Source organism: Halichoerus grypus, chromosome 10 (assembly GCF_964656455.1).
Source record: "Halichoerus grypus chromosome 10, mHalGry1.hap1.1, whole genome shotgun sequence".
NCBI classification, from domain to species: domain Eukaryota; kingdom Metazoa; phylum Chordata; class Mammalia; order Carnivora; family Phocidae; genus Halichoerus; species Halichoerus grypus.
In genome coordinates this window covers 8159099-8447456 of record NC_135721.1, presented here as the reverse complement: position 1 = coordinate 8447456, position 288358 = coordinate 8159099, and the positions used below count along the sequence as shown (strand labels likewise).

Below are 288358 nucleotides of genomic sequence, written 5' to 3'. Positions count from 1 at the left end.
ACTTTATGCGTATTAACTGCTAAGTGGTATTCCAGGGGCACCTGGGTGGCTCATTCCGTTAAGTGTCTGCCATGACTCAGGTCATGATCTCAGGGTCCTGGGATCGGGCCCCGCATCGGGCTCCCTGCACAGCAGTGAGTCTGCTTCTCCTTCTGGCAGCTCGTGCTCGCCCTCTGTCTCTCTCAAATAGATAAAATCTTTAAGTCTACTGTATGACTGGCACAATTTATATACACGTTTTTCTGTTGATAGATATTAGAGCTGATCCATTTTTTCGTGATCATAAACAAGACGGTAGTGGACATTCTTGAAATTACATTCATATTTCTAGAGTACAGGCCATTTTCAACCAGTCCAGTAAAAACATGTACAGAATAGCTACGTTGCATTAACATTAACCAATATGTTTCCTCTATGGTTTAGGGTAGTCACTGCAATTGCTAAAGCAGTAATCACTGTAAGAAATGCCTGTACTTTTTTTTCCACTTATATTTTGACAGCTTACATTTTATCAAGCAAATAAAATCCTACAGAGCAGAGGTCCGCAAACGTTTTTCTTAAAGGGCCAGAAGTAAATATTTTAGGCTTTACCAGCTGAGACGCAAAATTTAAGCTATTCTTTTATATAAGTACTTTAAATTATAAGCTTTTAAAAAATGTAAAAAAAAAAAATTTACCTCATGGACCATAAAAAAATTTTTAGGACCCAAACAAACAAAACGGTGAGTGGATTTGGCCCATGGGCCAAAGTTAGTTTGCCTACCTCTTGTTATAATAAAGTCATTCCAAAAATTAATTCCTTTCTTTGAAAACCAACATTAAAAAGGAAGTCACTTTCAATAAAGACAAAAATATAATTTGGCTCGCCAGAAGAAGCAAAGTGAATTTGATATTACTGCTAGGGAAAAATTCTTAGAAAGATGTTCCATGCCTTAGCTAATTAATACAATGACTTTGGAGAAGCCATTTAATCCTATTCTTAAAATCCATAATAAATTTTAGAAATGCATAGGCTCCTACCAACGAAGAATTAATTAGACCAGAAATGAGATCCAGTGAAAAAGCTGTGTGCTTAATGAATCATCTCTCTGTTCCTGGTTTATTGATCTAAACACTAGCACACAAATACAAATGATGAGATCTGTTTTTCCTGAACTGAACCTGACCCGGTTATTTTATATGTCTTTATTGAACTTGAACCAAAATTTGAAAAAGTAATTTCAAGATATTTTCTTAAATGAGGAGAATCAACCTCGTTTAAAATGTTAACAAGAATGGGACCAAACTAAAAATCTGTGGTGGCTAATCTGAAATTTACAAAGGAGCTGTTAATCTCTAAGCACATTGAGTAAGCAGGGTTCTGGAGGAGGCCTTGAGGTCAGGAAGGCAATTAGACATGGCTTCTGGGCACATTTGTTTCTCTGACCAGCATTATCCTTAAGAATCACATGCATACACTTCTCGCACACCTACACACGCACATGCATTCTTCTGTCCTTCACACACACTTCCCTCTTACAAGTCTATACGTGTACTAACACAAGTGTTCCTTACCCGTATCTGTTTTCCTAAATGCATACAGCACACGTGCTGCCCATGTATGGCCCTTTTTCACATACATACGTATCTCTCATACACGTGTTTCTTCCCACAGATACCAAATATTTCTCCTGATTTCACACACACACGCACATGCCTTGTCACACAAACATTTCTCCCCTTGCAGAGCGTTTCTTGCACAGCCAACTCTTCTCATACCTCGTTCTTTCTAACACACACAGTTTCACACAACTTCGCCCAGATATACGTTCATTCTCTCACACGCTTTCCTATATATGTATCTTTGCTTATCTCACCACACATACAGACATACACACAGTCCCCTTCCTTTCCTGCCTTGGTACAAACAGCTTCCACTTGTAATCACAGTCATCACAACCACCCAAGGAAAATGCCACAGAGTGGGATTGGACAAAGCTTCTAGAAGCCCCCATCTGTGTATGTCAAGCAGTTTAGAATCGTTTGCTTTCAGCATGCCACTTATAATGGGGGCTTCTAAATGGCTTAAGGGTACTTAAAGTCTATTCTCTTCCAATACTATTTCTATAACCTGGTTTGTGTTAACTATCACTTTCTGTGCAGAAATGTTTCTCTAGCATAGTAAATGCTTAAACCCAGCTTGCTTCAATTCTCCCAAAACGTGAATGGGCAGGTGCATTGGTTTGTTTGGGTTGCCGTAACAAAATACCACCGACTGGGTGGCTTAAACCACAGAAACCTATCAGCTCACAGTTCTAGAGGGTAGAAGTCCACAGACGAGGTGTCAGGAGAGTCTGTTCCTTCTGAAGACTGTGAGGGAATCTCTTCCAGTCCACTGACTTTGATCTGTAGACGGCTGTCTTCCCTCTATGTGTATCTGTGCCCAAATCTACTTTCTCCTAAGGACACCAGTCATTGAATTAGGACCCATTTTAATGAGCTTATTTTAGTTTGATTACCTCTATAAAGACCCTGTCTCCAAATAAGGTCACATTCTGAGGTACTGGGGGTTAGGACTTCAACTTACAAATTTGTTGGGGGTTTTTTTTGTGATTTTTATTTATTTGAGAGAGAGACAGAGAAAGCACAAGCAGGGCGAGCGGCAGAGGGAGAGGGAGAAGCAGACTCCCCACTGAGCAGGGAGCCTGACGCAGGTTTGATCCCAGGACCCTGAGATCATGACCTGAGCCAAAGTCAGACACTTAATCCACTGAGCCGCCCAGGTGCCCCTCAATTTAGGAATCTGGAAGGGGGCAGGGATAAGGAACACAATCCAACCCATAATAGCAGGATTTGACTTGTTCCTACAGGTGGTTCAGACCAGAGATACCAAATTCTTCCTTGATCAGTAGTACATCTGAAACCTAGATGTGGCAGTTGCTCACTTGAACCTTAAACTCAGATCCGACTGCACCAACTCCACCCCTCTCCACCTCCATTTTAGCGGGGATATTGACCACTCAAAATTCAGAAGCCCTATTCAATGGACTCCCTAAGGTGAAACTGCTCCACCTGGTGGAGAGTCAAGGAGATTCACTTCAGCAAATGAAAGACCTGCTTGAAACGCCACTGTGAACTCTCCCTGGTTGGTATCAAATATGCGATAGATAAATAGACGAACAAAGGAAAGAGTCCCAGGAGCAAAACAAAGTTGGCGCAACCGATATATTTCATGGGGGTAGTGCATGGAAGGTGAACATATAAGTAGAAAACATTTAATGATAAGACATTCGTAAACACAGTCAATTATGCTTGTATAGAAATAAATCGCATCTGCCAGGTGTGCAGCAAGATTTAAAAACCTTCACAATCTCTAATGGCATTTACAAAATGAAACTACGTAGAAAGGAAGACAATGCAAAGGATGTAAACAACATCACTGTAGCTATTGGTACCCATCACACTTAACTTCTTCATTCTCTTTTTCTCCAAAGAGTACCTCTTGGGAGTTGATTCCTGCAGGAATGTAATGGGATAATGCACAGTATGTACATTACAAACATGTATAACAGACCTGGATTGTTGTAATGTATCTCTAAATTCATATGTACATCTCACTGACGTGTCAGACTTTTATTTAGCCCAAACGTTTGGAAAACCTTTGAGAGCATCAGCAAAGAAAAAATTACTACTCTGCAAGCTGGTAGCTTCTTGATGGGTAGTTTCTTTCTATTCAGAAGAACAAGGATGCCTTTGTTCAGAAATGTATTAATCCAGAGTGAACAATGCTATTTCTTAAAGGCCAACTGGAAATGTATTGGCTTTATCATATTTTTCACACCCTTAGCTCTTGCTAGAGGGAAAGTAAGTTGATTCAACTTCTTTGAAAAACAATTTGACAATTTCTATCAAAATCGCCAGTACATCTCTGGCCCAGTAAATCACTCCTAGCCATGTATCTTTTAGGTATACTCACACCTGTGTGAAAGGAAGTCTGCACAAGATTAGTCCATATTGCATGTTGTTCGTGGTAACAAAGTGTTAGAAATAACCTAAGTGCCCAGCCCTGGGGACCAGCACAGGTGATTTATGGTACATAAACCCAGGGGAATACCATATGGATTTCAAGAAAGAGTGAGAAAAACTTTTATTGCATTGTTATGGAACAGTCTGTAAGATATTTTTCTAGGTTGAAAAAAATCAATAGTATGATTATTAGAGGGCAAACAAGGGGCAGGGGAAATAGCACAGATGAATGGGTGTGCCTAAAACATCCCTGCAAGAATACATAAAAACTGATACAATGGTAACCTCCAAAGACAGGACTTTGCTGCTGAAGGACAGAGTGGGAGGGAGATTTTTCATTGTTTACTCTTTTGTACCTTTTGAGTCATATCAATGTAATTCTTCAAAAAACTAATTTTTTTAAAGATTTATTTATTTATTTTAGAGAGAGAGAGAACACGAGCAGGAGGGGCAGAGGGAGGGGGGAGAGAGAATCTCAAGCAGACTCCTCTCTGAATGCAGAGCCTGACCTGGGGTTCAATTCTCATGACCCTGAGATCACAACCTGAGCTGAAACCAAGAGTTGGACTGTGGGATCCAGCGCCCCCCCCAAAAACTAATTTTTTTAAATTTAATTTCCCCTGCTAAAATTTCTCAAAAATTTAAAAATATTTTTCAATTGTTCGTATCATAAGTCTGAAACCAATGTGATTAGTCTCTAACATTTAGTAACTTCCCTTTCTTTTAGGGAAGGTATAGTTTATCTTTTTCATTATGTAAATGGTATGTAACTACCTAACAAAAGATTCCAAGTTAGTTAATTGTATTTCTTTTTTCCATATAATTAATTCAAATGGATATTTATAATACATATCCCCACATACAGAAAATGCAAGAGGAAAATTCAAATAATTCATTTGAATTATTACCAATGAAACTTTGCTATTATAAGAGTTTTTTAAAAGATTTTATTTATTTATTTGTCTGAGAGAGGGAGAGAGAGAGAGCATAAGCAGGGGGAGTGGCAGGCAGAGGGAGAAGCAGGCTCGCCACTGAGCAGGGAGCCTGATGTGGGATTTGGTCCAAGGACCTTGGGATTATGACCCATGCTGAAGGCAGATGCTTAACAGATTGAGCCACCCAGGCGACCCTAGTTTAAAGGCGACCTTTACATTTAAAGTGAGCCTAGTAAAGATGTTATTCTTTCCAAGTACTATTTGGATGTTTATAATGTAATGTACCTATTGATGGTGAAATGGTATAGGGGCATCAGACCAGGTTTCGGGGCTCATCAGACAACATCGGGGGAGGAGGCTGGGGTGCTAGCCTCATCTGGGGGCTCCAGGAAGGCTTTGAGGGAATAATGTTTACAATGAGGATGAGGAGTTTGCTAGAGGAAGCCTCAAAGGGACAACGTTCCTCAAAGGGATAACATTCTAGGCAAAGAAAACAATGCATGAGAGGACTCCACAGTGAGTCCTGGAACAGAGCGAAGATCCCTGCGGCTGTGGCCAGAGAAAGCAGTTCCACGGATGGCCCCTGATGGGGGCGGGGGTGCAGGTCCTGCCCTCCACAGGTGTGATGGGGGACACAGCCAGGCAGGCAAGTGACCAGCGTACAGGAGGAAATACTAACCCTGAGTGTCGTACAAGCAAGTACACTGACAGATTCAAGCGGAGGAGGGATGAGATCAGATCTGTGCCTTAGAAAGATTTCGATTGACAGTGATGGTATAGAGTCCTTTGTAGGTGGGGGGACGAAAGGTGGGGAAATGAATTAGGAAGCAGTTAGAATGGCCGGGGAACAATGACGATGAGGGGGGCAGTGAGGCAGGGGGAATCAGGAGGAGGGAAAAGCTGAAATCCCTGTCCTTTGTTGCTCCTCATTGGAGCTCACTGAGGCGCAAGGCAGTAGATCATCTTTCCCACAGCTCCTTTTTGACAAGCTTTCATGGGGATTTGCCCTTGTGGGTGGATTTGACTGCAGGCTTACTTTTTGTTTCCTTTCTGAAGCGGGAGGCAAATTCTGTTGCTAAGTGGAGGGACCGAGTCTCTGAGGCTGGGCCAATGAGGGCTCTCATGGGCTAGCGTCCTCTTGGGAGCTCTCTGCAGGGCTTGTCAAATTCTGAACAAAACCTCGGGGCAAAGAGTTAACTGCACCTCTCTCTGTTCCATTTGGTGTCATTTTAGAACCATTTTTAGTCCCTGGAGAGGGAGCTTTGAGACTGGATTGGAAGAGCCTCTGTGGAATTGTGAAGTTTGTATAAGTCTCGTCCAAGATGAGACCTGCTGTCCACCACCCCGAATACAACAGAGCTCCAGGAATGTTCACCCCCAGCTTCCAAAGACAGAGACTGAGGGTCCTAAAAATCAAGTCGCTCACTGATGAGGGCTAGTCGAGGTGGTTGCAGGACCCACATGGGCCGAAGTCTGTCTGTCCCTTCTTCCAGGCCACCTTCTCGCTCAGCGTCCGGCCATCTCATCTATGCTCCTCTCCTGCCAAGTGTGTCTCCTGGCATGTCATGTCACCGTCCTAAGAGTGTACCGATCTGGAAAGGAAAAGGCCAGCGTTGGAGTTGCGGCTCTGCATTTGTTTGAGCTTAGGCAAGTCACTTAACCTCTCTATTCTCAGTTTGCTCCGTGGTGAAATGAGAGGGTTTTACTAAAGGATCCCCAGGACCGCTTCCTGCTCTAAGGTTCTGTGATTATCATACACAGGCAACTAAGGGAGAACAGTCCTCGCTTGCACCATTTCTCCTCTGTCATTTTGTGCACAGGCCCATTCTTCCTCTGCCTCTCATAGGAGGGTATGTCCGGAGAGAAACTGCAAGATGGCCGTGGACCACTGCAGAGGTCTCCAGTGTGACCCGCAGCCTCGCTGTGTTTCCCAAGTCACTCTCCTCTGCCGCATCTCACCCACCCATCCATCTGTCTATAGTATGGCTCAGCGCCCACACGTCTCCCAAATCTGCAATTCTGCCATCTCCCCTTATTCCCAGCGCATGACCTTGGCTTCACAGACCATGGACTCCCTCCACTTCCCGTCAAAAATACCTTCCAAGCTTGTCTGCCTCTGTCCTTACACAGTCCTCCTGTCTCTGTTGGGGTGGGGTCCCTCCTTTTGCCCTCACCTTCCCCCTCCATCCGTACTCTGTACTGCATCCCCCTGCCCAGCGCCCTCAGGCTTGTCCCCATCACCTGCTGAGTCTTCAACCCTTCCCTTCCTCCTAGCTCCTCCTCATTGACATTGAGAAACTTGAGTCTCTCCCACTTTAAAAAAAGAAAAAAGAAAGGAAGGAAAGAAACAAGGGGAAAAAAGAAAAAATAAAAGAGAGAAAGAAAGAAAAAAAGAAGAAACAAAGGAAGGAAGAGAAAAAAAAACTCATCCCCTCTTTTAATCTCTAAATCATTCATAGTCCAGATTCACCAATCTCCCTGGCTACTCTCTCTCTCTCTCTTTTTTAAGATTTTATTTATTTCTTTGAGAGAGAGAATGGGCAGGAGGGAGGGGCAGAAGGAGAGGGAGGAGACTCCCCGCTGAGCAGGAAGCCCAACAAGGGGCTCTATCCCAGGATCCCAGGATCCTGGGGTCCTGACCTGAGGCAAAGGCAGACCTTTAACTGACCAAACCACTCAGGCGCCCCTCCCTGGCTACTCTCTTAATTAGTGTTGTTGTTGTTTAGTTTAAAACAAAAGCAACACAAGCGTAAAATAAACAGTTGTGATAGTATTTGCCAGTTTTCCCCTTACTGTTCTCTGGTTCTGTCCTTGGGCCCTGCCCCCGCCCCCACCTCCACTCTTCTTCCTGTGCTCCCTGAACCAATCTCCTCTATTCCTGGACTTCAAGTACCCAGACTGCCACCTTCAGTCCAATCCTTCCCTTAAACCCAATCAACCCCCCACCTCTCTGTCCCATCTACCTCTTGAATCTGTCCTTTCCTCCATTTTTACTACCACTGGCACAGTTTGGGCCATCATCAGCTGCCCCAGATTATGGCGGCCTCCGGTCCACTCTCCTTCCCCCCAGTTTGACTCCTTCTATTGCTTAAGATCTAAAAATTCTCTGCTGGAGTGAGAGGTATATGTAGGAAGTTGTAACATCTAGCAAATAATTCAGTTACAATGGTGACTTTTGGATTTGTTCTAAATCCTCAATCCTAAAGCACTGCATTAGAAAAGTTAAGTTGGCTTCAATTTAGCTGGGTTATCAGGCACTTGAAAAGGGGCTGGGGATCAGTTTCTTCATCTGAAAAATAAGGACTGGGCTAGACCAGAGCCTTGCAGAGTATGCCCAAATCCTCAGAGTCTCTGATTCTGTAGGTCTGGGGTAGGGCCAAAAAATGTGCATTCCTAATAAGCTCCCATGTGATGGCGATGCTGAGGTGCACAGACCACACTTAGAATAGTACTGCCCTTGGGGCGTCTGGGTGGTTCAGTTGGTTAAGCAGCCAACACTTGACTTCGGCTCAGGTCATGGTCTCAGGGCCGTGAGATCCAACCCCGTATTGAGCCCCAGGTCAGCTCCGTGCGGAGCATGGAGCCAGCTTAAGATTCTCCCTCTCCCTCTCCCTCTGCCCCTCCCCTGCACACAGTCTCTCTCTCTCTCTCTAAAAATAAATAAATAAATAAATAAATAAAAATTTAAAAATAGCACTGCACTAGATGATATCCATACATTTTAGTTTCTTCACCTGTGCTATCCAATATGGTAGCCACTAGTTACGTGGCTATTTAAATTAATGTTTGAATTAAATTAAACATTAATGTGAAATTCGATTCCTCAGATATACTAGCTCTATTTTTTATTATGTTATGTTAATCACCATACATTACGTCATTAGTTTTTGTTTTTGATCATACTAGCTCTATTTGTTTTTTTTTTATTATGTTATGTTAGTCACCATACATTACATCATTAGTTTTTTATCATACTAGCTCTATTTGAAGGGCTCAACAGCCACATGTGGTTAGCAGCTACCATATCAGACAGCACAGAACATTTCCATTATCACAGAAAGTCCTCTTGGACACGGCCATTTTCTCAGACTTATGGGGAGGAAATTTTACGGTAGAAGGAAAGTAAAGCATCCTTTGACAGGTAAGGTCTTGCAGCATTCCTAATGCACACGTTTGCACTTGGACTATATTTCAGCCCTAATTTTAAAGTCCGAAGGTCCACCATTTTGCCCCAGGAAGCACACACAGCAACAGGACTGGAGATGGGAAATACAGAATTTCTGTGCGGGGAACTGTCTGGGCTCCACTGTGGGATGCGGTGGATAAAGCAAAGGATATGGTGGCTGAAGCCCTGTTAATCCCCACTCAACCTTGGGCGAGGCACATCTTCTCTCAGCTTCTGTATCCAATCTGCAAAATATTCTAGAAATATCTACCTCACAGGAAGCGCTGTGAATTGTGCAAGACTGTTGAATCTCAGATCTGTACCTCTGAAACAAATAATGCAATATATGTTAAGAAAGAAAAAAAGAAGAAGAATGTAGCAGGAGGGGAAGAATGAAGGGGGGGAAATCGGAGGGGGAGAAGAACCATGAGAGACGATGGACTCTGAAAAACAAACTGAGGGTTCTAGAGGGGAGGGGGTTGGGAGGATGGGTTAGCCTGGTGATGGGTATTGAGGAGGGCACGTTCTGCATGGAGCACTGGGTGTTATGCACAAACAATGAATCATGGAACACTATATCTAAAACTAATGATGTAATGTATGGGGATTAACATAACAATAAAAAAATTTAAAAAAAAATATCTACCTCACAGGGAGATGTGTAAAAAAGCACCTGTAACTTACACCAAATTCAGTTCTTTTTTTTCTTCCTCCTTTGTGCTCCCATAGCATGTAATACACATTCTAGTAGTGCTTCTGTGTTCTAGTTATGTGTCTCCCCAGGCTGGAGGCTGCTGGAGCCCCAGGTAAGGCTCATGCTCAAATGTGTGGATGATTAAGTCTCAGGCTGAAGCTGAGCCACAGGCATTGTGTCTGGAAGGCTGTATCATTGCTCGGCTCTCCACAACTGTGTTCATGCTGTCTTCAGTCTGGAATGCCTGCCACCCCCATCCTCACCTACACCCCACCTTTGCTCACCCAACCCCATCTCTGGCTGGAGAAAATCTAGTCACTCTCCAGTAATCTTCTCCAGAAGTGGCTTATTACCTAACTAACTAACCAAATTAACTAATCAACTGTGGAGTCAAATCCTATCTCTACCACTGCCTACCCAGGACCCTGGGTAATTTTTGCGATCTTGCTAATCTTCATTTTCCTCATCTATAAATTGGGCAGGAAAACACCTTTCAGTTTTGATATAAGATTTACACGTAAAAAAATCTATGCAGAACATTTAGTAGAATGCCAAACATATAGCAAACAGTGGATTATGTCTTTTTATTAAAAACATTCATTTCTGGTCTCCAGAGCTTGCCTTCCCAGGGACTCTCATTGGTGAAGGCATATTTTAACCACTCTGGGCAATTCTCCATTCTGCAACAAAGTCCAGTCTTCTCGAGACTTAGTCCCTATGTTATTCTCTATTTCGAGTCATTAATTTAGCAAACATTTACTGAGCTCTTACTATTTGCCAGGCACTGTGCTAGATGCTGGAGCTACAAAGATTAGAGAATGCTTCTCTCTGGAGGACTTTATAATATAGTGGGGAGCCAACTTCCAGCGGAAGCCTGCCCTGCCCCACCTCAGGCTGGGTAGAAACCCCTGGTCTAACTACCACAGGGCTCAGTTGCTCTCCTCCACCCTGAACTTAACCACATTGCATTGCCTTTCTATTTCTTTATTATTATTTTTTTATTTATTTGAGAGAGAGAGAGTGAGAGACAGAGAGCATGAGAGGGAGGAGGGTCAGGGGGAGAAGCAGGCTCCTCGCCGAGCAGGGAGCCCGATGTGGGACTCGATCCCGGGACTCCAGGATCATGACCTGAGCCGAAGGCAGACGCTTAACCAACTGAGCCACCCAGGCGCCCATGCCTTTCTATTTCAAGCATTCGCTTGTCCCTGTTCTAAGTAATTTAATTAATTTAATTCTCACAACAACCTTATGAAAGAAGTACTGTCATTATTCCCATTTAACAAATGAGGAAACTGAGGCACACAGTGATTAAGTAACTTGCTTAAGGTCTTGTAAACTTAATACGGAGAGAGAGAAGCCAGGATTTGAAAACACACTTTCTGGCTCCAGCTTTAAACGTTCAGTTTATTTTTCTGTTTCCTCTATTGGAATTTTGAGATTGAGTCTGTGCCAAATTCCAATGAGTATCTCCTGTACCCACCACGACACCTGACACAGCAGATAATCAATAATTTATTCATCAGATGAAAGAAAGAAAAAAGAAACAGAAAGAAAGAAGCCTATAAGTAAACAATTGCACAACGGTTTGATTACCAACATTTACTAAGCATCAACACCGGGCAAACGCCTGCGGTGTGTGAGAGGGAGCTCAAAGTTAATTAACATCCGCGCGCTCAGAAGTTTCAATAATCAGTGTTGACAATTGCATTCCCCACCCCCACCCCCCGCCCCCAACCACTGCCTCTTTTCTCTGGCCCCGTTCCTTTCTTCTGAAATTCCTGCTCCACCTCTTCCTCTCCTCTGCCATCCTCTCCGTGGATTTCGCGTCCGGGCTTTCCCGGGCTCCGGCCGCCGGGAGAGGGTTAGTGCGTGGGAGCGCTCCGGCAGCGGCGGGCATGCGCACTGGGGGCGGCGCACTGCGCATGCGGGAAGATGGCGGGCTTGGAGTCCTGAGAGCCGTGGGTCACCCTGTTCTCCCGTCGGCGTTGTAGCTCCCGAGATCGTGGGACAGTGGCGCGTTCGTTCGCGGGCCTGCCTAGGCAGCGGCGCCTCCGAGCAGGCCGCGGGCCCGGTTCGTGCTCGGCCCCCGGGACCCGGCGCATTGGGGGCGGCACCCGGCCGGGGCGGGAGAAGGCGGGAGAGCTCGCGGGGTGCGAGGCGAGGGACGGCCGGCTGGGCAGCATGAGTCAGCAGCGGCCGGCGCGAAAACTGCCCAGCCTACTGGTGGACCCGGCGGAGGAGACGGTGCGCCGCCGGTGCCGCGACCCCATCAATGTGGAGGGCCTGCTGGTAAGCCCCGGGGATGGCCTGTGCCGGGAGCGCCCGGGGCCCTGGCGCTGCGCGGGGTGGCGCGGGGGCGGGTCTCAGGCCCAGCCGCCTCTGCTCGTTCGCTGGGGAGCCGGACCCACCGCTCTCTGGGTCGTGAGTTCCCCCTGGGCCGGGTTCGTGGTGGGAGCACCCGTCTCCCTGACTCTCCAGCTGCCCATCCTGTGCTCTGAACCAAGCCGGTCGGTCTTTCACTTAAAACTCTCTCGCCTTCCTCTTTCAACACTTGCTCCCAAATGTGTTGTCAGTCTTACTGGCTTTTACCTAGGGCTAGGGAGCACTGTTGGAGAAAATTGCCCAACTTCTCTTTTTTTACCTCCGCTGGACCCTCGCTGTATCTCTGCGAGTTATTTATGTTTGTCTTCATCCTCCTTTCCCATTCTCTTGACTGTAGCCATTTGAAACCCTACACTACTTTCCCCACCCCACAGCTGCCAGTTCAGCAAATTAAGATCGCGCTCCCTCCCTGCGTAAGGTTAATTTCCTCTATTCTTGTTTTAGACTAAGTGCAATAGAACCTTGGTTCTCAGAGGCATTGATGAATGCACCATTTTTCCATTTCTCCCCGTATTTTCAACTTTTCTCCTGGTTTCTTCCCATAATAACGAAACATTTGCTGAAGTTAATATGCCCAATCACCATGGTGTTTCAGTGCTCAAAAATAATTTATGAGCATAATCTCCTTTAATTCCTCGTAGCAGTCCTGCGAGCTTATTATTCTTGTTCTCCATTTGTCAAAATAGACTTGGAAATGTCAAGTGGCTTGCCAGTGCTTAGGTACTACCTGGAAAAGCCTGGATTTAACCTCACAATGTCTGACCCCTGATGATAAATTCTTGACTACTTACACTGCATCCTAAATATTTCCCCACCTTAAAAGAGCCTTCCCTTAATTCTGGATAACCCTGTCATTTGTATTTCTTCCTCCAAACTTTTCCAGAAAATTGTTTGCATTCACTGTGTCCATTGTCATTACCACGGCGGGGTGTGGGGGGGGGGGACCTCTGCCCTCAGCACAGTCCTAAGACTCTTCTAACCAAGTTCCGCCAGCAACCTTGTTAGTTCCATCAGATGTTTCACCCCTTGTCTCTGGTTTCCACAGGACTGACCACTTTATTTTGTTGGAAACTCACCTTTGAATGGCTTCTTTGGCCATACATACTCTTAGTGCTCCATTTGGTCTCTCCTTGTGCTCCTTTGCAAACTGCTCTCTTTGCATTCCTTACATGTTGGTGTTTTTTTGGGTTTTCTTCTACTCTTTCTACACATTCTTCATGTGGGACGTCATTCACCACTCCTAGGACTTCTGATACCATCTTCGTTGGTAACCATCTATATTGGTAGTCTTCATCTTTGAGGATTTGATAAAAGCCCTGAACTCTCAACTGTGGAAAAACCACTTAATTTTGCATTTAATATCAGAAGATACACGCATCCCTTGAAGTCTTAGATATTCTTACCTACTTTGGCAGTTTCAGTTGCCATGTCATAATAACTCCTAGATCTATAAATCCAGCTCAGAGCTTTCCAACTGTCTACTGATGTCTCTACTTAGATTTCAAACTCCTATCCATAATTGAATTCATTATCTTCTTGCCGAAGCAGGCAACAGCTTTGCTATCTCTTATCTTTATAAGTGGCACCCACCCACCATATTGCCCAAGCTAGTCTCTTAGGCATCATCTTTGCCTTTTCCCTTTTCCAAACTGACACCCTCTATCCTCCCAATCTAATTAAAAGTAATCACCAATACTTGGCACTTCTAACCATCTAACTCTCAGATTGTTGCAATGTTTTCCTGCTTCTGGTCTTGCCCCCAGACTTCTAGATATTCTTCACATAGTAACTATCGTGGTCTTTTTAAAGCATATTTCTGACCATGTCATTTGGCTTAAAGAATCTATCGCAGTTCCCTAGTGCTTTCAGAATAGAGTAGAAACTTCTTAATACAGTCAGGTTCCTGGATTTATCTTTTTTGACCTGCTTATAGTTGCTAGATTTCCACATTTCCATATTCTTTTGGACCCTACATATTCATACTCCACCTTCCCAGAAAACCCTTTTTAAAAAGCACACATTTCCTTGTTACCTCCCCTGGTTTTCAGGTCTGGATGTATAGGTCCCTTGTCTGAAGCCTTCTCTGACATCTGACATATCAAGACTAGGTTAGGCACTCCTTTTGTGCTCCTAAAGCACCCTGTGCTTACTTACCCTGTCTGCAGTGTGTGACTCTTAGGTCCCTGAGCGCAGTGACTCTGTCCATTTCGTTGTTATATCTGCAGTGGTTTGGTGCCTCTCACAAAAACATTTGGTACATAGTTATTGGATGACTGAAGTAGGTACTCTTACATGTTCGAATGTGTGTTTATTTTCCTGCTTGTAAAATGGTGATTTAAACAGCTCTCTTGGTGTTTTTATTGGCTAGTGACTGGATATTTAGCGAAGTGTGTTGCTGTGCAAAGCTTAGTCATGTATCTGGCTGAGTGTTTGATGTTCCGCAGGTAAATGGCTTGAAAACTGTGGAATTTAGAGAAGGGAGAAAGTGGTGTTAGTTGGAGGTGGAACTCAGTCTGCACATTGAAAAACGAGGAAAATCTGAATGAGTGAGGAGAATGCAAACACCTTGGACAAAGGTATATTTCTAAAGGGCTCTTAAAGGAATATGACTCCCCAAAATAGGCAAGCAGTACAAAGACATCTGTACAGAAGAGTGTTTAACCAACATAGAGGCAGTGCTTAAGATTTTAGTCCCCAAAACTGACCTCGTGTTCTTTCCTTTCGTCCTTTGAGATCTCAAATTATAAATAACTCTGCAGTCTTCAGATGTGGGAAACGGAGCAGTAGTAAAATAGCTTCCATTGTGCTGACTTGCCTGTCAGGAGCGGCTGGCTCCTGAGAGCTTGTGCGCCTTGAGATGGGTCCTGCTGATTTTCAGCTTGGCGGCCTCTGCCTTCTCCATTCATTCCCCAGCTGAGATACAAACAGGCTAGTATCAAGCCTGAACCAGTGGGGGCACAGAACCAGTTGGAGGGTTGAAAGGGAAAGTTCTTAGGTAGTCCGTTCTTGAGGTTTGACTACTACTGAGCTCTCCCTTGGCATCCCTCAGGGAAGTTACCAGAGTAACCTCTCAGTGAGACTCCTCCAGAGGAACCGAGACGGTGACAGCTCCCCCCAGTGGTGGGTCGTCAGCTCTAGAAGCAGTGGCATCCGCGCTGGCGCCCCGGCAGCTTAGTCCCATAGAAGTAGGAGGACAACCATCCTCAAGATGCTGAAAAGGTCAAAAATAAGTGTCCTGCACAGGCACCACTTTGAAAAGGCTCCCATTGGCCTAATCTGGGACAATCTGAGCCTCAAACTAACAGATTTTATACTTAGAGAGTAAAATAGGAATCCAGGCTCCTCGGATACAGCCCAGTCCAGCCCCTACAGATCTTTAGGCCATGAAACTTAAAAGACCATTAGAAGACCCCCCCCCCCCCAGCTCAGCCAGCACACACTAGTGGGACAGACGGGGTACCTGCTGGAGACATTCCTGTTTCTAAAGGAGGAGATGGGAGTCACAAGGGAGTACCTGGTCCAGAGCAGTTCTGAAAATCAGCTTGCTAAGTGTTAGAAATTTCTTGGTTAGGTCTCAGGGAACAATTCTCTGTGCTCCCAGCTCTATCATCCGGGCTGTTGGTTCCACTGTCTGTCTTCCTTTCTTCCTCATGAGAGATAGGCCCTATTTGTAGCTGAGGAATTTTATCAGCCTGCTTACTGGCAGTAGAATTTTGGATGTTGAGTAACGTCTTTTCAATTTAAACAGTGTCCCTTTTCATCTAAGCTGACAGTGTTTTTGCTGATACGATTCTCTCAGAAACTGTGTGGACCTTCTGTGGATCCTGTTGTGGTTCACTGAGCAGACAAACATCCCACCTTTCTTCTGGATGAACCCTTCTGCACCTTGGGCTCCTGCTGGAAAGGCTGATGGACAGTGCCCCGGAGCTTCGTAGAGGCCCTGGCCTCGATTTAGAGGGTCTGTGGGGCTCGTCCTTCATCTCTCAAGGCCTTTTGCATGACCGCATAGCACTCTGAGGCACCATCTTTGATCCACCTGAGGTCTTACCCAAAAGTTGTACAGTCACACCGTCACCGTCATCTTTATTTTTTTTTCAATTTTTGTTATTTTTGGAAAAGGTGGGGGAGGGGCAGAGGGAGAGAGAATCTCAAGGAGGCTCCACACTCAGCACAGAGCCCGACTTAGGGTTCTGTCTCACGGCCCTGCGATCATGACCTGAGCTGAAATCAAGAGCCGGACGCTTAGCCGGACGCTTAACTGACTGAGTCACCCAGGTGCCCTTCACCTTCATCTTTAGATTATGCCTTTGATTTGGTCTTTCTTAGGTGTCATTTCTTAATTTGAGCTTCTGGAGAGGCTGGGAATTTTTTTTTTTTTTTTTTAAGATTTTAATTTATTTGAGAGAGAGCAGAGGGGCAGAGGGAGAAGCAGACTCCCCGCTGAGTGGGGAGCCCAATTCAGGGATCGATCCTGGGACTCTGGGATCATGACCTGAGCCGAAGGCAGACGCTTAACCGACTGAGCCACCCAGGCGCCCCAAGGCTGGGAATTTTTAAAGCCTTTAAGTCCTGGCTCGTTTTTGTTTAACAATCCCTTTCTCGATTTCTCTCTTACACATTTTACTGTAGGCTGCAGGGAGAAACCAGGTGCCACAGTGAACACTTTGTGTGGAAATCTCAGGTTACCTGGGCCATTGCTGTCAGCTTCCCACATAACTGCAGCTGATGGTGTTGCTGAGCGTTCTGTCCCAGCATAACAGACGTCTCCCTTCTTCGGCTTTCCTAGTAGCATGATCCTCTCTTCCTTTTGAACCTTCACTGGAGTGCCCTCAAAGTCCAGGTTTCTGCTGATAGTCTCTTTCAAAACTGCTAAGTTCAAACAGACGTTTTGGTAATTATCCAGTGGTTGTATAGGAGAATATCCTTGAGGTACACAGTGAGTTACTTAGGGTCAGCAGTTTACCCTCAAGTGATTCAAGGAAAAAAGTTGTGTGTGTATAGAGAAAAAAATGATAAAGCAAATGTAGTGAAACATTAACATATGGGGGATTTGGATGAAGGGTATATAGCAATTCTTAGTGCTACTTCTGTACCTTTGATGAAGGCTGAGATTATTTCAAAAGAAAAAGAAAATGGGTATCCCTGAGAGGAGCTTACACAATCGTCTCCTTTTGAGAGGGGCAAGGCCCCTTCACTTGAGTGGGAGCTCTCTCTATTCCAGCTCCTGTGTCTGCTTCTGGGTTCATACCCGGGGTGGGGAGGATGTCCATACAAGAGTGTAGAGCCTCATTGGCCTCCCTCCAGGGGCGAGGTGCACTGCTCTGATCTGAGGGACCTAAATAATTTGCGTCCAAGTGCAGGGGTGGCATGGCATTTCATTTGCTTTTTTTTTTTTTTTTTTTAATAGCTTACTAACTTTTCTGTGAGGAAACATTTATTCTGATTTTTTCTTTTAAGATTTTATTCATTTGAGAGAGAGAGAGCACGCACAGTGGGTGGGGTGGCAGGCAGAGGGAGAAGCAGACTCCTGCTGAGCAGGGAGCCCGATGCGGGGCTCCATCCTAGGACCCTGAGATCATAACCTGAGTGGAAGGCAGATGCTTAACCCACCGAACCACCCAGGCACCCCCATTTATTCTGATTTTAAAGCCACTTCAAAAGGAGTCCTATCTAGTCCTTTCTACTTCTGGAAAGGCTCCTGGCCTACCTGTTGAATGCCTTACCAAAGTTAGAGTAGCTGGAAAGGCTTGCCAGGTGTCAGGCTGATCTATCCAGATGATGAATGTTGTATTAGAACACAGAAAATGACGCTTGATAATCTCTCAGGGATCTGATCCATGGTGTACACAAGAGGGGGTCTTCACCCTGTGTCCTTGTGTCTTAACTACTCATTGTTTCAGAGTTCTGAGTTACTTACCAGTTGAAGTTATCTGTGACAAGGTACTATTTCAACCTCACATGTTAACAAATATTTACCAAGTGCTTGAATGTGCCAGACGCTGTTCTGGTTCAAAACGCAAAATGATAATAGTCTCTTACGGTTGCATAGAATTTTACAATTAACACAATTTCTTTTTTAATCTTCACAGTAGCTTGGAAAATGGGCAATAAAATTATATCAACACATTCTGTTACAGATAAAGGCCCAGATCTCTCAGTGTCTAAGAAGTCAGGTAGCTGGTAGTCCTGAACCCCAGTCTTAAGCCAAGAACTATTTTGAATGTAAAGGAGATGAATGTGTCATTACTGTGGACACTTTGGCAATCTCCAGTATTGTTCACCTGTAGGATTTATACGTACTGGGATGTCTGCCCCGGAGGGGCCACAATACTGTTGTGATTCCTCCAAGATAAAGAGATTGTGTTTTCATAGTCAAAAGGTTTAAAAAAAAAAAAAAAAAAGGGATGCCGTTGGACTCTGCTTTCCCACAGCTGTCCGTGTAGACAGCAGCCAGCGCAGCCACATTTATGGCAGAATGTGTGGAAAAGCAGGTTGTCCTTGCTCCTGTTGTCATGCCTGATTGAGGTATCATCCCTGTGCCAACCTGCGAATGGCAGCAGTCTGGATAAGAGGACAAGAAAGGGGAGTACAGAGCGGAAAAGCTGCCCTTCTGGAATGTGCAGCGAGGAGATAGTGAGGCGGCCTATTAGGATACCATTAAGTGCTTGTATGTAGGACTTGGCCCTGCTACTCTAAATTAAGAACCAGAAGTCTTTTTGCGGCAAGGCACCAACGAGCCCTGCTGTATTAACCCTTCCTGTGTACTTTTTTAAGGAACATATAACAATTTAGGATATTTGTCTATCTGTGTTTCAAATCAGTGTGCCGAGGATGGATTCTTTCTCGTTTAAGAGTCTTTCTACAGTAAACTCTGTCTCCTACAATTTTAGCAGAAGGGGTAAATATAGAAATAGCAATGACCGGTGGTCACATTCATCTGTGTCTGACTGTAAGAGGACTGCCCTTTAGTGGTTCACTGGCGGGTTCCGTGTTTGCAGGTTGCTGTTGTCAGCGCTGTTGTTCGGAGAGCTCATCGGGTGTAGTCCCTGCCCCCAAGACAGGCCTTCCCGACTCAGGTTTTGCACGCCCCAGCAGGTCTGCGTTGTCCTTCACATTCTAACAACTAAGTTGCTAATTCTACAGCAGAATTCTGTTTCAGTAGAATTATTCCATATCAAGTTAGTTAACTTGCTAATAGATGCTGTAATTTTTTCATAGGTGATACGGAAATCATTGTGCCAAGGATTTGCTGACACCAAGATAAACAAAGAGCTTCTGAACTGCTCACCTTGCCTTTAGACTTCCCCATCCCCCAGTCTTTTTGCTGTACGGCTACCATACTTATATTCCTAAACCATGAGCTTGGGTATGTCATATTCTTGTTCAGAAATCTGTGGTGATTCTCCACTGGTTAGGACATGAAGTCCAAACTGCTTAGCATGACTTCCATGATCTATGTTGAGTATGGTTCAGCATGCCTTTCCAACTTCAATGTCATCATGTTAGTCTTGCACTGACCACACAGGTGTGTCTTCAAAAGGTACCATGCCATTTATATTTTCATACCTTTGTTTGTTGCATTTCCTGCACTAGAAATCCTATCTTTTCCCTCTTGAAGCTCCCATGGGTTCGGGCAAAATCTGGCTTGTCCTTCAAGGCTCAGCTGGGGATCCCCTTCCCTGTGAACCCTTCTGTGATACCCTTCCTGGGTGTATCCATAGTATTCCTGCCCATTCTTCTCTTAGAGCACTTTATGGAATTCACCTATCCCAATGCTACAGCCAGTTTCGGGGCCAGTTTTTTCACTGAGGCAAGAGCTGAACCTGATCACAGCCTGTCTGGAGGCACCTGTCATCGTTGTGCTTTGCTGTAAGCATGCGGCTAATATAAGTTTCTGTTTACCTGGCTTTATCTAAAGGTTTTATTTATTTTTTGCAAAAAAGATTTTTAAATGTATTACAGATGTTTTACTACCAGTTTATGTAAACTTTCATAGCATCTAAATACCTGATAAGATGGTGAACATTGGGAGTGGAGCTGTTACTCATTTCCTGGTTATTTGAAGAATTTAAAAGAAGTTTTTTTATTAATCTAATACGAAAGTTTCTAGTTAGGTAGTATGCATTATTTTCCATTATCAGAAATGCTGCTGTTTTCCTATTAATTATAATGGGAATGCATGGCCACCTATGAAAACTGATGAGCAAATTTTTAGGAGCCACTTACACTTCAATAGAAGGGATGAGCATTTGCTACTTTAGACCTATCTTCTACCTCTGCTGAGCTTTCCAGAGTCAGAGACTGTTTCCCAATCATCTTTGTATTCCTTTTTATCCTCAGTATCTGATAGGGATGGTTAGTGTCTATTCAGTAGTAACTTCTCATTTGTATTTCTCCCCCATCCCTTTCTGTAACTACTCCATCCGTACTCATGGAGGCCTGTGCACCGTTAGAAACATAACTGTGAGCGCTGCCGGTTGTGAGCACAGTTAGGGTGGATCCAGTATGGAGGAAGGGCTGCTTTTCTCACAACTCATTATTACCCCACGATGAAAAAAAAGCCCTTATATTATCCAGGAGATGCTGTTCATTTGCTTTTGCTCATTTTGCATTGTTGTCTTTAAATTACTAATTTAAATTTTTGTATTTTCTCTTTTCTAGCCATCAAAAATAAGGATTAATTTAGAAGATAATGTACAGTATGTGTCCATGAGAAGTAAGTTGATCCTGAAATATGTTTTAGGTTTTGTAGTTTGAACTTCATATGATTTAAACGATTTATTTTAAATGTACATAAGTTGATCAGAAACTTAAGTAAAATATATTATTCGTACACTGACTTTCAGCAAAAACTCCTGAGATTGTGGGCTGAATAATGTGCACAAATGCCAGTTTATTCTTTGTTGCTTTTAGAAATCATTTTTAAAATGGAATGGTCTGTGTTTAAGGATATTTTCTCGAAATTCTGTGAGAGCAGTATTGTCGCTCTCAGCAGAATTGAAGGCCGTCGACAACAGGCAGGAGAACTGTCTTTGGCCTCAAGTTTTCCTTTGGTTCCCTTTGCTCTGTCCCATTCCTGCCATGGACCAGCGTGCAGAGTCATCGAAAGGAGATGGAGTACCAGTTGCTCTGGTTCCCATCCTTCTGGAAATTGTTACCATAGATAGCCCCACCCCTGACTTCGCCTTAATTAGGTCCTAACCACAAGGAATAGACTGTGCATAGGTCCCACATGTAGATCTTAATATCAGCCCTTAATTTCTCCTCAGCCCCTGCCACAGCCTCACCCATAGCTGGTGCCCAGGTTTGGTCAGTTTTACGTTGGAAGTGTGTCCCTCGTCTGACTGTCCCCACCACCTTACAGTATCGTCTAACACACACTGAGCTTGTACAGCGCGAGCTGCGTCAGGCTCCTTGCATGCGTTATCGCAACAAGCCTTTAAAATACAAGTGTGGATTATTACTCATTGTTTATAGCTGAGTAAACTGAGGCCTCAGTCAGGATTCACCCCCCACACCTGGGACTCGAGCCCCTCGTCTTAACCACTGGGTTAGACTGCTGCTTGCAGTGTGGGCCCTCCCTCCCTCCCTAGCTGACACGGCGGGACGGCCTCCTCAGTAGGTTGTCTGCTTTTAGGCTCTTCCACTGTGCCGCCAGGGGGATTTTCCTAACACAGAACGGGGATTGGGATCTCATGCAACCTGGAATTCTTCCACAGTGTTCTATTACAAATAGAGAAAACCCTGACTCCTCATTTATTTGCTTTTACTTATTTGTATTAAATTTATAAGCCACCTCATTTCCTTAAAAGAAACAAGGCAGTAGAGAACAGCTGGGCAGAAAGACAGGGCCCTTCTAGGTCATTCCAGCTCCACTGGGCAGCCTGGTCTTCATCTGCTGCCCTCACCATCCCTACCATCGGTGGGTTCCCTGAATCTACCCGTTCTCAACCACAGCTCTGTCTCATTAAGCCCCTTGCCCTCTGTCAAAGGGGAGAAGAGCTTCCTCTCTATCTTTCTGTCCTCTGCCCGCTCACCCCCTTCAGGAAGATTTCCTTACTCCTGCTCCAGTCAGGTTTCAGCTCCTCTTCTCGGGGACCTTGGATGCTTCGCTTGGCACTGACCTCAGGACATTGTGATAGAGTTCCTTACTAGACTAAGGAACATCTTTAGTTTGAAAACCTTTTGAATCATGTTTGTATTCCATCAACAACTCTCAGGTTACAGGTTTTCAGTTAATATCTTTCTGAAGTCACTTTCTAAAGTGACTGACGTGGTGGGAATATACTTAACCCTGAGCTTATAAGACCCTGTCGTGTTAGCAATTAGGGTGATTAGATGTATGCTTTTTCACGTTAGGATTTCTCTGTTGTAGTCTGCCAAGGCTTTTTGTAGAATGGTGACTTTCTTCTAATTAAACCCCATTTTAATTCCTATTTATTCCTGTTTAATCGTAAGTGTAGGAGTGGTCCCCACAGAGAAGACATGTGTATTATAAAATACATACTTGTGTTCTTGGAGTAGCCACCACTGGGCTTTAAACTGAATGACGTTTTAGAGGTTCTGCATACGGGGATCTCCTGATCGAAGACAGGATGAATATTTCTTTTGAAGCATACTCACTGTCATATGCTGTGAAAGTAGAAAAAAGATCAGATACTCCACACCAAAAGGACACCTGGGTTATTTGTAAAATATTTACTCTGCACAACAAACCGTAAGAACTTGTTTTTTAATATCAAGTTGGGAAAGATGAAAGGAACGCTAATACTCGGTTCAGGCAAGTGCGTGAGCCGAGCCCCTCACACATACACTGTGTAAAGTTGATAGAACCCCCCACCTGGATAGCAGGTTTAGCGGGACAGACATTCCCTAAAATACCCTTTTACCCGTCAATTCCAAATCGGGGAACTTAACTAAAGGAAACAAAGATGCACACAAAAATTTAGCTATAGGGAGATTTACTGAAGTATTGGGCAAAATAGCAAAGTTGGAGACAGTCAGAATTTCCAGTATTGGGGTAAGTTTAGCAAATATTCCATGCAGTTAAATATTATGCAGCCATTAAGAATAATGTTGGGGGCGCCTGAGTGGCTCAGTCGTTAAGCGTCTGCCTTCAGCTCAGGTCATGATCCCAGGGTCCTGGGATCGGGCCCCACATCGGGCTCCCTGCTCAGCAGGAAGCCTGCTTCTCCCTCTCCTACTCCCCTTGCTTGTGTTCCCTCTCTTGCTGTGTCTCTCTCTGTCGGATAAATGAATAAAAAAAATCTTGAAAAAAAAAAAGTAACATTGAAATACATTTGTTGCCAAGTGAGGATGTTCACAATGTTGAGTTAAAGCAGCTTATTAAAAATAGTCTGTTGTTTTTGTTTTTAAAAGTTACGTTTACATATTGACACTTGGGTGTGTCTGTGTGCTGTGGGGGCAGGGTGTGTATGAAAAACTAAAATCATCAGAGCAGGGGAAGGAGGGAGGGAATTAAAGAGATCTTCCCCCTTCATTTGCTTATCTCTTAATATAGACTAGTGAATATTTAAAAAAATAGAGATGCCACTTTTCCTCAAGATATGTCCTAATATTTTAATAGAAGACTAATTTGAGCTCTTTGAGAAACTTCCATCAGGGTTACACTATGACATGTATAGGAACAGTTTAAGTGTTAAAAAGAAAAAGCCAAGTCTCTGCCTTTACTTTATAAAGAATTCCTTAACTTGAAGACCAAATAAGAAATTTAATTTTAAAAACTGTTTCTAATCCTGTTCCTGAGAGTGGTGGGGGTAGAAATGCAAACTCTACTTTATGTTTGATAAGATGCCACAGACTCCTCCAAATTCCCGTGTCCAGGGGACTTGGCTGCGTATTTCAAATCCTCCTTTGAGACTAAAACCTTTGTTGACCTGAGTTAGGCTGATACCTTTTTATCCAGTGTGAGAAATGTATTTCATAAAAATTAGCTATGATGTGTTCAGTGTGTAGAATTTCTGTAGGGGTCTGTGCTTACTGAGGAAATAAATTACTTTTTTTAGTGAGCTGAGAAAGAAGTGCTATTGAGAATTTTATGAATTTGTTTGTTTTGTTTCCCAGAAGCTCTAAAAGTGAAGAGACCTCGTTTTGATGTATCTCTGGTTTATTTAACTCGAAAATTTATGGATCTTGTCAGATCTGCTCCTGGGGGTATTCTCGACTTAAACAAGGTCGCCACAAAACTGGGAGTGCGGAAACGAAGAGTGTATGACATCACCAATGTTTTAGATGGAATCGATCTGGTTGAAAAAAAGTCTAAGAACCATATTCGATGGATGTGAGTTGGTTTCGAACTTTTCCTGGCTTTTTTCTTTTTTTCTTCCCCCTTCTCATTAAGTGACAATACCATGCTTGAAACACTAGGTATTAGCAGTGTTTTGATAGGACAAAACAAAGTAAGAGATGGCTTCTTGTTAGGAAAGGATTCTATAAAAATTTCTCACATTGTCCCACAAGGTACATATTTTTTTCCTACTTAGGACTAAATAAAAGCCATAGACCTAGAATATCATTCTGATATTATGGAAAAGTTGAATGGAATAATGATTAGTTTTAAGAGTTTTGTTTTTCAAGATCATAAGAAGGGGACGTCTGATTATTTAGGAGATTTTTTTTTTTTCCAAATGATTGTTGATATCAGGAGGAAATTAGTTGAGGTTGTAAAACAGTGTAATGTAATAAACACTTAGAAGTGTCCCGCCCCAGGGATTGTAATTCATTTGTTCTGGGGCAAAGGCAGGAATCTAATCTACATTCTTAAGTACCCCAGGTGGTTATGAGTCAGATAGGCTATGGATCACACACTGTCCTGAATGTAAAAAACAATCAGACAATGTCTAAAAGGCAGTTGGCTAGGGGCGCCTGGGTGGCTCATCACTTAAGTGTCCAACTCTTGATTTTGGCTCAGGTTATGATCTCAGGGTTCTGAAATCAAGCTCTGCACTGAGCGTGGAAGCCTGCTTAAGATTCTCTCTCCCCCTCTCCCCACCTGCCCACTTGTGCATATGCTCTCACTCACTCACTCTCTCTAAAAAAAAAAAAGTCAATTGCTAAAGACTTCATATTTGATTAGGGAGAATCATGGAAGAAAGACCTTATGATATAGATGTAGTTATATATATATAGATGTGTGTATGCACATGTGCATAAGAAGAAAGCTATTAATAATTACAATAAGCAAATACTGTGGATCAGTAAGAAACAATTCCATCGTGTAAGTACATATAAATACATTTCAGGCAAATGAAAAATCTACCAACAAAGATCATGAAATGGCTCTAAATAATGAACTTTGCTGTTGGGGCAAAGTGGTTCATAAAGGAAGTTATTTTTTTCAATAGTACAGAAATGCAGATTGAATTCTAATCTGGACATGTTTGCTAAATAACATAACACTTTCAGGGTTAATATCAGATTGCATTCTGAATCACTAATTGGAATCAGATTTGAAAACTAGTAAACCAAAGGTAAAGTGGCCACAGCCTTTTTCATCTTTATTTTCCATAAAGAAGAAGAAAAAATATCAGTGGCTTGGGTCATATCATACCAATATGATATGGTAGATAGTAGTAACTAGAGAAAGTATATCTTTTAAGAATATTGAATATAATCATTACATTCAGATAGAACCAAGTATTATATACACATGAGGGGAAAAATATTCAGAATTTTAGCAGAAGAACTACCATTTTAGTCTGTACTCCTTGTTTTTCATAGGGGACTAAAAGATTATAACTTATTAAAAGTCCTGCTATAAGTAGTAGAGCTGAGACTTAGACGGTATTACTGACTCTTGTTTTGTGCTCAGTGACCTCCATCAGCTTTCCTTATTACTATTACTTTCCACAGATTTATAATGGTTTGTTGGGTTTTTTTAATCTCTCTGTAAGAGACTAGAAATGGGGACAAAAACCAGTTTATGTATAGGAAGAATAATGGTTGTCTAGAATAAAAGGAGGTCACGGGTGACGTTCAAGTACCTAGTTTTGTCTGTCAGTTTGTGAAATACCTGGTGTCAACATTTGGAGAAGTTCCAGTAATCTAACTTGTATTCTCTATAATCTCCTAGATGTTACTGATGGTGAGTTTTTTTGTTTTTTCCCAAATACCTTTCTTTTAAAGAGGATCTGATCTTAGCAATTTTGGAGCAGTGCCCCAACAGAAGAAGCTGCAGGAGGAACTTTCTGACTTATCAGCAATGGAAGATGCTTTGGATGAGTTAATTAAGGATTGTGCTCAGCAGTTGTTTGAGTTAACAGATGACAAAGAAAATGAAAGATATCCTTTAACTCTGTCCTTTTTTTTTTTAATGTTTTATTTAAATTCAATTTAATTAACTTATGCTGTATCATTAGTTTCAGAGGTAGAATTTAGTGATTCGTCAGTTGCATTCAATACCCAGTGCTCATTATATCAGGTGCCTCCTTAATGCCCATCCCCCAGTTTCCCCATTCCCCCCACCCACCTCCTCTCCAGCAACCCTGTTTGTTAACTCTGTCCTTTTTTAAAAAAATTTCTCCTTCCAAGGCAGGTTATTTTAAATAGTAGGGTCAGCTTGGGGATTTAATTAATATATTCAAAATACAAAATCAGACCTTTAGAAGTTTTAAAAGCAAGTAAAGGTTTAATTGTGTAGCCTCAGACATACACAAATAAATGCCTTTTGCTCGTTTGTATGCTGTTTGTTCAGGTTAAATGCTGCCTTGTGACCATGTACCAACATCCATGTTTGCATTTAAAATAAAAACAGTGGCCCATTCTTGTTTGTTTTTTTAGTCAGAATGCTGTAAAGATAGTAAAATCTGTTGGCGTTTGTGAAATGCAGGTTTTCCCTAATTTGTTAACTGGAGTTTATTTCTGAAAACAGAATGAAATTGTCATTGATTCAGCACTTGCACTGCCGCTCCGGCCCACAGAGCCTGGTGGAGCTGGCTGTGCCTCTGGGACCAGCAGGGGAGACTGGTCTTTGGTGGCGATCTTCTCCTGGGTCTCCCGGGTCCCCCGGGCCCATCTGCTCCGTTCTTGTCGCCCCTCTGTGAGGAGTCACTGATCCTCAGCGGTTCGTGCTTCAGACTGACTTACATTCTGCATCAGACTCCTCTATTTCCATAGTCCAGTTACTGGAAGGAAAGTAAATGCTGTTCCTCCACCCAAAAATCTGTAAAGTAAACAAAAAGTGTTGGGGAAACCCAGTAAATCACATAATTGGTAAAATTTCAGGCGACATAGTAAAACAAGTGAAAAAATTCACGTAGTGAGATGGAGAAGAATTTGGGATGCGAGAAACCCCATGGGTACACAATGGCCCTGAAACACTGATTCTCCAAGTTGCTTCCACTCTTTTATAGATGTTTTCCTCCTTGTATTGTAGGAGGTTGTTATCAAAACTGAATATTTTGTCCCCAAAGTTTCTCATAGTAAGATCTAGCAATGAGTAGGAAATGGGGGGCAGGGAGTAGTTAAACACCTTCACCTGAGTTGTTTTGTGTGTGTTATTAATATTTTTCTCCAGAAATTGTCGTCATAATCACGACGCTAGAGTTTAAAGGAATGCTTCGAGTTATAAATATTGTAAAACACTTTGTAAAATCTTAAGAATTGTTGATGAAATAATAATAATCATATATGAAATAATTTTTTACCAATTGCTTTCCTTAATTGTGAGTTCGTATCCCATAAAAACTACAGAGATTCTAACATTACACTTGTATGCATGTATTTTAAGAGAGGAATTATCTCCTCAGTACGTAGCATTCTGCTTAGAGACCCTTGACTGATGTTTACACTAGCGTATGTGACGTATCAGGACATTCATAGCATTCAAGCCTTCCACGAGCAGATTGTTATTGCAGTGAAAGCTCCGGCAGAAACCAGATTGGATGTTCCAGCTCCCAGAGAAGTAGGTATCCCTGCATTTCTAAGGATTTTTTTAAAGAGGGAGGCAGGTCAGTTGCTTAGGCTGTCACAGTCGTAATGACTTAGTAACCATCACGTGCGTGTTAGCTGCCTGCCTGATACTGCTTGAGGCACTTTACACACTTTAACTTGTTTCGAGTAACACAGCAAATAGTCATGATTATTATCCTCTTAAAGGGAGGAGTCTGAAGCACAGAGAGATGAACTTCCTCATGATCACACAGTAAGTGACAGAACCAGAGTTCAAGCCCAGATGGTTTGGCCTCAGAGTCTGTTGGTGATCATCGTACTGGGAGTGTACTGTGCTCTCGGCCCCACGGTGCCTCTGTTAGACAGCAGTCGACGACGGTAGACCGTAATGCCTCTTCGAGGAATCGCCAAGAATTGGCCCCGTTGTTTGAAGTTCAGCAGTACATCTGGTGCCAGCGAAGGCTCTGGGGAGTTAACTCTACCCAGACTCATCAAAGACTAATGAATAAACTAGAACACTAAGTGTACATTCAAAATGGAAAGTGAAATTGCTGTGTGGGTGCGAATATTCTTACCAGCTGCCAGTTGCTTAGCACACGCCCCCGCGCGGGGAAGTTTGTATTGAAAGGTCACTGTCATCAGGAGGTTGCTTGGTAGGGATGGAATCAGAACCAAGGAGCGTGGCCCTTGAGACAGATCATCAAGTTCTCACAGCCTGGTAGACCCGTCGGTGCTCATACTGATGTCCTCTGCATTGCTGTAGGGACTCACCTCCCTCATAGTGAAGAATATTCCCCACTCCTCTATCCTCCTGTCCCCAGCAGACCACTGCCCAAGTGGGCACCCATGTTGTTACTTGACAGTGTATTATAAATCAGTTAAGGGACAGCTTCTAATCTAGTCACACTCAAGTTGTGACTTATGGGTGATGTTTCCTCATTACTCTATTTAGATTTGGATCTATTCCAAGTCTCCTAAGTAACTTCTATATTTAATAGGAGTCGTTTGAGAGATGTTTAAACTTTTTTTTAATAATTAACCACTAATCTTTCAACACATCCTTACTTTGGGACATGATGGTCCATGCTGCGGTGACTGATGGGGTTTTGGGTTTTTTCCCCTGTGCTGTGAGCCGCTTCAGGCTATAATTGCTGAATTTTGCTGAGCTTTTGGATCATGCTCAAGACTCAGAGTCCAGTTTAAAGGCTGATGAACGTGGGCCCTGTGGGCAGCCATTCTCAGCAGTAAGTAAGGGAGTCGTAGATGGGCACACTGCATTCAGTGGTGTGCAACCCCCACAAAGATGCAGGGTGAGATCTGGGAAGCTAGAGCCAGGGTGACCCTGGCCGCACTGGCCTCAGGTCCAGTCTGGCTGGCTAGATTTTTATACGTAGCCTCGCTGGGACACAGCCACATGCGCGTATGTTTAGACATTGTGTCTGGCTGCTTCCGCTCTGTAATGGTAGAGTTTTATAGTGGTGAAGGGATGGTATGGCCGGCAAAGCCAAAACTGCTCTCTCACCCTTTATGGAAAACGCTGCTCAGCTCTCATTTGGCGGAATAGGAAGTCCTCAGCTGGCTGCCAGTTCTGAGCAACGTAACTGTTTTGTGTAGAAACATGTCTTGGGTTCTATAAGCTATATCATTCAAGCCAGACCAGGCCTGGCGGTCTAGGACCTGAGCGTGGATGGTCTTTCTCCCACCTATGTGTCTGGTCCCAGGAAGCCGCGGAGAAGGTGACACAGGGATTTGAGACCCTCTGATAAGCTGCATCTCCCCGAGCGCTGTTGTGAGATCCTGGTGAGATGTGTGGGGCCGGAGGGAGCGCGTCCATACCTAGCCCAGGCCTCACGGCGTGGGAGGGCCGGGAACAGACTTTGTGTGACACTTGAACCCACTTCCAGTCAGAATAACAAAGGAATCCTTTATAACTGAACTGTTCCTTAAGAATTTAGCGTAAATTGGTTCATTCCCAGGTTTCGGCATGCACATGCGCACACACACACACCCCCCAAAGAGCATGCATTATGCTAAAGAATTTAGCATAATTCTCAGTAGAAGCACCCTACTTCCTGCTATCTTGCAGAAAAAAAGTATTTTAATCCTGAGTAAATTTAAAGCTCCAAAGCCAAAAGATGTGAATAATCATAATTAATTAACAGTCCTTTACGTGCAATTCTTCTGAATATTTTTTACATTTCTGGGGTGTGTTTTGTCTGGATCCCGTCCCCTGGCTCTTTCCCACGGACAGAGAGCGGCCCGTTCAGTTAGCGCGGTATCTCTTCAGCGGTCGGAAGGTCTAAACACACTCTTACCGTTGAAGACTGCAGGGTGTTTGAGATTTCTCTGGCATCCGGACACTGGTTTTGGACTCTCAAGTACAGACTCCTAGAAGGGGTCCGCTCCTGGAGTAGAGAAAGGGGGGCTCTCGAGTTGGGAGGTGTTCGCGTCACGGCGCCGGAGTCCTGCCCGGATACTTGAGGAGCTGTGGCAGCGCCGTGAGTCGGCCGGCGGCCCGGTGGCCGGTGCAGGAGTGACGGACGCCAAGGACGTGATTCCCCAATGTGTGACAGAAGGAAAGGCACCTGAACTTAACATTCCAGAAGTATCCCTTGAAATGAAACTTTGGCAGTTCTAGCAAGTGAAACAGTATCATTAATGAATTCTCGCATTCATCCTGATGTGTCTTTTTTATGGTATTTTATGTGTCTTTTGCCAGAACTCTATCACAGTACATATAAGGAGCACCCGAGGCCCCATTGATGTGTATTTATGTGAAGTGGAGCAGGGCCACTCAGGTAGTAAAGTGTCTGAAGGTGCAGGCGCCTCTTCATCTAAAAGCAAACATCCGGAACAGCCCGATGAAGGTAACATACCGAGTCCGTGATGAGGAAGATGCAAGACTCTAAGGGTTTTTGATATATGTATGTGTATATATATATATCTGTAGTCTTTTTGTGCTCTTACAGATATTTTTACACTGTCTAGCCACAAAAAAGTGAGTTAAAGAATGACTAGGTAGTTCTTAACTACAGTTTAGACTATTTCTAACAACTTGAGAGTTAAATTCCATATAGTTTTGACGCCGTGGTGGTGCCACCTGGTGTGTCCGGGTAGAGAAGGCCGTCCCCGTCCTGTGGCGGGTGCCGTCAGTGCGCGTTTGAGTTCCAGTTCATTCTCGTGAGACTTTACGGTAGCCTTATGCCGTTAGCATAACAGTGTGGTTCGTGACCAGGGGTCTTCAGCCTTTTCCTTAAGCACTCGGATTATACATTCTGTTACCTGTCTACCTCTCAGACCCTCACTCAGGAGAATCTCTTGCATGTTTGTTATTTTTCAGAAGAAAATCCTCCGCAACAAAGTGAAGAATTGCTTGAAGTGAGCAACTGATGGCGTTTGAGGATTCGCGTACTGAGTTCCTGGGGAACATCCCGTGTGGATGAATTATGCATCACATTTGATTCTCAGAGCAATAAATCATCCCTGAAACTCTGGTTCTGTCACAGCGTCAGGGCCGGTAGTGGCTTCGAGAAGTTCACTGCTTCGATTACTGGATAATTATGGTTTCTGCATTTGAAAACAACTCTTTTTATAATCACTCACTGCTTTTTGTCAGTGAGATAGACATCTTGCCTACCGAACTCACTTCATCGCGAAGAGAATCGCGGAGGCAGGGGTCAGGCCTGAAGTGGACAGTGCTTCGCGGACTGTGCCCTTTCCTTCAAGGATCATGTGTCGTTACCACAAGAGAAATTGCCTTACACAGGTTCACGTCTGCAGTTAGCTGTCAAACGTTCGATGGGTGTACACGGGCATCTGAGTGTGATGTCTCTGTATATATCTGTATAATGTTTAGACTACTTATGTAATATGTCTAAGTCAGACTTTTCACCCTTGTACAGCCAAAATAATGTATATATGGAAAGTAACAGACAAATTCTCTAATTTCTGTGGTATCTATAACTTATTAGAATCCTCTGAATGGGGGTTAGAGGAAAGTTTTTTCCAAACTTCTACATGTAGAAGTATCATAAATATGCTATACATTTAAAGTTCATGGATTTAATTAAAGGATTTCAATATGGTTCCCAGTGCTGAAATTGAAATCTGATACTTCTTGATTTCAAGCTCCCTACAGGGTTATTGTGTCTGAGCCAACTGGTGGCGTGCCCTAAAGCTTTAGGGACAAGTATAGAAATACTATCAGGTAATGGCTTAATTCATTGCAAGACATGAATTTAATCATGATGAAAATTGGAAACTATTTTAACCTTTTTGCAAGCAGATTTTGTAATACGTTTCTGTATGCAGCCTTGCTTTTCAATCAAAGGGGTTTGCTTTTGATGAGTTAGTGGTACCCTGCCCTCTCTCCAGCTCTGGTCCCACATTTCCAAGTACCTAGCTCTCTCTACCTCATTGGGTAAGTCATTTACCACTCTGTGCCTCAGTTTACTCAGTAGTTTACCATTAGACTGTGAGCTCCTGGAGGGACTTGGTCTTACTCATTGTTATACCCAGGGCCTTGCACCAGGCCTGGCACATGAAAAGTGTTCAATAAATGTTTGAACAAATCAGCGAGTGAGTGAGTGAATTGTAAAACTGGACTAACGATACTTGGCTTGCCTGCCGCATAGGATTCTCGTCAGCATCATTCAGAATCAGATTTTGAGCTTCTCTTGCTTTCCGAGAGAGATTTGAAGCAACTTGAAATTAAGGCCATGTTAAAAAAGATTTTAAAAAGAAATCAAAACAAAATACTGAAAAATACTGAGCGTCTAGGATTCATTTACCTCCACGTTCTGCGGGGGAGATTGGGCAGATGTCCGTTCGTAAGTGATGGCTGAAACCGTAGGAGGAGGTGAGCCCAGCTAATGGGAGGGTAAGCCGGAGAAGACGAGAGGCCCGTGACCATTCTACTTACGGGGAAACACAGAGTAACAAGCCTTTCCTGAGCAGGAATAACGGGCCGGGGGGGAAAGAAGAAGGCCGCATTGCCAGAAGTGACTCTCGTTCCTGAGCAGCAGGTGGCTCCTTACCTGTGAAATGTGACAACTGTTTACAATTTGTTCTGAGGGTGAAATGAGATCATGGAAGCGAAGGTCCTTCGTCAGCTGGAGACATGGTCTATCAGTGAACTCTATCTATCTTGGGGTGTTTGGTCTCTCATTGTTACAACTGCTAAAGTAAGCGTGCTCCGGCCTGGCTTGGCGGCTCTCCCTCCCACCCCCACGCCCAGCTCGGCTGCCCGTCTCCCTGTGTGCACACTGCTGCTCACCTTCCAGCCGCCTAGCGCTGGCCAGAAGCCTGAGTGTCCCCTATGTCCTTCCAGCCGAAGTCCAAACTCTTGATGTAGAAAGCCTCCGGGCCGGTCCCGATCTGGCTTCCAAGCTTGTTAACTTGCCTGACAAGCCCCCAACCCAAACCAAACCTGAAACGCACAGCGCACTTTGTCATCTCCGTACCTTTGCTCTTACCCTTCGGCCTGGAATTGTCATCCTCTTGTCTGGTTTCGTTCCGGACGTGGCATAAAGCCCTCCTTCCACTTCCCTGCCCTCGTGCCCGCAGTCAGGACCCATGTTGGGTGGCCGCCATCCTCAACTGCCGTTAGGTTTTCCCGCCTGGCATTGCGTGCTCTCGGAGTGGAGGGACCCTATCTAATGTGTTTGTGTTCCTCACGTTTCTGTACAGTTCCGTACGTTTTTGCTGGTTGGTAAGAAAAGTGACCTGATTTCATTCCACCCAACTCCCAAGAATTTAAAAACCCTGATTTTGCAAAAACACAGACCAACAAACTGAATTTTCACTGGAAGAAAAAGAAGTTGTACCAGTTTTGCCTTTTGTTCAAGGTTACAGCACAGCTGCCCAACATCCTCATGGTGTGAGTGCACTGTTTTCAAGAGAGGGGGGCTTTAAACGTGAGACGGCTATGAGCCCTTTTGGCCTGGGCTTTGGTCCCAGGGACGCACGTGTGGGCTGGCGTCAAGTTCGGTGCTGGACGTTACACAGGTGAGTGTTGGTGCTGCTAAAGGCTTGAGGACCTGGAGACAGAACCAGCATTTCTCTTGGGAGCATGAATGGTAAGTCACGTCTCAAAATCTCAGAAATCTGCTACTTGATTATCTCCCCAAATTAAAAACGGAAACCAGAATAAAGCCCCGTATGTCATTAAAGGCGAGCCCCCCTGTCACACTGCGAGTTGGCTTTTGACAGCCACCACTGTTGGCTTACCTGCTGCCGCGGGCCGCACGGCTGAGGATGGGGCGGCGCGTCCTGGCTGTCACTTGCTCTGACCACTGGCAGCCTGTTCTCCATAGGCCCCATCGTCCTCCCGGGTGGACGGGGCTGTTTGGGTGGCCTTCGGAGGACAGGAGGGGGACGCAGTAGAGAGAGGGGGGAATGCAGAGAGAAGGTAGAGAACGGAATGAAAAATGGAGAGAAGGAAGGCTCTTCAGGAGACCGGCCCTGGAGTCAGGGGGACTTTAAATTGGAGGATGACGCTTGGCCTCTGCTGTCCCATCACTCACCTCTTCAGAGGAACAGGGGTGGCTTCTCTGACAGTGAGTTTGGGAAACGGAAGTGGGCATGAAAGGCTCAGTCCCTCCCGTGTTTCCTCTCTTCCTGCCTATGGAAGTGGGCGCCTTGACTCCCCCCAGTGGAGCCTGCGGTGGCTAGACCAGCGGTTCTCGACGGGGAACATTCCCCGGGGGACATTTGGCAGTGTCTGGGAATGCTTTTTTGGCCCATAAAGTTTATTTTGGGGCACCTGGGTGGTTCAGTCATTGGAATGTCTGACTCTTGATTTCGGCTCAGGTCATGATCTCAACGGTTGTGGGATGGAGCCCTATGTCGGGCTCTGTGCTCCGTGGGGAGTCTGCTTGGGGTTGTCTCCCTCTCCTTCTGTCCCGCCCCCCACTTGTGCACACACTCTCTCTCTCTCAAATAAATCTTAAAATAATTTTTAAAATTAAGAAAAAAAAAAGTTCATCTTTCTGAAAAGTTCCAAAACTAGCATGCACGGAACATAGGAAATTTAAGAAATTAGATGAACTGCTAGTTTATTCCCATTATTTAACCTGGTGGTTAGTTTGTTAAGTTAAAGTTCTATATTGGTTTGAGAGTGATTGGTGGTGATAAAAAACTATCCAGAATGATGAGTCTTGAGATATCTGGGCTTTAAAAGGATAGCAGGGTCCTGGAAAATGCCAATTTGTATCTTTTAGGAATGGGCCAAATGTAAATACATGTAACCACTGCCATCAAGCACTGTAAACATAAGACTGTTGCTTATAATCAACGCAACTGACTCTGAATCCATTTGTTGGCTACTAGTGTAATGGGAGTCTAATTCAAATTTATGGGATGATTGCCATCTAGTGGACAATCCATAGTCGTTCAGATTTCTTCACTTGCTTCCAACTAAGCAGATGCTGCTAGAGAATGGCTTTGACTTTAAAAAGAATTTTTCAGGTCCCATTCTGGTTAATGAAGTGAATTTGATACTGATTTTTTTCAAGATTTTATTTATTTATTTGACAGAGACAGAGATAGCGAGAGCAGGAACACAAGCAGGGGGAGTGGGAGAGGGAGCAGCAGGCTTCCTGCCGAGCCAGGAGCCCGATGTGGGGCTCCATCCCAGGACCCTGGGATCATGACCTAAGCCGAAGGCAGACGCTTAACGACTGAGCCACCCAGGCGCCCTTGATACTGATTTTTATGTATTAACATTTAAATAGAATAACTTGGAAAGGAGAAATGTACAGCTGCTAACTTAAGAAATCAACATAATACCTGGGTTACGTCCATTTTTCTGTCCTTGTTTATAATCTCGTCTGCAGAGATCTTGCTTGTCTTGCTGCTCATCACGCTGGTCCATGACATTGGACCTGTTGACCAGGAAGCAGCACGCAGCTCAGGTGTAGGACATACGTGTGCCAAAGTGGTAGACACGCCAGCTCTCGATACCAAGTACTGTCTCAGTCAGGGTCCGGTAAGAAAACCTGGCTAGGTTTTGTTGTCAACTATCACAACAGAGGTGAGTTACTACAAGAAGGCTGAAGTAGCAAAAGGGGGACATTGCTACTATTGTAGCAAATATCTGACCGGAGCCAGAACAAGGAAGAAAGCCCCTCCCTCCTCCTCCTGCCCTCCTTCTCTTACCATTGCTTCTTCTCCGAGCCCAACCAGCCGGCCGGGGATTCAGGAAATGGAGTATGCAGAGCCCGGCCCCAGCACAGAATGGGAGGGCAGGCCCGCATCGGAGACAGTAAACACCCAGCGGAACCCGGAGCCGCCCCGGCTCTGCCCTCTGCCAACTCTAACGTTGGGCAAGTCGCCCCGTTTGCTCCTCCGTAGCTTCATCATCAACGGCTTTTGTGGTTCACAGAGTCTGTGATGCTAGGTTGGCACCTGACTCCAAGACGACCCTAAGTCCACGTGCATGCCCGGGACAGGAGTTGTTCCTTAGATTTGCATTCTGAGGGTGTGTTTCGTAACAAGCCAGGCTCGCAGGGGGCTGTCATCTCGCTCATCGGCACCGTCCTTCACTGTGATCAGGACAAGAATTTGATGTATGGCTCCTTCACCTCCAAGGCTTCCTTACATTCTCTTTGTGCCTCTTGTCAGGGTCCGGGCTGAAGAGAGAGGGCCCTTCCCTAGCTCTCGCCTCCAGATAGGCCTGAAACTGTGCGGAGGGGAGGGAGCCCTGCAGCCTCTTTGCAACCTGGGAGCAGTGTCCACAAAGGTGGCCACTCCAGCCGTCCACCCTGCCCTGGAATTTGGGGCCGAGGGTGTAGCCTGCTGGTCCTTAAGCTGTCCACGGTCCAACACAGATCCCCCAGGCTCTTGAACGGAGTGGGTGTGTGGTTGCGGCTGGGAAGCGCTCCCCGGCGATTCTGTAGCATTTTGGTCACGAAGCAGAGGTGCTGTGTAGGTGGAGAGAAAAGAAAACCATTCGTTCTACATCAGGTTGGCAACCGAGTTCCCCGGCACACTCGGTCTAGAATTTATTCTAGGTGTTCGCAAACGCAGCTGCTGTAATGGAAGAATTAAGAACGTAAATAAAATTGATGGAGAAAAATTATTTTCAGATTGACCCAGACTTGCATGGGGCCTGTTAATATTTTTAAGTATGTAAAGTATTTTTGATGTACGGGCCTGGCACATAGCACATTACTATAGAGGTATTCGATTAGTTAAAAAAAATCCAATTGAAATGAGGCTGATCTGAATTCTGTTTTAGTTGACTGAGGCTGTAATTGAGTGGATGTTTATACTTGGATCTTGATCGGTCCATCAGAGGGTCTCCTTCCCTGGTAGGGGCCTGGTGCTTCTTTCAAGGTGCTGGGCTGACCTGTGTGCTGGGGCAGGTGACATTTGGGGCCATCCACAGCCTTCCATGCATACTGTTGCTGCCGTGAAAGCTCTGGCCAAAAGCCAAGTGAGTTTCACCTCCCAAAGTGGTGGGTGGTGATTCACAGGCTTTATGTTCCCCCGAAGAAAAGAACTGAGGTACATCTGCTGTTAATTTCCGACTGTAGCCTGTAGTGGGGTGCTTCTGTCTTCGGGACTGAGTGTCAGAAGAGCCTGATGAGCTGTCCTTCCCTGCGAGTCAGTTCTGTTAAGCCCATTTTATAACTAACGTTATGCCCAAGAGGTCCATAGGTTGGAGCCGGTTTTGTGGATCGTTTGTATGCATTGCTGTGATCGTTCTGTCCCCAAGGGCATATCCTTGCTCTGTGCACTGAGCTTCCTGAGGCTGTACCCACAGTCCCGCCAGGGAGAGGCAGCGACTCCTCTGGGTTGAGGCTTCGGAACATGCCCAAACCTTTCTCAGTCCCATTCGGAGTGTGTGCCTGCCGTCTCAGGAGCAGGGCAAACATTCGGGGCAAGTGCACCGCTTCCGTTGTCCTGATCCACAAGACCCAGGAGGACCTTCTTGGATGCTAAAGCTCCCGTTGACGGCCTGCAGAAATCTCCAGGGAAAAGTGTGCACCTTCTAGGGAAGGAGAACCAGGCAAAGCAAGCCTAGACCCGTCATCAAGAAGGCAAGCTGAACGCAGATATTCTTACGTCTGAATAGAGAGCCCAGATATGGATGACAAATGAGGATCTGAGGCTGTCACTCCATCTCATGGCTGACTTCAAGTCACTGTGTTGAGAAATGGCAGAGGTGTGGGGCGGGCATGACAGTGGTCCCCAAGGGTGTGGGGAGGTCTAACGGCCTGGACACAAAGCCACAGGGGCCGGGGTTAGAGGCTGTTCACTCCCAAATGCCAAACTCCTGCTTGGGGCTTATAACATTGTCATCTTGATAGTGACCCCCAGGCAGACCTTCCCAAAAGGCTGTTTCCAGACCTGGAATGGAGAATAAGACAGAAAATGTGGGAAAGAGTGGTTCAATTTCACAAAGAAAAGGATGAAAGTAGACTTTAAATGAAGAATGGATGGTGCAACTTATGGCTTGGTGTGATTCTCAGAAAGAAAATATCCCTCTTTCAGTAATATAAAAAGTCAGACTTCACATTTTTAAAATAATTACAGGGGCACCTGGGTGGCTCAGTCAGTTAAGCATCTGACTCTTGATCTTGGCTCAGGTCTTGATCTCAGGGTCTTAAGTTCAAGCCCTACATTGGGCTCCATGCCCAGCATGGAGCTCACTTAAATAAAAATAAAATAAAATAAAATAATTACAAAGAAACGAACATCTGACAAACACAAAACACATACATACTTATCTTGGTTATCATGTTCAGGCTGTCTAGGATTAATAAGTTCACTAATTACATGGGAGTTAAAGCAAAATGAGCTACACTTAGGTGATCTCTTCCTTCCGTAGCAAAAAAGGAAGACATTTTTGGTTAGCCTAATATGTCCAGAAATCACATTAAGATAAAAACAAGGTAAGCATCATTTTGGTACTTTGGTCTCAGCAGGCCTCTTATTTCTCACAAAGTTATGAATTTCAGTGAGAGAGACTGAATTTCCAATTCATAGAGGACCGAATGCTTTTTATATGACAGGACTTTTATTTCAGTTTTAAACCTTACCCTGTAAACCTTCACCATCCAATACAGGAGGCACTAGCTGTATGTGACTATTTAAGTCTAAATAGTAATTAATCAATTAATTAATTTTTAAGTAGGCTCCATGCCCAGTGTGGAGCCCAATGCGGGGCTTGAACTCACGACTCTGCGATCAAGATCTGAACTGAGATCAAGAGTCAGACACTTAGCAGACTGAGCCACGCAGGCGCTCCTAAATTGTAATTAATTTAAAATTAAATAAAATGCAAAATTCAATTCCTAAGTCCCACTCACAACATTTCAAGTGCTCAATGGCCAGATGTGGCAGATACTCCCACCCTGGACGGCACAGAGAACGGTTTGTCTCAAGAAAAGTTTTATGGAGGGGCGCCTGGGTGGCTCAGTCGTTAAGCGTCTGCCTTCGGCTCAGGTCATGATCCCAGGATCCTGGGATCGAGCCCTGCATCGGGCTCCCTGCTCCGCGGGGAGCCTGCTTCTCCCTCTCCCACTCCCTCTGCTTGTGTTCCCTCTCTCACTGTGTCTCTCTCTGTCAAATAAATCAATAAAATCTTTAAAAAAAAAAAAAAGTTTTATGGAACAAAATTCTATAAACTTATATTATAGCAACCCCCCAACATATAATATAATGTTATACATTATATCATATGTTATAATATATAATATAATGTTAACACATTATATTATATGTAATATGTAATATAATGTTAATACATTATAACTTCAGGGCGCCTGGGTGGCTCAGTCGTTAAGCGTCTGCCTTCGGCTCAGGTCATGATCCCGGGGTCCCGGGATCGAGTCCCACATTGGGCTCCCTGCTCAGCGGGAAGCCTGCTTCTCCCTCTCCCACTCCCCCTGCTTGTGTTCCTGTTCTCGCTGTGTCTCTCTCTGTCAAATAAATAAAATCTTAAAAAAAAAAAAAAATACATTATAACTTCACCAGTTACATTTCATTATGTAAAATATTTAATCAAGAGATGTTCCATTGTCAAAGATTAATCACAGGGATTCTAATCAGAAGTTAAGTTATTAGGGGTGCCTGGCTCAGTTGGTGGAATGTGCGACTCTCAATCTCGGGGTTATGAGCTCGAGCCCCACACTGGGTGTTGAGATTGCTTAAAAAATCTTAAAAAAAAAAAGAAGTTAAGCTATTAAAGTAGTCAAGCTGGTTTATCTAGCAGCATGCTTATCAATAAAGCATTTTAGCCATGAATTTTGTACTACTGGAAAATATGGAACACATCTAAATGAAATACAAACTCAGAAACCAGCTGGCTGCTTAACCGAAGCGTGATTGATTAGCAGCATTGAGCCAGAGTCTTGGGTGCTCACGACTGGGTAAGTCTCTCATAGAACAAGTGTGATGACCATCTCACTAAACTGGTATTTTTTTTTTAATCTTTACTCATTTTTCCCCAAAAAAGGGGTGGGGGAGGAAAAAGAAATTACATAATCCTTATATGTTATGAGATGAGAGAGTATAAATTAAAACTTCGAAGAAACAGAACTTTGCCTCTTCCTGTGAGTAAAACAAACATGGTTAATAATTTTGTATATCCGTAGTATCTTTCATTTTTTCTACGATTGTGCCATAGCCCGTATAAAGAATCCATACTTTGAACTGATTTCCCATTTGGGAAAATATTTTCAGGTTGGCGATTTCTTAGCCTCTGGTTGACAAAAACATGTTAGTGGTGGAAAAAAATCAGACTTGAAAGAAACATGGAGATGTTGCTTAGTTAATAGCCTTTGAAAAAAAGTTTCATCTAACATATGGTCACTTAATCAAATCATATAAGCTGGTGAATGAGAGCTAAGGTCATAGCACTGACTTGCTATTTATATTGCTGAGTACTCGTCAGCTTTCTGGAGAAGCTGAACATCATGTCCAGTACTTTGCAAAATTCTTTGGGATCCTCTCATGATAACTTCAGTAGAAAATGTCAACCAAGCCAACTTGGCTGTCTGTAGGCAGGCTCTCGTGTTATATTTAACTTCGAAAATATATTTACAGTCCTTTCAAAGAATCATCCTGCTCACTTGCACTGCTGGATTTAAGTCGGTACAAAAGGAAAATTGGGCTGTAGGTAAATGTTATATCTGGACAATGAATTGCAGCAATTTCAAGCTACACCCAGATCTGGCATGCTTTTAGGAATCATATTAGATTTCCAGGGGCGCCTGGGTGGCTCAGTCGTTAAGCGTCTGCCTTCGGCTCAGGTCATGATCCCAGAGTCCTGGGATCGAGTCCCGCATCGGGCTTTCTGTTCGGCAGGAAGCCTGCTTCTCTCTCTCCCACTCCCCCTGCTTGTGTTCCTGCTCTCGCTATCTCTCTCTCTGTCAAATAAATAAATAAAATCTTAAAAAAAAAAAAAGGAATCATATTAGATTTCCATATCTATTTGATTAGATAATCAAACTGTTATAACTATTATCTACTCCTAATAATTACTTTTATTGAGCCCTTATCACGTGCCAGTCACTAGGGCATGAGATATAAATAGTTTAGTCCCCACATTATCTTGTCAGGTGGGCATCATTTCCTCATTTTAGAAATGAGAAAGCCAAGGCTCCAGCAGGCAAGTGACATGCCTGCCCCAGGCTACACAGCTAGTCAGCACCTGTCAGCCAGGATTTGGACCCAAGACAGCAGGATTCAGTCCCAAACTCCCTTTAGAAACAAAGGTGAGGGGCGCCTGGGGGGCTCAGTCGTTAAGCGTCTGCCTTCGGCTCAGGTCATGATCCCAGGGTCCTGGGATCGAGCCCCGCATTGGGCTCCCTGCTCAATGGGAAGCCTGCTTCTCCCTCTGACCCTCCCCCTGCTTGTGTTCCCTCTAGCTGTCTCTCTTTCTGTGTCAAATAAATAAATAAAATCTTAAAAAAAAAAAAAAAAAGAAACAAAAGTGACCCCCTTCTCAGGCTACATGATTTGAGGTTCTAGATTTCCTTGGGCTCATGCTGTAGCTACCAGAACATGTGTTAACTTTTGGCTGACTCTTCAGAAGTTGGGGCAAATATTAGCAGATTGGGACAGCCATACCATCCAAGTTCCTTTCTTCTACCACTGACAGTTCTTCCCATGACCAATCCTCGCGGGTATGAACCCACGCAGCATCAGGACCCTAGGTGAAAAGAAGCAATTGGGCTAAATCACTAGGGCTGGTTTCTGGGTTTGGCTTTCTAATTCACAAATAGGGCTATTTTTTAAAAAGATTTCATTTACTTATTTGAGAGGGAAAGCACAGAGGGAGAGAGTTAGAGGGAGAAGCAGACTCCCCGCTGAGCGGAGAGCTGTATGTGGGGCTCGATCCCAGGACACTGAGATCATGACCTGAGCCAAAGGCAGCCGCTTAACCGACTGAGCCACTCAGGCGCCCCACAAATAAGGCTATTTTAGCTGAGCAGTGAGCCCCTGAAACTCTAGTTAAAAGTTTGTATTATATGTCTCACTAGATAGATACATAGATATTTTATATTAAATACACACACACACACACACACACTGGGAGATATATAAAACAGGTATAACTATTTCAATCTTGATTTCAAAAATCTGGAATATTTATTTTTATATTCAATTAACGAAATTTTTTTAAAGATTTATTTACTTAGGGGGCAGAGGGAGAGAGAGAATCTGAAGCAGACTCTCTGCTGAGCCCGACGCGGGGCTCGATCCCAGCACCCCAAGATCATGACCCCAGTGGAAACCAAGAGGCCGCTTAACCAACTGAGCCACCTGGGCACCCCATGGAACTTGATTTGAGATATTTTAAGCAGACTCACCTAAAACAACCTGTCACAGCAAATTCAGAAATTATTAATGCTTTGCAATATGGCATTTTTACTTATTCGCACTTCACTTTGTATCAAACAGCACGTCCAATATTTTATGAAAACATGCAATACAGTAGTTTTGTAAAAGAGTTAAGGAAATTGGGGCAAAGGGCAAATGAGGGTAGAAAAGAATAAAATGAAGCCAGGGGAGAGAGGTTAGTACACAGAGTGCACGCTGTGAAGTGTGTTTCATTTATAGCATCTCAATTTAAAAATAAAACCGCACAGCCTACTTTCCTAAAAACGTGGCTTCTTGATCAGGAATCTCCATCTATTCTTTTCAGCAGTGGAACTTCCTATCCTTTTTTATACTTGGTTCTTTCTACCCTGCCTGGGGAAATTTTCCACTTGATTATTGTCCTTTTTTTTTTTTCTTCCTAATAGGCAACCGTCCCCAACAGCCTGGGACAATGAAAAATCACTGGAACTTTTTTAAAACAAGTGATCACAAGGAGCATTTGAGGATTCATTTGTCAGGTTAGCTGGAACTTCTGATGTGGGCAAGCTCATGTTTCCAATCTGGGACTCGGAGCAAGCAATCAGCCGTGTAGCTTTCTCATCCCCCTTGACGTCAGCGCTGAGAGCCGCGGTATCTTTAGGAGCTCATAGTGTAGGGTGACGCCAGCTGGATGAGTCGTCCCCGTGGAAAACAGCTTACTTGGCATAGGTTTGTGGAGCTACAATTTGGCAGTGGTACCAGGACCTTTCTTCCAGAAACTGCTATTAACCGCCACACATGGGAGACAGATCTGAAAGGGGAAATTTAATTTTCCCACCAACTCGTCCTTTGCCGTGAAGATTATGCAGAATGCCCTACATAAAATCATGACTTACAGAGTGAAAACATGGATAGCGTTCTTGACATCAGTATTTTCAATGGATGAGTTGAACATGATAAAGTGAAATGTAGATACCTCTATCTATAACTACAAAATATTTTAAATAAAACTCAAAGTGTGGGGCGCCTGGCTGGCTCAGTCGGTTGAGCGACCGACTCTTGATTTCGGCTCAGGTCATGATCTCAGGGTCCTGGGATGGAGCCTGCTCAGTGGGGAGTTGGTTTTCCCTCTGCCTTTGAGCCTCCCCCACCTCCTCTTGTGCTCTCTTTATCTCTCTAAAAATAAACAAATCTTTAAAAAAAAAAAACACACACATGCAGTGTGCATTGTTTTCATTTTGTGCCACTGTAAAAATGAAAAGAAATCATCCAATACACTGGGAAGAATTGTGGGGGGAGAGGGACCTAAAATTCTAAAATCGATGATACTGAGTTTTTATTTTTCCTTTCAATGATTTAAAAAAAAAAACAGACTTCCTATTTTAAGTTTTTTTAAAAGATTTTATTTTTTTATTTGGTAGAGAGAGAGGGAGAGCATAGGCAGGGGGTGCAGTGGAGGGAGAGGGAGAAGCAGACTCTCTGCTGAGCAGGGAGCCCGATGAGGGCTCGATCCCAGGACCCCGGGCTCATGATCTGAGCCGAAGGCAGATGCTTAACCAACCGAGCCACCCAGGCGCCCCCAGACTTCCTATTTTAGAACAGTTTGTGATTTACAGTAAAAATTACACTGGAAGTACAAAGTCCCATACCGGCCCTTCCTTCTTTTGCACAGAGTCACCCCTTTCAGCAGCATCTTAGGTTAGTGTGGTCTGTGTCACAGCTGATGAGCCAGCAGTGATACGTTGTTATGAACTGAAGCCCTAAGCCTACACTAGGATTTACTCTGTGTTGTTGTGTTCTGTGAGTTGGACAAATGCCTCATGTCTTGTATCCACCGTTACAGTGTCGTACGAAATAGCTTCATTGCCCTGAAAACCCTCGGTGCTCCACCTATCCGTCCCTCCTCCTCCATCCTCCCCCTCCTCCAGCAAGCACGGATCCGTTTAGTGTCTCTATAGTTTTGTCTGTCTTTTCCAGAGTGGCTTATAGTTCGAACCACATCGTATGTAGCCTTTTCATGGCCTCTATAGCTTAGTTAAGGTTCTTCCGTAACTTTTTGTGGCTTGATAGCTTACTTCTTTTTCTTGCTGAATAATATTCCATTGTATGGACGTATTAGTTTGTGTATCCATTCACCTACTGAAGGACATCTTGGTTGCTCCCAAGTTTTGTTAATTATGAATAAAGCTGCTATAAATACTCATGTACAGGTTTTCATGTGGACCTAAGTTTTGATTCCTTTAGGTAAACACCAAGGAGCACGATTGCTAGATCTCACGGTAAGCCTATATTTAGCTTTGTAAGAAACTGCCAAACTGTCTTCCAAGGTGGCTGCACCATGTTGCATTCCCACCAGCGATGAGTGAAAGTTCCCACTGCTCCGCGTCCTCACCAGCATTTGGTGTCACTGGCACGTGTCACAGTCTCCCAGTCTGTGGCCTGTCTTCTCTCTCTCTCTCTCTTAAATATTTATTAAGTAATCTCTACACCCAACATGGGGCTTGAACCCACGACCCCAAGACAAGAGTTGCATGCTCTTCCGCCTGAGTCAGCCAGGCGCCCCCTATCTTTTCTTCTCCCTTAACAGAGCCTTTTGCGGAGCAGAAATTTTAAATTTCAGTGAAGTCCAATTTATCAATTTCCTCTTTCATGGATCATACTTTTGGTGTCGTATCTAAAGAGTCATCACATGCCCAAGGTTATCTAGATTGTCTCCTATGTTATTTTCTAGAAGGCTTATAGTTTTGCATTTTATATTCAAGTCTATGATCTGTTTTGAGTTAATTTTTATGAAAGGTTAAGGTCTGTGTCTATATTCATTTTTTTTACATGTGGGAGGCCAGCTGTTCTGGTTCTATTTGTTGAAAAGTTTGCTGAACATTTTATGATGTCAGGAAGAAAAAACAATGATTCTAGTACTGGAATGTGACCGCATTGTTGACCGCTCCTAGGACAGGGACCAATCTCCTGAAGGCCCACCTGCTCTTTCCCCCTCCCCACTTCTCCAATCTCATGTTTGCAGCAGCTACCCCTGAGAGAGTATATTGATCAAATATTGTCATAATAATGCCATGTAACTAATAATGCCTCCCCCTCAAGTTTGGTGGTTTAAAATGCTAATAACTTATCTTCAAGCTCACAGGTCTCTGGATTGGTTGGACAGTCTCGTGTGGGGGACTAGGCTGGAGGAATGGTGATTGATCCTTGGGGCAAGTAGAAACAGATGATGCCTCTTAAGTCTTAGGCTGGGAACTGGTACACTGTCCCTTCTGCTCATATCCTATTGGCCAAAGCAAGTCACATGGCCAAGACCAACATCAGTGGGGCAGGAAAGTATATTTTTCCCATAAAGATCAAGGAAAATGGTGTGAATATTTGTTGGACAGTTGTAGAGGAATCACATAGTAATTTGAACAGGTGAAGTTTAATAGAAAGAGTTATTAACTATAACAGGAGATTGAAGTTACAAAGGATTAGCTAAACAGAAGTAAAGAAAACTCTAAAGAACATAGGCAGAGCAGATGAAAGGAGCAGCAATTACACCTAGGACTGAGATAGAGAGTTCAAGGTAGAGGCCCCAACTACTCCCAGGGCTGAGCTTCACATCCTTTTGGAGAGGCCAGGCCAGTGGTGGCTAGCTGGGTAGCACAAAAGCCACAGAAGTCTATGTCTCAAAGTGCCCTCCTCAGACCTGTTACACCAGAACCACCCAAAGGCTTGTTACAATGCAGAGTCCTAGGTGCCAACTGGAACTAACTGAATTAGAATGGGGGAAAGAGGCTAGGAATCTGTAGTTTAACTTCTACCCCAGCTAGCTTTATGTACACTAGCTTAAGATCCAGGAGGATCCTTGAGGATAGAGACCTGTTTGATTCACTGTTGTATCCTTGTCTCTCAGCCCAGTATCTGCCACTTACCAGGTGTTGCTTTATCCAGGTTGTTCCTGGATTGGTTCCTGGGTTGGTTGGTTGGTTGGGAGAGAAGATTCAAACCCAACCAGTTATAACTGGCCATAAGCCATATCCCCAGCCATACTTTAATGGTGTTTGGTTGATGAGCACGTCCCTTCACTATTGTTGGGAAAACCCAAAGGTAATGTATCCCCACTAGCATGGCAGATGAGGTTTTCCAAAGATGGCTGCAACAATCCCTTCCATTGTACGTGTTTTCCTACAATGTGACCTTACCCTCCTTCCATCAGGAGGCGGGGTCGATGCCCCCTACCCTCGACTCTAAGAAGGCTTGTGACTTGCCTGTAACCAACAGAATGTGCAAAAGTGACAATGCATGACTTCTGAGGTTAATTTAAAAAGGCACTGCGGTATCTTCCTTGCTTTCTGGGACACTCGCTTTTGGAGCCATGAGTCTCCGTGTAAGAAGTCTCCACACTGTGAGGAAGCCCAAGTACTTGGAAAGACCACACGATGATCTTCCAATCGATTGCTCCAGCTGAGGTTCCACCAATGGCCAATCAACCACCAAACCCATGAGTAAAATGTCTCTAGGGCTTCTAACCCCAGCTGCTGAGTCACCTCCAGCCCTGAAATCTGCTCAGACTTCACCAGGCCACCGTCCCTCTGCCTTGTCTAAGTATTGGGCCACAGAATCTGTGAGAGTAGTGGAATCGTCATTTTCATCTTTATTTGTTGGGGGGAGGGGGGATGGATAATTTTTTTAGGTGGCAATACTAACTGCAACCAATTGCAAGGCTCTTCTGGACCCGAGTCCCCTGGCCACCTCATCCCACACCTCCTCTGCACTGAACTGCATGAACTTAGACTTTAATCATCCCTCTACTAGTGATAACTACTGTGATCGTCTTCCCTTTTGCCGAGGATCACCATGAAAGAGAAAGCCAGTACTTCTAAAGGTGGCACACCGCCTAATGGTTCTGTTTGAAGTGCTTTGAAAACATGCTGTCTGATGGGTCACGGGCCTCACTCTTTAGCAATATAAGGGAAGCTTAATAAAGCAACATGAAAAACTAAACCAAGGTCATTTAAAATTACATTCCGATCAAAAACTAAAGCACCTAAAGAATCCACTGTGTCACAGCAGTGTCGGAGAATTTGGCCAAGTAATCTGTCCAGGCCTCTTGGTTTGGAACGTTGGATGGAGTGATGGAAAGAGGAAAGAGTTGAGGATTCGGAAAACCTGGATTTGAGAATGAGTTCATCCCCTATCTTGTCTGCTGCTTCACCTCTTGGCCCCCCTCGGCCGCTCGCTTCCTCCATCTCTGAAACATGATTAGGTAATGACCTTCCCAGCCCCTAGGGCTGTTCTGCTGATCCCATGAGGTGGCGAGAGGTGTGGGAGCGCTTGATGACTCCGGAAGGCAAGATACAAATGCTTGCTGTCTTTTTCCATTAAGGGCTACTTCCGAAAAAAATGAGAGACAAAACAAAATAAACTGAAAAATTCTCCAGGCAATTTAGAACAGTATCAAAAAGAGTAAAGCAAAAGACAAAACAAAGTCCTCTATGGACATGTTCTTTCTCGATTTGCAATGCTCCCAGCCGACTCCAGTGCTATCTACGGGTCATGGTGATAAGAGGGACGGTACTGACCAGTGCCCTTCCCCCAAGATCCGGTTTACCCCCCACGCCGTGTCATGCCGTGTTGCCTTGAGCAAGTTCATCCTCTGCTGCTGAAGTGTTTCCTTCCCCAACACCCCTATTTTCGAAACAGGCAGCAGCTATGGTTGCTTCGCAAAGATACGTTTCCAGTTCCAATTCTTAAGATAAGCTGCCAGTCTTCTTTGGCTCTTACACCTCACTTTGGTCTTAAGTCCCAATGACAGCAGGCTCAGCCCTCTCCTGCTGCCCCGTGAATTTAAATGCTAATGTTCTATTTTGTACTTGTTGAGTGGAAAAGACCCTGAGAGGCCTGCCAACCCATCATTTGACAAATGAGGAAACCGAGACCCAGGAAGGGAGCAGACCCACAAGGCAATGTCACAACATCTCACGGAGTGGAGCTCCTCTTTCCATAAATACTTTCCCCGGGTTATTCCTGAGTCACACGCGTGCTCCAGACTCACAGATCCAGCTGCCTGCTCCCCGGCTCCAGATGGTGAAGTTTCTGCAACTTCACTTGTCCAAGCAGAACTCCCGATTCTACCCACCCACTCAGACTCGTTCCTCCCCCAGTCTACCCAGTCCCAGTTAATTGCCCAGTTCCCCGGGGCCAAATACCCAGGAGTCCTACTGATTTCTTTCTTTTTCTTGCTTCCTCCATCCAGTTTACTGGCGAGTCCCATGGCTTGACCCTCAAAATACATGCAGAATTTGTCTACTTCTTACCCCTTCGATGACTCCACCAAGCCACCATCACCTCTCACTTGGGGTTCTGCAATGGCCACCCGACTAGATTCCACACGCATGCTCCTTGAATCTTTTCTCCACACAGTGAAGCTTTAAAGCCACAAAACAGATCACATCATTCCCCTCCTCAAAGAGCTCCAATGGCTGCTCATCTCATAATAAAAGCCAAACTCCCTGCCATACTCTAGAAGATCCTCCATAGAGGACCTTGCCTACTTCTTGGATCTCATCTGCTATCACTGTCTCCTTAAACTCTCTCTGTTCTAGGCACAAGGGCCTTCCTGCTGTTCCTGGAACACACAAGCTCATTTCTGCCCCAGGACACTTGCACATGCTTTTGCTCTCCTGACACCCTCTTCACCCACATGTTGGCATGGATTGTTGTCCCACCACCCAACTTTCTGATTGAACCGATCTTGACCAACTCTCTCAAAAAGAGTATACCCTACCAGTCTTTCCAATCTTTTAGCCTGCTTTGTTTTCCTTTATTGCACCACCTCCCCATGAAATCATATTATACATTTGTTAATGTGCTTGTTTATTATGTGTCTTACTCCCTGGTACTTAAGCCCCCTGAACATAGGACCTTGGTCTCTCTTGGTCTTTTCTTTATCCAGGGTGCCTTAAACAAGATCTATCATGTATCAGCCACATATCACAGTGCCTACCACAATATTTGTTGAATGAATGAATGAATAAAAAACTAGCATATAAAATTTGGGACAATCCAAAACTTTTTGAGAAACAATGTGTAGAATTCACACACCACGAGCATGCATGTCACTTCTTAGCACATGGTTCTTATAGAGGGAATTATCTGTAATAAATCTACCAAAAGGCCACGGTCCTTACAAAGGAGAGAGAGAATAGAGTATTAAGAAATTCATGTTGTGCAAGGAACCCACTAACAGGGCCCCGGAATTCCTGTTTGGCTCTGTGTTTTCCTGCGGCATTTTATGTACTTGTAAGATCAGACCTAGGTGTTTTCCCAGAACGTGCATCTCCCAGCAGAGAGGTGGGTCGATTATCAGCTGCTGAAGCTTGAGACCATCTGTGAGACCTGATTTAGATTCTCTCCAGAATCCATTTTCATGGTGGACCTCCAGGAATTTCCTGGCAAGAAAGACTCAGACCTGTAGGGGGAGCTGATGGCACATGTCCATTCTGGAAAGCCTTGAAAAACTGAGGTCCAGAAATTTAACTATTCCTTCGAGTGGAATGAATTAAAGAGGTCATTGAATTTTAGAAACACCCAAGATGTTCTCCTGTTCCTGCCAGAGTCTGAGAAGTTGAAAGATTCTTTAGACTCAAAATGTCAAGTGGTCAGATTGGGTTCATGCAGCCCATATAATGCAGGATTTTATCTCAACCCTGGGACCACTTCCTTTTCATGTATAGATTTGGATGTCCCTACAAAATGGCCAAGGTGGTGGCTCTAAGTGATGGTTAAGAATGCCCAAGAAACACACTATTGAAAATTCTGCCTGGAAAAGCCCAAAAAGCTAGCTCTCATCATCACACGGTAACCCCTTTGGGTTTATGGAGAGAACCCCAGAACTTTGCTCCATGCAACTGGAGAGCAAAACAATGTGACCTTCCTGTTCAGAGATATAAAGTTACTGAACAAAATGGAAGTCATACTATTAATAGTTTATTTATGACTGTACCACTAGGTCAGAACTAATTCTCAAATCTTGCGTCTAATTTCACAATGGCAACTCCGCTTTCATTAAGCTGGTCCTTCTTGCGATTAAAAAGACTCTGCGTACTTTCAGACTCCAGTCCCTCGGGCCAACCCCTGAAAGTGGAAATAAGTCATATTCCCCATCCAACCCATTCTAGTCAGAAAGAAAGGGGCAACAGCTCATCTTGCTCTCCCCGTGTTGGGTCTTGGAGATGGTGCTCTCTCTCCGCTGCATCAAAGGGCAGGAGGAGATTTTTGCTCAAGAGTGATGGGATTGTGCAGTCCTCCAAAAGCAAGTCTGTACAGTGGGGCTTCATCATTTCCTTTTCAATTTTGTGATTTCCTAGACTTTCTACTCAGGATCTTAAAAACCAACAACACACTCAGTAGAAAAATGCATTGAAAAACTGTTCATCCCTCAGCCCCACGACACATAAAATGTCACTCGATCTGACATGTCCTCAGTTCCAGGCAAGCTGTAGCCACAGACTAAGGACATACCTCAAAGGTAATGACTCAGCACCCCCACCTGCCCAAATTGCAGAAAACCCAAGCTCCTTCCCTTGACTCCTTCAAGTTCCGTATTTCCGTAATATTTTCTTACATAATTTACAACTCTGAGAGGATGCACCTTGCAAGTAACGCCAAAAATGAAAGCACATGGTTGGAATATCCGGGCCCAGGTGGTGGTTACTAGTGGCCTGATGGTCTTCACCTGCCTGTGTGCACGTTCGGTCCTTCCCGGGACGTATTCCTGCAGCCCATCATCTGCAGCTGAGTTCTCTGTGTTGGTGCCATCCCACATTGCAGAGTCTTCAATGTGGATCCCAAACTCTCATCGAAAATGTCTTTGGGGCGACAAACCATGAGAGACTCTTAATCTCAGGAAACAAACTGAGGGTTGCTGGAGGGCAGGGGGCTGGAGGGGCTGGGGTCACTGGGGGATGGGCATTAAGGAGGGCACGTGATGTGATGAGCACTGGGTGTTATATAAGACTGATGAATCACTGAACTCTACCTCTGAAACTAATAATACACTATATGTTAATTAATTGAATTTAAATTTTAAAAAATGTCTTTGGAATGTTATACTGCCCTGCAGTGTGGAGACAGAAACTATTTATATGCCAAAGATTACCTGTCATATACCAATGCAGTAAAATGCAACTGAAATTACTGAATCTCTCTGTATGTATTGGATTTTTCTAAGCTAAGTTTTTTGTTTTTGTTTTTTTTAGCTAACCTTGCTTAGCTTAGGAAGATAACTTTTTCTCAGATTCTAGAACAACCATCTATCATAAGCTTCTGACTGATTTCTAAGAAAATTGTTTTAATTCCAGTAATAGGTCATTCCATTGAGAGGAAAAATTAAACTAGGAGTTTAACCTAAGAGGAAATGCAGATATATAATCTTGATACACTGGTCAGTTCTGAAGGTTGTCATCAAGTTTAGGTTATGAAGGTCACATGTCATCTGGGTGCCGTGAATCCCTGCCAACAGCAGTTCATAAAAATCTCCAGAATCGGGATGTGCTTAAATAAAAACTTTTACTGTACACAGAAAAAGTTGAGATATGCTTAAATAAGATGTTAACTCTACAATAAAAAAAGCAGTAGCATGTAATTAACTGTACAGAGAAATGTTTGCTACTATCCATTAAGTTTTCTTAAATTGTGGACATGAGCATATACTGGTTTGGGCCCCACAAAGCTGTGATGAAATCAACAGTGCATGGAGCCTGGGTGGCTCAGTCAGCTGAGCATCCTACTCTTGATTTCAGCTGAGGTCATGATCTTGGGTTCGTGGGATTGAGGCCCGCGTCATGGGGCTCCGGGCTCAACAGGGAGTCTGTGAGATGCTCTCTCTCTCCCTCTCCTCTGCCCCTCCCCACCCCTGTGCTCTCTTGCATGCGCTCCCTCTCTCTCTTTCAAATAAATAAATAAATCTTAAAAAAAAAAAAGTCAACAGTGCATTTTACCACCTCCAACACATGAGAATGGAAGAGCCATACTTCCCAGGCCCTGCTTTCTCCCCGAGGATCTCTGGCTTCCCAGACAGGTGAGCAGGGACACTCAGGTGCTGACCCTGAAGAGCATTGCCAACTGTACCTGACTCGTCCCTGCAACCGGGGGGCTTCCTGGCCTCTACTGACTGTCCCCAATGCCCATCCTGGTGGCCCCATGTCCATCGCAAGCCAATGAGTTCCAGCCTCAACTGCTGAAGGAGCGGGTCAGCTCTGAAGAATTCACTTGGAGAAAAGGTATCCACAGCTAAAGTTTTTTAAAAACCACTAGACTATTTTATCTCTAATGTCATTTTGCTTCGAATGTTTTCTGCTTCACCAACTCCGTGCTGCTTTTCATTTGAATTGAGATATCATTATTTCCTTTACTTCCCTTCAAGGAGCTGAATCAGAGGGTAAAAGGCTCAACCAGGAAAAGGGTGAGCCTAGCTCTTGTCCAGTTGTTCTCCACTGAGGTTAAAAAAAAAAAAAAAAGAGGTTTGAGCTCTATCCGAGGCCTTTTACATCAGAATCTCTGGGGGAAAGCCAGGCACAGGTAGTTTTTTAAAAAGCCCTCCAGGTGATTCTAATATACTGAGAACCACTGATTTAGTGGGAAAAAAACATTAGGTGGATTCAGAGACCCTGAGATTCTAGACTCTGCTGTGTCACTCTCCTGGGCAAGACATTTAGTTCTTTGGGCCCAATTTCCATTTCTGCAAAATAAAGGGTATGGGCTGGAGACTCACTCATCCTTTGATCTGACGCTCATGCTGAGGGCAAGTCTCTGTCGCTGCATATGTGGATATTTCCATATAGTGCTGATTCAACTGCACTTTAGACTAGAACTACCAAAGTAGATCACAACCAAAAAAAGTGGCCTCTTATTGCCGATTATTTCGACCTTTCCCAGACATTCTTCTCTGCAGCTTTGATACGGAGGGTCCCGTCTTCTGGATCCCTCCTCCCTAAAGGATCTAGGACACTGTATTCACTAGCAGGAACGAGCCAAGTTGGTTGTTTTGTTTTGTTTTAAAGATTTTATTTATTTATTTGAGGAGGGAGGCGGAGCAGAAGGAGAGGAATAAGCAGACTCTGTGCTAAGCGCAGAGCCCAACGTAGGGCTTCATCCCACCACCCTGAGATCATGACCTGAGCCAAAATCAAGAGTCAACTCTTCACCAGCTGAGCACCCAGGCACCCCAGGAACGAGCCAAGTTATAGGTAAAGGATCAAAGGACCCCAGACCAGAGGTGAGGAATGGAGATGGACAGGGACAGAGGAGTGACCAGAGAGAAGAAGGTCTGGCATAACTGGTGGTGGGGGACAAGCGTGGGGCTAGATTCCCAGCATCCCGCAGATTTTCAGCAGTGTTGCTGCATGTACGGCCGACAGACAACATGGGCGTGTAAGGAGGACAGGCTGTTTTGGCTGTGAATGTGATACAGTTAGCATTTGGGATCTGCTGAGTTTGAGGCATCAACGTTTACATAACTGCATCCTGAAGGACGTGACCCTGGAGGACCTCTGGGATTCTTTCAGCCCTTTCGCTCGTGCCAAAAGCGAACTCTATGGTGTTCTATGCTGCTATTTGATGACAACGGAAAACTAGGGGCGCGCTTGGGGAGGGGTCTCTCAGGCTGATGGAATGTACTCTGTCATCCTCCTCTTGCTCTTTTGCCCTTCGTAGCAATTCCTTCACACTCATCCGTTCTTCGTGTCTTCATCCCCTCTCCTTCAGTTCCCAAAACCCTGTATCTGGAATCTTGCTTGGCATTCATTTCCCACTTTGTATTTTGTCACCAGTGGATGTTAATGAATGAATGGAATGAGGAAGTACGAGGAAGGTGGCTGGGGACAAGCACCCTCAGCAGGGGGAGGTCTGGCAGTGAGGAAGTAATCAGATCACCTCGCTGCTGCAGGAAAACCGAAAGAAACACAAAGCAGACAGAAAACTCAATGAAAACAACAGTCTTGGCGTAGTCAGCGTAGGGGCAGTAAGAATAGCTGCCTTTTTTGTGCATCGCTGATAATGCTAATGATAGGAGCGCGTTCTATTTGTCAAGTATGCTCCTAAAAGCTTTTTGTATATTATGTACGTACACAATCTCATTTAATCCCCAGGAGGGGAGAATTATTATTTCCACCCTATGTAAGAGGAAAATGGCTGAGAGTTTAGGTCACTTCTATAAGATTGCACAGCCGGTGGGTGGCACAGCGGGGATTCAAAGCTGGGACAAGCCCGATTAGGAGCCCAGACTGTCCGCTATGCTGTCCTGCTGCATCGCTGTACGTTGCAGAATGAGAAGTGACATTCCTACTAGTGACCCCGAGTCATCCTCTCATTGCCTTGTCTGAGAAGGTGCCAGGATGTGCGCTACCATTTGGAAAGCGTCCTCCCCAAAGGGTGATAATTCAAATGTTTTCATTCTCAACGGGTTAATCTTCAATTACCTGGAAAATTCACTCATATGGAGGTCGTATCCCCCATCAGTTAAACAAATGAGGAATTACAGTAGTTTTCTTGACATCAGACCACCAGAAATGCGTACAATGCCAGATGCAAATGCACGGGAGAAGGACAATATATTCGGGTTTGTTTCCAAAACCCTAAGAAATCATGTCCCAATTGGCTTAGCCTTTTGAGCCATAAAACCACTTTAGTCTATTGAATTCAGAGAACAGTCTATAATGACTCTATCCAAAGTCCCTCTCCTGGGTCCCTGTCAAAAGTTGAGTCGTGAATTTTTTTAATATTTAGAAATTGAATGATGCCCCCCCTAAAAGTCTTTCCTGTTCACTGCCCCCCACTACTGTTAGGCTATGGATCAGCCCAGAAACAAAATGTCCTGACAGCATCAGATCCATCTCCTGTGGGCTTGCGCCTCCCAGCACGATGTCACTAAAATACTTGACAGTAAAAATTTGTCAATTCAGAGAGGGAGTTCAGGCTTTCAATATACTGCTCAGTGGCTTTCCCTTTCTCTCCCTTGACTTGACCATCAGGATAGCAAGAGTCAAGGTAATTCACTAAACTTTCCCACTGTCTTTTACTTTTGTCCTGAGCCAAGAAAGTAGTAAAAGAGGTTACAGACGCGAGTTTGGAGTTAGAAGGAGTGTCCTTGCAGCTTGGCACTGTCCCTTCCCCTCTGAGCAAGTCACCTTGCTTATTTGAGCCGCATCTGTACAGCGGGCTTATAAGGCCTTCCTGCCAAGCCCCTCCTTTGTTGTTATTTTCTTCACTCGTACTTGTTGTTCAAGTACAACCTTGCCCTATCAGAAGCCAACAGGGGTACCTACACTCGAAGAGGAAGCTTTTAGTGTTGTAATCTTACATCATGAGTTCTCAGTAAATTCTTCTAATTATGAAGGGGGCACACCTGGGCGGGCTCACAGGGGACCTGAGGGTCCAGCAATGTGCACCATTGGCCCCAGCACAGCCATCAGGACGGGGACCCGTGGTTTAAGTGGCATAAATGATGGAGCATAAGTTGGCTTCGGGTTTTGGTCAGTGTGGTGGGTTGAGTGGTGTCCCCCCCAATTCGTGCCAGTTGGACCCTCAGAATGAGACCTTATTTGGAAAGAGGGTCTTTATAGAGGTAATTAGTTAAGTATCTCAAGATGAAATTATCCTGGATTTCAGGCGGGCTCTAAATCCAATGACTGGTGCCCTTAGAAGAAGAGGAGAGGACAGAAAGATGGCAGGAAGAAGGCCATGTGAAGACAGAAGCAGAGACCGGAGTAAAACTACCACAACAGGTGTTATCAGGGCCGCCGGAAGCTGGAGGAGGCAAGGAAGGATCCTCCCCTAGAGCCTTCTGAGGGAGGATGATGCTGGCGACATCTTGATTTTGGACTTCCAGCTTCTAGACTGTGAGAGAATTAAATTGTTGTTGTTTTAAGCTTCCCAGTTTGTGATAATTTGTTATGACAGCCCTAGAAAACTAATACAGTCTTCGATTTTTCACTGGAACATTCTCGTTCTGTCTTACATTTGCTATAAAATTTGACCCCCAGCCCTCCGAACAGCAAATGCTAATATAATGAATGAACTCCGGTACCTGGGAAGGGTTACAGGGAACGACCTCCTATCGCACCCACACAAACACTGCCTACCATATTAAGAGGAAATTCCTTAGTGTGTCCTTCACTACTCATCATGACCTGAGCCAGCCCAGTTTTCCAGGGTCAGCTTAGTTGGAACAGGGCTCATCCTTCAGCCACATGCAACATTTCAGCCGCTGGGAACATCCCTGTCCTCTCCCACCTCACTGGTCCCAGTCCTACTCATCTCCCAAGTTTTAGGTTATTATATGCCCCCCCTCACGAAGTACATCCTAATTCATCCTACATTAGTTAAGGATCTTTTAACTGGAAGTTCAAAACCACCCAACTCAAACTGACGTTAACAATGGGAGGAATTGGGCGCCTGGGTGGCTCAGTTGGTTAGGCGACTGCCTTCGGCTCAGGTCATGGTCCCGGAGTCCTGGGATCGAGCCCCACGTCGGGCTCCCGGCTCGGCAGGGAGCCTGCTTCTCCCTCTGACCCTCTCCCCTCTCATGCTGTTTCTCTCTCTCTCTCTCTCAAATAAATAAATTTTAAAAATCTTTATAAGAAAAAGAAAAGAAAAAAAAACAATGGGAGGAATTTATCACCTCCTGTGACTGAAAAATCAAGAATAAAAATGGTGTTAGGTAAACAATATTCTGGTGATTCAGGGACTAGTTTATTTTTGTCTCTTCCTTCACCTTCTGCAGTCAACCCCGTCTGAAGGCTGACTCACCTCACGGGTACAAAACAGCTTTCAGCAGCACCTGGGAACTTCTTCGTTCAAATCCAACAAAAAGAGGGGAGTCTTTCTAGTCGCTTTCCCAGCAAGTCTTGATCTTCACTCTGATTGGTCCAGCTTAGAGAGCGCCGCCGCTCCCGAGCCAATCACTGTGCCCAGGGGGATGGAGAACTCTGATTGGCCCAGCCAGGTCATGTGCTCCACATCAGCCATACTTGCCGGGAACCGTGTGTCTTCCTAAAGGGAGCAGAAGGAATGGTTGCTGGGAGACGTCCCCTGCTCATTACATTCACTCCCTCTTCTCTGTGCCCAGTATCTCTGTCCACGGTTCCGTGAAGGCACCGATCATCCTTTGAATGTATTTTATTCCAGTATCTGTACCTCCCCAGACAATTCCTTGGGACTAGAGACTGTGCCCTTCCTTATATGCAGGTCTCAAGTTAGCCGTTCACATGGTTGGAGCGCAATCAAGTTTCGTGGAAGTCAATTATATTTTCACAAAGGAAATAAAGCAGAAGTTGTTTTCATACTTCCAAATTCCCGAAGGATCCTGTTTCGTTGTTTTCTACATTGATTAATCCTTCTCCAGTAAGTAAGGCTGATCGCAGGCCATGCCACAGGTTCTCACGTGCTGTAATCTGATACATTTAGAGCATTTTAGTCATCTAGAAATGAAGTCAAATGTCCACTGCATTTTTTGTGTGTGAATGTGTGGATAGTTATAAATAGACATGGAAAAACACCCAGGCTGGGTGAACTCAGTTGGCGGGGGCCCTGGATTTGGACCCCCAAATATAGCCTGCTAACAATTTGCCACAGGCACTTTTTTTTTCCACATAGTTCATCATTTCAAATATTCTGAGCAACCATCCTGAATATTTGCTCAAGAGTACATTTTTTCCACTTTGTCTTTTAGCCAAATGTGTGGCTTTTTCTTTAAAAAGAGATGAGAACCTCAGGCACAGATAAATATATACCCCGGCACTTGGCTATAATACAATTCTCTATAGGCAATTCTGTCGCATGTCTGTGGGATTGGTTTAAATCTGGAAGCCTCCGGAAGGCCTCAGTCTCACACTCCTTCCCCCATGGCTGCGTCTGAGGAGAAGGCCCAGGGAGTGGGCCACAGACACTGTTCTCCACTAAAGAGAGCCAGAGAAAGGGATGCTCAGTGAGGAGTCTCTTGACAGACGTGAGCTCGGGAAGCCTTCGCCTCTGAGCTGTCTGGTGACAGGGACAGCATGTAGCCACGCATGCTGCAGCCCCCCGCCTTTTCCCAGTCTTGTCATACTGCTATGACGCCTACGTTTCTCTCCCTTCCTGTCCCTCTCCCACCCCGCCCCCTCCAGCTTTCCAAGCCCAGCCTCATTGCCGGATTTGACACATCTGATTACAGTTGACCCAGGCATTTCCCAGTGTAACTTTGGTCCATGTCCAACAGCTCAACTGGATCACAGCGTTGGAGATCAGAACAGACTTTTCCATGGGCACCATGTAATTAATGACACTTCGATTCCCAGGCTAGACCCTAGACGCCCATGTAACCCACATGTGCTAGGGATGTCCTGGCTGAGAGTTTGGGGTCAAATTTTGAGAAGTAGACCTGATGGGATCTTCATTCAGCTCTTTGTCCTTGGCCCTGCCCTCTTCTTTCTGTCTCAGATGCAAATGGGGTGGCTACCTGGAGGTGAGCTGCCATCAGAACACCAAATAATAATATATATATATATATATATATATATATATATATACACATATATATATATATATATTTTTTTTTATTTGAGAGAGACAGTGCACATGCAGAGGGGGAGGGGCAGAGGGAGAGGAAGAAGCAGACTCCCCAATGAGCAGGAAGCCTGAGGCCTGGCTCTATTCCCGGACTCCAAGATCATGACCTGAGCCAAAGGCAGATGTTTAACCGACTGAGCCACCTAGGCACCCCAAGAACACCTTTTGAGTAGCTGTAACAGTCCAGGGCTACCTGCCCCTAGATCTTTTTACAAGTAGAAAAAGGAGAAAGAAAAAAATAAACCTCTTTGAATCAATCCACTCTCGGCAGGTGTCTGCTTAATGCAGCAGAACACAGTCCTAAACTGCTTCGTGATCGTTCTCTCTATAGCTCCAGAGGTATTGACTTCTGATTCTAAACAACTTGGGTCTGAGATCTCTTGATCACACGGAGGCCACCATTGGCCTTGTTGATCCTGGTGTCCCTGCCTGGTCAGGCCAGGTAAAGGGGACGAGCTTTGTAGAAAAGGACAGTGAAAACACCGGATGGAGAAGAGTTTGGAGGGAAGGGTGGGAGAAGCCAAGGAACATGCTCTTGTTTTGAAACGGGCGCAGGACATGGAGAGCATCCCCAGCAGGCCTGGCACTCAGCTCTGGGGCCCTCGCAGCCCACCTGGCCGTGAAGACGCCGCCGGCAATTCTCTTTCTGACGGAGGGAGCTCGGAGCAGTCTGAATTCCCCCCGGCTCTCACTGCATCCTGCCCGGCCCGCTCTGCTCCCACGGGAGGGACCCTGGTGCCCATCGGGCTTCAGCGAGGGTGGGGGCCGGACTAGCTCCCAGCGAACACAGCGGGGGGAAGCGAGGGCGGGGGACGGAGCTCAGAGGGGGCACCGAGCCCTGGGCCCACCGCGGTCTTTCATCAACATGGTGGCAGTGGCTCTGAGAGTGGTGGCTGGATCTGGTCACAAAGTGTCACCTTTCCACAGGCACAGGACTTCACAACAAAGGACAGCAGCTTTGCCGGCACCCAAGACGGAGTCACTGCTTTGGTGCTGGAGAGAAGAGATGGGCCGGGGGAGAGCTACGGGCAGGAAACTTACTACTACTATCACTTTTTTTTATTAGTCTTTTAAAGATTTATTTTATTTATTGGAGAGAGAGAGAGGTGGGAGGGGCAGAGGGAGAGAATCTCAAGCAGACTCCCCGCTGAGCGCAGAGCCTGACTCGGGGGTCGATCCCACGACCCCTGAGATCATGGCCTGAGCCGAAACCAAGAGTCGGACACTCCACCAACTGACCCACCCAGGCGACCCCCTATTATCACTTTTAATCATTCTGTTAATAGTTACTCTTTACCTTTCCCTGAGTATTTTCACCTATATTCTCATTTCTCATAATATCCCTTGGAAGGAGGAAAGGCTGGGGTATTATATTCTCATTTAACAGATGAAGGAACCGAGGCTCAGAAAGGATTGCTGACTCCATTGGATCGCACAGGAATACCAGACCTGATTCTCAAACTGAAAGGGATTCTAACAAGAGCTGCAACATTCGGGGCCCCGGCAGGAAACAGCACTCTCCAAAGAGGTGATTCACAGGAGCAAAAGGAAGGGACTATTTACAAAGGTGTGCACAGGGTTGAGGGAAAGCAGGGGGGAGAGCGAAGCGTCCCAGGGCCAGCAGGAGTGGGGAAGTCCTTTCCACCCACAGGCCTGCAGGGGCGAAGAGAAGGAGCACTTACTGGAACTTTGGTGAGAGCCATGCCCCTGGGAGAGGGCCACCAGGCAGGAGCCCTTGCCAAAGCCGGGGAATGAATACCCCCATGTTCTTTCCTCCCATTTCCTGTTGGCGCCTCCCGTGGGCCAAACCCAAATGGAAGCCAGGGGGCAAATACGCCCCGTGTTGTGTTCCAGCCCATGAGGTCAGCTTCCCACAGCCGAGAGCCAGCGGAGGAGTACAGAGCAAATCTGGGGGGCGTCGGGGTGGGTGGGAAACGTCCTGCCATGATCTGCTGTGCCCTAAGTATGTGGCAGAAACTGTACCAGGGGACGTCTATGATGGTCTCATGTCATCCTTGCTCTGATCCTGTGTGCTGGATATGAAACCTCCGGTCGCCCACTCATGTGCGTAAAAGTCAAAATTTTGTCTTTCTCTAATCCAGTTTCTATGTGGAACTTCCGTTCTTCTGATGGGTGGCAGAAACCTTATCTCGAGCAGTTCGTGGTGTCTCCAGCCAGTTCGGGACCCCAGCACAGTCTAGCCCCTGAGACACCTTCCCCAGGGGCTCCGTGTCCATCCACGTGACTCCCAGAGGGCCAGCCAATAATTGCTGCCCTCCCTGCTTCCCCACGGACTTGTCGCGAGGCACCCTTGTTCCCATCCAGTCTCTTGTAATTCGGTCAGCTGCACAAGGGCCTGTCCCAGCTATGAGATCTCTCTAGGTCCTATTCTCATTCACCCCTTCTGGAAAGAGCTTCTGGAAAGCTCTGAAACATTCGGCTGTTGTCCTGTGGTTCTGCTGGTGGTGGTGGGGTCCCTAGGGGCTGTCTCCGTCCTGCCAGCATGCAGCTTTCTCTATTCTACCTCTGTCACCTGGACCTGTGGAGAAACCCTCGGAGACTCGCCACCTCAGAGCTCATCTCTGGAAGCAAGGCTACCGTCCTCTTTGGAGCCAAATCCCCAAATGGATCTGGAGTTTCTGTTGTGTCCCTTCTGTTGTGCCTAGGGGTCTGGTCTAGGATCCTTTTCTTGGAATCACATGGCAGTATCCACCCAACCCTCTTGCTTCTCCTTCTCTCCTCCCTTCGGCTGACGTCCTCCTTCTCCACCACTGGCTCCAGGCTGTGGGATTTTTAAGCAACAAATATTTCAAGGTGCTGGAAAATGGCTCTGCGTAACCAGGTATGTTTCTGTTTCCAACTATACAGGCATAAACTTTATCCTCTAAATCGTTCAAGGATTAGGACTTTGAAGCTCAAAAGCCAAGATTTTGGCCACCCCAAAGCCTTTTCTCTTAAAAAATTTTTTTTTTTATCTCTACCATGGCCATAATTAAAAACTCAAAACCAAGAACTGTCATCTTGGTTGTCTGCCTTCACCTGTGGCCTCTTCCCTGGGGCAGGAAGCCTCGGCTGCCATCTTGAAAAAGAAGAACCTCAAGTTACCAGGACTTTCCAGAATGGAAATGATAGTAGTTAAGGCAGGGATGGATTTACCATGAAGCTAATGAGGTTTACTCTTCAGGGTCTCTTGCTTTCAAGGACCCCTTCCAAGACTTTGGTAGGGACTCAAGCCATGGTTTCATGGATTCATGTGTTTTTATAAAACATGCAAATTTTAAAATGTTTTAAAACTTCCATCAGTTAAGACTACTGTGTCCTTCTGCTCAGACTTCCTTTCCACCACATTCTATCCACTTTGGGTGGTGCTCTCGCAGCTGTGGATGTTTGGGAGCTTTAGCCAAGGAGAAGTTGTGCCGCATCCACACAGTGACATCCTTTGTCCAGGGCAAGAGCAGTGTAACCTGGCACTTTTGGGGGTCCCACTGGCTTCATTCCTACCCTAAGGGTAAGGAGTCTACAGGGCCAAAGAGACAAGTGCACCCGGAGCTTCAGCCTCTTCTAGACTCCACTCCAGGTGTGGCAACCATGGAGGTCGCCTCTCAGAAGTCCCTTCATGAAGAGCATGCCAGTCCACTGCGGGGAGTCCAGTTACTGAGATCCCCTCACCATTGAGCCTTCAGAATCTGTCTGTGTTTGAGCCAAGGCCATGCTCCTCCTGGGCAGCCTTCAGCTAATGAAGAAGCATGCCAGGGTCTTAGCAGCTGGACACGGCCGCCCAGTGGGGTCTTCTAATGGGCCATCCTCATGCCACAGCTTCCGATAGGGTCAGATAAGACTTCAGGTAGGCATTTCAGTCTGCGTCTCTATCTGCCTATTCCCCTTCCCTGTGTCCTTCTGCAGGTTTCAGATTTGCACTGTGGGGTGGAGTCTTTCCCTGCCCATCCCTGCTTCCTCCCCTTGTAGTTTCTACAGGAATTACCCTCAATAAACCTCCAGTACTCCCAACTCCGTGCCAGCGGCTGCTTACCCGAGGACCAACCTGACACATTGGTACTGAGAATGGCCCAGGAAAGCAGGCAAGAAGATGTGGTCTGGGGACCTGATCAGTGATCAATGCGGGGGGGTGGTGTTCCATCCCAGACGGTACGTACACAGAACACAGAGGGTCCCTACAGCAAGGGGGCAACCCAATAGCTATAATTTTTACTGACGTTCACTTGGGAGAATGTTCTGATGTTGGGGAAGCCCAAGCTGCAATGCTTTGGGCTTTGAAACAGCAGTGGGGCGTGCAGGTAGAGGGGTACAGAACCTATGTATATAAAGACAATGGGATCCAGTGGTGTGTTAGGCTGCATTGACCTTCTACAGAGAGAGAATGAAAAACCGAGTGCAATTAAAAATAATAGAAATCTAAGCATGAAGGCCAGGAGGACACTGGTAGCTCCCAAAAGGCCGCATCTCCTGCAAAGGGAGAGGAGGAAAGTCGAAAAATGAAACTCAGAACTAAAAGGTGGAGTTGCCAAGCATCACTGATGATGGAGTACTCAGCCACAGCGGGTTTGTTAAGGCCCTGATGCAGGCGAGGGGGTCATGTGGGCGGGTGCCCCTGATGGTCTTGGTTCCTGAGACTCCTCTGAACCCTCTGAACCACTTCTCTTACTGTGATATTGGGCTCTAGAATTAAAAATATATTATTTGGGGGGCGCCTTGTTGGCTCAGTCAGTTGAGCAGCTGACTCTTGGTGTCAGGTCAGGTCATGATCTCAGGGTCATAAGATCGAGCCCCGTGTAGGGTTCTGCACTTATGGCAAGTCTGCTTAAGATTCTCTCTCTCCCTCTCCCCTTGCCCCACCCCTCTCTCTCTCTCTCTCTCTCAAATAAATAAATAAATATTATATATATATATATAAAATTTGGTTTTTGCCCCCATTTCTGGCACAGAGCTTCTTGGAATTTCTTAAGTGATGAGAGCAGTAAAGGTGTCTTGTTATGCAACCCAGGCATCGTGGCGGAACATCGTGGAACTAAAAACCGCGTTGTGAAATGAATGTGTTCCGGCTGCAAAAGTATGGGGTTGTGGAGGAGAAGCAAGTCAGAATAAGTCCGTTGAAAATTCTTCACCATATTGCAACGTAAAATTGCAAATGGAGAATTTGTTTCTTTTTGACATCTACTCCAAACTACCAGCCATAAAACACAAGCTTTGATCAACCATGCTGGGGAAGAGACTGAAACAGCTTTATACTCTCTCTACAGAAAATGCTATTACAAAATCATTGTCATACGGAAAGTCTGTCAAAGTATGCACAGCGCCCCCCACAAAATGTAGAAAAAAGTATTATAAAAGCATGTAAGTTAATTAGTAAAAATATGTTACTTTTCTGTTTTTTTGTGTTGTTTATAGTATTTGTCCAATTTTTTAAAATTGTAATTTAATGTGACTTCTTTCTCCTAAGTATTCCCTTTCATATTTCATTTTGTCTTTGTAAGTTTCCATTCTTCTTTAAAAGGCTCCTCCAAACTGAATAAGCCTCGGCCCCCACAAAACCTGGATCCCCCCCGAAACGAATATTATTATCGTGAGCCCATGCGTTATTTCATCATTGTGGTAAGGTGAACAAGATTGCCCCTGTTTTTATAGAAAAGAAAAATGAAGGCCCAGAGATGAACTTGCTTACTCATTCTGGCCCCAAATGCTTTTTCCTCTAGGTTCTGGTATCTTCCTGCTTCTTCCTGCTTCTTGGCTCTCAGTCTGTGGATCCTCCTACTGCTTCTCCCACCCAAGTCCCAGTAGGGAGAGGCAGAGGGAGACTAAATGGGAAGAAGAGGCCTCCCTAGATAAGCCTCTGCTGGAGGGCCCGGGCTGTCTGGCTCAGCGGTGGCCCTGGGTGGGGACATGGGGAGGGGGCGGGATGCCAGGGCACTTCCAGGCGCTGGGTCGGTAGCAGGACCCCGCAGCGACAGGGAATGCTGGTGTGGCTTAAGCCTGATGTCACAAACAGACACAAGGAGGGGGGGTGGCGAGGGATTGCACATCTGTGCTTCCTCATTGCCTGAAACCGCCAGCCCAGCACAGAGAGGTCTGCTGTGTGGAGCCAGAATCTGACCCAGGTTCAGGATGGCCACTAAAGGCACCCGAATTTTCACTCCTCCTTGGCCGAGGGCCCCTGGACAGTCCCTTGGCTAATCAGGCTGTGAAGAATTACAAAAGCATTGCCTCTTAGGGCAGGGAGAACCTACGTATCACTGAATCCAGTAATTCTCAGGTCCACCCTGGAGGAATAGAGAATCAGTGAAGACGATGGAGTGACTTGTTCCAAAAGCTGAATGTATTCGATTTAAACCCTGTCATTTTGGCTTAGATGGGGTCCTATCATTTTTTTTTTTTTAAACTTCATTTGGCGTTCAAGTACCCCTTAGGAAATAATGGTGGTGCTGGTAATATTTGCCAGTTTGTGTTGTGCGCTGCCACGTGCTGGGCATTGTGCTGAAGATTTTGCATTTTGTCTCATTTCATCGACATAAGAACCTGACAAGGTGAATGCTCTTATTAATCCGATTTTACTTCCAAAGAAACTGAGACATCAAGATCCAGGAGGTAGATGTCCTGCCCGGATGGGTGGCGGACTCAAGACCTGAGCTCGGGCCCGCTGACTTCCCTGCCCGCACTCAGCCATCCCACCGTCCTGCCTCTGGAGATTAAATGTGAGGGTTGGTCGTTATGTTAAAATGAAAGTCTGGCAAACTTTCTGGAGCCTTGTGCTTTCTTAAAGAGCAGGCACTCGTCTAGAAATTTGGAATCCCAGGAGCAATTGAGATAGCCCATCCAGTGCATTCGACAGATACCCAGGAGGACGGATTGGGTCACACAGTGTCACTGGGCAGGTTGGGAGCACAGTTAGACCAAGGGGAGACCAGGCCTGGCAGATTTTCAGCATTTGTGAGACATGAGCAGGGGGGATTTCCTTTGATCTGGACAATGGCTGACTAAAGGAAAGGCAGCTTCTAGAAATACATTCAGAAAACAATTCTAACTTATGTTCCCCGGAGGACATCCTGGCTTTGCCATTGTATTTCAAGGGTACCTCCAGGAATGTCTCCGCATTCCTCAACCGAGCGGGAATTTCCAGGCCTTGGGCTCCTACTGGATGCTGCCTCTCCAGCCACAAAGGAGTATCTGGAGGCCTGTTCTCTAACCCCCTCCCCCTGTGGTACCTCCGCCCACTTCGGGAGCGCTTTTCCCGTTGGCTGTCTCCATGGTGAAGGTGAGAGAAAGAGAGAGTTCAGATGGTTTCCCTGGCAACAGCAAGGGAGAGCTTGTTGCCTTGGTGATGGTGAGGAGAGGGAGGCAGTGAATCTCAGAGTATCTGCCCCCCACCCACCCCAGCTCCCACCCAGGCCAGGTCCCGCCCTGGGCTTCCTGGGTTAGGGGCTCGCCAGGCAATGATGACGGTCTTAGAGGTGCTGGTCTCTATCCAGGCCATTGGACCAGAGTCTCTCTCTGGGTGCAGGTGCACTTGGTTCGGGGCATGTTAGTTCACCTTTTGGGTTCTCAGCTGCCTCCTCTATAAAATGTGGCTAATATTAGGATCAACCTCTTATAGCTATAAGGAAAAGTAAACATACTTTCCACAAGGAAAGTAAGCCTACATGCCAGTAAATTTTACCCATTATTATTACACAGTAACTATTTTTTTTAAGGATTTATTTATTTATTCTGGAGAGAGAGAGGGAGAGAGCATGAGTGCAGGGGGAGGGGCAGAGGGAGAAGGAAAGGGAGAATCCCAAGCTGACTCCACGCTGAGTGCAGAGCCTGATGTGAGGCTTGATCCCACGACCCTGAGATCATGAACTGGGCTGAAATCAAGAGTGGGACACCCAACCAGCTGAGCCACCCAGGTGCCTCTATTACATAGTAACTATTATCACACACTAATAACCACTGTTTCTAAAATGCAGAGAGGGAGGAAGTGGGATTTAATAAGACCATTTTAGAGAAGGAAGCTGGAGCCCAGGGACAGCGAGTGACTGCCTGAGTTCCAGCAGAGGTAAGCTCTACTACAGTGGGAAGCCAGATATCCAGACTCGAAATCCAGTGCTGTTTTCACCACCCCTGCCCCCCTTGCACAGTAGACATGCTGACCGCTGGCTGGGGCTGCCCTGGTCCTCCCCCCTCAGTCAGTGATGCCGGAAGCAAAGCGTCTAGTCCCTCCCCTCCCCGTGTCTCCCACGGTTTGCACCGTAAGCCTGGACCGAGTCAACAAGAGCATCTGTATGGTTGTCAGAACAATTAATAAGCACAAGATGGGAATAGTGAATTAATTTAGCCAAGTCTTCCCATCCCATAAATTACCAAAATCATTCCAGACGCAAGTCTGATGGATGCTTCACTGTTTCATTGAACGGTTTTGGCACCACGGAGCCTCTAATGGAATTCCTGAATCATACAACTTATGAATTATTAAGGTTGTACTTGTGTGATCTATTAGTTATTTACAAAGCGATGCATCATTCTGGGAAGACTACTGGCTTTAGAACTGGCCAGACTTGAAATCAAATCCTAAATCCCACCATATACTAGCAATGTGACTCTGGATGAGTGCGTTCACGTCCCTGAGCATCAGTTTTCTGATCTGTAAAACAGGCATATAATAATAAAGCCTCCTGGCAAACTTGTTGTGAAGTTTAGAGATAATATACAAAAAACACCTGGCACATATAAGTCATTCAACAACTGATTGCCTTTCTCATTAAACACAGGGGGGTCTCGTCACATTTCACAGCATGTTCTATCTCCACCACTCTCCTCAGTCCTCTTTTGGGGGTGCGTGAGGAAGGAAAGACAGTGCCTTACATGGTTCTGTACCTGTTCCTGCGTAGGAGAGCTCGGGAAAGGTTTACTGATGTCAGCAGGGGCTCTTGGTTGCTTTGCATGCAATGCTGGGGAGCAGAGGGGCTTGATGATTCTAGCCTGCAGCCAGCCAGCTCCATCCAGGTCGGATAGCACAAGGAGGTGCTTAGCTACAATCTTTCACAGTGTGCTCTGCAAGGCTGGCTGGGAGCACCCACCTTGGGGGCTGTTGGTCACATTGATAGGGCTGGGTCCTGGCAGCAGGTTTGGACTGTGTGGTGCCCCCTGGCAGGCATCCATGCCTAATTGCATCAGAAGTTAATATCGGTCCGAAGCCCACCAATAAAATCGTATCTCCCAGGAATTTAGGATTGGGTCCAAGAAAGGGTTCAGTTAGTTTCTTGATATTGTTAAAATGCTTTTATAGGGCGCCTGGGTGGTTCAGTTGGTTAAGCGTCTGCCTTCGGCTCAGGTCATGATCCCAGGGTCCTGGGATGGAGCCCAGCCTCGCATCTCGCTTCCCGCTCAGCGGGGAGTCGGCTTCTCCCTCTCCCTCTGCCCCTCCACGCAGCTTGTGCTCTTGCTCTCGCTTTCTCTCTATCTTAAATAAATAAATAAAATCTTTTAAAAAATGCTTTTATAGAAAGCCTGGACTGGATGATTAGCCATTTGCCACCATGAGGCACTTGATCTGGGGAAAGGCAGACACACACATGCACATGCATGAAGAAGCATGCATGCACAGGCACGCACGTGTACACATGTGCACACGCATGCACGCACGCACATGCACGCACACGCATGCACACACGCACACCACTGGGCAGATGCAGAATTCAGGCACAGAGGTCCCAAATCATGGACCTGATCCTTTTCTGGGTCCTGGCAGCATTTCTGAACTTAGGTTTGGTAAAACACCTTAAAATAAAATCCCCCTCTGGCTCTGTTGTCGTTGTTACAGGTCAAGTTTATTTCTGTTACTTACAACCCAAGAATCTGAGTCATGCACTCAGGGAGGCACAGTATGGAGCGCAGGGAGAATGCTCGGATGCCCTTGAAGGAATTCAGTTCACCAAAGGTTCTACTCCTCAGACTTCTATTAATAATAAAGTAACTCCCAATGCTGAGCAAAAAGGTCCTGAACTTTTTGCATCTCAGATTCTCCTCAATATCCTCCTTGGTCCGATATTAACTGAAGACCCAGCAGAGGTAGGCACTCACTACTGTTTTAGGAGCCTCAGCTCCTGCATTTCCTTACGGATTTTCACAGATGCCTGATAAGCTCCCTCCTTTCTGGGGACAGGAGGGACTTGGAAAGTTCATGACCAAATGCAGCCAGGTGCTGTCTGCGTGGTTAGGTTTTCTGACTAGATTAGTTCCTGTGGAAGTAGATGCTTCTCTCTGTGCTGGGAGCCAGCTGGTGACAGCACCACAGTCAATGAGAAGGTCCCAGGGTCTCGGGTTTGCTTCCCGAAAACCAGCCATCCCCTGGCCCCAGGACTGTGAATTCAGAAGCACCCGAGAGAGCCCCCAAGATGGCGGCGTGCCCAGACACCAGAGCCAGGCCAAAGGTTGTGTGGTCGTGCAGGCAGGCTGCTCTGCCAGTCTCTGGAGAGCTGTCATGAGGAAGAAGGGGGAGCTGAGTGCTGGTCCAGGGTGGGCCTCCCAGGAAGCACTCTGAGAAGAGTTTAGGGACAGGATGTTTGTCGCGGAGTGTCCCTGGAACCATCCCCGGAGCGGGGGAGAGGAAGGAAACAGGACAGGGCAGAGGGAAAAGGGAGGCCCAACGATAGACCCCACAGGAAACACAGGAACCACGATGACCATCACAGTTGTCTCCCTTCGGACTGAGCTGACCCAGCCTTTATGCCTTCCCCAGTGGATGCAGCACTTCATACCCACGGGAAGGGTGTGACCTTGGGCCACCCAGCTCTCTGCTGCTGAGGCCAACCCTGAAGAAGATGGCAGCTGAGCGTGTCTGATGGCAGCATTCCCAGCAGCCGGAGAAGCAAGTCCTCCAGGGAAAGGGGGGTCTGGTGGCACAGCCCAGTGTCCACCAAAGTTACCTCCCCGGCAGAAGGCGGAAGAGAAACCCGAGCCTGTGAGCCAGCAGTCGGAACACAGAAGCAGTGTCTTCCTGTGTGAGAGGCATCAGCCCACAGAGGTGTAGGAGTTCAGGGTTTCACCGAGACCTACCATTTTAACAAGAAGAACTGTCACCAAAAATGGCTAGCTAACATTGAAAAAAGAAAAGAAAAAAGCACGCTGGTCTAGGAATCAGAAAACCTGGATTTGAACCAGGGTCTGCAGGCTCTTTGAGCTTGGTAAAGTCTCTAAGCCTCTCTGAGCTGAATCTGAAAATGGCCATCATAATACCTAGTTCATAGGGTCGATTTGAGATTAAAAAGCTAACACATGTGGCTGGCACCACCCATGACAAGCAGCAGGAATGTGGAGAAAGTTACATGCTTTCTCTGATAACCACCACGGATATTGTAAAAATTATTGATTCCAACCAGAAGGGCCATAAACTCTGTTTTTTTATGGCCTAATGAAGCCAGATGCCAGGCAGGGAACCACAAAACTGACATTCATTCCTGAAACCTTTGGAACACACCAGTTGTTGGGCATCTGATGATCTCCATTACCCCTGGGCTGGGGAGAGGGAAGATTTACCTATGTTATTTGGGGCTCACATCCAAATCTGGACAAAATCTGTGGGACTTGGTCATCCTGAGTGACACTGGCCAGGCAACACCCTCGTGAGGTTGGGTGGGCAGTTACTACAAGAAGTCCCAATACCACACACACACACACACACACACACACACACAGAGTCTTAGAATAGACAGATTTTCACAGATAACCATCTTTAAAACCAGCAGAGGCTCAGATAAAAACAAAACAAAACAAAAAAACCCAAAACTCATTTTGAGGATGAGAACAGAACCATCCATGGCTCAGCTAATTAGGAGAGTTGAGACCGTGTTTGCCATTCCAGTTTGCAGAGAGTAGGAGACAGCAGAATATTTTTATTCCTGGTGACCTAAAATGCTATGTCATAAACAGAACAGTTGGAGGGTCCCAAGCCTAGCAGCCTTCGTTTTCCCCCAATTTTTTTTTATTGTGGTAAAATCCATACACCATAAAATTTACCATAAAATACCCATTTGTGAGTGTACAGCTCAGTGGTGTTAAATGCTTTCATATGTTGTATAACTATCACCACCCTCCACCTCCCGAACTCTTTCATCTTGTAAAACTAAAACTCTCCACCCATTAGACAATAACTCTCTGTTCTCCCCTTCCCTCAACCCCTGGCAACCACCGTCTAACACCCTTATTTACAGCTGAGGGAACAGCCCAGGGAGGGCCAGCCACTTGTCACGGACACACAGGCCATCTGTGGCTGGTTGAAGACCCAAGCCAGGTCCTGGGGGTCCTGGTCCATTGTGTTGTTCTGACTTATCTCTCAATCGTGGGGCCAGAAGTACGGGGTGTGGTTGGCCAGGCTCCCAAGCAACACCAGTCCTGCCTGGACCCGCAGGTCATAACTCACCATCCTATGGCGCTTCTGGTTTTGCAGGCAGTGAACAGTGATAGGCACGGGGAGCCAGAAACGAAAAGCAGAATGGACGCTACCCTGGTTTCCTAGAAGCTACCGGGACAAAGTACCACAGACTGGGGGTCTTACACAACAGAACATATTCTCTCATGGTTCTGGAGGCTGGAAGTCCAAAATCAGGAGGTGGCAGGGCTGGCTCCTTCCGAGAGTTGTAAGGGAGAGTCTGTTCCAGGCCTTTCTCCTGGGCTTGTAGATGGCCGTCCTCATGTTCACACAGTGTCCTCCCTGTGTGTGTGTCTGTGTGTGTGTGTCCAAATATTCCCCTTTTAGAAGGACACCAGGCGTATTGATCAGTGGCCCACTTTGCCCCCAGGCTGACCTCATCTTAATTAATTACATCTGCGATGACCCTATTTCCAAATAAGGTCACATTCTGAGGTAGTGAGGGGTTAGGATTTCAGCAGATGAATTTGGTGGCGGGGGGCAAACAATTCAGCTTAGAGCAGAGGCCCTCTCCTTTATTCATTGGCCCAAAGAGACAGAGGGACCCACCCACAAGCTGGTGAACTGAGGCCCTCTCATGTATGTTTGGCAACGTGACACATGACATCATGAGTCAACAAGAAGAGGGTGGTCTAGCCAATAAACAACCCAAATAGCTGAGCAATTCCACTCCAAGACATGTACACTGAGCTCCAGTCAGTAGATGCGACAAGCTTTGTATGAGGATTTTCGCTGGAGCAGTGTTTATAATACCAGGAAGTCTATCCACAGGAGTGTGTAGACAGTTGTTGTGGGCTGTGTGTCCCCCAAATTCATATGCTGACGTCCTAACACCCAGTACCTCAGAATGTGACTGTATTTGGAGATAGAGTCTCTAAAGAAGTGATGGAAGTAGGATGAGGTCGTGAGGGTGGGTCCTGGTATCTTTAGAAGAAGAGGAGATTTGGACAAAGACAAACACAGGAAGAAGACTGTTGATCTGACTGATGTCCTTATAAGAAGGGGAAATTTGGACAAACAAAGAGACACCAGGGATGGTCATGCACAGAGAAAAGAGGACGCGGGAAGAAAGACAGTCACCTACAAACCAAGGAGAGAGCCTTCAACGGATACCTACCTTGCTGACATCCTGATCTCAAAAGTTCGGCCTCCAGACCTGTGAGAGAGTACGTTCGTGTTGTTCAAGCCGCCCAGTCTGTGGTACTTTGTTGTTGCAGCTTTAGCAAACTAATGCAGCGGCGTAAGTTTAAAAACATGTAGGGGTGCCTGGGTAGCACAGTTGGTTAAGTGTCCAACTCTGGATCTCCACTCAGGTCTTGATCTCAGGGTTGTGAGTTCAAGCCCCGTGTAGGGCTCCCTGCTGGGCGTGAAGCCTACTTAAAAAAACAAAAACAAACATGTATAGAAGTGGGGTGCCTGGCTGGTTCGGTCGGTTGAGCATGTGACTCTTCATCTCTGGGCCATGAGTTCAAGCCCTGCATTGGGCATAGAGAGTCCTTTAAACAAGTTAATTAAAAAAAACCAAACATGTATAGGAGTAATAAGCACCAAATTCAGGACAGTGAGTACCTCTGTGAGGAAGGAAGTGGGATGTGACCAAGGAGGGATACTCAGAAGCCTTGGTCTATATTATTAAAATATTGCAATATTTTACTTTATTATTATTATTATTATTTTTTAGAGAGAGTGTGTGAGAGCGTGACCAAGGGGAAGGAGGAGCAAAGGGAGAGAGAGAATCTTAAGCAGGCGCCACGCCCACCACAGAGCCTGACTCAGGGCTCCATCTCATGACTCTGAGATCATGACCTGAGCCGAAATCAAGAGTCGGACGCTTAACCAACTGAGCCCCCCAGGTGCCCCAAGCGGTATTTTACTTTAAAGCTATGTGGTTGGTACCTGGATGTTTGTTACATTATACCCTCTATTTTTTATTTAAACCCAGAATAAGTGAGTGTGACTGCTGGCTGAGTATTCCCGCATTTCAAGGCAGCCTGGCACACAGGGCCTTTAACCATAACTCACCGTGTGATCCTTGGCTAGTCATTTCTCCTCGTTGGCCTCAGTTTCTCTAACTGTAAAAACAGAAGAACGAACCAATTCAATACTTCCAAATATGCACTCCTCAGGACACTAATTCTGTGAGACTTTGAACATATATTATTCTACATCCGGAAAGGGTTACCTGGTCAAATAATTTTTAGATATGCTGGATTACCAAAGATATAATTACGTTTTTTCAGTGCAGAAATTTCAAAGGCTTTTTCATCATGAAAAGCCAGCAGGGGGCTACAGCATGCGCACAACAGAGAATGGCCAGCAACTTCTTTTCCTGTTCACTCAAATAAAAGCTCATGTCCCTGATGGTTCTAAAGGAGCATCAGTAACTTTTTGCATGGGGTGCTTTGTGTAAATAAACACATTTAAAAGTTTAGATGTTTAGAAAGGCAAACCCTATGGCTGCCCTTGTATGCACCAGACCTTACTGAGTATGGCGTGGGGTCTCCTAAGAAACAAAAGGGAAGACTTTACTGAAAATATTTTCGTTCTAATGATTAGAAAGATCAGTTATTTTATTATTAAAACATTAAGCTAAAATATAAATTAAATAAAAACTAAACCATCATGAAATAACCGTGAGCTAAAATAATCTGTACCGGGGCGCCTGGGTGGCTCAGTCGTTAAGCGTCTGCCTTCGGCTCAGGTCATGATCCCAGGGTCCTGGGATCGAGTCCCGCATCGGGCTCCCTGCTCTGCGGGAAGCCTGCTTCTCCCTCTCCCACTCCCCCTGCTTGTGTTCCCTCTCTCGCTCTCTCTCTCTCTGTCAAACAAATAAATAAAATCTTTAAAAAAATAAAATAAAATAATCTGTACCTTTTTAAGAAATCCACCAAGGTTTCCTTTTTAAATTTTTATTGTGAAGTATAACATACACACAGAAAAGGGCACAGAGTAGGGGTGCCTGGGTGGCTCAGTCGGTTAAGCATCTGCTTTCGGTTCAGGTCATGATCCCGGGGTCCCTGCTCAATGGGGAGTCTGCTTCTCCCTCTGCCCCTCCCCCTGCTGGTTCGTGTTCTCTCTCTCTCTCTCCCTCTCTCTCGTCCTCAAATAAATAAATAAAATCTTTTAAAAAAGAAAAGAAAAGAAAAGGGCACAGAGTAAACGTCTAGCTTGGTCACTACCCATTGCCCAAGTTAAGAAATGGCGCATTGCCAGAACCCAAGATGGCCCTCATGGCCTCCTTCCCAGTCATGACGTCCTTCCTCCTCCCCAAAGATAAACACTTACTCCATCATTCATTCCCTCTTAGTTGTGCCTGTGTTTGTAAACCTTTTCATTAATAGAATCCAAAGTATGTGGGGGTTTTTGTGTCTACTTTCTTCTGCCACACATAGTGTTTGTAAGAATTCATTTGCCGTCGATTAGCTGTGGCCCTTCTGTTTTCCGAGCTGCATAGTATTCACTGATGGCCATCCCATTGCTCTTTTTACCCGTTCTATGGCTGTTGGAATTTGCAGTTGCTTCCAGTTTGGGAGTACTTATGAATAATGCTGCCATGACTATTCTGTGTATGTCTCTTGGTGAACACACATTTCTGGTGGACAGATGCTTAAGGGTAAAATTGTAGGATGTTGGGAATGCCTGTCTTCAGTTTTGGTTGGTGAAGCCAAACTGTTCTCCAGAGCAGCATCTTTGGGGGTCATTAGTCTGTCTACCACATCTGGCAAACAGAGCAAACAATAAGATTTAAAAAAATCAAGATGTCATTTTTCACCTTTCAAGTTGAGATTTTAAAAAAAATAGTGGTGGGACCCACTGCTGGTGAAAACTATGAATTGTTGGGCTCTTTCACTACTCTTTAGTAAATTAATACAATCTCCTTGCAAGGCAATTTGTCAATATGTATTAAAGATCTTAAAAAGGTTTATTCTTTTTAACCCCCTGATTCCACTTCTAGGACATTAGAATAGCCACACATTGGTAAAGTATGCAGTCATTAAAAATCATACACTTGAAAGATATTTAATGGCTAACACTTATTACAAGATATAACATACGTTAGGGGCCATTTACCTAAGTATGTAGAACAGTAGTTCTATATAATGTCTGCAAGAAAAATGTTCCAGAGTTAAATATCACACCCATACCCTTGCTTTGGAAATGTATGATATTAAAACATTAAAGGCTCCAACAAGCCCTAGTAGAAGAAAAAAATAACAGTTTAGCCCAACATTTCCCAGATTGGACTATAATTCTCTCTCTTCATGGAATACTTACTACAACCCTGCAAAAACTACTATTGTACATAATGTGCTTAACAAAAATATTGTTAAATAAAAAATCTTGAGAGAAGAAAACAAGACGCAGAGAATGACGCTCGGGTCACATTCAGATGTGTATGTATAGATCCATCACATGTACATGAATGACTTGAGGCACACATCTCTTTCTGAATTGCTGTTATTGGCATTTTCTCTGTCTCATGCTTTCCTGCATTTTAAATTTGTCTACAATGAACACTAGCACTATTTTTATAATCATAAAAAAATATACATGTATAAGTGTGTGCATTTGTGTCTGTTTACAGTTTGTTTCCTTAAAATAAAACGTCAGCCATCCACGGGCCTGAAATGGAGACACCAGGTCCTTGCAAGAAAGCCATGCTGAGGGCTTCTAAGGTGAAGGTGAAGTAATGTCATTAGGTTCTTCCTGTCCTTGTCCTTCGAGTGTAGGAACATCAAAGGCAGACATGCCTTCCTTGAGTGACGATGCTCCCTGTGACCTCTGCTTTTATGAAAATGCCCTAGAAGCATCATCTGTTTATTTTTCATTTTTTAATTATTTTGAAGATTTTATTTCCTTTTAGGTTATCTCTGCACCCAATGTGGGGCCCAAACTCATAACCCTGAGATCAAGAGTCGCACGCTCCACTGACTGAGCCAGCCAGGCGCCCCAAGCATCATCTGTTTGAACAATGTCTGTGGGTCTTGTGTAATACTGTGGTGGAAGCCGTAACCCAGGGTCTCTTTACAGGGACACTCAGAAGAAGTTTTGGCAAGAGCTGTATTCCAGGAAAATGTCCGGCTCTTGCAAATCAATTTGTATGCATTCTTTTGTCAGAAAAACTAAACTGTGTAACCCAGTATGTTCCTCCCTTCATTTTGGCTGCCAAGAGATTTAGACCCAAACTCAGGACCCCTTTAGAGTAATAAGGTTTTAGGATTGCTGGGCTCCAAAACGTCAGAACCAGAAGACCCCAAAGAACACGTGGTCTCATGCACACATATGGAGAAACTGAGGCCTCTAGTCTGTCCTAGGCTTCTCTCATGTGACCAATCACCCTGCTTTCTTGATATAGCTTATTCCTAAGTGTGTCCTTTTGCATCATCAATATTGGAAAGCATCTTCGTATCCAGCTGAAAAGTATAGGGTTAACACAGGTCAGAGCTCAATAAAGCAGGAGCACAGAGGAGGTCTCCCAGAACCCCAGGGAGTAGCTGAGCCTTGGCAGGAAGGGAACTAAGGTAACTTCCACTAACTAAGGAGATAGAGTCCAGGGGGCATATTGGACGCATTTAGAGAGATGAGCCCTGATTTAGGGAAGGACTTGGGTGTCAGAGGGGAGGATCTGGCCTTGCCTCTTGATCCTTTGAATCAAGGACCTGGTTTAGCTCAGGGAGATGGTTTGACAGAGAAAAAGGTATATTTCAACAAGTTTAGTTGCTAGGGCTTTCATTTTGTGTCAACCCTGAAGCTTGTAAGCCATTATCTAGTCCGACTCTACCCTTTATTTTCCGAAATGATGGTGCTGAAAATTGTTTTATTGCTCTTTCAGGGCAAAACAAATGTCAACCTCATGTCAGACCCTCCAATTTCTTTTTTAAAAATTATTTTTGGTGATGTGTGAAACCCACAAGTGGGGCGCCTGGGTGGCTCAGTCCGACTCTTGATTTCAGCTCAGGACGTGATCTCAGGGTCATGAGATCGAGCCCCACGTCAGGCTCTGCACTGGGCGTGGAGCCTGCTTAAGATTGTCTCTCACCCTCTCCCTCTGCCCCACTCTAGCTCTCATTCTCTCTCTAAAACAACAACAACAAAAACCCCACAAGCCTGTGTGTCCATGTTCTCCTGGCCCCTGACCATTTCCACGGCCAGCATGTGCCCAGAGAGGGAAGCCAGGTGACCCCGGAGGTCCTTGTATCTGAAGCAGCAAGTGAGCCACGTCTGGAGCATGGCCCCAAGGCCCTTCGCATGTGGCTCTTCTCCCCACTTCACCTCACACTCTCCCCACTAAACACCCCATAGAAATCTCGCTACGTGGGATTGCTGGCCATTCCTCAAACACTTACAGCTTTGGGACCCTCCATGCCTTTGAGACGGGGTTCTTCCTGCCCACAATCTCATTCTTCCTTCTGTCTCTGAGGCCCAGCTTGCCCACTTGGCAAGATGAAATGAACTATAAATGTTTGCAAACTCGTGTACGGGGAACCCCACCTCTTCTGGGGAGCTTAACCTCTAGGTTTTCCTCACATGAAGCCTTTCCAGAAGCTTCTGATGGATGCTCTCTTCCTCCAGCCCATGGCATCTTGTATTCACATTGTATACAAATGTGGTAGGGTCACATGTGTCTTTAAAGATCTGTGTGCTTGAGGGCAGGAACCATGTCTGACTGGTGTTGATATTCCCTGGGGCCTCACAGTCTATACCCATTTCGTGGTTATGGAACAAAGGAGTGAGTGAGGAATGAGTGAGCGACTCAGTGGCCCAGCTCTGGAAGTAGGCACAGGGCAGTACGTGGGACCGGTGGCCTACCTCCCTGAACCTTCTGCCGCACGCTCAGCCCTGAGAGCAGCGGAAGGCGGCCCTTGTGGGGGACAGGGGACAGGCTGTGAGAACGGCCCAGAGCCACATCTTTCCCTGCCTGGGCAAGGAGGCCAGTAATGATTATCACAGATGAAAGTTCTGATCAGAGCCAAGCACCTTGTATATATTATCTCATTTGTTCCTCACCTCAACCAAATAAAGTTAGAAACTGGGGGCTCAGAGAGGTGAAACGACTTGCCCAGGGTTTTATGGTTAATAAGCTTTACAGGTGCTGTAGACTGAATATCTGCGTCCCCCCCCCCCCATTCATATATTGAAAATCTAGTTCCCAGTGTGATGGTATTGGGAGGTGGGGCCTTTACGAGGTGCTGAGGTCATGAGGGTGGACCCCTCACGAATGGGATCATAATGTCCTAATAAAAGAGACCCCAGCGAGCCCCCTCACCCCTTCCACCATGGAAGACAGTGAGAGCATGGCCATCTATGAACCAGCAAGGGAGTTCTCTCCAGGCCCCGAACCTGCCGGCACCTTGATCTCGGGCTTCCCCGCCTCCAGAAGTGTGAGAAACGAGTGTTTGTCGCGGAAGCCCCTCAGGCTATGGTATTTTGTTTATAGCAGCTCGGATGAACTAAGTCACATGGCTCAGTGTGACTCTAAATCCTGTTCCCATTCCACTTTTAAGGAGAAGGAACACGCCCTGCTACCCAGGCCCAGGGCCCACAGGCCCGCCCCAGACTCTCCCTGTCAGAGCAAAGAGCCAAGTTCCCTGCGTCAAAGGTGTGGTGACCATTCGAGGGAAGGGACCCTTCATCGCAGCTCACAATGTCACCATGTGCTGCTACAACAAACAGTTATTTCAGATGCCACAAGGCTTGCAAAAGCCAAGGGAGGAAGCGAAGCTTAGTTTAGCCTGTATTTATTTTTGTGAATAGGACAGCGAAGGCAATAGAGATACGGCGAGTTCAGAGGGGAAATATTTGTGCTTTATCACTTGACCCAGAAACTCCGGCAGAGTGCTAATCTTTGATGGATTCTGTCTGCTTAATAGGCAAACTAATAATAAAAATGAGGGGGGCGGGGAGCATTTCAACACATGACGCATCAGAATCGGCCCCTGAGATGGTGCCCATAACTGCAGCAGCCCTCTCTGGGTGGCTTCGAACACCGAGCACAGTTAAGTGGGTCATCGGCGTTTGGAACCCAGCAGCAAAGGAGGGGAACATACTGTCCTCTGCGGAAGTTGGTGGCCAACCTCCCCCCCAATCAGGATGGGAGCTTGGCTTTCAATAGACCAAGGTTTCATGCCTTCCCAAATGTTCTCATTTTCTTGAATGTTCTTTCTCTAACAACACTAAACTTGGGCAACAGTCGTGCATTTAATAAATATTACTGAGCTTCTGCCAGGGGAGTCCGGGGACAGGAGTCAACCTGGCAGGAGGGGAGGGGGGTGGTCAGAGGAGGCCTCTGGACGAGGTGACGCCTGAACTGCGATCCGAAGGCCAGGAATTCCCCAAGATGCACGCCAGCCCTTGGTGTTAGGGTCTCAGTGACTAGACCTTCATTTTTCTAAAGGGTTGTTGTTTTTTTTAATATTGTTTAAAGCAAATATTCTGCAGCATTTAGCCAGCTGTCCCTGGCATTGCAAAGAAAAGCAAGATTTATGTACTTCTCCCCAAATGACCTGGTTGCCTAAAGGAAGTTGTGTGGAGATTAGAGGCAAGACGCAGGGCTGGGGGTGGGGGAGTCCGAGAGGCAGCCGTGAGAGTTGCTGTCCCCTAGCATCCCCTGCTTTAGGCTCTCACTTGTTCCTTTGCAAGTCACTTCCCAGCCCCTGCACCGTCTGAGCTTCGTAGCCGCTCTGAAGAGAAACCATGAGACACCCGACGGGGATGAAGGCCTTCTGCACAGACGTCACCGGTCTTGGGAGAAAATTGGACTTAATTTGATTGAGGTTTATTGTATCTCTTTCTCAACTTCTGCACCGTTAAAAAAATAATAATTTCATTGGGGTATAATTCACATACTCTACACTGTACGCTTTTTAAGTGTATGACTTAGCAGTCTTTAGTCAGACTCGCGAAGCCGCCACCACTGACGAATCCCAGAGTACTTCCACGACCCCAGCAAGGGATGCCATGTCTGTTAGTAGTCACTGCTCATCGCCTGTGCCCTGGACCATCTTGTCGAAGGAAGGAAACAGCTGATTCCTCCACAGGTCAGAATCAGCAGCGCCCTCTGTTTTATAAAGATGTACAGAGCCCTAAGGGGACAAGCACTTGGCTGGGGTCCTTTGAGAAGCTAGTGGCAGATGGGCCAGCACTGCAGGGATGGGAGGGCGGGGATCCCGAGCTGAGCGTCCTGAAGGAATTAGGGAACCAGCTGAAATGAGACTCTGATTCTGTAGGTCTGGGGCAGGGGGCGATTCTCCATTTCTACCAAGCTCCCAGCAGATACATTTACTGTGCTCCCTTTGAGAATGGGGGGCCCGAACCACTGAGCAGCGCTCACGGGCTTTCTGTGGAAGGCCACCAGAGAGGAGGGGGGTGCAGGGGGAAGTCCTTGAATCTGAGTCCGTCAGACCTGGACATAGGTCCGGTACCCCCACCCCCATTGGTTGTGACTTGCGCAAGGTTCTTTTGATCACAAGGACAAAGTGCCACCCAAGCTAGTTTAAGCAAGAAAGGTGACATGATGGGAAGCGTAACAGGGGTCTACTTCAGAGTTGGAAGCCAGTTCTCAGACAGCCATGCTGACTGGATGAAGCCAGCGGGTTCCTCTTCTATGTCCAGATGACCCTGTGCGCCAGCAGCGTGTGAGAGGGAGGCCGGAGGGACTGCAGAGCCCAGGCTCATGACCTTAACCCAGACGGAGAAGCTGGTTACCCAGAGGCACCCGGATGCTCTTAGCAGTCAGGAGGGAAGCAGCCCAGCCTGCTCCGGCCCAGCCTCGCTGGCCTTCTCTGACACTCGCTTTCCCTGGGACATCTCTGATCACCTCAGAGGGCCCCTATCTCCAAATATCAGGAAGAAGGAGCTTCCCCTTTGCTGAAATTTCCCAGGTCACCCTACAACCCGATCCCGCCCTTCCCGGAGCTCTGTCGACCTTGTGGGGCTGGCCTGGCCACCTCGGAGCTCGCCTGCAGAAGTGAGGTTACTCAGGACCTGCCCCGTAGTGACCTTTTGTTTTTGTCTCTCCAGATACCAGCTGGTAGATTTTTCCATTAAAAAAAAAATTTTTTTTCTTTTTTTAAATTCTAATAGATCATCGTGTTACATAAGTCTAAGCCCTGATAGAACATTCTGTTACAAAAAGATAGAGGGATATTTCAGAAAACCAAAGGGCCTCGAGAATGACTGGAACTACACACAGGGAAGCTGTCAGAACCGTCTTGCGGGGTCCCAGGGTCACTGTGGGACAGTCTCATCGTCCGCTCTGCGGCCGAGCTCCCACGGCTCCTGTTTGCACATGGTGTGCATGGCCACCCCGAGCCCGGCAGTACTGGCCCTTCCCATTCAGGGGCCTAACAGGGGCCGAGAAGCATTTAATCTGGAATACCCGACTGGCCTTGCTTGGGACATTTGCCCATCTCTAGTGGAATTAACTAAAGTTGGCGTGACACAAGGTCACACTGCTTGAGCATGGCGGTGGGCGGGGTCCTTTCTCAAATTACAGGGAGTATGATGGGAGGCAGGCACCCCAAGGCTTATCTAGAACAGTCTGAGAGCATCTACAAACCGGATGTGCCAGAGCTGGTGCTCTGTTTTAAAATATGGGTGGTAACACGTACCTGAGTTGCATGAACAAGCACCGTGTCAACTCTAAGCGGCTCTCCGGAGGCTGGTGACCATTCTCACTAGGGAAAGTGCCCTCGCCAGCCTGCTGCTGACCCTGCAAAGTGGACTGTGGGCTCCTAGTGCCCTAAGTTGAGGGGAAGAGAATGAGGGGGCCCTGTAGCAGAGGGAGGTGCCCCTGGCTGGAGGAATCAAGTTCAAGGTGCTGCCAACTCCCACTCCCTTGGAGAGGCGCCAGGCAATTCACAGGTTGTCTCTGAAACACTAACTGTCTCAACTACTCAGCAATGAGATGTGCTCCGCAGAAGCCCAGACCAGTATAAATAGGCCTCTTTATTTCTCTTCCTTCACGCTAAGGAGAAAGAACAGCAGAATTGGGGAAGAAGGACATTCCAGAAATGCCACAGAGAGACCTCAAAAGAACACTGCGCTGTGTCTGCTAAAGGAAGCACTTCATGAGAAAGGAGCCACAGGAAGTGCCCGTGGGCTCCCGGGCCAGCCTTGAGGACCACAGTGATCCCCCTGCCCACCCACCCCCCAGCTCGTGGAGAGCCCTGGGAGCGAGGGCAGGGGGCCGCAGACCCATCCCAGGCCGGCTTGCTGCCCCCTGTGTCAGGTTCTGTCTCACCAAAGGTTGAGGAACTTGGCCATCACGTGTCACTCAAAGAGGATTCCCAAGATATCTGATGGCCCCGAGATCCTGGGGGGAGGGGTGGCCCGTATGCATTTTACCCAGAACTATTCTCAAACAAAGAGAGTGGCTATTTGGTTATAGTAAGAATAAAGTTCTGCTTCTAACTGTACACTTATTTACTTTATGGAAAACATAGCACTTTTTCAGTCCTCCAGCCGCGGAGGTGTGCTCTAGGGACACCAAGTTGTAATAGAGAAAAGAGGAGTCCCTCCTCCCACCCTCGAGTGGGTCTCACCCTCAAGTGGGTGGCTGTCAGGTCCTCCCAAGTGACTGGCATCTCCGTGTGATCTCTTCTGGTTTGAGAAAGTAAACATGAAGCTTCTGCAGAGAATTTTTTCCCCGATATGGACAAATGAAACACACACACACACACACACACACACACACACACACTACACAGTCCTGCCACTTACTAAGTCTTAATGAGTTGTACTTTCCCAGCTTGTTTCTCACTGAGTGGGCATGTGGATTTGCACCTGTTGACATAATTTGGGTACAGGGTTTAGGCTGGGCACAGCTGTTCCCAGGGCCACTGCTTTGCTTCTTTTCAATCACAGAAAGCAGGGTTGGAAGTTTGGGGTTACTGTGATGGGGTCAAAGAAGGGGACCACAGCTTGTGTGGCCCGGTGTCGCCTATTTCCGGACTGGGACTTCTGAGTCACGACCTGAATTAGACACGGGTGTCCTCAGCAGCCCAGACAGCTGAGCGGTGTTGCTGAAGGCCCATCCTACCGGCTCTGCTGTTTGAGGGCCCAAGAGAGGAGAACTCAAGACAGTCAGGACTGGGAGAAGAAGCACACAGGCGCTCCTGAGACTGGATGCCTGAAGTGGCATCCTGGTAAGGACTAAGTTATGGTCATTCCTTGGCAAGGTCTCGTTTCAAATCTTACTCCCAAAAGCTTTTACTCCCTGGCATATAGGGCAGCTGACTTATCTCAACTTCATAGCCTGTCAAATGGTCCTAAGTCACAAATTGCAAGGTCATTACAAATGAAAGATGGTGCCTGTTATTTGCCCGGGGGCAATATTCCCCCCACAGTAGGTGCTTAGCAAATGGAACGTACTGGTACTTGTGTTTGTTCTTGAATTTTCCTTTGTGTTCATTCTATCCTCCACCCCCAGACCCTCAGGCTAAGCTCTTGGAGGACAAGGCCTGATTTATTCATCTTTGAAATCCCCCAAAGGACAGGAAGGTGTATAGGTGGCCATCAGCAAATCCTCGCGGATTCACCCACCAGTGGCTGGGACTCCCTCTGCCTCCCTAACCCTATCTTGGCATGCACGCCTATGGACTATACTTCCAAACGCTCCTTCACACATCCTGATGTTGACCAGCAGAGTGAGAGACAGACACGAAGAGGTGGAATGTGAGGAAAGCACAGCGTATTTCTGTTTGTGACAAAGGCATCAGTGAAGAGGACAGCTCTGGGGGCAGTAGGATTCCCAGGGAGGGGTCCAAGGTGAGCCTATGGAAGCTCTGATTCTGATGGGGGCAGACCCTGGTGCTAGGTCAGCGGGGGCTGTGGATTTCTGGGTGCAATGTGGCTGAGGGTGTGGGAGGTAAGATCACTCTCATTCATTCAGAGCTGTGAGGACCTACTATGTGGGCTAAGCACTGCAGGGTGCCATCAGAACGAGACATGGTCCAATGAGGAGGTAGAGAAAGGAGAGCTAATGACTAAAGTCTCTGGGGCGCTAGGAGTCAGTGCAGAATACTCGGAGTGCACAGGAGGTAGGGAAGTGTGCTGGGGAAGGAATAACCCCTGCGGGGATCAGAAGGTCCTTTGGAATAGGACTGGCCAGAGGAGGAAGGACATTCCCAACACAGAGAACAGCACTCAAAACACCCTGAGATCCTGAGCTCGCAGGTGGGAGTGGCTGCTTACAGAAGCCTGTGGTTCCAGGGACCAGCGTTGGGGCTGACCTGCCGGATCCAGCAGTGGGTACCTGGAGGGAGTCTCCTGGGAGCATCCTTCCTGGGGGTTACAGACACTCAGCCGCCAGCCAGGACTGGGACACAGCTTCACCCATGACAGGTTTCGTGACAGCTGGATTTCTCCTCTTGTTCTGGTACTTTGGGCTAATGAAGGAGGAAGTTGAGCCTTTTCATTGGCTGTCCCCTTGGTAGACCTGGACAAAGACACCCCAGACAGCGGCAGATCAGATGACACTCCAAAGGTTAACTGCGTTAGGACAGGGCTGGCCCTGCGTTCAGATAAGAGGACACTCAGATCCAGAGTCAGTCTCCAGCAGTGGCTGGAATCACCCTCATTGCTGTGACAGCTCTCTGCCTTCCAGGCCTTAAAACACGGCCATCGAAGAGGCTGATGCCTCCACGGCCGAGCTCAGTGCCAGACCGAAGACAACATTGCAGTAGGCGTTTGCACTTGAACATGAACGAGGAACAGAGTCCAAGCACACACCCCTCCACCCATGTCCTCTCCCCAGGGTCCACTCCTGGCCAGCAGCGCAGCATGCCGTGGTGGAAGGACAGCTGGAGCGGCGGCGGGAGACCCAGGCCTGGGCCACTGCTCCTCTGTGTGACCCTGGGCACGTCACTGCACCCCCCCCCCCCAGAGTCGTTTTCGTCCATGAGTAGCATGGTTAGGGATCTGCCTGGCTGGCTCACAGACTTACACACGGTGGTCAGTGGAGAAACGACGGATGTGTATGTACTTTGTGGCTGGACCACAGTAAAGAGATGATTTCCAAATATCTGTCTCTAGTTCAGTATGACGGTTACTGCCACTTAGCATGGCCGAGTGGACAGAGCTGACAGTTTTCTTCTCAGGGAGAAGCAGAGCGTGCCCTCTCTGCTGACCCGGGGTGGGGGGGGGGGCCGGGGGCATCGAGTCCGGAGCCCAGCGAGCCCAGCGAGCATCATCACAAGGAAGTCACGGTCGGGGAGCAAGGAAGCTCCCGGCTCCTGGCTCTGGCTCTTCTCTGCTTGTGCAGGGAGCCAAAGAGGCCACAGCAGGCTTCGGCAGCAAGGGTGGGGCTCCCTGGGGTCAAAGTCAGAGAGAAACTCAGAGCCCTGGAGTGCAGGCTGGGGAGGACTTTGCACCAGATTCAGCAAACCTTTGTTTGGTGCCTCCAGAACGCACCAGGCACCGGGGAGCTGCCTTCTGTGCGTTGAACAAGCTGCATGACAAGCGGGGCTGAGACATCAGCATTGTCCCCATGCTGCAAGGTCAGATGGGCCACATCGCCTACCCCGGGGCCCATGGCTTGAACCCCACTCTGTCACTCAGAACCTCCCACTGCTGAGGTGTCATTGAAATGTCACCTCCTCAGGGAGGCCTTCCATGTCCTTCTCCCACACAGCACGATTGGCGATGGCAGACTTCTTCGTGTTGCCTTTTCTAATGTCCACCACCCCTGCTAGACTGTAAGCACAGGGACCTGGTCTGTCTTGTCGCCACCATCTTGCCCGTGTGTCAGGGGCATTCAAGAAAACACTGTTGAACACAGTGTGGGAGTAAATACAGGGATTAGGAACTTAAACACACACTGTCTGAGTGCCTTACTTTCGTCTGGGTCATTGTCACCTCTCTCCATTCTAGATATGACACGAGAAATGATGTTGTGGATGGGGATTTTCAGTATGACCCCAAAGTTCCCATGATTGTTCCCATCTCTCTTTTTATAAGATTTTATTTTTTATTTATTTATTTTTGGGAGGGAGAGAGAGAGCAAGCACGAGCAGGGTAGAGGGTCAGAGGGAGTAGCAGACTCCCCGCCAAACAGGGAGCCGGACGCAGGTCCTGAGCTGAAGGCAGACGCTTAACCGACTGAGCCACCCAGGCGCCCTCGTTCCCATCTTGAAACCACCAAGCACCTGGCTGCGAAGTGAGGCAAAGGGCTCAGCAAATCCCAGGATCTGCAGTCATTTCTCCCCATCACATAACTTACACCGTCCCCAAGGCCTTGCAGGTGCTCCAAGAACTGGTCCTGGCTGCGGAGTAAGCCAGCTAAGCTTGCTTCTTACCCGCGTAACACGTGCAGATGGTGGTTGTCCCTGCCCTCCAGAGAAGCCTGTCTGGTCTATACAAACATCCGACTGGAACAGCGTCAGCCAGAGCGCAGAGCACGCTGTCATTAACATCATTAATGTGCGTTAGTGATAATTGTACCATTTCCCTGCTGGAAACGCCTTCCTCCCTCTCCTCTCCTCCCACCCCAGTCCTGGGAGTTACCAGAGATAACCAGCCAAAGCTCTTACATGATTGTGGGCACATAGTAGGTGCTTCATAATTACTACCTCCCTTCCTTGGCCCACATCCTCTCCACCCCAGCCCCCAGGTACGTCCCCTCCTCTGAATCCCACACCGCTTATTCCTTCCCCCAGCAATTGGCCAGTGACTCCGCCAGTTTGGAACTGGGATATTTCTCCTCTGAGCCAGTTGGTCTCCAAAGCTAGTCTGTGAGCTCCTTGGGACAGGGATTCAGCCTAACACATCATAGTCTCTCCGTTCTTGTCCCCCAACAGCACTGATTTCAGGCCTGGCCTTGCACACAGTAGATGCTCCACGAATAAGGACCAGGCCTCAGAGCCTTTGAAGACCAAGGCATAATGGATGTAAAACAGGCTAGGAAAGCAAATTGGCATTAAGTGTGAATCAGCTCTTCCTTCTTCTGGTTCTGAATTGGGTTCTGTGACCCTGTCACTCTACTGCCCAGTCCTCCTTCCAAGGGGCAGCCTCTTCCTGGCAGGATGCATAGAGCGTTAGCACTGGACTTGGACTGCAGTGGGAAAATCCATAGCAGGCAGACAAAAGCTGAATGAGAAGGTGTTGAGGATCCCACCAGGGGAGCACAATTCCGTCTAATTTGGAGTCAAAATACATGTCCAAGCCAGAAAGCCAGAAGTCAGGCACTCACTGAGGTGTAGACCGGACAGACCAGGAGAGGCCAGCAGGAGCAGAGACAGTGGCTGGGGAGACCAGTGAGCCTCCAGCACCTCATTCCTGGTCGGGCCCTGGGGCTTGGGGCTCAGCCCAGGTGGACGGCTCAGAATCTGAGGACACCCACACAGGCCTCGCTGGCTTCCCTTGGCTCACTGGTATCCAGACAAAAAGGGAACAAAGCAGTGGACGAACAGAGGTTCCTGTTTCCCATTTCATTAAAACCGTGTGAGTGCCTTTTCACTCCCAGAATCCCTGTCACATTCTGGGCTCAGGCTGTGTCCAGGGCCCAGCCCCTGGCCCTTGGCCAACTTGCAAGATTCTGTTTCAGTTTGGAGGTTGAAATCTGCCATGCGTTGACATTTTGGCCCGATGGCTTCGGAGCGCCGCTGTCCCGAACCACCAAGCCTGCATTTTGTGCAACTGCCCTCCATCCCTCCCCTCCCCCGCCTCCCCCCCCACCTCCCTTCGCAAGGTGCAGCCTCTGTTTTCATGGAGAATCTCCAAGCCAGAAACTGCCTGAATTCTCTGGGAGATCTTCTGCCTGGAGAGGGCAGGGTGAGGCTGCAGACGCTGAAACTTATTCATTTACCTCAGTCACAGGCTACAAGCTGGTTCTTTATTAGCAACAGGGAAAACCGCTTAATGAGCCTTCTTTTTTTTTTAAATGAGACAGACAAGCTGATCACAATTTAAAAAAATATATAAAGCAGGACTCACTCATTATGGGAGCACAGCCTTGAGCTTCAGAGTTCCTGGCTCACTGAGGAAGTGGATTGAAATGCAAGGAGGAAATGAGGAGGTCATGTCTATTTTAGATTTCCAGTGAGGTCTTATTTCCTTTGGATTTTCTATAAACAAAGAAAGGACAGTTGTTGGTTTGGTTATTTCAGATAACCCATGTCTTTAAAGTAAAATGTAGTTGACCTAAATGGAGATCTAATAAATGACTAAGCTTTTCCAAAATTAAGTCCTCAGCTAATAATAACAGGGGCAGATACCATACCATTTTATTGAGCAAGACCGTGTATTGGGCACTTTCTTTTTTTTTATTTTTTTTTATTTATTCATTCAAGACACAGAGAGAGAGAGAGAGAGAGCACGAGCAGGGGGAGAGGCAAAGGGAGAAGCAGGCTCCCCGCTGAGCCAGGAACTGGACATGGGGCTCAATCCCAGGACCCCAGGATCATGACCCGAGCTGAAGGCAGACACCTAACCATCTGAGCCACCCAGGCGCCCCTATTGGGCACTTTCTAAACAACTAGCATACATTAGAAATACTGTTGACTGGCTATAGCCACTTCACCCAGAAATTCCATTCCCGAAAATCTATTGCAAAGAAATAAAAACATCTGTGCAGCAAAGGTGTGTGTGTGTGTGTGTGTGTGTGTTGCAGCATTGTTCATTGTCACAAAACCAGATATGGGGTGAATATCGATAAATTGGGGAACAGGTGAATAAAGAGTGTTATTTCCAAATCATGAAATATGATGCCACCATTAAGGTCAGAGATTTCCCGAATGACCAGAATGGATTTCCAGAGTGTGTTGTTGAGTAAGGAAAGTAAAATGCATAAAATTGTGTGTAATAGGATCTCTTCTTCACAAAGAATGATTACATATATTCAATGAAGTGTGTATATCGATAGGCTTTTGGTGCTGTAGTATCATGGAGGAAAATACCAATGGTAGGTCCTAGGGGGCCCTGGGGCTGTGTGGGATAGGGCAGTTGGCCCGGATTTGGCAAGAAGCTGTGATATGAAGAGAGTAGCCTGGAGGGGAAAGGAGGAGTCAAACCAAGGAAAGGGGAAAAAAGGATTTCACCTTGAGGAAATCCACCAGGATATATCATATAATCCTGTTTATGTATTTATGTAAAATCAATTGCCAGTTAAAAGTAATAAAAATATTAGAAAAAATAAAAATAGCATTGAATTTTTCTCAACCTTATGAAAAGTTATTTTTCCCATTTTAGAGAGGAAACAAGTGATCTGATCTTCCAAAGGGCAACTGATTCCATTCCTAAATTCAGTTCCCGAAACAATGATGCATTGTGATTGTGAAAAAAAATTCAAATGCTAAAGTATAGTAAAGATTGTAAAAATCACCCAGAGACACTGCTACTATGATGTGGGAAAACAGCCCTGCAGACGTCTCTGTGCACACACACCTACTCAGAATATCTTGACAAACGCACAGACGTCAGTCCCTGTGGAGGTTATGGGGAGTCCCTGAAGGAAACTCATTCTGAAAAGCGGGTAATCCTGGCAGGAAAAGAGGCCGGTCTTAGGACTAAGAGGGGAGGGCACAGGGCCAGGACCTGCCTTGGAGGCCTTTGAGTGGCTCCTGCAGGAGGATCAAGTGGCCCGGACTACCTGCCGGCAGCCAGCCCACCAGAAGTAGGTGGTGAGTGAGCGGTGTTCACAGTGACCTCTATCCTCCCAAAGATCTCTTCCCCCTGGACAGCAGTGAAAGACATTAGGAATGGCCCTGGGACAGGAGGAAGACTGTGTCCCCACCCTGAGGTCAGACAAGACTGCTGTCTGGGCAGAGCATGCAGTTGACCTCAGAGCTGCTCCTGACACAGCCCCACTATGTCTTTTGATTAGTGGCCATCTGCTTATGTGCATAGAAGGGGCTGGTCCAGGGCGCCTGGGTGGCTCAGTCGGTTAAGCGTCTGCCTTTGGCTCAGGTCATGATCCCGGGTCCTGGGATCAAGTCCTACCTGGGGCTCCCTGCTCTGCGGGGGAGCCTGCTTCTCCCTCTCCCTCTGCCTGACGCTCCCCCCGCTTGTGCTCTCTCTCCCTCTCTCAGAGATAAATAAATAAAATCTTAAAAAAAAAAAAGGAAGGGGCTGGTCCACAAGGGCTGGCACAATTGTGGCATAGTTGCTATGGGAAGCCTCTTCTGAAAGTAACATGGGCTGGCGGGTCCTTTTTTTTAAGAACAAATGCTCAACCCATGCCAAGACAGGATGAATCTTTATTATTATTTTTTAATTAAAGGATTTTTTAAAGTTTATTTGACAGAGAGAGAGAGAGAGAGCACAAATAGCGTGAGCAGGAGAGGGAGAAGCAGGCTTCCCGCAGAGTGGGGAGCCTGATGTGGGACTCGATCCCAGGACCCTGGGATCATTATCTGAGCCCAAGGCCAGATGCTTAATGACTGAGCCACCCAGGCGCCCCTGGCGGGTCCTTTCTTTCCACTGAGGTGAAGCAGCGGGCCAGCATGGGCCACCACACAGGCAGTGAATAGGGTCCTAAAGAGGCTCCCGTGGCCACAGAAGGGACCCCGGTACTTCTTCTGGCTGTCCGGGTGGTCACCATTCAAGGAAGACGTGGAGCCCCTGCTTTAGTAACTGCAGTGAGGCTACCCTGGAGGATGCCGGCAGAAGCTGGTCATCCACAGATGGGGACAGCCTCAGAGGACACAGCCAAGTTCTCTGGGAGGTGGCAGCAAGGATATGCCTGTGAGGACAGACTGACAGGCAGGTCTTCAGAAATATTTGGGGAAGAGAATTTCAGAGATAGACTTTCTTCTAATCTGGGTGGGTAGGGGCTCCTGGCATTAAGATTTGACCCTTAAGGAAGGGTGACTTTATTTTGTATACCAAGCTGGTGAAGTGGGAAATGTCAATTACATGGAGAGCGATGCACACGTTCAAACTACAAATCTTGTCATGTCACTCCCCTGCTTAAAATCCACCAATGCTTCCTTTGGGGTGAAGCCCAAACGCTTTACATAGACCCCGGTGGATCTAGAGCGCTCAGCCACATCCCTCCTGGGGACCCAACCGCAGCCATGCTGACATCTTCGGGTCTCCAGGCCTTGGCACTTGCTTCTGCTTCTGTTTGGAACACTTCCTGTTCCAGTCTTCTAGAAAATTCTTGTTCACCCTTCAGGATTCAGCTTGAAATGTCACCTCCCCTGGGAAGTCTTCCTTTGCCCATCCATTCTCCTAGATTAGATGAAGCCCTCTTGCCCAGGGCTTGGGCAATCCCATTGTTCATGCCCTTTAGGGACGTGCTCTTCTCAGGCAAGCAGTCTGAGAAAGTTGTTACTCCATCCCCAGTGTTTTGTATGCAGTTAGCACATTGATACGTATTGAATGTCTAGATGGTGAAGATACATAATTTACACAAAGGGATCATGTCTATACTCTTATTTGCATTCAATAATGCTGTGAGCATTGCGCATGACATTTAAGCACCTCACGGTCTAACCCTCATCAGCTCTATCCTATCTGCTCTCTATCCCGTGATGATGCTTTCCTTTGCACTGATGGTGTCTACCTCACAGCAGGTGTACCAGAAGCGCTAGTTAAACTGCCCAAGCGAAATGCCCCAAGGTCTTCTTTCCCTGCTTGATGGTATGCCTTTCTTCCACCCCTGCCTGGCTAACTCCCACCAACCCTCTAAGGTCCCACTTACACTATCTCTTTACGAAGTGGTCTCCATCTCCCCCAGGCAGAGTAAGTCGGCCTCTCTGCTGAGGTCCCCCGCACCTTGCTCCTGTCTCCTCATGGCTCCTACTGGGTACAACTATGATGTGTTTGCAAAGCTGGCTCTCTGACTCAGCTTGGGTCATTGAGGCTACTGGTACTGTACTTTCTTCCATTTCTTGTCTCCAGCATCTAGCACAGCCTCTGCCACATAATTGTTGTTCAGCACGTATTTGTTGAAGGAAGGAATGAGGGAATAGATGCATGAGTAAATAAATGAAGGAAGGAAGTTTACGGTTCTGCTTGTAGAGAACTACCTGAAAGGCTGTAAAATCGATTGGAAACCATCCCAATTTACTGCTGCAGACCTCCAGACCCTGTCAGTTGCGATCAGAATCAGAGAAATCATCCCAGCATGTAGCTGATGGAATTGACGGCCTAAATGGGAAGGTTACACAGCAAATTACATAATAATGAAATTGGTCAAGGTATCAAGATTGATACCCATGCGATGCAAGGACCATGAGTCATCAAGATCTGATGTCATCTCTGTTTCAGGTGACATGTGATGCACTTTTCATTTCTTAACTAGATAATAATGATTCCTGATAATTGTAGAGCACGTCATTGTTTACAAAGTCCTGCACAAAACAACAACAACAACAACAACAGCAAACTTCTGAACTGAGTATTTGTGGTTAAGTAACTTGCCAAGATCATTCAGCTCTTAAACGATGGACCCAGGGCTAGCACTCAAGTTTTCTAGCCCTACAATCAGTGCACTTTCCAGGATACAGTATCTGCCTCCAACATCACAATAAATGGTGGCTAAAGATTGATTCTAAGCTCCCTCATGGGAATCGCTGGCATTTCTAATCGATATCATCATTTCCTACCTCTAAGAATTTTCTGAAGGAGACATAAACTAGACTTGTCAAACCTTAGCTGATAAGATCTAAGGTAAATGGCAGGAAGAACCAGAAGTAAGAGAGAGAGAGAGAGAGAGAGAGAGTGTGTGTGTGTGTGTGTGTGTGTGTGTGTGTGTGAAGCATGTCAATGACTACATGTGGAATACCTGGTGCTTTAGGACACTTAAAAGTGTGCGTGTGAACAAAATAAGCAAACCCCCAATGCATAGTGTCTGCACAGAGTATGACCCTTATGCATACTTACCAATGAATTAATGTGCTTTATGTTTAAAAAGTTCTCATATAGGTTTTCTGGATCTAGCCAGTCCTTCTGTAGATTGAATGAAAGAATCAATCTTTCATTCAATAAAGAATGAATGCCTATGGTGCCAGATGCATAGTTCCCCCACGATACAGCAGTGAACAAAATGGACAGACAAACCCCTGACCTCGTGGAGTTGGGATAGGAGAGAAGGATTACTAAGTTATATAGTATATTAGATGATAACTGGCATGAAGAAAAATACGGTAAGAAAAGGAGCAAAGGGATGCCGGGGGTGAGTGGGGCTGCCCTTAAAATCAAGGTGTTCAGGAAGGTGACGTTTGCACAAGCCCCCGAGAGTGAGAAGCATGAACTGTGATGCTATCTTGGGAGAAATCTTCACCTTTGGAAAGAATATTCATAATTTAAGAAATAAATTCATCCCTCCCCCCCACAAAATAAAAATAAAAATAAACTTTTCCCCAGTAGCTTAAATATGCTTCGTTGCCTTCTGAGGGAGGGTGCGGCAGGTGCTGTGCTGGGTTCTCGGACACCTGGGCATCTCTCTGACCCTGGCGCTCTACCGCGTAGAGCGTAGTAATGTGCGCAGAGGCTGAGACGGCGGAAGTTCACGGGGCTATTTGCCCTCCCCCCACCATGGCCCCAGATCTGTCTGTCTTTCGTGTTGAATCTGCCACGCAGTCAGCTACTGCAGGCTGCTGACTCAGGCAGCGTGTGTGTATCGCCATCCGGCACTTCTCATCTGCTGTGTCTAACGTGTCCTGGGTTTGGGAGGATTGGGTCCAGGAGAAAACAAGCCAAGCAAAAGCCTGAACTTGATCGCCGCCCGCACTAGGGCACCTGCTCTGCCCCCTCAGAGAAGACTGGTCATTCCTCTCCTTTCTGACTGGCTGAATGCCAAATAAATGAACCTCTGAATTTGGGAAATATTGCGAATGAATGCCTCATTTTTTTTTCCTTTCAGGGCTCAGACCCATTCTCTTTCTGATTTCAACAGATCATCTCGATAGAGGCAAGTTAATGCCTAAGTCCCACCACGGTGGCCGAGACAGACTCCGATGGAGCAGTGTATGGGGAGATTTCCAGCATGAGATCCAAGAGCTTCAAGATGGGGGGGGGACCCCCAGGAACAGAGGACAGGGACTGCCTTTATTTTTCTAAGCAGTACACCTCTTGCACACAACCCAGTACGGGCAAGGAGCACTATGAGAGCTCTTATATGTAACTGTCCGGGGGAGTAGATGAAAGGTACTTCCTTTCTTTTTAAAGATTTATTTATTGAGAGAGAGAGCCTGTGGGGGAGGGGAGGGGGCAAAGGGAGAAGCAGAGAATCTCAAGGAGACTTCCCGCTGAGTACAGAGCCTGACACAGGGCTCCATCCCAGGACCCTGAGATCATGACCTGAGTTGAAATCAAGAGTCAGACGTTCAGCCGATTGAGCCCCCAGGGACCCCAGCATGGAAAGATCTTTAACAGAAGTTCATGAAAAGTGCTGGGGAACACATTAATAAATAAATTCTTAGAAAGTTGAGGAAGGTCCGCAGAAGAGATGGTGTTTGAGTAAAGCTTTGCGAGATGAATAGGCTCTTCATAGGTAAATAAAGGGGAAGCTCTTGCAGAAGCAGGGAACAACCTGAACAAAGGCCTGGGGAGGGGGGCGGTGAAATGCATAGTTTATTGACAAAAAAGTGAGAGAATAAGTAGTAGAACTTAACTTTTCTAGCAGCTTTGACCTGAAACCTAGGACCCTTCGGGTAATATTCTTGCCCAGGACTCTGCTTTTTTTTTCTTTTCTTTCTCCAAGTTTACATTTTTGCAACATTGGCACGCACAAAAATCATCAACTGTCAACTAATAATTCCATGGCCTTGGCCTTGCGGGTGTACAGAGGAGAAGGGGGGAGAGGGGCTGTGAGTTAGCAGGGGCCAGACAGAAGTGAGCCTTATCCAAACACCAGAAAGTTTCGATTTTCACCCACAGGGCAGTGTTTCCCAAAGCAGACTGTTTGCAGTTGCAGATCTGAGGGCCACTGCTTGGAGTTACTAAAGAAAAGTCCTTTGGTCAAATATATTTTAGAAATATGCTGGGCTCGATGAGCCTGCACAGGTCTCTTTTCTCTGGAATCTTAGGGTGCTGGGACTCTGCAAGGGCGGGGGGCGGGGAGCAAAGCATTCTCCATACTCAAGTGACACAGCCTGGGTTTCTGCATCTCACAGGACGGGAGCTGCTTGGGGACACGCTCCCATAGCTCAACAAGGTGCCGTGCACATTTTTGAGCTGGAGAAGAACACCAATAGCACAGGGGCATTTTGGAATGACCACTGTGTGAGCCCTGTGGGGTGTGGACAAGTGGTCAGGGGGTCACCCCGGGGAGCATCCACTAGAGGCAAGGAGCTTTGCCCCTGGCAGGACAGTGAGGCTGGCTCATGTCTAGATGACCACCTCTCAGAGGCCCAGCTTGACTGCAGGCTGGTGCTGACACTCCTTTTCATGTCTCGCCAAAGCCACACAGTATGCCAGAGCTGAGCTGCTGCCTCAGGTCTCTGGCTCCTGCGCTTGGAAAGGCCACGCCCTGGGCAGAGGTCAGGCAAGCTGAAACCAAAGTAGGGTAAGTTGTCTCGTGCCCTCCGAGCAATGCTGTTTTCACCAGAGTTGAAAGAGAGAGCAGTGGCATGGGAGCTGTAGGCCCTAGCCGGACAGGAGAGACTTCTAGAGCCCACCGTTGAGTCTGCGCCCTCTATATAACATATGGGGAAACTGAGGCCAGAGATGAAGGGACGTGCCTAAACTCACACAGCTAGCCATGTTATCAAATCAATTAACTCCAAAACAGTTATGCATTATTATTCTTCATGTTCATTTTTATCATTTTTTCAAGTGTTATGACTTTATGTCCAGGATTCTTCAGGGTGATATTCTTGTTCAAGCCCCATTAAAAATTTTTTTTTGAATTTATATTTTCGCAACAGTTTTTAAAAATCACTTTTTTTTTAAAGATTTTATTTATTTATTTGACAGAGAGAAACACAGCGAGAGAGGGAACACAAGCAGGGGGAGTGGGAGAGGGAGAAGCAGGCTTCCCACTGAGCAGGGAGCCCGATGTGGGGCTCGATCCCAGGACCCTGGGATCATGACCTGAGCTGAAGATAGACGCTTACCGACTGAGCCACCCAGGCGCCCCTAAAAATCACTTTCTTTTGATTATCTTGCCTTTGACTTTCCTTGGAACAAACAGATTTTAAAATGCAAGGAGGCTCATGACAGGAATGGGTCCCTTGCCAAGGTTTGAACAGTGCCAAAAAGATCCCTTATCAAATGGTTTCCTCACCCAGTAAATTTTCCCTCATCTTTAATTTGACAAGTGACCTTCAGAGAAAGGACTCACAGAAGAGAGAAGGCAACTGCCATCAGGAGAGGAAGACGGGGACCCTGGTGGCATTTGAGAGAGCTGAGCAGAGGTAACTCGAATCCAAGTTCTCCGTTGGCTTCCGGCACCTTGCGGAAGTCAGATCCCTTCCTTTTGGCAGTGTTGGTCCCTCAGCCTGTTGCTCAAGGCCCCTTGAGTTCCCACAGGCAATTTCTGTGCTGGCCAGATGTTTATTCTTGGTCATCCCCGTTGACCAAGCTTTCCCCGCTTAATCCCCTCAAGTCTCTGCTCATCGGAGTGTCCTGCTGTTCTGGTCCTTACTATGCTCTTCAGTGAAGTCCCTGTCTCTGCCCTGAGTGTGTCCCCCACTTTTCCAATTCAAGCTGTTTCTCTGGAATGCTTAGCACTTGATAGGCTGTCCAAGCTAGATGGCTCCTTTGGGGTTATAACTCTAATTTTTTTTTTGTTCTAGAGGAGTGGAAATAGAGGCACAGAATGAGAAAATAATTTACCTGAGATCACACAATCAACAAATGGAAATTTGTTTTCCTGATTCTTGACCAATGCCCATTTTTTGATATCAAGATAGTTTATGCTATTATATTCACTTACCACTTAATAAGAACTATAATAACCAGTATTTTCATACCTAATGCATTAACATCTTGTCACTAATCTTATAAGTATTCTTCCATCCATCCATCCATTCATTTATTCAACCAACCAGTGTTTATTGAGGGCCCATGTTCAAGCATGGTGCTAGATACTAAGTATTATTATTTCCATTTCATAGTGGAAAAACTTGACCCTCTGAGAAGTTCCATGACTTGCTCTAATTTACTGAATAAATTGGGTCTCAATAGGAAGCAGAATTGATTCACGTGGTTTCCATGAAGGAGCTCTTTCTGGAGGTGTAGACAGGATTGAAGGTAGACAAGGTATATTGAAGCCCCAGACATCAGTAGTAGTGAGAAGCTAGGGCCACAAGGGTGAGGGGAGGACCCAGTGTTCCCGGAGCCCAGTGAGAACGGGATGCAGCGAGTGGGGGGCTGTAGGTGTTGGATACTGAGCTGCTATTAGAGGATGGGCCAAGGTGGAGGGGAGGACACCCTGTCCCCACCCCCAATCTCTTTCCAGGGACCCCCTTTGTCTGAGCCCAGCCAGAAAACATATGGCAAGGGAGCCCAGGGGAGGTGGTTCACAGAGGTCAGCCCTTGGGGCACCGAGCAGGGTAGACAATGAATTTGGAACAAGCAGAAGTACCCAGCCTAATGCCCCGATGGAGAGTGGGGGAGCTGGGATGTCAACTCTGCCTTCAGACTCCAAATCCTGTGCTTTCTTCTGACGCAGGGCTCGCTTGCATTTACGGCCTTACGTTCATTCAGTCAATCAACTCCTCGTTCAAGGAATAAACTGAGCACTTACTCCTTGCCACGGCCTGTGTCTATGTCTCCTTTCCCTCCCCAGGTAATGAGGTCCGTGACCTTGTCTCACTTATCTCTGAGTTCCTCGGTCCCAGTCCTTGGTGCCTGGTGGCATTCCAGCCGTTGTGGTGATAAAGAGCTCACAAGGAACACTAGGAGCTTCGCTGGAGGAAGCCTCGAGAGCAAGCCCCGAGAGCCCGCTCCCACCCTTTGATGCACGAGGCACGGGGAGGAGTGTTGGTCCCTCAGTCACCCTCGTCTTGTCTGGGAAGCAGAGTGTGCATTATATTTGAGTGCTGGGGCCTCAGAGGCTCTGGGAATTTGCACCACTTCCAACAACAGAGCAGGGCTGCCGGTATCTCGCTTCCAGAACATCTCTGTTCCGCTGCGCTCTTCCTGATGCTCTCCGCTCTGGCTGCAGAGTCTCAGACCACTCCTGAGACTGGGGGCTCACACCCTCCCTGCGTCGTGGTGATGGAGTGATATATGTCAAGGTTTGGACGGCTTTATCCTACAGGTTCTACTGGGCGGCAGCAAACAATGATTGCGTGTCAACCACCCGGCCCTGTTCAAACACTATCAGTGAGAATGTCAACAAGAAATGGAAAGATTTGAAGACTGTGCTCATTGGCATTCAGCCTCTGGTGGTTGCCACAGTATATTTCTTTATTTTTCTTTCTTCTGCCCAACCCCCCTCTCCCAACCCGGAAAAGTGCAAAAGAATCACAAAGGACTATCCTATCACTTGCTTCTGTTTTTCTTTTTTTTTTAACTCATTTTTTAAATCTATGTTAAAATAAACTTACAGCATTTAGATGCAATAGTTGATCTTCGTTACTTCACTGATAGTCCTAGTGAAACCTGGAGGTCATGCTTGACATCTCCTTTCTGTCCTCTTCAAGACCCAGGATGCGAGCCGGGGACTACGGCAGGATTTAAGAGAAAGGACTCTGAGTGTGCCCCAGGAGTCCTATTTGTGTAGCCCCCTCACATACGTGTCCTTGTTTTAACACTGAAATCAATTCTGCAGAGATTTCACAGATGGAGTAGTGGAGTTCAGCTAGGTTAAGTGACTCCCCTGAGGTCACACAGCCCATAAGTGGTGGCGCTGAAGCCCGCGTCTCATGTGTCCAACTTCTGTTTCTCCCACTGGGTTTTGCTGCTTCAGATAAAGGAGAAAAATGGGCCCTCTCTCCAGCGGTGATCAGAACAAGGATCTGCCTGACAGAGTGCTTCCAGAGACCCCTGCTTCCAAGAATGACTACAGAAAGTACTTCGAGAAATGGCCACAAAGACTCCCGCACATACGAGGGGTTGGGGACAGGTGGGCTAAAACCTGACCAGGCTGAACTGCGGTGCTTTAGAAGAACAAGTGTTTTCTCTCTACTAGTCATGGCCCTGTCGTTTCCGTGGTACAGTGTCACTCTTAGCAAACCACATACGCAAGTGGCCTATGAGTCTGTCTGTTATGAAATGCCCTGATTTGTTTTTAAAAAAAAAAGTGATCTCAGCCAGGCCCGCCTGCTTCTCCCCGACCCCCAGGCTTTCCCAGGTTTTATGCATCCTTTTAGACCTCTTCGGGATTATTACTTTCTCATGAACTTTCCCCGATCCCCATCTGGACGAGTCCCCCTGTTTTAATTCTCTTCACATCTTATAGCTTTCCTTTGTAGCTCTTATCACATCACTAATGACTTATGTATTTGTATGATTATTTATGTCATAGTCGTCCCCCTCCATCATCTCCAAAGCCTAAAAAGGGTCCACGGAGATTGTTTCTCTGATGTTTACTGCTGCGTGACCAGTACATAAATATCTTTGTTGACCCTCCAAAAAAGACGTTGAATGAATAAATGAATAAATGAAAGAAACGATGCTTGGGATCCTGTCCGCTTCTGATGGGTGAAAAGGAACCAGCTTCTATGGACACCTCTTCAACAGGTCGGATGCTGTATGAGCCTTCTCTTAACTTGTTCTCATGAAAACCCTAAGAGAGGAACTGAAGCTCAGAGAGGGGAGCTGATTTGCACACAGCTAGGAAAGGACGGAGCTGGGTGGAATGGGGTTTTCTGCGACTCGATTGCAAGCATGCTCCCCTCAGCCTCACTGCCTGTCCAAAGATATGGACCAGCCCGCACTTGTGACCCCACAGCTCTGACTCCCAGCGGCCCACCTCCTCTGCCTTCACTAGACAAAGGCCCAACTTCATTTAGGGGCCCAAGCAGCAACTGGAATATTACAAGAGCAGCCTTAGCAATCAAAGGGCCACTCTAAAGGCCAGGAAGTGAAAAGTGGTTTCTCATTTCACAATAAGCCAGGCTTTTGTGGAAACTAAGTGTTATCCCTGTATTCTAACGACCAACCACTTCACAGTCTTCTTCTTTGTATGCTTTGTAAGTTTTTAATTACTCACGATCATAAACCACCTAATTACAAACAGTGGCCTGTGGATTGCGAAAATGTCTCCCAAACTGGCCTCCTTCCACTTTGCTTCATCCACCCCCGTCGTGCCCATAATTGCTGAGGAGTTACCCAGTGCCCACTACAGGGGGTGACAGAATCGGAGGACGGTGGCCTCTGCCAGTATCTTCAATTACAGCGAGTCCTAGAGGACAGCACTGGCTTAGTGATATCACCCAGCATGTTAGTACAGACTCTAGGCCTTCCCTGTCCTGGTGTCAACTTACCTTCTCTGCTGTCCTTCTCACCACGCATGTGCCTACTCTCGTCATTACTTATTTTTCCTTTTAGTTACTTCATAGTTTCCCACACCTGTCTTTGTTTTGCTTGGAAGCCTGCTCTCTCTCTCCGTTTCCGAACCCTGTTGAATGCTAAGGCCCCAGGTCACATTCCCCCTCTTTTATCTGATCCCCTTGCTAGAAGCTATTGCTTGCTCCAGGATCCTTTGAGTTCTCTTAGCATATTATTTGCGAGTTTCTTCAGGCACTTACCTTCAGGCACTTATTTGTGGGTTTTTTTGGTATATACATTGATTCAACCATTTGGTCATTAAACAAACACTGAGTACCTATTCAATTACCATTTCTTCATTGCAAACTCTATGTAGGAAGAATCCATACACAGTCCCTTTCTGTATCTGCTGAAGAACCAGCACAATGCTCAAGCTGAATTTAGAAGGAAAGCAGGACATAGGGAACTGGATTGGAAGAAGTGTGACTTCCGAGGTGGTTGGTGCTGGGCGGACTGGGAGGGAAAGGACAGGGAGGTGGGATGGCACCAGCAAAACTCAGAGGTGGGGATGGCATGGTTTCTTCTGGGAACAGTGTATCCTACATGGATTCAAGTTTGCTGGACCAAAGTGTTTTGAAGAATGGAATGGTAGGAAAGGACACTTCACATGGTGGATGGTAAATGATGGGAAGTCACTAATTTACTCTAGACACACAACAGACCCATTTGGGGGGATGTTAAGAACACCGAGAGAAAAATAAAGATATTGTTTTCTTCATGTAGGTGAGGCAAGCACCTTGCTAAATATTTTGTTAAAAGCTACAAGGGATCCAGAGCTCAGGAAGAGTCAAGCCCTTCATTCAAGAACAGAAGGAGGATGGTTAGAAGCTTGGTGGGTGGAGAAGGGAAGAAGGGATGGCATTCCACATGGATGGAAATTTGCTTAACCAAAGAGGGAAGAAGAGAAGAGCCAAGTATGCTCAGTTTGAGAAAAAGTAAGGAGAAGCAGTGGAAGGAAAGCCTGGAAATGGAGGTCGTGGACACCTTGTAGAAAGCCCCAGATTCCAGGCTGAGGATTCCATGCATAATCACAGAAAATCCAGTGAGATTTTTGAGCAGGGAAATCACATAAAGCATACCTAAGGCCATTTCTAGCTCACTCATGGGGAAAAGAAGATTGCCACATACGACATCAAGGTCTCTTACCAAACTGGCAGGACCAGGATCTAAGCTGAGCTTTCCAGGGAGCAGATGAGCTTTCCATTTCTTGGGACGGACTCTTCTCAAACATATATACGTAGATATTTTGGAGTGACTTACCATTTACCTCCAAGTATGCTTTTGAGCCGTGACCAGCTCTATTCTCCTCTGACTATCTTCCATAGTATACTGGTGAATAATTTGTCTTGGACGCATCCAGTATCTTTCATCTGGAGATCTTAAGGAGACTTAATGACAACCAAGCTTCATTATTTCTGTTTTGTGTATCAGGAAACTGACTCACAGAGGGTCCAGCAATTTTCTCATTCACGCTGTGAGTTATTACCAGAACCATGAATGAAACTCAGGATGAAACTCTATTTCATAAACCATTAAACCCTGTATCCTTTATAGGAGTGGAGTTTACTATAATAATGACACCTTTGTGTTGAGAGTTCATTCCTTTATTCTGTGATTAAATCTTGGCTTATGTGGGGCAGAAGCATCCCACTACAATGCCAGTTTGAGTTGTTCTGCAATGCAAAGCAAGATGGGAAAAGTTGTGTGTTTTGGTGATGCCCAGACCATTCAGAGCTTATTGTTTTCATCCATCCCTCCATTTATTAATTTATTCATTCCATTATCATATATCTGAGTCCCTATTACATCATCTGGAAAATGGGCAGAGTAATATTACCATTAGCAAAAGGCTGTTTTGAGAAGGTAATTTCTATAATGCACATTGTCTAGCACATAGTAAGCCCTTATTCATAATAATTATTTTCATTAAACAAGCAATTCCAAGTGCCACATGGGAAGACAAAAAAATGGTTCTTTTATAGCCCTATTTATGGGTGGAGAGGGCAAGGTTGCTTCTGAAGGGTGGATTAATTCCTGGGGAAGAGGCAGATCCCTCAAATTAAAAACTGGTACAGAGCAGATGGGCCTCAGGTAGACCAGAGAGGGGTTCTCCGAGTTTGGACTAAGTATCAGGAGAGCTAGGAAGGTATTGCTGGGTAGTGGATATTAAATTGACACAAACCAGTTAGGAATGGGCTGGAGATGAAGAGACAGAGAAAAGAAACACAGACAAACTTCAGATGAAATGGGGTGGAGCTTCTAAGTCCTACACATCTATCTAGTTATGGTAGAATCAAAGCCTTATACACCGATAGGCCAGCCTGTTTAAATTCCCTATATTTACTTCCCTGTTACTCTTCCTTCATATTGAACACAATTTTTGTCCAAGTTCCCACCTGTCCCATCAGCACTCAGGATACATCAGAGACAGTGTTAAAAAGGAAGCAGCCAACCTTGGATGGAGCCACAGAGCAGCAGGAATCCCTCCAAGAAGTGCAAACACAGGGATACCCTCTTTCTATGGCTCACTAGGGATGAGATGAGTTTGATACTATTAGGAAACTCTCATTTCATAGAGCCGCTTGCAGTTTCAGTCCTCTGTGTGCCCTAAACACTGGGTTTAAAATCTTTCCCAATCCAGACACAAAATCCAGAAGCTGTTAAGGAAAATGTTGATAGATTGGTTTCATAAAAGGTGTAAAAACTTCGTGTGACAAAAACCACCAAAACCAAAACTGAATGATAAGCAATAGACTGGAAGAAAATATTTGTGAACTGCAACACATATTTTAACATTATGTTATAATAAGAAGGAATATCCATAATGCATAAGGAGCTCCTCTAAATCAGTAAGGAAGACAAATCTAGTGGACAAAAGATATAAACAGGTAATTTCAGAAGAAATAGAAGCACGAAATGCTCATCTTCAGTAGTAATGACCATACTACAAATGAAAACAAGCTGCCATTTTGTTTGCCCATCAGATTGGCAAAAATCAAAAAGTCTTAGAATAGTGAATACTGGCAAATATAAAGGGATATTGGGAGTTTCTTCTGATCGTGAGAATGTAAACTGTGTAGCCTTTTTAAAGGAGAGTTTGACAGTATCTATAAGTACTTATGGTATGCCTACCTATTCATACAACAATTTCATGTCTAGGAACCTATGCTATTTAAGTATGTCCACATGAGGGCAAAAATACAAGGATGTCAACTGCAACAATGTTTGAGACACTGAGAAAATACTACTAACATCTAACATTTATGAGGGCCAGCACTCTTCTAAGCACTTTGTAACAGACGATATAAGGAAACTGAGATGCCCACAGCTAGGGTGTGGAAACAGCAGGATTTTAGCCCAATTTGTCTCCAGAGTCTGGTATGATGCTCTCTAAGAGAGAGAAAATAAAAGTCTGGTACATCCATACCATGGAATATAGTACAGCAGTTCAAAAGAATGAGGTAGATCTCTGTTTACAGACATGGAGATCCAAGACATATTATTAATTAAGGGGAAAAAAAAATCAAGTTGCAAAAGACCATAAGGTGGGAAAAAGATACATTTGTGTATATATACAAATAGTATGTATGAGAATAAGGTAAAGGCTTTCACTGACAAGAGAAATGTGTGGTGTGTAGGGAGATTTGGGAGAGTAATTTTTGAGGCATGTTTTACACATGTCTGGTTTAACTTTTACAAGAATGCATTTGTGCATTACTTTGGTAAAAAAAGAATTGTTCTGTTGACCAAAAAACATAAAAAACAACGACAAAAATAAAACGGTTTAACTCATATCAAGAGATCAGTCTTCTTTTTTTCCATGTAGACAATGGTGCAGGTCTTGGTTAACAATCTTCTATGGTATGGCTTTTTCTAGCGTATGTAGAAGGTGCCCATTATCTATATCTTGCTGATCACTACCTATTCTTTTCAAATAAGGTTTTCATGTCCAGTTATTTGGGACCATGACTTCCTGTTAGCCCACCAAGCTCCATAAAAACATATAGCCAGTTATTGAAAAATTAATTTGGAACCTGAGAACCACATGGTGCTCCTTTTGCTTTGCGTTATTTTGTTGGCTTCAGGGAAAAGGATCCATGATCATGGATTATATCTTATTTTGCTCCAGTGCGTAAGCACAAGTCTCTGGCTCATTTTGTTTTCCTGGTGTGATTGTAGAGGTATGAATGAGTCACTCAACATACAGATTTAAAGGACTTACCTTTTGACCAGAAGTCAGCGTTATTATCTGAGAGGAAAAGGCTATATTGGATCGTTCAGGGCCTCTTCCTGCCTAAGTCCAAGTGAGGGTGGCTTTAACACAAAGCAAAAGATGACGCTGCTGGAACATTTACTGATTAAATTGCTACTTTTACAAGGTTACAGCTTTAGAACTCAGCTGCAGATCTTTGTGAGCTTATCTCTGACATGCCAGTGAGAAATGTTAAGATTCTTATTACTTAATGGAGAGTAGATTATAGCTTTTTTTGGAGTGGTTCAGCTAAGTACAATTTTTCTATTTTTGAAATTTTAATGTTCTCTTAAGCATCTTTACAGAAAAAAAAATTCTCATTCACTTAAAAACAACCATATTCTCTTGTTCTTGCAGCTGCTCATTTTACATAGTTGTAAGTAGTGTATACAAACTTATTTTGTATCTGTTGTTCATTTAACTTTATTTCCAATACATCTTTTCCTGTACTTGCCAAAGTTTCATGCTTCTGACATACATCCAACATACCTGCCAGGATTCTGTTAATGTGACAGAGCTTGCTTGGATTATTCCCCAACTGTTGGACAACTGGGCCCCTTCCCAGGTTTTGGTCATTATGAACATTCTGAAGAGCCTTGCTATAAACATCTTTATGCAAGTCCCCCACCCCCCTTGGATTATTTCCTTAGACATGGACTTCCTTAAATGGGTTTACTGGGTCAAAGGGGCTCAATGAACAGTTTTATAGCTCCTGGCGCATATTTTCCAGATTGCGCCCTGGGTGGATCTGACCAATGGCACGGGCCGCGAGAGGGCAGGAATGCAGAGGAGCGGCCCCTATAACCACCCTTCTCCCGTCCCCCAAAAGGCAAGGACCTGGAGAAGGCCTGCGGATGGAAGCTTTTCTATCGCCCTCTTATCCTCTTCCTGATTAGTGTTGAAGCCCAGGCTGGGAGAAGACCGCTGGGGACCCGCACAAAGGTTTTCGGATTCCAGGACTTCTGCCCTGGGGGCTGAAGCAACTCTTCCAGGCCCTCCATACCCGGACTAGGAGTCCAGTTTCCGACTCCCATTGCACACTCCCCCAGCCTTCCCACTAAAATCTTCCTGGCCCAGGCGGGCCTCTCGCCAGCGCAGAGCCCTGCAGGCGAGGGCAGCGACTGGCGGTCGCTATTATTTTGGCGCGGGTGATGCAAGGCCCGCATAGCTGCGCGCTGAGTCAGTGGGGGCGGGCCGACCCATTCCCCCCCACCAAACCTTTCCAAGCCCCCTCCCCCCCCCGGGCCCGGCGGCGGCGGGACCGGGCGGTGGGGGTGGGCGGCCGGCCTCTGAATCCGCGGGGTCGCCCTCCGGGGCAGGGTCAGGCGGGAGCGGGGCCGCGGAAAGACCCCAGCCCCGGGCGCGCTCTCCCCTCCCCCAGCTGGAACTCGGCGGGTCAAGCGAGGCGGTCACCCCGCGCCCGGCCATTTATCCTCGGAGAACTCGAAGAGGGGGAGGAGGAAGCGGGGAAGGAAGGAGGATCCAAAAGGAGAAACACGAAGCAGGACCGACAGGAAGAAACGAAAAAATGGAGGCGAAGGCCGGCGGGCGGGGGCGGCGGCGCGCGCGGGGGGGCGGGGCGAGCGGGGGCGCGCGCCGGCGGCCGCGGCCCGAGGGGCTTGTGGGTAGCGGCTGCGCGCGGCCGGAGACGGGATCCGCGCGGGAGTGTGTGAGGGGAGCGGGCTTGTGGGACCGAGGCTGCCCCGGCGAGCATGGGGGCGGGCTGGCGGCGGCCGTAGTTGTCTGAGCCCGGGCTTCAGCTTCCCCGAGCGCCAGAGGGCGGGGCGGTCCAGCCCGGCGGTGGCCGCGCCGCTTCCCCGCTCCCGCCCTCGGAGTCCTGAGGGAGCTCGCGGCGGACGAGCGGACCGGGCGGCGCGAATCTGACTGAGGGGCGGGGACGCCGTCTGCTTTTCGCCGCTCCCGGCCGGGCCGGGCGGCCCCCTGGACAACCCGAGGCCCCGGAGCGGCGCTGAGAGCCGAAGCCGGAGCCAGAGGCGGGCGGTGGGCCCTGGCGGAGCCCCGCCCGGAGCCGGCGGTTCGGGGGCGGCGCTAGGCCCCGAGGCGCCCGGGCCAGAGCGCGGGGAGCGGGAGTGCGGGGCCGGGCGGCGGCGGCATGAGCCGGCCCCCGGCGACGGGGAAAATGCCCGGCGCCCCCGAGGCCGTGCCGGGGGACGGGGCGGGCGCGAGCCGCCAGAGGAAGCTGGAGGCGCTGATCCGAGACCCTCGCTCACCCATCAACGTGGAGAGCTTGCTGGTAGGTGGCCGGGGCCCGGGCGCCCTCCCCGCTCTAGTAGCGCCTTCCTCAGATCCCCCTCTGTGCCCACCCATCCGTGGGAGGGAGGTCTCGCCCCACCCCGCCCCGCTTCCGGCAGCCGGGCGCGGGTCGGAGGCCAGAGACGTCTGCGACCAAGTTCCAGCAGTAGAGACCCACGTTTGATTCTTCTTCCCCTTCTGCCTCCTGGAGCCGGTGTCATCCCCGGCTGCCTCTTTCTTGGAGCCCTGGGAGGAAACACCCCTCTTCTCCTTCCCGCCTCTCCTCTCGCTTTGGGGAGCTCGGGAGCAGGATTTGCTGTCTTATATTCATCAGGCTAGCCAGTTTGAAAGAGTGGCATGCTGCGTGGGGACGTGGGTCGAAGCAGGGAAACCTGATGCTCTCCCTGTTGGGAGTACCCACTTGGGGTGGATGACAAAGAGCCGGAGCCAAAGAATCAGTCTGAATTGTCGAGAGAATAAATCTCTCTTTCTCATTGTACCTCTTTCTTAAGGCAGTCTGAAATACAAATTAATAACCACGTAAAGGCTGCTAGTTAGTTGGCTCTTGATTAAGAAATGAATATGTTTTACAAATTAGAAATGCACCGTAGAATGCTTGCTTATTTCTTATTTTTGTTAGGATAGGCGATTGTATTTCACAGTTTGATTAGTGTGTAGTAGAGATGCATTTATGGGAAAAGGGGGTGCAGATTTTTCCCCCGGGAGAAGAAGAAAGTGAAAAAGATGCTCTGGATGTTAGATTAACTCGGGAGGACGAGAATTTGTGTGGGTGATCCTTGGCCCCTTTAGATACCAGAACTCCGGTTCAGTTCTACTCCTGCTGGGAGAAACCTAGTGACCGTATGCTGAGAAAAGCTGTGTCTCTTGCCTTTCCAGCGATTAACTGACTTTTCTTCAGAAGTCATTGGTTATCCTTTGAGGTTTCTGGAATCATTTGCAGAGTGACTCAGTGCTGTTTGGCCAAAGTGCAGGAACTGACTGAGGAGTGTGTCTTCTGCACAATGAGCAGAATGTAGTGATGTACGGTATTCTGTCAGATGTCTTTGACGTTGTCTTTCCCTGATGTTCGCATTAGTGTGTTGGTTATGTGTTTTCATGGCATCGTGACACCCCGGTCCCTCTTTAGCAGTCTTCAGTTGGGTGTGGGACTGGTTGCATGAAGGGCATAACTTTTCCTAGGCCAAAGCAGAGACTCTGGGCTTCACTCCCAACATTTTCACTTTGGTATTTTGCTAGCAAAACTTTGACCCAAGGCCAGAAAGTTCATTTAAAAATAGTACCGCAAGTATTCATCAGGTTCATATTCAATCCCAGATAGAAATTTTTTACTGCACTTTTTTACTGCACTTTCATCTCTTGGGTCTTTACTGATGTTAATTACAATTCCGGTTATTTTATTCAGGATATCGGAATATCCTAAGCTAATTATACCTGTAATATGTTCATACATTCTGTTTTGTTATTTTCTAAATTTTTAAAATGAAGCCTGTTTTTAACAGTGAAACGTTACATGTTTTAGTAAACAGTTTGGTCCATTCATTTATTGAGTGCTCAATACAGCCAAGACACTTTATGCTTTTGTTAAGGTGACGTATTGTTGGTATGAGAGTTGACATTAGATGCTGCTGACTGGACAGATTTTGCTATTGCTGTTTTTAGTTGATTAAATATTATGATTCTGAGTTGAAGTAAATCTTACCAGGCCAAAATTGTCCCTTACTCTTTTCTTTTCAGCAAGGTTGCCGTGCTTCTATTGCAAATTGAGAAGCTGAAAACATTTTTAGAACTGTGTTACAGTAAGTTAGTTTTAAATTATGTGTATTGTACAAAATAGTAGAATGAGTCTTTTTTGTGGTAACATTTATGTAAAGTTTACCATTTTAACCATTTTTTAAGTGTACAGTTCAGTGGCATTAATTACACTCACGTTGTTGTGTAACCATCACCACTATCCATTTCCAGAAATTTTTTTATCTTTCCAAGCAGAAACTCCATGAATTAATCTTTACAAGAATACTATAAAAACATTTCCTGAAATACTAATGAAATAATGGCTGGTATCATCTTAAAGATTTGATTCCATAACGATTTAGCCTGCATATCACAGTTAATTATTGTTTTACTGCATATGGCATTTCTTTTGGTTTTACTATAGAAAATAATATTTTTTCTTTAACAGAGAAAACTTAATATAGTCAAATAAAAACACAGCCATGAGTCTTAGTTACTTCACTTAGGAGCTCAGAAAGTCCCATTTAAAATTGTATACTAAAATGACAAAAGTATGAAGATGAAATATACCAGAAGTTACTGTATAATTATTATTAGAAGATAAAACTCTCTTTGTAGGAAAAAATGTTAGGATGGGGCGCCTGGGTGGCTCAGTTGGTTAAGCGACTGCCTTCGGCTCAGGTCATGATCCTGGAGTCCCTGGATTGAGTCCCGCATCGGGCTCCCTGCTCGGCGAGGAGCCTGCTTCTCCCTCTAACCCTCCCCCCTCTCATGTACTCTCTCTCTCTCATTCTCGCTCTCTCAAATAAATAAAAAAAATAAATCTTAAAAAAAAAAAAAAAAAAAACCTTAGGTGAGATTACCTGCAAAGTGCTTAGCTCAGTGCTTGGTACATAGTAGGGCTCATTACATTTAGCTCACTTCTGTGTACAGTTAGCATAGTTAATTGCTTTAAGTTTCCTTTGAAAAGGAAAATGGTTTTATTAGCAACCATTTCTTGCTATATAATTTTGAATATGTAACATTATAATTTCAATTTGCCATCATAAAAGTGCTAGCGGTCATCAAGCATAGGTAAAGCTGGATTCTAAGACTGTGTTAGTGTTAAAACACTAAATTATCTTTTTTTCTGTGCAGATGCTCCTTGCTTTACGTAGGTCCTTAAATTAATCTGGAGAGAGTGTATCCCTTTTGTGGTTACAGATTGTGGGCTGCTTGGTATTATTTAAAAATAGAGGGTTTTTGGGACGCCTGGGTGGCTCAGTTGGTTAAGCGACTGCCTTCGGCTCAGGTCATGATCCCGGAGTTCCGGGATCGAGTCCCGCATTGGGCTCCCTGCTCAGCAGGGAGTCTGCTTCTCCCTCTGACCCTCCCCTCTCTTATGTGCACTCTCTCTCACTCATTCTCTCTCTCTCAAATAAATAAAATCTTATAAAAAAAAAAATAGAGGGTTTTTTTTTTAAAAGATTTAATTTATTAGAGAGAGAGAGAGAGCATATGGTTGGAGTGGGGGAGCGGGGTGGCAGGAGAGGGACAGAGGGAGAGGAGAGAGAATCCGAAGCAGACTCTCCATGGAGCACAGAGCCTGACTGGGGCTCGATCTCGAGACCCTTAGATCACAACCTGAGCCAAAACCAAGAGTGGGACGCTTAATCGACTGTGCCACCCAGGCTCCCCAAAAATAGAGTTTTGAGGGAGGTTTGTTTCTGTAATACTTTTTTTGGAGGGCAGGGACTTCAATAGTATGCTTTTGCAGTGCTTGAAACTTTTTGGTGAACACCCATGTTTTGTTGTCAAGACTCCGCTTCTCATACTGCTTTCCCAAATAATATGGTAAAAAGAATTGTGCTGGAAAGATGTCTTTTTCTTTCTTTCTTTCTTTCTTTCTTTCTTTCTTTCTTTTTTTTTTTTTAAGATTTTACTTTTTAAGTAATATCTACACCCAACATGGGGTTTGAACCCACAATCTCGGGATCAAGAGTTGCATGCTTTACTCACTGAATCAGCCAGGTGCCCCGAAGACCTTTCTAAATATCTTTCTAAAGATGTGTGCTTTTGGGTTTTGATATGTTTTACTAAAAGAGTAAATGGTTATAATAACTTGGGATTCAGGCTTAGGTAAACTGTTACTTAAGACTGGTGTTGATGGGGAAAGGTGATTAAAATTTTATTTATGAATTTCAGTGACTTAGAATACAAAACGCTTTATTTGATTGATTTCATTATACCAGTAAACTGTATGAAAATATTTCTTACCACATATTTCTTATCGCTTAGATTTCAGTTTGGTACTGGTTATCTGCCTAATTAAAGTAAACTTTTATGTGTATTTTTTTTTCCCACTGTATAATAAGCATGAATATTATAAAGATATAAAAGTGAAATAGAATAAAAATTGAAAAATTGTTTTATACATGTTTTTCTTTTGTGAAATAAAAGTTGGGCATTTATAGTGTAAGTGGGATTACTTTACTTTAAAACTTGCATTTTGATGATCATTAAAGACAATGAATTAGCTAGAGAGGTTTAAAAAAGTGTAATGTATGGAATTTACAGTTTAGGTGAAGTTGAACCTCTTGAAAGTACAGATCCACAGCCCCTAACCCACAATTTTGCTACGTAAAGAACTCAGAAAACCAAGTTTTTGGTAAAACTTACTTGATCGTAACATCTGACCTGATTTGATGTTAGAATATTTATAATCAGTTTGTCCCTCCTGGTATAATTGGAATAGCTTTCCTTGGAGAAGTATTAATGTGTTTGATTTCAGGGTGCTACAGGGGTTTTCAGGAATGTACTGCATATGGTATATGTACTTTATTACCATTCTAAAATCCAGAAAATTCTGAATTCGGAAACATCTTGTCCTAACGTAAGGCCAGTGTAGACTTACATACATCTCAAATGCTGTAGTTATAAAGAAATAGTGAATAATTATCTTTTTTTTTCTTTTTTTTAAATTTTATTTTATTATGTTATGTTAATCACCATACATTACATCATTAGTTTTTGATGTAGTGATCCATGATTCATTGTTTGCATATAACAGCCAGTGCTCCATTCAGTACGTGCCCTCTTTAATACCCATCACCAGGCTAACCCGTCCCCCCACCCCCCTCCTCTCTAGAACCCTCAGTTTGTTTCTCAGAGTCCATAGTCTGTCATGGTTCGTCTGTGAATAATTATCTTGAAACCTAAGTTGTTGTTTTGGTTGAGTCCTGATCCAATAGTCTTCTTTTCTCATTTTGAATTCTGAAATATTCTAAACATTAAGAGAATATAGCATGCAAATATGAATTATGAAGCATAAAAAAAATTCATGAAATCACCGCCCAGTTTAATGAACAGAACACTAGCCTGTTGAAGTTACCATGTGTTGCTGCTGCTTGATCAGTCTTCATGCGTTTTCTCCTGTTACCCTGAAATTTTTTTTAAAGATTAATTTACTTATTTGAGAGAGAGTGAGCATGCGTGAGCAGGGGGAGGGGCAGAGGGAGAGGGAGAGAGAGTCTCAAGCAGACTCCCTGCTGAGCACAGAGCCCAATGTGGGCCTTGATCTCATGACCCTGAGATCATGATCCAAGCTGAAATCAAGATTCGGACACTCAACTGCCTGAGCCACCCTGGCGCACGTCCTGAAATTTTTTTTTTTTATTATTCCCTTGCTTTATTTTATAGATTATCACATTTGTATCCCTAAACAGTACTGTTTAGTTTTACTTACTTTTTTAACTTTAAAAAAGGTTAAAATTTGTATTGTATACTATATTCTTTTATGACTTGCTTTTTTCAGTCAAAGTTAAATTTCTAAGATGCACCTACATTGTGGTTTCGTTTTCATTGCTACCATAAACCGTAGTATATTGCTCCAGTCTATTTAATGGATATTTAGATTGTTTTTCTTTTCTGCTATTATGGATAGAATTGCTGTGAATATTACTGGAGCCCATGTGAAGTGTCTATAGGCTAGGGTATATATTTAGGAGTGGAATTGTTGGGTTTTAAGATAGCTGTGTTCAACTTAGCAAGGTAATGGGTAGAGTTTAAGTTTTCCCCCAACATTTTTTTAAAGATTTATTTATTTGAGAGAGCGTGAGAGCAAGCGATCGAGTGAGCAAGTGCAGGGGGGAGGGGCAGAGGGAGAGGGAGAAAGAATCTCAAGCAGACTCCCTCTTGAGCACAGAACCCTCAGCTGAAACCAAGAATTGGACGCTTAACCCGCTGAGCCACCCAGGTGCCCTTCCCCAACATTTTATTATGGAAAATTTCAAAGTATGGTAAAGTTGAAAGAATTGATGCTGAACATCTGTATACTCACCATCTAATTAATAGTTTGCTGTATTTGCTTTATTACATATATTCCTCCCTTTATCTATCACTACATCTTTTTGGTTTTGATTCACTTAAAGTAAGTTGTAGCTATTGGTATGCTTTGCCTTTAAACACTTCAGCATGCGTTTCGTTAAGTAGAGTTCAGTATTTGTTTAGGCTTTTTATTTTATTTTTTTATTTAGGCTTTTTAAAGATTAAATTTACATACAATGAAATGCACAAATCTTAAGTGTACTATTGATGACTTTTGACAAATGCACACACCTGTGTAATGCAAATCCTTATCAAGATACAGAACATTATTACCAACCCAGAAATCTCCCTTATATGTCTTTTCAGCTAATTCCACACCCCATTCCCTTAGATTCTATCACTCTTCTGATTTTTTTTTTTGTACTAAAGATTACTTTAGCTTCTTCTAGAACATCATATAAATGGAATCCTATATAGTGTGTACTCTTTTATATCTGGCTTATTTAAAGCTCAGCATAGTTTTTGAGATTCATCCATGTTTTTGTGTGTAGCAGCAGCTTGTTCCTTTCTTATGACTGAGCAGTATTCTGATGTATGTGAAACCATAGGCTGTTAGCCATCTCCTGTTAATGGATACCTGGTCTGTTTTGAGTTTTTGGCTATTATATATTACGTACTTTGGCTTTTAATAAAGCTTGCTAAGAACAATCTTGTATTAAGTCTTTGTGAGGACATGTTTTCATTTCTTTTGGGCGTAAATACCTAGTAGTGGAATTGCTAGGTCATAAGATAGAAGTATGTTTAACTTTTAAGAAACTGCCAGATTGGGGCACCTGGCTGACTCTCAGTGGAGCATGTGACTCTTGATCTTGGGGTTGTGAGTTCAGACCCCATGTTGGGTGTAGAGATTACTTAAAAATAAAATCTTAAGAGAGAGAGGGAGAGCGAGAGAGAGGCTACCAGATCTTTTTCCAAAGTGGTGATATAATTTTACACTCCCACAGCGGTGAATGAGAGTTGCAGTTCCTCCCCAACGCTGAGTCTTTTAAATTTTAGCCATTCTGTGGGTGGTAGTGGTATCTCATTGTGAATTTAATTTGCATTTTTTTTGATAACTAATGATAATAACTTTTTCAGGCACTTACTGGCCATTTGTGTATCTTCCTTTGTGAAACATTTGTTCACATTTTTGCTCATTTAAAAAAATTTGGGTCTTTTTTTCCTTTATTTTTATTATTAACTTACACAAGTTCTTTATCCTATATACAGTTTTTTGTCAAATATATGTTTTGCAAATGTCTTCCAGTCTGTGGCATGTTTTTTTTTTAATCAAAAATTTTTTATGGTTATTGCTTTTTCTGCCTAAGAGACTTGCCTTTCCCCATGTTACAAAGATAATTCTCTATTGCTTTTTTCTAGAAATTTTATGGTTTAACTTTTATGTTTAGGTCTAGGATAGATGTGAAGCCAGTTTTAAGTGTGTGGTGTGAGTTGGGGTCAAGGTTCATATCCCCCCCGCCATATTTCCCATATCCAGTTATCCAGACTATCCACCATTTTTTTCCAGCTTTACACATAACTTGACACATAACGTTATATAAGTTTAATGTATACAGATGATACATGTATATATTGCCAGTTGCTTACCACAGTAACCATTAGTTAACACATCCTTCACCTCACATAATTACCGTGTGGTTTGTTGCTATTGTACTTAGTGTGAGAATATTTAAGATTTACTCTTTTAGCAACTTTCAAATATACAATACAGTATTGTTAACTATAGTCACCAGCACAAATTTTTTTTTTTTTAAAGATTTTATTTATTTGTTTGACAGAGAGAGAGACACACAGCGAGAGAGGGAACACAAGCAGGGGGAGTGGGAGAGGGAGAAGCAGGCTTCCGGCAGAGCAGGGAGCCTGATGCGGGCTCGATCCCAGGACCTTGGGATCATGACCTGAGCCGAAGGCAGACGCTTAACGACTGAGCCACCCAGTCGCCCCAGCACCAATTTTTTAAAAATATTTTTCTTTTCTCATTGGATTGCTTTGGTGCCTTTGTTAAAATGAATTTTCTGATAGGTGGATTTTTTATTTGTCTGTCTACCACCTAGTAACTACATTTAATTGTTAGTTATGGTTCTGTTGTTTAACCATGTTCTATTCAAAATTTATTGATTTATTTTATACTTTTTTTACCTGAAGGAAGTGGCAGGCAACTGTGGTTGAAAAACCTAGATTTCGTTTTTGAAGGGAAGAAAGCTGTACATTTTTGTAATTATAAAAATAATATGTTCTTATTGTAGAAAACTTAGGAAATAAAGGTATAAATGCAAGTGACATACATAGTCTCCCCACATAGAATTAAATTACCATTTTGGTGTAAGTATCTGTCTGAAAAATTAAAATAGAAAAAAAGTAGAACTACATTGTACATGTGCTTTGTCATTTTCTTTTACACTTAATGAATAATAGAAGCTTTTGTATAGTCAGATTTATCAGCCTTCTTACTGTAGAGTGATTTCTGGCTTAGACGTCATGCTTAGGACATTGTCCATTACCAAAATTATGATATCATATACCTGAATTTTGTTTTAGTACTCTAATGATTTTATTTTTAATGTTATCTTTAATGTTACTTTTATTCCATTTGGAATTCTGATGGAAACTATGAAGTAGAGGTACTAAGATTTTATCAGGAAGTTTGTCATAAATATTAGAGTACCCAAAATAATAATTGGAAGCCTTTGTTTATATCTCTGTATTCTTGTCTTACAACTTCGTATTTGGAGAGTGGTACTTGTGGGAGGAAAGAGGGTAATGATTATAGATTTGATCTTCATTTGGGCGTTTTGAGTTTTTTTATGGAAATACTGTTCTACAACTATACAGCCCTTCTGAGGGTCGCTCAGTCAGTTAAGTGTCTGACTCTTGATCTCAGCTCAGGTCTTGATCTCAGGGTCATGAGTTCGAGCCCTTTGTTGGGTCCACACTGGGTGTGTAGCCTACTTAAAAATAAAATCCTGTTCTGTGCTAACATTCAAATATATACACACACACACACACACACACATACATACATATATATAAAAGCTGTTAGTGATCAGGGTTACTGGTGAAGAGAATGTTGGTGACACAGGGCAACTTATGGCTTTTGAGAGAAAAAAAAGTAATATTTTCCATTGGCAGGTTAGTGTATTATATAGAACTTAATATTTAAATTAATGTGAAATCATGGTGGTATTGGGGTCTCTACTAAAGCTGTCTCTTCTTTATCCTTGATTGTAGTTATGATTTACTCTCATCTGTACTTTTTTTTTCTTTAAAATATGATTGAATTATGGAGATATACTTGTAAATTCTGCAACTGGCAGTCCCAGATGACCCTCACTCATCTTTTTAGAAAGCATTTGGATCACAATAGTTAGCATTTCTCGCTTGCTCTTTTGCACCCTTGCTCTGTTTCTTTCATTCTCTTTCTTATTCTCTCCCTCTTTCATTTTCTCTCTTGCTCTCTCCCTCTCTCCCTCCCTCCTTCCCTCTCTCTCCTTCTCTGTGTGTGTCTGTGAGTATGACAAAAAGGAAATTTTGAGATTCATTTTTGGTTCATCTTTGATAATACTTTGGGGGAGTGTTTGTATAATTCCAAGAATGATCTTATGGTTTGATGCTTCATTTTGGTAAGGTATGAATTGTTTGTTGAGCTATGTAAAATGCTTTATAAATTTCTTTTGTTATAGTTAATTGATTACTTATTATTCAATATCTGATTTCCCTTATTCTCTAAGAGTTTAGACTTTTTAGCTATAAAGCAATTGATAGAAATTTTCTTTCTTTTTTTCTTTTTTTTAAAGGTTTATTTATTTATTTATTTATTGGAGAGAGAGAGAGAGAGAGAGAGAGAGCCGGAGACAGCATGTGGGGAGGGGCAGAAGGAGAGGGAGAGAAGCAGACTCTGCTAAGCACAGAGCCCAACGTGGGGCTTGATCTCACGACCCTTAGATCATGACCTGAGCTGAAATGAAGAATTGGACGCTCCAACCACTAAAACACCCAGGCGCCCCAAACTTTTCTTTATTTTCAAGAGATTATGGACTTTGGAACTAATTTCTTTTTTATTTTTTTTTATTTTTATTTCTTTCTTTCTTTATTTTTTTTTTTGGAACTAATTTCTGACACTTTTTTATTAGGGTTTTATATGCCATGGAAATGAATATCAGAACCTCCTCCAGTAATACTTTAGATGGAAACAGAGCAGAACAGGCTTGGCATTATCTTAATTACCTGTATGATTATGATTATGATGAGGAATGCTTAATACACTAAGTGTTGTCTTTTTATGTACTTCTTGGTTTTTGAGTTTATTTAATGAACAGAATATAAGCTCTTTTAGGACATGTGTCTTTTTTTGTCTTCTATTGTTGTGTCCTGTAAATATTTGTTGAATGAACTAACAAGTAATTCTTTTTTAAATAACAGGAGTAATCTGTAGAAATATATCCCTGCTTAAAGAGATATTAAAGTATTCCCCAAATAAACATTTTGGTATATGTTCCTGTCACTTATTTCTTATCTATTTATAGGAAGGAAGATAAGTAAACATCTGTATATGCAAAGAGGATAGGTTTGAGTGATAGAATTAATTGGAGGTCAAGTAGGAAAAGTGAATAATGATTTGGACATTTTCTGGATTGTGGTGAAACAATTTGTTTTGGAAAGGATTTAAGCTTATTTTATTCAGTGTTTCAGGTGAAATAAAGACACTGTGTGGGCTGCACAGCCTTTATCATTTATTGAGTTTCATCTGTTCCCCTTACTCCCTAGTTATTCTTCTGGTTAAATATATCCAGTTCCTTCTTACATACCAAGGTGATGCCTGCGTTGAAATAGTGCTTCATGAATAAGGGCAGATGAAATGCTGGTGGGTCTGTTCACAGGGTGAAATTCTTTAAAACGGTATATTGGCTGTTACTAATAGTAAGGCAGTATTGCTTAACAAAATTAAAGCCAAAGGGCATGAGAAATTTTGATCAGGGATCAAAATGTTATTATAAATCACTATGAATGACTGTTTTTGAAAAATTTTCAGATATTACCAAGCATTCTGATTATGAGCATTTTCACTTAGCTTTAAAATGTTTATTGTTTGTAATACTCTGTTCTTTCTCTAATAAACCCAAATACTTGATTTTTCTTGTTCCCTTTGCATTTTATTTAAAACAGCTATAGAAAGAAGAGAATTTAGAGTATGGTTTTTCTTCTATATGTAATGGTGGCTGTCAGTTAGCAAAGGAGAGCAATACACAGTATCTTGCTTGTAGTAAGTCCTTGATAATTGTTGGTTGAATGATAAATACAGGCTGCAGATGTAGTGCAGTTGAGAAGACAGTGTTACAGTCTCTTACTTGCTCTTAGAATAAGCTCCGAAATTAAAGTCTGGCAGTTGAGAGTGGTCAGCAGGTGTTGAACATAGGTATCATTGTTTACTAGGTTTATTAGTTCTCTTTATTCTTTTTATTTTATTCTATAATTTCCATACCATAGGATTCACCCATTTGTAAGTATACAATGTACTGATTTTCAGTAAATTTACAGAGTTGTACAACCAACATTATCACAGTCCATTTTCATTAACTCCCCAAAATTTCCTTGAGCATGTTTGCAGTCAGTCCTTACTCCCAGGGAAGCCAACCACTGATATGTTTTCTGTGTCTGTAAGTTTTTCTTCTTTGGAAATTTCATACATGTGGAATCATACAGTATTCAGTTATTTGTTCTGCCTTCTTCCACTTACCATAATTTTTTGAGGTTTACCTGTGTTGTAGCATATATCAGTATTTTGTTCTTTTTTATTGCTGACTAATACTCCCTTGTACAGATATATCATATTATGTTTGTGAATTCACCATGTGTATGGACATGTGTTTTTATTTCTTTTAGCTAGATTTTAAGGAGGTGGATTGCTGGGTCATATGGTATGCTTCTGCTTAACTTTTTGTTTTTCCTTTTATGCTTAACTTTTAAGAAACTGTTTTCCAAAATGTCTGTATCATTTTACATTCCCACCAGCAATGTATGAGGGTTCCAGTTTTTCCACGTTCAAAGAACACTTGACATTGTATGTGTTTGTGATGATAACCATGATAGTACCTTTTACTAATGATAAATGATGCTGAGCACTGCTTCATGTGCTTATTAATTTTGTTTTGTAAATTTTGCTAAGGTACCATGAGTGTGGTCTAGTAAAAGGACTTTCATTTTGTATACTACAAGCCAATTCCAATGTTTAAAAATAGAATTCAGATACATATAGATCAGAGCCCTTTATAGGTGAAATTATCCTACTGACTAGTGTCTCCACCTGAAAGGCCTAATTCATACTAAGCATTATTATTTTTTTAAACCTTGTTGTGGTACCTTTTGCTTCCAAGTAATGAATGCGCCTTGCTGAGCTGTGTAGGCCCTAGTAATGGCAGTGAAGTCTCTACTAGTTGAGTTACTTCTAAGCTACAGCTCAAGTTGAAGTACTTCTGATTTAAATTATGGTCTTTGATTATTTCTCCATTCTGTTTTGTGCTGATCTTTATTATTATTATTATTATTATTATTTTGAACATCTTGAGTAAACTTATAAACTGATTTCTCTCATCTTGACCAAACATTTATCTTTATAAAACTTTTCTGTTCTACATAAAAATTAAAAAAACAATTCTTACTATTTAAATATTGTAACTTGGTTCCTGTGAGTGGGTAACTACTGGTGTTTTAAAAGTGTGCTACACTTGGCTTTTGGCTTATACTTTGAGTACTCATCTGAATTTAACGTACAGATACAGATGTTACTTCTTGTTCATAGGTGGCATGGATATTGATTTGTGGGATTAAATTATGAGCAGAGTTTTGGAACTTAACCAAGACCATGTTCTTTTCAGATACAAAAGTAGCTGCCCAACTTGTCCATTCTGTATCAGGATATTACCCTATTGTTTGACCTTGTGTTTCATTATGATTCCTTTAGAAGTCATACTAAAAAATATGCTTGTTGAAATTGAAGTTTTCTGTTTAGCTTTAGTTTATATTGTATTTTTTGAGCTTTTATTAAAGATAACCACAAATGGGACTTTTTTGAACAGAAAGGAACATTTAGGAAATAATTCTTTCAGTACTTAAGATGCTTTCATTTATTAAGGATGAATTTTAAAAATTTTGGTTGTGGGACGCCTGGGTGGCTCAGTCAGTTAAGCATCTGCCTTCGGCTCAGGTCGTGATCCCAGGGTCCTGGGATCGAGTCCCGCATCGGGCTCCCTGCTCCGCGGGGAGCCTGCTTCTCCCTCTGCCTCTGTCTCTCATGAATAAATAAATAAAAATCTTAAAAAAAAAAAAAATAAATAAAAATTTTGGTTGTAGTGATATTTATTCTTCTAAAAGGAAAGTGCATTAGGGGTGCCTGGGTGGCTCAGTTGGTTAAGCATCCGACTCTTGATTTTGGCTCGGGTCATGATCTCAGGGTTGTGAGATTGGGCTCCGTGTGGGGTTCCATGCTGGGTGTGGAGCCTGCTTAAGATTCTCTCTCTCCCTTTCCCCCCTCCTCCTCTAAAACAAAAAAATTAAAGGAAAGTGCAGTAGCCCAACTGCCATGAAGTTTGAGTCCTGCAAGATCTAGTGAAATGAGGTTTTGTGTATTGAAACCCTTGCAAAAATATTTCAAGTATTAAATGTGTAAACATTGGTATGATTTTGAAAAATGTTTCACCTTTTTGGGTTAACTTACAGAGTTATAGTTTGTGGTACTTGGGACTTTTATATATTTAAATACATATGACCATATTTTATGTATTACATAGTGAATAAAGTTCAAGTTGAAGTTGAATGGTTAAAAATGATGTTTTGTGTTTGACCAGTGTGCCTGTGTTGAAAGAATCAAAATTAAACATTTTTTTTCTGTATGAATCACTAGATTTCTCCAAGGGCCACTAACAGGTTGTATAATGAGCATCTTTTGTAATTAGTAAAGATTAGAGGAACATATATCAAAATTAATATTTTCTTTCAGAGAAGTTAGATATCAAGTCAGAATTGGAGAGTTAATGCAAAATTTAAGCCATATTGTAGAATTTAACCAGATTGTAGCTATTCTAAATTCAGCAAAATTTCTCTGGAATTAACAGAATATTTGGATTTGCTTTTAAAAAATGTCTAAAACATGAACTTTGAATTTTTGTATTGGCTTCTCAATGATTATATTTCTCAAAATTTAATCACTGAAATTAATGTGCAAATGAAATGATGAACTTTTCTTTGAACTTTAGATGCAAGGCATGATCTTAGTTGTGTTCAACGTGAAGCAGTTTTTTGTCTTATATTCTTTCAAAAAAGGCCATCTTAAGGATGCTTTAATAAATGAATTGACAAAAATTTTCCTACTGGATTAAAATAAAAAGTAAATGTATAGAGAAAGATGTATCTGAAAATTTGAAAACTTAATACCGATATAGTTTATGTCCTGGCCCTTAGAGGTCTGTCTGTCTGTCTGTCTGTTTTATTTATTTATTTATTTATTTATTTATTTATTTTCTTTCTTTGAGAGAGAGTGAGAGCGAGTCAGCGGGAGCAGGGATGTATTGGGGCAGAGGGAGAGAAACACAGGCAGATTCTCTGCTGAGCAGGGATCCTGACTCTGGGCTTGATCCCACCACTCTGAGATCATGACCTGAGCTGAAATCAGGATTGAGGCTTGGGGCTCCTGGGTGGCTCAGTCGTTAAGCGTCTGCCTTCGGCTCAGGTCATGATCCCAGGGTCCTGGGATCGAGCCCCGCAGGGAAGCCTGCTTCTCCCTCTCCCACTGCCCCTGCTTGTGTTCCCTCTCTTGCTGTGTCTCTCTCTCTCAAATAAATAAATAAAATCTTAAAAAAAAAAAAAAAAGATTCAAGGCCTAACTGACTGAGCTACCCAGGCTCCCCTTATAGGTCATTTTGAGTACAGATTTTCTAATCTGTATCTGCTAAATCCAATAGCTAAGACAATGGTTTAAAAATCTTAGAGGTCTTTAGAAATATTGATGCCTGGCTTCCTTCCCCCAGACATTCTAATATAATAGGTATGTGATGTGGCCTGGAGATCAGGAGTTTTAAAAGTTCCACAGGTGGTTCTCAAGTGCAGGAAAGTGTGGGAACCACTGAGCTGAGAGGTGCAATATTGTAATTTAAAGATTGGCAGAGAGGACATTGGGTCGAAAATGTATCTGAGGAAAGGAGAATACTTATTTTTTTTCTTTCTTTATTTTTTGTGGCTCACCAAGGCTTGGATGAAGCCAGAAAGTCAGAATTATCTGTTGGAAGCCAGAATCGTACCCAGGGTACTTGGTAGAAATGATGTCAGATCCTCTGATTTAGATGTCTGTAGTGGGGGCAGTAATTTGCATTTAATCAAGCATCTCAGGTGATTCCGATGCAACTTAATGTGCAGATCAAAGTTTGAGAAATTTGTAGGTGTTGCTTCTTGTACTGACTGACAAAACTGAAACCAAATAGTCGAGATCTCCTTGGCACACAAAATTGTATATGTGGAAAAGGCTGGTGAATGGAGAAGCGCCAGATTTTCTGAAATATCAAGGGTCATCACATTTTCTTTTTTTAGAGCTCCGTAGGAATTAGACCAAGGTTTTTCTTTTTCTTATTTTAGAAGGAAATTTAATTTGCTTTGCTGAGCTTTTCTGAAGGAAGAATCAGACAAGATAGACCAAATTTCTGAAGTGAAAAACAATTTTTATCGTGATAAAATATACACAGTATAAAACTACGATATAGAAATGTTATTACATCTTACCCTTTCATAAGAAATATAGTCTACAGACACTGGCCTGGAACATACATAATTTTGATGTTTCACATTTAATAAGTGGCGACAGGGAAATAGTGACAGCCTGTTTAATCACTGACAGTTAATTTAATTCAGAAAGAAAAATTTCGCTAGAAATGTGTGGTCCTTCAGAGCACACCAGCTAAAACAGCCCAGTGTATGTATATCTGTGGAAGTGCCTATGTTTAAAAAATAATAAAATCACTCAAAAATTATTTTGTGGTCTCTTTAAAAGCAAGCAAAAAAATAAAATGTTATAAAACATTCAAAATCTTTATATTAAAGTATTTTGAAATTTTATTTTCAGAGCAGCCTTCAAGTTATTGGTTATATAACAGTCATCTTATTAATATGTTACTGTTTAGATTTTTTTTAAAAGCACATTCTTTGCAGTTATGTCTCTTCACATCATTGGAAATTAGAGAAAACCAGACAGTGGATAAGTTGTCTTTATTTTTCATTTTCTCAAGTATTTTTATATTAGACTTACTCTTGTGTGGCCATTTTAATTTTGGTGGTTAAGGGGTATGTAGGTATTTTAGAAATTTGGGAAAGTTTTCATTTATTGATTCTTGTGATAATAGTTATAGCTATTAGAGGAATAGCAGTTGTGAGTTTTACCGTTTTGGGGTTTTTTTTTAGTATTTGAAATCTTTAGCAACTTACTTTTTGTAGATTTTGTCTTGTGGTTAATAAAATTGGACACACTTGTAGCCAAGGCAATATTTTTTTTTTTTTTAAAGATTTTATTTATTTATTTGACAGAGAGAGACACAGCAAGAGAGGGAACACAAGCAGGGGGAGCTGGAGAGGAAGAAGCAGGCTTCCCGCCTGGCAGGGAGCCTGATACAGGGCTCTGTCCCAGCACCCTGGGATCATGACCTGAGCGGAAGGCAGACGCTTAACGACTGAGCCACCCAGGCGCCCCAAGCCAAGGCAATATTAATTAATATTTGTGAGACTATAGAGTGACACATAGTATCTTTAAAACCCTAAAGATTTGTCACAGTTTATCATTTAAAATGTATCCATTCTTCCCAAGTTATTGCTGAATAGATAACTAAAATGTGAAACAAATCCAAAACTGGATGGTCCTTCTTTCACTGACTGCTATACTTGTGCAGTTATCTTTAGAAATTTGTTACATCTGATATATTAACATTTCACTGGAAGTGTTTTTCAGGTTAGAAACATTTTATAATCTGGTTATTAGGATCCCTATTCCATAATACCTCAGCATTGCACAGGATGTTCCAACATTTCTAAATATTTAACAAAATGAGACTTCATGATTTGTATGTCCATGCTAAAGCAGCTCTGAGGCATTATTTCTGACTGTAGCTTTGGAATATATAATTCATGATTGCAACATTTAAAATTAGAGTATGAATATGTTTTGTTTTGTTAATGTTGTTATATTCTGGCTAAAGAAGAATTTAGTCATAAAAGCAAGATGTTACAGTGTAAGAGAATGCAAAAGCTCACCTAAAGGATTTTGCTGGTAGTTCCAAGAGACAATTTTCTAAAAAAAAAACAAAAACAAAAAAACACAAATCAAAACTGTAAAAGCATATATTTTTGTAAAAAGGGGGAAGCTATAAAATTAAAATTTTGGAGGCATTACAGAAGACAGATTTGTTTTCCATATTTAAGACATTCCCAGAATAGGAGAATAACGGATGATACAAATAAAACTAAATTTAGAACTAATAAAAGGAAACTCTAGTAAAAATTGGCTTATGAAATTTCCTTCAGAGGGAAGTCATAAAGTAAAACACTGAATACATCTTTAAGAAGTTAATTACTCAGTTTTTGGGGGAGAGTTGGTAAGAGGGGATTTTTATAAGTTTTAGCATAGGGAAGTTCATCTTTTAAGATAGTATAGAGAATGTAAGTCTCTGGCATAATATTTTATTGTGCTGCTTTTTATCCTCTTGTGAACAGAATTGTTCAGTTTAGTTCAAGTTACAACAAATCTGTGAAATGGAAGTGTAAGAATCTAGAAAATAGCATACTTATTTCAAATCATTTTCTGTAAGTAAAATTCCATTAAAATAAGTTCATAAAATGGATCCTGTTTAATCTCTATTAATATGTGAAAAAAACAAATGAATTTCCGTAAGAATATTTTGGTTTTTGTTTAAGGTAGTAAAGGTGGAAAAAAATGAGGGGAAATGACTTGATAATTTTTTTTGAAGATTTATCCATTTATTTGAGAGAGAGAGCGCGCGGGCGTGTGCGCGCGCACACACACACACACTCACACACTTGAGTTGGGGGAGGGGCAGAGGGAGAGAGATTCCCAGGCAGGCTCCCTGGTGAGCGCAGAGCCATACCATGGGGCTCAATCTCATAAGCTGGAGATCACTCTCACGACCTGGATGGAGATCACGACCTGAGCCGAAACCAAGAATTGCATGCTTAACCAACTGAGCCACCAGGCATCCCATGACTTGATAATTTTCAAGTGTATTTTTAAAAGAGAAGCAGAGTAGTATAATGGCAAGAACACTGGATTTGGAGTCAGAAGAGCTATGACTGGTATTAATTAGTTAGATGTTTTATTAATCATCTTCTTGACTATGATTTGTAAGACTGTATCTGTCTACCTCAAGGAGATGTGAAGATTAAATCCAATGGGAAGCTAACCCTATGTATTCGTGTTCTGTAAACTGTACAGAACTTAAACTTGTTTACAGACGGTTGAAGAACTATCTGTAAAATATCTTAAGTTATATATGTCTGTAAGTGTCTTCAAAAAGGTACGTGCATTCAGAATCAGTCTCCTGGTGTTAGCCTGTTTTTCCCAAAAATGGTAGCACATTATTTGGCACATATTAGGTTCTCTAAATTACTAAATCACTGAATAAAAAATTAGTTGGCATATTTATTTTTTAATTCACTGAGGATAATTAGTTTTATTCTGTGAATATTTGTTTTTATTCATTTTTGGGCTTACTATATTCCAGGTGTCAATTTTTCCCAGCTAAGGTATATTATTTTATTTTATTTTTTTTAAGGTATATTCTTTTAGAGTTGGTATGATATTGAATATGAAAACAGAGTCTGATGTTCTTATGTGACATTAAATTTCAGAAATCCTGATATATAAATACTAGGAAAAGTCATGACAAAATTTTTAAGCCTTTGTGTTATTCACTTGCAAAAATGTTAATCATGCTTTATATAAAGTTTAAAAGAGCATTAGGGTTTTACCAGCAGTTTTTATCTGTAGCTTCAATTTAGCAACTTTTGGCCTACTTGTGGTAACAAAAGTGAACTGAGGAACAACTTCAAAGAATGATTTGGGAAATGTAAACTGCAGGTATTATGCTCTATTACCTCTGGTCTTTAGGCATACCAGGGTAATTAGAATTTAATCATGTAGAAAAATATTTGAAAGTAATAGTATATGTTGTGATCATTCTATATTGATGACTACTGTAATCAGTAACTATTTAATTTCCTTGGATCATGTAATTTCCAAATTTCCTGATTTAGGGGTTTAGGATCTGGCTAGCAGAGTAGGCTAGTGTAAGGCTGTTGTCAACTCTTTAACAACCTCATGGAATAAGAATTTGTATTTCTGTAGACCAGGAAAAACTGAATTAGTATTCAGGCATAATTAAAATGAATATGGGGAGAAGTTTGTATGGGAATAGCCACTGTTATGGTGATACATTATACTTTCCCTGTTGTGGGATTTATGAATTAGGAAATGAATTTTATCTACTTCTATTTTTTTTTTTTTTTTTTTTTTAAATATCTCAGTGGTTTTTCTTAGGATAGAGAGACTTCAGCATAGACTGTTTTCTATCCTGTGGTTGGTCTCTTGTGCTCAGGTGCCTATCCCTCTCTCAAAAAAAAAAAAAAAAAAAAAAAGGAAGTAAAGGGAAGGGGTTTTTGAAGGGCCCTGTGATCAGGGGACAATAGCAGGGAAAAGTCTTCTTTTAATTTTTTTTTAAGTAATCTCTATACCCAGCGTGGGGCTCTATCTCACAACCCTGAGATCAAGAGTCACATGCTTCACTAGCCAGGACCACTAGCAGGAAAAAGTCTTGATGGGATATATGACTCACAGATGATGGGCTTTAGGGAGGTAGACTTATCTTCAGAGATGTGAAAAGGAAGAGAGTGAGCAGGACCAGGGATAGAGGCAATCATCCTTTCACCAATAACTGAATAAATATACCATATTCTTTCATTTATACTCTGTCTCTGTCTCTAATGGGAATGCTCCCTCTTATTCTCTGCTTTGTCAACTTAAAAAAACAAACAAACTTCATTTTGAAAATTACAAAAGTAATACATGCCTATTTAAAAAATTAAAAATTACAGAAGTGAATATAAAATATAAGTTCTCTCTTAACCCTTTCTACTTGATCTCAGTCTTCTGAAACAACCACTTTACAACACGTCAGTGTATCACTTTCCTTGTGTGCGTTAATAGCGTATACATACAACAATGGTGTATCATTTTCCTTTTTTCCTTGCACAAAGCAGGAATACTTATAGGGGTTTTTTTGATAACCAAAATGCATCTATATCATATCTATTGTTTTGTATTTGCTTTTTTTATTTATTTGGAGGCCGTCCAGTCAGAATTTATAATTCACCTGGTTCTTTTAGGGAGTATTCCATTATCTGGATTGACCATAATTATTTTATTATTTCAGTATTGATAGACATTTAGGTTGTTTTCTTCTGTTACAAACATTGCTGCAGTGAACATTACTAATTTTGTGCATATGTGTGAATATTTCTGTAGATTTCTAGAAATGGGATTGTTAAAGCATGTGCACATTTAAAATTCCAAAATAATCCCAATAGTGATGAGAATACACATATTCCCCTATCTTTGCTAGGTAAATATCATCAGCCTTTTACGTTATTTGCCAATCTCATAGATGAAAAAAAGCCAGTATCTCCTTTTATTTTTTATATGCATTTCAGTATTTGATTACTAATAAGATTGAGCACTTGTTGTTAGTCATAGTTTTAATTCTTTTTAAAGATCCACCTCAAATTTATTTTCTCTGTGAGGTCTTCTATAATTCCTACTTATCCTATTCCCTAACTCCAGGCAATGACTCTTTTCTCGGCTTTCATAGTACTCTCTGTTGTAAGTGATTAGAATCATTACGTATTATGATTATTTACTTAACTTATTATATACCAGACCAGGAGCTCCCCTATGGTTGTGACCATGTAGTAGTCATTATTTTTCTAACTTTTATATCATGGTTTATTGGAAATTTGGGAACTAAAACCGAGTTTTTAGGGTAACAGGGCATACATGCTTTAAAGATATTTTCTTTTTTTTCCTTTTAGTTTGAGATATAATTGATGTACAGCACTGTATAAGTTTAAGGTATACAACATAATGGCTGGACTTAAGTATATTGCAAAATAATTACCGCAATAAGTTTAGTTAACATTCGTCACCTCATATAGTTACGTAGTATTCATTTTTATGTCTCTGCCCAGTGACTAGCACAGAGCCTATTGCATTTAGTGTTTGTTTAGGAAGTTTTATCAAATGGTTAGTCTGATTCCCAACTGGGAGCCTGTGTAAGGTTTGCTGCCTTCTTTTTTGGAGGAGGGGGAGGGTTGGCTCTTAATGGTAATGGTTCTAGTAGACCCCTTTATTTTACAAATGAAGAATTAAGTCTAAAGGAGGAATGTCTTATTTGGCTAATGAGATATTTTTATTCTTTATCATACCCTACTAGGTATTGTGAAACAGCGCAGCTCCAAATGGTTATTTATGGTCAAGGATGAATATTGATTTCTACTATCTAAGATAGATGGCGAGCTTTTCTCAGTTCTTACAGACCAAGCCTAACTAATGGGGCTTTTGCCTAATAGTTTTAGCATGTAGCCTTAAACCAATATAAATTATCCAAACTTCATTTGGCTCCTTCCAAAGAGTTATGACTCTTATGACACATTAGACATAGACTTTTCCAATTGCAGGCACCGGCTAACTCCCGAGAGACGCGGTGTCTTTTCTTTTAGAGAACGCTTGAAACCTGTCCTCTTAACCATCTTCCCATGAAGTGATCCCACCAGATCTAATCACATTATTGCCTTTTCCTGCCCAAGATACAAGCCATTATACACATCTCTTTTCATTCTTGTTCCCTCACCTATTCTTCCCCTCCTTTTCAGACATTTTTTACCCTTGTTCTAAGGTTAAACATAATCACTTGCATCTTCAAATTCTTTACTGAATGTTGCTTTTATCTTTAGGTAACACCACCTGTCTTCTTCCTAAGGGAAAGCCCTCTCTAGTGGAACTTGTACCTTCCTTTATTCTCTACAGATCCCAGTTGTAGGAAAATATAGGAAGTGGTTTCCTTCTTACTTTGCACTACAGTGCCTATAAAACCTTCCTGTTAAAATTCCCGTTGCTGAGTCTCACATAGTTGGGATATACATCTCTGCTTGCTCATTGAAGACATAGACTTCTGACTCATAGACTTCCTTTCCATGCAAGGTTGTGCCATAGTTCTAGATGAATTCAGTGTTTATATGAACAGAGTACCCAGGACCCTGGCTTCACAGTTTCCTCATCTCTAGTGGAGATCTTCACTTAACTCAATTACTTACTCCCATGAAACTACTTTGGACCTTACCATTACCTGAAATCAGCTTTACCTTTGAGATCGTTTATTCAAACATCCTGTTCCTGAGCTCTTATCCTTTTATTAAAATTAAACCTATTCGTTGATGCTTTTGAGATCTGCAGTTCCTTGACCCCTCTCTTCACCAAATGCTTCCTGTATAAGCAGGCAAGAATCCATTGTCCATTCAGACCTCTTGCCAGAATTCTGTTTCCTTGCCCTATTGAATATCTATCCTATGCATTTGCACCTAAATTTTGGATCAGTTTGTCTGGCCTATACAAAAGGTCTTCATTGAGCACTGATGGAGAAAAAAATTACTACCCAGATTAGTGGTACTGTGAATTCCTGGTCTGTTTCTTGTAAGAGCTTTCAGGGTGGCAGAGCAAATCTGTCATTTTCCATAGGGTCTGTTTTAAACATTCTTTTCTTTCTTTGAGCAAAGTATGCTCCACAGATGGTCTTCTTACTTCATGAGAAAATAGAAGCCATCAAAAGGAGATCCCTTAAATTTCCTGTTACTTGACTCACTAGTTTATCTCTTCTGTACCATTTGTTCTTACTTTTCCTTCTGTTTCAGTGGATGAGGTGTCCATCATTCTGTCTCAGGCTGATTCTCCAACTGTGCTTTGGATCTCATTTTCTCCTTCTGTTGATTAATTCTGTTTGTCTTTCATCTTTTTCTTAATTTGGATTCTTTCTCATTTGGCTAAACTTGTTCAAATGTATCACCTAAAACAAATAACCAAATGACCCCTAGAAAGAAAGCTCAATTCTTTCTACCTTTTGCCCCTCCCCTCACCAGCAAAACAAACTCTGCTGTCTCACTTTCTGTTCACTCCTCAGTACACTATAATCTCCCTCCCATCCTGTCCCATCACTAACATGCTTACTTCAAAATCATGCTGATTTCCTTGCTGCTAAAACTGTCATCTCATCGAATGTTCAGAAGTACTTGACACTTCTCAAATTGCTCTCTTGGCTTCTATGACAGTACTCAGAGCATCTCTAGCTGTTTCTCTCAGGCTCCTTTGTTTTCTCTTTCTCTGCTAAATGGGATTCTTCTTATTATTTTTATTCATTCTTTGCCTTCTTCTTAAGCTTGTGTCTATTTCTAGGACTTTCTTTATCATCTGTATGTTGATGATTTCCATTTTTCCACCTGAAAGCTTGTTTCTGAGCCTTAGGCTCATACATCAGCTAGCTACCTACTAGGCATCTCCACTCAGATATACCACAGATACTTCAAGATCAGCATATTTACAACAACATTATTTTTTCCCCCTTTGCTTTCAGATCTTCTTCATTTGCTATGATTAGTGATTCCACTATCCATCTGGCTTGGATCGAGCCAGAAATCTGGCTGTTTGGGTATCTGTCATCTTTGACTTCACATTCAGTATCACTAGATTCTGTCAGTGTTACCTCCATCATATGATTAATTTCTCTCTCATCTGACTGCTACTTTCCCACTTCAAGTGACCATCACATTTTTCTTAGGTTCTTGCAGTATTCTCTTCCCCATTGTTCTTTCCTAGCCTCCTATCCATTTTCTACTCTCCAACCAAACTACTTATTATAAGATGCAGATCTAATCCTATTATTCCCAAACTTAAAGTACTTAAATGACTAATTTCCCATTTACTCGGAAAATTTCAAAATGATAATTTCTTACAAGATTGTTAATGATCTGACTTCTGACTTTTCCAGCCCTATCTCTTGTAACTTCTCTTCTTCCTCCCAAATTCTACCCATTTCTTCCCATTTCCAGGCTTTTTTTTTTTTTTTACTTGTATGTTTCTCTGCTTGGAATGAAAATGCTAACTCCCCAAATATTACTAATATGCAGTATATGGAAATACTTTTGCCTCATTGTACTTAGTTTGGTTTGAACTCAGATTTTGGATGGAGAACACAAATATGTATTTACAATGATATTTTTTAGAAACTGACCTGGTTATGTATTTAATTATGATGGACGGATGGTTTATAGAACTCAAAAGAGGATTTCCTTAGAGGAGTGTTCTAAGGAGGGGTTGCCACTGTGGACTCATGCTTCCTGTGAGATTTCTGTTGTGAGAAGTGTGTATAAAATATGATTAATGGAAAATGGTGATATAAATGCTATATGTAAAACTTCCTTTAAACTGTAGAAGATATATATTTTTTTTATAGATTTTATTTATTTATTTGACAGAGACACAGCAAGAGAGGGAACACAAGCAGGGGGAGTGGGAGAGGGAGAAGTAGACTTCCCGCTGGGCAGGGAGCCCGATGCGGGACTGGATCCCAGGACCCTGCGATCATGACCTGAGCCAAAGGCAGACGATTAACGACTGAGCCACCCAGGCACCCCGATATTTTAAATTCTTTAAAATTCTTAATGATAAGTACTTGAAACTTAGCATATTGAATACAGTGTTTTTTTATGATATATCATTAAAGTTAATTGTCAATAGCAATAATAGTAATATTGTTAGTAAGACATAGTTCTCGTGCTCGCTCCGGCAGCACATGTACTAAAATTGGAACAATATAGAGATGATTTAGCATGGCCCCTGCTCAGGGATGACATGCAAATTTGTTAAGCACTCCGTATTTTTATCACTATATTGTACACCTGAAACTGATGTAACACTGTATGTTAACTGTACTGGAATTAAAAAAAAAAAAAGACATGTAGTAGTTCTTACTGTGTGCCAGGCACTGTCCTGAAGTGCTTTATTAATTTGTTAGATTTCTGTTTCATTTTCTAGTCACATCAAAATGACATGTTCTTTAAAAATATTCTCTTTAGAAATACTTAGTTTCACATATTTAAAAAATATTATGACCCCTTCTAAGTAGAACAGAGTTAGTTGCCCATTTTTTGCATACATAATGAAAAATGTTACCTGTCTGTGTTAAAGTCATATTAAAGAAAAAAAGTCTGAGAAGCCTGTATCTATCAGTAAAATCTAACAAATTCTTTCAGTAAAGGTTTTATTTATTCTGTAGTGAAAAGATTTAGTATCTTAGCATTTTTGCGTGTTTTCTCATATGATAGAGTGATCTGTAAAATATATGGGGCAGATATTCTTCTTCTTAGTTTCCTGAATGAAGACACTGAGGTTTGGAAAGGTTAAATAATTTGCTCAAAGAAATGCAGCCAATAAATGGCAGAACTATAAAAGGATCTATACCTTTAGAGTCCTAAGGTAGTGTTCTTTTCTCATTTTTTTTTTTTTTAAGTATGCTCCACACCCAGCATGGAGCTCAATGTGGGCTTGAACTCAAAACCTTGAGATCAAGACCTGAACTGGGTCAAGAGTCAGATGCTTGACCGACTGAGCCATCCAGGCGCTCCCTTTTCTCATTATTATGCTTATTTCCTAAAGCAAAAACTGGAAGCTCTGTATAAGAAATTGGTAACCATTATTTTTGGACAAGCTGAATAGATAATTTAGAAAAGTAATTAATATAAAATGTTCTAAACACTTAAAAGGATTTCAGATTTTAGAATATCTTTTAAATCTGATTTTTCAACTTATTCTCCCCAAAATCTTCTTAAGTTCAGGTTGAGCTTCTCCAAAAGTGAGTTGTGGGGTTTTAATCTTTCTTAATTAATTTTTTAAATGTCTTCAAGTGGAGAGAATAATTAACTATATGATCTACCCTTAGATAAATAAATAAATTAAATAAATAAAATCTTAAAAAAATAAATTGTGATATCTTCAGTTCTGCTCTCATATGTCTGGGTGGATACAAAGGAAATTAGTAATTATGTCTTTTTAAAGTAAAGGAGATGATGGAGGCTTCTATCTTTTATTTACATTTGGATAGCAGAATTAGGGCGAGGTTGGTGATGATTAAATTACAGTATCTTTATTTGTAAACATTTTTTAAAGATTTTATTTATTTATCAGAGAGAGAGAGAGCACAAGCAGGGGGAGGGTCAGAGGGAGAAGCAGGCTCCCCATTGAGCAGGGAGCCTGATGCAGGGCTCAATCCCAGGACGCTGGGATCATGACCTGAGCCAAGGGCAGACACTTAACTGAGCCACCCAGGTGTCCCTACGGTATCTTTATTTTTTAAAAATTTCTAAAAAAGATATTATTGAAGAAAGAAAGAGCGTGTACGTGGGTGTGCACAGTGGGGAGGCGCCTAGGGAGAGAGAGAATCCTCAAGCAGACTCCTCACGGAGCTCAGAGCCCAGCATAGGGCTCTATCTCACCATCCTGAGATTATGACCTGAGCCAAAATCAAGAGTTGGACACGTAGGTACCCCAAGAAAAGATAGTATCTTTTTTTTTTTTTTTTTTTTAGATTTTATTTATTTATGAGAGAGCAAGAGAGAGCACGAGCTGCGGGGGGGGGGGGGGTTGGTGCAGAGGGAGAGGGAGAAGCAGACAGTCTGTTGAGCAGGGAGCCCAATGTGGGGTTCGATCCCAGGACCCTGAGAGCATGACCTGAGCTGAAGGCAGATGCTTAGCCATCTGGGCCACCCAAATACCCCAAAAGTACAATATCTTTAAAGAGCATTAGTGTTAGTGTAGATATTGTTTGCTGATCATTGGACTAAGCTAGGGATGAAATGGAATGTATAACCCAGGAAAGGGGAAAAGAACTCCACAGTTGTTGGTATCCCATAATGAGAAAACTATCATTTTTTTTTTAACTTTCTACCATGTGTAAGATAACGTTTGAAACATAGTCCAGGTACTTGTAAGAAGTCATAGTTTATTTGGGAAGATAAAGTTTACTGTCAAGTGGAAAGTTAAATGATAAATTGAAGAGCAATAAATACAGTAATATAAAAGAGTGCCTTACTTGCTATTTTTAGAGCAGTAGGTTGTGAATACCATGAATTAAGAAAAGGTAGAAGTCACAGGACTTTGGAAATAGTAGAAAAGCATTATGAAGGACCAGGGACTTGATTTGCATGTTGGAAGATGGTAATGATGACAACAAAGATGACAGTAAGGATAGCGGCAAACATGCCTGTTGTCTCTGGTGGTTGTATATATATTAATCCCTCTGCTTCTCCCTAAAGCCCTTTGAAATAGCTACTGTTATTTTTTATCTTACTGATGAGGAAACTGGGATTCTGCCTTATGTCTCCACATTCTTTGGGTAGGCTACACTGCATCTCATACAGTAGGGTTGTTAATAGATGGTGACAAATAGGGAGGATAGTCTTCTTTTGCCTTAACTGGTACTGTGGAATTTGTGTAGGCCTTTAGAATGGCCTATTTCATTATATCTCTGAATGAAAACTAAGCTCTTATACCCACATAATAGATTTTTTTTAATAAAAAAGAGAACACCTGTTTTAACCTTTTTGAGTAGAATTTTTTTTTTTAACCTGTGTCATTTTCATATTGTTTTAGGACATTTGAGTAAAACTGTCTAATGAGAAGAATGTATAACTGACTATTTTGCATTTAACAATTTTTGGTACCGGGTGTAATTATTTAGAAAATTAAATGGAAAATTTAAAGAAGGGATTGTTGAAAATTGTTAAAAACAGTGACATTGGGTTAAAACAAATAACCTTGTATATTTTATAGGACCACCAAAAAAAAAAAAAATACTCTAAATAGATGATTGTAAAGTATTGATGGTATGTGTTAATGGAGGTATTGTTGCGGAACAACCAGCATCTAATGAAATACTTAAAATTGTTTGGAATATAAACATGGAATTGTTTCATTATATATGGAATCTTGAAAAGTACCATGCTCTATCGTCAAAACATCAACTGCTTTAGCTGGGAAACTCCTCCCCCGTATGTATTATGAACATTTTTTTTTTTTTTTTGAAAAAAAAGATTTTTGTCAGCGAGAGAGAGAAATAGAGAGTGAGCACAAGCAGGGAGAGCAGCAGGCAGAGGGAGAAGCAGGCTCCCTGCTGGGCAAGGAGCGCATTGCAGGACTCCATCCCAGGACCCTGGGATCATGACTGGAGCTGAAGGCAGACACCTAACCAGCTGAGCCACCCAGGCATCCCTATGAATATTTCTTTTGATAACATTTCTTCCTTCATAAAAGTAATAACCATTTAACAAAGACAGTATAGAGACAACATAACAAGTTGTTTAAGGACTCAGGCTCTGGAGTCATATTTGGGTTTATTTTCTTGTCTTTAACTGTGTCATCTTATGGGTTGCTTAACATTTGAACCTATCAGTAAAATGGAGGATAATAATAATACTTCCTTTATAAAGTTGTTAAGTTTAAATGACGTAATCTAAAGCACATAGTGACAGACATGTTGTGAGCCTTCAACAAATGCCAGGTTTGTTTATTATTGTGGTAACAAAAATGCATAACATATGATTTACCATCTTAACCATTTCTGAGTGTACAGTTTAGTAGTGTTAAGCACATTACATTGTTTTACAACCAAGATCCAGAACTCTTTTCATCTTGTGAAACTCTAAACTCCATACCCATTATGGGGCACCTGGCTGGCTCAGTCGGTGGAATATGGGACTCTTGATCTCAGGGTTGTGAGTTCGAGCCCCACATTGGGCATAGAGATTATTTAAAATCTCAAAAAAATAAACAAAAACAAAAATAAAATAAAACTCCATGCCCATTAAAGAACAACTCTTCATTTCCTCTTCCCCCAGCCCCTGGCAACCACCCTTCTACTTTCTGTCTCTATGAATTTGACTACTCTAGGTACCTTATATATGTAGAATTGTATAGTATTTGTCTTATTTGTCAAAAGGCTTATTTCACTTAGCATAATTCCCTCAAGGTTCATCCATCCATATTGCAGCATATGTTAGAATTTCCTTCTTTTTCAAGGCTGGGAAATGTTCCATTGTGTTTATATATGAAATTTTGTTTATCCATTTATTTGAAGATGGACATGGGTTGCTTCCACCTTTTGGCTGTCATGAATGATGCTGCTATGAACACAAGTGTACAAATATTGGAGACCCTGCTTTCACTTCTTTTCAGTGTATATCCAGAAGTAGAATTGCTGGATCATATGATAATTCTATTTTTAATATTTTGAGGAACTACCAGACTGTTATCCATAGTGGCTGCACCATTTTACATTCCCATCAGCAGTGCACAAGGATTTCAGTCTCTCCGCATCCTTGCCAATACTTGTTATTTTAAGGTTTTTTTTTTTTTTTCATAGTGGCCATCATAATAAGTATGAGGTTCTTCTCATTTTTATTTTTCTTCTGCTTATAGGCTTAAATTGTTATTCTTTCTCAAGTTTTTCCTCAGGAAGCTTAAATTATTGAATTTAGATTTTTTTCCCCTAAGCTTGCATTTTTTGTTATAAATTTCTCTTTACTGCTTTTGCTGCCACCCACAAATTTTGATAAGTTGTAATTTCATTTTTATTTAGTGGCACCTTAATTTTTGAAAGATATTTTTGCTGTATATAGTATTCTAGATTGATAGTTTTTGTTTCACTTTTGATACTTTAAATATGTTGCTTCACTATCTTCTGACTTGCATTATTCCTCTGTTCATAGTGTGTTTATTTATTTTTTTTCCTGAGTTTCTTTCTCTGACTGGCTTTAATCAGTTTGATATGCCTGTTGTTGTTTTCTTCATGCTTCTTGTTTTTAGCTTTGGTTGAGCCTCTTGATCTGTATAGTTTCAGTTTTTATCAGGTGTAGAGAATTTCTAGCCCTTATTTCTTCACATGTTTTTTTTCTTTTCTTTTCTTTTTCCTTCTCTGGTGACTTCTAATTATATACATTAGTTTCCTTCATGTGGGCCCACAACTTACTGAGAGTCTATCTACTTTTTTTGGTTTTCTTTTCCCCTCTGTGTTCCATTATGGATAATTTCTGTTGCTATGTCTTCAAGTTCTGTTGTCTTTTCTTTTGCAATTTCTAGTCTCCTGTTGGTCCCATACAATGTATTTTTCATCTCACACATGATTTTTTTTTTATCTCTAGATTTTTGGTTTGTGTCCTTTTTTTATGTATCACATCTCTACTTAGCATTTTCAGTGTTTTCTAAATCTCTTATTTATCGTGGTAAAATATATATAACCTGAAGTTTACCATTCTAACCACTTCAGTGACACTGAGTACATTCATAGTATTGTATAACCATCACCACAATCTATTCTTTGTTGCAGTTTTTGTCGCTGTATGTGATTGACCACATGAGTAGTTTTGGCTTTTGGAATGTGAACAAAAGGGGTTTATGAGTAGCATTGAGGAAGAGTCCTTTTTTTTTTAATTTTTTTTTTTATTTTTTTTTTAAAGATTTTATTTATTTATTTGACAGAGAGAGACAGTGAGAGAGGGAACACAAGCAGGGGGAGTGGGAGAGGGAGAAGCAGGCTTCCCGCAGAGCAGGGAGCCCGATGCGGGGCTCGATCCCAGGACCCTGGGATCATGACCTGAGCCGAAGGCAGACGCTTAACGACTGAGCCACCCAGGCGCCCCGAGGAAGAGTCCTTATGGGGAGCTTATGTATCCTTTTTTTTTGCCATTTCTTTTTTTTTTTTTAAAGATTTTATTTATTTGACAGAGAGAGACACAGCGAGAGCAGGAACACAAGCAGGGGGAGTGGGAGAGGAAGAAGCAGGCCTCCCACGGAGCAGAGAGCCCGATGTGGGGCTTGATCCCAGGACCCCGGGATCATGACCTGAGCCGAAGGCAGACGCTTAACGACTGAGCCACCCAGGCGCCCAATTGCCATTTCTTTTTAATGACTGGTGTTGGTGCTTGCTGTCCCACATCATGAAGTGGGAGCAGTGTATTCGGGTTGATGGCAACAAAGCTGAGGAGCCTGGATCTCTGATGATTGAGGGAGCTGTTGTATCCACACTTAACTTTTGTTTTTGTTTTTTTTTTAATGGTACAAATGGCCTTTATTGTTTGAATGGGAAGTGAAAGAGAGGAGGGGATATGACAGCTCCAGCTCCTGGGACAGCAACAGATTATATCACTGTCCTTCAAAAGGATCCTTAACTGTTTTAAGGCAGACATAAAGGCACTAAGGGGAATTTTCTGTCACTTGCAGCTGAACCCAAGTCAAGTTGATACTTAAAAATTACCATCACTTCTTTAATATTGTCAAAGAAATAAGGTTTTTATTTAAGATTTTCTTTATTTGAGAGAGAAAAGAGAGTGTGTGAGAGAGAAAGCACAAGCAGGGGGGGCTGCAGAGGGAGAGGGAGAAGCAGGCTCCCCACTGAGCAGGGAGCCCAATGCAGGGCTTGATCCCAGGACCCTGAGATCATGACCTGAGCCGAAGGCAGATGCTTAACTGACTGAGCCACCCAGGTGCCCCAGAAATACGGTTTTTAGAAACGTGTAGCAAAGGGCAACTTGTTTTTTTAATAGATTTTAAAAATTAATAGTTATCCTTCATTAGAATTCCTTTTATATATGTACTATGTTTTATAGACATTTTATTTTCCTTCACGTATTTTTCACAACATTTCTGCAATGTATTATTGTCTTTGTTGATTGATGTGAGTGAAGTTTAGAGAAGGAAGTTATATAACTTGGTAGTAGTGGTGGAATTCATACTCTATTTCAAGTCTATCTGACTCCAAATCACGCACTTTTTTCACTAAGTTATGCCTTTTCTAAGGCCTTTTATATTTTATTTCTGAGACAGTTCTGGTTGGTAAATTAATCTCCTAGGAGGTACCCTGTACCAGTGACTAAATTAATTGTTTCAGGTAACTTACTTTTTTGCTTATTAGTGAAGAATGAGAAGTTAAAATAAACTTTTCTGAATCTGTAAAGTTGAAAACCACCATAAACCCTAGACTAGTAGTAATTCAATCTTAAGGTTTATATTGTAGATGATAGTTATTCTGAAGGCTTCATTCAACCTAGCCTTTGTTTAAGTCTTTGAACTATGCTAGTGTCCTTCATCAGTTAAAGGTTTAGTTTTAGGTGTGGTTAGCTTTAAATTACTGTACTTATGATCTGAGGAAAACAGCTTGAATCTTATAGTCTATTCTAAGTTTCTTAATCCATTGAGAAATCTTGATGCATTTTTGGTTTTCGTTCTCGTCATTTTGTTTTAGCCTACTCTTCTTGGTCTGTAATGACATAATAGCATTCACAGGACAAACACATCACACCCTAGGAGCATAAGAGTGCCAAGAACTACTTGAAATTTATGATCATATAAAACATTTACTTCTTAAAGAAATTTAATTTTTGTAATCTGTTATGGCAAAATATTTTTAAAGCCTGGGTGTTCCAGAACCTGTTTAACCTGTTATCTTTTAAGTGAGACCAAGACTGACTGCATACCTGAAGAAGAAATTCACTGGTGGAAGAGACAGATGCCAGAACTATTGAGAATAAGTCCTTGTTTGTGTAACCTTTTAGTTTGTTGAGTCTTTCCTTTTTTGAGTACAGGAAATAAAATGCTATGGAAAAATTTGCCATTCCCAGCTGGTCACATGTTCACTGTGCTATAAAATTTTTCTTTTTTAAAGATTGATTTATTTACTTTTTGAGAGAGAGAGAAAGAGATGTGTGTGTGAGGTGCAGAGGGAGAGGAGAGAGAGAATTTCAAGCAAACTCCTTGCTGAGCATGGAGCCCATGTGGGGCTCGATCTCAGAATGCTGAGATAATGACCTGGGCCGAAACCAAGAGTTGGACACTTAACTGAGCCACACAGGCGCCCCGCTGTAGAATTTCTTAGTGCTACATTTATTATTTTATAAATCCAGCATGATTTTTCTCTTTAGTAATTGACAAAGTGTAGATTTAAATTTAACAAAGAAAATAATTAAAACTACTAATACTGTATATACAAATGTATAAATTCTGAATTTTCTTCAGCTGTAAGATCACTACCCATTTTGTCCCCTTCCATTAACCTCTGTTAATTGGATACATGTTGGAATTTTTTTTTTCTTCTTTTCCTTTCATGATTCTTACCTACTTTTCCAATTCCTCAAGTTTTAGTGCTACCAGTCGAGGGTAGTTTTATTGAGTAGTTCTTTTGTTGTTAAAGTATAGTTGACCTATGATGTTATACTAGTTTTGGGTGTATAACATAGTGATTCAGCAATCCATTCCATACATTATGCAGTGCTTACCATGATGAGTATAGTTACTATCTGTCACCAAACATAGTTATTACAGTATTATTGACTATATTTTTCCTATGCTATACTTTTTATTCCTGTGACATTTATTTTATAACGAAGTTTGCACCTCTTAATCCCTTTTAAGAGAGCTGTCTTAGAATGTATCTAAAAACACCTCTGGCCAGTGTGGTAGCCATTATCTACATGTGGCTAAATTAATCAAACTAATTAAAATAAGTTCAGTTCCTCAGTTGCACTAGCCTTATTTCAAGTGTTGGGTAGTCACATGTGGCTAGGGGCTACCATATGGGATAGCACAGATAGAGAACATCTGTTGAGTATATAAAATGCACCTAATCAGATTGTGACCTGAAGAAAGTACCCAGTGTGATTTTTATTACTTTAGTTATGTCATTTAACTTTAAAAAAGTTTTTAAAGATTTATTTATTTTAGAGAGAGCGAGAGAGAGTTAGTGGAGGGAGGGGCATGAGGAGGAATCTTCAAGCAGACTCCCCGCTGAGGCTGATGCAAGCTCAATCTAACAACCCATGAGATCATGACCTGAGCTGAAAGCAAGAGTCAGTCACCCATGTGCCCCAGTTATGTCATTTAATAATGTAATTATTGGTCTTAATTTCTAGCAGAGGTTGTTTAGAAAAGTGAGGTCTTTCATTTCTCTCAATCTTTTCTTACCAGTCTACATTTTTAAAAAAGAGTTGGTTAAGTGACTGCCTTCGGCTCAGGTCATGATCCTGGAGTCCCGGGATCGAGTCCCGCATCGGGCTCCCTGCTTGGCAGGGAGTCTGCTTCTCCCTCTGACCCTCCTCCCTCTCATGCTCTCTGTCTCTCATTCTCTCTCTCTCTCAAATAAATAAATAAAATCTTTAAAAAAAAAAAAAAAAAGATTTTCTTATTTGAGAGAGAGAGAGAGAAAGAGAAGGAACAGGGGGAGGGACAAGAGGGAGAGGGAGAAGCAGACTCCCTGCTGATCAGGGAGCCGGATGCGGGGCTCGATCCCAGGACCCTGGGATCATGACCTAAGCCGAAGGCAGACCCTTAACCAACTGAGCCACCCAGATGCCCCATCAGTCTACATTTTGATGAAACTTTTTTTGCTGTATTTTCAGAGGTCATTATACCGTGTTGTTCAGTTAATAGATAATAGGATTTGCTTCTTGTTTAAATGGCTTGCCAGAAAATATTATGGATATCTTTGTAGATGTTTATTACATTCCTGATTATAGGAATAATATATGGTTACTATAGAAAATTGGAAAATGTAAAGAGTAAAAAATAAAAACTTATAACCACCCAAAGATAATTACTCCTACTTTTTTTTTTCCTATTTTTGTAATTTTGCTAATTTAATTTTAATTTTTCAAATCATTGGTAGTGTACCTCATATTCAGTTTTGTCTTTAACATAATAGCATAAGGATTTTCTTATGATATTAACTTTTTTCTTAAACTTTTAAACAAATGTACCACAATATTGAATTAAGTGATCTCCATCATAATTTGCTTAACCATGCCCCTGTTGTTGGACATTGTGTTCTGTGTAATAGTGGTCTCTGTTTTGTAGCACTGATTAAAGGGTATGTTGTGTAACTTCTGTAACTTGAATATAATTCTTAAAAAATTTTTTTATCCTTTATAGTATGTATTTGATTTAAGTTTATGTCTTCTAGAGTATAAGCTACTTGAGTTTAAGGATCATGCCTTGATTACCTTAGATTTTTTTGCAATGAAACAGGATATAAATAAAGTTATTTTAGTTATATTTATATTTCCAATTTATAGCACTGTGCTTGGCATATAGTTATTTATGTTTAACAAATTGAATTTATTTATTACTATTTTAAAAAATATTTGTTTATTTAAGTAATCTCTACACCCAGTGTGGGGCTTGAACTCCTGACCCCAAGATGAAGAGTCACATGGTCTTCTGATTGAGCCAGCCAGGTCCCCCTGACAAATTGAATTTAGATAAGTGGCTTGTCCCTTTTCATAGATTTTCCTGTAGATGAGAATATGCATGAAATTTTAATAAAAGAATAATTCAGTTTTTTGGACACATTCCTTGCTGTTAGGGACAATAGTCTCATTTGTAATTACATTTTTTCCCCCTTTTTCTGCAGCTCCTTTCTTGGAAGAAAGTTTTTGGCTATGCCATTTAAGGAGATTGAATAATTTTTCAAGGAATTCATATTTAAGCATATTTGCCTGGCTTTATCACAGGCCACAATATGGTTTAGCTATTTGAAGAACATCTTTAGTGGCAAACACTAAACAGTGAGTCATGGGTGCTGGGTTACTGGCCAAATTTAATTATGATATAGCTTCCTAACTTTTATAAGTTGATTTCAACGATCTTATGATAAAAGGAACCATGAAAAGCAAAACTAATGATATGTATAGTTACTATTCTGTTATCTGAACTTACTGGATTTGATGACATAAAATGTCGAAGATATGAGACCTATTTTACGCATGAAATATAGCATGGTATATGTTGAACATTATTTTGGTGCCAGCAAATGTAGTCCTTAACCATTCATATGATATTTTAAATATGCTTAACAGTACTGTGTTTCAGTGAATAATAGTAACTAAAAAGCCAGTATATGCAAAGTCTGAATCAGTTCCTTTATAGAACATGTAGCCAGATCACATAGTCAAAATTGGTGTAAAGAGAGCAGCAAATCCAAAGGCATTTGTCGTAATGTTTTTAATTGCTACACTGGACTATGGGGAGAGCATCATATTTATTCTGAAGTGCAAATTATTGACTAAATAGTTTTTCCAGTCCATTATTAATGTCATAATTTGTTTTAGTCTTTCAACAATATACCCTTTTCATATTTCTATATTAATACATTCTACTTCATTCTTCTTAATAGCTCTACAGTATTCCATTGGATGTATTTTAAATTATCCAGTACCTTAATCAAGGGTTTTTGAGTCATTTTAATTACTTACATCTAGGTATCAAAGGATATTCATACAAATACATATTTATGTATTTTTGCCGGTAGTAGGACAAAGTTAAAATTTATTTTTGTTATTTCCTCCATTTCAATTAGCGTTACATATATTTACAATAAACAAAATACAAATTTATGATTATAATGAAAAACTTACTTTAAAGAGTTGGTTAACTACTTGGGAAAAAATGTGAGGTTATTTTCTCATGCACTAAAATAAACTCCAAATAGTCAAAGGGGACAAAGGCAAAATGAAAAACCAAAGACAATGGGACGCTTTGCTGGTTCAGTCAGTAGCATATGCAACTCCTCATCTCAGGGTCACTCAAACCCCATGTTGGGTGTAAAGCTTACTTTACGAATAAAAAATAAAAATTAATAAGAGTTGTTATCTTAAAAAGAACATAAACAAAATGAAGCTGCACACATGCCCATTTGAACTAAACATAATCGATACAAAAGCATCCATAAAGAAAAAAATCATAGTTTTTATTTGCTATAAGTGATTAAAACTAAGAGAAAGTTACAAGAAAACTGAGAAAAACCAAATGCCCAAAAAGGTAGAAGATGCACTAATATTCTTAATTAAAGAGCTTACATAAATTGACCATACAACCTTAAATATCAATAGAAAAATGTTTTAAAGGATTTAGTTTACTAAAGGGCATGGTTGTATCTAATCTGTCTATTGAATTTTTTTTAAATTGTAGTTGACATGTAGTGCTACATTAGTTTCAGGGGTACAGCATAGTGAGTTCACAAATTTACATGGTATACTATGCTCACCATAAGTGTAGCTACCGTCTGTGATCATATAAGGCTCTTACAGTACCATTAGCTATATTCCTCATGCTATACCTTTCATCCATGTGAATTACTTATTCCATAACTGGAAGTGTACACTTCCCACTCCCCTTCACCCCTTTCTGTTGAATTCTTAATTTTTACTCATTTTGTTTTTAAGTTTTAGAATTTTCATTTGATTATTTGATAAAATTTCAGGTTCTCTGCTGAAATTCTCCCCTCTTATCTTGAACATATTAATAGCAATGATCTTGAAGTTTGCGTTAAATTTCTGAATTTCCTGTGGGTCTGATTTTTAATAAAAAATTTCTGGTGGGCACATTGGTGGCTCAGTGGGTTAAGCTTCTGACTCTTGATTTCAACTCAGGCCATGATCTCAGGGTCGTGGGATTGAGCCCTGAGACGGGCTCCATATTGAGCATAGAGTCTGCTTGTCCCTTTCCCTCTGCTCCTCTCCCTGCTTGCACTCTCTCTCTCAAATAAAATCTTTAAAAAAAATTTCTCTTGGTTTTATGGTATTTTAGTTTTATCTTCTCATATGACTGCTAATGTTTGATTGACTGGTGGACATTGTATATGAAAAAATGCTTAGATAATTAGGTAATGTTATCTTCAGAGAGGATTTATGTTTTCTGTTAGTTAGGGTTGAGACGGACCACCTTAATCTATTTAATCAGATTGAAGAGATTTGAGGCAGATTTTCAATCTTTTGAGGGTTGGTCTATTTCTGCCTTTTTTTTGTTTTTGTTTTTTTATTCCTGCGGTGTAGCACTTTAGTGCACTTAGTTAAAAGCCTGGACTTTTTCTTTGTGAGTCCAAAACTCTAATTTCTGTCTTCCCAATTTCATGAGAGTTCTGGAAGCTTTCTTCAGTTTCTCAACTTCTGAGCTGCAGCATTGTAGTCTACTTTAGATTCACATCCTTGACCCCACTCCCCATCCCCTTTTGATCTCAGTGGTAGGATTGGCTTGTAACAAATTAGTCTATCATTGGTGGAGGTAGAAATCTCCACACATTACTTGTTTCTTTTTAAAGTGTTTCAGTACTTGGATGGGAGGGGTCTGATAGATAACAATTACTGTCATTCTGAATTCAGACCCAGTTGAAAATTGGAGGAATACGTTAGATAGAGATCTGAATGTCTTATGTATTATTGATAAAATCTAGGATACAGGCTGAGATATGGGACAGAATGGGCTCATTGTCCTGAATAGATTTGGACTCTTCCAACAGATAGGTCTCTCTCACAGAGGTGGAGTCTTCCTTGCTGTGTTTATCAAAAGAATGAGAGTAGATGAGAATTAGTGTTTATAATTTGTAGGGATCAAGATTCTAGAAAATTAATTTAGTGTAACTTAAAATAATTGTAAGTAGGAGTTGTGATCACTAAGTGTTATATACAACCTATGATTCTTCCTTCAGTAGATCTTATATTTTTATAAATTACGGCTTTAGAGCATGGATTTATAGTTAAGTTGTAATGTTGTGCATGCCAGGATAGAAAATATTGTTTTGTAGTCTCAAGAATAATTATAAAGTAGAGTATTTTGTGGTGATCATACTTTCAATATGATGACCTTTATATGATCTAGCTGTCTTTTAAATTTGGAATTTTTCTGAGTCAGTGACTTGTTGCCCTCAGAATTCTCTTAGTATTGCATATACCACAATGATGTTGGCAGTATCTTTTATGAAGTCTGAACCATATGACTAAGCAAGCACAATAAGCACAGGAATCTCTCACAACTGCTTGACTTTTAATCCCCAACTCCCACTTTTAACCTTTTTGAAAAAATTGGTAAGTTAAAACTTTATAGTAACAGCTAAACTCATATGTAGGATTTCCTGAGGGTTGCAGTAACACTAATAACACTAGTATAGTCAAGCTACTTCCTTCCCATGAAAAAACAAATTCACCAAATTTTGGGATCAAATTACTGTAACATGGACTAAGTAAGAAGGAGAAATAAAAGATACCAATACTTGTTACAGGGAGATTTGCCAGGAAAAGAAAGTATAGGTCATCTTAGTCTGACTTATTTTGAATTAGTTCAGCCCATTCATAAAATATCTCAAAGAAAAAGTTTTGACATAGCTTTTCTATTAAATGATTGGTTTTATATTTAGGAATGTTAAACTACATTTTTGTGTTTTATATTCTTTTATTTTTGCGATTTTAGTTTTTGGTGGGTTGCGGGGCAGATAACCAAAATAGGTTTCCAGATCTAGAACTCTAATTTATAATACTATTTCTGTTGGAAATTAGAATTTGTTTTATAAATTTGGATTTCATTGACCATCAAAGAACCAGTTTGGTTATGAGATAGATGGGGGTCATGTGTGTAACTCAATTAATGATTATCAAACCATGCCTTATGATACATGTATATGTGTGTATACACAGATGCACATACATAGTTTTTTTGTGTTTCATTTTTCGGAGCATTGGGTTAAATTCAGATATGTTTGTTATTTAGGGGTTTTGTTAAGATAATGGCTGTCTTTGGTGATTGGTATGCAAGAAAGGAAGGTCATCTGTATTACTTGGTGGCATAGGAGTAAACATTTATAAAATGAGATATTAGTGATTTGACCACTTCATGTGTAAAAAAAAAAAGATCATTTTGCAGATTTTTGGATTATACTTTTTTTTTCCTAAATACAAACCATTTGGTACGTTTCCTAATACTGTAAACTAATTGAGATCATTGTGGTTAGTTTAATTATAGTCTTGGTAGTTTTTCAAGGAAATGTGGTAATAAAATCGGAGACCTCAGTTATATTATGTCCCTTGGTTTGCATCACTGGTTTTATTTGAATATGAGTTTACTGTCTTCCCCCCGCTCCCCAGGAAAAACTTGCTTTCTCTGTGTATTTCTCTATAGTTTCAGTCAAGTTCGATACAGTTAATTCTTGTCTGTCAGCATTTAGAGTGTTTATACTGTGTTTTCCACACGCAGTTGGTAAATACTGTTGTCTTAGCTGGCTGCAGTTATATATAGTTTTGCTTTCTGATGGAAATAGGTTTGCTCACTGAGTAGAGCAGGGACATTAGCTCATTCATTTATGCTGCAGACATATTTGTTGAAATGATACCCCGGGGCTATCAGATTAACACTAGAGGTCCTTTTACCTGCTTCCGTATTCCCTTGCTGTGATTGAGAAAGTGAATTTATTTTGTAATTGTGTTTTAAGTTCTTTGTGTTCCAAGGACTTTGTGTATGTTCAGTCTAATAAATATATATTTAAGAACTACCATGTGCCATGTCCGGGATTAGGCCCTGGGAATGTTGCAGTGAACAAAACAAAAATTCTCTGCTATCAGTTTACATTTTAATGGGGAGCCAGATGATAATTAATTGTATATAAGATAGTGATTTATTGCAAGGAGAAAAAAAGTAAAACAAGGAGGAAGGTATGAATATATAGGGTGTTGATAGTTTAGATACTGAAGTTTCTCTGAAAACTTAAGACCTGGTGGAAGTAGGAGAGTTAGCCATGCAGATACATGGATGTGGTCGTTTTAGACAGAAATAGCAAATCCAAAGGCCTTGAATCAGGAACATGGCTTGGTGTGACTTTTTAAAAAAACTCATTATTTGGAAGCAATTTCCAACTTAAGAAACGTTTTCGAAACTTCTGTATATGTTTTGCTGAGAGCCCTCATTCAAGTTTTGTTAATTGCCCAAATAATGTTCTTTAGACCAAAAGGGTCTAATCCGGGATCATGCATTGCATCCAGCTCTCATGTTTCTTTAATCATCAGTTTGGAACAGTTTCTCAGTCTTTCTTGATTTTCATGCTGTTTACAGTTTTGAAGGTTATAAGCCACTCATTTTGTAGAATATCCCTCAATTTGGGTGTCTAATGTTTTCTGATGATTAGACCCAAGATATGTATTTTTGGCTGCAATTTCACAGAAGTGATGTTGTGTTCCTAATGAATCCTATTTTGTGGCATACAGTTTATCCTATTAGGTAGTGTTAGCTTAGATTACTTGAGTAAAGATGATGTCTACCAAGTTTCTAGTTACTTCCCCCTCCCTTTGTAATTAGTAAGTAGTTGTGGGGAGATACTCCAGGACTGTGAAACTCATCTTTCTGTTCCTACTTTCACCCATTAGTTTTAGTATCCATTGATGTTTTTCACCTAAATTAATTTTTACTGTGAAGATTGCCAAATAGTGATATTCTGATTTAATATTTCTTCTACATTTTTTAGTTGGCATTTTAAGAGAAGAAGGAGAATTACTTCATATAAATTTATTTATATCAGGAATTCTTTTTTATTCAATGGGTTATACGCCATTACTATCATTATTTATTTTAATACTCATTGTTCTACATTTACCGCTGGGAGCCCTTTCAGAGGCTTGTTATGTCCTTTTGATGTGTTCTCATCAATCTTTGTGTACTTCTTTACATTTTTAAAACTTTTATCTTGAAATAATTATAAATTCACAGGAAGTTACAAAAATAACACAGAATGGTCCTTTGTACCCTTTACCCAATTTCCCCCAATGTTTATATCTTACATAACTACAGTACATTATCAAAATTAGGTTATTGGCATTGATACGATGCATATGTATAATTTTATGTCATTTTATCACCTGTACATCTCCCTGCTTTTGCCACAAGATGTTACAGGCTCATGTTATAAAATTTTCCTGCTGTAGTCCTGGAATCACCCATTTCTCTAAGGAGCCTTAATTCCTTTTAGAGGAGAGTCGTATTTCAAAACCATGTTCTCATTGCTGTTGGAGTATCTCTGTACTCAGACTCTTTCAGTGGACATACGAAGGAAGCATAGGTATGTGTGTGTACACTTACATCTACATCTGTATTTCTTTATCTTTATTGAAAACTATGTATTTACCTTGATAGCTCCAATTCCATCCCAACACCATGTGTTCATTCTAGTTTTCTTTTTTTCTCATATTTGTACCTCTTCTCCCAGTAGCAAAAGCTGATTCCTGTTATCATATAGTTCATAATTTGCTCAGTTCCTCCATATGTTGCCAGCTCCCCATCCCAGAAGACTTTGTTACTGATGTTCCTTCTTGTGAAGGCCCTGGCTGCTCCAGAGCTACCTTCCTATCCCATCCCCACTTCTTGTGTAGGGCCTCTGTTGTGATTTTAAAACTTTAAGAAGGGCAGTGTGGCTGGAGCAGATAATGAGGGAATGAGACATACAGATTTAAATTACGAGAAGATTGACCACTCAGGAGTAGAATGGAGATGGAGTAGAGTAGAGGGTGATTAAAGGCAGGGAAGCTAGTTAGTAGGTAAGAAATGAGAATCTGAGCAAACATAGGGAAAGGAGTGAAGGAACAACTGTGAGACAAGAATAGTTGCAGTACAGATGGAGCGACATTGTGTAAGGGACAAGGAAAGGATTTCTGAACCCGACTTCCTAGGATAGCGCTGCTTAGCAGATACCAGATACCAGTAGGTAAGGTATGAATGAGAAAATGACTAAGTTTTGGACATGTTGATACTAAGATGCTAGCTAAATATTTATTTACACAACAGTTTTGGGAGAATATATTCTGTGCTTGGAATGTAAAAAACAAAAATTTTTACCCTTAAGGAAGGTAGTAAGAAATTCTTACAGTTAAGGAGTTTGTGATCTCCAAACTTAATTTTGTATACCATCAGTAAAAGATATATTCTCAAATAGATGTATCTTTATAATTTGTACATGTGTATCATTATATTAAAATGTAACATACATTATAAAATACACATAAAAGTCTACAAACAGTATTTTTTGAGGTATTCATTTTATAGTGGTAGAACTTTTCTTACACAAAAATGCTTAATTGCTTTTTAAAGTTTTGGCTTAACATTGTGTTACAGTGATTTATTTAAAGATCAGGTTGGACGTTCAGTTTATTTTGCTACTGGGTTTTAAGGACTTAAATAATTTTCGGGGTTTTGTTGTTTTTTTTTAATTTCACAAAATGTATGGATACAAGTGGACATATCAGTGGCTGCAGTTACTAAATTATAATACTCATTTTCCAGTTCTGTGGAAGTCAAATAAATAAAATCTAAAAAAAGAAAAAAGAAAAGTTCATTGTGACAGGATAGCCAGAAAACTTTTGTTTGAAACTTTTTATGAAATTTTGTATGGTTGTTCTTCATGTCACTACAAAGAATTGAAAAAATTCTATTATACTTTAACAGTCTTACTTTTATAAATTTTACAGGGTTGATGACATGTTGTACTACTTTGCCCTCATGAGGATTTAATTTCTTAGTTGTGAAAACTTGTTCTGTGAATGATGCAGTGAATGAGTTTCATTTGTAGTGTGACACTTGCAGTTCCAGGGGCAGTTTTATATTTCAGTTAAAGTTATCAGTGGTTACTCTTACAAAGGTTTTTTTTTTTAATATTGTTTTCATTAAAGAAGTAATTTACTATTGAGAATATATTTTATCTTCTTCAGTTCTTTCTTTTCTTTTTTTTTTTTTTAGGATTTTATTTATTTGACAGAGAGAGAGACAGCCAGAGAGGGGACACAAGCAGGGGGAGTAGGAGGGGGAGAAGTAGGCCTCCCGGAGAGCAGGGAGCCCGATGCGGGGCTCTATCCCAGGACCCTAGGATCATGACCTGAGCTGAAGGCAGATGCTTAACAACTGAGCCACCCAGGTGCCCCTTCTTCAGTTATTTCTTCATTGTAACAGTATCCAACCATTTTAAAACTGATCAGATTAGAAAAAGTATGTACTTTCTTCCAATTCTGTAGTAAACCCTCTCTTACTGTATAATTTATTTGTTATTCATTTCTTCAGCTTTTCAATTATTTTTTTCTGTGTGTCTTCTGAAGATAGCGGCCATTAAGACGCTTTAGTTTTTTGCCATATTGTTTTCATATATTTTAGCCATTTAAAAAAACCTTAGTAAGAAGAACCAGTGTTTCCCAGTGGCCTCTGAATGTTTAAAAATATACATATATCTCTTTTTTTATATTAAAGAACTGTTAACAAAACAAACTGAAGCACAAAAGAGGCTTCCAAAAATTTATCTTTAAGTTTAATGAAAATTAGTAAAATGCTGGGTAGAACTCAGGCTTGAAACATTATGCAAAGAATTATAGAAACTTGTTTTCATATTCCTGTTGTTTAGGTTTTAAATATCTTTCTAATTGTGGTGGCTTTGGCTTTGTTCAGTCACAGACATGAAATACGAATTCCTGAAAAGCTTTGTGTTCTGGAAAAATCATGTACCATAACTAACAAGGCTTAGGAGAAAAAATAGGGTAGGATCAGACTGTGCAGAACCTATACAGCTTGCAACCAGAACACTAACAAAAGCAGTAACAGCTCTAATAAAAATATCAACACAGTTAAATCTTGGCATTTGTACTCAGCATCGCAGACATTTGAATTTCTGCAGCTTTAAATCTTGAGGCTTGTGCTGTTTTCTTTGAGATTTATAGGCCCACGAAGGCCTTTACTTCCACAGCCTTCTTTATCAGTTTTTTTTTTTTTTTCTTTAAACAAAGGAAAATGTCTTCTCGGCTTTTTCATCTGCACTTGTAGATAGCTTAATGTCATAAACGGTGTAGGGATCTTTGAAGCTACTATTCATATTGTAGGAAGGCATTTTGGCATGATTTTTGGCTTTTGCCTTAATGTTGTCTTACATTTCGAAGGCTTTCTTTTTAATTTGAAAAAGCTTGCCCATCATTTAAAAATATTAACAAGTGGGGCGCATGGGTGGCTCAGTGGGTTAAGCAGCCTGCTCTTGATTTCAGCTCAGGTAATGATCTCAGGGTCCTGCGATCCAGCCCTGGGTCAGGCTCCACACTCAGAGAGGAGTCTGCTTCAGGATTCTTTCTCTCCCACTGCCGGTCACCCTGCTCGCTTGTGCTCTCTCTAGCTCTCTAAAAAATAAATCTTTAAAAAAATATTAACAAGCTAGAAAAAATAATGTATTTTAATTAATATTCTAATCATTCCCTTCTATCCCAGTTGCATATGAGATAATTATTATAGAAATTAAGATTATAGCAGAAATTTGTACATTATTAAATTCATAATGGGCTTCATGTAATTTTTAATTTTAGGGGGGGTGATATGGTTAGCCATTGTTTTTAGCCTTTAATAATTTGGTCCACAAGAGCTTATATAAGGAGTAGGCGAAGGGTTAACACTGCCATTTTCTTTTTGTTTGTACTATTTGCATTTTAGTATTATCTTAAATCTGTGAATATATATATTACATTCATTTTTCAGATAGCTTTATTGAGATATAATAGATAATAAATTGTACAAATTAAAATATTACAGTTTGGTAAACTGACGTATGTCTGCATCCCAAAATGGAATGTCTTAAATCTCCTTGGTAATCTTTCTACTAGAGAATTTTTAAAAAAATTTAGTAGGTAATGTCTACTCATGATAAGGTAAGGTACATGCAAACTGTAGTATGTCACACGTCAGTGAAAGCTAACAAGAGTGGGATGTTACTGAAAACTCCTATATTAAACTTAAAAATTTTTAAGGTTAAATGAGCAAAATTGTAATACTTTCTTCCTGCACCTTAGTGGATCATCTTATATACTCCCATTGAGAACATAGACCCAACTTGGGAGATTTCTGAGGTCTGTTAGGTATCTGGTGGATACTTGGAAATATGGTACTGGGTCCCAGTGTAGAAGTAGATAGTATTATCAACCATAGAAGTTGATTCTCAAAATAAAGTTCAGATATGTGTGTGTTTCATTACCTTTTCCCTTTGAGTATAGGAGAAATTATGGTGATTTGTGAGTTCTACTTAAGGATGATTTAGGTTCAGTGTTTCAGGTAATTTTTTTTTTTAAACCAGAGTTATTAATGTGTATCTAAATTGAATGACAAGAAATTCTTACTCCTACCTGAGGTGCTGTTATTGCCAGAAATTGAGCATTATGTAGAGGAGTGATATATGAAATGATAATTGATAATGAGCCTTTAGAAACTCTAGATTTGCCTATGTTGTTTTCACTTGGTTTTAGCAATGAGACCGTCTCTCTGCCAAATAATAATATATGGACTACCAAAAGGTAAAACAGACCAAAAAATAGTGTATTAGATTTTCTTATGAAGACTTGCTCATCTTCTTTTATTTATAGGGAGGTGTAGATACAATGGACAAAAGAGTTATGGGACAGATACTTAATATTAAAAGTTTAAACATTTTTTCTGATATTAAATTTCCAATTATTAAAATTTTTTTCTAGTTACTTTTTTTTTTTTTTTTTTTTTTAAAGATTTTATTTATTTATTTGACAGAGAGAGAGACAGCGAGAGAGGGAACACAAGCAGGGGGAGTGGGAAAGGGAGAAGCAGGCTTCCTGCCGAGCCGGGAGCCCGATGTGGGACTCGATCCCGGGACTCCAGGATCATGACCTGAGCCGAAGGCAGTCGCTTAACCAACTGAGCCACCCAGGCGCCCCAAAATTTTTTTCTAGTTACTAAAAAATCCCCTCAGATGTGTAGAAGAAACATTGCTTCCTGGGTGAGGATGAAATATACCTTTCTTCTGTAGTTTCTATTGAGAAGAATATTTTAGTTTTTCAGTAAAAGTAGGTGGGCACTGAGTCTGCAAAGTTACAGATATAGTTAGAAGGGAAAAAGAGCATGTACCTTAAAAACAAACAACCACCAACTTTTTTTGCTGAAGCTTTCTCTCACTGTTTTCTAGTAGTAGTTGCATGGGTAGCAGCCATAGCTGCTTCTGGTTAGGACATCTGCGTCTCTTATGTTACCTAAATGGCTCCATCCAAAAACATTTTTCCATTATCTACATTCCTTTTTCAGTTTGATTTTTATGAGAATTAAATGAGAAAGTGACTTTCCTTGGCACAAATTAGGTGCTCAGTATATGTTGATTTCCTAATGTGATTTATGGGTATATATTTTTGCCCTCTGATTTTCAGGAGAGCTTGGTACTTGGTTGTGTCTTCAGAAGTTCATTGTTTAGATTTGATTAATAATTGACTAGAAAACTGAGGATATTATGTCTTGGTATAAATGTGATACTGGAATATTTCCAGCGATTGCTTTTTATGGGATATAAAAAGAAAGATTTAAATATCTATAGTTTTAAAAAATACTAATAAGAACTATAGTCACATATCAAAATCTAATAAGAGGCAAGGATAGTTTTGTGTTTTATTTAAATTCCTTTAATTCCATCTCATTCACTTGGCAGTTCATTTGTCTACTTCTTATCTATAATTGCTGAGGTGGTTTTAAGAGTTATAAGAAACAATTTTTTTCACCTGGAAGATGTGATATAGAGTATAACATTTTATGACTCCACGTTAGCCCTCCTGTCCCAGCACTTCAGACACAAATACGGATTTAAAAGTGGAGGATAAGTCTCTATAATAGAAAGCCTTGATTGAAATTTTGCAAACTTGAGGAGGAGTTTCTTACTCATTTTTATCTAATGATGTGATCAGCACCTGAGTCAGGATGGAGGGGGGTTCTGGAGTATAGGTAAAGTTCATCAGCCCCACACCCCTCATTCATGTTTTTCATGATGTTTCTACTACTTTTCTGTATAAAGTTTTAAACAGAGTTTTAAGGAAATCACATTTGCTTTTTAATTACCTAATTTATATTTGAACATCATTAATTAGTAAGAAATGGGATATATCAAATATGTTTCTGTTGGGAATTTTAATTACAGTTTTGTTCTCAAAAGAGCTCAGTGTCCTTCACATGGCCAACCTAGTTAAAGGTGGTAATAGCCACAAAAATGTAAAATACTTAGCAGTAGATTTAGCAAGAAATAGAAATAGAATATATACAAATAATACTTTACTGGAGGAAATAGAGAATTTAAGTTGATGGAGAGACCTACCTCGCTTTCTGGATGGGAAGTCAGTTCTTCCCAAATTAATCTGTTAATCCCTATAAAAAATCCCAATTCAAGTTTTGGGCAGAAGCAACATTTATTTGAATTCCAGAGAGCTTTCAGGGAGAAAAAGACCATATGATTTGTAGGAGGCAGAGAACAGTAAAAAGTTTTGGAATTTAAAATAGGATGTGTTTTCAGTAGAGATATGGAGAGCTATAGATAATAAATATTTTTTTGAAGTCTGAATTTATTAAAGTGTGTTCTGTAGTACCTTGTATCTTGAACATTTAGTGAACATTTAGATTTTTACTATGTTTTATTATGAGTTACAAAATGTACTACAGAAAGTGTTAGAATTTAGGGGAAGAAAAAAATAAAACCCATAACTCCATCATGATATCACATTTTCTATATTCACTTTGTTTGATTTCCATTCAAAATTTTTCATATGCATAGTCCCGTAAGTAGAATTATCATAATTCAGTTTTCTATTTTGTGCTTTTCTTTTAACATTAATATATGTTTTTAAAGATCTTATTCATTCGTCAGAGAGAGAGAGAGCACGCAAGCAGTGGGAGCGGCAGGCAGAGGGAGAAGCAGACTCCCTGCTGAGCAAGGAGCCCAGTGCGGGACTCGATCCCAGCACCTGGGATCATGACTTGAGCCAAAGGCAGACACTTAACCAGCTGAGCCACCCAGGCGCCCCTTAACATTAATATTTTGTATTACTTTCTATGTAGTCTTTATAACCATCATTTTTAATGATTGCTTAATATAGCTGTAACAAGCCTTAGTAAAATCTTAGTTTTTCTTTTCCAGATTTTTAGGTTGCTTTGACTTTCTCGCTATTATAAATAACGTTGCTCCTAACACTTATGTGTTGTAGGTAATCTTTCCCAGATTTTAATTGGCTAAAATAAAATTTCAAGCTGTGTAAAGTTGAAATAAGATTGAAAACTACTTGGGGATAAAAAGAGTTTGTTAAATTGATTACCATATAAGTGCATTCATAACAAAAATAGGTATAGTGACTAGTACTTTTCAGACTTAACCTTTGTTTCATTTGGCTTCATAAACTATACTTGGTTAGTTGTCAGACTAGCCCTGTGTTTTAGATACTGTATTATACAGATGTTGAAGATGAAATTTAAAGAAGTAAAAGAGTTACGCATTAAATTAGTAATGGAACTGTTTTTGGTTCTGTTGGAATCAAAGATGTGCTGATAGGTTTAGATGTTAAAGTCAAATACAAAACACTTTTAAGTCTACATCTTTTGAATTATGTAATCCCTAAATGCAAGGTATGTATTTATGTGGTATTGAAAATAATGGAAATAATAATAACTAACATTCATTGAGTCATTGCTCCATCTTATGGATAGGGTCTGTTTGGAGATGAAGTTTTAACTTCAAAACTTGTGGGAATGATCTTCTATATTTAGATTCTTGGTGGGTGGAAATCAAGTGGGCAAACTTCTAGTTATAAAATGAAAGAGATGGTTCTGTTGGTTTAATTAACTAAACAATTGACTGGAAACAGAGGTTTGGAGGACCGTTCTTTGTCTCTGAGTGAAATGTGACCAAGTTGTTTTACCTTCTAGTAAAGTACTAGTTAACAAAACTTTATATTTTACCTTCAAAATTTGAAAAATGCTGGAATAGCTCTATTGTTAGAGTGACTTGTCTCTCTCTCTCGACATAAATCCACAGATATAATAAATGTTGCTTTGTGTTGTTGGCCACTATCATATTCAACATCCCTATTTACTGTTATTATTATTATTACTATTGGTAGTAATGTCAGTATTTTCTTTGTATAATTGTTACCCTGAATGAGCAGGGGTTTTTTAGGGGTGGGAGGGAGAGTCCCAAAGTCTATATATGATCCTTAATTTTGTGAGTTACAGATACGCAAAATATTTTTTAAGTCTGATTTGTTTACAGTCACTATTAGAATAGCAACTCTGGCTTTTTAAAAATTTTATTTTATTATGTTAATCACCATACATTACATCATTAGTTTTTGATGTAGTGTCCCATGATTCATTGTTTGCGTATAACACCCCGTGCTCCATTCAATACGTGCCCTCTTTAATATCCATCACCAGACTAACCCATCACCAGACTAACCCATCCCCCCACCCCCTCTCCTCTAGAACCCTCAGTTTGTTTCTCAGAGTCCATCGTCTCTCATGGTTTGTTCCCCCCTCCAATTCCCCCGTCTTCATTTTTCCCTTCCTACTATCTTCTTTTTTTTTTTTTTTTTAACATATAAGGTATTATTTGTTTCAGAGGTACAGGTCTGTGATTGATCAGTCTTACACAATTCACAGCACTCACCATAGCACATACCCTCCCCAATGGCTATCACCCAGCCACCCCATCCCTCCCACCCCCCACCACTCCAGCAACACTCAATTTGTTTCCTGAGATTAGGAGTTCCTCATACGATACATGTCTTTCTCTGATTGACTTACTTCGCTTATCATAATACCCTCTAGTTCCATCCACGTCCATTGCAAATGGCAAGATTTCGTTTTTTTTTTTTTTTTTTTTTTTGATGGCTGCATAATATTCCATCATATATATATATATCTCCCACATCTTCTTTATCCATTCATCTGTTGATGGACATCTTGGCTCTTTCCATAGTTTGGCTATTGTGGACATTGCTGCTAGCAACTCTGATTTTATCTGCTAGTAGTTTTTCAACTGAATACCAGTGTTAAGTTAGGAATAGGATTCAGCCAGATGACACATTAACTATTCTGATAATTTTATGTTGGGGAGGTAAGTTACTGATTTTCTGTTTTATTCTACAGGGAGCAGTAAAATATTGTATATGCCTTGAGGAGGAGAACTTGGTTTTTAGAAGAAAAGATAAAATTGTTGATTTATAAAAGAAAATATAGTTATACAAATACAATTTGATATTAATTTTATTCATGTGTTTCTGAACAATGTACTACATTATGAATAGTACTTTGATTCATATCTTCCCATTGACTTAATATTTTTAGAAGAAAAAATTTAGAACCTAGGTAAAATATTAAAAATACTAATAATTACTTGAAGCTGCATTAAGCCCAATCCCAACCCTGCTATTTTCTAACTGTAATTCTGAGAAATTAAGTTCTCCAAGCTTAATTTCTTCAATTAAAAAAATGATGTTAATACACCTACTTCTACAGTCAACTTGGAAAATTCAGTGAATTACATGAGGTGATATTACAGAAAGTGTTTGACACAGCGTCTGGTGTGCCCGCTGTCTGTGTACAGCAGCTGCTTTATTATCAACATATGGGCACTCTCACCGTTGGTACTATTATTAACTCTACACTTAATTTTTTGACTAATTCTTTTTTTAAAACTTTAATCAAATCAATTTTGTGATTCTTTCCACATTCTTTTAAAATTAAAATACGCCGTAGTTCATGAGTGTCTCATAGAGATTTCAGTCTCTTAGCACTGGGACTGGGGCCAGTCTAAGGCCTGTGAGGCACTTATCGTGGGCACAAAATTTAGGGGGGTGCCAAAACCCATCATAATCAAGATAAATAATATTTTATCATAATACTTAGTAAAATGCAAAAAACCATGATGAACAAAATATAAAAATCAAAATATTAAAGGCAAGAACTGGGAGAATGCTGTGCTAAGCCACATTGGTGTGTAAGGCCAAAAGGGCGCTAGAAATCAGGAGCCTGTTCAAATACAGACACTTTAGAAAGGCTTAAGATCAGTGGAAACTGTATTCTTTGTTCAAGGAGGTTCTCCTTCCCCTACAATTCAGAATTCAGGTTCTAAGCAAGTTTTTGATATAATTAACCTGTTTTAAGTATTCGAAATATGAATGATACTCTGTTAGAAACATATTACTTCATTAATGTACCATCTGTATTGTTTTAAGGCAGTAGGGAGCTTTAAGAACTCATTTTACTGTAACTATAGGTAGCTGAAGATTTATATAAGCAAACAGGAAAACTGCTCTTATGCTTCATTAAGTTAGCTACTTAAGTTTATATAGTGAAGTTGATTTATATGATGTAAAATATGTGTGAGACACTTTCACCCAATACTTTTTTTTTTTTTTAAAGATTTTATTTATTTATTTGACAGAGAGAGCGAGAGCGGGAACACAAGCAGGGGAAGTGGGAGAGGGAGAAGTAGGCTTCCCGCTGAGCAGGGAGCCCGATGTGGGACTCGATCCCAGGACCCTGGGACTATGACCTGAGCCGAAGGCAGATGCTTAACAACTGAGCCACTCAGGCACCCCACCCAATACTCTTTTGTTTCTTATTTTCCTCAGTAACTTTTTTTTCTTCAAATAAAAAATATTTTTTGTTAGGTGACAGGATACATTTAATTTGTTGTTTAATTTGGCCTATAGATCTTAGACTAATGTACTTTCGAAGCTATATTGTAAAATAAGCATTAAGGATTTTAGTCATCCGATATTGATAAATGATAGATCAGTTAATATGACTTAGATTGTTCTAGGTGAAATTGACAGTCTACTATAAAAATAATATGGGGTATGTTTAAGATTCAGAAGTTTCTCTGTGTGCATATAGGGTGGCTTAAAAATTTATATTTTATTTGCTAAGTTGGATTTGTTTGGTCCCACTTTTTTTTTTTTTTTTTTTTTAATTTAAGTAGGCTCCACACCCAGTGCGGAGCCCAATGTGGGCCCCAGACTCATGATCCTGAGACTGAAAAATGAGCTGAGTCCAGTCGGACACCTAACCGACTGAGCCACCCAGGTGCCCCTGGTCCCACTATTTTTAGTTTTGTATTTGTATTTGGAGTTGTGGTAACACAAGGAGGAAATATATTAAAAATTCATTTAAATAACATTTCCTGGTTACTTATCTATATGGCAGATACACAGAAATGTTTCCTATTCTTTTGTAGTCTTAACTTTAAAACCTGGATGTTGTTGTGTTCTGTTAGAGGAATAACTTTATTAACTTTAAGTTCAGTAACGTTTAAAGTATAAATGTATCATAAAATTGTAATCCTGTCACTTATAAACTGTTGGTTTGGGCAAGTTTTGTAACCTATCTTATAAGTACCGTTTCTATGCCTACTGGTGTGGGTATAACTATCGTACCTAGTTTATATATTGTTGTGAGGATTAAAATGTTGACTGCATGTAAAATGTTTTGCACAGTAGATGGCACAAAGAAGCCAAGAAACGTTCCTTTTATTAACAACAAATACTGTATTGACCTATTACATAATTTATGACCAAGTTGAATGCTAGGTATTATTTAAGGTCTGTGAGTGTGAACCCAAAATAACATCTTTAAGAAGGTTTTTGTTTTGTTTTTTAAATACAAGTAAGTACAGCAATTTAGCAAAACAGAAGTTCTAAGAAGGTGTAAAATAAAAAATTTATAATTTATAATTTAAGTAGCTCTGATGAAAGTCACTGATGACCTCCACATTGCTAAATTCTCAGCCTTGAATAACTATACTTACCAGTCACATTGACTATGGATCACTCTCTCGCTCTTGCTACACTCTGCCTGGCTTCCAGGATAACACAAGTCTTGATTTTCTTCTTTCTTTACTGATTCCTTCTTAGTCCCCTCTTATTCTCAATCCCTTAATATTGGTATATCCCAGGACTCAGTCCCTTGGTCCTTTTTTACTTGTCTATACTCCTTTAGTAATTTTACCCAGTTTTATAGCTTCAAGTACTACCCATTTGCTGACAACTCATTAATTTTATACAATTTTCAGCTATGGGGTATCTTGTGCTGCATTTAACAATTGAAATTCCTAGAATAGTGTCTCCATCATTTTGCTTATCACTTCAGACATTCCAGGTTGGTGAAGTCTTTCCAAACTTTTTCCTTTTTTGGGAGGTGAAGGAGAGGAATGCATTTTTTTTTTAAAGAGTTTATTTATTTAATTGACAGAGAGAGAGACACAGAGAGAGGTAACACAAGCAGGGGGAGTGGGAGAGGGAGAAGCAGGCTTCCCGCTGAGCAGGGAGCCCGATGCAGGGCCCAATCCCAGGACCCTGGGATCATGACCTGAGCTGAAGGCAGTCGCTTAACCAACTGAGCCACCCAGGTGCCCCGAGGAATGCATTTTATTTGGATATTTTAAAAACAGATATTTAGAAGCCGTTTATAGTGAAAGTGAAAACAAGTCTGGTACTTCATTCTTTCTTGACAATTAAAATTTAAAAGGCTCTTCATTCAGGAAAAGTTAGGAAAATAGGAAATTACTATGTATTTTCCACCATGATAATTTTAATGGGAGAAGTTGGGTGTTGGCTTGTACCTCTTTATTCCGGAAGACAGTACTATAATGCACTGTTTGCCTTCCTCTGATGCTAACTTTTCACATATAGACAACCACAGTCCAGTATTGGAGCTGATTCACGTTTCTCAGCCAGTAATATTAGTGATGTGGCTGATTTAGTAACTGGGCAAGCTCTGGGAGCTTAGCTTAAGACTTAATTGAAAGCTATATCTGACCTACCTAGTTGTGCAGTTTTGTATAAAACTTGGGCAGTAAGACTTTTTCAGTGTCTCTTTTAGGGGCTGGGATTTTCATTCCAGCTACTGTTCTCCCGGTAATCAGTCTGGTTTTGGCCCTTTACCACATTTAGGCCCTTTGAAATTCTCAGTCATTGGTTTTACTGTTCCCTGCCCCAAAATCCTCTACATCTTTGTGCCTTTGGTTCCTATTCATTATTTGGCATTTTCTCTCTGGTCTTTGAATATTTTGTGGTGGTGGTGTTTTGTTTTGTTTTAGCATTTTTAAATGTTCTTTTAAAAAAAACTTTTAGGGGCACCTGGTGGCTTAGTCGGTTAAGCGTCCGACTCTTGATTTCAGCTTAGCTCATGATCTCAGGGTTGTGAGATTGAGCCCTGTGTTGGGCTCCATGCTGGGCATGGACCTGCTTAGGATTCTCTCTCTCCCTCGCCTTCTGTCCCTCCTCCCAGCTCGTGCCCCCCTCCTCAAAAAACCAAACCAAAGCAAAACTTTTAAATGTTATCCTATCATTTCTATGCATTTGGAGGTGATGAAAGGGACAAATAGTGTTAATTTTCTTCATTGCTTTAAAGTTTTTGTAGTTTTGGTAGTTTGTAGTTTTTTAAAAAATTTCTTTATCTTAGCTTAGTATCACTTTCTAAGAAGAGAATCAGAGTTGAAATCACAGACACTGAAAAAAAAAATCGCACTACCTAAGGTTTATATAAAACGACGTAACAGAGGGTCATAGACATAGGCTTTCAGTTAAGTCCTGAGCTAACCCAGCCACTGGATCTCAGTATTAATTTCATGTACTGAAAATACTGGTATCTTAAAAAAATTCATAATTTGTTTCTTAAGTGATGCTAAATAGAATACATTTCAAATGTGAAAATTTATAAATATAAAACCTCACGTATATATGTAAATTTATAAGTATATATTACCCCCTACGTTTTCTTCAAATAAAAATTATTAGCAGATCAAAGTATTCAAAAATACTGTATAAAAATAAAACTAAATGCACAAATGAGGTAGCATTTGATCTTTAAAAAAATGGCTTAAAAAAAACAAAATGGTATTATTGATGAGTTGAATATTTGCTCTAATGTTAGAACGGCTGAAAAAGCTCTCTGACTCTACACTGGTGGGGGATATTATGGGAAAAATTTATAAACTATTTCGAGATTTTCTTCTTGACTATTTAATCTTTACATAATCCCGTCTTGTTGTGATAACTTGTGGGGAGGATGTGGGGTAAGCAAGGATTCAGTCATTTTACTAATGTGAAGCTGTAGTTCTTTTTTTCCAAAGGATTTTTTCTTCATAATATGTAGATGGAGATTTTAATGTAATTACTTTTATCACATCTGTATGAAGTGTTCATATGCCATTTGTTTGAAAAGTCCCTGAACTAGAGGAAGATATTTATTCTTGTAATAGAAGCTTTTGCCTTGTCAATTAAAATTTTTTCTTCTTGTGGAGGTTAATGGAGGTACAGAAGAAGGCTTTCTAAATAAATGTACCTTTCTTTGATTTAAAGTCAATGATTATGGATATATCTAAAAATATAAGTGATTCAGATTTTACATTTTAAACTTACCAAATAGCAAAATTATACCAAAAAGATATAGCAATAATTTGGTACTTAAAGATAGCCTACTATGCTAAAATGCTGGAATCCTTAAAAAGCAGTTCAACTGTCTTGGAGAGGGGACTTGTGGGTATGTGTGGGATCTCAAAGTGTGAATTTAACAATCTCAACTTTACTGGAAGTTGGATATTTATTATTCTTTTAGTGTTGTTTTTTTTTCTTTCAGTTTGAGAGAATCAAGATTGTTTTATATGGGGGCCGCCTGGGTACCTCAGTCGTTAAGCGTCTGCCTTCGGCTCAGGTCATGGTCCCATGGTCCTGGGATCAAGCCCCACATCAGGCTCTCTGCTCGGTAGGAAGCCCGCTTCTCCCTCTCCCACTCCCCTGCTTGTGTTCCCTCTCTTGCTGTGTCTCTCTCTGTCAAATAAATAAAATCTTAAAAAAAAAAAAAAAAAAAAAAGACTGCTTTATATGTCTGTTTTATATATAGTGGGCTATAAAGAATTTTAATGGTGATAAAAAATATATGTAGTTTACTCTTAAGACCTCTGCCCTTTCTGGTTTTTTTTAAAGATTTTATTTGAGAGAACGAGAGAGAGAGAGAGAGAGAGCACAAGCAGGGGGAGCAGCAGAGGAAGAGGGAGAAGCAGGTTCCCCGCTGAGCAGAGAACTCCATGTGGGGCTCCATCCCAGGACCCTGTGATCATGACCCAAACCGAAGGCAGATGCTTAACCAATGAGCCACCCAGGCGCCCCTGCCCTTTCTATGAATAAAGAATATTTTCATAAAATGACAAATTTTTTAAAGAATGAAAAATAAAAATATGAAGTATAACTGAATGGTAAACATAGTATGTATAATTCCTCTGTAATTCAAAATTAAAAAGCTCAAATTTCTTTGATTTTCCCCTTACTCAGATCCTAAAAGGCCTCTTTATTGCTGTTTTATTTTTTGCAATCCTTCAGCTCTTTCAGCTCCTTATTTACTCTTCCAGGCTCTGGTCGGTGTTAATCTGGTCGTTGAGACTAGGGTGGTGAGTTAAGTGTATTGGACCTTTAAGTTTTAGGTAGCATTTGCTATGTCATTTCCTAGTAGCCTGACGTTGGACAAGTCAAAGTCACTTAATCTCTGTAAGCCTTAGTTTATTTTTTAAATGAAGAATATTTTTTCATGCCCTCTTCAGAGTTACTTGGAGATGAAACCGTATATGCAGTAGTCTTTTAGAAATACTGTTACCTTCATAAACATATCCATTGAGTAAAGACTTCGTTTCTTACTATTTTTTTCACCCCCAACAAGTTATATGTAGGTACTTTTTCTTATTTTGATTATAAATTTAATGTATGCTTGTTGTAGAAAGTATGAAAAACATAGAAAACATATAAAAATAGAAATCTGAACAATGCATCATCTTATTTTTATGTTTTTAGGGGAAATTTAGTTTTGAGGCTGAGTTCCCTGAGGGGAAGGATAGTTAGTGTCGTTATTTATTGTTGGATTTTTCTGTTCTTTGTGTGCATTAGGCAAAAAAAATAATGCTTGTTGAGTGAATGGGAACTTTCTTAGTCTGGGTGTATTTCTTTTTTTTTTTTAATGATGTAAATTTTAGATGTACATCTTTATAATTTGACATCTGTATACACTCCAAAGTGATTACCGCCACAAGTCTAGTTACCATCCATCACCATAGAGTTGGCCCCCTTTACCAATTTTGCTCACCTCCCAAACCCCTTCCCTTCTGGTAACCACTAGTCTGCTCTCTGTATCTGTGAGTTTGTTTTTGTTCTGGTTTGTTTATTTGTTTATTTTTTTTTAGATGCCATATATAAGTGGAATCATAGGTTATTTGTCTTTGACTTATTTCACTTACCATAATATCCTCAAAGTCCATCCATGTCATTGCAAATGGCAAAATTTCATTCATTTTTATGGCTGAGTAGTATTCCATTGTATATACACTATCTTCTTTATCCATGCATCTATTGATGGACACTTAGGCTGTTTCCATATCTTGGCTGTTGCAAATAATGGTGCAGTTAGCTTAGGGGTGCATATATCTTTTCAAATAGGTGTTTTCATATTCTTCAGATCAATACCCAGAAGTAGAATATCTGTCTCGCATTGTACATCTATTCTTAATTTTTTGAGGAATCTCCATATTGTTTTCTATTGTGGCTGCACCAATTTACAATCCCATCAATAGTGTGTGAGAGGGTTCCTTTTTCTCCACATCCTCTCCGACATGTTATTTCTTGTCTTTGATAATAGCTATTCTAATAAGTATTAGGTGATGTCTCATTATGGTTTTGATTTGCATTTCCCTAGTTATTAGTGATGTTCAGCATCTTTTCATTGTACCTGTTGGCCATGTGTATGTCTTCTTTGGAGAAATGTTTCTTCAGATCCTCTGCCCATTTTTTAAATCAAGTTTTTGGTTTTTTTGTTGTTGAGATGTATGATTTCTTTATATATTTTGGATAATAACCCCTTATTAGATATGTGGTTTGCTGATCTCCCATTCAGTAGGTTTTCTTTGCTGTGTGGAAGCTTTTTGGTTTGATATAGTCCCATTTGTTTATTTTTGTTTTTCATTCCTTGCCTTTGGAGTCAGATACACAAAGATGTCACTAAGACCTATGTTAAGAAGCTTACCACCTGTGTTTTCTTCTAGGAATTTTATGGTTTCAGGTCTTACATTCAAGTCTTTAATCTATTTTGAGGTAATTTTTGTGTATGGTGTAAGATAGTGGTCTAGTTTCATTACTTTGCATGTAGCTACCTAGTTTTCCCAACACCACTTATTGAAGAGACTGTCCTTTCTCCATTATATGTTCTTCCTCCTTTGTCAGAGATTAATTGTCCATATATGTATTAGTTTATTTCTGGGCTTTCAATCTGTTCTGTTGCTCTGTGTGTCTGTTTTTGTAGCAACACCATACTGGTTTGATTACTGTAGCTTTGTAGTATAGTTTGAAATCTGGGAGCATGATATCTCCAGCTTTGTTCTTCTTTCTCAAGATTGCTTCGGCTCTTTGGTAACTTTTGTGGTTCCGTACGAATTTTACAATTATTTGTTACAGTTCTATGAAGTATGTCATTGGAATTTTGATGGATATTGCTTTGAATCTGCAGATTGCTTGGGTGGTATGGACATTTTAATATTAACTCTTCTAATCCATAAGTAGAGAATATCTTTCCATTTATTTGTTTCTTCTTCAGTTTCTTTCATGAGTGTCTTACAGTTTCCAGTGTGCAGGTCTTTCACCTTGGTTAAATTTATTCCTAGGTATTTCATTCTTTTTGATGCAATTGTAAATGGGATTATTTTCTTAATTTCTTTATAGTCTGTATTTGTTAAAGTCAAAAGCTTGGTGAAATTTTATTGGACATTTGAAGAGAGAATGGAAGACATCTGGCTAGCAAAAATAATAGTGGATGCATATTTTCTTTTTAAGATTTTATTTTTAAGTAATTTCTACACCCAGTGTGGGGCTCAAACCCATAATCCTGAGATTGCGTCGCATATTCTACCGGCTGAGCCAGCCAGGCACCCCAGGGGATGCATATTTTAAAATGACATTTTTCTAGGGGCACATCAGTGGCTCAGTTGGTTAAGCATTCAACTCTTGATTTTGGCTCAGGTCATGATCTCAGGTTGTGAGATTGAGCCCGTCCTCGGGCTCTGCGCTGGCTGTGAAGCCTGCTTAAGATTCTCTGTCCCTCTTCCTCTGCCCCTCCCCACCTCTCCAAATAAACAAATAAAGACCTACATACATAAATGACATTTCTCTATTGCCTAAAATAACAAAGGAAAACATGATAGGATCATTCATATTTTCTGGCAGAAGTTAGCAAACAAGTTAGGGCTGTTAGATATGGAGCCACTGGGCAATTTCATATCAAAGTGGATTGATATTTAGCAAGAACAGCATATAATAAAATTTAAAGACTTTTTGAATACTTGGAAATTATAACAACTTTCTTCTTCCTTTTTTATTTTTTGTTAAACAGGATGGCTTAAATTCCTTGGTCCTTGATTTGGATTTTCCTGCTTTGAGAAAAAACAAGAATATAGATAATTTTTTAAATAGATGTGAGTAAACTTTATATTTGATCCTATCACTATACTTTTGATGAGATTTATATAACAGTCTATACATTATTAAACTTAAGTATTTTTTAGCTTGCTATTTGAATACTAGCATTCTTTATTTTCAAAGCAAAACCGCAGAACTAGTTGCAGTTTGTAAAGTAGGTAGAGTTCAAGATTTTGTATAAATTATTAAGACTGATAATTTCAGGATAGGTTATTTATGGCCGCTCAAAGAGAACTTTTAAATTAATATTAACAATATTAAGACTTAGGTTTACATTACCCAGGAGACTTAATGAGCTTTATGTTTATATAAATGTAGACATTTCAATCTAGCTAAGGAAAGATAATGTGATAACAATTATTGTCATATATGCAGTAACTTAATATTTGCCAGTATTGATGTTACAGTGAAGGTGTAAATGAGGTTGAATTCTAAGGATAAATTCTCAGAATAATTCAATATATAGTTTATATCAACACAGTAAGCTTTTTAAGTTGGAATTTCAGAGACTGGGCTATTTTCATAACTAAACAATCTTGTCTATAGTTACCATACCTATAATATGTGATTACTACTTTTCAAAGAAGTAGGCTACTAAAATTTATTACTAAGATTAGCCTTGCAAGTAATGTCATAGCAGCTCTCTGTCATGATTCAGAATGCACTCTAGGACTGCGTGGGTCATCACTGTTTTAGCTGTCATCTTCTCAAGCAACAGAGTCAGAAATGGAATAGCTTAACTGCTGCTTTTTGGTAGTCAGTATTGTTTGTTTTATGTGTTAATAAACCATAGTTTTGGTTCTTTGATGTAAAGTTAGTATGTGTCTTGGATTTTTAAATAGTAACCTTTGAAAACTGACAGATTTAGCTAAAAACTAAATCTAGTTTCTTGAAATAAAAATCTGTTTACAAATATAGTGATTTTTAAAAAATTTTTTATTGTTAATCACCATCAAATATAGTGATTATTTAAAAGTATTGCTTATAAATATGATCTTTTTATTGCAGATGAGAAAATTGTGAAAAAAATCAGAGGTCTACAGATGAAGGCAGAAGACTATGATGTTGTTAAAGTTATTGGAAGAGGAGCTTTTGGTGAAGTGCAGCTGGTAAGAAAGTGTTGTTTTATTGTTATTTTATTTTTGAAGACAGGGTTTTGTGAAATATTATCAGTAGCCTCTGAGTAGATCTTATTTTTATGCCCAGCCATGCCAGAGTTAGTTTTGTGAGCTTGGTCAAGTCATTCCATCTCAGAGAACCTGAGTGTCTTCATCTATAAAAGGAGGTACTTGTAAACGATAAACACCAGGTCTCTTCCAGTGCTGAAACACTGAGATTTAGGATATATTAGGCCAACTTGATTTCACACATGACCTATGTAGCAGCTAATATTCCAAGAACTATTGTGTTTTTATTTAATGTGTTAAGATTAATAACATTTTTGTTTAACTGAGATTTATTTAGATATATTAGTAACCCAACAAAGACATTTTAATATGAAATTTATCTTTGCAGACAAAAGTGGTACCAACTGGAAATATTATAAATGTTTGTAATAAATATTTCATTTATATATTAATTAGGAACTGTAATAATATTCCTGTTTTCATCACTTGAGTATGAAACTCTGCTGTTTTGTGCTTACAGATTATTGTCTTTGTTCAAATTATGGGGTCACTCAACAGCGTTTTTCACTCAACACTGTTCTACTTTTTTTGATGGAGCTTGAGAAAAGCACTGCTCACTGTGTATCAGCATAGCTTCTTTGGGAACAAGTCATGACAGACTAACTTTTGTCTTTGTCATCTCTTTCATTTCTTCTTTCTTTGATAGGTCTATTGAACTTGTAGATCAGGGTGGTGTAATAGGTGTGATATACATCTATTAGATATTTCAGAAAGTCTGATATACTTGAAGAGGATATGGAAAAATGTCAGTGAATAAGGATATCAGTCGGCAGCTTTGTGTAGCCAGTGAGGTTTATCCGAGGCATGATTATTGCTAATTCTAACTAATAGATGTATTCTAAGGAGGCTGATGAAGGCGTAAGTGGTACCTTGGACAGAGATCCCCAGGGACAGGTTTGTTCTCCTATTCATGGTTTTATTAATGAGGCATTTATTGTATGGAGGCAATGGTGACATGTTGAGTAATCTTAAAAATGAGTTAAAACTGAAGTATGAGGATGTTTTCAAATGATAAGCCAAAATCCAGAAATAATCAGTTGGGAAGGTCATTGGCCAGATAGAAGAAGTGAAATTTAACCAGAGGAAAAACCTGTACTTAGAGGTGAAGAACTCAAGAGGTAGATTCCTTAACAGTAATTATGAATTAAAGAACAAATTTCCTTGAATGTAAACCAAGCAAGAGTCATTGGTGATGTGGCTGCCCAAAACAGTAAAGAAAGTTTGGATTGCTTTGATATAGGCTTTCTCTATTTTGAGATGATTGGGCCATACTGCATCATTTATTCATTCTAGATGCTCTCTTGCCCTGTTTTAAAGGGCACATTAATAGAGAGTACTCGAGGGATGAAATGCTCAGGGACTTGAAACAATGCCCTCTGAGGTGTGGTGGAAGGAATTGAGAAGTTAACATGGAGTAGATTTGAGGAGTGGGCTGCCTTTGAAAGTAATGCGATTTTTGCTTTGTTTTGAGTCAGTGAAAGTGGTGAAGCCTTGGCTAGTAGAATGCCCATGGGACGAGGGTCAGAGATTAGATTTTGTGACAGTTGAGTTATGGAAGGTCCTGTAAGATAGGGAAAATATAAAGTAGTTGAATCCTACTTCTGCCATGGTCTAACTCAAAGATCATGATGAGTATAGACAAGTTTCTCAATCTTCCTGAGTTCCAAACTATAGAATACAGATGATAATACCTATGTAATGGGGTTCTTGTAGGGGATCAAGTGAATTAAAAATAAATAAGCCTAGTTATAGTGTTCCTTAAGTGTTAGCCAGTGTTACTATTGCCTATTTGATACATAGATTCATACTACAAGTATGTAAAATAAATACATTGTTTCTTCATACTCAGGATTTAGTGTAGATAAAGAGGAGAGACTAGAATTTGGAGTTTGTTTTTTGAAGGAAATATGACAGATCCTGACTTGTCATGTTTTTATGGCAATGTAGTCATTGTTCTGCGTTAGGTAAATTTGATCATTCAATTTCAGTACATTCAAGAAAGGAAAAGAAAAGGCTTTTATTTTTGTTGTTAATTTTCCATTCCAGATTTTATTTTGTCCACAAAACATGCAGAAACAAAGTCACATGTTTTTAAAAATGAAAAATATTTTAACATTCCATTAATCTGATGACCTGACCCAAGAACTTGGAGCATGTTTGTTTTGGCTTTAGCTCTTGGTTCTGTTACCTTTGGCGTGGACTTTCTAAAAGAGGGATGAGATTGAAAAGGAAAAGTCCAAGTGCTTCTTTCATAGTCTTTTAAAGTTGCTTTGTATGTTGTAGATAAATTGGTTTGACAGATCTGTAGGCAGTGTTCCACATTTGGCACATCTTTATGATTATGTTTTTCTAGTCATCTGAAGAAAGTTTTACAATAGTAGGTGCAAATTTGTCTTTCCTTGTGAAATACTTTTTAGGCAAGTTAAAAATACCACAAAGGGCCCACCAGTCAGTTTCTAAAAGAAAATTCTTGTTGTAAAAGTAACTTTGGTGTGTCACAGCAGCTATACCAAAGTATTTAAGAGCTAGAATCAGACTACTTATGGTTGAATTCTAACTTTGACTAGCTGTCAGTGCAGACAAGTTACTTAATCACTCTGTGCCTCAGTTTCTTATCTGTTAAATGAAGATAACAATGACACTTTTACCCCATAGAGTTACTGGGAGATTAAATGTAATTAAATTTGGAACAGTTCTTGGAATATAGTAAGTGCTTAGTAAATGTTAGCAGTTCATTGTCACACAGAAAATGGTTCATTTATCCATCCATCAATGAATAATCAGGATCTGTTACATTTCAGGAGCTGTGCTAGCCTCTTAAAGATACAATAGCATAGCTTCAATCTTTCTGGAAGTGGTAGTTTTGTGGAGGAGAAAAGAATTTTACTTTAAACAAGTAAAGTATTTTCAAATTATGATAAATACTTGAAGGAAAAGATCTGGATGTTATGAGAGAGAAAAATGGAGGGTTGTGCTTAATTCAGGTGTGGGTGTTAGGAAAGGCCTCACTATGAGAAAATGACAATGGAGATACGATGTAAAGGAGGTAGTCACATGAGAAAGAGGGAGTGGGGGGAGAGTCAAAAAACAGAGGGAATAGCATGTGAAAATGTCAAGAGTCAGGAAAGTGCCAAGTCATTTAGTTTATTTGGGCATAGATTTCCTCACCTGAAAAAGGCATTTTCTGATAGATTGAAAAGTTTTATAATTCGAGGAGGGCAAAATTTGTTTAGTTTATTGTCTTTTTTTTCCTATCTATAGAGGTGATGTACATTTATGTTTTTATATCATAAAAAGTCTAGGACATGGTTGATTTTATCTGTTATCACTATTGTTTTTGGATTCTACTCTTTTTGGATTGTTTTTCACATCTCATTTTTATGGACAATAATATTATTCAGTATAGTATATTGATTAAGAGCAGTACTTTGGAAGAATAGTCAAAGTCAACTACTTTTGTTTCCATTCTACAGTATATAGATTTCCTGTCATCAAAGCTTTAACTTCCTTATCTTGGAGTAGCACTAATAATAGAACCTAACAAGATTTTTTGTGAGGATTAAGTTAGGCTATGCATGTGTGGTACTTACCGGGATCTGGCACATTGTAGGTATTAAGTAAATATTATCTGTTGTCACTTTTGTCAGTTTCTATGCATTTATGAATTTAAATGTTTTAATTTTAAATAAATAATCAGAAGTCTTGCTCTAACTTTTATATGTATTTATATGTGTTGGTTCGCTAGAGCCACCATAACAAAATACCACTAATTGTGGCTTAACCAACAGAAATTTATTTTCTCATAGTTCTGGAGGCTACAAGTTCAACATCAAGGTGTCGGCAGGTTTGGTTTCTCCTGAGGCCTCTCTCCTTGGCTTGTGGATGGCCACCTTCTGTTGTGTCCTGACATGGTCTTTCCTCTGTGCTTGCATGTGCCTGATGTGTCACTCTGTATGTCCTAATTGCCTGTTCTTAGAAGGACACCAGTCACTTAATAGCCTCATGTTAACTTAATCACCTCTTTGATGTCCCTGTCTCCAAATACAATCACATTCTGAGGTACTGGAGGTCAGGGTTTTAAAATATAACAGGGTTGGAGGTGGCACATAGCACACAGTTCATCCTGTTATAGTGTGTATGTATGTTGGGATGAACTATTCAGTGAGATTACTTTTTTGAACAGATATGCATGCTTACTTTGTTTATGGTTATTCACTTACCTTGCACATAATCTTTTCTTTGAAAAAGAAACTTACAAATTCTAGCCTTGCAAATGTGTTCTTAAGATAGATATTTAATCTTAATCTCTATTAATAGAATTATACATTGTTCTTCAATATTCCTTTGGTTAATTGATTAGGAAATGTTAATGTAATGTCTGGTACCATTATAAGCATTGACAATACATTGTATAGGTAAACTACTCAGACAAGGTACCTGCATTCATGGAGGTTTTATTTTGAGCTAGCTGCTATTTAGGTTTCAAAAAGAAATTGTGGTCTAGGTTCTAAAAATAGAGTTCTAAGTTAACTTTCTTAAACGTAGTGCATATTTGTTAGAAATTACCTAATTATGATTCTTTATTTGGGGGAGATGTATAAAAACAAGACTTCATGGTTAATAGTGGAAATATTTTTAGCATTTTTGTTTTTGAAGTTTTATCTTCTTATTTTAGAGTTTGGGGACATTATCTTTTGTTGGTTTCGTGATGTTGCTTACTCATTTTTCTTAAGAAGAGCGTTCATTAGGGGCACCTCGGTAGCTCAGTCAGTTAGTTGTCCTACTCTTAATCTCAGCTCAGGTCTTGATGTCAGGGTCAGGAGTTCAAGCCCTGCATTGTTTCATGCTGGGCGTGGAGCCTACTTAAAGAAAAAAAAAAAAAAAAAAGAAAAGAAAAGTGCTCATTACATTTTTCCTGGTGGTTGTTTTATGTAAAACTACACAAATTAATATATGAATGCATTCTCACTCTCAAAGGTCTAAGTTGCTTAGAATTGGGTAGAATAAAATGTGAAAATCTCCTTTTATCATGTCTTTATTTAATTTTCAAACATAAAGGTTACTAGCCTTTTGATATCCTTTTAGTGATTTGCTAATTGGAAACATTTGGGAACTGTTAACAAAACTAAGGCCAAATTATTTTCAGTGGATATTTATATTTTATTGTAATTATTTTCTTTTTAGGAAAGTTAAAATCTTTCTCTATTGAGTTATAAAAATTGCATCAATGCCAGTTATTCTCCCTTAAAAATAAAAATTCTTTTATTTATACAACAGGTAGGTTCATAGTAGAATAAGAAAGTAAGCCATCATTATACTTTTTTAAAAAATCCCTGATTGTCCCACTACTTTTATTACTTTGATGTATAGCTTTCTGACTTCCATTTCTTCTAAAGATATGCATAACGTATGGGTTGTCTTCTTTGTATTAAGGGATCATATTATATATATGTGGTTTTGTAATTTATGGGTTTTTTATGTAACATTAAATAATAACACACACTTTTATAGCAGTTACAACATTACAGGCAGGCTTTTAAGCAACTTCTATATAGTAACTAGTCTTCATAGCACTCCTTTAGATGTTATTACTATCATGCCCATTTGACAGATGGGGAAGTTCAGATAGATAGGATGAACAACCTGCCAAAGTTCACATAACTACCAAGTAGTTGAACGGAGACTTGAACATAGGTAGAGGACTCCATAGTCAATTTTCTTTGTTGTATGGTCATAATCATTTTTCTGTGCCAATAAATACAGACTTTATAAGTTACCTTATTGGCTTCATGGGGTTTCACTCTCCTCTTACTCAGCCTCTTGCTAGTATTCAGTTGTTCTCCTTTCTTGAAATACCACTCTTTCCTATTTACTGGCTCTTCTTTCTTCGTTTCCTTAGTGGTTCATTCTCCACCTGACTTCTACTAAATATCATAGTTCCAAAGGCTCAGCTCTTTGATCTGCATTCTCTCCTAAGGTGCACTCTACTATTCCTGTGACTTTAAATATAATCTATATGATGTCAAGGCTCAGATTCATAGCTGCTGCTCAGAATTTTCTAGTTTGCTCTCTAAACTCATATCCATGATGGCTTATTTGACATCTCCATTAAGATGTGTCACATCTAAAACATGTGACATTAGAATGCTTGATTCCCTCTCTAACTTATCCACAAATGTGTAACACATCTTAATAAATGGCTCCACTATCAACCTTGTTGCTCAAGCCAAAAAATTAGAAATCATTATTGATTTCTCTTTTGTTCATTTCTTAAATTTAATTTTTCAGTAAGTCCTGCTCATGACAGTTCTCTAGTCTTTTTTTTTTTTTTTTTTTTTTTGTTCACTGTCACTACTGTCATCCAAGATACCTTTTCCTCCCGGTCAGATATTGAGCATCTCCTTTATATTTTACTTTGCTTTCCACTTCTGCTAACAGTGTTTCACCATTGGACTGTTGATTTTGGTTTGGCAGGTGCTGATGGAGAAATTATCAGGATTATGCTTATTAAATCTGTAATTTATGCTATCCAGGCTCAGGTGGGACCCACATTACTGTTTCACTGACTGTTTTCCCCATACTTCATATTCTTGAATTTTCATGTATCAATTCTGTCCCATTTTGGGTGTGGGTATATAATAGAATCAATTAGGGACTTTTCTAACATGTTTTCTGTTTTCCTTATTTCCCCATCTGTCTATATCTCAATATATAAAGGATGGGAAGTACAGATCTATCTGCCTAATATAAACTGCTGCCAATTTGAACTTTTTAAAATATATTCATTGTATCTCTCGTTTGCAATTCATGGCTCCCTTAACTACTAAATGAAGCATGAGGTCTTCATCCTGGCCTTCTAGGCCCTTTTTAAAAGATGTCACCAATTTTATCTTTTAACCCTTATTTTCCTTTATGCTATTCATTCTGGGCAGGCTACTCATTCTGAGAATGCTCTTTGTTTTCTTGACTGTTTCTTCAATCATGTTTCACTTTCTCTCTGTGTTCATTTTAAAGGAAAACTTTTTCTTATTATTCTCCTTTCTACCCTTTATCTGAGAGTGATCTTTCCACTGCATGTTTTAATTTAATACTTTTATGTAATTTACCATATTATTTCTTATACTGTAGTTTATGTGTATATTTCTTTGAATCCTTTTATATTGTAAATTTTTTGAGAGTAGGAACCATGTCTTTAGAATACTTTTGGCATTCCCATCAGGGGTCATAGCTGCTTATCTGAAAATAGTTTGCCAAATCTGGGGAGATTATCTTTAGTTAAGTACACAGTTTAGGAGGAATATCTGTAGAGCTGCAAGGAGAAGGGGGAGCCCTCACTATGTAGGGGTTTGTCAGCGCTGGCTGTAGACACTGGTAAGTGATGTGTGTGTGCAGCCAGAGCATATCCGTGATTGGATTTTTCTTGTCTTTTTATATCCTGTACAACACAGAATCTGAAACATAGAAAGTTTTTATTGAAGTGAATTGATTGTGATTCCTCATAATCCCTGGGCTCAGATGTTTCCTGGGATCGAATGTGCAAAAAAGATACAGGCTCTGTGACGGACTCAAGTCAGATATGAGATGAGGATCTTGTTTGTTTTTTTCCTTTCCTACTGGCTTGCTTTTAATTTAATTGGTTTAAACTAAGCTTTTAAAGTAGAATCAACCAGAAGGAAAGAGTATAGGGGAAATGATTTTCTAACACTTGTCATGTCAACTCAAATTTTTAATTCCTTTTTTGGAGTAAAACAGGCTCTTCACTGGTTACAGAGTTATTTCTGAGTTGCAAGAATTATCTCCTTCCCTCCATGCTTTTGTAATTCCTGTATTTCCTCATCTAGTCTTGGCTGCCACAACCAGACATTTTTAGTGAAAACCTTAGCAGCATACACTAACTGCTTCAGTCTGTCAAACTGGATCTTATAAAAATAATCTATTGTAATTTTTGATACTAAAAGACAAATTTGAAAATCTCAAATGGGGCATTTTGGTTAGAATAATTTTTGAAAATTTTTTGTCCATAAATGTTCTATGAGATCTAGGTCCGTTTTAGGATTTTCCAAGCATGTCTTTTCTCTAGCTACACTTAGGGAAGTTTCATCTGCTTAAAAAATTTTTTTTAAGAAGTACATATTTGCTATAGAAAATAAAAGTAAGCAAATATAAGAACATAGAAATCACCCAGAATTCTGTCATTTCAGATAAAGCCACTGTTAACCCTTAGACCCTTTTTTTGTGTTATATATATATGCTGGGGGTAGAATATCATTTAGAGAATAGGAGCAGCTTTTTTTGTCTGTCACATACTCAGTGTAGTGACATAAGGGAAACACATATAAAGGTTCATGATAGAATGAACTAAGTTCCATTTGTCTATGGTGGTGTTAGCTAACATTTTCATCGAGTATATTCTATGTGCGAAGTATTTATAGTCATAGTCTCATTTTATCTTTGCAACAGTTCTGTGAGATTCTTACATAGATGACGTCCTGAAACTTAGAAGGGTTAAGTAAGTTGGCCCCATAGTTCATGAACGGCTAAGATTTTTGCAAAGGTTTATTGACATCTAAATCCATGCTTTTAAGCAGTACTCTGTACAGTATGGTAATGAATAGCTCCTATATCTGACTGTTTATCCATCCATATTGAATAGAGGAGGAACAAAGGGGAGTGTACAGAGATGCTGAGGGAGATTATAATAGAATCATTCAGAAAGATACATCCTCAGAAGGAAGATCAATGGAAACCAGCTTTTCTAAAGTAACAGCGCTTTATTGTAGTACTTTGTAATACTAGTGCTAATGAATTTTAAAAGTATGAGGTAGATGTTTGGCATGAATACAACTATTGCCTCTTAATGTTTGTTCTATAGATCAAGTCAAAGGCTACAAGCTGGTAGTTCCTGACTCTTGTGTTATGAGCCAGTTAAGTGTCCTATCCCAATAGTTTAAATGAAATTCAGGCCTCATTAAATAGAGCATTTAGGCAAGTCTTTATTTATTAAAAATTTTATAGCTCTCATATAGACATAGCCATAATTTTGTTGAATTTGTTGAATTGGATATTCAGCATTTTGCCAACCACAAGGCAGCCCCACAAATGAAAATTTATACTCTGCCTAAAGGAGCTTATGAAGCAGACATGTATACAACTAATTATAATATTAGATTGTTGTAAGTGCTGTGGAAGTGCAGAGAGAGAAGTAATGTTGCATAAAGAATCAGCAAAAGTAAAGTGAATAAGCATGTTTCTCATGTTCAGAGAATTATACTTATACTGTATGACTTTTTGTGTATTTGAATGGTCTTTTTGTTCTAGGTTTGTTTTTGTTTAGTTAATTCATATATAAAAGATTAAAAATAGAGGCGCCTGGGTAACTCAGTTGGTTAAGCATCCAACTCTTGATTTCGGCTCAGGTCATGATCTCAGGGTCGTGAGATCGAGCCCCATGTCAGGCTCCATGCTAGGTGTGGAGCCTGCTTAAGATTCTCTCTCTCTCTCTCCCTCTCACCCCCCTCACCCCCCGCTCGCACTTGCGCTCTCTCTCTCTCTCAAAAAAATAATTAAAAATAAATAAATATTTAACTGTTTTCTATCAGCTGGCAAACATCTTTTAGTTTTTGTTCATAGCTGTGCTTTACAGAATTTTTAAAACTGTTGTCATAACATGAGTCAAGGATAAGTAATATTACAGTATAAAGTAATTGACTGACCCTTAATGTTTTATGGATTGCTTTTGTAATGAAATAAGGAAACATTCAAAATCTGATTTGTTCTTAGAATAAATGTAGATTTGAAGAGTGGCAAAAATATGGAAGAAGTAGTACCTTAGCAACCTCTTTCTAATAATGTTTTAAACATTTTTTTATAACATTTAACAGCATTGCTGGAATGAGCATTTGCTTTGAGCCAATTTGCTAATTCGATACAAATCAGTTAAAAATCTGGTCTATCTGTTGTGGAAGGGTTTTCTGGTTTTCAGATGAGGATCCTTTATCTCCTAATTCCGTGCCCACCACCCATGTTTTCATATTGCTTTCACATGTGTTTATTTTCAGCGTTCTATAAATGTCTACAAATAAAAGGAATTGTTATTCTAGTTTCATAATTTAATATAAAAGATATAATCTGTGACCCTTATCATAACTTTGACCCTTTGCATATAGAATTCTTTTTATGTAAAATTAAAGCATATCAAAACACTTCAAATTTTAAATTTAAAATATTTTAAAATGAGAAGTTATGTAACTTATTGATATATTAACCTTTGTAATTGTTACTTGATCAGGCAGTTTTTCTTCTGGGCTGTATTTTCTTTATATCCATAGTGATATTTGGTTTACTTATTATATCAAATACTGAGAGGGGATGTTAAAATTTCCAACTAAAACTATGGATTTGTCTGTTTCTGTCTTTAGTTCTGTCATTTTTTGTTTCATGAATTTTAAAGCTCATTTATTAGATGCATACATATTTAGAATTTTTATGCCTTACTGGTGAATTTTACTCCTTTTATCTGCATTTACCCCCCTTTTTTCTTTGCTTTGAAGTCTACTTTATCTGTTACTAATATTGCTCTGTCAGTTTTCTTATCCTTGCTGTTTGTGTGGTACATCTTATTCTAAAAGTCCTTTTATTTTCAATCTATTTGGTCTTAATATTTAAAATATATGAGATTAGGTTTTGCCTTTTTAATCAATTCTGATAATTTCTGTTTATGAATTGGAGTGTTTAGTCTATTTATATTTACCCATATTTTATAATGTTTAATTGCTTTTCAGGCCTTGGAGTCATTGTTTCATTTTCATTTATTTGTTTTTCTCCTTATTCTTCAGATTGATTTGTCTTCAGGTTCACAGACTTCTCTTCTGTCTCCATTCTTTATTAAGCCCTTCTAATGAATTTTTCATTTTTGTTATTTTTCAGTTAAAGAAATTCTAGTTTCTTTTTTACGGTTTGTATTTCTCTGTTGATATTTTCCTCTATTCACTCATTGTGACTACTTTTTCCTTTTTTTCTTTAACATATTTTCCTTTAGTTATTCCAACATCTTTGTAAGAGATATTTAAAGTGTTTGTTAGCTAAGGTCAGTGTTTTGGGGGTTGTTTTCTATTGACTGCTTTTTTTCTTGATGATGAGTCACACTTTCCTTTTGTGCCTAATAAGTACTTTTTATTTACTTATTTATTTTTTAAATGCCTAGATTATTTTTTTTAAACATTTATTTATTTATTTGACACAGAGAGAGAGCACAAACAGGGGCAGTGGCAGGGGGAGAGGGAGAAGCAGGCTCCTCACTGAGCAGGGAGCCCAATGCGGGACTCCATCCCAGGACCCTGGGATCATGACCCGAGCCGAAGGCAGACACTTAACCGACTGAGCCACCCAAGTGCCCCAATAAGTAATTTTTTAAATATATACTGATCCTTACAGATATATGATAGAGATTTTTTGTTAGTTACTTTTCCTTGATGTGTTCATTTTCATTCTAATAATCTGTCCAATTGCCTGATGATCACCCTTAACTTGTGCACACTGAGTTTTATACTTTGTGCAAAAAGACCAAGTTGTTTCCCAGTCCTTTTAACTGGTAGGACTGAACCTCAAACTCTGCTCCTCTTTTGATCTTTTAGGGATTGGCATTACTAGGCTTTGTTAGCTAGTACTAGAACCTCTTGCTTTAGCGCATGGTTCTTTCTCCTAAGCTGTCTCACCTGAATGCTCAGGAAATAGCAAGGTTTCTCCATTCTTGTTTGGCTGGAAGTTGATTTTTGTTCTAATGTTATTTAACCTCCAGTGTCTCTGTTTTGTTATCAAGCCCAGAGCAGTTGATCCCTGGTAAACTTTGGGTACTTTCTCTTTGGATACTCCAGCCCTTGGCAAAGGACTCATATGGTACTTCTAGAGACCTTTTGCATAGCTCTTTAAGGTCCTGTTTCCTGCCCAGCATAATCCAGCTACCTCATTTTTCTTGAACTCTGATCTCTGCCTTCTCAATTCAGCAGGACCACTGTACTTAGCTTAGATGATCACTTGTATGCTTGTTGGGATATTGCCTTCAAGCAGAGTGTCTGGGCAGTTATGGGGGTTGACTTGGTGAGTTTTTCTCCTCTCAGGGATTATAGTCTTGTGCTGCCTAATTTACCAGGCCTGAAAACTGTTGCTTCATATATTTTGCCATTTTGATTGTTGTTTACAGTGTGAGGGCTGGTTTGTATCAGTTTCTGTATCATAGCCAAAGATGCATGATTTGGAGTATATATCTTTATTGTTTAATGCTAAGACCCTTTTCTGTCTTTTCTGTGAGTGATTTGCTCACGTCCATACAACAAATAAAATTCTTACTGGTATTTGTTAGGAGGAAAATCTCTCTATTAAAAAGGTACAGCATTGTATGATTTTTCTAAAATTTTGTTTCATTTTATACAGTATCTGATCTGTAAAGTATGATGGTTCTTAAATATCTTCTCTGGGGAGGACATGAGCATTCCTTTGGTTTACCTTATTTTCATCAATATAAGTACTGATTCTAAACGTGCACAGTACTTGATGAGAGATAACTAGAAATATTACCTGTTGGATTTTTCATAAAACTGCAAGTTAATAGCAAATTAATAGAAAAAAATTTTTTTTCACAGACATTAATTCATTCATCAAATATTTAGTATCTGTTTTAATTGCCAGTGCTGGCATTGTATTTGACACTGAGGATATAATAGAGAATAAAATGGGCATGGGTAACCCCTAACTTTGTTGAACTTATATTCTAATGTGGGAGATAGACAAATACAAGGAAACAACATAAAAAAAGTCACAAGGTATGGTATCTGCTAGGAAGACAAATGGAGTTCTGAGGTAGAGAACAATGAGTTCCTACTTTGGATAGAGTGATCACTCCTTTGAGAAGTTTATATTTCAGCTGAATGAAGGAGCTAGTCTCTGGGGAAGAGATGAAGTCAGGGACTGTGATGGATTTTCTGTTACCTTCCCAGTACCTGTAACGATCTTGAGGAAAGGTATATTAGAGGAACTGAAAGAAGGTGGTAAGTATGGTTGAAATATGAACAAGGGAAAGAAAATGATGAGATTTAAATTGGGAAGGTGGTTATAGGCTAGATCATTTAGATCTCTGTAGATTTTTGTCAGGAACTCAATTGCCTCTTCTTTCATCCAACCCTCAGTAGGATGACCATATAATTTGTTGTACAAATAATGGCATACTTCTGAGTGAAAAAAAGCAGTAACTGAATGGAAGACTGTGCTGACCAATGTAATCTGGCCCTGTTCTGGGGAAATCATCCTAATAGTGGCTGTACATATGTAGAAATGGCATAGATAAGTGGTTACTAGCATGGATTCTGGATGCAGACTACTGTACCTTCATTTTTAATTTTTTTAAAAAAGATTTTATTTATCTATTTGAGAGAGAGAGAGCAAGTGCACAGGAAGGGACGGGGGGCGAGGGAGAAGGAGAGAGAATCTCAAGCAGACTCTATGCTGAGCACAGAGCTTGACACAGGGCTCTATGTCACGACCCAGAAATCATGACCTGAGCTGAAACCAAGAGTCTGACACAACCAACTGGCCACCCAGGTGCCCCAGACTACTGTATCTTTTAATCTTGATTTCTACTCATTGTATAACCCTCAGCAAGTTAATTTCCCTGTGCCTCAAATTTCTCATTTGTAACATGGGGAAGTAATACCTCATTAGGATTGTTACGAAGATTAAATAATACATTTATGAAAACACACTGTGCCTGCTTTGTAGTAAGCACCTACTCAGTAAATTCATTCTTTTAGCAAATATTTATTCAGAGGTTATTATGTGCCAGGCATTTTACTAGGCACTGTGTATTAAGCAGTGAACAAAACACAAAAATCCTTGCCTTCATTGGGCTTAATTTCTAGTGCAAGACATAATAAAATAAAAGTAAAAAATAAGGTATAAGATGGTAATAAGTGCAATGGAGCAAAAGCAAGGAAGAAGGAATGGAATAGGGAATATGTGGGTAGCCGAGGGTGGCTGTAAATTGAAAAATTGAAGTAGCTTGATCAGAGTAGGCCTCACTTAGAAGGTAACATCTGAGCAGGGATCTGAAGGAAGTGAGGGATTGGGTCCTGCTTTAAGGGCTGATTCCAGGCAGAGAGAATAACACATGCGGAGATGAAATGAGAAACTATTGGGGTTTTAAAACAGGAGTGACAGGAAATGGTTTATGTTTTTGAAGGATCACCAGACTGTGGGTGGGTGGGAGTGACAGCAGGGAAACCAGTTTAGGTTATTGTAGGTAATGGACATAAAAGATTTAGATCAGGGTGTTGTTATCAGTGGAGGTAGTTAGAGATGACTGGATTCTGAAACTATTTGAAGGTAGGAATGACATGATTTGCTGATGAGTTTGATGAGCTGTGTGAGAGAAAAAGAGGAGCCAAAGATTTTTAGCCAGAGCAACTAACTGGAAGGATGAAGATGCCATTTACTAAAATGGGGAAGACTGTAGGAGGAATAAATTCAGGGGTGATGATTTGGAGTTCAGTTTTGGACATCCTGTTAGATATCCAAGTATAAATGCTAGCAGTCAGTATTTATTATTAATTATTCAGTAAATGTTAACAATTATAATCGTCAGGTATTTATTGGCTCTGTGGTAGAGTTTGCTGTGGTATATTTAGGATTAAAATGATGGTCAAAAAAAGATACTGTTTTTGCCCTTGTGGAAGTTATAATCTAATAAGGAAGATAAGAATTGATCAAGTAGGGATGCTTGGGTGGCTCAGTTGGTTAAGCATCTGCCTTTGGCTCAGGTCATGATCCTAGGGTCCTGGGATTGAGTCCCGCGTTGGGCTCCTTGCTCAGCAGGGAGCCTGCTTCTCCCTCAGCCTGCCACTCCTGCATGTACGGGCGCTCTCTCTCCGACAAATAAATAAATAAAATCTTTAAAAAAAAAAAAGGAATTGCTCAAATAATCATGTTGGTGGTAGTTTTTTTTCTTAACATAAAAAAACCTTTTAAGTAGGATACTTTGAAAGAAATAAAGATGACTTAACAAAATCACAAGTATCCCTTGATATCTAAATTTATTAGGTTCTGTTCAGATAGCGATACATGTACATACCTTGAAAATTTCTCATTTAACAATATCTTGTTCTTAAAATTGGTTAGCTTAATTAACATGGAGGAATGAAGCTTTATGAATTTATGGAACCTAGCATTTAAAGGTATTGTGTATTTCATGAAATATTTAGGCTGTTGGGAATTTTCTCTTCTTTTTTTCCATTAAAGATGTTGTGCTTTTACTTTTTATTAGTTAGCTAAAGGTCATTTTGTTTTATAACTGAAGTCTTTAATAATAGAATTATAGTATGATATGTTGTTCACCTTTCTCTCACAAAATTATTTTTGTGTTTTAATAAATCTACAGGTTCGTCATAAGGCATCACAGAAGGTTTATGCTATGAAGCTTCTTAGTAAGTTTGAAATGATAAAAAGATCTGATTCTGCTTTTTTCTGGGAAGAGAGAGATATTATGGCCTTTGCCAACAGTCCCTGGGTGGTTCAGGTAAGCATACAGACTTTTATAAGTTTATTTCCCTTTTTTGTAAGTGCTTATTATTCATAAGATATGATTTTATATGCTAAAAATCCTATATCTCACTCACATAGTAATAGTGCAGTCATTTTTAATAAGGTCGGATTCAATATGCTTGTTTAATGTTCCTAAATAGTATGTCATATAGACATGACATGTAATACTTGAATTGGTGTATGAAAGCAAGTATTATTTGCAACTTTTAAAAAATTCCTTTATGAACAATTAGATTGGTTACCAGAATGCCATTATTCCCTGCCTACACTCTCGTGATTTACATAGTAGGAACAATAATCAGCCTGTCTCAAAAAAACCCAAAACTTCCTACAATAAAAATTTTGAAAATTCTCCTGTAGTCCTTTATATATTACCTATAATAGAAGACAGTATTGTGCTTCCTAATTGAGCCTCTTACTTGACTGTAAAGTAAGGAATTTATGGTTGTATTTTGCCTCCTTTTCAATTATATCCCTCATTAACTTTGCTTCTCTAAAGATGTTTTTATACTAATATCTAATTCTGCAAACATTTTTGAACAAGTATCATGAGTAAGATTAGGTATGTACCAATGCATGTTCAGAATGCTTACTTAAATTATTTGGGTGTTTGATACCTTGCTTGTGGAAGGCAATTTGCGGGTAAAAAATTTGCCACATGGATGACTATGTAATTTAAAAGCTCATTATTATTGCTTTGTTAATGATGTTGAGCCCCAATGTTCCTTCTCTCTACTTAATTTTTTATTGTAGCTACTGAATAGAAATTCTGATATGTATAGCTAAAACTAAAATTTTTGTAGCAAATTATATATTATGATAATTAAGGAATGATGGTAATAAATTATTCCACTTTTAGTTTTAAATTGCTTTCATAGCAACAGAATCATTGCCATTTCTAGTTTATCAGTTCATATACTGGTGTCTTTGATCTTTAATTCTGCTTAATGGACCTTTTTAAAGTGTTCATTGAGATAAAGAGGTAATGGATCTGTGGAAACCAGTCAACAGTGAAACATTGTAAATTGAAAAAGTAACATTATAATTCTGGCTTTCATTTGTTTATCTCTGGTAAAGGACATTCCATGCACCATTATATTTATATGTTTGAAATGTATAACTTTGTGGGGAAACTTGTCAAAATGCCTGACTTAATTCTATTTATTGATTTAATTCATTGATTTTCAATATATTTATAGAGTTTCACTACATATTAGTATATTTATGTTTCAGTATATTTATAGAACATTTTTGTGCCTCAAAAAAGAAACCCTGAACCAATTGGCAGTTATTCTCCAATCCTCCCTGACTCCAACTCCTGGCAACCACTGGTCTGCTTTCTTTGTCTGTGGATTTGCCTATTCTGGATATTTCATATAAATGGGATCGTAAAATATATGGTCTTCTGTGATATCTTCTTTCATTTAGCATAATGTTTTCACTGTTCATTCGTGGTATAGCATGTATCAGCCCTTCATTTCTTTTTATGGCTGAATAATCGTCTGTTGTATGGATATCCCACATTTTCTTTGTTCATCAATTAATGGACAGACACATAGGTTGTTTCTATCTTTTGGCTAATGTGCATGATGCTGCTGTGACTTCTTTCATATGGATTTTGGTACATAGTTTATACGTTTCTGTTAGGGATCTACCTTGGAGTGAAATTAATGGGTCATAAGATAATGCCTGTAATCAATTTCAGTAGATTATTTCTAACAGTTTGCCAAATCTCAGTGCTTATTTTTTTCACGATTGTTGAATATTTAATTGTATGAAGGCCCCCATACTTTGTTACTGTACTCTTTACTAGAGATGGCTCTTTTTATTTTTCTTTCTTTCTTTTTTTTTTTTTTTAAAGATTTTATTCATTTATTTGACACAGAGAGAGAGAGACAGCTAGAGAGGGAACACAAGCAGGGGGAGTGGGAGAGGGAGAAGCAGGCTCCTGGCCGAGCAGGGAGCCCGATGCGGGGCTCGATCCCAGGACCCTGGGATCATGACCTGAGCTGAAGGCAGACGCTTAACGACTGAGCCACCCAGGTGCCCCTCTTTTTATTTTTCTTATATAAATTCTGATACAACATAAATCTTTGACCTCTCCATATTTCATAGAGATAATATTCTTAGTGTGATTTGAATTCGATAGATGAATATTGTCACATTTAAGAACTTATTCCTTTGCTGATAGAGGAGACTTTTTTTAAAAAGCCATCTATTATATTCGGTTTGCTGTGTTCTTTGCCTGTTTTTCTAATGTCCATACTTTTATGGTGAACACTTCCTTACTTTTCTGTATAGTTTCATACACCCAAGTAGGTGTACACCCTTTAATACTTCAGTTTACTTTTGGCTTTTTTTAAAATTTAGTTTAGGTATCCCTTTTAAGTCTCTCAATCTATTTTCATTCCTCTTTTTCTTTTTCTTTTTCTTTTGTCTCATCAGTTTATTTGTTGAAGAAATGGGGCTTTTGTTGATTTCATCCTTGTGTAGTTTAACATGTTCCTCTCTCGTTTGTATTTTTTGAGTTGCTAATTGGATATAGTAGATCAGAGTCAGGTGTGTTTTTTGGGAGAGTGGCAGAACAACTTCAAGGGTAGTGTTTTGTTCTGTTAGGGGGCTAATGTCTGGTTATTTCTCTGTTGTTTTACCAGCGATTTGTGCTTAATGCCTAGGTCTATTAATTTATTAAGGATTTCAAAATGGTGATATTCCAATTCAGTAATTCCTCCCCCCGCCCACTCCCCAGTCATTCCTTTTTTTATTATAGTGACTGGAATAGTTCTATAAAGAAAATATTCCCCCATTTACTATTTGGTTACCCAGTAGTATAATTCACAGAGGAAGGACAGGATAAATACTTTATTCTTTCCTTATATTTACCAGTTTTCAAAGTAAGGGATTAATTTCCTTTTATCCTCTAAAGGTGAACAATTTGGGGGGAGTTACCAGTTTGAACTCATGGACTTAAAACCTATTTGATGTGTTTTAGTCCTTTGAGTATCTTATTGATGCTCAAATTGTGACACTTTTGGCAAGTGACATCCTGTTCAGGTTGATTCCTGAGTCCTTTGGACATAGCTGTAGCAGTCTTTGATAGCTTGCTGTCTGATATAATGGGATGTTCCAGACCAATCTTGTACAGTTTCTGTCCTTGACATAGAATTAACTGTGCTTATAGGTCCATCTTTTGTACACATGTGAATATTTCCTTAGAATAGATCCCTAGCATTGGGTTTGCTAGGTCGTATGGTGTGCACATTTGACATTTTGATAGATAGTGCCAAATTGCTTTGTAAAAAAAGGTTTTTACAAGTTTATATTACTCTATTTAATATTTTTATTTTACTACATTTTTAGCCAATACTGGATATTGTAGTTATTTAAATTTTTATTAGTTGCATCCTCAAGAAAAAAAGATGTTATTGTGCTAAGGTGCATTTCCTTGGTTAATTATGAGGTTCAGGATATTTCATATGTTTATTAGTAATTTGTATTCCTTTATTGCTTATCCCATTTTTCTGTATGTCATTTTGCTTTTTTAAAATTGATTTATTAGCATGCTGATAGACCCTGTATATTAATATATATATGTTGGAAATATATTCTGTGTTACCTATGTTGGAAATATATTCTCTTGGACTGTTAACTTGTCTGTTGCTTATTGAATTTTTAAAAGTAGATGTAGTCAAATCTATGTATTCTGTATTTTGATTCTCGCTGGGGAATACATTCCCCAGCCCAATATTATGAAAATATTCTCTTATACTTTAACTTTTTTATATTTTAATTTTGGGAGGGGCAGGAGTCTATTTCTGAGTCACCAGGAATTTATTTTTTTATATGAAGTCAGATTTGTTTATCCCAAATGGGCAGCCACTTTTCCCAGTGCCGTTTGTAGAAAAACCTGTCTTTTTCCCATGAAGTAAATGAAATGTCCTTTATATCATAGACTAAATTACCATATACACGTGAATTTCTTTTGACTCTGTTCTATTACTTTGATTTGTTATTTCTCCTGCACTAAAATCACCCCCGTTGTTTTAATTTCTGTAGTTTTTCATATTTGGTAGGGCGAGTCTTCTCATTGTTCTCCTTTTATATTTTTGTGGCAATTCTTAACATTTTTTTCTGTGAAGTTAGAATTAGCCTTTCGTTCTGTTAAAAAATACAGTTAAAATTTTTTCTTGCATTGCTTTAATTGGTAGATTTTTTGGGTTGTTTTGATTATTTTGAAATATTAAGTCCTCCCGTAACAATATAGTATATCCCTCTGTATAGAACTTGATTTTCAGTAAAGCCATGTTACTTTTTCCCATCAAATATCTTCAGAAGAAAGTTATGCATAAGAAAACTAGTTTTTAGGGCGCCTGGGTGGCTCAGTTGGTTAAGCAACTGCCTTCGGCTCAGGTCATGGTCCTGGAGTCCCTGGATCGAGTCCCGCATCGGGCTCCCTGCTTGGCGGGGAGTCTGCTTCTCCCTCTGCCCCTCCCCCCTCTCATGTGCTCTCTCTCATTCTCTCTCTCTCAAATAAATAAATAAAATCTTTAAAAAAAAAAAAAAAAGAAAACTAGTTTTTAAATATATAGATATTACAAGATGCAAAAAAACAGCATTGGTTCAGTCTTTCAGTACAGTGTTGAGTTAGTAGAAGTTTTTTATCCTTATCTTTTTTATTATGTTAAACTTCATTGGGTAGTCCTCTAGTATTTAACGATTAAACCTGATGTTTGCTGAAGCTTTCTGATTAAGGCAGAGAGGCCTGTCCATCTGTGTTTAGCTTACCAAGTATTTTTTAATCAGGAATAATGTTGAAGTATTTGAAGTGTGCTCTTCAGCTGCTTTTAAGATGGTTTTCTTGTTTAATCTGTTAGTATAGTACACTAAAAAAAATAAATTTCAAGGTAGTATAAGATAAAAGGTAAATGCTATTTGCTATAAATTTATATTCTCCATAGAGTACTGAATTTGATTTACTAATATTTTAGGTAATTGTCCATCTGTTTGCATAAGTGACATTTGACCTTTGATTTAATTGTTTTTTTTAACATGGGCTTTTTTGGTTGGTTTTCATATTCTGGTGAGACTACCCTAATAAACATAGTTGGGAAGCTCACCACTTTTTTCTGAGCTTTGGTACAGTTTATATAAAATAGAAACTATTCATTCTATGAGGCTGGATTGAACTTACTTGCATATCTTTCAAGAAAAATTTTTCAATATATTTGATGATAAGTTTTTTACCACGAATATTTATTATGATAAATTCTAAACATCCCAAAGTAGAAAGAAGGTATATTGAATCCCCATGTACTGTTCAGTCAGCTTCAATAATTACCAACCATGGCCAGTCTTATTTCAGTCACACCAGAAATTGGCAGACTTTTTTGTAAAGGGGCAGATGGTACCTACTTTAGGTTTTTTAGCCCAAGAGATAGAATGTTGATAACTTATATAACAAGAAAACAAATTTCTATAAATTTTTTATTGATGAAATTCAAAATGTGATAAGTACAATTTTTAAAAATACAAGTCTATTAAGGAGAATAATTAACTTATTTTCTGGGGCAATAACAGTTTGTTTAATTGGGGTTCACAATTAGTGTTTCCTGTCAGAATTGTAGATGTTCTGTTAATGTGTAGTAAGATTTTTTTATGTATTCATCTTATTAGAAAATAATCTTTTCACATAGGTTAGGTTCTGCCAAATACTATTATCCACCGGCATCTGATTTATCTTTTATTAATAGACTTTATTTTTTAAACAGTTTTACATTTGGGGCGCCTGGGTGGCTCAGTCGTTAAGCGTCTGCCTTCGGCTCAGGTCATGATCCCAGGATCCTGGGATCGAGCCCCGCATCAGGCTCCCTGCTCCGCGGGAAGCCTGCTTCTCCCTCTCCCACTCCCCCTGCTTGTGTTCCCTCTCTTGCTGTGTCTCTCTCTGTCAAATAAATAAATAAAATCTTTAAAAAAAATAAACAGTTTTACATTTATAGAAAAATTGAGCAGATAGAGAGCCCCAACCCCGGACAGTCTTCCTCTGTTTACATCTTACTTGAGTAAGGTACATTTGTTATAATGAATGAACCAATATTGATACATTATATTAACTGAAGTCTATAATTTATTCAGATTTTCTTGGTTTTTACCTAATGCTCTTTTTTCTGGTCTAGGATCCCATCCAGGATAGTATGTTACATTTAGTTATCCTATCTTCTTAGGCTCCTCTTGGCTATGGCAGTTTCTCAGACTTTTTCTTGTTTTTAACGACCTTTACAGCTTTAAGGATTACTTGTCAGTTATATTTAGGATGTGTATAGTCTTCTATTAGAATTTGTCTGATGTTTTTCTCATTATTTAGACTAGGGTTATGAGTTTTTAGAGAAAGACTATAGAGGGAAAATGCCATTTTCATCATGTATCCAGCGTATATACCAGTACTTTATCTATAACTGTTGATGTTGACCTTGAGCATATGACTCTGATTAAGCATATTTATCACTTGGAAGACATATATAGAATTCTGTTAAATTCTCGTCTTGATATTTACCTTTTAGAAAAGTCATTACATTGCAGGTTGGTCACTTCCAACTGAAGGTTAGGCAGAAGCTTCTCAATTGCAGAGTTTGTTTATTTATTTAAATGATTTTATTTATTTGAGAGAGAGAGCACAAGCAAGGGTAGCAGCGGAGGGAGGAAGAGAAGCAGGCTCTCTGCTGAGCAGGGAGCCTGATGTGGGGCTCGATCCCAGGACCCTGGGATCATGACCTGAGCCAAAGGCAGACACTTAACCGACTGAGCCACCCAGGTGCCCCTCAATTGCAGAGTTTAAATGGATTTTGAAACATGGATATTTGCTTTGCACTTACATTCAGGTCAAAAAAATGCTGTTGGAACTGTGGGACTGTCATTTGAGCTCAGAAAATACATCCATTGCCAATTTGTGTAGGAGTGGAGATCTCACTTCTTGTTTTGATTTTAATAGCATGGGAAGCATAAAAAGTAGCTTGATGTTAGTTGTTATTAAAAGCTTAAGTTTTGTGGGGCACCTTGGTGGCTCAGTTGGTTAAGCATCTGACTCTGGATTTTGGCTGGGGTCATGATCTCAGGATGGTGGGATCGAGCCCCACCTCTGGCTCCAAGCTCAGTAGGGAGTCTACTTGGGCTTCTCTCTCCCTCTCCCGCTTCCCCTGTGCATGCTCTCTCTTGCGTGCACTCTCTCTCTAAAATAAATAAAATCTTTTTAAAAAGCGCTATTTTACGTTGTCATTTTAGGTTATATTAATTAAGAAACGTTGTCAAGTCTGCAGCTAAAGCTAATTTAGAAAGCTATTGAGTGTTCCATAATAGTAGTTGAGGGTGGTCTTGATCAGACAAATTTCGGTCTCAGCTCTAAGCTCAAATAATTGCAATAAAACTTTACCAGTGCTAAGCCATTGAACTGCTGTATGGTAGCGTGAGGATATTCAGCATCTATTTCTGACAAAAATTCACAGAACAGATGATGACGGTTAAGTCCACAAGAACAAATAACAACCATTAATACTACTCATTTATTTATTATACAAGGGATTCAAATATATTTTCCACTGAGTACTTATTGATCAGTATTACAGAGAATAACTATAGATTTTAAATATCACACATTTTCACAAGCTTTGTAAATTTGTCCAATGAAGCCTTCTTCTGTTCCACATGTATTTTTACCCCCATCTTTTGTTAAAACACCTTACCAGATTCTACTTCAGGTTGTACTGAATTAGTGTTTTCTCAACTTCTTTGAAAATATTTTTGCCTGTAGTTCATCTATGCAGACTGTTTATAGAGGCTTATTTTTTACTCACATCAAACTTGGCACTTACTCCTCCAGTAACTGGTAATGACTGCATAATACCAGTAACATCTGTTGACTCATTAAGAGCCGAGGAAAACCACTCGAAATCATTTGCTTTGTTTTTAAATTGACTACTGATATTGCCACCAGTGTCCTCAACTCTTTGAGCAGCTGTCGTTGAAAGACTGAGAGTCTTGCGTTGATTTTCTCTAGACGCATTTCTTCAGCTGATGCAATCAAACACAACTTAATTAATTCACCATTGGTGAATGGCTTTTCTTGGTTGCCTAATAAATAAGCCATCTGGAAACGTTCTTTGGTTTCAGTCTTACATACATTTAGCAAATTTTAACATTTTTCCATCGTTAATTTTAAGCTTTTAATTTTGAAAACATTGCAAGAATTCTTGAAATACTTTTTGTTCTCCTACCCAGTCTTTTCTCCCTTTTTTCCTTCTGAGAGATAGCTGCTGTCCTAAAACTCGTATATATTTTTTCTGTACTCAGTCCCTCCATTCCTCCTTCCCAATTAGATCTTCTGTCAACCTCTTATTTTCTCACGTGATTTTTGACTAATTCAGGTTTTTCTCTCTTGAGTCAGTTTCTATTTTCTGCAACCGTATCTGTCTTCTCTTTGACTTTTCTATTGAATGGAGTATATGTAAATTTCTTAGTTAACTTTTTTTTGTTGTTTTACTTAAAAAATACCTTTTTTTTTTGCTTTTCTTTTTAATTATTTTCTGCTTTTAAAAAAATTCCCTATCTCCTGTTTTCTTTGGGTTTATATTTTTCTTTTCTAGTTTCTTTATCTGCCTAATTTTTATTGTCAGTCATTATTTTCCAATGCAGATATCTGTTCGAATATTGGGTAGTGAAAGGTTAAGGAGAGATACCTACAAATGCATTTGAAGTTATAAATTTCCTGTTGAGTTCTGCTTTAATTTTATCATGCTTTTTTTAAAAAAATGATTTTATTTGTGACATACACAGAGAAATACATAAAACAAGCAGCAGAAAGATTTATTACAGAGCAAACACCCATGTATTTACTTCCCAGGTCAAAAAATAAACATTGCCAGACCCCAGAAGTTCTCTTGTGCTCTTTCCCAATCACTGCCTCCATGTGTTCCTCCCAAATTAACCACTCCTCTGATTTTATTAGTAATCATTTTCTTGCTTTTCTTTCTAGTGTACCACCTAAACAAGCACTCAGGAACTATAGCTTTCCTGTTTATTGAATTTTATATAAGTGATATCACTGATTCAATATCTCTTCTTTTGTCTCTGGCTTTTTTGTTCAACATTATGTTGGCATGAGTTACCTACATTGCTACAGTTTATTAGTTTCATTGCTGTGTTTTATTCCATTGCATGTATATACCACAATTTGTTGGTATATTTCAAAATTGTATTTGTTACAAGTAGTGTAAATGTTTTTTATTCTGTTGGGTTTACTCCTAGGAGTAGCATTTTTGGGTACTTACAATCAATCTCAGTAGGTGGTGGTGACAGCTTGTTTTTCAGTGTGGTTATAGAAGTTTAGTTTGTAAGTTTCCTTTGTCCCTGCCAGCACTTGGTATTATCAGTTTTAAAATTTTTGGTCATTTTTGGTCATTTTTGTGCATGCAAAGTGGTGTCTCACAGAGGTTTAAATTCATCTTTCTCTAATGAGATTTCATACCTTTTCATCTTTGAGTATCTTCCTTTGTGAAATGCCTGCTTAATTCTTCTTCATTTTCCTATTAGGACGGCCGTTGATTTAAAAGAATTGATTTGTAGGAATTCTTTTTATTTATTCTGAGTATGAGTTCTTGGTTTTGTTCTATGTTTTCCCTGTTTGTTTGTGGAAACCTTTTCTGTTTGCATTGCTTGCTTCTGGGGGGTGGGTTGGGACATGTTGGGTGGACTGTACAAATAACTTTTCTTCTGAATTTGTGGTTCCCATGCCCCTGGGGAGTCAGTAGCAACCTCGCTTGGTGTGATTTCTCTGGTCCCAATGCCGCTGCTCTAGTCTGCGCGCCACTAGCTGCTTATGAGCAAGATGATGGGGAATAGGAGAGAGGAGAAGGCCCTATTCTAAGTGTGGCTGCCCGCAACTCACTCTTTTCCACTGGTGTGGTGCTTACTCCCTCTTCTCTTATCTATTGAATGTGGTATCTTTTAGGTTTTTCTCAACTGCTCCTACCCCCTCAGCTTTCTTTTTTGTGAGTTAGGTGCAGTAGCTTGTTTTGTTTTCAGAAAGCTGTTTTTTTAAATTATGAATTCTTCTGTCATTCTTTCACCTTTTACGTCCCTCCTTCTGTTTCTCTTTTAAAATATCTCTATTTAAATAGATTCTTATATTCTCTAAGAGGGAAAATGATTCATTTATGTATATTTTTCAGCATGAAGAAGTTAACTATATAAAAAGCTTTGTCTGATACCTGTTTTTCCATTAGGGATGTCCAAATCTAAAATCAAAGGTTTCATAAAATTCAACTCTTTTGGTTGTAAAATAATTTGTCTTTTTCAGTAGTAATAATTGTTTTGGGTTTTGTTCCATTTAAGCTTTGGGTTTTTTTTTTTTTCTTAAAATTTTTTTTTTTCCTTTCTCGTTTTGTTTTACAGCTCTTTTGTGCTTTTCAAGATGATAAGTATCTGTACATGGTAATGGAGTACATGCCTGGTGGAGATCTTGTAAACCTTATGAGTAACTATGATGTACCTGAAAAATGGGCCAAATTTTATACTGCTGAAGTTGTTCTTGCTCTGGATGCCATACACTCCATGGGCTTAATTCACAGAGATGTAAAACCTGACAACATGCTCTTGGATAAACATGGACATCTAAAGTTGGCAGATTTTGGCACATGTATGAAGATGGATGAAGTAAGTAATAAGCAAGTAAAAAAAAAATGCTAGTTTTTTAAAAACAAAAATGAAGGAAGCTTCAAATCTTGACTTTATAGTTTTAAACAAAGATAAATTTAGTTTTGCTGTGTAGTGACTTAAAATAAAACTTCTTTTTTTTTTTTTACTGATCATTCATCTAGCTACAGAGTGCTTTATTTCCTATATAGTACTAGATTTGGTAAATACAAGAGAAATAAAAATACAGATAACTTAGGTATCTCCCCATAGAATGGTGACAAGCAATTAAAACTAGTTCATGTGCAAAATGATCCAGGTGAAGAATAGGACACAAAATATACATTAAGGTACATGGGTATTATTTCCATCACCATTATTATTTCTGTATTTTTCCTTTAAAAAGAAAAAAGCTAAGGTAAGAAGTTTATGTTACTGTCTCCTACCAACCCTGTCTGCATCAGTCATATCGAATAAATTTAGGAACATCATCTATTGTGTACTTTACCTGTTGAACAATTCACATTATAATTAATAGATTCAGTAGTTTTAACCTCATAGCTAATTATGATGTTGATTTATTTTTGTTGCAAAATTTATATCTCTTCTCTTTTTCTTTTTAAGTATATATATAATTCCTGGCAGTAGTTCCTAATGGGGAGGAATCATGGTTTTTTTGTTGTTGTTGTTGTTGTTGTTTGTTTTTTTTGTTTGCTTGTATTTCTCTGTTGGATCTAGGGGGTGATTTATATGTATCAGACTCTTTAATGTTAGTGTGTGTTGACAACAAACTAGATACTATCTTTTGTATGGTTTTTATAACCTTCCAGTATGCTTTTATAGCTAATCGTATTTCTTAACAAAAATATCTTATCAAGATGTTTATTTTTAATTAAGCTGATTTTCTTTTCTCTTTACCTCTTATTCATGCCACCTATGTGACATTCACTTTTATAGATCATACTGCCTTCATCAGCATTCTGTATTCTTCCAAGCTCAGCTCAGATTTTACTTCATTTACAAAGTTCTTCCTGATAATCCTAATCTGACTGATCAGTCTTCTAATGTTCTGATTTATTTAGAATTTGTGCTGTATTTCATAGGCCATTTTCATGTATCTAGGTTTGTATGCCCTGTCTACTAACTAAAACTTAACATTCCTTTCTTCTTTGGTCTTCTTCATAGATTATGTATATCACTGTGTCCATCTTTTACATACATCAGTGTTTAGTAGATGGAACATTTGTCCCCAAAGCTCCCTCTTGTGGTGTTTATCATAATACAGTGTGAAATGGTTAATAGTAAAAGTTATCTTTAATGAAAATAAAATATAAGATAATTTTCTAATAGAATGCTAAACTTTTTTATGTCTGTTCTACATAATGAGTGATGTTTATGTGCTGTGCTTCCATGGGTGTATTCTGATTTTAATTAAACCAAAACTTTTGGGAGGGTATAGAGATATAAGTCACACCACATATTTTTAGGGTAGGAAATGATGGTTTAGGAAAAAAGGGTATAGAGTGTGGGGAACAGGACAGAATATGGTTTTTATAGAATATGAGCATGTAAGTAAATACTAAATTTAGCAGTTTAAATCTCTTACATTGTCTCTTTAAAAGGCAAAATAAAATGTGACTTATATAATTTTATTTACTATTTTTTAATTCAGGTACATATAGGTGAGCTAATTATACTCTTTGGTTCATTGCTTACTGTCATTAGGAGTCAACAGAAAGGCTTCATCTGGTTTTTATTTTATGATGTTTTCCCCCTTTCCATTTCAGTCTTATTCTCTCTGTCCCTAATAAATAGCCACTGTCATGTGTTTACTATAAGCTCTTGCAGACTATTAATTAATACAGTGTACATGTGTATATAAGTAGTATAATGGTATGGATGTCTTTTTTTTTTTTTTTTTTTTACTTTTTTCACTCAATCTTGTTTTATATCTATTCTGATATATGTAAATTAGCTCATTCCTTCTTAGTGTTCCATAGTATCTGTCTATTAATTTTACTTATTCCCACTTGTGTTGGATTCCTAGGCCACATCAGCTCATTGCTACTAACAGGACTATGTTGAACCTAAGCATTGATGTTGGACATCTTCAGACATGTCCCATGTGTATTCTGACAAGGTTTTCCTCTATATATACACTTAGAAGAAGTGGGACTACTGACTCAGAGGATACATAAATAAAGTATTACCTGACCTCCAGAATGGCTGTAAATGTTATAACCTCTTGCTAGTGGTGCATTAGAGATCATGTCTCTCTGTGTTCTTACTCACTCTTCCTATTACTCACTCTCTAAATCTTACCAATTCCATTGGTGTAAGGTAGTAAGTTTTAAAAATTGTATTTATTTTATAACTAATGATGTCAAACTTTTCTTCGTATAATTGTCAGTCATTTATCTCATGAATTACTTGTGTTATCTTTTAACCTTTTTAAAATCAACTTCTTGTTGATGTTCAGGAATTCCTTATATAATCTCAGTAGTGATTCCACAGATACTGCTCATTTCATCTTCCAGTCAGCTACGCATTTGTGTCTGTTTGAACAGGAATTCTTAATTTTGATGTAGTGAAATATATATTTTTTAAATACTGAAGTTTAAAAATGTTGTTTGTTGTACCCCAGAACTCCATTCCTCAAGTAATACTAATGATGAGAACAACTATATATGTTGAAGAATAAAGGAGTTTTTTATTAAAAGCTATCGTACATAGAATTTATGATTTTGTTATGTTAGCTGTTAATATGAATAAGTGTTATTGCAAGTTTCAGGTTCATTATTGGCCTCTGTTTGATTATCATTATGGTCTCAAAGCCGTTAGAAATGTTCCTAGTTTCGTTCTCATTTATCTGCACGTCTATAGAAGGGATTGGCAAACTGGAGTACAAGGCCAGATCTGGCCTGTGGCTTGGTTTTGTACAGCTCCTTTACTAAAAATGGTTTGTCTGTTTTTAAAAGATGGTTAAAAACCAAAGAAGATATGAGGTAGAGATCCTGTGTGCCCACAAATCCTAAAATATTTACTGGCCTTTTACAGAAAACTTTGCCAACCCTTTATCTACAATATAGACAGAGATTCTCAAATTATTTTTTAGCTCCTCTGGCCATGGACAAATGCAAAAATAAAATACAACTAAATATTATGACCTACAAAGACTAAAATAATTGGTTACTATTGCAATTAAGAGTATTGGCATATGTCAGTAAGTTCTCTCATGAATAAATTGTGGTTTACACAGTTTCCTGGATACTGTTACTCTTCTTCTCTCTGAAAAAAATATGTAGATGTGAGTGAATGTCACAGTGTAATAATATTTACGTCTAGATGTGTCTCGGTTGATAGCCAAGAAGTACTGCTATTTAAAATTGCTTGTTTAGTTAGGTAAATGGAGTTCCCTCTTTGCTTGTCATTATGCATTTCATAGCCACCTTTACCACCTTTATGGCATATTTTATGTTAGTGTTTTAGGTTACCTGAAAATAATATAAAATTATATCCCTTAATATTCTAGTGTGTACTATTTGATTAAATGAGGCTATACTTCTTTAAAAGCTAATCAGTAAATTGTTAATGTTCTTAACCCTTCTACAAATGACATCAGTTTTTAAAATGGAGGTATTTCTATTTGTGTTTCTGAAAAAACCCTATTTTCTGCAAAATTATACATAGAAGTGAATAGGTTTATGGGAGTAGTAGGGACAGACCATTCAAAAGCTATGCAACTTTGTAACCAGAGTCCTAATAAAAGTTAATAATTGGTACCCCCAGGACATAACTAGAATAACAGGCAGCCTTTTGTGCCTTGGGCACTGCACAGTGCAAATGGACATGGGCTTCTAAACCACTTGGGCTGTTTTTTAGATAGAAAAAGAAGAAGCAGGACTTTGCACTAGCCAAGACTTTTGTAAGGTGAGGGATATGCCTGTTTGAGAAAAGAGCCCCTGCTGCAAGTACTCATTTTTAATCATTAAAATGGACCAAGTAGGCTCCTGCCTGTGTAGCAGTCAAGCTGAGGCTCTTAATGCTTTTCTGATAATTAAGAATTCCATTTACAATTTTTTTCCACTTTCACAGGAAGCATTTAGAATAATTTCTTTGGCCAACCTCAGGATTTATCACTGACCAGTTTTGTGTTTTCAGTAAATCTCTCCGATTATGATATTTTGTCCATTATAAAACAACTATATTTTAGCAAATAAACATGTAATCTTACCCATTTAAAGTACTCATGAGGAAGCTTTTGAAAATGCATACCTGTTTATGTTGCTCTCCTGCTTAAAACCATTCTGTAGATTCCTGTCATCTACTGAGTAAAGTTCAAACTCCTTAGCTATATGAAGCTTCTTATGATATCCCTTCCACGTTTCACCCTCATCCTCTATCATTTGACCTTTTGTGCCTTATAGTTCACTGGTCTTAAATTATATATCGTTGTTTTTATGCCATGAAATCAATGATTTAATGATTCCTGGCCTTCATATATGATGTTGCATATAGTTTACTTGGTAGATTCCTACTCATACCTTGAAACTCAGTTCAAAATTTGCTTATTTGGCTCCTTAGGTTGACTCCTATGTCTTAGCCATGCCCACCTTTTGGAGCATTTTTTTATTTTTTGGCACTATATAATACAAGAAAGACTTGTATTTTCTCTGTCCCAGCTCTGGAATCAGCCACTTTTCCAGAAAGCTCAGATTTCTTTTATTTAAGAATGGTATTTAGAAATCAGTATTTGGGCACTAGATACGTTTATTCCTCCTCGAGTGCCATTATTTCTAGGCCTTGTCAGCAGAGACATGTAGACTGAACATACTGTATGTGCTAATCCATATGCACACACATGTTCATATTTAATTCTGTACTTATCTATCCGTATATCTATGCTACTAAAAATCATGAGTTCATACTGATACTTCTGAATCTTTTCCTACGCTACAGGGCTCATTGTAGTCTTCTTCCTTTCTTTTTTATAATTTCTACTTTGGTCACTGAGAAATCTGGCTCTTTTGGGGCGCCTGGGTGGCTCAGTCAATTAAGGATCTGCCTTCGGCTCAGGTCATGATCCCCTTCGGCTCAGGATCTAGCCCTGCGGAGGGCTCCCTGCTCAGCGGGGAGCCTGTTTCTCCCTCTCCCCCTGCCACTGCTCCTGCTTTTGCTCTCTCTCTGTCCAGTAAATAAATAAAATCTTAGAAAAAAAAAAGAAAGAAAGAAACCTGGCTCTCATTATCTACAGTATATTTACTTGTTCAGCTCTAGGAGACACATAAAATTACTTCAGAATTACTAATTCCTACCTCTGTGACAAACAGATTTACTAATTAGAATGTATTATTTTTGTGCAGTTCCTTTTGAGGTTAGCCTTATATTATCTGTTACAGATATTGTGTTCCAAAGTTATTTAGGTTAGTTTTTTTCATCCCTAACCCATTTGGTGTGGTGATGTTACTAATTGATAAAACAGGTTCATTTCTTACTGTTTGTATTCCATTTGGAGTATCCCCCCCCCCCCCGCCACATCCTGGTTGATTTTAATTGCTTATTTACAGTCTTTATGATGTGTGAAGCATTCCTCTGGCTTTAAGAGTTAAAACTGTACAAATTGTATGCTCAGAGAAGGATCCTGTCCTCCTTACTCCTGCTACCCCATTCCCATACTCCCTTCTTTCCACCCTTTTCCCACCCACACCCGCTGTGGGTAAACCAGGTCTTTTTAGTTTCTGGTTTATTCTTTCTGTATTTCTTTAGAATAGGAGAAGAGACTTGTCATAAATGTAGATTATGTATTCATGTAATTTGAGAACTTCTCCATGAGACAGTTTTAAAATGTCTTTTCCAAATGTTTATTAAAAAAATTTTAACCTCCAGTATGCTAGTCAAAAATTGTGGTTGAAATATTTATTTTCCCAAAAGCAGAGTGTTGTTCACATAGTTTACCTACTAAAAATTCTTTAGTCCTGCCAAAGTATTTATTCTGCAAGTGGTTGTTCAAATTGGTCTCCATCTTACCTTTCCCACCTTCATCATTGTGAAACTTTACTTTTAGCTGATTTGGACTTTACTGCCTTTCTTTCTTTTTTTCTTTCTTTCTTTTTCTTTCTTTCTTTCTTTCTTTCTTTCTTTCTTTCTTTCTTTCTTTCTTTCTTTCTTTCTTTCTTTCTTTCTTTCTTCTTTCTTTCTTTCTTTTCTTTTATTTATTTATTTAGAGAGAGAGCATGAGCAGGGGGAGGGGCAGAGAGAGAGAGAATCCCAGGCAGACTCTGTGCTGAGTGTGGAACCCACACAGGGCTCAATCTCAGGAACCCGAGACCATGACCTGAGCCAAAATCAAGAGTAAGAGGCTTAACTGACTGAGCCCCCCAGGTGCTCCTTTGCTGCATTTCCTGAATATGCTTTATATAAAGTCATTCTTTTTCCTTTATTTTTGCTTTTTTTTTCTTTCTAAACTGTCATACCTCTTTCTCCCTCTTAGAGCCTAACTTGTCCCATCCTTCACAGCCTAACTTTATGCCAGTTATTTTTTTTATCTTACCCTTTCCTCTCCCTCTAAACCTTTGAATGCTAAATAATTTTTCTTCTAATGGCATTTTTTTGGTGTGTGTGTCCAGTTAGGTTTTAGCTGTTGAGTCTCACAGGATTCATTTTTTTAAAGTCTAATTTCTGTGGATACATGTGAAATGAGTTTTGTTTACTCTAACAAGTCTCTTAATGTTTCCTCTAACAGCAGTATAGAGAGTCCATGATAAAAATATACCCTGCCTTTTAAAGTTAGGCACTGTTGTTTTTCATCTTTTATCCTAAGTACTAATCCATACAAATTATTGCCCTCATAATTTGCTCAATTATATTCAGAACTTTTATCTTATTAATTTATATTCAAACTAAAATGACTTCTATTCTCTATTTGCTATAAACTTGGGAAAGTAAAATCATTGAGTTATTGTTGCTAATTTGAAGAATGAAAAGATTGTCTTCGAAATTAATTTCCCATGATTAACATATATTTTATTGCACTTAAATACGTTTACATAAATCATATTTACAAAATACATGGAACTTCCTTTTCCCAAGATGTTCATAATACTTAGTATTTTGGGAATTTATATTAGCTTCCTTATGAGGAATGTGGATGACATACTCTTTACCTGGCAGGTAAAGGAAATGGAGGGCATTTAAATTAATCTATAGACTTTGCAAGTTTGCATAGAGCTGGAGGTGAGCGAATATTATTTAGCATTATACTATTATGGTGATTTAATTTTACAGCACACACACACATACATGCTACAAAACACACATGCATACATATATTTACAATGGTTCTTGTCCTTGTCAGAAAGACATCAGATAGAGATTGTCTTATTACCCACTGAAACTAAACACAGATAAAGGTGTTTTTTATCATTTTGCCAAATATCTTGATGCCACAGCTCCATATTTCTAAATACGCAGCTTGGTGGTGTAGCTTTCAAATTGTTAAGATCTTTTAAACATTTGATTTCCTCCATTTTTTCTTAATACATTAAGAACTGTTTCTTTATCCAGCCTCCAAACTAGGCTCTTTGTAATCTTAATTATTGCAGTTTCTTTTGAAAACACCAAAGTTTCCTTTCTCTCTCGTTCTTTTCCCCAGGTCACTGCCTTAAGATCACATTTTGTACTTCCCTTGTAATTACTTGGTAGTGTAAGAAAGAGAAACAAAAGATGTTGATTTGCTTGGGATTCCCGTGGAGTTTACCACTTTTTCCTTCTTGCATTGATGGAGCCTCCTGCATTTTAGAGTTGAAAAGTTATCCTTGATTTCCTGTAATCTGGACACTTGTAGGCATTTCATAATACTTTTATCTCCTGTCCTCCCAAAGCTGTATCAGCAATGAAGTTCTGTTGGGGTAGCAATTTGTAGCCACTATATATATATATGTAGTAATAAATGAATTAGTTGCATTTATGTGTGTATGTTTTTACATGCAACTGTTTTTCTTTATCTCTGCTCTTTACCAGACAGGCATGGTGCATTGTGATACGGCAGTTGGAACACCTGATTATATTTCACCTGAGGTTCTCAAATCACAAGGGGGTGATGGTTACTATGGGCGAGAATGTGATTGGTGGTCTGTGGGTGTTTTCCTTTTTGAGATGCTGGTGGGTAAGTAAATATTTTAACTTGTCTTTTTTTCAAAACCAATCTCATAACACTAGTTTTAAGTCAAGAATTTGAGAATCTAAGGAAATTAATTATGTCCTATGGAAGAGGGATTTTTAAAAACTTTAAATTAGTTGTATCAGATATGACAGATTATTAATTGGAAAATTAAAACCAAATTGTACTGGCACAGTGATTTAGTGGAATGTAAAAGGAATCGAAAGTATATTTCTAGGAAATAATCCTTCAGTGGGCCTTTTTGTGTGAAAAAAATGTTAGAACAAGAAACAAGTTTACAGCTGCCTTGGGCCTCTAGTCTAAGATTTTCTTGATCAGTAGTATTTGTTGTGAATATTTTAAGTATAAGGCTGTTAATATTTGTCCCAATAATAGAGAACTAAAAGTATTCTTTAGTTTGTTTACATAATTACGTAATTGATTTTTGTCGACTATGTTTCTTGTTTATTACTTATATTTACATATGGTTTTAATTCTAGTAAAGTAAATCATAGTTATTGACCATTTGATTATTGATAAAAATATTTTATAATATTTCATTCTCAGAAAACTCAGAGGCAAATCTAATAATTTCTTTCACTTTGACCAAGTCAAAATTTGAAAGGCTCAGGTGTTTCAAAACTTTTCTTTACATCATAGATTTCATTCTTAAGATTTCCCATTCCTAAATACTGGGGTCACAAAAATATCTCCTGGCTAAGGAAGCCAATGACTGAATCATCTGGCTTGGGGATGAGGGCAGATACAGCTAAATCTATTTTCTGAGGCAAGTGTGATAAGGCTAATAACATTATATGAAACAACTTTAAAGTTGAAAATATATTTTTAGAAATTGGAGAATTTATCTTCTAGAGGATGACCCTAAAAAAAATTAGTAGTGGAAAATCTGTAAAATCTGTATGATTATTATGATTATTGCTTAAAAAAAATCAGAACATTTTGGCAAATCTCAAATTTAAATAATAGTCATGGAATGTTTTTGTGGCATAAATTGCCTTCTCTTGATGACCATTTTGTGTATGTAGTATTGATGTTGCTATGCTTTAAACTCATGTCATAGTATGACCTAAGTTGTTTAGGGCCTTTGTTTTTGTAGTGCATCTCTTTACATGCAGGGTATGTTCCCAGGTAGCTGTCCATTCTCCTCACCTCTGGCCCAATCTGATGATACATTAGGTGCATCTTGTATTCTTTTTAAAGTGGAATTATTCTATCATTTGCCTAGACTCTCCAAGGGATTTAGAAAATAACAGTTTGGAGAAAGTCACATAGCTCCTGTGAAGGAACCATTTAAATACCTGCTACTGTTTTCAACCCATGAGTTGAATTTAATGACTTTGAATGACACTGATTTACAGTATTCTGAGCTTACTCAGGTGCTTGCCTAGGTTGGTTAGCACTGGACTTCATTTAAAGGACTCTACTGTAATTAAAAATGGCACTAGAAAAATCTTGAGTTCAAAGCACCCCTTTGCCCTCTTTGAAAACAAACAAAAACTACCTGAATACCCCCTTTTGAAATTTTGGATTGTCTGATTTGGGAAAGTCTGGTTTGTACTAAGGTGACTTATAGTTGAGTCATACTGGCAGGGCCTTTAATTCTTGTGGCTTTAGATGAGTACTGGCCAAAATGGTGCCTTCAGCTTTTCCTGTCTTTACACTCCAGTGCCTCTTCAGCATAGCTGTTAGTCTGCAAGAACACTGCATTGGGAGACCATTTCTGCCATTTTCAATTCTAGCTATGTGTCATCTTAAGCAAATCTTTGCATGTGAAATAATAGGGCTGGTCTAACTCTTAGAGCTGCACCGTCCAGTTTATCATGATGAAAATGGTTTATGTCTGCACAGTCCAGTGTGGTGAGCACTGGCCACACTGAGCTCTTGAACGTGGCTAGTGTGACTAGGGAACTGAAATTTTTATTTTATTTAATTTTAATTAATTTAGCTTTAAATTTAATTAAACTTTAAATTTTAATTGAACTTAAATGTGGCTAGTGGCTACGGTATTGTATAACACAGCTCTAGAGAGTAATCTCAAAAAAGACTGATCCAGCTCAAGCATTAGAGGACTCTGATCGATCTGACCCTACTTAGTAATCTTCCCCGTTGTAAAAACAATAACAAATTCTAGAGTCAGCATTGATTTTATTTTGCTTTTAAGAGTTGATGGTACATTGGTGTGGTTAAAATTTAAATACGTCCTTGGTATGTGCTGGTGTGTTTCGACTGAGACACATAGATCACTTGTTCTTCCATGCATGTGACGAATTTAAACTTAACATATTTAAATAATAGATGAAAAGTGTTTAATTTGTATTCTCTGTTACACTCAGTGTCTTCTTTCTTGGAATTTTAGGGGATACTCCATTTTATGCAGATTCACTTGTAGGAACATATAGCAAAATTATGGATCATAAAAACTCACTCTGTTTCCCTGAAGATGCAGAAATTTCTAAACATGCGAAGAATCTCATTTGTGCCTTCTTAACAGATAGGTAATATACATTGAATTTCTTTGTAGAGAGCCCTTAACTTTTAAGTTTGTAGAAATGAAAGCATAGCTTTTATTTACATATGAAATCTCTCATTCTCTTTATCCAAATTGCTTTTAATTCTGGGTTAGCCTTTTCCTACTGCTAGGCCTGGTATTGGGTTACTCTCGTCATTATGTGTGTGCAACCCCATTGTAATCTAACTCTAACCTTACCTTCATGTCTAAAAAGAAAAAATAGAACTTGGTAAGATAATGCATTTAAGAGAAAAAAAACTTGTATTATTCACATTTTATCCTTTGAAGTGATTAAGCCATGTGACTCTTACTGCACAACTTTTGAGAGAAGAGTGTTTTGTGCAGATACATACTTGACAGGTTATAATCTCAAAAACTATTTGTATTTGACTTGGGAGCGCCTCCTTCCCAGCCCTTTTTTATTTGCGTTTGAAAAGAGTAAGTCTGCCCTAGAAATTCTGTGTTTCTTAAAACAAAGTAGGTGAACAATGCTGTGAAACCTGTCTCAAAAAGGGAAGATAGAAAACTCTTTGGAGTTTCTTCCTTGGCCTTTCTATTCAGTTCTTTTAGATTTGTGATAAGAGTCAGCCTGTCAAAGGACCAACCTTTATAGGGGAGTGCATGCACCATAGTCCAAACTTTACTCACCAGCATTATGATCTTAGGGAAATAACTTTACTTTTTGGGGAAATTTTACTTATCCATAAACAGTGGGATCAGATCAGATTGATAACTGAGGGCATTTCTAGCTTGAAAGTGCTATGATTTCTCAGCAAACCATATTGTTTGTTAGCCAGTTGCTGTTACAAGCAGTACTACAGTGACGGTCCTCATACATTTTTATCTTGCATACATTCTGTAGGATAAAGTTTTAAAGGTGGAGTTCTAGGATACGCACTTTAAAATTGATTTGGTGTTACAAAGTTGACCCCCAGAATAGTCACAGCAGGGTATATTTCCATTGATGATAGTTACTTTCCTCATTCTCATCAAACCGAATATCATGAATTTTTTTTCCATCTGAAGCAAGAAAAGTTACTGCTATTTTTTCTCATTAGAGAGGTTAATCATTTTAATATGTTTATCAATTATAAGATTTGTTAATTATCTGATTAACAGACAATCCATGCTGATAAACTTAGAACAAATCCTGTATGTTTGATTTGGGACTAGATGGGTTGATGAGGATGACCATAATTTGTGCTGAAAGATAAAATATAAAATAGGACATAGCACATGTTAATGAAAGATTTGCCTTAGCAATTTATTGGGGTGGGGGGAGGTGGTGTAGTCTAAGGAATGATTGCAGGTAGAGAAAAGAGATTTGGAAAAGAATTTAATGCCATCATTGTGGCTAGCAGTACTTCCCTTTAAAGTTTACAGGTTTTTCAGTTTATATTAAACATGGCTCCAGGGGCATATAAAAAAAAAGATGTTTTTTATTTCCATAAAATCTTCATTGAAAACTCAAAGGGTCAAAGAATGGAATTGTTAATATTGTTTTTCTTGTATTCAGAATGATTATTTTAATATAAATGTAGAGATATAATTTATGCGACTAAAGATTGATAGTTTCTAACAATATGTGAGTTCTTTTTAAGAAGAGATTTTTTTAAAATTTTGATTTAATTTTGATTTTTTTAAAGATTTTTAAAAATTTATTTATTAGAGAGAGAGAACACATGAGCGGGAAGGGGGAAGGACTGAGGCAGAAGGAGAGGGAGAGAATCTCAAGCAGACTCTGTGCTACATTTTTATTAGAGAGGCTTCGAATAACTCTTCTGTGTCTGAAGTTAAACCTGTCCATTTTACATCCTGGAGTTTGTCATGCAGTTTTGGCATACACAGATGAATATTTTTATTTGAAAGTCTCATGTGTACTTTTGTTTGATACAAACTACAGATGGAAATACATTTCCCTTTCCCTGGTATTTACTATACTTTATAGTCCTTTTAATCTAGAGAGATCATATATTGTAAAATTGGCATTGCTTGTTTTTGAAAAACATTTAAGCCGAAACTTTTAATAAAGATACCTCAAAGTCATTTGTGATCCTTATTTTGATCCTAGGCAAGGTAAGAATTAATTTATTTTTTTTGTAATCTTTTTATAATACAATCTTTAACTGCATTGTTTAGGGAGGTACGACTTGGGAGAAATGGGGTAGAAGAAATCAAACAGCATCCTTTCTTTAAGAATGATCAATGGAATTGGGATAACATAAGAGAGAGTAAGTCAGTAAATTTAAATATTTCCATTCCATCATATTTTAAATCTCAGAAATTGATTCCTCTTTTGAATTAGTAATCATGTTTGATCCACTTAATGCTAACTAATTTTAAATTGAGAGGTTTCATTTCAAATTTGTTCTGTGGCAATATCTATAACTAAATGTTCCTCAACACCTTAAACTAATTTGTATTCATTAAAAATATTTCTTAATACTTTTATAATAAACAGATTTCTTATTTTGTCAAGTTTTTTTATGGATCTCAGAAATTTTCAGAATGGGGGAAATAGCCCTTAATTTGAATGTGTTTGAATTAATAAATCAGTAATTAATTATTTATGTAGACTGTACTTTGGTGAATACTAGAATAAGCATAGTAATTCATTTTAACTTTATGTGTATTTGACAGTTAATCCATTTTAAGAGTAAGAAATGTTTTACTTAAAGAATGTAAAAAGCCACAGACTAAAGAATGTGTGTGCAAGTTACTGCTGCTTACAATTTTAATACCTAGAATAATATCATATTCTAGGTTTTAACAGCTTTCCTTGTTTAATTGATTTATCTGTACTTAAACCTGCTCTAATGTAGTAATAAAATACTTAGTAAAATTTTAATTTTTTGAAATGATAGAATGTAAAACATGTTACCAAATTTTCTATAGTAAATCATAATGTTATTGAATATATATTATTAATGTGTAACGTATTGGCATTAATACATATTACTAATATGTAATTGATATAAAACAAAATCTGGGTGGTTGATGTATATTTTGATTATGAAGAAAATAATCTGTTTCTTCCCCCTGAGCAGCGGCGGCTCCTGTAGTGCCCGAGCTCAGCAGTGACATAGACAGCAGCAACTTCGATGACATAGAAGACGATAAAGGAGATGTGGAAACCTTCCCGATTCCTAAGGCTTTTGTGGGAAATCAGCTACCTTTTATAGGATTTACCTACTATAGAGAAAATTTGTATGTGATTTGTTTGTTAGATTTTTATTGCTTTCAGGATTTAGCTGTAAAGAGTTATCTTATTATGAGATTCTGGATTACAGAAGATAAAGTGTTAATTTGAAACTTTTGAGTTTTTTAAAAAGGACTATTGAAAGTTATTTTTCATTTAGTTCCATTATTTCTGAATGTTCTTCATGTACAGATGTATGCAAGGTACTGTTCTATATTCTTTGGGGGATAGAGGGTAAGACTACGTTTGAAGGAGCTTATCAACTAATAAGGGATGTAAGAGAATAATGTAGTCATAGTAAAGGATAGAAATGTGATATTTGCCTTAAGAAAGCTACCAAAATAGCGGGGGCGCCTGGGTAGCTCAGTCGGTAAAGAAAGCTACCAAAATATCTGAGATGGTTCAGGAGAAAAATAAAAGTCACTTCTCTGGGGGTGAGGTAAGAAGTCAGGTAAGACCTTAGGGAGGGGAAGCATTTGTGAAGCTAAGAAAAGGTTTTGAGTGGCCAAGATGTAGGGAGGTTAGGTGAGAGTTGTGGGGAGATGAACAATGAAAGCAAAAGTGTGGCATGTTAGTACACATTGGGAGCAGAGTAGTGGGGTCCAGTAGGGCTCAAACACAAGGTGCATATTACTGTATTATATTCATTTGGAGGACCTAATGAGACTTTGATTTTCTTGCCTGTAATCCCTCCATGTAGCATAGAGTCTGGCACAAGGCCAATAAATACTGGTTGACTGCAGTGAGTATTGGGTATAAAGATTAAAAGTTATGTTGGAGTTGAAGTTCAGAGGAAGAATAAAGCAGCAGATGATTGTTGTGTGCTATACTGAGGGACTTTTGACTTTGACAGGCAGTGAGGAGTGAGGCATTATAGACATTTGAGAAACATATGTTTGAGAAACTTTTGGTACTTCCATATATGTAATGGTAGGGGTGACCAAACATTTTGGTTTGCTCAGGACTGAGGGGCTTCCTAGGATATGGCAAGGGACTTCAATGCTGAAACTAAGAAAATCCCCAGCAAACTAGGATGAGTTGACCACCCTGCTAATGATAGTATTCTAAAAACTATTGTAATGCTCACTAAAATGAGGATATGAGTGCCTGGATAAACCCAAGCGTATTTATAGGCAGTGGGAGAGGACCCAGTTAAACAGAGAAATTGACAGTTAAGTAGAAGTGATGATTTATGTATTAAGACCTGGGAATCAAGAGATGTAATCTTTGAGAAGGAGGAGAGATGTCTCTTTCTAGAAGATTTCTAGATAAAATAGTTACAGGAACTCAAAATGAGATGAAGAGGGGCAAATGTACATGTAGCACATGTAGTGACTCCAGTCTCAACAACATTAAAGACTGGAACATCCAATAAGGGGGAGGGGGGCAAAAAAAAGTGCAGCATTTTAAATTATTGAGAATGATAAATACCTAGATGGGAAAATGTTGCTTCATTTAAAATATGTTGAAGTGATCAGAAAGAAATTTTCGTGCCTGGAATTTAATTCTGATAATAATTTGGGGGTATTAGAAAATGGATTAAAATGACTTGCAAAGGATTTATTTCCTGCCTTTCCTTCTAGGTTATTAAGTGACTCTTCATCTTGTAGAGAAAATGATTCATTACAATCAAGGAAAAATGAAGTATGTATAGATTTTTACTACTCTATTTTAGTCACATGTTCACCTAATTTAGTAATATCCATGTGTTTAAGAAGTTCATATGATGCTACTTTTTGAATCATTAGATGGCATTCTCTGTTGTAATACAGTTGAAAGAACATTGAAATGATTCATTTATTTGACAGGTATTGTGTAAGATACAGTGGCTAGTAAAAAGATGAATTATACATGGCTTTAGGCTTAGTTTTAGTAGCAAAAGTGATAGAATAGGTTTATAAGCAACTATAATACCAGAAAATTTTATAATAGTACTATAAAAGAGTATAGATAATAAGGTATAAGGGTACAGAAATAGTGGAGGAAGTAATATTTTGAGTGTTTAGGAATGATTCGGATAAAGGGTGATTTTATCAAACTTATAATATTTTGTGGCCTCTAATTTCTGTGTACAGAAGTAAATCATATACACACATACACATTAATGAGGATGCTAAACATTTTTCTCCTTAAAATTTATAGAAAGTAAAAAAGTTGGTTAGATAATTCTGGTATGATTTATCTTAGGAATTTTATAAAGCCTACAAGCTTTGTAAATTTCTGTGTTTTCTGTTTTGTTTTAAATAGGAAAGCCAAGAGGTATGTTGATGTCACATATGTTGAAAAACTGAAAAAGTGCATCACTCTAGCAATGTTTTGATAGAGCCATTTTCCACCTAGCATTTGGAGTAGTACATCTGCCTGAGAGAGACGTTCCCAACCTTTTTTTACCAAGTATTTCTTTCCTTATTACCCTTAATGGATCTATTGTTTAAATATGTATTAATGTAATTTTCTTAGTTTTATTTATCAAGAATATATAACTGATTAACATGTGAAAACTAGTGTGATCAAATTATACTAATGCAATAGCAGCCGAAAGCAGCTAAACTTGACTCGTTCATTGGCCTGTATATTCTTATTAGGGAAAAATAATAGTTTTGCTTAAGATTTATATTTAAGAAACCATGAGGAACCTAATCACTAGAAAGAATAACGGAAAGAACATTGGCCTTGGAATCTAATAGATTTGGATTGATTTTTGGCACAGCCACTTATTAGCTAAGCCATCTTGGCCCAGTTATTCACCTTTTTTGAATTTCAGTTTCTTTATTGAGTAGATACAACACTACTGTATTCTTAGGGTTGTTAGGGTTAATGAGACAACATTTGTAAAGTGCCTGCCGCTGTAGTTAAGGCACAAAAGGAACTCAAAAAGTTAAATCCTTTATGAAGAAGGTAATGCTCCAAAAATGGATTATTTAATACTTTCTGTGATTTTAGTTTCTTTAAAGACCAACATATCTGGCCTAGAATAAGATGTAAAGAATGGCAAGGAAATGACTTATAATCAATTAGCTATCATTCATTGGAGAGTTATTGATTATAACTCTTTATAGTACTGTTCCTGGCACGATGTAGGAAGATATAAAGAAGAGCTTAAATTCTTATTTTTTAGAGCAGTAATACATTTTTGAGCAAGTTCAAATATTCCAAGTATTTGTTTCAGATATAGACCTTTTCATCTTATAAGTACACATTGTGACAGTATTTTTGTATAAATAATCTGTGGAAGAACAGTGGAGGATATCAGAGGATATCCTTTATTCATAGTGACCGAGAGACTTGGTGTCATAGAAGAATTCTGCCAAGTTTAGAGCTTCTCACTCATATGTTTACGTGGTGTGGACATGTACATGTTTGCATACATGTGTAGTGTGACAGAGAGCAAGAGTTGGAGAATTTTTTTCCTGTCGGTAAAAGTCACATTAAGAAGGTACAGAAACTTTATGTACCATTATAGATGAGGTTATATTCAGCTCAGAAAACAGCTTGTCATTGTTTTCTTTAAGCCTTTTATATTTTAAGTGTGACCAAACTTTATAATTATAGTTTCTTGTTTCCTGACAGATTCAGAAAAAATTATACACATTAGAAGAACACCTTAGCACTGAAATACAAGCCAAAGAGGAACTAGAGCAAAAGTGCAAGTATGTTTTGTGGATAGTTAAATGTTGTATTTTAAAATTTAAGTTTAAACATGTTATTAAAAATGAAGAGTTACAAAGTAATTATTTGATTATTTTTAAATTTATTTATTTTTATTATGAATTAGAGATTTTACTTACTGTTTCTTTTGAAATTCTTTAGATCTGTTAATACTCGCCTTGAGAAAGTAGCAAAGGAACTAGAGGAAGAGGTAAAGTTGCTCCATGCTTTTATTAACATTTTTGTCCACTAAAAGTTTTGATGCCTGACTTTCCTGCAGATTTCTCTTAGAACCGTATTAATACATATCTTGATTTATAGTCAGACCTACCTTCTAGCATTGGTGAACAAAACTAAAAGTACAGGATAACCATGATGATAGACTTCATTTTGTTATGTTTTTGCAAATTTGACTTATTTAGTATGTGTAGATATTGCAAGTAAAAAAAATTTGCTTTTGTATTAATTACTTGGCTTAACAACAGAAAGTAACCATTGTTTCTTCCTTTAAATTTCTGTTCATAACATTTTAGATCCATAGTTTATATCAAGTGAAGATGGTTCAGTGGTAATGGAATGTTTCAGAAAGTTTGACTTTCAGTAGTGAATAATGAACACTGTGGTCTTGATAATTTAAGAGAGGTGTGCTATTTTGAAAATGATGGAAAATATTGTGAGTTTTAACAAAACAGCAGTTATAGCTTATTTTTAAAGGTGTCTTTTATCTGCTTGAAATACTGAAATATTCTTTTCTTTGATTTTTGTGCATTCTTTCCTTTGGTAATAACTTTAAGCATTATTTCAGATTACTTTAAGGAAAAATGTGGAATCAGCATTAAGACAATTAGAAAGAGAAAAGGCACTTCTTCAACACAAAAATGCAGAATATCAGCGGAAAGCTGATCACGAAGCAGACAAGAAACGAAATTTGGAAAATGATGGTTTGTGGTGTAGAATATTAAATACTTACCAAGAAAAAAATTAAGTGTGTATGTATGTATGTGTTGTGTTGAAGCTTGCCACTGAAATGCTTTTTATTATAGTTAACAGTTTAAAGGATCAACTTGAAGATTTGAAAAAAAGAAATCAGAACTCTCAAATATCCACTGAGAAAGTGAATCAGCTCCAGAGACAAGTAGGTTGATCTCAGTTGTAGTAAGGATATTGAATTTTCTTAATGATAACTTATTAATACTACTTTTAGCTGGCAATGTTACAAAAAGGCCTTCTTTGCCTCTGATTTTAAAGGGAGATTTTAAAGGGAAATCATTAGGAAAATATTCTTAGTTTTTTTCTTATTTTAAATAGTTTGTAATGGGGGTACTAAATGGAAGTATTTTCATTATATATGCCTGTGTTTGTTGTTGTTTGATTTTGAATGGAATAACAGCTGGATGAAACCAATGCTTTGCTGAGAACAGAATCTGATACTGCGGCCCGGTTAAGAAAAACCCAGGCAGAAAGTTCAAAACAGATTCAGCAGCTGGAATCTAACAATAGAGATCTTCAAGATAAAAATTGCCTGCTGGAGACGGCTAAGTTAAAACTTGAAAAGGAATTTATCAATCTTCAGTCAGTTCTAGAATCTGAAAGGAGGGACCGAACTCATGGATCCGAGATAATTAATGACTTACAAGGTATTAAAAGTAGAGATTACACTTGAATTCATCTTGGTGATTTGTATTTTGGAAATAACTTTAGATGATGGATAATGTGTTGGAGTAGCACATTTCTGAATATACTACTCTGTTATGTGAAGTTAGGGTGTTGGAAATGCATTGATACAAACTTTTATGAATAGAAGGTTTACTTTAAAATAGTGTGAAATATTTTAGGTTGTCAAACCACCTCTCAAGGTGGTGGTTTGGGTTCCAGTTGACTTCACTATAAGGCACTCTACCAACACTTATAAAACTGCTCATAAATAATAGCTCCAAACTATGAGGTGACTTCTAAAATTTTTTACTCTTAATTTAATATGTATATACTTTGTGGGCTTATTGTTTTTAAAATTTTGCAATTTTAGGTAGAATATCTGGCCTAGAAGAAGATTTAAAGAATGGCAAAATCTTATTAGCAAAAGCAGAGATGGAGAAGAGACAACTACAGGAGAGACTTACTGATTTGGAAAAGGTAAAACATGTTCGGCTTTATATTTTTTAAGAAAATGACTATAGAATTTCAGATTGGAAAACTTACTTTAAAATAAGGGAAATCAGGGGCACCTGGGTAGCTCAGTTGGTTAAGTGGCTGCCTTTTGCTCAGGTCATGATCCCAAGGGTCCTGGGGTCGAGCCCCACATCGGAGGAGTCTGCTTTTCCCTCTCCCTCTCCCTCTGCTCATTTGCTCTCTCTCTCAAATAAATAAAATCTTAAAAAAAAAATAAAATAAGAGAAATCACTATGCTTTCAGTGGATGTTTCTCCCTAGGGATCCAAGGAAAACTCAAATTTTGACTTATAACGTCTTAAAAATGATAGAAAGTTATCATGGCTTTGGCATTTAGAAGTTTTTCTTTAAAAATACTATGAGCCAGGGATAATTTCTAGACTGTGCAGTTAATGTGGTATTTTTGTTCACTTATTTATTCATTCATTTAAGTATTTAAATAAGTCATCTGTGGTAGAAATACCAGGATGCAGTCCTTGCTTGCCTTTAACAGTCTCACAGTTGGGTGCCTGGTTGGCTCAAATGGTAGAGCATGTGACTCTTGATCTCAACATCATGAGTTCAAGTCCCATGTTGGGCGTGGGACCTACTTAAAAAAAAATTGATTAAAATAAGTCTCACAATCTAATGAGTAGCTTCTAAAGTAATAATAAGGTACACAGATAATTCTAATGCAGCATGGTAAATAGAATGCTAGAAGAATGAATAGGGTATATTGGATGCACAGAATAAAGCCCCAGTCTGACAGGGCAGGATTGGTTGGCAGGGTAAAGGCACATTCTGAGTTGGGGAAGACAGCATGAACAAAGGTACAGAGGATGGAAAATAGAAAAGGGATAGTTGGTTTATTTAATGCAAACTGTTCAGTATTTCTGGAGTATAGAGCAGGGGTCAACAAAGTTTAATCTTTTAAGGGAGAGATGATAAATATTTCAGGCTTTGAAGGCCATATGGTCTCTGTTGCATCTCAGCTCTGCTGCAGTACATAAAGGAATGGGTGTGGCTATATTCCAGTGAAATTTTACAGAAATAGACATCAGACCAAAATTGGCCTGAAGACAGCAGTATGGTCCTAGTGTTAAGTGTGAGGAATTCAGTGACCAGAATGAGGCTACAGAGCTAGGCATGAGCTAGATCATGTAAGATTTTGAATACTCTCTTAAACTTAGTTTCTTTAGGTAATGGACTAGCCACTGAAGGACTTTATAAGTGGATGCTCTTACTAGAGGTACATTTAAGATAGATCATTGTGTACCATGAAGAGAATAAATTTGACTGGGACAAGATAAGAGGTAGGGAGACTAGTCAGAGGCTTTTTCAGTAATTCAGATAATGGAGAATTAACTAGTACAGTGGTTAAAAGGATGGAAAATAAGGATGAATCTGAGAAATATTTGGAGGAAGAATATTTGGCAGCACTTAGGCATGTGTGTGGTACTTAATTAAGGATGAGTTCTAGGTTCCTACTTTGTGACAAGATATATAATGGTACCGCTAAATACAAAAGAAAAAAGGAAAACAGCTCTTTTAGAAGAGACAATGACAAATCCATTTTAGTCCTAAGTTTGAGGTGCCTGTGAGTTAGCCAAATTGGGATGTTTACAAAGCTGTAAACTGTGTTCGTTGAAGCTAGAAATATTTGAGAGTCATTGGTACAGAAGTAGCTGAAGCCCTATGAATGAAAAAACCTATTTGGGAAGAGATTGTTTAGAACAGTGGTTTTTCAGGGCAGAGTAGATTACTCTGTTGGTGGATTGAAAAAATCATTTTCAATATTAAAGATTTATTTGAAAAACAAAAGAAATATCTACATTTATGATACAAACTATAGAAAACAAAAAATTAGAAAATCCTTTTGAGAATATATAGGGAATTGACATCTATTGTTAGATTCCCAACTTAAAACAAGTCCCCTATGTGGAATATGAGAGGGTAAATGGTAGAGGATCCTGAAAATTTATCTTTAGATACAGCAAAGGGAAATAAAAATAATAGATATGTTTTAAAAGTGAGAAATAATGATACAGGAAGGGGGAGAAGCTTTGTGGCTGAAGAACATTACCTCCAGAGAACACCAGCATTCAAGGAACAGCTGGGGGAAAACTTCATAAGTGACAGAAAAGATGAGAACAGAAAGCGGGGAGCTAAGTGAGTTCGGTGTCAGGTATGTCAAGGAAATAGTTTCAAGGGCAACAGTGAGTCTAAATGAGATAATGTCAGGTATGTCAAGGAAATAGTTTCAAGGGCAACAGTGAGTCTAAATGAGATAATGTCAGGTATGTCAAGGAAATAGTTTCAAGGGCAACAGTGAGTCTAAATGAGATAAAGACTGAAAATGTTTGTTGAATCTGATGTTGAGAATATCATTGGTTACTCTATTGAGATCAAAGGCCCTCAGTGCAGATCTCCAAACAGTAGAGTGGAGGGATGGGATATGGGTGCCATGGGAGGTGGATTCCATGGATCACTTTTATAAGAAGTTCGAGTGAAGAGAGGAGGAAAGGTATTGAACATTCTTATCCTGTAAAAAACAACTTTATAAGTTTTTGAAATTGTGAGCCAGTCTTTTTTGTTGATAGTTGCTATTTTAAATCCTTAATAGGAAAAGAACAACATGGAAATAGATATGACATACCAGCTAAAAGTTATACAGCAGAGCTTAGAACAAGAAGAAGCTGAGCATAAGGCTACAAAAGCACGGCTGGCAGATAAAAATAAGATTTATGAATCCATTGAAGAAGCAAAATCAGAAGCCATGAAAGGTATGCTTTTTTTCTAAGAGAGTTTTCCCGCAGCATTATACTAAGGATTGATTCTGTAGTCAACTCTTTGATTTTGAAAAATAATTTTTTACATTTTATTGTCAAATATTGGGAACTGGAGAGAAAAAAACATTAGGGAAGCTTTATATACATATCACTTTCTTCCTTTATGGCAACAATCATTTCTAAGATAGTAAGGCCCAAACACAAAATTACTCAACCAAATTTAAGGATCAGAGAGAAATTAATATTTCAGTGGTATCAATAGTAACAGGCATACAGAGCCTGAAGTTCTAGATATATTCAGATTTGGGGGGATTTCCTCTTTTTGTAATATTTGGTTTGACATTTCACCAGTTTGTATAATAAAATTGTTGCCAGTTTATGTAAGATAAATGTTTTAAAAATAGTGGCTGACCTAACTAGAATATAAGCTCATTGAATATTTTGAACTCTGGCATGATGAAGATCCTAGCTAGATTTGGTCAAAGTCATCCACTACTAAGGAGTGTAGGGTAAGATAACAGAGTTAACTTTTCCACAAACCAGCATGTATCTTGGAATTGTCTTAGGATAATTTCTTGTTTTCCTAACTGACTGCTTATAATTATGATGGATTTGAAGTTCCAAAGGAAATTAATAAAATACTCTTGTGAAAGATTCATAGAACTCTTAAGCAGAACTTTTATTTCATACTGAAGCATAACATTTATGAATAACTTAGCAAAAAAATAGCTTTTCAATTATTGAATGTAATTAAAATTGGAGATTTTTTGGTTAAAATCAGTTTAGTTTAAGGCACTAATTAAGGATGTTAAGAGATTAAATGAGTGCTTTAGTTAGAAAAATCTAATTACAAGAGAGGAAGTTATTGGGTCGTGTTTCCCTGTCAGTGGCTTAGAAGATAGAGTTGAATTTCTTTTGAGGTGTAATTTAGGTGCAATAAAATGCAGGCACTTTTCACATTGTAATACACACATGTAACCACCATTCAAAACAAGTTGTGGAATCTGTGTTTTCATCACCTCAGTAAGTTCACTTGTACCCCTTTCTATTCTCTGTGTCCACATTAGGGTGATTTTTTTAAATGAGTACATCTGTCCATGTCCGGGTCTAAAAGCCTTTGTTCTTTCTACTGCATGTCATGGCTTCCTTTGATTAAGAATATGGCTTACTAATGAATTACTAGTTATGTGACCTTGTCCATAGTTACCCTTTTTTTTCCTTTTGTTCATTGTTTCCTCTAAAGAGACAATTAGAGTATTAGGTTGTTGTGAAAACCAAGTGCAACGATGGGGGAAAGTACTTAGAAATATTAGCTGTTACTAGTAGAATGTGAAGAACAGTTTCATTTTTTTCACACTTTTGAAGACAGGTCATTAAAAATTGAAAATTCATAGGTTTATATAACTGTAATAAATGATAATCAAATATCAAGCATTAGGTATGAAAGAGCAGAGGAGCCCAATTGAATTTGAACAGATTTTCTAATACATCAAAAGGTAATTCTTTAATGGTAATAACTGGCATTTAATATGAAATCACTTGCTTAGAGATAGACTTTGCCTGCTCTTCACTTCAAGATTTAAAAAGGCTTTTAAGGGGCGCCTGGGTGGCTTAGTCGGTTGTGTCTGCCTTCAGCCCCGCTCATGATCCTGGGGTCGTGGGATCAAGCCCTGTGTCCAGCTCCCTGCTCAGCAGGGAGTCTACTTCTTCCTCTGACCCTCCCCCTGCTCATGTTCTCACTCTCTCTCAAATAAATAAATAAAATCTTAAAAAAAAATAAAGCTTTTAAAAGCCTTTTCTGGTTAATAAAACAAATTAAAAGTTTACTACAAATCATTTAGAAAATACAGGAAAGTATAAAGAAATAAAGATTAATCACAGTCTTACTAATCAGGAGGATATTTTGTATTTTTTCTGAAATATTTTATACTGTTTTGCATTTTTTCTTTTAAAATAATACTGTGAACATTCTCATCAGGTCATTAAACATTCTCCTTGAATAGTGAGCACTTATCAAATGCTTGTCATATGCCAGGCAGCATTTAAGTGCCACACAAATATTAACTCAGAATCTTTTCATAACATCCCTGTGAGGGAGGATAGGTACTGTTATCACCATTCTAGAGATGAGGAAATTGAACCTCAGAGAGGTTAATTAACTTGCCCAGGCAAATAATTAGGACATGTTAGAGTTAGGGTTTAACCTCAGGAAGTTTGGTCCCAGAGTCTTGTCCTTTACCATTTCCCCAAAATATAATTGTCATCCTCTGCATAGTAATATGCTAATATGGAAAGAGCCATAGACATAAAAAATCTACTGGAATGTTTAGGGTAAGAAGAGGAACACTGAGAGGCACAGAGTAGCAGGAAAATAAAATAAATATTTATTAAAAAGATTAAGACTCTTTTAGAACCATCAGTGAAGGCAGAATTATTTTACTTCCATTGGAATAGATGTAATATTGCAGTGTGGTAGGTTTTTCCACACTGCAAATGAAATAAATGCCTGAATTCCAAGCATGAAACTGTTGACATTTCAAACTCATTAAGAAGGGTGATGAAAATGTTAAATTGGAAATTTAAAAAATGTTTTTAAGCTATCATCATTTACTATAATTTTTATAGCACTGTGTCATGCATGTATTTGATATGCATATTTTGTTTGTGAACATGATTGTGTCCATTTTTGTGGCAATAGAAATGGAGAAAAAGCTGTCAGAGGAAAGGATGTTAAAGCAGAAAGTGGAGAACCTACTGCTGGAAGCTGAGAAGAGATGCTCTATATTTGACTGTGACCTCAAACAGTCACAGCAGAAAATCAATGAACTCCTTAAACAGAAGGATGTGCTAAATGAGGACGTGAGTAGGAAGTTTACTAATAAGTAATAATAAACTATGTAATAAATTCATAATCAACTTAGGTTTATCTGTAATGATATGTAATGATAGTTTCATAATTTAAAATTTTTTCTTATAAAATAATATTCTGCAGCCTTTAATTTTACTGAATTTGGCTGATATGCTAAATAATGACACATAATTAAAAAATTTTTAAGTTATTTTTACCGTAAAGACCATATTTTATTTAAAAAATAGGACATCAGAAATACATAAAAATATTTTCTCATGAAATGAATTAACTGCCTAAGGGCAGAGTCTGTTTTGCATGATCATATTTGCTGCAAGCTTCATTGATAAAAAAGATCAAATCATTACTTATATTTTACCAAGTAGACAATTTATTTTTTAGGTTAGAAATTTGACATTAAAAATAGAGCAGGAAACTCAGAAGCGCTGCCTTACACAAAATGACTTGAAGATGCAAACACAGCAAGTTAACACACTAAAAATGTCAGAAAAGCAGTTAAAACAAGAGAATAATCATCTCATGGAAATGAAAATGAGCTTGGAAAAGCAGAATGCTGAACTTCGAAAGTAAGTAAATTGTTTGAGACAAAGTTTTATTAATATGTACAACTATCCACATGTAAATTATCTTAATTTTGATTTACCTGGGGATTTTCTTTTGATCATGTCATAGTCTTGACCACATTTGCCCTTTTTTCTGTATAAGTAATGTGTTGAGTGCCACTGTTGTCCTTCAAGAAGATTATATTTGCTTCCCCAGTGATTTCTTACTACTTCTACCTTATTATGATACAATGATAGAATGTTGCTGTTGGACTAGAAGAAACTGTCTGGGATTTTCACTTCATGCTCTTAAGATTCCTTCTCAGCACTGTTCTTCAAGCTTACTGTCCATGTGCTTTTTGTTTGTTCCTTCAGTTCCTGGGACTTGGACATGTTTGATTATTAAGCAAATATCATATAAATTTTTAAATCATTTTTTATGATACACTTTAGTATTCTATTTAATTTGCTTAGAAAATAGAAAACATAGTGTTAAAATCCTTTAAGGTGTACAGTAAATATACCATTAAAGTTTGTCCCATTCAGTCATTAATAGTATAAATACTTCTGAATCATGATCAAAGGTCATATTGGATCCCAGTTATTTGGAAAGAACATAGGTTTTGGATACAGATTGAGGTATGAATTCCAGTCCCGTTACTTACTAGCTGACCAGCATCAGGCAAAATATTTAACCTCTCTGAGCCTTTTTTTTTTTTTAAGATTTATTTATTTATTTTAGAGAGAGAGTGAGAGAGCACGAGCAGGGTGGGGGCAGAGAATCCTCAAGCAGACTCCCCACTAAGCGCAGAGCCCAATGTGGGGCTCAATCCCAGGACCCTGAGTTCATAACCTGAACTGAAATGAAGAGTAGGACACTTAACTGACTGAGCCATCCAGGTGCCCCCTTTTTGAGCCTTTTATCATAAAACCTACAAAAAGAGGCAATAAGAGCTTCCTTGTTAGGCATTCTGTAAGGATAACAATGATATATTTATAGCATCTAGCACACAATAAACGGTAGGGGCCATACTAGTACAACTATTACTGTTAATACTACTATACTGCAGGGATGCCTCAGTGACTCAGTTAAGCATCTACCTTCAGCTCAGGTCATGATCCCAGGGTCCTAGGATCAAGTTCCACATCTTCTCCCTCTGCCTGCCACACCCCCTGCTTATGCACACACTCTCTCTCTCTTTCTCATTCTGACAAATAAATAAAATCTAAAAAGAAAAAACAACGCCAAAACTACTATACTACTGCGACTATTCCTCTCTTCTTATCATCGTTAATTGCTTGCTTTTTACAGACCTGTGACAGGTCAATAAGATTGACACTATTTAGGAAAGGATGACCAAGCATTCTTATATTGACACTATCTAGGAAAGGATGATTTAAAAGATTTTGTTCTTTTTGCTGATCTGTTGCCTGGGTAAGCCTAGACTCTTAAACTTGATGAGATTTCAACTTTTGAAAATTAGAACTAGAAACTTGAACAATATTTAGGTATCTTCATCTTTGTTTTTTTTCCCCTATATATTAGCTTTATTCTTCTCTTTCATTTTAGACCTATTTTTTTCCATTTAACAGAAAACTTGGTCTTTAAAGAAGGACAAGCTCTAGAGATATATCTTTTTTTTTTTTTAAAGATTTTATTTATTTATTTGACAGAGAGATAGAGAGAGAACACAAGTAGGCAGAGAAGCAGGCAGAGGGAGAGGGAGAAGCAGGCTCCCCGCAGAGCAGGGAGCCCGATGCGGGACTCGATCCCAGGACCCTGGGATCATGACCTGAGCTGAAGGCAGCCGCTTAACCGACTGAGCCACCCAGGCGCCTTCTAGAGATATATCTTATAGCTTCATTTATTTGGAGAGACTCTGATTTGACTTTTCTGGACCCCAATTTCAGAAAGTACCCTAAGTTCTGGGATGGAATTCATTGGCCCAGTTTTGGTCAAGAGTGCAAGCTGTGGACCCTTAAAACAACTTGACTAAATAGATATTCTCCATAGTATCTGTTCTAACCATAGTGGTTAGTGGTTATATGAATGTAAGAGCTGATTAAACATCTAGATTGTGTTTCCTCTCTTGATCTAATTACATTTTGCTTATATCAAATTTATAGTACTTACTATATATGCCCCTCGTTTTCTTTGTAAGTACACATGGATCTGTTGTTTCTTAATCCTTCAGTTCCCAATCCCCTTTCCCCCAAAGAACTCACATTTGTTGTCTTAACCACCTAGTACATTATAAGTTCACTGAATGGCAACCATCTCTTTTGCTGTTTTGTTCTCTCCAACCACTAATTAATGTCTTGCACTTAGTACATTCTCAAATGTTGCATGAATGAATGCTTACCTGTAATGTGTAAGGCACTCATAGTCACTGTGGGAGATTCAAAGATGAATCAGGCACATTTCGTACCTTTAAGAATCTTAGTAGCATTTTATCAGAAGTTACTCCTTAGGGAGAGGTAAGATGGGTATGTAAGTAATTGGAATTCCAGGATAAAATGATACATACGTGCAATGGGAATTTACATATGAAGTGCTATATGTAGGCTTGCATTTGAAAATGGTCAACATATATATCTTGTCTTCCTTCCAAGATTCCAATAAAACTTTAGTAAAGGAATTTTTTAAATGCATAAATCCATATCAAGAATTACGAGGGATTGGAAGACAAGAAGTTTCTTTAGTAAATGAGGTAGTGGCAAGTGGAAACCTCACTAATGATGTACAGGGCTGAGGAAGCAGCAGCCAGGAGTATGTATGAAGTGAAGTATTAGTGAAGAAGAAAATGTTTCAGGGGCGCCTGGGTGGCTCAGTCGTTAAGCGTCTGCCTTCGGCTCAGGTCCTGATCCTGGGGTCCTGGGATCGAGCCCTGCATCAGGCTCCCTGCTCCGCGGGAAGCCTGCTTCTCTCTCCCACTCCCCTGCTTGTGTTCTTCTCTCGCTGTCTCTCTCTCTCAAATAAATAAATAAAATCTTAAAAAAAAAAAAAGAAAGAAATTGGGCATACCCTTGGCAGAAAATTAGAGCTGCTAGTACAGAGTGAGTTCTCATTTTGCCTTTTAGGGGTCCCCCTGCTTATGTGGCTTTTTAAGCCTCTCAAACTGAAGTTTGCCAGGTAGAAAACCCCTTCCACATGCATAGAGATTAAAATTTCTATCATCTCCTTTGTAAGTGAATAACCAAGTATCACTAGGCATTTGAGGATAGTGTGCAGTGTGAAAGAGAAAGACTATGATAAAGAAAAAGGAAACATATCCCCAGATGAAAAATATATCAAGGAAAGAAGAGAAATTAACAAAAAGAAGCACAAACCAAAAAAAAAGCCTGTTGGTAATAATTAGAATTGATCAAAAACTTGTAGGAGATACTGCTTCCATTAAACAAGAACCTGGCATAATGCAAAAAGGGCAGCCAGAATAGGAAGAGCTGTCAAAGGTTAAAAATGAATCATATACATTTATTAGGATGGTTCAAAGAAAAATTCAAAGAAATTTCATCAGACATAGAATAAGAGGGAATGACATGGAAGATCTGAGAGAAACAGGTAAGACACACAGACTGTCCCAGGAGTTCCAGCACCAAAAAAGTCTAGAGAAACTGAGTGGAGGAAGTTATTAAATAATAGGGGCATCTGGGTGGCTCAGTCGGTTAAGTTTCTGCCTTCAGCTCGGGTCATGATCTTGGGGTCCTGGGATTGAGCCCCAGGTCAGGCTTCCTGCTCATTGGGGGGTCTGCTTCTCCTCCCTTTGACCTCCCCCTGCTTATGCTCTCGTTCTCTCTCTTGCACTCTTTCTCTCTCAAATAAATACAATCTTAAAAAAAAAGTTTCCTATAGCTGAAAGAGAAGTCTTTATATTGAAAGGACTCAGCAGGAAATAAATGAGGAAAGACCCACATTTAGACATGTTCTCATGAAATTTCAAAAACAAGATAAAGGATGGGAGTGTTGCAGTTCTCATCACAAACTGGGGTGGGGGGTTGTGGTTTGTGGTTGATGCAGTAGGAAGTGAGGCGTGGTTATGTGGCTGAGACCAGTGATACAACTGTATTATAGGGGTTGGGGAGAGGTTAGGGATGGTAAGAGCTCACTTCCTATTTTGGCAGGGGAGGATTGGTAAATAGTATTTTAAATTTGTGTCCAGATTTAAATAAGCTGAGATGTGGAGGTAATTGTCAAAAGAACAGAACACAGAAGTGAAACAAAGTAAATTCCTCTAGGGGAGTAGGATTAGGGTGTCTAGGGTGTGGATAAGGAGACTGCTACCTTTCTTTGTAATTTTTTTCTGTGGCATTCTGTAGTATTTAATTGCAACCATGTGCATATTATGTGGGGTTTTTTTTTTTTTTTGAAAAATACTTTTCTTAAATACCTGATAAATACTGGGTTTTTAAAGTTACATATAAACGAATGATAGCAGCTTGTCAAGATCACGATATTAAAAGTATACTGAGGTTTGCTGCAAGTGGGCTTAGCTGGTAATGATGAGATCATCTTAAAAATTGACCTTTTATATATTATTATTAGCATCTTTCACATTTTTGATTCAGAAAAATAAGAATCATCATTTTTAATAGTACATACCTTAATAATAAAATACGGATACAACACAGACAAGTGATATTGAATGATAACTTCCTTTATATCGAGGTTTTAAGAACCAATAAGTAAACAAAGTGACCAAATTTTATTAAATAAGAATAAGAATAAAAGCCTTAAGTAATACACAGATTGAAAATAGTATGATTAAATCATTTTATCTGAGTCTTTCTTCCTGTATATATTTTTAAATATCAAGTGGCATTCAAATGTTTTCTCCCTATAAAATTCTCAGAACTATAATTAAAAAGAAAAAGTGTATGCTCTTTATTTTTTATTTTTATTTTTTTAAAGATTTATTTGTTTATTTATTTATTTAAAGATTTTATTTATTTGAGAGAGAGAGGGTGAGAGAACACAGCAGGGGAGTGGCAGAAAGAGAGGCAAGCAGGGTCCCTGCTGACAGGGAACCTGACCCAGGGCTCTAGCCCAGGTCCCTGAGATCATGACCTGAACCAAAGGCAGATGCCTAACCGACTGAGCTACCCAGGCACCCCTTATTTATTTATTTTAGAGAGAAAGAGAGCACATGTTGGGGTGGGGAGGGGGAGGGAGAGTTAGAATCTCAAGAATCTCCCCGCTGAGCATGGAGCCTGACACTGGGCTCAATCCCACAACCCTGAGATCATGACCTCAGCAGAAATCAAGAGTTGGATGCCTAACCGACTGAGCCACTAGGCGCCCCCATTTCCCCTAATGAATGCAGACGTAGTTCATCTTTCCAGAGAGAACAGTAGCAGTTTGTTAGTTGTCCTTCCATATCTTCTTTCTCTCTCCTATATACATCTGTATAAGTGTATATAGGGTTTAGTTTTTTGTAGATTTTTGTTTTTTTTTGTTTTGTTTTTTAATTGTATCATATATGTTGTGGTGTTCTCCAACATGATTTTTTCCCCCTTAGCTTTGAGTTGGAATAATTGTAATTTTTATGTTGTTTTTTTTTTAATAACCCAAAAGTTTAACTTATTTCAACCCAACCTCTTAAATGGGTTGTTAGGCTTGCTTTTTTTTTTTTTTTACTTATTTTTTATTTACCTATATTTCTTTATTGAAGATTAATATACATACAGAAAAAAATACACAAATATGTAGCACTCAATGAATTTTTTTAATATGTACAGATCCGTGCACATTTAACATCCACATTTAAACATAAAAATGAGCACTCCTTTCCTCCCCTCCCTGTCATTTTTTTAGTCATCCTAAGATAACCAATTTTCAGGTGCTCTTTTAATTCTCCTACTTGGTTGGCAGAAGTGGCTGATCACAGTGAATGTTTGAGAATATGTAATTTAGTATTACTGCTTTATTTTTTTTTTTTAATTTTTTTATTGTTATGTTAATCCCCATACATTACATCATTAGTTTTAGATATAGTGTTCCATGATTCATTGTTTGTGCATAACACCCAGTGCTCCATGCAGAACGTGCCCTCCTCAATACCCATCACCAGGCTAACCCATCCTCCCACCCCCCTCCCCTCTAGAACCCTCAGTTTGTTTTTTAGTATTACTGCTTTAATCACTACTTGATTTTCAGGACCCCTTTATACTCTTAAAAATTATCTTAATTTTTTATTTATGTGAGTTATGTCTAATGATATTTTTTGTGTTAGAAATTAAAACAGAAAATTTTAAAACACAAGAGCATACAAACACACATTCATTAGCTGTTGGAATGATGAATCATTATGTTGTATAACTTCAAGAAAAGTCCATACGCACTCGTGAGAGGATGAGAATTAAAACAATGCAGTGATGATTAGTATTAGGAAAATAATTTGACCTCTTGGGTTTTTTTTAAGGGTCGGGGGATGCCCAGTGGTTCCCTAGGCCACATTTCAAGAGTTGCTAGTTTATTATGTGTGTAGCTTATTTGAACCTTTGCTTTAATGTCTGCACAGAGAACGTCAAGATGCAGATGGGCAAATGAAAGAACTTCAGGATCAGCTTGAAGCGGAGCAGTATTTCTCCGTAAGTTCCAGATACATTAATTTGAAAATTATCGTATTTGTAGAATTTAAAAAATTTTTTTGCTGCAGAACTAGGAGAATGATTCTTGTCTTTAGAATAGATTCTTATAGTGAATACCAGACAGGGATTTGGGTAGGATGTTTTGTACCACACAATCCATATAAAAAGAACAGCTGGGCAAATGACTGTTGATAGCTTAACAGAGATCTATTATCATTGCTAGAATGATAGTTCTAAGCACAACGCCCTATGAAGTTGATTAAAAAAAGGATGGCTTTTTGAGGTAGAATTTTCATAGTGAAAGAAATAAAATTGTCATTTTAATGTTTGTACTTTTTTAGATCGGTTTTAAAATATGACATAGAAATGTCACCTGTGTTTCATTTAAGCCAACAAAATTTTCTTGTCTAAATTAGTAATATTTTGGGGCACCTGGGTGGCTCAGTCGTTAAGCGTCTGCCTTCGGCTCAGGTCATGATCCCAGGGTCCTGGGATCGAGCCCCGCATCGGGCTCCCTGCTTGGCAGGAAGCCTGCTTCTCCCTCTCCCACTCTCCCTAATTGTGTTCCTGCTCTTGCTATCTCTCTGTCAAATAAATAAATTTTAAAAAACTTTAAAAAAATAAACAAAGTAGTAATATTTTTCTTTGCCTCTTTATTTATTCTGCCAGTCTGTGTCATTTAATGAGAAACTTCAGTCTGATCTCCAGTTGAAAATCTAGCTTCTAAATTACGAGTGGAACTTTTATTAGTTAATTGGTTGATTTACCAGAAAAGCTCATTCACTATTAATTTGCTCAAGGGCCCAGTATTACTCAGTGTTCAGGAACATACTTGTATGTGTCCAACTTGACTTTTTGTCTGGATAGACTTTGTAGAAATAAAATCGATGATGATGGTGGTGATGGTGGTGGTGGCAATGACATGTTTCTGTTCTGTTTTGCTATTTAGACCCTCTATAAAACACAGGTGAGGGAACTTAAAGAAGAATGTGAAGAAAAGACCAAACTTTGTAAAGAGTTACAACAGAAGAAACAGGACTTACAGGAAGAAAGGTAAAAATAAGATCCTTGTCTCTTTTGTTCATAGTCATGTACTCTTCTAGAACAGTGCCTATACTCCAAGTAAGAATTTGTTGATGAAGTGCATTACGCAAAAACTTTGACTTCCTAGTGAAAATTGGACATTAAAATAATGTGTCATTAAAATGTAGGGACTCCTTGGCTGCTCAACTGGAGATCACCTTGACCAAAGCAGATTCAGAACAGCTGGCTCGTTCAATTGCTGAAGAGCAATATTCTGATTTGGAAAAAGAGAAAATCATGAAGGAGCTTGAGATCAAAGAGATGATGGCTAGACACAAACAGGAACTCACTGAAAAAGATGCTACAATTGCATCTGTAAGTAAAATTTTCAGTTCTTTTTTGATTTTAATTAAATTACTGTATCATCAGTCTTCCTTAAAAGCACTAGGGAAGTACTACAGATGGAAATGAAAAATCTTATATGCTGGCTGTAGGATTTTGGATCCAGTGAACATTAGCTTCTCAGTGTTTGGCAGACAGAAGCTCAGAAAAGAACTACTTCCAATGGCGCGCTACCTTTTGGTAAATTCAGAGTGAAAGAACTAAAGTGAAAGGGAAATGCCAGACGCAGAAACGGTATAAGCCTTTTTTTTTTTTCCTTGTCAAACAAAGTTTAGTTGAAAAGAATCTTGAAACTACCATGAAGGTACTCCTATGGCAGGTTGAAAAAAATTGTAATGAAAATTTCAAAGAGAAGTAAAATATTAAGTAGTTGAATTTGTCATTAAATTGCTACAGTGGTTAGAAAGTGTGGTATTGGAACAAGGATATTTAATCCTGTTCAGTGGAAATGAGTAGGGAGGCCAGAACCAGATTCATGCACGTATAGGAATGTGGTATATGGTTGTAGTGGTAATAGACACATCAGTGGAAAAGGATTCAGATGTAATAAATGGTTTGGGATGACTCTGTTTTTATAGGGAAAGGAATAAAGTTAGATCCTTACCTTTTACAACATAACAAAAATAAATTCTAGCTATCTTAAAGACCTAAATGTGAAAAAGAAAAATTTTAAACAATTAGAACAAAATCCAAAACTTACTGTAGCAGAAGAGAACAAACAAATTAGAGGGAGAAGATATTGGAATGTATTCGTTAATCAAGGGACCAGTATCAGGAACACATGTGGTACTCCTTCGAGCTCACTAAGAAAAAGTTAAACAATCCAGAAGAAAAATAGGCCAAAAGAGAAAACCCTAAATACATAAGCAGATGCTTAACATAACTACTTTTCAGGAAAGGCTAGATAAAATAACTTTGAAATACCATTTCATACTCACTACAATGGCATAATTCAGTATCTGACTAATTTCAGGTGTTTGAAAGACATGTGGGAAATGACATTCTCGTTTACAACTATGGAGAGTGTAAATGTAGATGGCATAGTATAGTAAGTGGTATGGCAATTTTAAATATTTATTATTTATTTTAAGTATTTTAAATATTCAAAATGTGAAAGTTTAAATATTCACATAATCCAGAGAAAGTCTATATTAAGATAAATACGCTGAAGAAATTTAGGCACAGTTTTCATAGCAGCATAAATATTTGTAATAGCAAAAATTCAAATGTCTTTTTTTTAATAGATTTTATTTATTTAGCTTGAAGAAATGAGAAAGAAGAATTAAATAACAAACTGAAATAGAGAGAGAGAGCGCAATCAGGGGGAGTGGCAGAGGGAGAGGGAGAAGCAGGCTCCCCACTGAGCAGGGAGCCCAGTGCGGGGCTTGATTCCAGGACCCTGGGATCATGACCTGAGCCAAAGGCACACACTTAAACAGTCTGAGCCACCCAGATGCCCCAAAGCAAAGTTTATTGAACGATAGTAAAGTGATAATACAAAGCTTCCAAAGAGGGCGCCTGGGTGGCTCAATCATTAAGCGTTTGCCTTTGGCTCAGGTCATGATCTCAGGGTCCTGGGATCGAGTCCCACTTGGGCTCCCTGCTCTGTGGGAAGCCTGCTTCTCCCTCTCCCACTCCCCCTGCTTGTGTTCCCTCTCTCGCTTTACTTGTTTAAAGAAAAAAAAAAAAAAACAAAGCTCCCCAAAAAAACAAAGCTCCCAAAGAGGGAGGGGACCCAAGAGGGTCCTAAAATATGTGGAAGTTTGTTATTTATTTATTTTTTTTAAGATTTTATTTATTTATGCGAGAGAGAGAAGGAGAGAGTGAGAGAGCCCAAGGAGGGGGAGCGGCAGAGGGAGAGGGAGAAGCAGGCTCCCTGTTGAGCAAGGAGCCTGACGTGGGGCTTGATCCCAGGACCCCAAGATCATGACCTAAGCCGAAGGCAGACGCTTAACTGACTGCGTCACCCAGACACCCCCAAAATTCAAATGTCTTATCAATAGACAAATGAATGGATAAATGAAATGAGGTAGAAGATGGAACTACTGTATCAGTTAAAATAAATTAATTAAGATCTTTATATGCCAAGGGGCGCCTGGGTGGCTCAGTCGTTAAACATCTGCCTTCAGCTCAGGTCATGATCCAAGGGTCCTGGGATCAAGCCCCTCATCGGTCTCCCTGCTCCGCGGGAAGCCTGCTTCTCCCTCTGTCCCTCCCTGTTTGTGTTCCCTCTCTCGCTGTGTCTCTCTCTGTCAAATAAATAAAATCTTTAAAAAAAAAAAAAAAATCTTTATATGCCAACAGTTTAATTCTTAATATAATGTCCAGTGAAAGCAATTACAGAAAGATACAGTGTGATGCTGTTTATGGACAATTTAAAATCACATAAAACCACACTATTTACTGTTTTATGTGTTTGTAACAAAAGTATATAGTCATGGGTGGGGAGGATGAACACGTAATTCACAATACAATTTCTTTCCGATGGGAAGGAAGAGTAGGAGTAGGATTTGGAGAGAATAATAAACAAGGATGTCAGCTTCTTTAGTAAAATTTTGTTTGAAAATGTTCTGAAAGAAATACTACCATTTTAAAATTTGTTTATTCTACATGATGAAATGCAGAGCTTTGTTTTAATGTTTGTTTTTAGTTTATTAAATGTTTTTCTCATTAAAAATGCTGCTAAGGATTTTTGAGAGAAGGGGCAGGTTTTGGCTTCCTGGGGTGCACACGAAGTCTGTGATGGTTAGCACAATTTTCATCAAGGGTGAAGTTCCATAAGGTTCCACAAAGTGTAGAGATAGATGTACTTAGAAAAATAAGAGTTTAGCAGCATTCTAGTCTATTTTTATTTTGAATGATTGCTTTATAACTTAGATTTTGTAAATTGGGATATGATTTTTTTTTCCACTTCATATTTTAGCTTGAAGAAACGAATAGGACACTAACTAGTGATGTTGCCAATCTTGCAAATGAGAAAGAAGAATTAAATAACAAATTGAAAGATGCCCAAGAGCGTATGTATTAACAAAGAATAAAGTTTATTTTAAATATGGCTAATGTTTTGTCACTGCTGTAGTTATTAATATAATCTTGACATTTCCCCGTGTTTCAGAGCTGTCACGGCTGAAAGATGAGGAGATCAGCGCAGCCGCTATTAAAGCACAGTTTGAGAAGCAGCTGCTCACAGAGAGAACACTTAAAACTCAAGTGAGTGTGATAAACTCTAAAGAGGATTTTGAAAATTTTTTAGTCTCCCTCTGCAGATTGACTGTAGCAGTCATTGAGTATATCGGTATTTGTGAACCATCACAATTCCCTGGTTTTTGCCCAGTTGCGAGCTGCTAGATTTGGCTAACATTGTCCAGTTCAATGTTTACTTTAAGTTTCTTTAATTTTTCCATATTGAAATCACATTCCCTCCTAAATTTTTATTGTCATCTGGTAAATTTTTTTGCTTTTAAGAAATTATAGAGAGTGAACATTTGCTGACAGCCTGAGAAAGGGTTAGTCTGAAAAGGCACCTTTGGCTCTTGAACCATCTTTCTGCCAACTCTGTGGTTGTGTATTTACAGCATGAATCTTTGTGGCTCGCAGATGCTCAGTTCTCTGGGTGGACATACTGTATTTTACTAATGTGATGCCGCCAATGCAAAATTTTCTTCCTCCAGGATAAAAGTGGATCTGCCCAGTAAAAGTCTCTCTTGAAACTAAAAACTCAGAGTGGTAGAAAGTGACATCAGATCCAACCCTATAAACATTTTAAATTACATTTCTCAGAAAACATGAGAGTGTAAAACTAATCTAGGTTGGAGAAGGATAATGAATAATGAAGGAGTGTATTATTTAATATAGACCGTGTTTCTCTGTTACCCTGTGTGTATAGGGAAGGAGATTATTAGTGGTCATGTAACTTGCTCTTGGTGAAATATCAGGAACCATCAATATGATTTATTTTATTTGATTACACTTTATATTTTTATATTTTTAAGGCTGTGAATAAGTTGGCTGAGATAATGAATCGAAAAGAACCTGTCAAGCGTGGTAGTGACACTGATGTGCGGAGAAAAGAGAAAGAGAATAGAAAGCTACATATGGAGCTTAAATCTGAACGTGAAAAATTGACCCAGCAGATGATCAAGTATCAGAAAGAACTGAATGAAATGCAGGCTGTAAGAATATTTTTTGAACTCTAGATTGAAGACTTCTTTTTAAGAAGTAGAAGTATTTTTATGTCTATATATATTTTATTGGTTATAGAACATTTCTATTACTTCATAACTGTTACTGAATTAAGCAAAATTATGAGGTATATGGCATCCAATTAATTTAATGTAATCTCTTGTAGCAAATAGCCGAAGAGAGCCAGATTCGAATTGAACTGCAGATGACACTGGACAGTAAAGATAGTGACATTGAGCAGCTGCGGTCACAGCTCCAGGCGTTGCATATCGGTCTGGATAGTTCCAGTATAGGCAGTGGACCAGGGGACGCTGAGGCAGATGATGGATTTCCTGGTACAGATTTATTTTCAGCTTTTATGTTATTTTTATTGAAATATTGTCTTAAATATAAAGCAGTTGATTGTGTTAAGCCCTGAGATTGACTGCTCCTGAGAAAAATGTTTGTCATTTCTTTAAGAAAAAACATATTCCTTGGAGTGGGGATTCAAACAACTGTTTAAACTTTATTTATTGATTTTTGACAAAAATTCTTGTGAAAAAAAATGCAAAAGAAAATTCCACATATTTAGTTACTTAAATTAGCTCTTTATATATTATAGGTAGCTCTTTTTTCAAATTTTCATTTTATTTTCTCTTAACTTCTTTCTGCATTCTTACTTCCTTTTATGTTGGGTGTATAGTTCATATCACTCAATCACGCACTATGGAATCCATGTCATTCACCTACCAACGTTCCTCTACTTCTCTCAATATTGCCACTAAGCCTTCCAGTTCTCATATGCTTCTTGACTCTGATTCTGACTCAGAAGAAGAATCTTTGCCTTACTTACCTATTTCATCGGAACCTAATGGTACAGGTGATATCCTGAAAATCTTTCACTTTTGGGGTTTTCCCCACTACCCTTAATTTCAGTCCTTTTACAAAATTTTTATAACATTAACTAATATTCACTAACTCTAAGAAATTGTGCTGGTCTCAGTTAAAAAGAAAATGCTGCATGAACAAAGAATTTTTAAAGGTATTGTCATATGGCGTGGCTATTACATTTGATAGACTTATTTTGTCAACTTTATATCATTTAAGAGCATATGGTTTTACTGCCTGTGTCATCCATTTTCAGCCAACGAGAAATTCTTTCTGAAGTTTCATATTAAGAGTGACAGTACAAAAAAAACCACCTAGACTGTTTGAGAAGATGTATGTAGGTTTTCATTGAGTGTTTAGCTAGTCAACGTTGTGTTAGGCCATAAAAGAGAGTTTAAGACAATTTGGCCCAGTCTTTGCCCTGAAAGGACTTAAGAGTTTAAATGAAGAAACTAGATGGAAAACATGTAAAATCTCTGTTTAACACAAAGTTCGTGTAAGTACAAACCATGTTTAATGTAAATGCCATAGGAAATTAGAGTATAAGCAGTTGAACATAAGGTAAAATTTAGTCTCTTACCGAATTGAATGCAAAGTGAAATAGCTATAGTTATTTACATTGTTGTCACATTGCCCAGCTATATAACCATATATAGCATAAGTCACAAGCGATTGTATTGAAGTTTTAGATTTTAGCAATAAAATTCAGTGTACTTGTTGTTAGAGATCATCTGATTTAGTATAGGGCCATGTTGACACAGTTATGTTATATAGGCTGTTTTTAATGACAGCATTTCTGTTCATAGAGTCTAGAAGGTTGTTGATGTGCGAGGGTATAGGTTCTGGAGTCAGGTGCATCTCTGTGTGACCTTTCCGTGGGGTTGTAGGGATTAAAGAAAAGTGATGTTAAGCATCTAGCACAGTTCAGTAAGTGACTATTAAGAATAACCTCCAGAAATACTTGTTGCACCTAATTATTTCATTAAATGGTACTGATCAGATGCCATTGGAACAAATTCTGAGGATTCAGGCAGTTTCTTTTGTTGAACTAGAATTTTACTGATTTTGCTATTTTGGAATTTAGAAATGTTTTAGTTATATTGCTATTCATTAACCAAATTTGATCTGTAATATACACAGTTTTATTTCATTTTATTTTAGCCATTTAAAAAATCCATTTTCTCTCAACATGTAATTACTCACTTAAAATGTGTTCTCTTTGAAGAAGATACATATGCACTGTATCAATAAATAGGCCTCCAAAGGAAAAATAAAGAACTCTAATGCGGGTGCACTAGTGAGAATAGAGAACTGCTTCTCTTTCTTGTACTTTTCTGCTGAACTTTGCAGATGCATGAATTTAATCAGCAGGGAGCATTTGGCTTTATAAGCTATAGAATATGTATTTTCAATGTACTGTAACCTGGATTTTGTTTGGCATTCCATAACTTGCTTATACTGATCCTGCTTAATTGTTATAGCCTAGATAATGTGTAATGATAAATTCTGAAGGGCGTATTTGATTTGTTCTGTGATTTTTATATTAAAATTTTACTGAATTCCTCCTTTTCTTAGGAGAATTGGTAAATTTATCCTCATATCTTCTGCTTATTTATAGAATCAAGACTAGAAGGATGGCTTTCATTGCCTGTACGAAACAACACTAAGAAGTTTGGATGGGTTAAAAAGGTAATTGATACTTTTGAATATGGTTCTTTTATTTTGCTTTTGGTTTAGCTCTAGCGTTTTACATTTGTAATTGTAAGATACATGTAACTAGAACTTTTAGACACATAAAACTTTGCACTTCCTGACTTGGAATGATGTGATAAAATGTATCTTTGTGAAGGGAAAAAAAAACCTTTCATCATCATCATCATAATAAAACAGGTTTTGGTGTTAGGAAAGCATAAGTCTGTTGGCCTTGGTGTTTTGCTGTTTCAGTGGGAAAACAACTCTGGGTATGATAGAAAGACCTATTAATTTCTTTTCCTCTGTTACTATGATTTATTGATATTATGATGTTCATTTTTGGTAAATGTCTTAGTGTATTCAGGCTGCTATAACAAAACAGACTGGGTAGTGTATGAACAATAGAAATTTATTTCTCACAGTTCTGGGGCCTGGAAGTTAAGATCAGGATGCCAAATGGTTGGGTTCTGGTGAAGGCCCTCTTTCATTTTGCAGACTTCTTGCTGTGTCCTCACATGGGGGAAGGGGCTAGGGATCTCTGGAGCCCCTTTTATAAGGGCACTAATCCCATTAAGGAGGTCTCTCCTCCCATGGCCTATTCATTCACCTCCAAAGGCCCCTCCCGCTAACACCATCTCAGGTGTTAGGGTTTTACATAAAAATTTGGGCGGAACACAGACATTCAAACCATAGCAATAAGGTTACCTGTGTTACTGGATTTTGAAGCTAAGTCAATCCCAAAAATATTTGTATTTATTTCCTCTCCAATTTGCTTATTTAAAATGTATGCAAATTAAATTTATTGTTATTTTAAGGAAGACTTTTCTAAGGATATATTGAGAACTTCTTAGTTATTTAACTTAAGTATTTTATAAGATTTTTATTGCTGTAGAATTTATTTTCAAGAAAATAAGTAAGATATATATTAACTTTAGTCATTAATTCCTTCCCTCCCTCTCTTTAACAGTATGTGATTGTAAGCAGTAAGAAGATTCTTTTCTATGACAGTGAACAAGATAAAGAACAATCTAATCCTTACATGGTTTTAGATATAGAGTAAGTGTTTTTATTAGAATATTTATAAACTTTCTCTTTTAAAGAGAGTAATGTGACCTTTTTTGTCAAATTAGTGCTATTTATTACTCATATAGTATGTAAATAGATATGCTCATATAGTATAGCTCGTACTATACTGTTGTTACATTTTCTTGTATTTGCTTCATAGAGATGAAAGTCGGGATATAGAGTTAGCTAAAACATCTTTATTTCATGGGTCTTTAATATGTTGTTCTCTGAAACTAATTAGAAAATTTCTGAGTTCCTGGAAATACTCAAAATCTCAAGGAGTGATTGAATTAATAGAACCAAGAAGGTATCCTCTGACCTTCTAACATGGGTCGAAAGTCCGTTTTAACTTCTGACATAAATATAGATAACTAATGTAATTTGATCCTTTGGTAATATTTTATTACTTTATTAAAAATCTTTTATAGCAAATTATTTCATGTCCGACCAGTTACACAGACAGATGTATATAGAGCAGATGCTAAAGAAATTCCAAGGATATTTCAGGTAAATAGCTTTATTTTGTTTTTGGTTGGTTGAATTTATTTTGTTTTTTTTTTTCACCTTTAGACTAAGGTTCTTAGTATGACAAGACATAGCAAATTTCTTTATTCTTGGGCCTTCTTTAGATTACCTTTCAATTTTAGTCCCATTTAAAGGTGATTTGTTTTTTCTGTGTCTTTCATGCTTATTCTGTTTGGATACATCCTCATTCCTCTCTCCATTGCACTTGTTAAAGTTTAGTGTGTTTATATCATGTTTCTGGCCTTTGCTGTCCTTGTTTTCAAGGTGCTTTATGACATTTTTATTTTATTTTATTCGCTTTTTTTTTAAGTTTTTTTATTTTTAAGTAATCTCTACACGCAACGTGGAGCTCGAACTCACAACCCCAAGATCAAGAATTACCCACTTTACTGACTGAGCCAGCCAGGCACCCCTGTTAGGATGTTTTTTTCTCTTCTGTTTCTGGTTTTATGCTTAGCTGTCTAGAAAATTTAAAAAGTTGCTTATGAAGTTAAATTCTGCACCCAGTAACCGTTTTGCTTCCAATTTAAAGTGAAGCCAAATTCTTCCCTCTCTACTTCCATTTTAAAATTAGTCAAACCAATAATTAGTTATTGAGTTCCTTCTATATAAAAGCCGTTGTGCTTGGTGTACTGTGGGAGAGTTGGCCACTTATTTTCTGTATGCTTATGATGTTTATTTGGAGTGTATTATACATCCTGTCCTCTTTTCTTCCTCAGCTCTCCAAATACAAATCTTTCCGTTAAAGCTGTGTTTGCAGTTATCACGCGCCTGTCTGTTTTTGAGAATCGTAGAGTATCAATCTGTATTATTACCACATCTCTTCGGGGCATTCTTTTGAACACTCCCTCCCAGGAAAACGTTCTAACACCCATCAAGTGAAAATTTACCTTTTGGCCTATTCAGATTAAATTGCTAAAACATAGTAAGATATCTTGGAGAAAATAAGTAGGCATGTTTGAACAAGATAGGTTTTTTCTGAAATGTGAGCCAAGTCACTGTTCCAGTGACTTTTCTCATAGAAGCTCTTGATTAGACAGAACCTACTAATGTTTGAACATCAAATGCATTTTCTTCTCATTGAATGATTTAGGCTAATATTATTTTATTTACACTGTAGGAATTATTACTACATAAAAAGTAATTTCTTTTGAAAGTCACTCATTATTCTTTTTGCTATTTATAGATTCTGTATGCCAATGAAGGAGAAAGTAAGAAGGAACAAGAATTTCCAGTGGAGCCAGTGGGAGAAAAATCAAATTATATTTGCCATAAAGGACATGAATTTATTCCTACTCTCTATCATTTCCCAACCAACTGTGAGGCTTGTATGAAGCCACTGTGGCATATGTTTAAACCTCCTCCTGCTTTAGAGTGCCGGCGCTGCCATATTAAATGTCATAAAGATCACATGGACAAAAAGGAGGAGATTATAGCACCTTGCAAAGGTAAATAGTAAATTACTTGCTTCATCAATATTATTTATGTTCAGATGAATTTAGACATTAATTTTTTTCAAATATTTCTTTATAGTTTACTATGATATTTCGACGGCAAAGAATCTTTTGTTGTTAGCAAATTCTACAGAAGAACAGCAGAAGTGGGTTAGTCGGTTGGTGAAAAAGATCCCCAAAAAGCCTCCAGCTCCAGACCCTTTTGCACGGTCATCTCCTAGAACTTCGATGAAGATACAACAAAACCAGTCTATTAGACGGCCAAGTCGACAGCTTGCCCCAAACAAACCAAGGTAATAAATCAAAATGTGATTAAAAATTTGTATCTTTTAAAATATTTTGCTATTTATGTTCGGCTACAAACTTTCCTAATTGTAGTGTTCCTTTGCTCGGTATGTCAGTGAACCATGGAATACCAAATGTTTGAAACTGTTTTAGTGTATATGGCTCATTCATTGATTTAGTTGAATGTAGTACAAATTTGTTTACTAGATCACACACATATATTAAATTCAACCAAAAATATATAAAGGGCTCATTTTTGTCATGCTTATGTATGTAATCATAATATTTTAAGATTTTATAAGCACACTGACTAATTTAAAATATGATTTAGTAGACAATGTACACACAGACCTGTGTCAGGTGCACACATTATGTTTAGTATTTCAAACCTCTTAAGCCTTTTTTATGTTAGATGACTTGGGAAGCAGGACCGAAATCTTCTTAATTCACATCTATAAGTTTAGAATAATGACTTGTTTCTGATTTAAAGAGCAATAGATCAATCTTAAAAATGCAAATATTAACTAATGGGTAAAGTGGGCATTCCTTGTATTTGAGGCGGAGTTGGGACTAGGGAATAAATTACCAGATAATGAATGCACAAAACATTTTGATGGAACTGTTTTCATATGGCTACAATAATCATTTCATTCTTGATTCAGAATAACCATTTCTTGGCTTACTAGCTATGGCATTTGTAAATATTGTTATTCATTGAAATGACCATGAAGATTTGGTTAGTTAGCTAAAGGATAAAATATATAAGATCAGGTATCTAATTTCAGGTATCCTTTTTGTTCCCTAACACAGGACCTTCAGTATAAGAATAATGATGTGCATTGGCTGTATTATCAGAAATCTTTTCATTCTAACCACAAACATCTTATATGAAACTTTTCTTGAAACTATTATCTCAAGGAAATAATTTAGAATGACAAAGGTAGAATTGGTGTTTCAGCAGTGAAAATGTTGAATTTTTCTGTGAGGTATGAGAAAACTAAATACTATAAAATTAGTGATTATACGATAGTAATTAAGCTGAAGAAACTCAAAGAATTCAAAGACACTGAAGGTCTTTCCATGTGCCATATGCAAAACATCTAAAAATTAAATTTCTGTTATTAGTATTGTAGAACTATTAGTGCACAGATGCTATGCTCTTGTAATAGCTTACACTATCTAGTGCTTCACAGCTTCCAGAGTGCTTCCGTAGTATGTTCTCTCATTCAGCTTTCTGCATATTCTATCATTTGATCTTGAAAATATTCCTGTGGAGTAGAATAGATAGGTATTATTATTTTTCTTTTTGATTGAGACTCTAGAAGGGCAAATAATTTCAGATTCAGGACTGTAAGAACTCCACTCCTTTAATACATTTTACTCTCTGGTACTATTTGATAAATTAATGATTTCACTACTTGTGATAACACATAGAATTCGTTTATGGAAGCGGATTTCAGACTAAGTGAGGCATGTTTTCAGTTACGTAACAATTTTCATGTTCACTAACTTATAAATACTTTGTCATCCCCTTCTTTCCCACTTTAGCATTTTGGTCTTTTGGAGGCACATTTACTTTTTATTTTTGTTGCTTTTTGTTTTGTTTTAGTTCTGGCCCTGCCCTTCGAATCATTCTTCATTGATTTTTTAATACATTTTACATAGCAACAGTAAGTAATAGGGATTTCTTTCTCTCACAACTATGCATGTACATAAAACTAATATCAAAACTGACTCTAAGATGTATAGGGTATTTTTGTGAACACTTTTTGTCTAATATACTCTGAAATTTTAAGCATAAAGATGGGCACATTTAAGATGCAGTTTTGTATTTTATTATGTGTCTGCAGCATTATTTCCATTGTCTTTAACATCTGTGACTCCATTGCTTCATTAATTCATAAAATTGTATCTGTGTCTGTCTTACATGAATCACCCTAAAGTTTGCATTTCATTTTGGGTGTCACATTTTAAGAGTAGTATACACAAATTGGAGGGTATACAGAAGAGAATAACAGAGGGAGTAATGGATCATTTGAAAGTGTTACATGTGCAGTAAGTGAAGGAACTAAGGATATTTAGCCTTCTGAAGAAATTATTTGGAAGGATGGGAGATGGTAAACAGCACTAAAGATTTAGAGGACTTTTCTGTAGATGAGTGCAGAGAGGCACATTTGTAACTCAGCAAGGGAAAAGTATCAGGCAGTCAGAGATTTCCAAAATTGGAAGACTTTGCTTGCTCTAGAATAGTGAATGCCCTGTCACCAACAGTGTTAGTACCTGATTGAGGTGACTGCTTGGTGACACTGGGAAAGAGCACCCTCCTCAATTTGTCATGTGTATGTAGTCTGACAGAACAGCATGGCTCTAGAAGGGGAGTCAAGCATTGGACTTGATGGCCTTTAACATTCCACTAATTTATAACATTCCAATAGACAAATTAGTAGAGCTGTGAAAGGATCATCCAGGAACACCGAGGAACAGCATTTCTGGTCGATATGAGCAGTAATTTAATATCTAGCTCTTTGTATAGTCTAGCTTTAGTTGAACTAACTCGCATGGTGTCTTTCTTAAGACAAATGTTTGGCTTTGTTAGACATTTATCAAAATCATCAAATGTATTTATATGTATTTGTATATGCACTAAAACATAATACCTATAAATAATCATCTGATTTTTTTTTTCTTTTTTTTACTTTTCCTCGGTGTTTGTCTTTGTTAACGACCACACCATTACATTTTTTTTCCCTTTGGCTTTCGTGACATTCCTGGTTCTGATTCTCCTTTTAACTCTTTGCAGCACTTCCCTTTTTCTGTAGGGAAGTGATAGTTAAACAAGTGTTAGTTACTATTGTAGAAGACAACATTTTTGAGGGCATATTATATGCCAGGCACTCTTCTGTGAGCTTTAAGTGTACTAAATTATTTATCCTCATAACCACCCTGTGATTTAGCTCTTAATGTCTCCATTTAACAGACATGGAGGCTAAGGCACAGAAGCTCTGTGTATCTGAGATCACACACCAAATAAGCAGCAAAGCCATGAGTTCAGATCCGGGTAGAATAGTTCCAGATCCAACATTCTCAGCTGTAATACTGCACTGCCTCACAGTGATACGAGTAGAAATGAATTAATTGACAGCTTATAAAACATAATGTGTAGAAATGCTATTCCAGAGGAATGTTTTCTTGGTAATTTTGAATTAAAAAAAAAATAATGCTGGAAAAGTAGAAAATTTGTGAATATAATGTTGATTTGTGATAAAGATAGTTTGGAGAGATCCTTAGTTTGTTCCATAGTAGGACACAGAATGCTGGTCTTTGCTGAGGGCATTTCTCTTTAATTACTTTTCTTTTAAAGGTCTTCTTTAAAATGAAATATTTAAGCCACACAGAAAAGTATAAAGCAAAAATGCAACAAATGCTCATTTACCCAGTTTTAATTTAGAAATAAAGCATTGCCAACACAGTTACAACTTAAGGGTGGGGGGGAGCTCTTATGTTATCATTATTTTATTTATTTATTTGGGGGGGAGGGGCAGAGGGAGAGACTCTTAAGCAGGCCTCATGCCCAGTGTGGAGCTTGACACAGGGCTCCATCTCATGACCCTGAGATCATGACCTGAGCTGAAATCAAGAGTTGGATGCTCAACCAACTGAGCCACCCAGGTGCCCCATGTTATCATTATTTTAGTTTTGATCTTTTCCATATATAAATATTAGAAAGTTAACAGACTGATTATTTGGATAAAAATGAAAAAGCTGTATACAACTTGAAATGTCAAATATAAATCCATTAAATGACACAGAAGAAAATAGGTGAATATGTCTCTGATCTTGGATTGAAGAACTTCCTAAGAGTAAAAGCAAAGAAAGAAAGTTAATGATTGAGTAACCAAAAATTAAAGCCTTGTAATTTTAAAAACACCATATATATATATTTGCAATGTGAATGAGAAAGATGGATTATATCTCTCTATACAGAGTTCTTATATAAGTCATTAAGAAAAAGATTGCCTCTTCCCAATATAAAAATCAGTGAGGAACACACAGGCATTACTATAAATATGAAAAAGTGATCAACTTGATTATTAAGCAAAGAAGTTAAAATTAAGTTAAAAGTAAAATGTAAAACCTGCCAAACTGGTAAGGATTAAGAAACGTGCTGTTGGCAGCATGGGAAGAAACAGGCGGTGCTGCGTACTTGTAGCAGAACTCCCAAGTTCTCATGCTCCTCTCCAAAGCAGTCTTTGGCAGTAAGTTTCACAGGCCTGCAGTGTGTACCCACTGATCAATTAAATGGAGGAGATAGAAAAGCAGATGGTTACGGTACTTTTTTAAATGTTATTTATAATAGAGGCGTGAGTGAGTGTTCCAGGGGAACAAAGGAAAGCATGGAGAATTCTGCCTGAGGGCATCAAGAAAGATCTTCAAAAAGGGAGGTTCAGTAATTTTCCAGACAAAGAAATAAGGGAAAAGACAATGGTAGGCAAAATGTTACGTGCAGAGGTACCAAGTTGTCAAAATTACTTCCGTGTTATATGTTTGTAACATTGTATTGGGTTAGAGTGGGGAGAGGGTAATGACAGGGAGCGGCAGATGTCACTGGAGAGAAAGCGTTGAACCAGATTGAAAAGGACCCAGTGCACTATGCTGTGGGAGTTTTTATTTTGTTCTTCAGATAGAAGTCTTTCAGCAAGAGATTGGTGTGTGTTGACTTAATGAGCTCCTTCACTAGGGTACTGACAGTGAAAATGGAGGGAAGAAACCAAATTAGAGAAAAGTTTCTCGTGTTGAAGTGTCAAGAATTAGATGGCTGACTGGCAGGGGCTTAGGGGGCTTTAAGGGAAGTCTCGCCAGGCATTGTGCTAACAGCCTAGTGACCAAACTTTTAAAAATTTGAAAACTGTGACACGGGTGTGCACTTCACACACACTTCAAAGGTTTTGGAAGGGTATGAAACGCAGATTTTTCAAAATTGGGGCTTGAACACCCAGGACGGCCCACTGATCTCAATCTCCCAAGCAGTACCTTAGCTGTAAGTTACTGTCTATGTAAGCCTAGAAAAATGTGATATATTCTACATTTAGCACATTTTGAAATAGAGTAATTTGAGTTGGTTTATTTCCTTTCAATTAAGGTAACCATCTATCAACATACTCTGTCAGTGATTACCAAAGTCAACCAGATGCATTAGAATTCACTTCAGATTTTTTATTTAAAAATGCAGATACTCAGGGCACCAGGGTGGCTCAGTCGGTTAAGTGTCTGCCTTCAGCTCAGGTCATGATCCCAGGGTCCTGGGATCAAGCTCTGCATCGGGCTCCCTGCTGAGCAGGGAGCCTGCTTCTCCCTCTCCCTCTGCCTCTCCCCCTGCCTGTGCTCTCTCTCTCAAATAAATAAATAAAAATCTTTTTTAAAAAATGCAGATACTTGTGCCCCACTCCCCCTTCAGTCCAGTCATATCAGAATCTCTTGGTATAACACCTGCAAATATGCATTATAAATAGCATTGAGTAAACCATATAAATTCAAGTTTAAAAAGTAGCTATTTTTTTAAAGATTTATTTGAGAGAGAGGGAGAGAAGGAGCAGGGGGAGGGGCAGAGGGAGAGGGAGAAGCGGACTCCCGAAGACGAGGGAGCCCGATGCAGAGCTCACTCCCAGAACTCCAGGGTCATGCACTGAGCCGAAGGCAGACGCTTAACCGACTGAGCCACCCAGGTGCCCCAAGAACCAACTTTAAAGTTGAGGTCACAAATGAGATTTGGGGGACTAAATGAGTTCTTGGCATAAGTTGATTCATGAACCTCACAGTTAAAACAATGAAAGTTACACCTATTTTTAAAAATAAAGATGATAGCAATATTGATGATTGGATTGGATTGGAAAGAAAAGACCACATATAACCCTGTTCTAAGTCCAGTTTATTCAGCCAAGATAAGTTGCTAATGATGCTTACATACCTGTGGTTTTTCTCTTAATCATGGCTTTTCATGGAGAGCATCACTGTCGGTGACCCATTGAGCATATTGTGTCCAGCTAGAATTGAGAAAGCTGCATTCTTAGTATTACTGTCTCTTTAAACTGGGACTTGTGGTACTGTTCTAGAAAAATGTGAGCTGACAATCTGGGTCCTTTTTTGAAGGGAGTGTTGACAAATGTTGAGCTTTCATACAAATCAGACTGGGCATCAAGATGGTTACATCTTCATCTGAGCCCAGTGGGGAGAAGCTCGTATCTTATCCCTAAATATTACCTGTCTTCAGGTCTCTGGTATTCTAGAAATCAGACCAGGCTAATGTTATATGCACTTACATATAAAGAGAAAGAAGATCTCCCTGTGTATTACCATCTTAATTTTGACTGTGTTGTTATTGATGAAGGGAGAGTTAAAATCTTCACAGCACAAAAGTGTGATTTCTAGATAATTATCATATTAAGTTGCCATTTCTAAAGAGTGCTAGAATGTGAATTTGCAAACCTCCTATTGCAGATTGCTTGATTTGGCATTTAAAGACTGGGATTGGTCATTTGATGATGTTGATGGTGGTGATGATGATGACGATGTTTTTGATTTCTGAAGAAATAAATGGGGTAAATCAAAAAATGAAAAATGAGTTATTTGAGTATTTCCAAGTAGCGCATGTGATTTGCACTTGGGTTTTCATTGTTTTTGACTAGTTTTGAAAGTTTATTAAATTGTTTTTAATAGTATGTATTTGAAAAGTAGTTTTCAGAAAAGTTTCTAACTGAAATTTCCATGTCAAGTTATAAAAGTGAAATGCTATGTTCAGAATCTTTATTGGCTATATATTTTCAATACAGTTGGAATTACAATTTTTTATCTTAGGAATGAAACGTGTACAAATAACAAAAGAAGCTAATTCTGGTACTTTTTGTTCATTCCAAAGAAGCCATATTCAGAGAAGTAAAATTTACAATATTTTCAAGTTCCTACAACTGTATTAGTTTGTGAACATAGCATGGGATTCCTTCCTCCCTCCATCCCCCTCCCCTTCCTTCTCTCTAACGTGCAAGAATTGAAGCCGTAAATAGTTTGTAAGTCTAGTAAGTGCTGTGAAATACTGTTTCTGATTTCGCTTTTCTTTGTCATGCTGTGAGATGTTTGCTTTCTGTGAAAAGTTAATGTTCCTCTTGCTGAAGAATGCTTATTGATGTGCTGTGAAAGTTCTTGTGCTTGTAGAACACATAAATAGTTTGGTTAACCGTGGCTCAAGGAAATTTGAGTGAAAATTGAACCTCATGGTCAAACCTTTTACACAGAATGGATTTAAAAGAAGTAATGTGTGTCTTAACCTAAGTAAGCATATTGCAAAAATAGACTTAAATCATATATTATTGGGAGGTATTTATAACCAAGATATACAGAGTACTTTTTACATATATTTACTACTACAACGTGTTTGTTCCCATTTTATAGATTTAAAAAATGTGGCTAAGAGTCAAACAGTCAAGTAGAACCTGGTCCATAAGCCTTCTGTTCTTTTCAGCTACATGAGGCAGCTAGCGGTTAATCTCCAAGTCAGACTTACATTCACTTGAGTCACTCAGTGATGTATAATCTAACTCTAATAGCCAGTTAACCGTATTAAAACTTGTGTGTCATGTTTGTAGAAAATATAGAAATATGTAAGAATATAATTGCATGTACCTAAAAATAAGAAAAGTAATGTAGTAAATACGTTTTATGCATGATTTAGGTGTTAAAAGTATAGGAGTTGGAAGACTACATAGTTTAATTATATAAATGGAATGCTTTTTCAAAGAATTTAACAATCTCTTAAATTATTTTACTGTATCAACTAACTTTGTTTTTCCTTTTTTTCCAGCTAGCTGCCTTCTATGAATGCAGTCATTATTCAAGGTGATCATATTCTTCCAGTTAAAACAAGACTGAAATATGATGGCCCAAAATTTCTTAAAAAGCTGTATTTTCCTGAGAGACTGATACTCAAACACACACATACATACATACATATATATATATATATATATATATATATATTTCCCTTTATTCCTGCAATATAAATTATAAATCTTGGAGATTTTCTGGGCTCCTTTGGAGCAGCAAGTTGAACCAACAATGATTGGTTGATAGAGTAAGAATAGCATATGCAGCTCTTCGAAACTTGTTCCATAAAGCTCTCTTGGCAGTCACTCACACTACATTGCACAAAAGGACTGAGAAGAGTTAAAGTTTAAAGAAATCATCTTTTCAGCATCAACAGAGAGATTTCACCAGCACATTTACCAGAAGAGTCTGGGAATGGATTCCACTACAGTGATAGAGACTGCATCTTTAAGAAGTGACCATTAGACTGTGTGTGTGCATATATATGTGTGTGTCCCTCTATATATATGCACACACACACACACACAATATATATATAGTACTGTAATACTGCAAGAGGGTTCTTCAAATGCCCCATTTTATTTTTTTATACACATTAATCAGATATCGTAACTTACTGCAGTTGCAACTATGCACTTGTATAAAGCCATAATGTTGGAGTTTGTATCACTCATTTGTGTATACCCCATGGAAGCTGCATGTTCATGTTTAAGCAGTTACTGTAACAGGAAGTTTGATGTTAATTATACCAATTTCCTAATGCTTCATGATAGGCAACTTTTCCCATGTGAATGCCTTAATTTAATTTTTTTTTTAAAGTCTCACCCTTTTCTGTATTTTGGAAAAAAGTGTTTACCAGCTCTTAGGATGCAAATTCGCTTTGCAAAAGAAAAATAGTGCACTATTTTTACATGTAATACTTATCAATGTCAGCCTATTTTGATTGTATAACAGATTTTTTTTTTAAGTATTGGTGATAGAAACAATGGATACTATTGGAACTAATATATCTTTTACGTATATCTATTATTCATCCCACTCTTCTTACAGACCTCAGTATTGGTGTGTGACTATGAAATGTTTTCTTTGCTTTGAATTTGCTGGCTACCCTAGATGTGTTTTTATTTCTGGTAGAGACATTTGTGACTATTTTTACATTTTCACACTCAAGATTCTAAGATTATCTCAAATATAAAGAAAACTAAGACATACTGTAGATATATTTTAAATATTTAAATGTGATCCCTCAAACACATAACTGTATATGGCAATATTTCAGGATTGGGCTAAGAAAACTGGTAACTGGGAAGAAGTAGCCTCAGAGGCTCCTGATTTTTATTTTTAAAATTATGTTAAAGTTATAGGTTATGCAGGGCCATTTCTGCTAGTTTTCTCATTATCCCAGAAAAATGTGTTTTATACTGCTACAGTATGCATTAATGATAAGCATCAAGTTTAAAAAAATTATACAGTCTTTTATCAGTCTCTTTATATACATACACATACACAGGGTTTGGTGTGATATTGAAATACATCATCTAATATTTCGATGAAGGAAGTAGACATTTTTCATTGATTCCCTCTGGGGTCAGTGTAGAAATGTTTAAAGACTTAGACCCCCAAAATACAGATACTGTTGTGGAAGCTGAAGAGTGGCCTTTGGCCTGCTGATGTACTAAAACTGAATCTTGTTAGTCTTTCATTATCCCGCCTGCACTCTTCCATGCTATCTGTGCTAAGACCAGAGACGCATGCCATTTCCCTCACAGGGATATTCTGCAGTTCTGGTTTGAGGGCACAGCCTTTTTTTTTTTTTTTTTTAAGTAAGATTTTAAAATGAAAAATATATAAAATTTATATAGAATAAATATTTCCATTCATTAGACTTGTTAAAAGGAGACTGAATTAATATTTTATATGAAGATTTTGTTACACTATGGGAGGTTCTATCATATTATTCTGAATTGGAGAGTATATATATATATATTTTTAATAAACTTTATTAAGGTGAAATAATTTGAAGTTTACACATGAGTAATTGAAATATTTGAGTAAAAATGGCAAAAGTTAAATTTTGAATGCTGTATATATTAGAGAATACGGAGAATCATGGTGTGATGCAACTCTACAAGGAAAATTAATGTGAGGTTTTTTGGGGAAAAAAAAGGTATTCTAGGGGGTGAAAAAAATCTCTCCCATGGAGATTCTTCACATTATATGGTTTAACGTAAGGGTTTATAAGGTGGTTTCTCCAGCTAATGGAAATGCGCTTAATAAAAATTGTGACCTTGGGTAAGAATTTGCTTTTTACCCTGTTGCTGGTTTCATGTACGTACATGAATACATACACCCATCCAAAATGTTCTCTTCCCAACACTCATTAAATATAATATTGACTTGGTTTAACAACCTGATTTTGTGCCAGCTTCTCTTTTTCTTGAGGCTCCAAAGGTTCCCAGATAAAAGACCAAAAGTTGCTTATTTCTTCACACCTGATTTCTCCTAGAGCCATAAATACCTCCTATTGAGAACTAAGAAGTAGTGAATACTGGGATTTTCTTAGTTGGATTTTTTACTTTTGTTTAGTGGGGATAGCGAGACAGAAGTAGAAGGAAAACTAGTGCCGGTATTACTGTTAAAAATTAATGTATAGTGAATTTTTGAAAAGTATTAAAATACGCTATCTAGAAGCAAGATTTAAAAAAAAAAAATCTATCTGAAATTTTTAAATGCCTTTAGCTAACTAAAGGATACCAAGAAATCTAAAATAAGGTTAGTGTTTTTAAAACTAACGTAGGCTAGAGTCACAAATCTGGCTCTGAAGGATGTCTTTTGTATCAGTTTATCTGTAGATCCTCAAAAAGAAGTACTATGGGTTGCCAAACCACAGTTTAAGAAGTTTTGCTGCTGTTGTTAATCTATTCTTACAGGATTCTCGTGGTAAAATAGAGAAGCTTAGACACTATATTACCTTCCTGAAACATGCTTTAAATAACATGTTTAATATTCTATGAGAGCAAGTCACTTCTGAGTTTCTCGGTCTGCTACTGACTCACGTCTCCTCCCCTGGAAGAAGGCTGCAGTTTCCGTCTGGCGTGAAGATAAGCATAGTTGACTCATAAAGCACTTTGAAAAGAGGCACTGTATGACAGTGCTGGGTATTATGCTTGGGGGACTGTCCTCGATTCCCTTCCCCATAATAATGAGTTTCGTTTGGAATTGTAATAAGTTATGAACTGCATGGTTTAGATAATCATAAATATTTGATCAGCTCTCCCCCTTTGAACAGAAATCATATCCCCTGATTTTTTAAAAATTTTTGTTGCATCTTTGTAGTAATGTAATTGTATTTTATGCCTGCTTTTTATATTAAAAATTAAATAAAAGAAATTAAGACATAAGCATTTTCATACTCTTCCTGTGAATAGTCCTGGAATGCTGCAACCATCTAAAATTTATCCCCCAAAATTTTGCCTTCCTTGTATGATGGGTATAGCAAAACAATCATAAGCAAGGTTACAGACTTGTGAATGCTCCACCCTGTCATTTAGTCCATAGAGAAATACAAAAAAGAATTTCAGCAAGGAGTCTGTCGCTGATTTGATTTAGGTATTTTAAGGGACATGCAAATCTAACAATCTCATTTGAGTGTCCAGGATAAGGAAAGGACGCAGGGTGCCTGTTTTGTCAGGAACAGTGTGCTGAGAGGTGGTTTTCGAGAAGGCATTTCTTTGGTAATCCGTGGGTTCTTATTTAGGATACTTACTGGCTATCAGATCTGGGACAGGTTATTCCCTCTGAGCTTCAGTGTTTTCATCTTTTGTAAAGTTGAGACTGTTTTGTCACAGGATTGTTGTAGGATTAAATATGGTAATGTGTGTAGGATATCTGGAATAGTTCAAATATTTGTTCCCTTTTCTCCTGAAAAGGAAAAATGGGGAACTCTTAACCTAAGATAGTATGTTCTTAAGAGAGAAGCTTTAAGCAGTGATAAAGTTCTAATTAAAGTGTATTTAAATTAAATATTTGTTGGACTCAAAAATCACATAATTTGTATTTATACCAATGGTTAGATTATAATTGCATATGAAAAAAAATCACTTGGATTTTTTTGAAAATGACAACTATGAGGGGGCCTGGCTGGCTCAGTTAGTAGAACATGTGACTCGATCTTGGGATCACGAGTCTGAGCCCCATGTTGGGCATACAGCTTACTTTGAACTAGGGTTATCTGGGTGGCTCAGTGGATTGAGCCTCCGACTCTTGATTTTGGCGCACGTCATGATCTCAGGGTCGTGAGGTCAAGCCCTGAGTCAGACTCGTGCTCAGCAGGGAATCTGCTGGAGATTTCTCTCCCTCTACCCCTCCACCTGCTTGCGCGCACTCTCTCTCAAATAAATCTTTAAAAAAAAAAAAAAGGGCGCCTGGGTGACTCAGTTGGTTAAGCGACTGCCTTCGGCTCAGGTCATGATCCTGGAGTCCCTGGATCGAGTCCCGCATCAGGCTCCCTGCTCGGCAGGGAGTCTGCTTCTCCCTCTGACCCTCCCCCCTCTCGTGCTCTTTCATTCTCTCTCTCTCAAATAAATAAATCTTTAAAAAATAATAATAAAAAAAATTTAAAAAATGACAACTATGATTGTAAAAGCTACAGAATGAATGATTTGTTATTTATCTTTTTTTTTTTTTTTTAAGATTTTATTTATTTATTTGAGACAGAGAGAGAGCACATGAGATGGGGGAGGGTCAGAGGGAGAAGCAGGCTCCCTGCCGAGCAGCGAGCCCGATGCGGGACTCGATCCAGGGACTCCAGGATCATGACCTGAGCCGAAGGCAGTCGCTTAACCAACTGAGCCACCCAGGCGCCCTTGTTATTTATCTTTATATACCAAAAGGATGTTTCTCCTCCTGCTGGTTCCAAGCAATACTTCTAAAACATTAACCACAGTTTATATTTTTAAAACAGCATTTTACATAACTTAAAACTAATCACATTAAAGCAACTGACAGTTTTAAGACTCAGCAGAGTTCAGAATATGAAAGTTTTATTTGACATAGGAAACTAAAACATTTTCTAACAAACACTGTTGACTTATTACATATAACAGAATAATGCCATTCAATTATAAAGGTAAAGAGTTTTTAAATTTTAGAGTTTATAAACTTTTATAGTAAAATGCACTATCCAATAATCTTATGTTTAGAATATGATACAATGAGAATGAAATCCGTAAGAACTTGGCAGAACCCAGCAATACCCTTTACTGTATGTATTAATGGACAAGATGTGTTTGTGTTTTTTTTTTAAAGGTGTGACCCTTTTAAAAACGGCAGCATTATGCTTGAATCAGAAAGTTCATCGGGACTGCCTCATCCCAAGTAGAGATTGCAGCTCATAGTACCTTTCCTTAGGAATTACTTAAAGGCACCATGTGAGGTTAAAGGACTAACTTTGGTATATGAACTCAAGCCAATTTTTGCTTGCCTCGATGTCCTTATAGCATAAGGAGGTACTATATTGTATTACGATACAGTAAGGCCAGCCTGTTAAATCTGTGTTAAAGTTAAACAGTACCAGAAAGTGAACCCTAGTAATTTACCACAGTTCCACTTCTGACTTTGGGAAAAATCCCACTCCATTCATAATCTTTTGTGCCATGGAGAGGATTTATTTCTTACAAGATTCTGAAAGCTGAAAACCAGATGTAGTTAGCTCTTTGGAGAGAACTTCATCATGATGCTCAACCTGCAGGTGTCTGAGCCCTGCCCCCACCTCCTGAGGCCGAGGAGAGGGAGGGAATCAACGTTTCTAAACAAGTGTCTAAGTGGCTCATGTCTAAAATACCTCCAGCTTCAAAGTTTCTGAAACAGTTGACTAAATTTATAGAAGACCTTGATTTAGCAGTGAGCTTATTTTCCCCTTTGGTTATTAGGAAACCACTTTGTGTGTTGGAGCAACGCATCCATCATTCAGCCTTTACAACTGTCGTCGTGTAGTGACGTACTGTGGCTGTTACCCACAGGTTCAAAGCAAGCATGATCACAAATCGCACGAGAACTGAAATTAATCAAAAAAGAAAAAGTATGTATTAACAAGTACTGTTCTCCCGTCCCTAAAACAAAATCACCTGCTCTAAGCAGAAACCTACTTAGCTGCCCCTCAGCCTGCCAACGAAACCTGGAACTCCGCATCACGAGAGGTTTTGAACAACTTTGGTTCTAAATATTTCTGGGGGGAAAAACTACCATAAGTGACCTGATGAACACTCTTCTGATAAATAAGATTTATCAGATTTAATGTATCTCTGTGGTTGTAAAACACATAAGATATCAGCTGAACTGTCTTTAAAAGATGATTCCCAGATACACTGATCACTTTCAGAACAGGTGTCACTTTAAATACAAAGCAAATTACAACTAGAACATGCTCAATCTTTCAAACTTTTAAATATGTGGGTTTGTTTTGTTGGTTAATTACAGTTTGACTCTTCTTCCCATACAGAGAGTCCTTTGGATCCTGTGGAGAGGACTGAGACCTGTCTTTCCCTTTCCCCACCTGACCCAAGTTCAGGCTTTGACCAGAATAGTTTTAATGCTTCTCTCAGAGCTCTGGGAGGTGTTTGACCCTAAGATAAGCCTCTGCAAAGGGACCAGCATATGCACCCACTGCTCTGTAGCAATATTTCTCAAATAACAATTCGCTTACTTAAAGGGTCTATGTGCCAGGGACATGTTCCTAGTCTTCACAGAATAGGTGACACGATTTGTTTTGATCATATTCCCCGAAAATATATATGCTCAACTTGGGAGTGGAAAACAGCCTAAGGAATTAACTAAATTCTTTTTACGTCAATCCAAGTATTTTTCCCCCTTTAAAAAAAACAGGATGTGGGGGTCAAATGATTGTCAGCTCAGTAGACCCCGTCCTCACACTCACACTCACTCAGCTCCCATTCGCTGTCTGTGGCTAAGCCATGTGTCCCCTGCTCATGACCTGCACGCGGGCTGCTCCCTATCACCATCTCTTCCCCTTCTCCCCATCTCACCCTTCAAATTCGCCGCCCTGGGCCCCTCCAACTCGGTCAGATTCCCCCTTTAGATCCTGTCCTACTCTTCCAAAACACATTTCCCAGCATTCTTCAGTAGTTAGTTGCGTGATGTCCACCTCCATCCCACTGTCCATCTCCATCCACTGCGAGATCGGAGGCTCCACAAAGATAGGATTCTACTACCTTGTGCTGCATGTTCTATCCCAGAAACTACAAGACGCAGATGCTCAGTCCCGTAAGTGGGGCTGATGTCCTGGAATAAACTTGCTGGCCTCTCACTGTACAGGGGAGCAAGCTGATCCGTGAAACCATAAGACAATTTACAAATGAAGGAGGCACAAGGGCACACAATTCAAAAAAGGGGGTACTTACTTGTAAGGTCACTGGTGGTCATTAAAGTTGTTATTATTCTTGCTGTAAAAGAAAACATTCAGCAATATCAACTTGCTTCTCAAGGCATTTTGGTATTTAGCTAACGTCTTTCCATTTTTAAATACAGGACTATATGCTTACTGGGATCTTGGTTAAAGAAGATTTTGGTAGTGCAGAATACTAAATCAGTACTATATTTTATAAAACCGCTCAAATCCAGCCATGCGTCCTAGGCCAGTGGTTTTGAAGCTGCTCATAAGAGCAGACACGGTGTCTAGAAGGTAATTCAGTGCTGCCCAAGGAAGGCAGGGAGAAGCTGACCCCATCGTGTGTGCCAACCCACAGCTCGCCCACCCCAAAGAGCAAGTTTTGAAAATCTCATTTACACAGGGGGCTTCTGGTAAGATTTCATTTAAACAAAGGCTCCCACTAGTGAAAATGTTTTTAAATGACTGAACTCTACACCCTTCTTTTCTAGATAATGTTCTAGGTAAAGGAAACAGGCCCAGCAAAGGGCATGATTTTCCTCAGGGTCTAACTAGAACAGTTCAGTTCAATTCATTTTTCCAGTACAGCACTTGACTTCGTGAACACCAAACTGGAGTATGGGTGTGAGTGGACGCACACGGGAGACGTGAGCTGGGAGCTGGAGAACGCTACCTGCTTTTCCTAACCCGAACCAACCCACACAAAGCTCTCCCTCCCCCTCACATGTCACACATCTAAGAAATTAGGTTTAAAACCAGTTCGTTTCTTGCCATAAAGTTATAATCCCCAGGTTATGTGTCATTTATTCAATGTGCATTTAAGTACTTGTTAAGCACAGACTGCCATGCAAAACAGATGAAAATGTACTACATGGTCTTTGAAGATTTCCTACAAGAAAATCGAATAAGCAGCATTTCAAGATAATTCCTGAAGGTAAAATTAGGGTGCTAATAAGTAATATACCTAATTAGCAATTCCAGAAACCATACATATACTTCAACATTTCATAACACTTCAACATTTTAAAGCTGAAAATAAAACCCAAGAAGCCTTAATTTTAAATAGCTTGGGACACAAAGACCCCTTCCATCAACCCTTAATGGAGAAATCGGTCCTTTAGGACACAGAAGAAATATGAAGTAGAATTCAAATATCTAAAAGTAGTAAACCTAATTAATGTGAGAGCTCTGAATTTAAAAAACTTATCTACCTAAAACAGCGTATATGTATTTTAGGTAGTTCCTGCAAGAATCCACATGAACGGTGGAAATTCTGAACTTGAGACCAAGCAATAAGGCTCCAGAAAAACTCCACGGGGGCAAATTATATTCATTCTCAAAAGTCAGTGTATGACTTTCATCTCTATAATCTGTTACATCATAAAGATTCATATATTTAAAACAAGTTAGTGAATTCCACATAATCAACCTCTTGATGCTTTTCAAAGAAGAGAGGAAGGCTGATATTAGGCCAGATTTTTGGAGAAAGGTGTGCTTTTACATTTTTTTTTCTTTAGCAACTGGAATATGGATCTTGCAGAGAATGGAAAGTAGTCTGCATGATATCAGAGTCGTAACTATGGAGGTTCTGCGTGAATAGCTACGTGCAAAGGATTAAAGCTTGTGGGCCTGTGACAGGTGGGCACCAAGGTGATAAACTCTTCTGGGTAGCCGCCCGCGATGCCCCCAAATCCGCCCCTCCCCTGGCGTCTTGCTCTTACTCGCACAGGTGTACGAAGCGAGGCTCCAGCTCAGGGCGCTCACGGCTCCCGAGTCCCGGGTCTTCCACAGGTACTGGAGCTGAGCAAACTTGCTGGCCATGCTGATCAAAGTACTTAGATTCTGTTTGCGGGGAAAACATGAGCAAGTCAGGAGTCCCTCGGTTAAAAAAGCCGGGGAGGAGGGGCGCCTGGGTGGCTCAGTCGTTAAGCGTCTGCCTTCAGCTCAGGTCATGATCCCAGGGTCCTGGGATCGAGCCCCGCATCGGACTCCCTGCTCTGCGGGAAGCCTGCTTCTCCCTCTCCCACTCCCCCTGCTTGTGTTCCTGCTCTCGCTATGTCTCTCTCTGTCAAATAAATAAATAAAATCTTTAAAAAAAAAAAAAAAAAAAAAGCCGGGGAGGAACAGGCAGAAATGGCTGGAAGGAGCAGGGAGAGCAGTCACCCCGGGCGCAGATGTCTGCGAGGACTGACCCCCGGTGGGAAGACTGCACTGGAGAGCCGGCCAGGGCACTGGGCCACGTGGGCCGGAGGGTGGGGGGGGGGGGGAGGTCGGGTCAGGACGCAGCGCCGAGGGCCAGGTGGCGGGAACTGAGGTAGGGCCCCGGTCACTCATGTCACAGATATTCTAACAGCGTCTGCTGGATACTCCACCATCCATCTTCCAGGAGAAAACGCCATCTCTAGAATCATGAAGTAGTTCTCTTGGGGAGCATCACCAAGGCCCGGACAGATTTAGCAAATAAAACTCCAGGACACCCAGGTAAATTTGAATTTCAAATCAACAACAAATAATTTTTTAGCATGAGTATGTCCTGTGCAATATTCGGGACATACTTATACTAAAAAATTCTTCGTTGTTAATACGGCAACCCTATCTAATTGCTCTCCAGGTGTCACAAGGTTGAAATGTAACATGGAGTCAAGTGCGCTTTCCGAGCAAGGGTCACAGACAAGATGCGGGGGAAGGGGGTGCAGTTCATGAATCCGGGTGTGGGAGGCAGCGACTGGTGACCACCAATTCTTCTCCTTCTCCCGTTGGGTGGAGAAGTACACTCCAGTGACTTCGGAGAGAAGATCTGGGGCCAAATGGTTCCTGACCCACCCTCAGAATCCTATTCTCACACGATGGGAATTTTTGGCCCTTAACCAAGGAAGGAAAAAAGTACAGAACTACCCTTTTCCAAGGAGGACGAAAATGTTGCTGGGGGTGGGGGGGTGGGGGGACAAGGTTAGAAAAATAATGAGTTTGTGGCCAATATGCAATCATCGAGCTGATTAGAAGCTGTTTAACTTACATCCAGTTCTTCATCTACTACTGTTAAAAGTACCTCCCCAGCCCGGTTCTCTATGCACCCCCAGCCCCAAAAGGAAGTAAAAAATGTTGCCAAACATCTCAGGGAGAATAAGGTCTTCTAACATTTGGACAAGACTGTGCTTTCGTTCCTTTGGTACAGCTGACAAATCTGCAGGTTAGACATTCGACCTACGCAGTTCTCTGCAGAACGGGCGGCCTGGAGGGACAGACTACCTCACACGCTCCGTCCTCAAGGCGCGATCCACTTACCATGGCCAGATCTATGATCCACTTCTGCAGGGGAAGGACGAACCACGAGGCCACGAATCTACCCAGCGCTAAGGGAGACAGCAGTAGCTTGACTGACGGCCCCGCCGCTCCCCACCCCGGGCCCGTGCCTTCACGCCAAGGCCATGGAGTCTCCGCACCTAAGCCGACCTGGGAACGGCAGAAGCGGATTGTGGAAGAGAACTGCCAACAGCCCCCTGCGTCTGTGGACTGTTGCTGGGGGTCCAAACGATTCTAAGCGCCCACTTAAGCCCTGAGCACGCAGACATGTGCAACGCCATGTCAAACGTTAAGCATTTGAAGCAGCAGCTCGACATTATGGGGTAGCCGCGTTCTGCAGGTGTCACGTGAAACTCTCTTCACTGACCTCCCCCTTCCCGGCTAACTCCGGTGTCAATCCAGTTGGCGGCAGCAACGCTGGCAGACAGGAGAAATGACAGCGGATTTCCGCCAAGCTCAGGCAGGCTGCAGGCACAGAAAGCCCAGCTAGACAAGCTGAAGCAAACACGTGAGATAATGGCCGGGAGCCTCAGCTGTGACCTTGGACAAGTCCCATTCTTTCTTTTGACCTCAGTTTGCTTATCTGCAAAATGGACTTAACGCTCCTTGTCCTATCTACCTCCTCAATGCCTGGTGGCACGTCATAGGGACCCAACCAGGTTGCTATGATTATAATTAATAACATTATTTAAATGAAAGGATCGACAGTGCCCTGGCTGAAAAGTCCGGAGAACTAATTCCGGGCAACCTGGTCAACACCAGAAGGGGTAGCTGGAATCTAGGCAGATGAAATCTTGTTTTTAAAACACACTCTAATTCAGTTTCTTACATGAATTTTGCCCAGTTTTATGCTCTTCATTCCAAACCAGGAGCAGCAACTCCTGAGTTCCTCAAGATGACCTTTTTGTCGGGTTGCCTGATTTTGCAAGTAAACATACAGCGCACCCAGTTAAACCTGAATTTCAGATCAACAAAAATAGTCTTTGAGTACAAGTATGTCCCGTGCAATATTTGGGATGCACTTTTGCTAGGAAAAAGGTCCCTGTTCATATGGCAACCCTACCTACTGTCCATCACGACTGACAGGAGGAGGTTATAAACAGGAACTTGTCCTGTGCCCCTCCTCCTGTGAGTCTCCCAGTCGGGACACACAGCAGCTTAGTTATTCTCAGCAAGGGAGGAACTGGGTTTTTACAGAGAGTTGAAATGAAAGCCGGGCCCTGGTTCACAGAAGATGCTGCATGAGTGGGCCCACGTCTGCGTCATGACCGGATCCCCACCATAACCCTTCTCACGTCTTGGGCATCATTTTCACTTCGAACAAACGTTCAAGAACCCCCCGCTCGCAGGCTGGCAGACAGTAGCCAGCCCGCTGACCAGGTGCGTTAGACATTCCCGTTATTATCATTTCAAATACTTTGGGGATGTTTTCAGGGAAGAAGGAACATCTCCCTTCCCCTAAAGAATAAACATGGACGAGGGGGCTCTGAGCAGGGTGCTTCCATCACGCAGCACGCCACCAGGGAGGGACTGAGTCCACGAGCCACTGGGCTCGCGGGCGCGCCGTGGGCACCCTGGCCTCGGAAGGGAGGCCCCGGGGCAGGACTGCACTGGAATATCTCTGGGTTGGGGAGGTATATTCACTCACATGGAGTCTTGCATTTGGGATCTTTTTTAACCAAAAAGAACGTATGTCTGGTAAAGGACTCTACTTAACACACACTGCGAGCAGGTAACACCCCGTCCCATCGGATTCCTGGATGCAGACGGAAGGATACACAGCGAGGTAGGGTGCTGCCCCTTTCACGTTCCCATTGAAATGGAAGACACACAGCAGGAGGAGGGCATCTGAAAGACAAAGGCCCGGAGTGAGGCAGGAGGGGGTCCGAGGGCGGGGGGGGGGGGGGGGGGGGCGGAGGGGTCGAGGGGTCCCTTACCTTGTGCGATGAGAATGGGGTACTCCAGGTAGGTGAGCAGCGGGTACTCATAGTAACACTGGTACCGGAGAAACACCAGGAAACTGGGGACAGAGAGGGTGCGCCTGAGCTCGGACCGACCCAGCACCCGGCAGGGAGGCCCAGCCAGCCCCCCAGGAGCCCAGGTTCGCTCGCAAAACCCTGGAACTGGAGGTTGGAGCCTGCGAATGTCAAGGGGGGAGATTTCGAACACAAAGGATGGACTGGTGATGTAATAATGGCCACGGCTTTGCTCAGGACCTGTGCCCAGGGCTGATGGGGCGCCGGGCATGATGTGCACGGTCTGTCAAGTCCCTTTCACAGGGGGCAAGATGTGCACCAGGATTAGCAGAGACGGGGCTCCTGGCCCCCGGGTTGGCCTGGCAGCTGCCTGGCACCGGGCAGCCCCCTCAGAAGGCCACACAGGCCAAGACAGCCAGCCCAGGCGGTGGCAGGCAGAGCTCGTGAGGGGCTGGGCGGGTTTGGACGCAGCCCTGAGCGGAGAGAGGACCTCTGAAGAGGACCAACTACCTGGATGACCCCTGTGGCCTTCCAGAGTGCCGCCCAGCCAAGGAGGAGCAGTGGGGGAGAGGCATGAAGAACAGCCATCGGTTCCTTAAGAAAATTCTAGCTCTGAGAGGCTGAGGATGTAGGGAGGGGAGGTAAAGACCCCAGGACCCGACCCTTCTCAGGAGAAAAGGCCTGGGCTTCCTGTCCTTCTGGCGCACACCCCAGCCAGTCAGTTCCCTAAGAACCTCAATGCCCCCAGCTGTCCCCTCAGACTCTCCTGCCCCATCACCCAGGCTGTCTCCTCAGGTGAACCAGACCTCCCTCCCTCAACCCGATGTGACCCCTCTCATTTCCTCAGCTAGGAAGGGGGCTGGCATGTGTCCCCCCCCAAATCCTGCTTCCAACCTAGCGAACAGTTCTTGGCTGAGCTGGGGGTGAGGGGACAGGGGCACAGGATGGGGGGTGGGCGGCCAGCGTCACCGTGAGCTTGTGGTCTCCCCAGGCCTGGGCCTCTCTAGTTGTCCCCTTCACGAAGCCCAGCAGCCCTTCCCAGGGGTCAGGCTGGCTTTGCACGTGGTCCCGTCCGCACTTCAGGGGAAAAGCAGGTGCTCTTCCGGGCCTCTGCCATGCTGCGTGGCTTCCCCTCCTGTCGAACAGGCCTCCAGAGCAGCACCGTTCTGAGGGGGACCTCGGGGTGCAGCTGCACCCCACCACCTCTGCAGAGCAGCTCTGCAGCCATCCAGGCCCAGGCACGGCAAGCTTGGAGTGGACCCAACTGAACGGATGGTCTGTAGGGTCATGGGCGGCACCCACTTCATGCAGGGCGTACCTCCCATACGCACAGTGGCCTTCAGGGCAGGCGGGAGACCCTGGGGTGTCACAGCTGAGGTCGCTGTCTGGGGTCATCCACACTGCCCTCCACATTTTACAGACCACCTGGCGAAACTAAGGCCCAAGAAGCCAAGGTCCTATGACAACTCAGGGAAAAGACAAAGACCAGAGCCTGAATTTCCCGACACCGATGGGGTGCTTCCCACCACCCCCCACCCAGGCTGTGGCGCTCCCAGGGAGGCCCCGCTGCCAGGCTGCAATGCCCTCGCTCTGCGCGACCCAAGCGTTCAAGGTCAACCATCTGTCACTCCTGTGGTCTGGGGGCAGTCAGTGTCCTTCCTTTATTTTTAATATATTTTTTAAAGATTTTATTTATTTAATTAACAGAGAGAGACACAGCGAGAGGGAACACAAGCAGGGGGAGTGGGAGAAGAAGCAGGCTTCCCGCGGAGCAGGGAGACCGAAGCGGGGCTCGATGTGGGGCTCGATCCCAGGACGCTGGGATCATGACCCGAGCTGAAGGCAGACGCTTAACGACTGAGCCACCCAAGCGCCCCTATTTTTAATTAAAAAGTAATACTTTAGAATGCTCATGACAAAATCAAACCGAATGGTGTCTACCCCCAGCCCCACAAATCTGTTGAAATTCCTGGTCTGCTCCATGGAGTGACTTGAGTTTCCTTCCTCAACGCGTAAGCTAGAGGTTTGAACAAAAACTACACATGTACCCACAGAGGCAGGAACTCAGGAGTCAGGAGCGGAACCCTATTTGGACTGCAGACTTTTCCAGAGCAATCTTACCCAGAGGCCAGTGCATCCAATAGCCTAGAAGTCAGCCTGCTGGGCCTGGGGAGAGGAAGCAGGGTCACCCACCAGGCTGCCCTGTCTGGAAGTCCATCCGTGGAAGGTTCCAGAGCAGGTGCAGAGAGCAGAACTGAGGCTGGACCCCAGGAGGACACAAGGGGGCAGAGCAGGAGGGATGCCTGGAAGGCCCGGAAGGGGGGGTGGTGGAGGAGCTGAGGCACGAGCGCCCCCAGCGGGTGAAGAACACCGTCCCGGCAGAAGTGGGGGCGCACCTGGGCTGGGAGGTGCCCACCACACACTTCCGCCGGCCCCCAGCCCACTTCCTCCCTACCGGGGAACCTGTCTGGGACACCAGCTGTTCCAGTAACAGTGGCAATGAGCAGCCTCTTGGCACGGAGCACTCCCCATGGTCGGCCTGGGGTCCCATCCGTGCTGCCTTCCGCACCAGACCCCGTGTGACCCCAGCCAGTGCTCCCCCCGCCCCGCACCTGCTGAGCTTCTGCCCCGCAGTCGGGCCCCCTTGCTAAAGGCGGAGCCTCCCGTCCAGTGCGGGTTAAGAACTGAGACTCTGGAGCGAGGCTGCTGGGCTCCCAATCCTCAGCATCAGGTTCCTAACCTCTCCCGCCCTGGCTTCCGCACCTGTGAAACGCGGGTAACAGCAGTCCCTAAGCACCATCCTCAACAAATAATACTTTGCTATGTTCACCTACATCCCACCCTCTTTTTCTTTGCTGAAGTGCGCATGTGATTTTCCCCCTGCAGGCTTCAGGAGGCATTTCTAAAATGCAGGCATTTTCTTGCCACTTCACACCAACCCACATCACAAGTCATTTTCTGGTATCATTAAGATATGGCTTATGTCCCCGTTGGCCCAATTTTTTCAAAAATGGGTTTTTAGAATTAATTTGCTAAGATCAGGATCCAAGGAAGGCACATGTCCTCCAAGAGGCTGTTATGCTTCTACTTCCCAGGAGCTAAAGGGTCCCTACGATGGTGATGCCTACGGGGTTCTTTCTGCTGGAAATCCGGCGGCTCTGTTTCCCGCTAGCAGGCCGGCAGGCCGGCACTGCCCCCAGGGCCCAGTCCTAGCTGGCCCCCAGCAGCGAAGGCTGCGGAAGGAAAGGAGAAAGAGGGCAGGGTGCTGCCAACTCCCCCACCCACAATATGGCGAATGAGTCTAGAAAGCAGCACAACCCAGGAGTGTGGAGAGCGGGGGAGGGCAGGCATCAGAATGGAGAGAGCCAGGACGGCTGAACCCTTGGACCCTGCTGCTGCCCGTGAACTTGGGCACGGTGCTTCACCTTCTCGGCCTCAGGTTCCTACTGTCTAGGGATGAAAACAGTGCTTACTCCCTCGGGCGTCCTGAGGACTGACTACGATAATGCCTTTAAAGCAGTCAGCGCACAGAACCGGCTCTGGAAATGGTACCCCTCAGATGAAGCGTGGCCTGAGGTGGAGATAAGACCGAGGAATCCAGCGGAGGGGGCCGCCGATCACCTCCCGCCGGGCTTGACGGAGAGGGTAGCAGCCGGCTGGGCCTGGACACAGCCACGGCCATTTACAGCGTCCGGGCGCCGGGCCCCGGCCGTCCACGAAGCCCACCACCCGCGCCCCGACCTGCGCCGCGACCCCCGCAGGCCCCGCACACCCGCCTCCGCCCACGCCGCCTCCAGCTCTCCCGCCCACATGAGCCGCAGCGCACCGCCCGGGGGCCGGTCTTGCCGACGGGCGCGGTTAGACAAAGCGATAGCCCGCCGCTGCGGGCAGGCTCCCGACCCCACTTCGAGAGGCATCGGGCCGTCTTCGGCTCACCTTCCCCGGCTCAGGGACCTGCGAGAAACCGACGCTAGCCAGCCGGGGGGCCCCAGCGCTGTGGGGTCGTTCACACACCCGCCGGTGGCCGATTCTTTCTGGACGAAGCCTCTTCCCAGATGGGCGCACCCGGGGCAGGACCCCCATCTCTCCCACCCCCCGAGGTCTCCTTCTCCCTCCCTGGCCCCTGGCTTTTTTCCAACACCGGACCCCCGGGGTCAACCAGCCGGCTGCCAGTCCAGGGCGTGCTTCCCCCGAGGACCGGCCCGCACTGTCGCGGGGTGATAATGCGGGGACGCGGACCGGCGAGGAGCGAGGTGGGGAGGCCCCGGCCTTGCCACGGGCGCGCGGCTAGACTGCCGGGTTTCATGTGCCTACTTTCCCACCAATTCGAATCTTCCCAACGGAGTTTTACAACTCTGCTTTTCGCGTTTATATCCTTAAATATGGAGTCAGGGCATCCACTCCGGATTTCTGACGGATGAGCGCTCTCGGGGCGGCCCTGGCTCCTCTCTGGCCGGCTGTGGCCGGATTCAAGTCCTCCTTTTCTCCCTCCGAAGAGCTCCCCATTCTCTGAATCCCCCGCCCCCCCACGTGTAACTCTTAAAAGCCAGAGGATCCTTAGAATTTATAGTTCAACCCCTCATTTTACACGCGAGGAAACCGAGACCCGAGAAAAGGGGTGATGGAGGGGGGAGGATGTGTATGACAGAGCCTCCAGGTGCAAATGGCTCGCTCAAAGCCGCTCAGTCGGCCTGTGGCTGCCGGCGGGGTGATGGTTTCGCCGGGTGTCGGTTTCCGCATCTGTAAAATGGGCGTGCGCCGTCCGCGCGGTGAGCCGCAACTAATCAGGGGAGGTGAGCGGCCACGGGAAGTGCCTCCCCAGAGGCCGGGCACTTTCGGCTCCGCTCTCCGGGTCTACTCAGTTAGACCCGCGGCGCTCCAGGGCTCCCGGCCCCTCCAGGCCGCAGAGACGGTGGGGAGAGGGCAGCCGCCCCGGCCTTACCCCGCCAGCTCCAGAAGTAAACTCGGGAGGCTGATGCCCCGCGCGCTGCGCGCCGCCAGCACCGCGAAGATCTGCGGCAGCTTGAGCGCGGCGCACACGCCCAGCGTGCTCCAGTTGCAGAACAACAGCAGCTGCTCCCGCATGGCGCCCGCGGGGCTGGGGGCTCCGGCTCGGGACTTGGGGGCTCGGCGGGGGCGCCGCTGCGCGAGGGAAGGAAACCGCTCTGCGCTGGGCCGCCCGGCGCGCCGAGTCCTTCCGCCTTTCCCTGGGCGCCCCGCCCACGCCCGGGGGGCCGTCCCGCCGGGGGCCGCCCACTTGGGCACCGCGCCTCCGCCCCGGTCTCCGCGCCCCGCCCCGCCCCGCCCAGCCCGGGTCCGGTCCTCACCCCTCCCCGCGCCCGTCCGCCCCGCCCCGCGCCCTGCCCCGACCCTTCCCCAGGTCCGCCCCGGGGCCGCCCAGTCCCGGGCCCGCTCCTCCGCCCACTTCGCTCCCCGCCCCGCCCCGGGCCGTTCCTCACCACCCACCCCACCCCGCCTTCCACCTTGTGCCGGGCTCGCCCAGACCCCTCCCCGCCTCCCCCCGCCGGCCCGCCCCGTCCGGTGCGCTCCGCCCCCAGCCGTCCCCTCCGCCCCCGGCCCCGCCCCGGTGCGCCGTGTCCCGGGGCGGCGGCTCAGCCGCGCCGAACCCGGGCGGTGCCCGCTGGTGATTCACTTTTTCTTGTTGGGCTCGCGCGGTGCCGAGCTGCCGGGGGACCCCAGACAGTTCGCTTTCCCATGGGTTGGGTGGGTACAGGCTGAATCCCGGGCGGGCAAACGGGCACCCCCTCGCGGGAGGATGGACCGTTTTGTTGGGATTTTTCACCCCCCAAGTGCTTTTCCTTCTTTGTTTTTCTCATTAAGCATTTCAGAGATGAAAACTTGTAACGACGTTAACGATCCAACTTCGTATACGTGCGCCCTCCTCGTTTTACTTGGGGACACAGGCTTTGCCCATCAGTGAGGGGCCAGAACCCCCGGCGGTGGTCTCATTTCCTGCCCTTTCCTGCCGCTGAGTGTGGGGGCGCTCCTCCCCATCCCCTAGAAGTCGGGCACCTCACCACTTCAGAGGGAACGTTCTTCTTGAGGAGGTAAAATAGATTCTATGATAAAGGAAGGTAAGGTGGTCGCGGCACAAAATGAAGGGGTGGAGGGTGTTCTCCAAGCTCTCAGAATCGCAGGGGCAGTCCAGGTTCTGAAGCAGAAAGAAAATCACACAAATGCAATGCTAGAATCCCCGGTGGCTGGTTTTGTACTGTGAACCTCAGCTGGGCTTCGAGGCTTTCCTCCTGTCTGCCCCACGCTCCTCCCCGCGCCTCCAGCCCCCCCCCCCCGCCCCGGGCAATCAAAACCCTTCTTCTGGAAAAAACCAGAAGTATTGGGTCCTCCTTCCCAAGCTAAGGGGGAACAGGATATTCAGAAGGAAAGTTTTAAGAGGAAAATAAAGAGTGTGCGTGTTTAATCCTTATCTTCTAGAGATCCTGAAATACAGATGAAATATGTCTGGAATTTGCTTCAAAATATTGGGGGCTTGGGGGGGAAGGGTGGGGATGTAGAAGAAACAAGATTAGCTGTGGGTTGATCATTCTTGGCGTTGGTTATGGGTATAAGGGGGATTACCGTTCTATAATAAAAGTTTAAAAACTAGAGAGAAGATAGGCACGACGTGCTTGTTACCCTCATTTTAAGGGGAAGAATCTGTGCTCCAGGAAGGTGAGGCAGCTTGCCTCCCGTCCCACAGCCAGCCCAGCTGGAGTCCATCTCTGTTCCCCCCCGGGGGCGCAGTGCCCTTTCTACTTGGTGCGCACACTCCCCCGGAGTCTGGGGGAAGCAGCGGCGCTGGGATGGCTTGGTGGCTCCAGCTCTGACACGAGCTGCCTCACTGTAGGTCATTCATCCAACCTCCTGGTGCTTCAGTTTTCTCCTCTGCAGGATGGGTACAGCAAAAGCTTCCCAGTGCTCATCGGAACGTTGGCTCTCATGGATCGGCACCACCAGCCCTGTGTTGTTGCAGTTCTCTGACTGAGCCCGGCCCTGTTGCCTAGGGCTCCTGGGCTTCCCTGGGAATCAGCCGTTTGCCAAAGGAGCCTGACATCCTTTTAATAGAGCATGGTGTTTAGAAACAAAGACCCGGGATGAGATGTGCTTAGTACTTTTGAGGTGTCAGTTGCATCTGCCCTCTTAGGAGACCGAGCTAGGGCGTGTGCGTGTGTGTTGTATTAATCGGCTTGGGCTGCTTTAACAAAATACCACAGTCTGGGTGGCATAAACAACAGACATTTATTTTCCCATAGTTCTGGAGGCTGGAAATGGAAGGTGCTGGCAAGGTTGGTCCCTGGTGAGAACTTCTCCCCCGCTGTGTTCTCCCTATGTCCTCACGCGGCCCTTTCTCTGGGTGTACACACCCCTGATGTCTCTCTCTTCTTATAAGGACACCAGTCCTATTGGACGAGGGCTCCACCCTTATGACCTCAATTACCTCTTTAAAGGTCCTACCTCCAAATACAGTCACACTGGGTTTGGTGCTTCTGCATGTGAATTTGGGATCCGGGGACATAATTTAGTCCATAATACATATTTATATATATATATTTTATATATATATATAAAATCATAATTCTTTGTATATATCCAAATACATTATATATATATAACATATATATATCACGCATACACATGCTGACCCAGAATCTTCCTTTTAACAAGATCCCCCGGTTTGAAGGCACACTAAGCTTGAGAAGCACGGGCTGCAGGACCTAAGGAGGATAACTGCACTCCCTGTGGGACACCTTTATAAATATTGATTCTCTTGGCCAAACGTTTGCTATGTGCATAATGGACCGCAGCGAGGTTAAAATGCCATTCCCTGACATAGATTTAAAATGCAGCTAATCTGCTCTTTGCCACATCTACCGCGAGAATGAAGACCATTCTCAGCAATCAGACTGTCGACATTCCAGAAAATGTCGACATTGCTCTGAAGGGACGCACTGCGAGCGTGAAGGGCCCCCGGAGGAACCCTCTGGAGGGACTTCAACCACATCAATGTAGAACTCAGTCTCCTTGGAAAGGAAAGGAAGAGACTCCGAGTTGACAAATGGTGGGAACTAGAAAAGAATGGCTATTGGCTGCACTATTTGTAGTCGTGCACAGAACGTGGTCAAGGGCGTTAACACGGGGCTTTCGTTACAAGATGAGGTCTGTGTGTGCTCCCTTCCCCATCAACATTGTTACCCAGGAGAATGGTTCTCTTGTCGAAATCTGAAATTTCTTGGTGAAAAATACATCGGCAGGGTTTGGGTGAGGACAGGTGTTGCTTGTTCTGTATCTCAAGCCCAGAACGATGAGTTAATTCTTGAAAGAAATGATATCAAACTTGCATCAAACTCAGCTGCTTTGATTCAGCAAGCCACAACTGTTAAAAACAAGGATATTGGAAAATTTGGGGGGAGGTGGTATCTATGTTTCTGAAAAAGGAGCAGTTCAGCAGGCTGATGCATAAGATCTAAGTTGTCCAGCTATAGAAACAGCAAGATGCTGGATGATTTTTCAGACTTATTTGTGGTATTTTAAAGATGCAATAAAAGCTGTATTGATTTTGGGACTTTTTCTTAAAAGAAAAAAAAAGGCAGCTAATCTTTGAAGCGGCAACTGCAGGAGTGTCTTCTTTACTGTTAGCCGCACTGAAGATCCTGTTGCATCGTCTTACATAAATCGAGTGGCCTCGATAGCAGGCCACCCTCACTACCACCCCAGCCTTCGGGAACAAAAAGGTCAACATAGCTTTCCTTTGTGTCACAGATTTGGATGCTTGTGAGGTTGCTCGCTATGGTAAAATCAAAATGAGTCCGGGCGAGCCTCCAGGACAGGGTCCCACGAGACGACAGAATGTTCTGGAACTTTGAGGGGTCTGGAAGTCCTCTGCCAAGAAGAATGTGTCAGTGAAGGTCCAGTGACAAACCACTCAGTCGTCCTCCGTGCTTAGCTTAGTTATGATCACCCAGTGTTGAGCAGTGTAAGGACGAGGAAGCAGAGAGGAGGAAGAGTCTGTAAGGAACAGAAGGCTCCCTGAAGAACTGTCCTGGGAGGGGGCATGTCCACCACCACAGGAAGCTGCCCCCGCGGCTGCCCGGTGCTCCTGAAGCTGGGGCCTGCCACAAGGCGTCAAGGCCCAGCTGTCCCAGAAGGACGCGCGTTCCTATGTCTCTGTACTTCTGGAAGGGTCCTGGGGTGGTGCTTTCTGCCTCTGAGCCTCCTGGGGTGCTCCTGCTTGGCAGGAATCGGTCCCGCGAGAAGGTGGACTGCCGGGGCGTCTGCCACCCCCAGCTTCATCGTTGGGCCGTCACCGCCAGTGACTTCACGTGACCATGCCCTCCGCGTGTGGCACTATGAGGATGCTCCCAGGATCTGGGGTGCTTTGGACAGAAGACACAATTTCTGTTTATTATGCCTTACTGGATGGTGGGAATTCTGCAGGGCAAGTCTCATCTAAGCTGTTGGCACTCTGGTATGTTCGGGGGTGGAAGCTGGAGGTGGAGGGCTGAGGCCCCCGCAGGGGCAGTGGGGAGCTTTCTGTCTGAAGTCTGCGTGGCTCAGCCCTGGTTTCCCATCTCACGACCCTCAGCGCTGTGAGGGCTCTGTCACTCAGACAGATTGCAGGGCTCCCAGTGCTCGGGGCAGGGGTGGGGGGAGGAGACGGGGAGCTGGAGAGGGCCCGGACACCGGGCATGGGGAGAAGAGAGTATCTGAGTTGCAGGGCCAAGGGCTGGCTCCGAGGACCAAGGCTGCAGGAAGTCTGGCAGAGACTGCCAAGAAGCAGCGGGCCATGGCCACGCCTATGTCTGGGATCGTCTCAGGGCAAAGAGCACTGCCCGGCCTCCGTGTCCTGTCTCCCCGACTCTTCCAAAACCCTCTGCTGCTCTGAATACAACAAGGACGCCGCTGGCCATGGCCGTGGACCTGCGGTTGTGAGTTCTGGGTTCTGTCCTGTGAGCGGCCGAGGATGGCGAGGGAAGAGGGCACGAGTGTGCGGGGCATCAGGCAGGGAGCAGGACACCCCTGGAAGAGGGGGAGGCGGCCCTCAGGAGCACTAAGGGGGAGCACTTCTGCTCTCCTTGGATTTGGGATCGAGTCTCAGGTATGTCGAGGCATCATTTCAGGTGTTATGTGCAGAGGGGATCTACACAGTGGACTAAGTATCCCCCATGGTTTCGGTAAACTCCGCTAATGGTCAGATGACACGATTTGGGTGTCCTGCTTCTGCACGTGCGGGGGGAATCCTGCGGGCCTCAGCCCTGGTTAGATCGCTCAGCAGCGGACAGTTACTGCTCGCAGGAAGTAAAATAGGGAAGTAAAGAGCTTTCTTACAAACATCAAAGACTTATCAACAGCGGCAGTGACAACCGTAGAAGCATCTAGAAGTGGAGCACCTGCCGCGTGCCCGGTGTTTCGCTTTCATTATGGCGTTCCACTTACCTGCTGAAGCAAGAAGCCTTTTTCCATTTTGTGGTGGTTCCATGTTGGAAATTCCTGGCCCTGCCAAGTGGCTGTGGTCCCCTCCGCTCCCCCCCAGCTGCTCTCCCTCTCTTCATCCTGGGCCCACAGGAACAGTGACAGGAGAGAGAGGCTCCAGTCCGGGGCCCAGCCCATCCCTACTCTTCTGGGAGTGCTCCCTGCCTGTGGGACCTGTGTGAGACAGAGCTGTCCTTCTCCGGTGTGGGACAAACAAAACCACCGGGCCAAAGACAGAAGCTGCCCACTCTGGGGGTCAGCCGGCTGAGGCGGGGTTGTAGGAAGAGGATTTCTACCTGGCTGTAAGCCTCTCCCTGAACTGGCTGCTTTGCATGACGCCCCGGATGTAGCTGATGTGGGCGTGGGACCCAGGTGTCTTGCCAGCCTCTGCTGTCTTCCCAGCGTGGCCCTTACAGGCTGCGTGAGATGGGCAAGCTCTTAACTTCCCTAGGCCTCAATTTCTTCATTTTAAAATAGGGATAATCTTACCCACCTCATAAATGTTCTGAGAGGTACACAGTAGGCATATAATATATGGTAGTTCCTTACTGAGTGCAAACTAATGGAGTGTTTTTGGGATTTGTGGGTATTGGCTTTGCTTCTGAAGCTGTGGGGAGTGGGTTACCCTAGGGGGAGTCAGGTATGGGCCCTGCAGGAAGATGGGGAATCCCAGCCCCCGTGTCCCAGCTGGGACATCCCATAGCACGTTGACCCATCTGACTGGGTGGCTGAGCTCTGGGGCTCCTCTGTATCCTCAGGAGGGTGGGGAGTTGCCAGGAGGGGGGCTCTGCAGTGCAAGTGAGTCTTAGACATGATGACACTCTACCCCAACCACTGCACATACATCTCTTAAGAACAGGGGCATTCTCCGACATCACCTTGCTAGAACGATCATGCTGTGCAAACTTAACATGGGTACAATGCTATTGTCTACTATTTAGTGCTTATCATCTGATGCTTAGTCTGCAAAGTGTCCTTTAGAGCTGCTTTTGCTTTGTCGTGGGAGCTGGTCCTGAATATTTTCTGCACTGCCTTTAATGTGGATCAGATCCTCAGCCGTCCCGTGTCTCTTATGATATTGACGTTTTGAAGAGTCAAGGCCAGCTGTTTGGCAGAGTGCTCCTCTGTTGGGGCATGTCCGGCGTCTCTTCATGATGTGGCTCAGGTCATGTGGGGCAGGCGGGAGTGCTCCCGGGGTGGGCGCTCCTCCCCAGTGGGTCCCATCAGGAGGCACCTGCTGTCCGCTGTCCTCTGGTTGGCGAGGTTTAAGTTTAATAATGTGTTGTTAAGGGGAGTCTCCCAGACTTCACCATTTATCACTCCCTAAGAATCTTTCCCATAGTGCTTTTAGTGTCTTTTACTGATTCTTACCTAAATCAGTGATAAAATGGTGATTTTCTGTTTTTATCATTTATTCTACATTCTTTAGTAGAGAAGAACTTTTCTTCCTGTACTTAAAAAATTTTGAACTTATTGATATGAACTCATGGCTTTATTATTGTTGTTGTTGTTGTTACACTTTGATGGGATTTATGGGCACTGGTTTTGCTTGGAAGCTGTAAGGGGTGGGTGGCCACAGGTGAAGTCAGGTATGGGCATCATTTTGCTGCTCATCTTGTCCCAAATTTGGCCCCTGGGAGCCCCTTCAGGCTGGTTCTGACATCCATCCCTTTGAGGCTCCCCATCCGGTTTTGAACACTTCTTTACTTACTGGCATAGGAAGAAACTCTGGGCTCACCTCGTATGTTCCCTGGATAGTGGTCTTATTTTTTTGTTTTGTTTTGTTTTGCATGAAAGCAGAGATGCTGGTTCTGCCACAGAGAGGAGAATGAGGCAGAGGAACTCAGAGAAGCAGTTATAAAAGGCAAAGAAAGAATCCCTCAGCCTTACTCTGACTTGTTAGAGCTCTTGGGCTCTGCTGATGTGCCACGAGAACGTGCCCCGGGAAGCTGTTGGTCCAGGGGAATGAGAGACATATGGACAGACTTGGACTCAGCCTGAAGCTTGGGGCCAAGTCCATGCAGACCCGTGAGCAAGAAATGGAGTGGTGTGTCACACAGCGTGACAACAGCCCGCGAATGCACTCTGTAAACCGGCCTGGTTCAGTACTCACTGCATGCTTGCACGCCCACAGAGAGAGTGCTGAGCTGGTGACATCCTGAGAATCAGTCTCTCTGCCCCCATTTTACAGCTGTGAAGACTGAGACCCGGAGAGAAGAATTCGGTATGGTGAGTCAGGCGTGAGTCTGGCTCTTCACTAGCTATGGGACCCTGGCCAGATTGAATGAGGTCTTCAGCTCAGTTTCCAAATCTCTCAAATGGTGACATAACCCTTACAAGAGACCATTCAGGTAATGTGCCAAGTACAGAGTCTGTGCTCAATAGTCGCATTGTCTGTAGGTGGCTCTGCTCCCAGGGAGTGGCAGAACCCACACCTGTCCCTGGGCTTCCTACCCTCCCTCCAGACACAGGCAGAGAAGCTCTGGATGATTCCCTCTGGTCTGCATGGGCCCCACCACCAGCATCTGCATTTAACCTCGACTTTTCCTACCTCCTGGGAGTTCCCAGAATATCTCTTGCTTCCACCCTCTCTCTCAAATGGAAATAAGACCCCATCTGGATCCCAGGCACCCTGCTCCCCTTTCTTACTGTGGCTGAGCCCAGGCCCAGCCCCCCCATGGCCTCCCCAGAGCACAGAGGGCGTGGAGTGGGTCTGGGTCACAGGTCCCCGGGGCGGCCGGCAGGACCTCAGCTCGGTGGGCTCCTCCCAGCTTGGCTCCGGCCTCACTGTGACCACCCAGAACATCACACAGTAACGAAGGAGATGGAGAGACTGACCCAAGGGCTGACCTCCCAGCAGCCCCTGTGTGAGGACCCACATCTTCCCTGCATCGTTCACCGGGATGCTACTCTCCCTCCCAAGAGAAGGGTGTCCTCAGCAAACACACCCTCATACCATGGTCCAGGCACTGCTCTGAACGGTTACACGTGGTAGCCCATGTCATCTCCACGACAACCTTCTAGAATCAGTACTTTTATTATTTCTGTACGTGGTAGGCAGAAAAATAATCCACCAAAGACGCCCCTGTCCTAATCCTCGGGGCTTGGGAATATGTTACCTTACACGCAAAAGGGGTTTTGCATCCTGGTTAAATTGAGAACTGTGAGATGGAGAGATTATCGTGGATGTCTTAAAAGATGGAGGGAAGGAGGCAGAGAGAGAGAGAGAGGTTTGGAGATTGGAGATGCTACCATTCTGCTTTCAGAGATGAGGGAGCCACGGTCCAAGGAATGTGGGCAACCTCTCTCTAGAAGCTGGAAAAGGCGAGGAGTCCGATGCCTTTAGCCTCCAGAAAGAAACGCAGCCCTCGCACACCTTGATTTCAGTCCGGGGAGACCCACTTTGGATTTCTGACCTCCAGCGCTGTAAGATAGGACATACGTGCTCTTTGCAGCCCCTTGGTGAGTGGCCACTGTGATGGTGGCAATAGGAAACCAGTACACCATGTCCGGGGCGGGGGGATGGAGGCACAGAGGGTTCGAACAACCTGCCCAACGTCACACAGCCGCTCAGAGTCAGGAGCACAATTTGAACCCAGGCCGTCCGCTCGTGACCACAGACGCAGGGCTGCCTCGCACGGGTCCCGAGAGGGAGTCCCCAGCCCTGCCGGGTCCAAGACCAGGGGCAAGCTCCTGGAGTCCTTCTAATCTCATGAGTGAAAACGGGCCAGTGGAGCCCTCGGAAAGGCTGTGCGGGGGCCCGGAGAGAAGGAAAGCCCGGCGGACGCGTGGGGGCCGTTGACTGGGGCCGAGGGGCCGGCTCAGCCCACAGCCTCCCCGCGCTGCCCCTACACCCACCTCGGCCTCCTACACGGGCTGCAGCTCGGCTTCCAGCTTCTTCTTCCGGACGCCGTCCACAAAGAAGAAGTCCATGCCGATGAGGGTTTGCCCCAGGGGCGTGCCCACCCTGCTGCCCACCACCTGGTTCGTGGAGTTGGGGACCGTGTCGGAGAAGAGAGGAACGGACTCTGGCAACTGCACAGGCTCCTTCTGGTTGCCCTGAAGAGAGGGGAAAGGTGGTGTCACAAGCTGCCCGGAACAGGGGAGAGGCGTGCACGCGGCCAGGCCCTCAGCAGGGACGGGAGGGGAAGGGGGCCGGTGGCCTCTGCAGGCACCATCCTCCAGCTGCCTCCACCCCAGTTCCGCCCCGGGGAAGCCAGAAACGTTCCCACATCGTAACCGTCCGGCTCCACGAGCCTCCACGCCGTGGGCAAGTCTGTGCAACCCCACCCGCGTAGGGAAATGCCACACGCCCCGGACCCAGCTGCTCAGACCCCTCAGTCACTGTCCCCACCCCCGAGGCAGCCCGGGCTCCCTCTCTAACTCCTGGTTTTGAACTTTATCTTAGTAAGACCGTGGCTCCTTTCTCTCAGGAACGTGTTTTCGAGGTTCGTGCACGTTTTTGTGTGTGGCTACAACTCCTTCGTTGTCCTTGCTACACGGTACGCGCCCTCGTGTGGCTTGTGAACATTCCACGTTATTTACCCACCCCGCCACGGATGGCATTTGGGTCTGTTCCCGGCCTGGGGGTCTGAGCATTCGCGCACATGGCTGGAAGGTGAATGAGTGAGTTACTGCATGAGCTGAGAATAATCTGATGAGCCCTCGTGTCAGGTGCACTCGGGGCTACCCTGGGGCAAATAGGGGTTACAGGACCAGCGAAGGAACAGAAGGAACAGGATCCGCGCTTTCCCCTGGGAAATTCCGGGCCGAGGGGGCCCCACACCTTTGGGCGTGATGCAGGTGTCGGTGGTCAGGTTGCTAATCCCTAGCCCTTGGCAGGGGGAGTCTGTAGGCTGGAAGCCCAGGCCAGGAGCTCAGTGTAGGATTTCAGGTCTCATGAACGACATCTTCTATCCCAGGGCAGGCAGCAAGCCCACGGGCTGGGAAGGCGGACGTTAAACCTTCGCCTAAAGCTGGCAAGGCGTGGCTACTGCCTGGGATGACTTGGCGCGCTGCTCATTTCCCAGGCTGGTTCTTTGACCGTTCTTACAGCCACATTCATCCAACATTCGGTCATTTATCCAACATCAGCTGAGTGCTAAATATTTGCTAGGTGCTGGGGGGTAGGGCACGGCTGGTGAGTGGGGTACAGCGGTGAAGCTGGTTTTGTCCTTTCTCTTAGGGAGCCCACAGCCTGCTGAAATGGATCACTGGAACATGACAGGCTATATCAAAGGAGTCGGTTGGATATGCTGGCAAGTAAAGAACAGAGGGATCTGACCGAGCCTGCTCAGGAAGGAGAGATTTCTAGAAGGACGCACTTGAGTGATGAATAAGAGTCCACCAGACTGACAAGGTGGGGAGGGCATTTCAGGCAGGGGGAGAGCATGCTCGAAGGTGTGGCTAAAATAGCATGTAGGTCAGCGTGGGGAGGCAGGCAAGCTTAGATCATGGGGAGCGTTGTGAGCCACCCTGAAAAATGCAGGTATATTGAAGGATTTTAAGCAGGGGAGAGATATGGTCAGTTTTATGGTTTAGGAAAGTTATCCTGGTAGCAATGTGGAGTCGGATTGGAGGTGGTGATATTAGAAGCAGGGAATTCGTTTCCAACGTATGTTCCCCCAAGCTCATCTCCACATGGGGCACGCCCCCCACACATCACTCGGGACACATTGCTGACATCCTCATACAGAGGAAAACATTACCAGAAGCAGACACCTATCATTTCCAGTTGGTTCATCTTAATAAAATCTAGAAACATTGGGGAAAACTAATATCTAAATGCTCTAAGCATTTTCTTTCCCCCAGACCCTGAGTTTCTTGACACAAGACAGTGTATATTTTTTTGTCTCTGTCCATTCCAGCATCCAGCACCCAGTAGGTCCTCCATAAACGTTAGGTGAATGAGCAGACATGCCCGGTGCAAGTGTGCATGTCAGGAGCGTCGTTGGCCTGGGGCGCCTGGGTGGCTCAGTCGTTAAGCGTCTGCCTTTGGCTCAGGTCATGATCCCAGTGTCCTGGGATCAAGTCCCGCATCGGGCTCCCTGCTCCGCAGAGAGCCTGCTTCTCCTTCTCCCACTCCCCCTGCTTGTGTTTCCTCTCTCGCTGTCTCTCTCTCTGTTAAGTAAATAAATAAAATCTTAAAAAAAAAAAAAGAAAAAAAGGAACGTCGTTGGCCTTACCAGGGGGTCATAGTCTTTCAGGAAACTCCAGTGCTGAGCCCTGAAAAGGAAAACACGTGGGCAGTGTCATACCATCCCGTGACATTTTTTAACAAATGGCTTTTACTGTGTCAGGTGAACGAGTCAATGCCGCCGATGCATTTATTACGTCACAGGGGAACTAAAATAATCCAGTGAAACAAACACCCCAAACCAACCAAGTATTTATAGTGTGGCCTCCACACTGAGCAAATATCTCAAGGGTTAGTGACATTTCCCGGAGTGGGATGTGTGGTACCAGGGGAGGTGGCCCGTGATGGGGAACGCAGAGCTGCGAGCCCACTGTGTGCGTCTGCATTTTCAGAGCCACGTGGGAGCCCTCAAGTGTTTCGTGAAGAAAAACCTCACTTTTTTTTTGTAGCCTCTCAATGTGCACAGCAGAGGACAGTGGGGACAGGGCAGGAGACCGGGACAGTGACAACGAGAAGGGCATTTTACCTGTGCTGCTAATTTAATTTTCATTTTATTCTGTTTTTAAGAAGTTGAACAATTCTGTGAGACTTAAAATAAAAACAGGCTTCTCTGCCCCAATCCTCATAGCCCCCGAACCCTACAGCGTCTGGTCACGTTTCCAGCCCTTTTGCTGTTTCTTTGGGCCCATCACGGAATGGTAAATCCAGGTTGCCATTTCTTGGGTTTTTGAAACTAAACATATCTGTAGACTTTCTATTATGGGAGATTATGAGTTAGCTTTCTTGCCCCTTTTCCCTTTCCTCATTTCTTCCAAAATTATTGTATTATGGATTTGGGCTGAACTGATATGTATTGTTTGTATCTTTAGGATTCTGTAAATACTGTTCACTGAGCAACTATCTAGGATCATGGGATCCCCTTTCCTTCCTTGCACAACTTGGAATTTTTTTCTAGGGTTTATAATCCCCCTGGTTTTCTTAGCTTTCCGTGTACAGATCACTGATTCCAAACTCTCCAACAAAATTGTAAAGCCCTCCCTGTATGATCTTCCACACAGTCAAATGCAACAGGTAATCCACCGGCTCATTCACGTTTGTTCTCTAGAGGCCACTGTCTGGGAGACTGGGTCGCCCTGCTCCCACGAGGGTTGCTGCCCAGGACCCGCTCCTGCCGTCCTGACCTCCCCTCGGGGGTCCTCTCTTTCGGGGTCCCGGGTCTTCCTTTCTTGTGTACTCTCCTGTTGTGGAGCACATCCTCCAGTGTCTGTGCATGCGTGCATTTCTTCGGTTCTAGAAAATTCTCGAACACTTTCCCCCTCCAAAATTTCATCTCTCCCAGCCTCCCCTTGGGGAGCTCTGTTGATAGGTATGTTGGATCTTCTTGCTCTATTCTCTAGGGTTCTAATTCTTCTTCCATGTGTTCCCCCTCCTTGTCTTTCCGAGTAATTGTGATGAATCTGAGTTTATGAATTCTCACTTCAGTTGTGTTTTGTATTTCAACATTACAGATTTTTTTTTTCTAGAGGTTGTTTTTGGTTCTTTTCCAAGTTGCCTCATTGTTCTGTGCTCAGACTTTGAGTGGAGCTCTCTGTCTTTAGCCTACCCTCCTGAGACGTTGGGAACCTCCCCACCTGACCCTTCCTGGGGCCCTGTTCCCTCATCTGCTTCCCCTCCGCAGTTGACCCTTGCGTCCCCCCCGGCCCATTCATCTCCTCCCATCCTCCCCAAGTGTCCTGACCCTCCCACCCACTGTCACCCCCTCGTCACCCCCTCTTCTGTCATGTGGGAGCCATGTTCCAATAGCTTTGGTTTTGAATTGACAGAAGGCAGGGACCTTGACCTCAGAGCCACACTAAGACTTAGCGAGAGCCAGCGAGGTAGGAGGTGGGAACACCCGGTCCCTGTCCTCGCTCTGCTTGCTGCCTGCTTTGCGGGCTGTGTGGCCCTGAACGAGGTCACTGTGCTCTTGGGCCCTCAGTTTCTCTATCCAGAAAAACCTCAGGAGAGGGGTTTACGGAGCACATCTCAGGTGCTGTAAGACCTGATTTCAAAGACTTGGTACAAAGAAGAATGTGAAATTATCTCAATACTTTTAAAAATATTGACTACATGCCCCAAAGATAATATTTTGGATAAGATACACCATTAAAATGGATTTCACTAGTTTCCTGTTATATATATATTTTTAAGGCTGCTTCTAGAATATGGAAGATTTCAGATGTGGCTCATACTGTATTTCTGTGGGGAGCGCGGCTCTGGATTTCCCTAAACTCTTCCTCTTGGGGTCTGGGACCCCTTTCTTCTCTGGCAGCTTCTCTCGGTCTCCTGGCTACTTGCCGTCCGGTGACTGTTGCTGGCTCTGTGCTGCCACCTCATCTCTGGGAGCCCTTCCCGGGGAGCGTGGCTTCTTTCTCGCTCGTGAGCAGATCCACGTGTCATAAAGTTCACCCTTGCAGAGGGTCTGGTCCAGTGGTTTCCAGTATATTCAGAGTCCTGCACCGTCACCGCTCTTTTTGTCACCCCCAGGAGAAACGCCCTGTCCCTCAGCGGTCACGTCCGTTCTCCCCTCCACGCCTGGCCGCCTCTCTGCTTTTCGTCCCTGTGGGGCCAGTGCCCAGCTCCTGATTCCTGCCACTCCGCGGCCTCCTGGGCGGCCACCCGGAGGTGTCCGGCCTTGAACACCCCACCAGCTCTCGCATCTTCACCCCGGAGCCGCAGTTCACCCAGGGATGAACCCCTGGATCATCCCACTAACGATCCAGGCTGGAGGTCCGGCCCCCTGACACCTCCTCCCCGCGCCCACATCCGCTCAGCTCCCGGGTCCTCCCGCGCGGATCGCCCCGCACCAGAGAGCCCTGTCCTTGTGAACGTCCCCCCATGCACCCCACGTACACCCCACGTATACACCCCCACTGCACGCACCCTACTCATAACCCACACCCAGCACACATGCACCCCCCCACACCCCCGCTCTCTACACCAACACTGCACGCACACCGCACACCGCACATATGTACCCCCCAGACCCACACCCCACATGCCACACACGTACACACCACACACACATTCTCACTCCAATCCATCAACAATTGTTGGAATTCTACCATAAAAACATGCCTTGAATTTTTCCACAGATCTTCGGCTAGATCACATCATGCTCTTCCTTAAAACCCTTGATGGTGTCTCATTACATTTAAAAATATGATCTTTTACAGTATATGAGATGTTCCTCCTACTGCTTATCTTGAGGCTCCCGTCCCCTCACTGACGGCCTCGGCCACACGGACAGTCTTTGTTTTGTTTTGAAATACACCAAACTCTTCTTGGCCCCTCAGATTTCAGGGCTCCGCCTCAGTGCTATGTCCTCGGAGAGGCCTCCGTAAAAAGAAGGCGCCCACCCTCCCCTCGCTCCCTGACACTCATCACACTGTACTTCGTCTCTCTGCTTGCTTTTTGGCTGCCCTGTCCTGAGAATGGAGGCTCCAAGGAGCCGGGTTTAGGGCTGTCTTGTCCCTCATTACAGCCTGACGGGGCGGCTCTCCTAGGAATGTCCGGATTGAATGAGTGCATGAAGGGATGTCTCTCTCCTGGGTCAGAGGGCCAGGGCGTCCCAAACCCCCAGTGCTGTCATGACTTCCTGGCCGGCCTACAGCGCTTTCCCAGGAGCTCCAGCTGGGGAGATTATTCCAAAGGCAGATGGGACCCCAGAGTGAAGGAGGGAGGTCACCTGGCCCCTGCCCACCTCTCCCTCCCACCCTCTAGGTTCCGGTCTGGCCCAGAGCACTTTTCCATCAACACCATTTGCCTGGCTTACTCCTTCTCATGGGTCTCTCTGCTTCCAGAAGCTCCCTAGACCCTGAATTAGCTGGGGCTCAGGCAGGGCACTCACCAGCGCTGTTGGCCCCTCCTCTCGGCCTCCAAGAGCTCCCTCCACAGCTGGTCCTGCTGCACACCATTAGTTCCCAGGGCCAAGTGCTCTGCTTCTGGGGCCTGGGGGGTTTGGCGATTGCCGGCGAGACCCCTGCCCACCACAGGGCCAGCCCGGGCCGTGGAGGAGTCTAAGGCTGACAGCCTGGTTGAGGGCAGCTGGTACCCAGCTGATGTGCTTCTCCGGAACCCAGGGGTGGGGTGGCTCCCCATGTGTGTGTGTGTGTGTGTGTGTGTGTGTGTGTGGCAGAGAGACAGAGAAATAGAGAAACTGAGAGAGACGGAGAGAGAGAGAGAGGCTCCTGTCTGAGCTCGGACCTCTCCTGGGACCCCCTCCACTCCCAACTCCAGGAAAGCCTGAGCAGGGGTCCCCCTCACTGGCCCTCTAGACCCCAAGCTCAGGGTGGCTGATGCGGGCTGGGGAGAGCACTTGAGCCTAGCTGTGTTTCGAGCTTCTGCCTGTGTTGACTGTTGCCCGGGGGACAGGGCAGCTCCCAAGTGTGTGTGTGACATCTGAACCCCGAGGGGGGGGTTGGAGAGAGTTTCTGCGTCAGTGCCAGGCCCAGCTCAGCTGCCCCTCAGCTCTGCCCCCTGGCCCCCTGGCTGGAGACCTCAAAACAGCATGGGGGATGGGGGAGCGACCAAAGCCCGGATTTCTGGGGCAGTAAGAAAAGACAGGGTGCAGGGGGGGTGGGGGTGGGGGTTGGGGGTTGGGGCCCGTCCTCCAATTGCCACATGACCTTGAGCAGCCCCTGTCCCTCCTGGGGCCTGTGAACTGACAATAGTCATCCTTCCAGCTCCCCCGCGGAGGCGCAGATGCGGGGCTCCCGCGAGAAGGCGGATGGAGGTGCTTTGTGAGCTCCAGAGCGGATGCCGGCCGACGCTCGGCTGCCGGAGGGGTTCTGAGCGGTGGCCGGCAAGGGAAAATCAGTGACACTGTGCAGTTACTACCCGTTCTACCCGCATCAGCCTGAGGGCTTACAAAGCACCATCCTTCATCTCGCTGAACCCGGGTCCTCCAAGACAGGCATTTCCAGCCCCATGCTACCTCGGAGGGAACCGAGGCCCTCACCAGCGGGATTAAGTGAGGGTCCGAGGTCCCCCGGTTACTCGCTGAGGCTTGGCCTTGACTTTAGATCCTCTGAAGGAAACAAGGAGAACACGGTGGGGGGGTGGAGTCGTGTTCTGAGCCTTCGGCCGCGATTCTGCTCTGACCCAGTGCGGCCCACGTCGCTCTGTGGCTCCAGGCCCCCCTCCCTCATGGCTTCTGCCCCCAGCACCGGGCACTTCCAGCCCTCCCGGCTTCTGAATGCCCCCTGTATGTGTGGGCAGATGCATGGCTCTTTCCTTGAAACTTCCTGTGGGCCGATCCGCTGGGCGTGGTGCTCCCTTCTCTGCGCAGCTGGGAAACAGACCCCCGGACAACACAGCGCCGACAAAGCCATACTCTCTGGAGGTTTGCCCGGCGCCCCTGGGGTGTGGGGACGAGTTCAGCCAACAACCCGAGCTCGCACTGGAGATTCTGCTTTCAAGCAAGAGGTGCCCCAAGGAGTGAAGAGGGGGAGAGGATTTGCCAGGTGGAAAAATTGGGGCGAGCAGGAAAAGCGTGGATGCAGGAGGGAGCACTGGTATTGGGGGGCTGTGGGGGGAGAGGCGAGGTCTGAGACTGGCCGACAGGGCCCCGGGCACAGGGCTGGCCCAATCTGTGCCTGCAGTTAGTGCACAAGGGAAAGAACGAGAAGCCGCAGGAAAGAGCAAGAGGCAGGGGAGTACCACTGCTATGGCCCAGGTGAGCGGTGGGGAAGCCCGGAGTGGAGATGGGGTGACGGCCACCAGCACTTGCCTGAGGAGGGGGCCGAGTGATGTGACCTTCTGGGACATCAGTCCAAAAGCAGAGGTGGTGGGGCCGGTGGGGGCTGTCTTTCCTCTCTCCTGGGTTCTTCCTCCAGAGCTGGGCCAGGCGGGCTGGCATTCCATGACCTTGACGTTTTCCCGGTAAAGACGGGCTGGGTGAACGCCCAGAGCCCAGAAGCAGGCTGCCCCGGTGGTGGTTCTCTCTTCGGTGGCTGTGCCCCCAGCACAGCCAGGACGGGTCTCTACCTTGCCGAGGGGTGGCAGCTCTGGCCTCCTCGAACATCTAGAAGAGGTCCCATGAGTGTGTGTACAGAGGGCAGTGACTGCTGCATGGGACACCTCTTGTAAGGTCAACTGCAGGCTGAGGCTTGGAGCAGCCTGGAACAGCCTGGAACAGCCATGGTGTTTGCCCAGATACCTTGGCCCAGGTCCCCTGGCCACATGGTCCAGAGACAAGGAAGAAGACCAAAGAGGCCAGCTAGGGCATCCAGGATGACCGAGTGCCTGATGTATGTGAGGCTGAAGACTTCTGTGGGGGTTGGTCTTTAATTTAGAAGCCATTTCAGACTGGCAGATGGTAGAGGGATAGATAGAAATGTGACAAAGCAAATACAACAAAATGTTAATTGTAGAATCTAGGTCATAGGTATATGGGTGTTCACTGAACCCTTTTTTCACCGTTTCTGTATGTTTGAAATTTTTCAAAATAAAATGTTGTGGGGAGAAAGACTTCACCTGCCAGTCCAGCTTGAACACATTCTGTTTCCTCAGTCACTGAGCCGGAAAAGTGTCCAGATCCACTCTGGGTGGGTCTCCCTAAGCCCAGCCTGGGGGACCCCCCCCCAAAGGGAATCAGGACACTGGGTTCCAGTCCCAGCTCTGCCAGTGACTTGCTGGGTGTCCTTAGCAAGTCATTGCCTCTTCCACACCCCACACCTTGAGATGTAACTTTATATACAACCTTCCAGGACAGGACAAAAATCCCTGGATTTGGGGGTTGCTGGAGCTGTATTTTAATGGATTGCCCCCAACCCCAAGAAGGACTTTAACGTAGGTTCTGCTAGAACCTTACAGCCTGGGCTCTGGTGTGCTGCGACTCGCGGGGCCCCCGTGGGCCAGGTGGCAGCAACTTGGGAGAATTCGCCAAGCTGAGTGAGGCTCCGCCCCGCGGGGCAGGTGTGGGTGGGGTTTGTTCGAGGAGCCACGCCCACCGCCTGTAGACCCTGTCCCTTTCCGAGTTGGCCGGCAGAGGGCGGGTCCCTCGCTGGAGCTCCCGCTGCAGGGCAGGGCCGAGGAGTCGCAGGGAGCCGGTCCAGCAGGTGTGACGTTGCTGAGCAGAGTTGGGAGCAAGCAGAAATGGGGGTCAGCAGATGAGAGGCAGGAATGGGGTGCAGGGAGAGGCGGGGCTCCGGGAAGGCAGGGGCTGCGGTGGGGCAAGTATTTGCCTGTCTAGTTTAGGCTTCCCTCCTGTCCCCTAGATCTCCCCTTCCCAGATGAAAAAATTGGCTTAACACCAACCTCCGTTCCCCCCATACACACACCCTAAAGGCTTTATAAAAGGTGGTGAAAGCCGAAGGATTCAGGGCCATCGTTCACACTTTTTCAGCTGCTCCTACCGAGTCCCCAGAAAGTTCTGAGATGATGAAAACAGTAGCATTCAAGGTAATTTATGTGTGGAGAAATCCACACCCCCTTGTCATCCCAGCCATTTTCACTTTAACAGTCACTTTTGATCCTACTGTTTGTTAGTTCCTTGCTGTCAGTTTGCCCACCATTTTGTACTCAGCTTTAAAAAATTTAACACCAGAAACATCTTTTCATGTCTTTCTTCATAATCTTTATACTTCTCACTTTGATCAGTTTCTTAGAATCGGTGTGTCGTAATATACTTAGCCACTTTCCCTGTTCTTGGGCATTTACTTTATTTCTGGATTTAGCATTAGCTCTGATGGATATCTTTGTGCCTCTTTCTGTTGCCTTGTTTCAACAGGACATGTTCCCAGAATGGGATGACCGAGTCACAGGACACGGACAGTTTCATGACAGCAGCATACAGAGCACGCCCCTCCAGCCAGGCACGAGTGTGTCGGCTGTGCTGGTCCCCACCACACCCGGAAGCTGTGTGTCAGGGTCTCTGAGACCACCCCCAAGGTAGACGATTTGCTAGGAGGACTCCCAGGACTTAGCCGACGGTCATGCTCAGGGCCCTGATTTATTTTGGCCAAAGGAAATGAACCAAAATCAGGAAAGAAAAAAGGCATCTGAGACAAAGCCCAGAGAAACCAGGCACAAGCTTCTAAACCGTCCGCAGAGGAGTCACACAGGACACGCGGGCTCCCCAGCAGTGAGTTGTGACAACACGTGTGAAAGGTTGTCGACCAGGTAGGCTCTTTATTTTATTTTTTTAAGATTTATTCATTTATTTGACAGACAGAGACCGAGAGCAAGCACTCGAGCAGGGGGAGGGGCAGAGGGAGAGAGAGAGAATCTCAAGCAGACTCCCAGCTGAGTGCGGAGTCCTATGCAGGGCTCGATCTCATGACTCCAGATCATGACCTGAGCTGAAACCAGGAGTCAGATGCTCACCAGCTGAGCCACCCAGGTGCCCTGACCGGGTAGGCTCTTTAGAGACTCAGTGCCAAGGGCTTTCACGGGGGGCAAGTCATGTTCCTACCTCTGTGTAGCACGTCCCCAAGTCCCGGAGTCCCAGAAGGAAAGCCCATGCTCCGCATGAACCATATTGTAGCACAGTTTATGCATAGGGAGCCATTTTTATCAGGTAATGGAGAGAACCCTGTGGAAATCTAGGTTCCCAGAGCCCGGTGAAGGGCCAATCTTACAAGCAGGCCTCGCTGAGCATAGTGGTCTCAGGTGTGCTCTATTAACTCTTTTTCACTTGTGTTATTGCGCTCACTAACACTTAACTAGTCCCCATTTTCCCCACGGGTATCCTTGATAATTTTCAGCAATTAGGCACTCCACATTTTCGATACCAATCTAGGCTCTGGGAGATCTGTGGGAGATCATTTAAATATTCCCTGATAGATAATTGCATTAAAAATAATAATTGTATAGCACTTTCAAGTTTGAGAGTGTGCTTGCCTTTCTCACTGAAGTATGACAGCCTCGTGAGGGATGGTAGATGCTATCTGGATTTGGTGCAGAGCCTGGGTGCTCACTGGTTCCATGGGCAGGAAATGGGGTGCCAGGACCAGAAGCCCTGCTGACCGCCATTTCCGGTCTCTGCCTAAATTATTATTTGCAGAGGAAAAGCTTCCCACATAAACAGTTTGACCTTGGCTCTCCAAAATATAAACTCAGTGGCTTATATTCTGAAGACCCCGGATCCCTGGGAATTGGGGGCATTTTCAGCCCTGGAAAAAATATTCTGGGGTCATCATCTTTATTTTCTTTATTCTGGAACTTCCCACTAATGGGCAGCTGAATGCTATTTAGGAGGAAGTAGTTGACTTGGGGATGATTGCAATGCACGTGTGGGGCAGCAGGGGGCAGCCTGTAGCTATGCATCCTCCACCAGCTCTAAACTCTGTGATTCCCTCTCTTCTGTCATCCCAGGGCGCTGAGAGAAGCCAGGCGTCCTGAAGGTTTGAGGCACTCTGGAAATGAGTGTCATGTCCAGAGGTGTCCATGAAGGAATTCAGCAGTGGGCCTGGGGGGAACCGGGGCTTGACAAAGAGCCCTCAGTTAGCAGTGGCTCTGGGCAGGGGTGGTACCCCAAATAGCAACAGGTAGGACCCAGGCACCAGCCAGCCGGGAGGGGACTGGAGGCCACCTGCCTCACAAGAGTGCAGGAGTGAGAGGTGGGAAGTGGGGAGTCGGGGGGGGGGATTCGGGGCAGCTGTTTACCAGGTGGGATGAAGGGAGTGAGAGGTGGGAAGTGGGGGGTGAGGGGGGGGATTCGGGGCAGCTGTTTACCAGGTGGGATGAAGGGATCTCGGTATTTAAAAACTGAACCAGTGCTTACAGGCTGATTATTAACCTGGATGAGGTCTGGGGGGGCCTGAAGCAGTGGTGTGAAGATCCCTTCAGCCCAAGCGCTGTGGATTCAATGGTTCACAGGGTGGGTAATTATGAAAACATGAGCTGTTCGCAAACCAAGGGGATATAGTACTCTCACAGCAGATCGGGCTGCCTTGCCCTTGGCTTTCTGAGCCCCCATGATTTGCCCACCCCTGCTGACCCATGCAGGTCTCTGCCCCGGGAGCCTGGTCTGGCAGACCTCACTCCTGCTCTAGGCTCCCCTGAGCTCCTCCAGCTGCTCGGTGTAGTGGTGGTCTCCCAGGTGAGAGGCCGGGGGCCGGGCTGGAGCTGGGGGGGCGGGGGTGTGGAGGAGAGCACCTGCCGGGTACAGAGCGTGGGATTTGCGTCGGGCAGACCTCAGTCCCAGCTCCAGCCCCGCCCCCTGGGGGACCCTGGGGAGCCACTTCACCTGTCTTCCACCCTGACCCGGCCCTGCTGCTGAGAACAGGCTGGGGAGGTGGATGTGAGCAGCCCTCCAGCTCAGGAGTGCAGTGCACGTCCATGCTGAGCGTGTTCGCGCTCAGTTAGGTTCTTCCAGGGAGAATCGGGTCTAGAATGTGGGAGTGCCCAAGGATTAAAGTCCAGCAAAGTACAGTGACTCCCAGCAGCTTGTCTCCCAAGAGCGAGTTCACTGGAATCTGTAGACTGGGTAAAGCGGATCGCCCTCCCCGTGTGCCTCATCCAGTTACTGGAAGACCTGCGTAGAACAAGAAGTCCGAGCAAGAAGAATTCTTCCGGCCTGACTGCTCCGCTGGTGCATTGGTCTGTTCTTGTCTTTGGTCTTAAGCTGGGAAATCAGCTCTTCTTGGGTCTGAGCCTGCCGGACTCGAACTTACAGCATCGGCTCTCGTGGGCCTCCAGCTTGCCTACTGGACTTCCGGGGACTTGTCAGCCTCTGTGATCCTGGGGGCCAACCCCTTCTAACAGAGCGATCTCTGTCTGTCCATCTACCCACCTATCCAACTCTGCATCTCTATGTCTGTACATTCTTCTTCTTTAGAGAACCTCAGTAATACAGATGGGTCTTATTTTCTCTATTTTACAGATGAGGAAATTAAGTCCAGAGAGTTTAGATGGGAGGTGGGAACTCAGGGTCAGATGAACACAGATTGGACCGTCTGAAGCCGGCACCCATCTTGTCAGGTCATATCATCCCTGGGCACACCTGGACCAGCAGGGAACACACAGGCCTAGGCTCAGGAGGTAGGGATGCCTGCTGCTTCTTCACAGGAACCCATAGGGCAAATAGCTAATCAACACTACCCTAAAGATATAGTCACCAGATGTACCTAATGAAATCCCGAACATAAAGAATAAAGACATGCACCCCAATGTTTATAGCAACAATGTCTACAATAGTCAAACTATGGAAAGAGCCCAGATGTCCATCGACAGATGAATGGATAAGGAAAATGTGATACACACACACAATGGAATATTCCTCAGCCATCAGAAGGAATGAAATCTTGTTATTTACAATGATGTGGATGGGACTAGAGGGTATTATGCTAAGTGAAATAAGTCAATCTGAGAAAGACAAATACCATATGATCTCGCTCATATGTGGAATTTAAGAAACAAAACAGATGCACATAGGGGAAGGAAAGGGAAAATGAAATAAGATGAAAACAAAGAGGGAGGCAAACCATAAGAGACTCTTAATCATAGGAAACAAACTGAGGGTTGCTGGAGGGGAGGTGGGTGGGGGGATGGGGTGACT

The 288358-nt window shown here is 41.5% G+C and overlaps 4 protein-coding genes, 3 long non-coding RNA genes and 1 other non-coding gene across 14 annotated transcripts; 4 read left to right on the top strand and 4 right to left on the bottom strand.

Moving 5' to 3' along the window:
- Nucleotides 1–11686: 11686 nt before the first annotated feature.
- E2F6 (E2F transcription factor 6) lies at nt 11687–32661 on the top strand. Of its 6 annotated transcripts, none has more exons than XM_078055979.1 (9): nt 11687–12088; nt 19400–19547; nt 19927–20050; nt 20843–20897; nt 24342–24482; nt 26327–26483; nt 27990–28103; nt 30810–30957; nt 31431–32661. In XM_078055979.1, exons 6-9 carry the CDS (start codon nt 26403–26405, stop codon nt 31478–31480), a joined length of 393 nt encoding a protein of 130 aa, XP_077912105.1. In that variant the 5' UTR covers nt 11687–12088; nt 19400–19547; nt 19927–20050; nt 20843–20897; nt 24342–24482; nt 26327–26402; the 3' UTR covers nt 31481–32661. The 6 variants fall into 6 exon arrangements, with proteins under 6 accessions (XP_077912105.1, XP_077912104.1, XP_077912103.1 ...); XM_078055977.1 differs by having other exon boundaries at nt 11688–12088; nt 24266–24482; XM_078055978.1 differs by lacking the exon at nt 19927–20050.
- Nucleotides 27226–37253, bottom strand: LOC118527999 (uncharacterized). Its single transcript, XR_004913392.2, has 4 exons — nt 35879–37253; nt 34319–34445; nt 32881–33126; nt 27226–27362 (listed from the first exon to the last, which is right to left on the bottom strand). It is a non-coding gene; the product is annotated as an uncharacterized LOC118527999 (long non-coding RNA).
- A 69905-nt stretch (nt 37254–107158) lies between these two features.
- On the top strand, nt 107159–249922 carry ROCK2 (Rho associated coiled-coil containing protein kinase 2). Its single transcript, XM_078055974.1, has 34 exons — nt 107159–107803; nt 168128–168209; nt 169222–169322; nt 184825–184962; nt 195429–195689; nt 203688–203832; nt 206204–206342; nt 208496–208587; nt 209404–209563; nt 211139–211199; nt 211803–211814; nt 213126–213205; nt 213366–213414; nt 214009–214144; nt 214247–214338; nt 214594–214840; nt 215230–215336; nt 217974–218133; nt 220838–220998; nt 221390–221574; nt 228069–228138; nt 229088–229191; nt 229350–229536; nt 232487–232580; nt 232679–232773; nt 233556–233735; nt 233912–234080; nt 236231–236301; nt 237272–237360; nt 237798–237876; nt 239081–239342; nt 239428–239641; nt 240444–240619; nt 247486–249922. Exons 1-33 carry the CDS (start codon nt 107663–107665, stop codon nt 240556–240558), a joined length of 4278 nt encoding a protein of 1425 aa, XP_077912100.1. The 5' UTR covers nt 107159–107662; the 3' UTR covers nt 240559–240619; nt 247486–249922.
- On the top strand, nt 132839–132946 carry LOC118539206 (U6 spliceosomal RNA). The gene has a single exon (XR_004919043.1). It is a non-coding gene; the product is annotated as a U6 spliceosomal RNA (small nuclear RNA).
- LOC144379192 (uncharacterized) lies at nt 243058–251515 on the bottom strand. The gene is made up of 3 exons (XR_013441598.1): nt 251275–251515; nt 245599–246212; nt 243058–243487 (listed from the first exon to the last, which is right to left on the bottom strand). It is a non-coding gene; the product is annotated as an uncharacterized LOC144379192 (long non-coding RNA).
- Nucleotides 251516–252533: 1018 nt separating this feature from the next.
- On the bottom strand, nt 252534–265400 carry SLC66A3 (solute carrier family 66 member 3). Its single transcript, XM_036097584.2, has 7 exons — nt 265135–265400; nt 260154–260236; nt 259995–260064; nt 258199–258256; nt 256635–256755; nt 254927–254968; nt 252534–253563 (listed from the first exon to the last, which is right to left on the bottom strand). Exons 1-7 carry the CDS (start codon nt 265275–265277, stop codon nt 253472–253474), a joined length of 609 nt encoding a protein of 202 aa, XP_035953477.1. The 5' UTR covers nt 265278–265400; the 3' UTR covers nt 252534–253471.
- A 374-nt stretch (nt 265401–265774) lies between these two features.
- On the top strand, nt 265775–277074 carry LOC118539202 (uncharacterized). Of its 2 annotated transcripts, none has more exons than XR_013441596.1 (3): nt 265775–265836; nt 266034–266260; nt 272481–277074. It is a non-coding gene; the product is annotated as an uncharacterized LOC118539202 (long non-coding RNA). The 2 variants fall into 2 exon arrangements; XR_013441597.1 differs by having other exon boundaries at nt 272478–277074.
- CIMIP5 (ciliary microtubule inner protein 5) lies at nt 274548–280956 on the bottom strand. The gene is made up of 3 exons (XM_036097587.1): nt 280706–280956; nt 276866–276905; nt 274548–274739 (listed from the first exon to the last, which is right to left on the bottom strand). Exons 1-3 carry the CDS (start codon nt 280954–280956, stop codon nt 274548–274550), a joined length of 483 nt encoding a protein of 160 aa, XP_035953480.1.
- Between the last annotated feature and the right edge of the window lie 7402 nt (nt 280957–288358).

Bases quoted from the DNA above. Each gene is read 5' to 3' on its own strand.
- E2F6 (XM_078055975.1), top strand. From the start codon at position 11,981: ATGAGTCAGCAGCGGCCGGCGCGAAAACTGCCCAGCCTACTGGTGGAC. The intron at 26,484-27,989 runs TATCCTTTAACT...CTGATGTTTACA, and splicing joins ATGACAAAGAAAATGAAAGA to CTAGCGTATGTGACGTATCA. The intron at 30,958-31,430 runs GTAACATACCGA...GTTATTTTTCAG, and splicing joins TCCGGAACAGCCCGATGAAG to AAGAAAATCCTCCGCAACAA.
- ROCK2 (XM_078055974.1), top strand. From the start codon at position 107,663: ATGAGCCGGCCCCCGGCGACGGGGAAAATGCCCGGCGCCCCCGAGGCC. The intron at 169,323-184,824 runs GTAAGAAAGTGT...ATAAATCTACAG, and splicing joins CTTTTGGTGAAGTGCAGCTG to GTTCGTCATAAGGCATCACA. The intron at 184,963-195,428 runs GTAAGCATACAG...TTTGTTTTACAG, and splicing joins ACAGTCCCTGGGTGGTTCAG to CTCTTTTGTGCTTTTCAAGA.
- CIMIP5 (XM_036097587.1), bottom strand. From the start codon at position 280,956: ATGGGGAGCCACCCCACCCCTGGGTTCCGGAGAAGCACATCAGCTGGG. The intron at 276,906-280,705 runs GTGAGTGCCCTG...TTTCCTTTTCAG, and splicing joins AGGAGGGGCCAACAGCGCTG to GGCTCAGCACTGGAGTTTCC. The intron at 274,740-276,865 runs GTAAGGCCAACG...CCCTCTCTTCAG, and splicing joins TGAAAGACTATGACCCCCTG to GGCAACCAGAAGGAGCCTGT.
- SLC66A3 (XM_036097584.2), bottom strand. From the start codon at position 265,277: ATGCGGGAGCAGCTGCTGTTGTTCTGCAACTGGAGCACGCTGGGCGTG. The intron at 260,237-265,134 runs GTAAGGCCGGGG...CTCTGTCCCCAG, and splicing joins TTACTTCTGGAGCTGGCGGG to TTTCCTGGTGTTTCTCCGGT. The intron at 260,065-260,153 runs GTAAGGGACCCC...TTTGTCTTTCAG, and splicing joins CCCCATTCTCATCGCACAAG to ATGCCCTCCTCCTGCTGTGT.